Consider the following 288,358-nt stretch of genomic DNA (forward strand, 5'->3'; position numbering starts at 1 on the left):
CTTGTTGAAAGATTCAGAGTAGTGTTTGACATAATGAAATGACAATGCAGTTAACTCCTCTGAAGTGGAATTTTATTGTAACAAATGCAAATCCTGCCGCAGTAATTTTTGAGGGTAAAGCATATGTTGCACGAGTGATGTAGTTTTATCTTCTCACCTTTTGAATATCTTAGGCCAAATAGTACATCAGAGAAACATTATATGCATGTAGTATCAGGGGTGATAGGATTAAAACTGCATACAGTTCTGTATTCCTATTAATCTTTTACAAATCTTGTTTTATCCTTCAGACTAGAAAACATAGTAGTAGATAGTGTGATTTATGCCTTGCTTATAGTTACATAACTGACATTTTCATTAAATATTTTATCTCAGATTACCAATAAATTCAAGAGGGAGTAAAACCACCCCACAGACTTACTAAGCCTAACCACTGTAGGAACAATGAAACCTAAAGTACCAAGACCCATCTGAACTGTTCAGGACCCCTCTTTGATCAGGGAGGTGAATTAGATAACCTTCAGACATCCCTGACCACCTCATTTATTCCATGATTGTTGCATGGTCTTTTTCTTAATTGCATCTGAAGCATTTGTGACTTGTCTGTGCTTGGCTTTTGTTCAAATAAGTAGAACATTCATTTATGTTGCTGGCAGTAGTGTTGCTCTAGCTGCAGCAGAGTACAGACACAGCCAAGGCAAACTTTGTAAAGAGAAATCTTTCACTTGGGCCTGTTCATACAGCTAGACTAGGTACACATACTGTATGCCCACACAGATTGTGCTGGATCTGAAGCTAGCAGCAAACACATGGCTGATAAAGGTTGGAAACAATTGCTGTGGTAGAATGAGAGTGTTTCTTTTTCCCAATTTAGTGAATTAGATTAGACTGATATGGTTTAGGACGACAAGATGTCTGCTATACCAATTGATATTCTCTGCTTTCATTGGAATAAATTACAAAATCAACCTTTGCGAAAAATTGGATTTGAAATTCCCCTTTGAGGACTTTGTGAGCTCTGGCCCCTTTGCACTGACATGAAGGAGCTCTGGGGTGATTGGATTGTGATCAGCCGTGGAGGGGCTCTGGACTGATCAACACCCTTCATTCATGGTGCTGATCTGTGATCTTGATCTTGAACTAATCCATCATTTCTGACCCTTACAAATACTTTCTTTACTGCTAAGTGCTCCTCAGATGGCTTACATAAAACATTTCCACCTCTGCAAGCTTCTTATTTCGACTGTGTGCTGTTTGTGACAGGGCCCCCTGGTTGATAATGTTGGAGTTTTGCGTGAGCAAAGACTAGAGCAGACTGAGCACATATCCTAAATATCCATTTGCATTCGAAAGAGAACTCCCATTGAACTGTGGCTGTAATCCTTTTAGGTTTGTTTTCTATGAAAATGCGATCATGTGAGCTTTACTAGCAGAGTTCTTCTCTGTGAGAATGCCCATGTGACTTTCTCATGGGAGAAAAACCTTTCATTCAAATGTTGCACTTCCAAAAGGAGGTTCAGAATTTTCTATTGACTTTGTTTTGATTACTTATTCAAATTAAATGCTAGGATCCTTGAGGATAAAGCAAAGCACACCTAGGCAATATTATAGTCAGTGGGACAACAAGCATTTACACTCAACTTGTTAATTTTAAAAAATGGTATCAACATAGGCCAAAAGATATATGGGGCTTAAATTCACTTTTATTGATTTATTGTAGAAGATACATTCCCAACTGAAAATTTTAATGTGGATTACAATGTTCATCAATTGGATGATCTGCAGACCTACAGTTATTCTCTGAAGTATTTAATTCACGATTTCATAACAAGCACATTTCAGACTTGTACTGCAGATCTACAATTGATTCAATGTAAACTTTGCCAAAGCAAATCCTCTGGTAAGATCAAAATGTGTGAGTTAGAGATGCAGGATGTGGTTGCTTGGTTACTAAGCAGGAGTCTACCTGAAAAGCACAGAGAATGTGGAGGGCGCTTCAGAGTATGGAGAAGGGTTTTGCCCTTTACTTTTGACTGACATTTCTGCTGAATGTTAAATGTGGAACCAATTTTAATAAACAGTGATTCCAGTCTGGCAACCTCATTGCTACTGCAGCCAGTGGTATTGCAACCATCAGGAAAGATAGAATCACTGGGGAAAATTTAGACCAAAATTTAGTTTTAAGAGGCATTTTAGAGAATGTTCCTTGGATATTTTTCTCTCATATGCCATCCTCAGAAATCACTGAGATTTCTTATCTGTTTTAATATTTTCAATATATCCTTGGATTATTTTTAATAGCATTTTTATAACTGTTTAAAATTAAAAAACCTAAATAGCCTATAGTATTTAAAATTAGTTTTCCCTTTAATCTGATTCTTGACAGAAACAGTATTTAACAAGACTCTGTGATGTTTCTGCAATTTGCCAATTTTTTTTCAAATATTTATAATGTAGTTTCACCAGTGTCTTGAAAATAATCAAGAAGACAATGGATTATTCCCCTTTCAACTGTGCAACAATAAGTTAGAATCAGAAATGTTTTCCATAATTTGAAGCCTTAATGGCCACAGGGAAAAATATTTTTAAATCAAATCTTTAATGGTTTTCATAATTGAAAGAGATTCTAACATATTGTAAGGAATGCACAAAGCTTTTGTTTAAGAAGATATACAGTTTTGACTGTGAGTGAATCTTGGAAAACAGCATGATTTAATTTGCCATCACAGTCAAGTGATCTATATGAATGATATCAGGCAATCTTATGACATACTTTTTTATGCTTCTGCAGCTGTCATCTTGTCTTTTTCCAATTTCCTTAGCTAAAAAACAGATGTCAAACATTTCGTTTGTAGAAGTGACCCTGGAATTATTTTATCTATCACACCATTTATAGGCATTAGTGTACCTAAAGATGCAGTTAAAAAATCTCTGCATAAATTGCAAAAATACAATAAGTATTGTGCAAAGCTACACACAGTCATTTCTTTACAAATTTTGGAAAGTACAGAACATTTTTCTAGAGCTTGCATCTTAATGGCAGGTTACTGTCACAGCCATGGCTACAGTCCGTGTAGAAATGTGATGAGTATGAAAAAAACCACAAATAATATGTAAAGCCTCCCTTACTGTGGCATTACTTGCCTGTGCAATATCTGTTTTTCATAACTAAATGCTAAATGCTGTTTTCCATTCAGTTACTCTTTACCCATGTGGAAATGCATGGAAGGAGCTCCAGCCACGACCTGGCTCTCTGCTGGCACTAGAGCTGCAGGGATGCCTCTGCACCCCCTTGTTTCCTTCCTCTCTGGGTGGGGAGGCACAAAGGGCCAGGAGCCAGGACCATGGCACTCCAGCAGCTCAACAACTAAGGGAGAACAAAGGACCTGGCAGGTGAGCCCCTGCTTCTCTAGTGGGGTCAATATTCACAAGTTCTTTCTTCTCTGATCTTTGGCTCACTCTCATGGGTTCTTCCATTTCAGTTTTAATTGGAGGCCTTGGTAAAAGGACATATTCACCCTGCTTTTCCTGAAGGAATCTTCCATCTCTGAAACCCTCAACCATACCTTGCCATCCAAATTACTTTTTACTCCTCTCTCTCCTATTTCATCTTGTGGATTCCTTTGGCTGCCCTCCTTCATTAACAATTCCTGGTTAATTAAGCAGGTGGATACAAGATAATCATATCAAGATGAAACCTCCTTTAACGCAGGCTGCTGAAGACTGGTTGGGAATTAACAAGAACCTCCAGTAAGGGTTCTCCTGAGCAAATCCTATTAACAGCAGGCTACCACGCCAAAAACATCAAAACACTGCACTTAAACACACCAGAAGCCATTGACAAAGTTTTATAGTGTTATTCCTTGTACATCAGCTTCTTAAGTGGGTTAAAAGAGTGCAAGCGATGGCCAGAGCAATGTTGTATTTTAACAGGCAAAACACAAAGCAGCATCTACAGTTCTTACTTCAGGTGAGCAATTTAGCATAGTTTTAGAACTATATAAAAAAAACCAAGTGGTTTCTTTTAAATGTTGTGATTAATTATTATTGAAATGCTAACTTTCTTTGGGCCAAATTCTACTTCAAAAATGATGTATAATCAAGAGTTACAGTGCTTAATGTTACTCTGTGCAGGTTTGATTGATTCAGTTTTCTTCTTGCTCTTGGAAAAATGAATGCAATAAGACATGACTCTTAAATTAAAGAGTGGATTATCACCTTCAGGGAGGAGTCAAAGAATTTAGGAAGAACCTCAAATAAGGGATGGATAAGCATATTAATGACAAAGGAGTTAGCATTCACTGTCTCCTAGGTTAAAATAAATTAAGACAATTTGAGCATGTGTATGACAAAGTTTTTTCAGTTTCCTGAAACCAAATTTGTTAACTATTAACACATGCTAAAAACCTTTAACCCTTTGATAAAAGGTTGGGAAGTAAGACGTGCGTGTTAAACCCAAAGTAATTTTTCATTATTAGTATTATTATTAAATGTGGTATTTTGTCCAGTTTGTTTTTGTTGGGTAGGTAGTTGCTCACGTTCTGCCAGTTAATCCTGTTCTTTTGCCTGTTTTAATTATAAAGCACCTAATAATGTAGTGACTGCTTCTAATAAATTAAAAATACCTGGGTAAATAGAGAGGTGGTGTTTTCTATTAGGCACAATATCCAGGTTTGGTTAAAACCAGGAAAGTCTGCTTGAGCTCTTAAAGTAGCTTCTGCAGCTTGACACAGATCTAGAAGACTTGCTCTCAGCTCTAGCAGAAATGCCTGAAGCATAAGGACCTGGGAACTCCTGTTCAAGGACAGAAATAATCAGCACAGACAACATCCGATTTTTTCTGTTCAGACCTCATAAATATTGTTCCTAATTCTACAAGTGACAGTGAAAAGCCTTTTGCAGCCTTGAGAGGTTTTTACCTTTTCAGCTTAGTGTGGTTTAACCACAAGCTGTGTAGCTTGGAGAAGAACAAACCTACTTGTGCATTTCTCCAGAAGCAAGGGTTCAAATGCCCGTGAAGCAGGGAGGATACAGTGCCCAGCCTGTGGCCAGTTTCAGTGCGTGCCCCATTGGTGGTGCTGCCAGTCACCCTGCAAAGCCAATGCAATGTGGCTTTTAGTCACAGTGCTCACACTAACTTCTGATATTCTGAATCAGCTGGGACTTGCTATGGGCTTTTAATCAGGCCGTTGTGTTCTCCTTCCCTTACAGCGACTCTTAGAGACTGGGTTTAGCCAGCATTTCCAAGTAAGGTCTCAGCAAAATTTGGATTGTTTCATGAGCCCGTACAGAATCAGAGTTCTCTGAAAACCCTAGTCATTATTATCTAAGTGCAGCTTTATCATTCTACAGCAGTAACCTTTCTGGGGACCTCACCATGGGTGAAAACACTGAGCTGAGGAGAAAAAAGGGATCATGAAAAAATGTACTACAGTAACCCCTTATTAGTGAATGAATGCACACTCATGCATACTTCAGCTATCTGCTTTGATATCCAAATACAATAGAGCTATAGACTAGGCTCAGAATTTGACCTTCAGTATCTTTCTGCCAGGGCATTTATTTCTCAACTGGTTTCTTTAGTCTTAGGCTGTTTTCCTGCTAAGTAGTGAAGAAGTTTGGTAACCCCTGCTGTGCCAGAGGAGACTGGCCCTGTACAGTGATCATGGTGTGAGACTGACAAACTTGAGCCTGACATGTAATGACATCTCCTGCCAATCCTTCTTCATCCACAGAACCCAAGCTTTACTAAGCTGCTTAATGATGGCACAATGTTTACTTCCTTTTCAATGTAGGTGTAGAAGGGATCTGAATAAAATTTATCCCTTTTTGGTCATGAAATATTATATGTTGTGAAACACAGGTTGTACAGCTGAGAGCATAACAATTTGAGGACAGAACTGCCTCTGGAAAAACCATTTCAGTTGCTCTTCTGCACATTTCTGTCTGCCTTTATATAGCTGTTTATCTTTGTGATTATGAAGTACATCTTTCTGCATGGTGGTCATAGCTCAAATATTATTTGAAGGGAATGTCTCTTGACTGTCATTATGCTTGCTCAAAGCCAAATGGTGTTCTTGAAATGTAAAGATTTATGGTTTTTTTTGCTCTGCTTGTCCCTTACCTATGCATATCTAGATCATATCTCTATCTCAAACTGGCTGATTAAAGTAACTGGTGCAGAGGAATCCCCATCCAGGAACAGTATCTTCTGCTATATTTGTGGCTCCAGTCAATGCTTGTCTTCTGAGACCTGGAGGAGGAAAAATACACAGTACAAACACAAAATCAAGGAGCAGGAAGTATTTTCTTTTTTTCTTGATAAAAAACTTTGCTGACCTACGTTCCTTTGCTACAGTAATGAAAGCCCATCCACCTATAGAACATGATTCTACAGCTTTGAGTAGGGGAAATTAATTCAATAAACACAAGGCCCTGATGACTTTATGATCAATTATCAGAACTGCTCATTCCCCTTTAATAGTAGGCTTAATATGAATATGTATTTTGTGAATCTCCATGGGACTAGGCCAGATACCCAGAGTTTCAAAATGGAGAAAAGTACACTTCCCTTTTAGGTAACAATCTAAAACTCTTTTAACATTCCTGAATGGTTTATCCTTCCTGTGCTAAACAATTTTCAGAGTGTAAGTGGTTATCTTTGCTAGTGCCTTTTGGTAATATGTATTGACATATGCAGGAACACGTGGAAAAGGCTTTGTCACCACACCTTAGCATTACAGGGAGTGTGTTTTATTGAGAGCCATGAAAAAAAAAAAAAAGTAGAAGAAAGTGAGGCTTAAAGCAGAGGTCTTGCACTTGGCACAAAAGAAGAAGGCTTGTAATGTTCATAGTTTCTAGGGGAGCTCATTGCCCCTGAGATGAGGTATGCCATTATGGGAAGTTCTCTGCCAAGTGAAGAGCAAAGCTGGACGTCACAGTCTTCACACAGGAACTTCAGATGCATTTGGGACCCAGACTACTGAGTGCTTTGGAGGCAACAGGCTTGGGCTGGAGTCAGCACTGTAGGAAAACACTAGGAGGGTACTAGTCCTAGTCTGTGTGGATGAGAAGAACTATTGCAGCCTTCTGCACTTGCTGGAATTTCCTGAGAGCTCATGACTTCTCACTCATGTGCCTGACATTGCTTTGGTCTAGACAAGAGCTGGCAAAAGCTTGTAAAATGGGGAACAGGTCACCATCTGAGTCATTTAATGGTCCCACGGCCATTAAATGACATTGTTTTTCCAGGCAGTCATCATAAATAACATTTTCTGTTAAAACACATGACAAAAACTCTGTTACATTTTTTGCTCTGCTTTGAAAGAAATCCCTTTTTACAATTCCTGGTCAAATCTGGCTAGAAGATTCTGGAATGGGACTTTCGTGATCAGAATTTTCTGCTGTGAATTAAAAAAAAAACAACAAAACTTCTTTGTCAATGGGGTTTAAAGTTGACACAATCCAAAGTAAAAACATCCATATAATCTAAAATGACCAAGAATATTTGTACAATGTAAAGTTTGATGACAAAAAACCTTCAGAAAAGTTATATTACCAGACAACAGTAATTCAAAAATGACCACAGAATTTTTTTTTCTTTTATTCTAGATGTCAGCATCTCTCATAAATAAACAAATATGTAACTTGCCAGATGAATGATCCAAATCCTTCATGTTCTGAAAATAGACAGTAACTAAAGAATTTTTTTTTAAGAAAAGTACAATATTTGACTAACCCTGTGAAATTTACCCCTCTGCTTCAGCCCTCACCTGCACCATCACACTTCGGGTCACTGCCCTTTTGGGTGTGCTATCACACGTGCTTATTGTGATCAGTGCTCTCAGTGAAACGATCCAATTTAGCCCTCGAATGGTGCAAGCAATTCAGCTGGTGCAGAGGAGAAGGCACTAACCTCTATGGAAGGGATGAGTACAAGCCCTGAGCACTGTATAACGTGCTAGCCCAGTGCACAACTGAGTCTAGTGTTTAGTGGAACTTCCCCTCCTCCTGTATTAATTCATTAGTGACAGGGGCTCTCCCAGCTGCTGGCCCCTGGTGATCAACACACCTCATTTGCTGAAAGGTGCTGGCCTGAGGGTTTGGCCCATGGTGGCTAATGCTATTCCAAGGGATTTAGCAGCTGGCACAATTAAGGCCCTCTTCTCAGTAGATACTGTGTTTAAGAAGTTGAGGTGGTTGAATACAACAGGCATGGGCTAAACTCCATGTCCTCTAGCCCAACAGGCTGAGAATGATCCTGGATGGTGCTTCTTTGTGAGGATGTCTGTCTACATACTTACTCATCCATCTTGCCCAAACCACATGATCTGTAAAGACAAAATTATTACCCACTGTTCCTCTGCAAACTCTCTTTGATCACTCTGGAGGGAACACAAAGGCCTCCAGGAATTGCAGAGTTGTAGAATCACAGAATAGTTTAAGATGGAAGAGACCTTTAAGGTCTTCTAGTATAACCCCATCCAATGAGACAGGGCATCTTCAACTAGATCAGGTTGCCCAAAGCCCCATCCAACTTGACCTTGAATATTTTGAATGATAGAGCTTCTGCTTCCTCTCTGAGCAACCTGTTCCAATTGAAGGTGTTTCAGCACCTTAATTGTAAAAATTTTCTTCCTTAAATCTAGTCTAAATATACCCTATTTTAGTTTAAGGTTTTGACCTCTTGTCCTGTGCAAAAAGCCTAAAAGATTTGTCCCCGTCTGTCTTGTGGGCCCTCTTTAAGTACTGAAAGGCTGTAATAAGGTCTTACGGAAGCTTTCTCTTCTCCAGGCAGCACAACCCCAACTCTCTCTTCTTAGGAGAGGTGCTCCAGCCATCTGATCGTTTGGTGGCCCTCCTTTGGACCTATTCCAACAGGTCCATGTCCTCCCTGTGCTGGGACCCCAGAGCAGGATGTAGGGTTCCAGGTGGGCTCTCACCAGAGCAGGGCAGAGGGGCAGAATCCCTCCCTAGCCCTGCTGCCCACGCTGCTCTGGGTGCAGCCCAGGACACGTCTGGCTTTCTGGGCTGTGAGTGCTCATTGCCAAGTCATGTCCTGCTTTTCATCCAGCAGCACCCACAGTCCTGCTCTGCAGGGTTGCTCTCAAGCCCTTCTCCCCCCAGGCTGTGTTGGTCCCAGGGATTGCCATGACCCAGGTGTGGGACTCTCTCAGAGCAAGGGGCTGAGGGCCCTTGCTAGCCCTCTGTCCCTCTCACCTTGGTGTGTCATCTCACAGCTTGTCACAGGCAAGCCTGGCATTATCCCACTCTCCCTTCAAGTCTGGTTTAAAGCTCTGTTGACAAGCCCTGCTAACTCCCTCCCCTTAATTATGGGGGAAAAAAATTAAGGTTTGAATTTGGCCACTCTTCAACATCAGACTGAATTTGACCCACAGCCACTGAACACCATTGAAAGGAAAGCTGCAAAATAATCAGTTCTGGGGCTGGAAGAAAATTTCTGGGCAATGCTTCTGAATCTTTTTTGCTGTAGTACTGTCATCTTTGTTAGCTAATACTTCTTTTAGCAATGAAACCGCTTTGATTTGGGTAGAGCTCAGAACTTCTCTGCTTTCTTAGAAAAACAAAATTATGCTGATTTGTATCTTTTCCTTGTACAGGCTGCATTTGTTTGCACACAAGATGTGAATAATGAAGGAGTCTACAAAATTCAGCTGGCGAAATTCTATCAGAGTTTGCAAGAAACAAAACAAACACAAAAACAGCCCATCAAGTAAAAATGGCTGATAGATGCAAAAGGCAACACAGATGGAGGTAATGGAGTTTCAAAAGAGGAATTAGAGAAGATCTGAATGGAAGCTCGTAAATCTGCAGCAATTCAGCTTTGCCAAGAATTGCAGTGGGAAATCCTCATTATGGGAGACATTTCCATTCTGTACTCACTGATGAGAGCTTTGCTAGGGCAACCACAGGGAAAACAGGAGACCCAGCCATCAGCATTCCTGAGCCCTGCCAGCCTGCAGTGCTGACTCACAAGGCAGCCTTGAGTGAGTCACTCACTCATTGCCAGATGCTTCCACTTGACCTTGTCAAGGTGCTGCAAACAAGGAAGCAAAACAGACTCACCTTTGGCAACTCTGGCAAACAAGTTTTATCATGTTGTATTCCAGCTTCCCCCACATCACCAGTAAGCAGTGTGGCCAAGGAAGAAGCTTTAGGCCAGGCCAAGCCATTTTTGGGACTGGGAGCCATTTGCCTGGTGTGGCAAACACATAAAGGAGTTGTTTGTAACAGAGGAGGACTTGACTGTTGCAAAGGAAACATGACAACAGGTAGAATGTTCTTTCTACACAGAAAGTGGAGAACCTGGTTGGTGGAAAGCTCTTTGTACATAGGCTGCAGAGAAGCCAGTGGCTCAGCAGATCCTGTGGGAAAGATCAGTGAACTAGGAGGATGCAGAGTCCCAGGGAGGGAGCCACATAAACGTCTGAAATAGCCACCTACCATGCAAGCTCAGCTGAAGGGCTTAGAAAGAGCCTGGTCTTGAATCTTCCACCAAATGGGAAAAATATCACTGCTTCTAACAGTGGGCTAGTGAATCCTGGAGGGCTACAAAATCTGGGGATTTTTCTGTTTTATTCCACCAGTTTCTCACCAGAGGGCATGCCACATTGCTAGTCTGGGAAGGACAGTCCTTGGTGTGACAATCTGTCTCAAGGCGATTGCTGTGACATGCTCTTTCTCTTCTATGGCATCAGATGTGGGCAGCCTGATCTATGGTAGAAAAATGTCATCAAAAGTTTTTTAAACAATTCACTTGGGACTGAGATTTCCTGAGGGCTTTTCTCTGTAGCTCCTCTCTGTAATATCTCTTGTACCATCACCTCCAACCACAAACACTGGGCTGGACTAACATGACTTGCAAAGCCTAAAAAAAGAGCTGAGACCTGAGTGGTGCGTGGTGAGACCTGCAAGCTCAGGGGAAAAGGAGCCATAATCACCCTTATCCTTGCCTAATCTTCATCTCCCCTTGCCTCCCAGCACTGGCTCTGGATCAAACTTCCCTGTTTCACGACAGGAGACAATGCCATTAATCACATTGCTGCATCCAGTATTTATACATAGAAAAATCAAGCTGTGTTCCAGGTTATTGAAAATCCCTCCTGAGTGCCAGCAGAGGGTTAGTTTTAGGCTGCAGCTGCCCAGATACCATTACTGGTAAGGACCCTTACTATCAGCTGTAGGGGGAGATTCTTGAGGGGGAGGGGGAGACATTAGAGGCAGTCCTGCAGAGTTGTAATCTGGGATTTAGAGTTAGCCCACATGTCCTACAGAGTCATATGAAAGTGCCATTAAAGTCAGTGCAGGAGCTCTCACTGCAGCAGGCAGCTTAGACACAAACACAGACAACGTGCTGTGTCCTGAGTGCTCCTCTCCACTTTGCCCATCTTGCCCCAGGCTCTCTGAGGACTGTGAAATGCAGGAGGATTTGGGATGGGTCTCAGCTCTGTTGGGCTGACAAAGGTAAACTGATGTGAGTTATATGGTTCCTGTTTTCTGCTACTGTGACCCTTCTGTGACACCTGAAAGCTTCAGGGAGTGATTCATAAAAACGCATTTGCAGCAGGTTGGGTGCACTAAGGGAGCTGTAGGAAGAGGTGTCAAGAAATCATCACAGGTATGGGTAAACCCAGCTGTGTACCACAGAAAGGTGTCCTGAGCTGTTGGTACTGACCCAACAAGCCAGGCTGTGTTGTAGGAGGTGCACCAGGCTTAGATCCTCCCAGCACTCCAGCAGTCACTCAGGTAAGGGATGGACATCCTACTGTGTGAGGTCTCACCCTGACACCACAAACTACTCCACAGAGAGCAAGCCTTTATTCAGAAGCAGAACCTCCATGCAATAAGTGCCTCTCTTGTTTCTGCTCTGTGGCTCTGTTAAAAATACTCTTACCAGTTTAATCCCTGGATAGCACAGTGAAGACTTATGTCCTTTGTGCTGCTTCCAGCAACAGCATTAGCTTTGCTAAATATATTAAGTGTTAGAATTTTTGTACTCTTTTGTTAGAAACAGAGAAAAATAATACTTATGCTGGACCTGAATAGATAGTTGCCTTTGAATAGAAACATTTCAAAGTATTAACCAAATATTTTGAAACAATATTCAAATTATGTTTTCTTTGTGAGATATTTTATTTGATGTTTGCAAAATATTTGATGTCTGCAAGCTATTGGCTTTGACTCTCAGCTCATGTTGAGCAGTAAGCAACATGCTTTTTGGCTGCATGCTTTTTGGACTAAAGCTTTCCTCCTGACAACTGGTGACTTGCACACCATTGTCTTTCTTTCTTTGAATTTCTGCAGGTAATTTATGCTAAATTAATGAAGCATTTGCAGAATACCTTCTAATCACCAATAGAAAAACCATTATGCTATCTCAGAAGTTGCAGTTAATGAAATTCTGTGGTTTTACTTGCAGTGCACCTAAATGTTTTATTTGCTCCTTGAAAAGAGGTACAAGCTCTTTTTCTGAAATACCCTCTTTCTGAAATAAGCTCTTTTTCAAATTTTCTCTTTCTGAAACGATTATTGGGCATATTTTCTGTCTGTGTATATTACATGACCAGCTGTCTTGTTAAATTCTTTTGAGTAAATCATCATTTAGTACTGCAGGTGCAAGTTCTTCTGCAGCCAGTGGGTGTAGCAAGTACCTATCTGGGATCCACATTTTCCCTGTTGAATCGAACTGCCCAGATCCTCAGAGGACCAAATGGGACAAAGGGAAAAACGGGAGCCGTGAATTGTGGTACCACTAATGGGCTGGGGTGCTGGGAGGATATAGAGATGTGCTTTTTGGACACATAACCACTTTGCAGTGATGAGAAAATCTGGGGAAAGTGGTGACATTTGAGAGGCTGGGAAAGAGATGTAGCAACTGGAGTGGGAGAGCATGACTGTACCCACTGTCAGAGTTTCAGTGCACCAAAGCCAGGGTGCCTCACCCCATAATGACACAGCTAAATGGAAAGATTTTGTTTCTTTTGTGTCTCCACCCAGTTAGATAAAGATATGGCTAATGAAAGCCAGGTCACACCTGTCTACTGGCACCTTTTCCTCTCTCATTACGCGCGTTACCTTCGCAGATAGATTTATCTCGGCATAGAGATAAAGGGGGTTCTTTTTGTTTGTTTTTTGTTTTCTCTTTAATTTTAGAGGAAGTGTCTCATACCTGAAAGGTACAGATTCCAGTTGCTTTTGCTTTCTCTAGACTTAACTTCGGTGGAAAAATGGGAGCTGCTGAATCCATTGTGTTTGATCCACTAGAGAATAAATATGTAAATAAAAAGTTGGGGCTGCACAGATTATAGCCCTCTGACAATAGCTGATTAAAAGCCATGAAGTAAACACAAGGATATCTTAAGCAATTTCATGAACTGAAAAATATTTACGTTTCTGGCTTTAATATTTTCACATATCTTTTTATCTTTTTGCTTATTATGATTTAAAACAAATTTAATTCCCCTCAAAATACTTGTCATTCAATAATAATTATTCAATAATACTTGCTAATTCAATAAACACTTCACTGTCTAGTATAGCTGGTTCTAGACCTGCATCTTTTATCAATACCTTCTCTGAGGAAATCCTATTTATTTCTAACAGACAACCCAAATCAGGATTACAGAGTTTAACCTACAATGAATTAGGAATGCAGACATGGCTCAGCTGAGAAAGCACAGGTTTCAGTTAATCGTGGAATTATCTGTCTTGAAGCAAAAACCCTCCTTGAATGTACGGTTCAGAGGAGAGAATACTTTTTCAACTTCAACCCTACAGCAGAATAATAAAAATCCCAGTGTTGAAACTACAGGTGCTTCATGCAACACTGAGTAAATTACTCCAGAGTGAGTTTGGCTGGGGAGAAGTGACAGTCTTTTATTCATTGCACAAGCACCTCAGTCAGTCTGTCTGCTCAGGTTTCTGGAAACCTCTGTGATCTGATTCACTATTTCCTTACTGTTTGTTTTGGGACTGGGAGTAACTATGCAAACATGACGTTGATGCAATGTTGTAGGGAGTATCTAGGCTAATCCCTGCATTCAACTTCTCAACATGTTTGTTGGGAGCAAGGGGTTGGATTCCTTACTGTCTTCTCTCCTGTGCTAAGCCTATGGAGATATAGGCACCCACAGTTTTTACACTTACTTTCTAACTAAATCACCATATGCGAGCAGTGAAAGAGAGAACTTCTAGTGTACAGTGGAATGTTCTGACAGTTGGCATGAGGACACAGCTAGCACAAAAAACGTATTTTCACACAAAACCTTTTTGCAAGTTTGCAGCTTCTAAGAAATCAGCATTGTCTTCAAAATCATCTGAGGTAGTCAGGCTAACAACTTGGTCTTGGTTTTGGTACTGATGGCTTGGTGCTTTCAGGAAAGAATTAGAATTTGCTTCCCTCCAGGTTGGTTTAACAATGTCCAAAGATATAGTATTTCTAGCAGGCCCTGTCTGGTGACTCAGAGTTTAGTTGGAGGGGCAGTCTAGGGGCCAGACACACACTTCTAGAGACCTGTGCCACTTTTTAACATGCATTCCAGGCAGCATCCATCTCAACTAACAGTACCTGTGAGAAACATCTGACCTGTTTTAGAAGTCTGTCTTCTGAAGAAAGGTAGGAAAGCTGCTTCCATAGGTCAGCTGTGAAGGGATCCACTCAGCATCCTCAGATGTGGAAGCCTGCAGCCACTTTGGCCAGCAGACATCCTACCCTTTGCTGCTGAGGAAGAAGCAGGATTCAATACAACAAGTATGTTATTTACAGTAGCAGAAAGTGTGAAGGAAGAAAAGAACAGCAAAGCTTTCAGACCTGCTTTCCAGTTCCTGATTCTCTGGGGAGTGTTGTGTTGGTTTTGGAGACATTTATGAGGAAGGATTGAAAGTTTCCTTTAAGGACTTCCTTTAAGAGTTTCTAAAGGTGGTGTGGATGGTGTTTGCAAGTCTTTTTAGGAAAGAAAAGCTTGATTTGTATCTCTCTGCAGACAGTGCCACTTTCAGTTGCGAAGCAGTGGTATGGAGACCAGAAAGGTTTCCTGTTTAATCTCCCAGCCAAAATTGCAAACACATGAATAGTTCTCTAGAAAAACACAGCTAAAAGATTGCACTTCCTGGCACTGGCTGTGGAATATCAAATTATAGGTGGCCATGCTTTGATTTAAATGCACGTGGCCTGCAGACAGGCAGGACAGGAGTCCGTGGGACTCGGGATGCATCCAAAGGTGCTGAGAGAGACAGCTATGGCTCCCTGCCATCTTTGGAAGGCTGTGCTCATTGGGGAAGGCCTCCAAGGAGGCCTTGCAAATGATCCAAGGAACTGCAGGCTACTTGGCCTAACCATTACAAACATATCTCCTGGAAGCTGTGACTGGACACACGAGGAACAGATAACTGGGAACAGCCAGCCTGGGCTTAGCAAGGACAGGTCCTGCCTGCCCACCCTGCCTGCCTTCTGTGCTGCAGTGGCAGACTGTGAACAAGGGGAGAGCAATGCTCATCACAAAGATGTTAAGCAGTACTGGCCCCAGCGCTGACCTCTGAGGGGGGCCACTAGCAATGTGCCAGCCACCCGTGGAACTTTGTACCTCTGACCACAAGTCTTTAGGCTCAGCAATGGAGCCAGCTTTAACGCAGCCAGCTTTCCACCCACCATGCACTCTGCTCATTTGTTTCAGCAGTTTGGCTCCAAGGATACTGTGAGAAGCTACAATGAAGGTCAAGATCAAATCAAGAGGCAGCTGGCAGAGTTTGCAACAAAGGCAATCCAAATCAGATAAAAAGAAAACCAAACCTCGTTGGGGGGTGGGGGGGACTGATTCTTATTTGGGAACCCCTGTCCTTAGAGATGCTGATAACACAGCTATCCAAGGCCCTGAGCAACATGTTCTGAGACAGCCACATTCCAGTGAAGGGGTGGCCCAGATGGATGGACGGCACCCAGACAGGTCCTTTCCAAACTGAATTATTCTATGATCTACACTGTATTATAGTATGTGTTTCTACGTAGGTGTGCAGGAGACTTCCAGCACCATCTCTGGCCTTGTGTGGGAGGCTTAATTCAAAACAGTTGTGTCTGGCTTTCTCCAAGAGAAGAGACAACCTTCGGGAAGCTCATGTTTTTGTTTCCACTTCTGTTAGGGAGATGTCAGAATCATGAAAGTTACCGCTGTGTGCAAGACTAATTACTGCCTATTTGAGAAAAGGAATATGGGGCTGCATTGCCTTCTTACAAGGTCAGGTGTGGAAGCTGTCTGGGCAATGGGAGGAGGTCTGTGCTCTCCCGCAGAGCGAGAGCTGAAGAACAAAGCTGTCAGCCTACTGCTTATCATCCCTAATACACATCTCTGTTTTGTGTGTGAATTGGTATTTGCTCCGTGCCTGACCCTGCTCTAAAATTAAAGATAATAATATTTCAACATGTGCTTACCATGCAGAGACGGCTAAAGAGAATTAACAGCAAGGATAGAGCCATGGGGAACAGCTGTGAGGGGTAATATGCACTTTCTCTGTCCTCCGGATAGGAATCAGAATAACCTTTAAGGGCTCAGCCAAGAAATATTTTTGTGACATCATCAGTGTTTAATCTAAACAACTAATGTTGATATTACCTCCAATATCATGATAGAGATAATGCCTGTGAATGGATAGGAAGGCTCCACATTGTGGGGCTACATCCGTGTACATTTTATCTCATCTCTGATGACATAAGCACTGCAATCTGCGCTCATTCTGGATCTTAGAGCTACATCTAGAAGGGTGCTTCTGACCCATTTTACAGCAAACCCATCTGCACTGAGATTCCCTCTGTGGTCAAAGGAGGGATATAGGTGTTTTCAGGGAGTAATTTCTTTTGATAGCGGATCTTCACAATAGATTACAGAACTTCCTGTTTCTTTCCAGCTACTGAAAAAGAAGTGTGGATGACAGGCTCAAATGCAGATATCTTCATTGTGAACATCCAAAGTGCAGATTCATCTCACCCTGATTTTAGGGTGTTGGAGTAATTGCCCTGACTAGCTTCCCACAGGACCGCCAGACCTGTACCCTGTGCCCCCTGTGGCAGGGGCTGTATGTGAGCTCAGGCCCTGGTGCCCAGCCCTTGCCCCAGCTATGTTGTAGCTGTCCCTGTCCCCTCTGCCCTATCCCCTGCTGATCCAGAGTCGCTCCCTGGACTCCCCACATTGACTTCACACCCGACTCCTTGCCTGCTGCTACTTCTGAAGGGCTTGATCCAATCACCTCAGCTCTAATGCCATTTGGTGGTGTTGTCTCACTTAGTGGGGAGCTGATGCTCCAGTAGTCTCACACAGGTCTGGCACCAGCCCCCAGGGATTTCACAACAACCAACGGGGGTCTGAAAAGGTGTCAGACATCAATGGGCAGGCAGCTGGACTGCACCTCAGGTGTCTAAAGCCTGAGTGTCTGCCTGACAGCAAGGTGTCTAAGCTCTTGGTACAGGCAGGAAGGATCATAAGACCATATAGTTAGTGGAGTCTGGAGAACAATTTGGCTGACCAAATGTTGGGACCAAACTCAGGATGAAAGTAGCTTGCTAGACTCAACCAACTGTATGGGCTTGGTCTTCCTTGTTTACCACTGGAGTTTAAGCTGTATCTCACATTCAGGCACTATAATTTAGGCAAGTTAAATCCCACCCATGGTGACTAAAAGGAGAAAAAAAAAATATTTATGAGAAAAATATTAAAATTATCACTCTTTGTGTTAAAAATTATGATTTTCATCTGAAAGGTATAGAAAGGCAAAAGCTCTGTGGATATTTAAAGTTCAGTCACTGTGTCTGTACATGCAATCACACACTCCAAGAGTATTACATACACTCTCACAAAACACATCCTTTGTTTACAGTCATATGGATTTACAAACACTCCCTGGAAGAACAGGGACACACTCATTGTATACAATATATTTTTTGCTTCTGTAAACTGTTAATGTGGAATTATAAATAATGATTTGGGATAGATCCCATATGGTTTTCTGCATTCTGTGATTCTATCTCTCCAAGTAAATGAAAATATTGGTACTGTAAAATAATGATCTCTTTTTGCCCAATCTCCTCTGCTCAGTTCTACAGTATTGTTACATCCTCCTCTGTTGCCATAGAAATGATTGATATGCCCAACCATCACATTCTTGCCATATCTTTGCCTCTACATATTATGTATTTTGCCCTCTAAACCAGACTCTTGGTTGGCTTTTTGATATTTTGGGTTATGTTCTGCAGAGACAATAACAGTGAAACATACAAACAAAGGAAAGAAAAGAAAAAAGAAAACTTTGGCTTTGAGAAGACTGAAACTAATTCAAAAGTTACCTGTATTAACACTGTGAATATCCATGATTTTACTGTAAACCATTGACATTTGTTGTTCTTATTAACTCCTAGCTCTGGCAAGCAATGGCTTTGGGAGATTCTTAGCATCTTCTCATGCAAAACGAGTATTTGCAGCTTCCTAGCTATGGAATGTTAAACACAAAAGAAATTTGAAGATCTGCCTTTTGTGGGGGGCTGCTGATTTTAGGGAGAATTAATTATGATTTTTGCAGATTTGGGTTTCCCTCTCAAGAAAGCAGAAGAAAAAAAGAACTAGTCAAGCATGATGACACAATACAAAGGACAGCACTCAGAATGATTAATTTAATTTTGCTTCACATGTTTCAGAACTTAGTAATGCAAGCTGGCTACTTCCAGACTCAGATGTCCATTCCACAGCATTTTATGACTCTAGGAAATACCCTGGGGCTGCCTGGACTTCCTTTTCACTGACTTCCACTTCCCCCCCAGCAGTGCCTGCAGGGATATGGCACCCGACATGCTCCCCCTTCCCTAAAACCTTTCCCCCCACCCCAGTCCTTTGCTCAGAGCCCCACGTAGGCCCCTACACATTCCCTGTACATCCACTACGCAGGAGAGAGGGCTTTCTGTTCATCCAAGGCAATGATGCGTGATTCTGTTCATCTTGCAGCACGAGCGCTTTCAGCCCGGAGCAGAGGAAACCAAGGCAGGCCAGGTTTTAGGAGAGGGGGCTGCATGCCTTTGCACCCCTGCTCCTCCTGCTGAGATGTTCAGCGTTTGCTCTGCGCCCCAAGACCAGCCAGGTTTTAGGAGAGGGGGCTGCATGCCTTTGCATCCCTGCTCCTCCTGCTGAGATGCTCCGCGTTTGCTCCGCGCCGCAAAGGATGGCACCGCCAGCACCAAAAAGGGCTTTGGGGGCAACCGCGGCAAAGCGAGCGATTCTAAGCTGCCGCTGCATCTCCTTCTCAATTCTAAGCTGCCGCTGCATCTCCTTCTCAATCTGCCTTTTTTGGGGACTTCACATCCTGAAGCTGCCTGTAGTACCGATTTCTGTGAAGTGCCACTAGGTGGCCCGAGATTGAACCTCTGCAGGCAACAGCTTTCAGTGGGATGTGCGTGTGTGGGGGGCAGGAATTTGGGAATTATCCTTGGGCGGTGCGCACCACCCTCATCGCTTCTGGGATTTTTAGATCTTGGTTTCAGATGCTGGAGGAGGGAAAGGGGCATCCCAGCAAACCCTCTGAAATGAGAACGAGCTCATTCTTATTTCTCACGTGAAATGAAACACAAAGTTTTCTCTTGAGAATTGGGACTGGTGATAGCCTGGAGCCTAGTAGTACTCCCCGGAATACCAGCCCCGCCGCCGCCCCAAATAAAAATGTGTATTGTTTTTCTCTTTTAAACTTTTTCAAAGGCAATTGTTACCATCATCAGGGGCTTATTTTGACACAGGTTAGCTTTGAGGAGTCACCATGGATGAGACATACGGGAGGAGAAAAGGGCTTTCTCATGCCTGGCAGATGACAAGGGTGATCCACAGGCATCAGTTTTATACCTGTCACCCTCCCAACCTCTTTCTCAGAGGTGCCCTGAAGTAATTGATTACTCCCCATTTCTCACTTGTCTCCATACCACACCTCTGTTTTCTGCCCATTCTTGCTCACTCTCTTTCCAGGGTGCTCTGTGTCCCTCTGCCTCACTGGTACCTATCTGGGCACCAGACCTGTGGTTTGGCAGACACCCCCTGCAGCGGTGGAGGGACATCTCCCACCTGCCTCCCACCCGGAGCTGCCCCAGACCCCTGGGGCGGTGTGAGAGGATGCTGCGGGCAAGAGCCGGGAGGAGCAGGGAAGGTGGGATGCATGGCCCAGCACTGCCTGGAAAACCTCGCCCTGCTCCCTGGGGAGGCCAGGGCTGAGTTTGTCACGGTGTCAACACCTCAAAGGCAAGGAGGAGGGGGAAAGAGGAGATAGAGACAGTGTTGAGCAAGAAGGTGCAAGTGGGTGCCATCAGTCGGTTGTTTGAACTATAAACAACTGCAGAGATGCTGAGAGCTGTAGCTATGCTAAATAGTTGGCCCATCCACCTCCTGTGTTGTTCCCATTCCACCTTCTCTCATCCACAGTCAATAGGGCTCTGGCCAGCGGTGCTTTCCCTGACGTTTTGGATTTGACTGGAAAGCAACGCTATCCTATGACATGCAGGCAGGTGAGCACAGCAACACTGGCAAGTCAGGCATGTGGTCTCACAGACCCTGACAGCAAGTCAAATATATCCCCCTACACCCTTAAGGGCCATAAAAATTCCTCATGTAGGGCCAGAGACAGCAAAGGTGAGCAACACCAAAGTGCTTGCCCAGCTCTTTGGGGGTACAGAGTGGGGAAGTTTCATCTGGCTTCTGCACAGCAGCTACCAGAGCTCCTGCCAACCATTGACAAATTAGAGGCTTGTTTTAAAGTGTAAAAATACATTTATTCTCAACTTTGCTTTTATTGAGAGAAAAGGGATAAAAACCTAACTCATAAGCCGCACCTAAAGCCTCTTCCCCAGTGTTGGCTCTGCCTCAGCCTCCCTCCCTCCCCACAAACATTACCTGCCTTCCCCCCAGAGGGCTCCTCCTGTCTTCCTCATTTTTAGGGTGGAGGCTAATAAGCTCCCCAACCCTGGTAAGTCAGTATTAATTAACCTGCAGATCCCTGCAGGCTTCCAACACCTGCTAACTGAGAGAATGCAGCCAGGCTCTCACGGTGGTGGTTGTTTTTTTTTTTTTTTTTTGCACAGAGCAAGCTTTAGCACCTGGAATAAGGGAAGGTTATAAGCTCTTACTTTGCCGGGTTGGTGTACAGTGACATAAATAAAAAAAGGGGGGGGGGGAAATAATATTTTGTAGGGTCTGTTTTCTTCCCTTTTTTCTCTCTTCTTCTTTTTTTATTATTTTTTTTCCCCTTTTAATTTAGACCAGCAAACTCTTTTGCATAGGAGGGGCATCTGCAAGGAAGCAGCTCTGCTGCATGCCATTACCACCTTTCTGAGGCGGGGGGAGGCACTTTTAGCTGAATTCTGCCTCTCTGCTAATGGGCACCCCTCTCTGCTGGCTGGTGGCTGCCATCTGTGGCAAATGTTGTAGAGCGTGTAGTCAATCACTGTGGGATGCAGTTATGTGGTGCAACAGCTCTCTAGGGACTGATTTAGGGCCACTACAGTAAGGCCAGTTGGAGCTAATTGGATTTTTTTCCCCCCCCCAGCCTGGGTCTCCAGATGTGACAGGGCAGCATAGCTTTATTAACATAACCGTGTTCATCCATGCTCCCTGTTACAGAGAAAGAGATTTCTTTTTTTTTTTTTTCCTCTTGGTGTTGAATCATAGCATAGTGGGGGTTGTTTCCTGCCAGTTCCTGAACAAGAGCCAAGTGGCATTCCTTGCCTGCTGGAATTTTACAACATGCACTGAGCAGAGGTGCCACCCTGCTGAATGCTGGCAATTTTTATTTCAGTGAGCACTTCTTGTTATCTCCACCAATACAGAAGTAATTTTTCAGTGGACTAGGAAAACCAGAAAAAAAAAATCCCTGGAAACATTATTGCATGACCCATTCAGGTGGCTAAATCTTTTACAAACGTCCCCTCACAGCTAAGAGGACACACTGGTAAATAATCTGTGTACAGAAGAATGAAGATGGTGTTTTGCTGGGTCACTCCTGCAAGAGTGTGCAGGCTTCTGCCAGAGAACTGCCACCACCCAGCTCTTCCCTGCCCAGGCTCCATCTTGGTGCCAGCTTTGGTGCTCTCTGGGTCCTCCCCGCAGCCACATCACTATTCCAACCAGATGGAAGCACAGCGCTGTGTCCTGTTGGTGTTTGCCCCAAGAACAGCCAGGCTGTGAGGGAGGAGAAATGAGCCCACCTGGTTGGGAAGATGTTTGATCACTGTAGAGCAGCAGCCCCAGTCCATCTGCCAGCACCACTCACCAGCCACATGTTCTTTATCACAGTGCCTTTCTGGAAGAGATGAGAAACGAAGGCCCAAGGAGAGCTTAGATCACCTGCTGGAGGTCATATTGTAACAAACCCAGCTTTTCTCACAAGTTTTGCCTGTGAGTGTTGTACCAAACTATCAAAAAAATTACTTGTATGCTATATTTGTTTGGATAATCCTGTGCTTTAGATAATGGAAGGTTGGTCCCTTATGCACCATGACCCACTTCTAGGGCACAGGAATGTATTTCAGAAAACAGAAATAATGTTCTGCTGTGGCTGTTGATCCTTTACATTCTGCACTTGTTCCCTGAGGATCTCTACAAGAATAAGAGTTCCATTTTTATCTGTCTTGCAGATCTTTAAGAGAGGCTGAAGGTTCCCTAGCACTGTGCACAATGCAATACAACTCCAGAGCCAGAGTGGAGAACACCCTTCAGATCAGCATGGTAAATCTGCATTTTTCACAGTCCAGGCAAGGGTAGTGGTGACTCCTTCCAATACAAGTAGCTCCAACATGATCCTTAAAAGAATGTTTAAAAGGATACTCTATTCACCTTCAGTCATGGCAAAAACTTTAGGAACTGTGGCTCTGGAGCAAGAAAGACCACATGCAATTCCATCTGCATAAATGTCAGAGGCTTCACTCTCTTGGAGATCCTGGATATACCTGCTCATGTCTGGTCACTCCTTTCTCCTCACTTCACACTTAACCTCTCTTCTTTTTTTTATTTTTACCCCATCTGCCAGCAACAGGGCAAAAATTCTTTTGTATGGAGAGCAGCTGCTACTTCCCTACCACCAACCCATCACCCACAGTGATGGATCTTTTCCATCCTAAATAATTCCATGCTATTTTACAGCTCTTCTTTCACTAGCAACAGAAGGCTAGGAATAGTGGTTCTCCCCACAAACTTCCTACCTGCCCTCCCAGACAGTTTCCCTGTGAAGCATCATCCCTAACATCCTGCACTCGGCTTGCCTAAAGGCTACTGCTCTTTAACTGGAAGACAGGCTTCTGGCATTCCTGGGCAGTGAATTACAGTCATGTTGGCAGCTGCCCTCTGCCCCTGTCTATTGCAATACCTCAAGATGATGCCAGCAGGCTGCATTAGGAGGAGGGTCACCAGCAGGTCGAGGGAGGTGATTATTCCCATTCAGTTCAGCACTGGTAGACAGACACGTGAGAGGTTCTGGATCCAGTTCTTCAGTAGAACACAGACAGGAACTTGCTGCAGCAAGTCAGTGAAGGGCCGTGAAGATGATGAAGGGATGAGACGTTGAGAGAGCTGGGATTGTTCAACCTGGAAAAGAAAAGGCTCAGGGGGATCTGACCCTTGTGTATGAATACTCAGTGGGGTGACTAAAGAAGATGAAGTCAGACTCTAAGTGGTGTCCAGTTAAAGGACAAGAGGCAATTGGCAGAAATGGAAATGCAAGAAATACAATTTCAACATTACCTGCCCCTTGCCCCTCCTCCACTTCTCTACTAAAAGGGTGAGCACCCAGACAGGCTGTGGAGTCTCCATCCTCGGAAACAGTCAAAATCTGACTGTACCCACTCCTAAGCAACATGCACTAGCTGACTCTGCTCTGACCAGGTGTCAGACTAGACAATTCTCTGAGACACCTTCCTCCCAGCCTTAACTGTTCTGTGATCCTATTTGCTGATTCTCATGTCTTGCAGTCAATCCCACTATCCTTATCCTTAACCATCTTGATGAAGTGTTGTCCTTAACCACCTTGATGAAGTGTTGTTTGGCATTCCTGGGTGAAGGAGCAAATTAGCTCTTCTGCAGCAGATACTCAGAGACACCTGACCAGCTGTCAAATGCACAGCTGATATGGGGACTAATATCTTCCACAAGATATTAACTCCAGACAAGTGGATGCATCCCATCTAACTCTGGACATTTGCAGTGTCACCATTTATGTCTGAGTAGTGTACCTAGACTCCTTTGGAGTCAACACAGAGAAACAGGCATTTCTAGAGAGTGACTCATGTGACCTATTTCACATGAAATGAATCATGGCCAAGAGCTGCCCTTCTTTCTTTGCTGACTACTATGAGTGAGGACTGAAGAGGTCAAGTTTGGACTTCTATACTGTAGATATCTTACAACATTTAGGGTGATTCCCACCTCTGATACTTGTGCAGAAGTCTGTTATTGCCTAGAGTAAATTTTTACACACCATAAAATGCAGCCAAATTTGATGAATGTCTCTTTGCCTACAGAGATGACTTAACAAACAGACAACTATAAGGACAGGCAAACCCCAGAGCACTGCAGATTAAAAGTTCATACAAGTGATCCAGAAGATGGAATCCTGGATGGAATCTTATTGTTATATTCCAAGACTGAGTATTTTAGGGGTACAGTCAAGGGCACTTTGAGTAATGGGACTTCAACTAGTACATTGGACCAAAGTCAAGGGCCTAATCCTAAACCTAATCCTACAGATTCCTTGTGTGGCTGGGCTCCTTAGAGCCCAGGGCAGTCTAGAGAACTGTTCACTTAATCAGTCCATGCTATTGTTTCTGGGATGGACAGAAGAAGGCTGTGGACAAGATGGCTTGGTAATGTCTTTGATAATTTTTTGCAATTTTTGCAGATTTCTTCACATACATCCATCAATAGGATCTTACCAGGGCAGATCTTCACCTCATCACATTGCCGATTGAATTTTCTTAGTCATGAACTATCCTTGGCCTGCAATGACAAGCAGCAAGGAGGTAATGTGTGTCCTTGGCAGTGACAGGCACTAGGCTGGGTCAAAGGCTTGAAGGACATGGCAAGAAGACACAACCTGCCTTGTTTTTTCTTTTGAAATATGATGAGGCAACACAGCATAAAACTGTCTTTCCTTTTTGCACTGTCTGGCACACATCTGGACAGCATCTAGACAGAAGACTGATCAGACTTGGCAGAGGTGGTTTGGCTGTGCAGCATGATGCCTCCATGCACGACAGGAAGCCAGACTGCATTAACATGCTTTGGTGGTGCTAAGGGTGCTGGGGTGCCTCAGACAGCCAGTCTAGGAGCTTGACCCTAATGCTGCACCAAGGGCTCTGTGAAAAGGCAGTATGGCTCCAGATTTCATCAGGCACGTGATCTTTGGGCAAGATCCTTAGCCCCAGGATTTTTCAAGGGAAGCCATAGCTTCTAGATGGCTGCATCATTTTAGAATGTTAACATTGTAGAAAAAGAAACTGCCAAGAAAAATAACATGCAAAGTGTGAATGAAAATAGTTAATCTCAAATGACGTACTTCAAATCCCAAATTAATTCCTGGTATAAAAGAACTTGTGACCTCAAATGTCTCAGAACTTTGATAAAGACAATAATGTGGGGTTTTTTTTCTGACATGCTTAGAGATGTCAGACTACTATATAAGATTTAAGTGTTATTAAGTGTAGATATTAGCTGCTGTCCCGTAAAATGCAGTATGCAAACATGCTGGAAACTGCTGTAGGATGCAGGGAAAAGGTTGATATTTAAATATAATTTTACACCTTGACAGTGTAAAATTTCATCATCAAAAAATCATAAAGTGTTTCTGTCTTATGTTATTTAGGTGGTGAGAGGAAAGTGACTAACTATAACAAAATGCTTGAAATAGCTGATGCCAAGGTTAGTGGCCCTTATTTAAAACACATTAATTTCAGTAATTTTGTATTGCCGTTTCAATAGTATGAAAATATGTTTTTTCTTCCAGCTCAGCCCAGTGAACAGCAAGTATTTTAATTTGCTGCATAGGTGTCCATCATGGTGGAGATGCATGATCTCCACCTCTTCTTGCAGTGGTGTGATTCCATGTAGGTCAAGAACAGTCCAGCTCCAGAGGTTTTTACCCCCAGTCTTGTCAAAATTTGTGCGCAAGAGAAAACTATTTTGGTGAACTTACATTAATCCTCAGTGAGCTGACCTTCGGATCCCAACATCAGTGTACAGACAGCTTTTCTTTCCTGGAGGAAATCAAGGACTTGATCAGGCAGGGAGCTGCAGGCAGGGTTTGAGTACATCTGGCAGTGTTCTGGGGAACTCTGAAAAGCCTTTTGCCAAGTACTTAGGATCTGATCTGGGGGAACGCCCTTATTCAGAAGTGCACATTTGCATGCCACCCTACCACCTTTAGTACCTGAGCTGTCTCCGGAACTGGGACTTCCTCCTGTGGTGTATGCCTTCATCTCATCATTTCTCTTATGTATTTACAGCTAGTTCAAATAATAGCTCCAGGATGGGCTCGTGAGAGGAGGGAACAACAATGATCAAAGCAGCAGAAAAAGTTTTCTAAGTACTGTTGGGAAATCATGTGTTGTTTTTCTTTGTTTAAATTTTTCTGCTTTTTCCATTTCTTGGCTAATTGAGGCAAATCGCCTATTCACCACTGCCTAACAACATCCTTGTTTCTGATGATGACTGTGTATAGTAAAAACAGCAGTCTTAAATGGGAGAAGTTGGTCATCAGAGCTTCCAGGCAATTTCAGAAGAGCTATCCTAATTCACAGCAGTTAAATATCTGTCCCTCTGACTTCACTTTGCTACTTAAATGGGTAAATAGTTTCCAAAGCATGCATGACTGCATTGAAAATCTTAAAAACTGGCATTGCATGAAAGAGCATTGCCTGGCTATAAGGGATTCATCACATCAGCCTGAGATGTCTCCAGCACAGGCTTCAGCCTCCAAACTAACCATGACTGCTAAAATACCATTTCTCTGTGACACTTCACTGTTTGTTTCATGATGAGAGGAACCTGAAGGTTCACCCTGGAGGTGCTCACTTCTTCAAATAGACAGGTGAAGCCCACATGTTTTATCTGGAGATAACAGCTCTCTGTAGACCCTCTATATTAAGTGTTTCTGTTATGACCAGAAGACCCTTAAAATGTCCACATTTCAAAAGTTATGACATTGATTAGGAGTTCTTCACTAACAGTTACACCAAGGAACTTTACCAAACTGCTGTATCACAGCAGCCCTGATATTTGGCTACTTAAAACCAGATCACAGAGGGTAAATGTATCATACAGAAGAGCCCCCTGTTAAATTAGCCAGATCTAGAAGTAGACAGAAAATGCCTCTGAAAGCCAAACTGTAGCTAAAATACTTTGCCTTCTATCAAAACCCAGCAATGCCCCATAACATTCAATGTTTTACTGTATTTTGATGACAACATTTTGTTTAAGAAATACCATCTGGAGGATTATCTTGTGTCAATCAGCAGCCCTTTCCATTTCAGCCATTGATTATGACCAGCGGGTGTCTTTTTTTTTTCAAATTATACCCTCTGAGGTGATATCAGCCTAGAAGCTTTGTACCTTGCCTTGGACCTTTCTTTGGTATTTCTATTGACCTGTCAGCAGCAGCCTCATGAGATCTTGGCTTTGTTGTTGGAGGTAACCTGGGAAGTTGCCAATGCCATTTCACCATTTCACTTGTGCCACTTTGCTGTCATGGCCTTCTTGGTGGTGTCACTGCCAGGCATCAGAACTGATTCACTCTTTCTGGGGAGTGTTATTTTTCAGATGATGTAGGCTTAGCCCAGCAAATCCTTTTTCTGGCAGTAGCAGTTGACCATGGAGACGTGTGAAGCCAGGTACAGGGCACCAGGGAAGGGAGCATACGGAACATTTTAAGTTAGCTTCACTGACAAAGCCAGAGTTTCCTGAAATTATGGCCTCTGTGGACCTCTTGCTGCATAAAATGAAAAGGAAACTTAAACCAATTAAGCCTGCGTATTAATTGTGGAAATACTTACGTGGTTCTAAATTTCCTTTAACAGCAGTGGGGTTTTAATTTTTAATTTGAAAGGATAGTTAATTCTCACCCAAGCTTTTTTTCCCCTTTCTTTTGCATTTTCATGCTAATTCACTCTTCATTTTAAAGTTGCTTTCCAAACACAACTCTACTCATTGTAAAATATAACACAAAATGAAAATCCCTTCAACATTCAAATAAAAGTGACTTGGAAACTGAAGAAGAAAGCTTTCAAAGGGCAGACCTCTGTAGCTTTAATGTTTGTTTAAAATACATGCTCTACACTTTAATTTCAACTTCTATAATTTACCTCACTAAGTCACAATTCTCAAAGGTGTATGAATTCACAGGAAGCTTGCACAATGCATGAAGTTCAACATGGGGATACATTTTCAGAACTAAAGACGGCTGTACTCAGACCAGGAGAACTGCAGGAATTTCTGCTGTCACAGATTTCTTGCAGAAGTCCACTGTTTGTGGAAGTGCATTAACTTCATTCTGGGGATACGATGACTTCTTTACCAGCTCAGGCCATGTTAAAAGTTGGTTATTACCAGATATGTAAACTTTTTTGGATCAGCTTGCTCTGCATCAGATGCAGACACATAACATCATCCACTCAGCCCAAGTATAGAGAAATATTTCTGCGTTAGATTTATGCCTTTTTTATCAAGTTTCAGCTGACTTCAGTATCTTCTCTGTTAGATGTTCTGTGACAAAATGACTCCCTCAGAATTTTTTGAACACATTTGAATTGACAGAATAAGTTCATAAAGGTTCAGTGATTTGTATCACGTCGTCATGGCATTTCTGACTCATTATATGGAACATCAAGACTATGTTCAGGGTGATGCCAAAACAAGGCCCAAGTTCTTGAAAAGTGATCCCCACTGATCTGCTCACAAGCCTGGCAGGCTTGAAGACTCAACTTGAACTCTGATAATATAAGCTCAAGGGCTCTGAAAGAATACAACTACCTCCACACTCACTGCCTTTCTGCTTTCACCACACTGTGACACAACAGAGTTGGATAAAACAAAATAAAATCTGAAAACAGGTGTTATTTCCAACAATTATCTGTTTGATGACATGGCTCTTGTAAGGATGACGCAGTGACAGGAGCCAAAGAGCAGAAGGAAAAGCACAGGATACGTGCCCATGTGCTATGTGGGGAGGGCCTGGGAGATCCTTGCACAAGCACTGCCTGTAAATGCCTGCATAGCCACAGCCACTACTGTGTTGGCAAAGCAGCTTTTCTTATTCCAGGGCACAAATGTGGCATAAGCAGGTTGTCTCTCTCCTGAAGACAGATCCCAGAAACTCTGGGTGAGCATCCCCAGGTGCCCTTTTGTGAGATAAAGCGCATCAAGACAAATGTGAGGAGAGACAATACTCCCTGAGGAGTTCTGACTCAGATGTGGAGGAAAAGAGTTTGCTCACAGCCACTACAGATATGGCTCAGGGCCTGTATAAGAGGTGAAATAAGTGTCACACTTGGGTCATGGGAAGATAGCTACAAGCCAGCTTAGCTACAAGCAGAGATAGCCTGTGACAGCCAGTCACACTCAGTAATTGCATGCTTTGTGTGACAGATAGCAGACCCAGAAACAGCGAGCTTGTTAAAACCCTAGAGCATGGGCAGTGTACAAAAATATACATGGGATCTTCTCAATTAGCCCAAGCATGCAACAGTATTTTTTATGCCAGGTTTTTGCATCGTTGCCTGGTTTAAGTCTAGCTGCAGGACTGACAACTGTCCGATATGAAGTACAAGATTCTGGACTGTACTGTGAGTTCAGTCTGGGTAGATCAGTTAGGGATATGGAGTCAGCAAAAGTCTGTGGCAACATGAAATCAGCCTTCCTGTGCAGAAGCAGTCTCCTCGCAGAGGCTATGGCTCCATGGATGCAAATCCTGTGTGGGCATGTTCAGAGTCAGATTCTAAATGCCCCAGCTAGGTGATGCAAATTTCTGAACTTCACTCTGCTGGTTTAGATTTGTTCACAGATTTCTCTGGAAGCATGTTGTCCCAGCAAACTTCATACCATTTCAGCCATCAGCTTCTCATGTCCTGAGACTCTAGATGGACCGGGTACCATCTTTCTTCATCACAACCAGCATAAACAAATGACATAAAAATTGTATTATGTTATTTTCATATGTTCATTTGTGATCGGGATTAAGTTAGAACTGCTGGCTGCTCCAGTACTGCAAAAGTGTGATATTAATTATTATAGGACTAAGGTTAACTTTTCCTCTTAGGCTATGCTGCAGTGCCATTTGAGGTAGCTCTTCCCAAAATTACTTTCAGGATATGGTTTTGTGGTACCTAGACCTCTGTGCAATAACTCGAGAAATTCCCACTCTCACATAACTGCCCACCACTCATTTAAAGCAGGGTGTTAATGGGAGGTAAAGCCGAACTTGCAAAAAAATAAAGACAGTGTATTCTTTTTTGCTAAGATCAGCCTAGCTACCAAACCACAATACAGGGAAGCCATACCAGCACAGCTGAAAAAACAGCACAGATGTGGAGCCTGGCAGGGGATGGAGAAAGGTGGGCACCTCCAAAGTGCTGACAGTGCTGACTGTACTGTGCCTTCCCGCATGGTACCGAGCAGCTGTGGAGAGGGCTCTGACTCACTTTGCCACTCTTCCTGCACTAGCGGGACTGCTATATTTAGACAGCCCCTGTGTTTCAGGAGTCCTTTCAATCCAGTCCCCAAAATGCTAACAGACAAAGCCAGCCAGAGTGTGGGCAGTGATGGCCTCAAAGACTACAGCCAGTGGAAAGCTGCTCCTTTTTGGCCCTGTGCAACTTAAGTCACCTACATCATCATCTACATGTGCGTCCCCAAGCTTGGGTCCAGCTACATGCCTAAGCCTTGGCTGTGTGCTGGAATGAGGGAAACCCATCCATGTGGGAGGCAGTGCAGTATCCTGAGGAGAGGGAAGCAGCAGGAAGTCACCAGCAGCAGTGTGTGTGCAACTGGGCAAGCAGAGCTGCAGGAACATGTCCAGCCCATATGGCATTATTAAGACGTAGCATGAGAAAACCTGGGTGTGCCGGCAGTGATCACACAGAGCAGCTCTCACACGGAGGTGTGACATCAGGGTGGTGGAAACAGCAGAGGAGGAGAGGAGCCTAAGCTGGAGGGAGGCTGATTGTGTGGCATCCTTTTGTAACTGATCTACTCCCAGTATGTGTTGTAATAAATAGCATGAGGAGAACAGTCTCCCAGCCTCCTTCTGCTCCGTTTGCAGCAGGAGAGCTGGACTATGCAAAGCCTCACTCAGCCTCACTCACTAGCCTGTCCTCTGTTACTTATCACCCTAGCTTGAGCCACCCTCAGGGATTTTTTCAGCCAAGGAGAGAACGATTTCCCCACAGTATGATGGGGCACATGTCTAACACTTTACACTATAAAGGAGGTCAAAATCACTCCCATTTTCCACATAGAGAACGGGAGTGGAAGCAGGAAATTAGATGCCCCAAGGCTATAGGATGAATCAGTAGTAGGACAAAATGAAAATTCAGAACTTCCTGTCTCTTTACTCATCTCCTTGAATACTGTTGATGATTAAGCTCATAAAAAGTTAATGCAGTTGATGACCTCTGCATCTCTGGTCAGTGATTAGGGCCCTGGCATATTAAAAGTGGAAAATTATAGAACAAAGACAATTTCAAAGAACTTAAATAAATAGAAGGCAAGGAATTTCTTTTGTGGCTACAGCATAAATGTTGGGTTCCCATCATTCCCACAGTGTCTCTTCCAGTAAGGAAGGAAGTTTCTCTAGTTTTACCCCTATGGGTCCACTGAGAGTTGAAATTGGCTTAAACCACAGCCACAACCAAGAGGCAATGCTATGGTTACACTTCCTGCCCTCCACTTAGTTTCTGACCCCTCTGTTTCCCTTCTGTTAACACAACAGCTCAAGGAGACACGTGATGAACCAGCCCAGGGAATTGATCAATAGTAACATTAGAAGTTATTTTCCTTTTGTGGGCTAGCTTTGCTATGAGTCCTGGCTCACTACACAGCTGTAGCAATGCTCATACCCACACAAGAGATGAGTGTCATTCAATAGGAAAAAATGGCCAGAGAAAGGGGGGCTCAGCACCCCTCTTTCAGGGATGCTGAAACTGCTGGGGGAGCTACAACTCCTGTGTTCCCTTCACTGCTATGACCACTTTGAGCAGGAATGGGTGCAACTGTCTCTGAGGGTGATGGAAAGCAGCACATAGGCCCCAGCCTTCTCCTGCTTTGCTCCCCAATGGATGGAATGGATTCAGATTTCTTGATGCTTCTACTGAAGTTTGTCATTAGAAACACCGTATGTGCTCTGTGGGGTGACAATCCACAGGGGTGAAAATGCCTTTCCTTGCATTTAGTTGTCATTATGATTTCTGATGCCTGTCTCACTCCATCTCATTTCAGGATTGCTGGTTTCACTATGAGGAAGAGTTAAAACAGACTGCTCATCTTCTTTCCAGTGGTTTTAAGTTTGGTCTTTCAACCTTTGGACTTTCAAACTGGGTAAGAACACTGAGCTGGTGAAGAGCATGATGAACATGTGAACTGAGTGGTTTTGGCTGCAACTGAAGAGGCTTCTTCCTCAAAAAAGCAAGCCTTTCATCCCTCCACTTGAGTAGGAAGGAAAAGGAAGGTGAGGCGTCGTGGTGCTTCGCTCTGGGAACTAGCAGGAAGCTCTCTTGTGGCATTTACTGCTTTATGAAAACTTTTTTTCATAAAGCATTTTTTCCCTAAAGTTAGAGGATGCCTTACTTTTCAAGAATTCACAATCTTGTTGCTAGCACTTTAGCAGTCTTTAGTATAATACTAAAACACCTCAAAGAACTTAACTCACTGTAATGAAACAAAAACTTAAAGCAGAGAGGGGACGCTGTGGTGGAGCCACATCACAGGTCTGGTGAAATTGGTAAAAATATGAATGGTAAAAATGTGTTTACAGGCTCAGATCCTCATCTCTAAAATCCTGGGCTGTACTTTGCAGAGGCACAAGGAAGTTGTTACATCCTGGGCTTGGAAAACTCATAGTTCAGAGTTTGGGCTTGAAAATCTTTCAGCATTCAGAAATACACATCAACAGTCTCTGAGGTAGTATTAACAATACAGAAGAGGATTCTGGAGTTATAATAGACATATGCCACAGGAATGTCATATTCATACTCATCAGTGAAGAAAGGAAGGATCACGAGTGGATTAGAAATGAGGACATCACTATGATGCTGCATGGGAAACCCAGCATGAGCATGAGATGGAAATCCGTTTACCCATATTAAAAAGGAAGGCATTAGAAGCAGAAATGATTCAATGAAGGGTAAATATGGAATGAGTTCAATTCATGATATCACTAAAAAGACCAAAACTTGCTAGCTGGCAAAAACCAAGGAGAAAACACAGCAGAAGTCTAAAAAATGAACATAATGAAGAAAAAATTAATAGGAAATGATTGGTGTCTCTTCCAAAACAAGAACCATCAGGATTTTCTTTGCTCAGTCTAGCAAAAGGTGGTCTCCACACAACATGCTAGCTCAGCTTTGGAACTCCCTGCCAGAGGACACTATAAGAGCCACAAGCATGTATGAAACCACAAAGTAAATAGCTAATCTAATGGAAGGAAAACATAATAAAAAAATATGAAATGCAGTGACACCAATGCTGCTAAAGAACTCCCTGAGCTGTAGAGAGTTGGTAAGATAAGCCAGGGAAGTATTACTGGATGGTTAAAGTATCCCATTGATCTTCTCTCAGCGTTTACTGCTGGCTGCATCTGGAGATGGACGCACGGACAGACGACAATGGATCTGACCTACCAAGGCTTCCCTTACACATAAAAAGGCTGAGTTAAATAATCCATGTAATGCAAACCAGGGCAATGATAATAAATCTTTGTGGAAATCCACTTTTCAAAACCTACTGCACCTCCAGACTTGACCTTATCCCTGCGCATGCACTCAGGCAGACACAGCATCGAATCCATTTGAAATTATTTGCCTTTTCCCAACTATAGGTTCCTGTACAGAGAACAAAGTTTCCTGGTCTAGGCTGGAGTTTCCTTTCTTTGTATCTACACTTAAAGTGAAAATGAAGTATGCCATTAAACTGTTATGGTAATTTATCCTTACACTTTCTGCTCAACAGGTTTGCTTTGTTTCAAAAGTATGTTTCTGTGATACTTATAGCTATGTATATGTAATTTTGTGGTTAAATTAGAAGAGAGAGGAAAACCCTGGTTCCCACAGGAAACATAACTCGACCTCTTGCAAGCAGGTAACATTTTTGCCATATCAGTGTGATAAAGAACTTCAATGAGAAACAAATCCTGCCAAGGTTTACACCTGTGTGCAACTACCTGATGTGTCTTGCTCGAGTGAGGTTAATGAGATTTTTCCACGATTCAAATTCTGCTAGAGGAATCTTCTGGGCGGGAAGGGGGCCTGAGACAGCTCTGTCAGTAAACGATGTATTTAAATAGGAGAGATGGATCTGGTTCTGTGGGCCAGGATTTGGGTCTCCTTCTGCAGAAATCTCTTCACGAGACACTAATGTTTTTCCTGTGGGCCTGGGGTCTCGGGGCAGGGGGAAATGTGACATTTTGCTGGTCATCTCAGCGGGGATGGGAAGAGAAAATATCCCCACCGCACGGTGAATACCAGCCGTGACAGACCCACCCTGTCCACGCTGCCCCGCAGAGGCGCGCCGGGGGCTGCGGGCCGGTCCTTGTCCCGGGCGCGGGCAGCGGCAGCGTGGGCTGGTCACGGCAGCCGGAGATGGGGCGGCCGCACGGCCCTGCCGCGGTCACGCGTGGGGCTCCCGCCGGCGGGGCCCAGCGCCGGGGGCGGCGGGGAAGGGCCGCCCTGGGTCGCCCCCTCGCCGTGGGGCTATTGTTGGGCGGCGGGGCGGGCAAGCTGCGCGGCCGGTTCTCTCCCCGCCCGCGCTCGCTGGCTCCCTCCCTCTCTCTTTCTCTCTCCCCGCGAGTTTACCCAGCAGTGCTCTGGTGCGGGCGCGTTTCCGCCGGTTTTTCCTGTTGGAGAAGGGAAGGGGGAGCTGTTCTCTCTCTCTCTCCGCGCTCGCAGTATATTTTTTCTCCTCCTCCTTCTCCTCCTCCTCCTCCTCCTCCCCAGCTATCTTTGTCTGGCTCGCAGCACCCCGCTCCAGCCCCGCGCCCCTGCCCCGCCGCCGCCGGGACGCGCAGCCTCTGCCCGCCGGTGCCCGGCGCCGTTTGATGCGAGGGCAGCGCCGCGGGAAGGGCTCGGAGGCGGCGGGGGCTCCGCCGCGGCGCTGGGCGTGAGCCGCCCCCCCCATGCGAGAGCGGGGCCGCGGCTGCCACTGCCGGCTCCCGGCGTGAGCGCCGCCGGCCGGGCCGAGCCGTGCCGTGCCATGCCCGGGTGCGGGGCGCATCGTGAGGCTGCCAGAGGCTGCCGGCACCGGCGCCGCTCCTGCCGCCGCCGCGGCGACATGGTGTGAGCCCGCTGCCGCTGGGGACGCGCGGGCAGCCACCGACTCACCCGCTCACCCACCGACCGGCCGGCCGGGATCCTCGGGGGGATCCAGCCCCGCACTGCAGCGCGGGGAGAGGGACGGACGGACAAACCGCAGCACCCCTTCTCCTTCTTCCTTCCCTTCCTTCACCTCCCTTTCCCTCCTCCTCTTCCCACCATCCATCTATCTATCCATCATCCCCCCCGCCAACCCCTCCCAATGCTGAAGAGTTTCAACCCGGCGGGGCTGGAGTGAAGAAGGGAAGGGCGGAAGGGAGGAGAGGAGCGGAGCTCCGCGCAATTCACAGCTGCTCCAGGGAGCGGGGAGCGGCCTCGCTATTATTTAACAGAGAAGAAAAAATATTTAAAGGAAAAAAAAAGAAGAGACGGGAAAATGGCGAACGATTCTCCTGCAAAAAGTCTGGTGGATATCGACCTTTCCTCCCTGCGGGTGAGTGCCGGTGCCGGGGGCCGGGGCGGGGGCCCCCCGGGGCCGGCGCGCCCCTTGCCGGGACTGCGGGGCCGGTGGGGTGAGAGCGGCCGGGCCCGGGCCCGGTGCCGGGGCGCGGGGGGCCGCGGCCGCATGGGGGGAGCCCTCCCGCGGGGGCGGGCGGGGGGACCGCGGCCCTGGGCTGCTTTTCCTTTGTTTGCATGTATTGGCATGTGCGTGGAAAAACAGGGCGCAACAGCTGCACGCCGCCAGCAGCCGGGTTTGCTGGCTGGGCTCTGCCAGCAGCCATCGCCTGAACAAAAATGTAACCCCGCTTCTCTTCTCCCCTTTCCTCCCCCGCCCCTTCTGCCCCTTCCTCCCCCTAGGACCCCGCTGGGATTTTTGAACTGGTGGAAGTGGTTGGCAATGGCACGTACGGGCAAGTCTACAAGGTTTGTGTCAGAATTTCTTCTCCTTTTATTGTTGCCGATTTTCCAGAGGGTACCGGGTGCCTGCGCCGGGTTGAGCACACGGCTGAAGGCGAGCCACCCGCACTGGCAACCGGAACAGTGAGAGGTGGTAGAAGTGTTGCCCTTGTCATTGTTACTGGCCTCGTCAAGTTTGTCAGCCTCTTGGCTTCTGATTTTTCAGATGGGTACAAATAACTTTCCCGGGTACCCATCCTGTAATGATGAAATATGCCTTTATTGTCCTTATTCTTCCCTGTGCTCCTTCCAGAGAAATGACCAAACCAAGTGGACACTGTCAGAGTGTGGCTCGGTTATACAAACACGTCCACAGGCTTATTCAGCTTTGCTGCTGGAAATCCTTATGGAAGTTGCTGCTGCTGCAGTGACTTTAGACAAAGACATTGGCCTTAATTAAATTGTCACCCGGTTTCCTTGAGAGTGTTGAAGCTGTGGAGTTGGGGGCGAGTGCATCTGATGGGCTGTGCAGAGATGAGGGGTGCAGAGTGACAGTAATAAGTGACCGAAGCAGAGAAACTTATTTTGTGGAAATCAGAATTCCCAGAATAACCTGTTTGACAAGTGTATGACTTTAAAAAATAGAAATCAGAGAGTGCCCATGTGGGTGTGAAACTAGCCTACTTTTTCCTTTTTTTCTTTTTTTACCCTTTAGTGTGCAGTCAGTGGAACAAACAATCTTGAGCTTGCATGACTTTGCAGTGAGTGCTAGCTACCAGGATGACTAATTATTTGCACAGACTTAATACTTGGCTAAAGATTGAAGGCTCTAGCCTTAAACTATAGAAATGCAAGATGCATTTGGAGAGAGAGAAAGAGAGAGATGAAGATACTTAGCTGCTTGTTTGGTTTTTTGGTTGCTTTTTTTTTTGTTGTTTTGTTTTTCTTTTTGCTTATAAACAAGGGAGTGTAATTGGTCTGAGTTTCCCTGATGGCAAGATACTGCTGCTTGCAGCTCCACCAGTAACTAAATAAAGCGTTTTGCTGCCTCTTCTGCAAATGAAACACATGTCAGTTTGTTTTGAGGGCGTGAACCTCAGCCTTCCTGATGGAGAATTAGTCTGCCTGTGCAGTGTATTCGTTGCTTTTTAAGACTTGAGCTGAATAGCCAGGCTGCCGCTGTTGGTATAAAGCTGGAAAAAAGAATGTGGCTCAAAGGGCCACAGGAGAGGGGGAAGATGAGTAAAAAGGTGCCCTTTGACACAACCTCAACCATTTAATTTTTTTCTGTAATTTCAAAGGACGCAATTTTTTTCTGTAATCATTTGCTCCCAGAGCTTGCATCATCTGAACCCTTTAAAAAAAATTAATAGGGTGTGAATGTGGGACTTGAAACTCTCCTGTTAATTATTGCAATTTAGTGCATTGTTTCTCAGTGTACTTGTTAATGCTTTTGAGTTATTGAGCAAAGTCCTCCTTAGTTTAACAGTCTTGACAACAGAAATGTTAAATTTCCTTTTCTTTAAATAAGGTAGAGCTCTCCCAGAATAGTTAGCATTAAACATGAAACTGGGCACGTTTATTGTCTTGGAAGAGTTGAAGGAACACCTGATGTCTAAGGGCATCAGTGTCACTGTGATAATGGGGAGCAGCAGGCAGTCTCTTTTCTTGCTGTAGAGCCTGCTAGACAGTAATGAATTGACAGGTGTTTAAGGTATTTTGGGTTGGCACTGCTTCTTCCTAGGTATTTGCCCACATTTGTGTACATACACTGATAATGTGGACACCTGACAGGGCTGTATGTAAACAAATAATATGAAACCAAAAAACTTACTTGCTGCGATAAATATCTTTCTTTTTAAACTAATGAAGTTAAGTTAAAAAAAAAAAAAGCAGTTGTTGCAAAAGTTGTTGCAAAAACCCCCCAACTTTTCTTGGCCACTTTTTTTGCTAGAGGAAATGCTCCAGGGACACCCAAAGATGAGACTGTATGTGTATGTTATGAGGGCTTTCACAGGAACTGCATAACCGAGGGAAAAACGTGTTTACGCCGTGTTTGCTTGTTGCCTTCCGCTTTCCTTCTACCCAGCAACCACTTCTTGAAATCCCTCTTCCTGGATGGTTTTATTTCCCTTGCAAGCGGTCCGTCATCCCGAGGCAGGGCTGGGGGTGGCGTGTCGGTTGCTTTTGAGGAGCCGAGCTGCGAGATGCAGTTTGATGTACTTCCACATTCGTGTACAGGCATCAGCGATGATGTCACCCGGGAGCGGGATTGGCTGGCTACCTGCCACTGCGGGGAGGACACGGAGGGAGCCGAGAGGCCATGACGTTATCTCTTTGTCTAGCTCATACACCCGCCGATGATGCCGAAGGTCGTTTGCCCGGCTGGGCAGTCGGCTTTCCAGCAGCGCTGGGAAGGGGACAGCGCCAACCTGTTGAAAAAGCAGAAAATAGCCCTGTTTTCCTACTCTTTGCCTTAGCTGAGCTAGCTGGAAATAGCTCATCTATTTGGCTGGAGATATTTCTGTTGCTAGTTCTACCTTAGCTATTTATTTAGCTATATGTAGGTGTGTAGATGTTTATACATCTATGAAATGTGAGGGTAGCCCTTGGATGTTTGGCACCTAAATGCAAGTGGAGTTACTCCCGCATTTTGTGCATTGAATGGGTTGGCTTAGGTGGAATCTTACTGTGGGTCTGGGACCTCAGGGGTGAGGTGGTAAAAATACTAAGTTTTCTGTTACTGTGCTTGAACTGGGGTAATGGCTTTAAACTGAGAGTAGGTTTAGATTAGGTATTGGGAAGAAATCCTTTACTGTGAGGGTGGTGAAGCACAGGAACAAGTTGCCCAGAGAACTTGTGGATGCCCCATCCCTGCAAGCATTCAAGGCTGGGTTGGATTGGGCTTTGTGCAGCCTGGTCTAGTGGAAGGTGTTTCTGCCTATGACAAAGGGGTTGGAGCTAGACGATCTTTGAGATCCCTTCCAACCCAAACAGTTCTGTGATTCTGAAATCTGTAGAGTTTATATTATTTTCATCTTCATAACCTTGCTTACACCTCTCCTGTGTGAAGAAGTCTTTTGTGTCAAAAGCAGCTTGTTATACACTGGTGAATTAATGGGGGGCAAAAAAAAAAAAAAAAAGCACAGCGGAAGGGGCCTTGGCTCATTCGTCCTGGGGCCAGGCAGAGCTCTACTGCTGCTCGGAAATCCTGGGGAATGAGAGTTGTTTTGCCTTTCGTAGTTGGTCCGAAACCCGACAACGATGGCGTGGAAGTTGCACCACTTAGGTTAGAGAGAAAGCAAAGGGTTAAACGCTGCCAAGTACGGCCGGCAGCGTTCCCTCCGAGCCGAGGCGGGAAGGACCGGCCGCAGAACCCCCCGGCTCGCTCGTTCTCACACTTTTAAGGAGTCCCAGGCCAGTGCTGGAGTTGGGAGGGAGAAATTTCCCTTGGGTAGGTCGGTATCAGCTGGCGGGAGCCGAGCGGCGTGTGCGGGCCGGCCCGGGCCGCGCCTGTGCCCTCGGCGGGCGGGGAGCCCCGGGCCGCCCCCCGCCCCTGCCCGCACCGCTGGGCCCCCGGCGGGCTGGGCGGCGGCGCCGGGCTCGGCTCGGCCCGGCCCGGCCCGGCCCGGCCCTGCCCGTGGGGGTTCGGCCGCGCCGGGGCTCGCGGTGCCTGCCGCTGGCGTGTGGTGCCGCTGGGATGGCGCACGGATGCGCTGCCCTCTCCTTCCTTCTTGAGTCAGCTCGGTTCCGCTGCCGTGTAACTGGGACTCGCAGCCCTCTCACCGAGTGATCGGCTGCCTGAAGGGCTTTTTGTGATCTTTTGCAAGTAGTCGGAGAAGCATTTTTGGCATTGCTGCGGTTAGGTTTTAGTTTTTCACATCCAGCAGTAAGCTTAATATGAAGTCTAGCTTGGACCAAATGAGAACACTCCTGAAATTTGTCTCAAGATGAGGTCGGAACTGGGTGTTTGATTCCATTCTGGTTTTTGGTATTTTGGGTTTTTTAGTACAAAAATTACCTGTGACGTAAGGACAATTGGTTAGTACAAAAATTACCTGTGACGTAAGGACAATTGGTTAATACTTTTGAAATTTTAAAACCTTTTATCAGCTGATCATAGAGGCATAAAACATTGTAATTTTGCTATTGACACTGAACTGTGTGAACTTGCTTAGTCACTTTCTCTTTTGTTGTGTATATGTCTGTTTTTAAAGACATCTAACACTTTGACTATTGTGAGTGTGCTGTTACATCTCACAGACGTCTTATTCTCTTGTGGCAGCAATGACTTGGGTGAAAGGATGTATTTGTGGGAGTTCTGAGGCATAACAGGAGTGCACCAGAAAGATGAGAATTAGAGGATGATACTCCCAATTGCCCTCAACTCAGGCTGGAGTGACTTTTTCTAAGAGTCATGTAATAGTTAATTCATAGTGAAGGCTTCTTTTGTTGATCTATGTTGCAGCCTTCCAAAACTGCATGTAAATGATGTGTATTGTCTAACTGCTGGCTCGTAAAAGGAAGTGATGTAAGATGTGATCGTTTAAATGCTGATTTGAAAGTAAATTAAAACTTTGCTAAATGTTTTCCCACGCTAAGGACACCCTATTTTTGTTTTAATGGACTTTCTGTCTTGCAAGGTGACTGTGTTGGGGGGGTAGGAAGATAGGACAGTTCTTGGTATTCTCTAGTAACTCAGTTAAGGGTGTTTTTTCCGTTCTCTCCCCTTTGTTTCTCCCACTGCTAAAGGGACATCATTGTGGATTCAAGTGATTTTGTTAAACATGAATACAATTCCAGTCCTATCACTATAAAGACAAACTGTACTGAGGATCAGTGAGGTCATTGGCTTTCAGGAACTGGTCCAGACCAGCTCTCTTAAGTAGGGATTGCACTTCTTCCCTTACTCCTCTGATTTTTTTGTGGATTGTGTTGCAAAGTGAGACCTTGGTGTTTTAGAAATCGTGAAGGACCAGGCAGTGGATTGAATTTTGGCATTTTTTGGGTCCTTTAGCTAGATGTTTACTCTCCTGTCCTTCCCTAAACTGGCTGAACTTTTGACCAGTTCTCCATCACCCAAATCCTTCTTAATTAAATACACAAAAGCTAGGCAGGTGGCCAGGGGGGATTACTGATATTTATTTTTATTTAAAAAAAAAAAAAAAAAAAAAAAAAAAAGAGAGAAAAGAAAGCAATGTGCCAGTTGTGGGTAGCCACATGTCCCTCTTGTTCTTCCTCCCCCAGCCCCATCTGTCTGTTTGCAAAATGTACGGGTTTTGCAAACTCCTGGGGCAGGGACTCCTTATTCTGAACTAATTAGAAGAGGATCCAGTGGTCTGGGACTTGGGTGTGTGCAGAGCTTCAAGGTGATGGATGTAACAAGATCCAGCCCAGAGTTTTGTGCTGACATGTAGAAATTTTTTTCAGCTTTCTATCGGAAGATATTTCAACTGGTGTGGATAAAATTTCAGTTGAAATCATCTGGTACTCTCTCCTTGCTTTTTGCATATGTGGTCTCTCTCCCCCTTGGCAGTTGTGCGGGTAATTTCCCTGGGCTTGTATGGGTGGATGGTTTTCCCTAACAAGGTCTCTTCTTGCAGCAGGCATGGGGAAGGTGAGCTTTATCTGTAAGGCCTGGAGTAGGGGTTTTTAGTCATTTTGGGATAGTGAAGAAAGGAGGAAACCAGGAATGTACACCTTCCATTCCTTACTTGATTTTTATTCTCTCCTAGCAGTGTCATGTAGTTTGGTGACATGTTGTCAACTTCCAGGCACCAGAGCCTTGGCTTGATAGTGTGCAGAAATCCTTCTTTTGGTCTCTGTGACGATGGCTGGTCTGCACCTCCCACCCAAGGGAATGATGTGGAGGAACATCCCCAAAGGCAATGCAGCATTATAAGAGGTGCTCACCCTTTGCATTTCCTTGCCTTCAGCACATACATTTTTTAGTATAAATTTTTTGGACGAGAATGCTAGCTAACTTTTCTCATGTGGTCTAGCATGTGTTTGTATATACACATTATGTTCTAATCATCTTTTCAAGTGGTACTTGCTGTTGCAAGAGCGATTTTACCCCGGTACGTTGTATGCCTACCCTCCTGAGATCTGTTTTCTGTGGAGGAAAGTGGTATTTTTGTTTTTTCCATTTTACATTTCTGACGGTACACTCTGGCTCCACCAGGCTTTGGATGACGTTGATATTTAAGCTCAATAGCATTGACTTGCACAATGTGAGCTTGACTGTAGTCAAAGTTACAGTAAGATCCTTATCTGCATCGTTATTTTAGGTCTCAGCCCACAGAAAGTGGTGGAAAGAATCCAGCTTGCTTGAACGAGAGGTGGATTTGGGAGGGGATCTCATAGCTTTGAACAAGAGTTCTCTTATCAAATACTTTATGTTTGTAACATTATGGGTCCCTTATTATTTCTCTGGTTAGCACAGGCTCAAGTAAAGATACTGTTGGCTCTGAAATCAGAGAGCTATGGGAAGGAGGAGGAAAAAGCCCACAATTGTGTATACCTCTTGGGAACCTTGAGGCAGCTTTGATTGTAGAGAGCTTGGGGATTTTGATATTGCATCTCAGTATTATTTGTAAAGTGTATTTTCTGCTTTGGATGTGTTGTGAAACACTTTCACAGAGGCACAAAAAATATGACACTAGTTACAAGCTGTGGAGTATTACTGAATGGCCAGTATGCTGCTGTGAAGCTCATGATACCTCCACCTAAACCTTATTCCTAGTCCCTTGTCATATACTGAGCAAGGCTTGATGAGTCTCCTCCAAGGTGGCCATGGGGCCCTGTAGTCCTAACTCATGTGGCATCTATTTCAGTGTTAGAAAAAGGACAGAGCAGTTTTTTGAAAGAGGAGCAAATACTGACTAGAGACTTGATAGTATTGCTGGCAAAGCACTGCCCTGCTCTCCCAGGCTTTGCTGTCCTGCAGCAGGGTGAAATCTGCTGTTCTGAGTGTAATTAATAATTACAATTTGACCTCAGTGGTGTTGGTTTTAATTTGTTGCTGATTGGGAAATCTGTTAAAAGTACCACTAAAGAAGGATGAAATCACCGAGGCTGGGGAGTGGAGATGCTCGCTCTTTCAGAGAATTTGCACTTTTGAGGCACATAAGGATCAGATAGAGGTATGGATGGAGTCGGCTTCTCTCCACTTTACTTAGAATTGGTGCAATTAAGTCCTATCTGTAATGCCCTGTGCAGCTTAACTGGGCATAAAGGTTGTTGACAAGGTTCTTCTGTGGTCTCCTGCTTGATCTTGTAGTTGCAAGTGCAGGGTGAAATCTATGGGAAGATTTGGAGTTGGGAAGAGATAGTAGGACAATTCAGAGAGAAGCAGTCTACTGAAGGTGAATTTACAGAGGAAATCAGATGAAGGAGAATATGGCTTAAATGTAGAGAGTGAATTAGGGGACTGTTCATAGTTGTGGGCAAGAAAAAGTAGGGTGGAGTCAGGAAAGTGCTTAATATAAGAAAAAGTAAGGGACACTTTAGTAGAAACATATTAGCACATATAATTTATATTAAAATACATGTATTATGAAAGAGATTAGCTTTTAGCCATGGCAGCTCACTAGTCAGCCAGGCTTTGGGCACCAAGGGAATGTTCATTGACACTGTTCTTTGTGCTGATTTCAGCATGGCCCAGGCTGAGGAGATCTCCTTTAGCCCACCTAGCTGTGTTGTGACCGTGTGCCAGAATAAGGGATGTCTTTTGGGGGAGATTGTTTCACACTCCTGGCAGAATGCATCTTTCCCACCGGAGCCGCACCTCCCCGCGTTGCTCTGGCACTGTGGCTGTCATTATCACTGTACAAATAGGACACTGCAAGTGCCAACAGGTCTTGATTGGCCTGTCTAGCAGTAAAACAGCTAACGTGGTAAAACTCCTAACATGGATGCAGTTATACTGGTATTGTAGGGCTTATCTAGTAATGTCTCTGTCACGTCCCTTTGGAGCTGTCCCATGGCGCATTGATAACACCTGCTCTCCGTGCAGGGATCGCAGTGACTCATGGCTTTGTACCTGTGGCTGAAGGAGCCACATGAGCTGTAGCCACTCTCTTCCTGGAGCAAGGTAGTGCTACCCCTGGAGAAGGTCTGCTGTGGGCTGCGGTCAGGATGTGGCTGCTGGGGCTGTTGGTGGTGTGCCACGGATGTTTGTCTGCTTCCTCCCCTGCCCCTGTGTGCCTTGAGCACCCCAGTAGCTCCCTGGCTCTGGGGCTGCTGGTGAGGTCCACTTGCTTAGTGCTCTTCTCACCACCCTGGTTAAGAAAGTCCTAAAAGATCCCTCTGGGCACCGTACATAGGTTTGCAGCTTTGGAGGTGTGGTGCTGCTCCACTCTGTACCTGGCTTTCCTTCTAGTGCCACTCTGCACATGGAAGTGCAGGTCCACATGTCCATCTGTGGTATCCCTCTGCTTCTTTGACTACTTACTCTATGATGTCTTATCCCCCAAAATGGGTTTTCCTTTCAGTTTGTCTATACATGGGGTTCCCCTTGGTTCGCTGGATATTTTAGTGCTCTGAAAGTTGTGCTGGTTTTATGTGTAAATATTTGGGTTACCATCTTCTGATGTTGTACCTATCCATGGTATGGACTTGTTGGCTGTAGTTCCTGCACTTGGAAACTTCACCAGAGGACAGGTGAAATGGGAAAGTGTTACTTAGGAAGGTAGAAGAATGGCAGCAGCTCAAAATAATTGGTTGAATTAAATCTGCTTTATTAACTCCCTGTGGACTTCCAAGGCAATAGTTTATTTTTGCTGGTTTACCTTGTAGCTGATGCACCTTGGAACTGGCACTGTTAAAAATTACTTGAAGTCTTAAAAATACCACAATTTCAGTTAAGCTCTGGTAGTTTCAAAAGCTTCTTCCCAGGATTGAGGGAGAGTAGCTGTAGGGAATGACAGTGGGCAAGAGTTCATGATTCTAATTTAAACTCTAAGCTCAAAACAAAATAAACTTGTCTCAAAACTTGCTCGCTAAACTTTAAGCCATCTAATGGTATCAGATTGTTTTGTTTTCGAATGCAAAAAAGCTTAAGGTCTATGGCTCTTAATGTGTTACCATAAAGTATTCTATTCCCTGATTGGGTTTATGTCAGGGACCCCCAATATTGTTTTGGTTCATTATTTTTCTTATTTTTGTGATTCCCAAAGAAAAATCAGTAGAAAACTTAAAAGGAAGTGCAGATGTACCCATCTTACAAGGCTGCTTTCAAGAGGGAACACTTGTAACTGAGTTAGAAACCTTTACAGATGGGGGTGCAGAAAGAAAGTCAGCATGCTGGTGAACCCTTGCTGTAATCCACTACCATGAGCTACTGCAATAATCAAAATAATTCTTGGGGGAACTGGTGCAGCTGAAATAATGGTGAGGTATTTGCTGACTGGAAGTCCTAATTAAGTTTTTTTTGTGCTTCCCAAAAAACTGATAGTGCTGTGTATCTCTAGTTATGTTTCAGTGGCCTGATGGGTGAAAAATGCGTTTTGTAGTCAGAGCTGCTTTTACACCCAGATGCTCAGTAATTTACAGCTTGCTTCTGTGGAGTGGGCCTGGATGGTACTTCTGAAGATGCTAAAGTAGGTGGGCTGCTTACTGTCCTTTTGCTGTCTGATCTGAGCTGTGTGCTCTTGGACTCAGTGGAGAGAAATAGAACATGGAATGGCCTCTGGAGATAACTACCATAGGATGAAATAAATTGCTCTTTACCTGAGTCTTTGACTATTAATTAAAATAGGAACTTATGATGAATGACATTTTGATGAATGTCTCGGTTTTATGTCGTCTGAATATCTAAGATTGGACAGGTTGACCCCACTGTGTACCATGCATGTAGCAGCTCTTGCAGTCCGTGCTCTTTGTGGGGTATGTAGTAAGAGTGAAGATGCCTTTGTAAGTGAATGTATGAAAGTGAGTGACATGTAAAACCCCACTTGCCCATCATGGAAGGGAAACATCCATGTTCCCAAAAGCTTGTAAGTGACCTGTTTTTGCATGATTCTCTGCACCCTTATATGAAGTATGATAACGTATATGAGACAGTTTTTCTCAATCAGATTCCTCAGAAGTTTTGCAGAAATAAATCTGTCTGTGTGAAAAGCAGTCAGTGCCTTGTGTCTCCTCTCTGGGTCGTTCTGTTCAGGTAGATTATACATCTACAGAGAACACATTTAATCTAGGTTACTGTTTGTCAGGTGAGAATTATAGAGGTACTTCAGTTTTTTGATGATCTTGATAAGGGTTGTAATTAAGTGCCTGACGTTCAAACTGTTTTTTTCAAATGTGTGTTTCTCTGTAAGGTATCCTTTCCCATCAAACCTGTTTGTTTTTTTATTTACTTATTTTTCCCACCTGTGGTGTTGTAATTGCTTCTTCCTGTCTGTAGGCTCAGCTAGTAGAGTTCAGTCTGGATGTGAATCTTGTGTTTAAATCTCGACCTGTTGTAAATCCAAGTATCTTTTCTCTGATTAACACTTGGGTTTTTTGAGACAATATCCTGGATTTTCCTTCAGCAGTTACAGAAGACATTCCTGAAGCACTTGAAGTTTCAGATTCCACACCATTTGTTAAACTGAACTTTTAGTTGCATGGTAATCTCCTGTATAAACACAGAAGGAAGTGGAACTCTCATGTGCTTCTCTGATACTCAGGTTGTCCACTGTGCTTTACTACAGGGTGAGGAGGTGGGAGGGAAGTATGGTAGGGAACTGATGTAGTTTGTTCCCAGCCATCCAGGAAATACGTGACAGAGGTACAATCTAAACCTCTGAACACAGAGTAGTTATGTGCGTTAATCAAAAGAGACCCCTGGGGTCAGTTTTTGTGCTTACCCATGCCAGAGAGAGGGAAGACTGCATGCTGACCCTGTGGTATCATAAAAACTGCCCAAAGAAAGGGTCTAAATGTCTTGGGATGACTGGGTGGGTGGATTTCATAGAGCAAGTCTCATGGTACCCCTGCTTGTTTTACTTGTATTTGTGGTGGAATTGTGTGCTGGCATGCAGTTGGTGAGGTTTCTGCTTAACTGTCTTTTGCAGAAGGGCCTGAACTGAATTGCTCACATGTAACTGTATTGCTGTCTGTAACAGCAAGGTGAGGTGAGGAAGGTATTAGATTATTTTACCATGACTAAACAGCAGCTTTAAGACCTTTAAAATTGGTATATTGACATTTATGAGCAGATACCACATTACAGTGATAGCTTCAGGGGCCTTCTGCTGCATATGAGAGCTCTTGGTTGCTTTAGAAAGCAAATAAATGAAATTTTAAAGGTACCCTAACACAGCTAAGCATGTTAAATTGAAAATGCAAGGTGATGCTATGGCCTTAGATTATCCTGTCAACTGCTGGTATTTCAGCAGATGAAGTTAATGAAGTACTGTCGCAGGAGAAGGAACAAAAGCTGCATCATTGAGAGCTATGGGGGAGTCTGGGATGTGAGAACTTGTCCTGGGGTCTCTTTTTAGTAGTCCTTGTGCTGCAGAGTTGGGATTTGGCAGAGCTGGCATGACTCCAGGCTCCCTTAACTTCTCGCCTTCGCCTGTGTTTCTGGTGTGGTCTTGTGGGGGAAGAAAGAATGTCAGCCTATTAATAGTGACAGCACAGGATTTCTCATCTTCATCTCTTAAGAATCACTGGAATGCTTGAATAACAAATAAATGAAAAATCTCATTTTCTTTTTTTTTTCTTTTTTGTTTTTAATCCGGGTGTTGTAAAAGGTGTACTTTGCTCTTCTTTTCTTTCCCCCACGTGGAAAACTCTGAAATTCTCTGACCTGTCTTGTCCTTGGGGACTATGGATAACACTCTGTACAGCTCCCCCTGTGTGTTTTCACCACAAGTTAAGTTCTGGGGTGATGACAAATGAATATGGAGAAAATGTTTCAAGTCATGTGAAAGAAATGTTACTTGCTAAATAACTTGAGTGTTAAAAGAAAGAATGGGAAAAGCTTTTCTCTTAGCCTTTTTGCAATCTTATATGGGAAGGAATGAAAATCTTTAATATTGACCTAATTTTATTTGTATTTAAGATCAAAGAGCCTTTGTGAATGAGTTGCTTGTCTTGTCTGTCGGTGGCTTTATGGTCTTGAATGGCTTGAGGCACTAAATCAGTTCTGAGTAATGTTACCTTTCCTTAGGTTTCCTCTGAGGTAATGGAGGAGTGCTCTAGTTTCTTCTTCAGGAATAAAGATATATTTGTTATTGAGAAGACTGCGTTTGGCCTAATTGCTGAGTTTGGAGGTGCCCCCTCTGGACCAGGTGTTGTGGCAGTGCTTGTGCTGGGCTTTGGGAAAGGATGAGAGAAATGGGCAGTGAAACCACTGTTGTTGACACTGCTGCTTTGTTCACAGATCAGGTCCTTGGCTTTGCAGTGTCCTCATCTGCTGCTGCTCTGCACCTCTGAGCTCTTGGCTAGCGCAGAGTGTGTAGTCAGTGCGAGCTGGTGTTGTAAGAAAGTGTTTTCATGTTTTGTATACATATGCTCCAGTTGCACTGGGCTATGTGGGAAAGGGGAAGGTTTTTATTTTGTGCTCCCCATCAGAAGGATTTCCCGTTGCAGAAAGGAGAAGGGAAGGTTAGGCAGACAGATGGAATACCTTGGGTGGTATCTGGTTGCTGTATTCCTGCAGGGAGAGGGATCCTGCTGGTTTACATGATTCAGAGCTGTGCTGAAAGCACTGGGTCTTGGAGATACCTGGGATTGCTGGAGAATCTCTTGACCCAGTAACACCATAATGTGGATTTTAATCTTTCTCTGTAACTCAGGAGAAGATGGGAAAAAGAAATATAAACAGCATTTCAAATCTATAAAGATGGCATCAAAGTAGTTTGTAGATCCTTGTGAGTTTGGAAACAAAACCATTAGACTTGAGTATTAAAGTGTTTTGTTACTGCTGAAGTCTGTTCACCCTGTAGAATTCCTATGCTTGGGAAAAGAGGAGATTGTTCTTAAGGGAAGAATCCCAAATCCTCTTCTTTCTTTTTTTTAAGAATTCTTTTTGTGGGTACCATTGTCTCATCTGTTGGGTGTTGTGAAATGGCACATGTGGATGAAAACCCACTGAAGAGGGTGTGGGTGGTATGGTACCTCTGGGGTGGTAGTTGTGTCTGCTGAGCCTTCACTGCTTGTGGGTCTCTGTCAGTGGTGGTGGATGCTGCTGACTTGGCAGTGCCTCTTCTCACCTCCTCTGCTCTGAGATGGTGCTCATTTGTGGGAGTGAGAGGTTACCAATAAACAGGGAATATCACAAAGCCACTTGTGTTGCTGAAATTTATCAAGACCTGTCTTTTTGTCAAGGTTAGCTGAAAAGTTTGGGTTGTGTTTTTCTTGCAAGAGCTCTTGGTTTAAAGCTCCATTAATTGTGTGTCAGTTACTGTATGTGTTATGATAATAATCAAGTGCAAAAGACTAGATTTATTTCAGTAAACATTTCACCTAGTAAAATTTTATAGCTTTTTCTTTAAAGGCCATTCCTTTTTCTCCTGTGCAGACTGTGCACCCAGCAGCAGTACAGTGTTTCCCTGAGAGATGTGTTTATAACCTGACCTTGAGATGCTTCTCTTTCCAAGACGCGGACAGGGTTGTTCCAAAGATGCTCAGTCCTGAGTGTCTTTGCAAGGCAGAGATTGAGTTTGCCTCTGCTGTGCTGGCTTTTGTGGGTTTCTTTTAATAGTGACTATGGACAGCTTTGAAAGATGATAAAAACAACATGCTGAAATGACTAGGGACTGAATCACAGCCGTCAGCAAAACCACCTCGTTTCGGGAACGGTTCTGCGTGACGGCAGAAAGTCTTGTGAGCACCCGAGCCAAACTTCTCTTCAACAAGTATGAGATTTCATGGTTTGAATGTTTTGAGAGAAATGTTCTGAACATCTTTGCTGTCTTAGGCCAGCAGGAATGCACACCTTAACAGACTATGACACCACCTGTATGCTCATGATTTAAGAGATGTAAATGTCATTTGAGAGATAACAAAGTGTGGTGCATGATAGAAGCAAATCCCTGTGCAGAGTTGAGGTGTATATTGGTTTAGCTTAGATTACTTTTGTAAAGCTAGAAGTACTTTGACTCTCCAGGAACAGACCCTGTCTGCTGAAGTCAGAGGAACTAAGAACTGAGTGTCAGCCTGGCTCTGGAGCTTGTGGTTAGAGCTGTGTGGGCAAAGGCTGGCACATTTTTGGTTTGAGACAATGTTCACTTGTCAGACTTGTGAGAAAGAAGTATTCTTTCTAGAAAGAACACTTTCTGGAAGTGCCTCAGGTCCTTAACTTCTTTGATTTATTCTTTAATATTTTCTCATATAATACATTTTGTGATTTTGCTCTTTCTCTTAGTGATGGCAGATTTCTCTCTCTTTGTGTGGTTTGTTTTGTCCTTGCAATCTTCCTTCATACTCATCTGATATGGGTGAATTCCTCCTGCTAGTCTCCCTTCCTCTAAATTCTATACTCATCAACTTTTGCATTTCTTTCTCTAGACTTGTCTGAGGCTTTATATTTTTGTCTAAAAGTAACTAACAAATAGAAAGGATGTGGTTAAATCCACATGACCTCCGATATATTGGCTGTAGCTCTGTCAAGATGAATGAGGGATATTTGTTTTTACATTAGTGTTGCTCCACATGCATTCTGTACCTTCTTTAATTTTTTTTGTGGTCTCTTTTTATCCTGGGTTTCTGAAAGAATGAAGCTTTGTCCACTTCATTTTGTCCTCAACACTTTTTCAACCTCAGGGTGGACTTCACCTGAGTTTTGATTTGGGTTATGGGTCTGAAATCCTTACAAGTTTCATGAAAAAATAGATGAGTAGGTAGATAGATGGGAGTGCGAGAGCCTGTTTGCTCTTTTCTTCCCCCTTGCTTCTCAGTTAAACCCCCTCATTATTGGTCCTTGGGATAGTGTGTACACAGGCTTCAGGTTACCCCTGCTTGCAGATCTGTCTTCTGCTCCAGTGGGGCATTTTTTTTATCCTGGTCTTTCAGAGGAAAAGGCTGGTGCCATTTTCTGAAGTTTGGGTGTTCCGTCTCCCGTCAGTCAGAGGAGCTCTGAGGGGAGGGGATGCTCTCTCTCAGGGCTTCTGTCTCCACTGGGATTGAAGATGTGAGATCTGGATATGCTCACTAAAGTGCACTGAAAGTCTTTGTCTAGACGAGGCATGCTGCCCTTGACACATGCTAAGTTGGTGTGGTTTAAAGCCGCGGGTACTTAGTGTGTGCTAACCTCGGGAGGTAAATCCAGGGCTAGACAAGCCCCCTAAGGAGGTGGTGGACAAGGTGGGGATTTCTTTGCATTTATTGTGACTTCAGCTGGTGCCTAAATGCAAAACTAGTAGTAAACAGTCATAAACCCTGGATGCTTTTTCTCTTGTCAGCTCCTGTCCGAATAGGGACTTTTTCATGACACATGCTTGTTTGCTCATGTTTCTCTTTTAAGGAAAGGAGTTAAACTAGGCAATAACCACCAGTAATTCAGTGCTCTGTTAAGCATGTAATAAACCAAGCCCCACATCTCTCTCTGGAGCCATTAGAGACTGCCACCCTTTGTTTCTCTGTTGGTGGGGAGGAGGGAAGAAATGGGGCACGACTGGCTTATGTTGTGGGAAGGACAAAAGGGCGCCGAGCAGGGGAGAGGTGTGATGGTGCAGTGCTCCCAGGACAGACACCCCCATCCTGCCCCAAGAGTGCAGGGTCAAACCCCAGCCCCTGCTCTCTGCCTGTGGTGGCAAAACATTGTGAAGTCTGCTTCAAATGTGTTCAAAGAGGAGTTGCAGCCCCTTGTGATTGGTGCCAATTTGATGGGTCTCAGCTTTTCCTTCTGATGTAGGCACCTCTCTTGACTACAAGGCTTGCTATCAAATTCTGACCTTTGTTTAATCCAAGAGCAGCCCACCTGTGGGCTAGCCAGTAGCTGATTCTATTCTGCTCTGCTTGCAGTCATTGCTAAAATACAGCCTTCTACCAAGTTATCAAGTGGACTTCATTGGAATTTTTTTTAAAAATAAAACTAGTCCATGCAGGTGTTGGTACAGAGTAGAAACAAAGGAAAGGCTTTTACCAATGTGTGGATACATATTTAGGACACGTGTATTACAGAGTTCTGGGAACCTCTTGCTGTAAAAACCGAAATTGAAGTACCACCTCATCTCTAAACTGCCCCTTTAAGCCTAAACACAGCCTCTGAAAATCAGTTTGCTCTTTAACAAAGAGAATGGCTTCATACTCTTTCTCTCTGTGATCCTGCAAAAAGCATTTCCAGAGGGTACCTTTCTTATACTTATGCAGAACAAATTTTAGCAAAGCATTTCATTTTCTTCTCTCTTCAGATTTATGAAAATGAGCTCCGTCATGACTTTTCAAAGTGTGGGTTTAAGCAGAAACTCTCAAGGCATTTCAGTACTGGTTCCGATGCAGCTGTTAGTTTAAGAAATCTCTTTTTAAGCTGGGGGTGGCCGTTAATTTTATTCAGGAGAGGAAAATGCAGTGTTGAGCTGAATAAACCGTAGTTTAGCTGATACTTATTTTGAGATTGGGTGTGGCAGGTAAAAAGACATTCTGTCAGAAACACGAAAGAAGAAAGACTGGTTTCAATTTTGTTACAACGATTTTTTAACAACTTTTTCTAAAATTTTCTCCTGCAAGGCAAATTACCAGCCCTGCCATCCGGAGAGCACTGTCACCCCCTGACATCCTGCTTTGACTTCTTTGTTGCAACACTTGTGCCTTTTCAAAATGTATTGCGCTGTTCACTGTAGGACATTTGATATACATGAACTTTTGTTTCTTGCTCTTCTAGGTGTAAGGAGGTGCTTAGTGGCTCTGTAACTGCTGAATGGCAGTGTAAAAGACAACAGGTGCTAGGCAATTGGTAAAGAGGAGGTGGGGGAACTGAGGGAGGAAAGCAGGTTGTCTCTGTGGGTCTGTCTTCTTTAGCTTGGCTTGAAGCTTCCACGTGGACCGTCACCACATCCTGTCTCTGGCTCTGTGGGTTAGCCCGTGTGATTGTCCCCCTGAGACTGTGTGGGCATCATGGCCTTAAGAAATGGTCCATTTAATTTGTCTAGATGATAATAGCATTTGATGGGGGAAGCTTTAAATGTGGAGTTACTGCCTTTGGAGCCTGGAGCTTAGTCACAGTTTTCCTTGCTGGTTGTGCTTCTCTTCCCCAGATGTGTTTGGCTGATCTGCTCCTTGCTCAGGAGCAATGCTCTCCCCTTGGGAGCCATTCACTCCTTTGCGTTGATTCAGATCCTGCACCCCAGAAGCTGCTTTTCCTGTCCTTCCTGGGTGTGGAGTGGATGGGAGAGCAGGGACACACAGCAGGCTTATTATACTGTTTCCCAGCCTGGTATACCAGATGAAGTGAAATTTGTTGTCTATTCAGAGTTTTTTCACCTCATGGATGAATGGAGGAGTGTGTCAGGGTGTCTATGGCCTTGTGCCATACAGCGAGCAGTGGAGGATGAAGAAACTGCTGTAGGTCTCGTCTCCAGCCTTCCACATGCTGATTGCTCCTGTATCCCCAATTCAGTCTTTCCCGTGCTGGATAGTAATGCAGTGGTCTTTCTGGTAGCAGCAGGCAACAAATTATAAAGATCAAAACTCTGTCACTTGGATATCTGCAGTTTTGAATGTACTTACATAGCCTCTTTTCCCCAGGAAAACCATAATTGCATCTATTTTTTAAGATTCGCTCCTCTTTGCCCCCCTCCTTCCCCCCCTCACCCCCTTGATCTCCAAGGAGGTGACAATTGAGGAAGGATTGAGCCAAGTCTGGTTTTTTAGGTATTAGGAGGTACTTAGAGCAGTTTCTGCTGAGACTGCCATCTGGACAAAGATTCATTTACTGAGGAGCTGCAGTGGTTCCAGGGGAGGACTGTTCACATGGGGTGTGTGTGGTACCAGCAGGCTGAAAAGGCAGTAAGGAGAGATAATAGGCTGCTCTATGGTTACTTTGGGACACTGTGTTTCTTGAAGTTTTCACTGGATTAAAAAAAGCAAGTAGTCATTGCAGATGGGCTTTGTGCTGACCAAGTAATGTACTGGGTAGGCAAAGGACTCTAATAATTGTTAATTGCTCCTATATGGCAAATTCACTAATAATATTGGTGGTCAGGTACTTGAGAATCACTTTTTCCTTCCAGTCATCTGGTCCTGTACCTGTCCCGTACAGGAATTGCTGAAAACAGCTTAGGTTCTTGGGAAGAGTTTAAAATGCAGTGTATTTCCAGCTTGACCCCTTGAAGCGTTTGGCTCTTGCCCTCGGACATGGATCTTGTTAGTCCTGCTCTGCTGAGTTTAACTGGCTGTGTTTCATGCTCTCTGTGCTGGAATTGATTAGAGCTGTGTGGACACGCCACACATGTCCCACTCTGGGAGCATTGGACTGGTGGGGCTTCACATTTGGGCACCAGAAGGATTAAAGGGCATGCTTTGGAAAGATACCACTTCATCGTGCTGATAAGAGGCTCTTAGCACACAGGAGGGAGAGGGGGTTAATGCCCTTTTTACCCAGGGTCTGTTTAAAGAAAGGCAGTAATTTAACTAAAATATACATCCACAGTTCCTTTCTGTTTAAACTGAAATTACTGAGTAAAGAAATGCATCCTGGGAACAGATGAAGCTGTATGCTGGGAAAGGAGCACATTTCTCTCAAGCTCAGTTGACACCAATACTATTCAGGGTTCTCTGTATTAAATATTTGATAAATCTCTAGTAGACTTGAATTCTGTGTGGTTTGAATTACTTTTGATTTTTTAAGTCTATAGGATTCTGACATCTTTTTTTTCATTGTGATCTGTCATCATGAAATGAGTACTTGGGTATAATTGTTCATAGCCACATCCTGGTGATGGGCAGAGTGATCCCTGTGGAGCTGGCCATAATGCTACATTTTCAACTCTGGGAGGTCCAGAAAGCTCTGGTCTTGAAATTTGTTGCTTCAGAAATATTTGGTTAAATGTGTTGTATTATCATAAGGTTGGTTTTATTGCTATTTCCTATATTTTGTTAAAAATGTATTATTAAAAGTGCAAGCATATGTATTTCCTTGTAATGATCCCTTTCTTTTTCTGCTGTTGGCTGCAGTTTGCTATAGGATTGTTAGCATCCAGTGCTTCCAGGCATGGCAAGATGGGGAGCGAGGAGTGGTGTTCCTCCTAATTTTTTTTTAATGTTTTATTTTATCAGAAAATATTTAGGGTTTTTTGTTTGTTTAGTTTGGTTTTGTTTCTTTGATTTTTTTTTTTTTTTAGAGCTGGAGAGAGGTCAATTCTCCCTGTGCATTCTAGAGCAGGAGTCTGGATCTTCCTCTCTTGTTGAGTTATATTTGGGGCTGTTATATTTTTTGCCCATCTGTGTGCTGTAAGTATGTAGGTGCCACTGGCCTCTGTGACTGTTTGCCTTCTTCCCCCCACTCCCAGCTGGAAACAGCCCAGACTTTTCTCCTGCCCCCTGCATTGTATTCCCAGCCTTTGGATGAACTTGTCTTGTCAGGGAGCCACGGGCACAGGTGATTTCTGCTGAGTAGATGCACCTGCACTGTGTCCCTGTGTAATTTTTATGAGCCAGTGCAGTGGTGTTCTCAAAACATTGAATGGAGAGGAGGGAAGTCAAGGGGAAAAGAACTCAACCAACCCAGCCTTGAGCAGTTGCTTGTAGCTGTTTCAGGCAGCCTTGCTGCTGCTTTATCACATATATGCTTGGGGCCTGCAGATTCTGGACTGCAGAGGATAAGAAAAAAAAAATATAAATCAACTCCAGAGAGAACTTGATTTGCTTATTCACAGTACAGATATCTTTCCTAGCAAGAGCACAGATTTTTTTTAAGGGAAAAATGCTGATTCCATGTGAGCAATTGTGATATTTTGTTGTGAGTAATGATGAATATATTCCTTTGCAAAGCAGGACTGTTAAAAAATTCTTTCACCCAGCTAGGGGTGCAGGGTGGTGTTTGGTGGTCTTTCCCCATTTCTCCTTATTTTAACCAGGTCTGCAACTATTTGTCTTTTGAGAGATCCTTTCTGGAGATGTTTGCTGTGAGTTAATTTTCCCCCCTCCCAAATGGTATTTTCTTGGTTTCTCAGTTTGCATTTTCCATCCTTCAGAATATTTAGTACTTGAGACATTAGTCTTCAGTCTGTTTTCCATAAGGTTATAGGTATGTAAGAAATGCTGGAGACAGCTAAAACAAAAGACCTTCCCAGACAAGAAATATAATACAAGCCACCTGAGTACCTTGCTCTTGTCTAGCTGCCTGCTAGCAACCCTCCTTTATTTCTCTCAGTCTCAGGGCCTCCACGAAGTCTCTCCCCATCAGATTTGCCAAGTGCTTGGTTGCCTGTTAATCACTGTAATAAAAAGCACGTTTAAGATAGGTGGGTGTCGCGGGATTCTTGTCAAGACTCTCTGTCTCCTCTGTCTGTGCAGCTTTTTCCAGCAATGAGTGTGGATGGAGTGACTCAGACCCCCAAAGTGCAGCTGAGCCAGCAGCTTGCCTATGGGTACAGGCTTGGCCATTTCCTTCTTACCCCCTGCTTCGCACAGACAGGCATCAGGCAGATCCTCATTTTTCAGGGGACATCAGGGAGGTTGTGTTATGTATGGCTGGGTAGAGGATGTTTGGTGTGTGCACAGCACTAGTGAAACTTCTGCAGAAGGGCTGCAGCTCACCCTGCTCCTTACTCTGAGACCAGATGTGTTTGTTCTGTTACTATGGACAGCCATGGAAAGCTGCTCTCAGCATGGATGTGGGTCATAGGGTCACGGTCACATAGCTGATGAGGGCTGGTCTGTCAGGGCTAGTGTTAGCCATGGATGACCCTCTGGCTGACTGCAGGTTTGAAAGCTTGAGCTCAGGTGGGGGAGCCTTTTGGTGCTGTCTTCGTCCATCACTCGCCTCGGCTGATGCTCGTCAGCACCTTGGTGTTGCCCAATGCTGGTTCAACTCCTTGTCAATTCATCTCTGTTATACAAGTCATTTGCTGACAAAACAAAGATCTGGGTCACTGCTCTTAAAATAGATTCAGCATTAGGCAAATTGCTCAAGCAAGCTCTCCTTTCCTCTGAGAAGGCAATGTCAACTCAACCTCGTAAGGATACCCCTAAGAAGCACAGCATCCTGCCACAGAGGCCCTGTCAATTTAGCTCACTTGCCTAATACACTTTCAAAATACAGTGCCCAGCTGTTTGCTCAACATTTGACTTGTGCCTTAGGGAGTAAGGGTTTTTTTCTTTACATTAATGCAGCTATATGCATCAATATGAATTGTTTTGGGGTTTTTTGTTTGGTTTGGGTTGTTTTGGTTTTGTGGGGGTTTTTTTTGTGGTGGTCCTTGCAAATAGTTTCTTTCTTTGTGCTTTCGTGCCTGGAAGTGTAGTCGGCACATTTAACTTTCATCTGTAACAGCCATAATAAATGATAACTGTATAAGGTGATTGTTGCCTTTGCTTATAGGCAGGGTCTGGTGGTGCCACTTTCATCTTGATAACAGTCATCCTGTAACTGCTTTGGGCATGCTGTGCCAAGTTCACGTGTGGGTGCACAACCGGTCAAGGTTGAATTACTCATGAAATAAATTTTTAAGGTCACAGCCAGGCTTCTGTGGACTGTGATCCTGAGTTTATAGCACAATTTGCTGTACCACATGCCCTGCTTCCAGAGTTCTTTGAGCTTCCTGGGCCTGGGCTGCAAGACGTGCTGCCTGGTAGTTTCTTCTGCTTGTGCAGGGGATTTCTTCCACTTTGAAGACGACAGCTGTTCCTGGGAATGGGACTGGAAAACACAGATCAGAAAAGGGGAACTGGAAAGCAGGGTATTGGTTCTTCTTGCTCATCAGAGTTCACCTCTCTGTGTCTGTTGACGTTAATGTGGGCATGGAAAGCATAGTAGCCATTGGTTTGAGGAACTGTGAAGTCTAGGTTGGAATTTCCCAACTGAAGAGCAGTGGTGTGAGTGCTCACCAAATACAGGGAATGCTATCAATTCTGTATTTTCTTAGCAAGAGCATTTGGCAAGTAGGGAGTTGGGATGCAAGCTCTTCCTTCAAGATGTGATCTCTTATCTTCTTCCTCCTACTCCAGCTGCTGTGATGTAGGAAAGTCTTGATAGATTTGATCCTGCCCTCTTTCTGAATAAAGTTTTAATACTTGTGTGAATAAAGTCTGATTGGTTTGGAAAGGAGGTGATACAATGCATATGGCTTTGTGTGATACGTCATCATGTGGAGTGTCTCCTCAAAAGTTCTCTGTCTGCACGTCTGACAAGGCTGAAGGTGAAGAGAGGATGGTGGGTTGGTTGTTACTGACGGTTCTTCCACTTGGAAGAGGAGATGTGGGGATGCTGTTACCTACTTCAGCCCCCTCCCAGCAGTGTACTTTCAGGAAAAGCATAGTGCCTCAGTACTGCTGAGGGGTAGCAGGGCAGGGCAGGCTGCCATGAGGAGTGGCTGTTGGTAGGTACCAGTTTTACCCCCAGTGACGGACTGAGGAACAGAGGGAGTCAAATACTTCTGTAGAAATTGTCCTTGATGGGAGCAGAAAGCTCCCTCCCTTATCAGGCCTGTGGGGCCCAGTGGTTTGTAAATCCAAACTGTCTTTGTTGTGTCCGCTAAGAAAAAAACATTTCTTCTCTCAGATTAGGGGAAAAAATCAAGGATCACCATGGTGACTCTTAATTAGGGTTATCTACTTTCCTTGTGTTGAAATGTTACTTTGTTTCTTTTTTCCTTAATGAGGAAGCTGAAATACTAGGCAGTGATTTTTAACAGCTTGCTCCAAAGGACATTGCTACTTTAGAAACTAACTTCTTTATTTTGCAGTGTTGCATTGAGGTTAATCCTGACCTGGAGCTTAGCATTTGCCTTTTCATTCTGAATTCTTCCCACTCCCAAATCACAGATCTAATCAACTTAAACAGAAATGAAAGATGGCAAACTGGGAGAAGGCTTTGTAACTGTTTTCCTGGAGAGGCTGCTGCTTGTCCTGGTGGAGCCTTTTTCAGTGATGCTTTGGGAGCAGAAAATACTTGTTTGCTCCAAATCATTAAGTCAGGAAGATGGACTGAAGGAGGATCAAAAATTGTTTCAGGTTGTTGTCACTCTTTTTATTTCATCTGCTCTCAAGTTTTGTTGTACTGACCCCAGCACTCAAGTTGAGTGACGTTTAGCTGCTGTTATATCTTCATTTGGGAGCTGAGATCTGGGCTTGATTTTTTGCTTAAATGTTTTGTTCAGAAAGGTGAGGACTGGAACAGAGAGCTGTTTGCTGGCACATGGGTGTGCTTGTGAGATCAGGCCCAGAGTAATTCATGTGATAGTACTGAAGTACTGTGATGCACAGAGGGGAATTTTTCAGCAGAGTGATGCTGTGCTTCTGTGCACGTCAGATTCTTGCTGTATCTTTAAAAAATAGTTGATTATCTTTCTATCTCTGTTCAGCAATTTTTTTTACAGAATTACGGAAATGACCCCAGGAATGGTTGTGTTGTTTTTTATTTTCTTTTTTTCCAAATTCAGATGGGCTAGAAAAATAGCAAAAAGCAAATAGAAGCTTGCTGGAATGGTCTTGGGGCTTGTGTTCTGTTTTTAGGTATTATTCTCTTTGCTGAAAATGTTGAGCTAAATCTTAACCAGGGTTTCAATGTTGAAATCACATGAGATGCTAATTTTGGCTCAAGAGGTAAGACAACAAAAGGAAGATGAAGAGAAGCATGGACATAATGCAGAGATGTTGAATAAGTGTGTTAAAGCCACACGCAGAGTATTCCTATTCAGGCATTTCGTGCAGCTTCTAAGAGCTCTCACTACCATGTTGTTGCTTGATCTCCTCTGTGTCATTACCATGAATTTTTCAGTGTATGAGAGAACTGTGTGTACTGCACATCAGAATAATATAAATCATGCATGTTAACATACAAAAGGGATAATGCTAACTGCTCTGTCAGGCTGATAGTGTCTTTATAATCAGGACTTCTAAATCAGTGTCCTCCCCTCAAAGTATGGAGCTATGACAGCTGTCCCTTGGACATTCGTCTCTGTGTGTTCATTTTTAGTTCCTGTATCAGTCACTAGCTTTATGCAAGGCTTGATCAGGTTGATAAAAGACAAAAAAGGATCCATCTAAAACAGCTTACAGTGAAAGTGGCACAGTAAGTTCCTCCTGCATGAACAGCAGTCCCTTGATACGTCAAGGAGACCTGGTTATACAACAGGACTAATCAGCTCTGGATGCTGCCATGAATTATGGGTTGGCTTAAGTGCTGTGATACACATTTCTGCCTTAAATTATGTCAGAATCAAAACAGAAAACCAGAGCAGAAAGCCTAAATGTCGACAAGGCTTATCTTCTTTAGGTCTCTATCAGGGTTAAGGAAGAGGTTTCTTAATGTAATTATAACCTGTCTCTTCTATCCAGGCTAGCAAAAATAAACCAGGTTATACTGGAGCTTCACTACATAATGTTACACAACCATGCTTATTTAAACATAGCTGTTTTTGTAATATGCATTGTCCCTTCATGGGAGTCATGGGTAAAGTGCATTGACCCACTGAAACAGCTTAATATAGAGGTACAACATTTATGGAAGTTACAGTGAACCCAGTATATTTGCACTTAGGGCAGGAAAAAGGTGGAAAATAATGAATGTGTTAAAAAAAAAAATCTGCCTGGTGTAACGCTATGCTTTTTCATTCTATGGAGAGCAAATGAGTTGTTGTTCCTCCCCCCCTTCTTTCTTTGTCTGTTTTCCATTTTTATTTTGCTATTTACAGTGGTGTAATTTTGGTAACTTTTGCATACAGCCTCTTCAGTTTTTTCGTTTCAGACACCTCCAGTTAATGTCTAAGGCTTACCTATTTACTCAGACTTAGTTGCATCTGTGGTTGAGAGATGAATGGGTGCTTGCAGGTGATTCATCTGACCTGTCTTAGACCCTGACGAAGAGGTGACTAGCTGAAACTAGAAGTTAGGTGCCCTGGATTGGGACAGATGTGTTCCCTCTCTCCACCTGCCTGATATCCCCAGCTCAGGTCACTTTGTGAAGAGGATGAAGAGGGTGGCCTTGGTCTATTCCTGGTAATTTCCAAACCTGGTCTGCAGCTGTTAGGTGAGTTTTGAGGATAAAGTGTGCTTGGGAGGTGGTGATTCAGATCAAGGGGCTTTCAGAGATACAGCATGATGCTGGCTGTGGAGAGCTCAGCTGTTTTTTAGATATGCAAATCCACCCCTTCTGATTTGGCTGGGAGAACTGGGTGTCTGTGTCTCCTCATGATGAGATTGTTTGTTTGTTTATCTGTATGGGATTTTCAACATTATAAATTCTGAGTATAATTATAATAATAGATGTCATGGTTATTTCACAAACATGTGCCCTCTGCTGTGATCAGCTACTGCATTCAGGAGCCTGTGTGCCTATCTACAGCTTCGTACCCTCTTGCCATGTCTGTATTCTGGTTGTTCTGGGTTTCCCGTCCTTGAGAGCAGCAGCAGTTTCCAAGCATTAAGAAAAAAATAATAAAGGAATGATGTGAAGATTTTTGGAGTTGTCCTGTCCAGAGGCAGGAGTTGGACTCAGTGGTTCTTGTGGGTCATTTCTAACTCAGGATAATCTGTTTCTGTGATTCTAACATGATTTAGGAAGGAGGAAATTACTAATGGATTGGTAAGAAGCAGCACTCTGTTGCCTTATTTTTGTGCAGGCTGGGATTAGCGAGGGACGCAGCCCCTGTGACGTGCAAGGTGTGTCTGTGGAAGAAAGCTGGCACCTACCTTGCAAATAATTACAGTCTAAGCGAGCTTGGAAAAGGGGTGGAGTGCAGGGAATAATTCCGTCTGTGAGGGATTTGTTGTACAATGGGGTCGGCTTCTCTTGGTTCTCATTTGATTTTCTTGTGGGGTTTTACCCCCTTGCAGGATTCAAGTGGCAGTGAGGAGATTCTGTTAGTCACATGCTTCTCTTTGGAGGGGACTCTCAATTTAGGATTCCCTAAATTTAAACCTGGATGTTTCTCCAGCATTTCTTTCAGCAGACTTGTCAGCTGGGAGAGCTCAGCCCTTCCCCACCACCATCTCTTTGGCCAGGCTGGTACAGCCCTGGCAGCAGTTGAATTTCAGTCCCTGTCCAGCTGCACAAAGTAGCTCCAGGTGGCGGAGCAGTGGGGAAGGAGGAGGAGGAAAAGGAGGAGGAGGAGGGATGCTGGGCTTGGCTGTGCTGTCGAAACAAGAGCTTGTGGTTGAAGGCTGTCAGTTAGTGTAAGCTGGTTTTAGGGCTTTTTAATACTGGATCAGAAGCATTCTCATCAGATCTGAATCTTTGCTGTGCAAACTCAGCTGGTTCAAATCTGTTAGCATTTATTTATTTATTTAGTTTCAACAGGTTAACTTCCCACTGATGGGGCTTTGTGCTGGTTTGGGTATCTTCCTGCGGCCAGTGGAAAGCTGGCAGGGTGTACAAGCTTTGGCTAGTGCAAGAGTCATGTGGCTGGCTGGCTGCTGGCTTCTTGCTGGCATTTTGGGGTGAGGCTGCAGCCTTGCTTGCCCCACGGGTGCCTGCTGGCTGGCGCTGGCAGCTGCTGGGGAGAGTCTGCACAGTCCCCAGCTGGCACTGGCGCTCTGGCAAAGCCGTGGCAGCGTGACACTTCCTGCTTGGCTTGCCTGGCCCAGGGACAGCCACCATGCCGTGTGCCCAGCCAAAAGAGGGTTCCACCCGCCTCTCTGAGTGTGTTGTGGGCACAGTGTGCCCAGCTGGATGCCCTGGCAAGGTGCTCCCTCTGCAGATGAGGTCCCCACCACCCTTGCTGTGGTGCGGTGTCAGCTGGAAACTGTTAGCTTGGGAGTCAGAGCACATGCAAAAACATAAAACAGATTGAAAATGTTGGGCTGGAGCTCTGACAGGAGATCCCTGAAGTCTCACCTGTGCTGTGAAGATAACCATCCAGGCTTCTTTCCCCAGAGTGCAGCACAGCCTGAGTAAATGGTTCTTAACAGTGCTGAGGAGGAACACCCCACAGCTTGTCTCCATTGAAGGGGGCCACAAGGCTTGCAGATGCTTTCAGCTTTGTCTTGAACAGTTTCACCTGTATGCTGCTGATTCTGAGTGAACATCACATGGGGCCTGTTGAAATGAGGCAAAATCTTATTTAGTTGCTAGCTTCTCCTGCCCCAAAGAGAGGTAAGAAAACCCGTGCCTCTTCTTGTTCCTCCTCCTCCCAGTCCCTGCAGGGCAGAGTATGTACTGGGCAGTGCAATACCCAGTTCATTCTTTTTGGTTTATTGTTGTTTCTTGGTGGGAGATGAAATCAAGATGCAAACACAACATCAGAAAATAGTGTGATAGAACATTTAGTTTTACCCAGAAGCTGTAGTAAGGGTGTGCGACTTTCTTGCTAAGTTTTTCCTTGAAATTGTATTTTGGCTGTGCAGCCCTTACATTTGTTTGAACCAAGGGTGCTCCCTCCTTATGTTTACTGCTTTTTCCTTTTGCAAGTCAAACATCCCTCAGGTGTGCAGCTGAGCCAGATTGGGTGGGTGGGACTGAAGGCAAGAGGAGGACAAGCATATGCAGGAAGAGACATATTCTGGATTCCTGCTGTGGAGATGAGTAATCGCTGGTGGTTAAGGCAAAACAGGCAAGTTACAAATAGAGTTTATTCCTTACATCTCTTTTTCCCACTGGAGAGCCTTTTCGTGATTAAGGTCTGAACACCTGAGCCCCAGGGTTGCAGAAAAAGATAAAGCTATGTTTTTTGTTAGTACTGGACAAAACTTGAGAATTACCTTACTGTTTTTCTCTTCTTATTGTGAACTTTGAAAAGATGATCTATAGCTACGTGCCGAATACTGGATAATCTGTGAAAGGGATTGTTACACAGGAGGTGCTTGTGTACTGTCTGGGTATGAGGATATAAACAAATCCTAGTTTGTGTTTTTAGGACTAGGTTTGACTGTATAGTACATTAGGGAAGACAAGACAGAGCTGGAGCCTAGTGATATAGTTGCCCAGCCTGGCAGTTGTAAAGGTTTTGTGTATGAGGCCATGAACAATGGCTTAGAATGTGATGCGATTGATTTTTTTCCCCTGCAGTGTTTCATAAACGCTGTGCAGTTTAACTCGGCTTTTAACCTTGTATGCAGTTTGGAGTGTGAGGCTTCTCACCCGGTGTCAGATGGCTCACTCACTGGAAAAAAAGGCAGCCACCCTACAGCTCAAATCCCATCAGTACGTGGAAACGTGCCCGTTCTGCTGTCCGATTCCCAGCAAAAGCGCCTGGGTGGTGACAGCCCTCCGGGGTGGTCCCTGGGAGGTCTTGCAAGCTCACAGAAAGAAGCATGAGCGCTGTAGGCTCCATACTGCTCTGAGCCTGGAGCCTCAGGCTTCAGTCTTAGATGCCTTTATTTCCTGCCTGGATTGCTATAGCATCTGTTTGGGCCTAGCAGGGCTGCGTAGAACAGTGTAACTCTGCTTGCTGAGTTTTATACTGCATGTGGTACTCAGCACTTGCTGTAGAGCACTCTCCAAAGAAATCTTACAGCTAACTCGCACTTATTTTTAACCAGTTACTATTTCACTGAATATTGCATTGCATATTCATTAAAAATCCCCATAATATAAAACACTCCAGTGGGAGAGCCTTATACTTTCTCCATGTTTTTATAACGTTCCCATTTTTCTTCATGTGCAGGTGTCTCATTTACATTCCTAGAAACACAGCCTTCATGTTTCCTTTAAAGTCAAGGTTTCTGATCTGTTGTACTTAGTTAGCTTAAGGCATCCTTGGCATCGCTCAGGAACACCTTTGAGAGGGGATTGTTTCACAACACAGTACCTGCAGGTGGTGATGTCATGGCAACACGAGCAAAAGGAAAACCATTAGAAGAAGCATTGCAGTGTGAGTTGGGTTCCTCCTGTGCTGTGTCACCCAAGGATGTGTCTTCTTGTGTGTTGAGTTTCTGTCATGGCACTTGTCCCTTTGTGTTGTGGTATGCCTCTCATACAGCCAACCCTTTGTACAGGGTATTGTGCAGTTTCAGCTCCAAATTGCACAAATCTGGATTTAGGTAGTGTTACGCTTGCCTATCTGACTTATTTATTGCTGTTTCACATGGTGGATCAGTAAATACTGCTGAAAGACATGCTTGATTTGGCAGTATTAAGAGAAAAGCCAAAGCCTATCTTGTCTGTAGGTGGTGTGAATGACTACCCCTCATAAATAAGATGATTAACACACATGCACACACCAGAAAAAAACCCCAACCAACCAGCTAACCAAAAAAAAAAAAAAAAAGGCCTTGAAATGTTCACTTTTTCCTTTAGACATCACTCTTGACTTGCTCAGGGCAATGACCCTGTGTCCTAAGTCTCAGGCGGGTGATTCAGAGGGAGTGCTGCTGACAAAACATCTGCTTGGAGTTTCTGGTTATGAGAGGAGATCCCATTTCTGCTGCTCTGTGCCTTGCCTGCTTAGCCATGTGGCAGCTGGAGACATTGTGTGTGTCTGTATTAGTAAATACTCTGAAAATGAATTATATGCTGGACAAACACTGGAAATGTCAACATGGTTTTTATTTCCTGGAGTAGCCCTCTTCAAACATAGGTGAAACAGAAAAGGGACTGGAGGCTCTGACAGAGTTTGTACAGGGAAGGTTTTGCTGGTAGGATCAGCTAAAGGTGAAAAGGTCTAACCCCCCATAGCTGGTTGAAATAAATGTGTTGGCTAAAGTTAATGGCTGGAGATTTCCTTTGCTGTTTTTGTTAATAAGTTCCCCCAGTGCAGCATTGGAAGTGTTCATGTTTTTTTGAAGAAAAGTTTTGGGTTGCTGAATCCTCAACAAATCCTAATTAGAGGTATCTCAGGAGTGTATGAATCCAAGTGCTGTGTGTGCGTGGGAAGTTGAGACATGGGATGTGTGTGCTCTGCCACTGGACCCCACATAAAACAAAACTAAAAAAAACCTCACACTGTGCAATTGTGTATTTTTGTGTTTTACACCCTTAAGTTTAAACCTCTGCTTAAAATCAAATTGTCGATGAAAGTGTATAATTCCAAGTTTTACTGAAAGATTTTGATACTGAATGCAGCTTTTAATATTGAACACCTTTGGAAACCAAATTCTGTTATTTTATCATGGAATAATTTTAAACAAGGGCAAATGCTCTGTGTCATTTTTTTTTTTTTGGTGGAGGGGATACTGTTTAAAAAAAAAAAATTCTCACTGTGTTAAGTTGATTGCAGCTGTCAGGATCCTGGTATGTCACTCCTGTGCTTCCAGCCAGTGTAGCCATGATGTAGCCATAGCACTTGAATTCTTTTCATTCTGACAGCACTTGCAGTTTAGCTGTCGGGATCTGTTGGAGTGCAGAAATCCCCACGGTGGGAAGGCATGCACATGGGCTCTCTGCTGAGAAATCCTTCGATTGACACCCCCTCCCCCCATGGAAAAGTACAAGCATGTGCATGTACTTTTGAAAGCTATTTATTTGCCTTGCAGAGGGTCAACTGTAAAACCCTTTCTGAAAATATGCTCCTTGAAAGCCTCCTAAAGAATGGTGGGCTCAAGCCAGAAAGGTCTTGTTTTACAGCCCCGCTGTCATGAAGGAAATCTAAGTGTGGAAAAAAATACAGCTTAAATACCTCAGATATTTATTTTGTCCTTGCCTTAGACAAGCCTTCTCTCCCTCCATGGGCTGGGAGGTCAGGGCGTGTCTGTGTGTGGCTGTGCTTTCAGGGGGAACCCTGCTGCACAGGCACTTGTGGGTCTGCTCTAGCCCTCTTATTGTTTTAATAACTAATCTTTCAGCCATTTATAATTCAAAACACTAATAAATACACTCTTTGCTCCCCAAATTCTCAGGAATTTCTGCAGTCTCCTGATTGATTGTGTATCTCCAAGCTTGCACAAATAAGTCCTTCAGTGTTATTCTGCCAAATGAAACCTTGAAGGGTTGTTTGACCTTGGTTTGCGCAGTGACTGTACCTTACCCACTTGTCCTGAAGACAGAAAAGAATGTTGACATTCACAATGTGAAAATAAATGCTTGAAGATGGGTTTTGGTTTGTCACCATGAAGAAAAATCCTTCTCTTGTTTGTGTGTTAAGGGTCTGTATTGTAACCTTCACAATAACATGCTGTATAATCCAAAATCCCTTCATAGGATTCATTTTTAATTCATTTTTAATTGGAAGTTAAAACCAGAAAATAAACCAGAAGTGAAACTCCTGCACTCCTATGATTGCTTGTATTCCTTTCTTCTTCTTAAATTCAGTATGGATTTTTTTTCTTTTATGTTTTTGCAAATTCTCACAGCAAATGGTATGTTTGCTACCCCACTAGGAAGCTCAAACCTCTGCCTAGCCCTTGCTTTCATAGGAGGCTTTAATTTGGAAGAAAATTTGAGCATTTCTGTGGGCTGCCAAGAAAAATTGGAAGAACTTGTTTCACATTAGAGCTCCCACCTTCGTTCTTAGCTGGAAATAAATGAAAAACTTGTTTTGATGACCTGGCGTCTTTGCCTGAATGCCTTCCTTGTCACTGATGGATGGAGGGACAGGCTTGTAGTTCTGGGTAGCAATGGGCCAGGGTACACTGCTTCCCAGGACAGGAATGAAGGCCTAAATACCTGCTTTCAATTCCATGTGTGGGCATCTGCTCCAGGAAACTTTGAGATGGAAAAAATGTAAGATTCAAGGCTGCCTGGTTGGTAGCTTTGTTCGTACATGATCCTGTGTGTGGATCCTCTCCTTTCTCTCTATTGTTGAAAAAGTGTAAGCCCTTATTTTAGGCTATTCCCTTTCCATTAGGACTCCTAAGAAAGTAAGGAGTGACTTGTTGAATTTAGGGTGGACCAGATTTGTTTGCCTGAGGCCAAACAAGAAACTGTGCAGTGGGCTCTAGACAAGTTATCTCTTGCAAAGAAAACGATTCTTCAAAGGGTGGTGGTGCTCATTTCCTAAAGAGGAGCTTGCATGAGACGAGGAAGTCCGTACTACTGAGGAGGTGTGGTGGCCCTTTGGTGTCCTGAGAGAGATGTGCCTGTGGGAATGGGCTCCTACTGATGGAGATGTGACAGTGTGTCACAAAATTCTTCACCTACTACTGCAAAATTTCTCCTGGAGTTTTGCTGTGAAGACCGATGGAAACAAGAAGCATTTGGCGTTGAGTCAAAATGCTGAGATTATTATTCTCCTACTTGCTGTGCTTTTATACTTTTAAAGCCAAGGTGAGATTAGTACCAGTCTCTAGTATGTGTTCACTTGATTTTGAGATACTTCCAGTGGTAGTGTGCCTGCTAAGACTGTTTCAGAGCATCAGGATTTTGTTAGTTCCAGAGAAGTCTGTAGAAGAACGATTGTCGATATCAATTTCTGTACTGAGAGTTCACTGGCAGTCTGTGATGCATGCAGGGACTAGATCTGGTTTTGATCTGATTAGCTTGTTTATAGCTTGAGGTGGAAGAGCTGAAAGTCACTTTGCCATCCTTTGTTTTCCCTGACTGTTGCTTTTTCTTGGAGTTTTTCTCCTCCTCGGGTAGTCTTTCCCACCCAATTTAAAAGGGACTCCTGTGTTTAGGGCAGTATTTGTAGAAAATCTAATGTTGACAGGCAGTAATATATTTAAACAGCTTTCCCTGAAACCTTTTTGTCATGGTTGGACTGTCTGGCAGGCTGATTGTATTGTGCAGAGCAAGGACATGGAGTCAGGTTTCATGTTTTGGTTAATTTGCAGGTCATTTAAAGCTCAGGGTATTGCAGGGAGAAGGCAGCAGAGCTGTGTGAAAAACATGGGATTTATCACTTTCCTCAGTCTGGGTGGTGTTTTTTTTTTGTTGTTGTTTTTTTGTTTTTTTTTTTTTTAATCTTGTTCAGAGGAATTAGTTTTCCTGCCTTTCCTGCCTTTCCAGTTCATGCCCTAAAAATCACTGAACTTCCAATGAAGAGGTAAACTTGAAGTCAACCTGTTGGCTTCCTTGTTTATGTTGATTTGAAGGAAAGTTTTTTAAAGTTTTAGAGGGGAAGTCTGACTAACCCAGTGGTGCTTGAACTCTTCACTGGTGGCCTTTGCTTGGTGGTGTTCCTCCTCGAAGGTGGTGTCCTGATGGGACTGAGGCCTTGGCAATGATTCTTAAGAGAATGAAAACTTTGTGTAGGGCTACATCTGTCCTATAGTTTTTATAGCCTCTGCTCTAGCTCTGTTCTGCCAACAGTAAGTGAGAAATGGGATTCTTGATGGTGTGAGAGGTCAAAGATGGCACCACCTGCTTTCTGTTCAGAATACAGATCATCCAGCTCTTGAGGCATGTACACCTTTAGCCACACTTTGTGTTTTTGCTTATTCTTCATCTCGCTGTGGAGGGGAAAGTAAGGTACAAAAAGTAAAAAAAACATGTAAAATTAGAGTTGTGAGCCAGGAGAGCTTCTCTGTCCTTTCCCATGCAATATTAACCTTGTAATTGTCTTAGGGAAAGAAGTGCTGGTAACAGTTCATGAGTCTGAAGTCAGGTCACTTTGCTTTGCTCTGGTCTCTTTGTTGGTGACAGACAAGAGGACAGAGCTGGGGCTTGCTAAGCTGCTTTGCTTTCCTAGACACCTGGTTAAGTTGTCACTGCTGTGGGGTCCCTGGCTGTCCCCCAGTGGGACTGCAAACAAGGTGCAATGAGTTTGGGCCCAAAAGCAGGAAGGGACTGAGCCAGAAGTCCCTGCCTGGTGCAGGCAGCTTCTGAGACAGTGACATCAGGGTGTCAGGGCCTGCTCAGAGCCATCCATGGTGGTACCTTACTGTGCTAGAGGCAGCTATTAAGGAAGGCTGACCAGTTTGATATGAATCACCCAATATGGGGGGAAAAAGCCCCTCTTTAACTAACAGAGAGAAGCAACTGGTTCTGAACTGTGTCCATGGTGTTGAACTTTTCTCAGGCACCATCAGCTTAGCCTGCTGGCACTGGGAGATAGCGTCTTGCTTCCACACTGGTGGGGTGCAGCTCGTTTCCCTACTGCTCTCAGGGGTTTTCTCTTCCTGGGAGAAGTAGAAGACCAGTTGTTTGCTATGGTGGTTTGACCTTGACTGGATGCCAGGTGCCCACCAAAGTCACTTTATCATTCCCCTCCCCAAATGGACAGGGCAGAGAAAATATGACAGAAGGCTTGTGGGTCAAGATAAGGACAGGAAGAGATAACTCACCAGTTACCATCAGAAGAGATAACTCGCCAGTTACCATCACAGGCAAAACAGATTCAGCTTAGGAAAATTAATTGAATTTATTACCAATCAAATCAGAGTAGGATAATGAGTAGTAAAACAAAAAACCACCAAATTCTAAAGCCACATTCCTGCCAGCGCTCTCTCCTTCCCAGGCTTAACTTTATTAGTTATTTTCTACCTCCTCAGCACAGCAGTGTAGGGAGATGGACAATGGGAGCTGTGGTCAGTTCACCATTAGTTGATTCTGCCACTGCTTCCTCCTTGGAGTGAAGGGGCAGTCTTCCACAAACTCCTCCAATGTGAGTCCTTCCCATGGGTGCAGTTCTTCATAAACTGCTTCAGCATGAGTCCCTTCCATGGGCCCCAGTCCTTCAGGACCAAGCTGGGTCCACACAGGGTCACAGGTTCTGCCCTCAAACCCACTCCACCGTGGGCTCCTCACTCCACAGGTCCTCCATGCCGGTAGCCTGCTCCGGAGTGGGCTTCTCTGCAGGGTCACAGCCTCTTCTGGGCATCCATCTGCTCCAGTGTGGGGTCTGCAGCAGCTGCAGGTGGATGTCTGTTCCACCATGGACTTCCAGGGACTGCAGGGGCACAGCTGCCTCACTGTGGTCTTCACCATGGTCTGCAGGGGAGTCTTTCCCAGCACCTGGAGTACTTTTTCCCTTTCCTTCACTGACCTGTTAGTGTCTGGAGAGTTATTTCTCTTACACATTCTTCCTTCTTGATTCTCTGGCCACAATTACTTCCACACAATAATTTTTTCCCTTTAAATGTGTTATCCTGGAGTCACTACCAACATTTCTGCTGGGCTGAGCCTTGGCCAGCAGCAGGTCTGTTTTGGAGCTGACTGGTGTTGGCTCTGTCAGAGAGGGGAAGCTTCTGGCAGCTTCTCAGAGAAGAAACCCCTATAAACCTCCTGTCTATCAGTACCTTGCTACCCTAACCCAATAGTTTGGCCTGTGAGTTCTCACTGATGCCATTTGTTCTGGGGGCTTTCATCTGCATGGGTCCTGGGTCTTGGGTTAGGCCTGGGAAAAACAAATTAGCCTGTGGATCATTTCAGGCGCTTATGTGTGTGCTTCTAATTTCGTTTACTCGAAGAATAAGCATTTGACTTCCCCCCCCCCCACTTTAGAATAGTGATGGCCTGAGTATCCCAGAACTAGTCCGCTGAGAGGATGGGGAAAAAAAAAAGTTAAAGAGGTGTTAAGGCAAATGAAGGATTCAGCAGCTTAGTGCTTGTCTACATGGGGAAGTTAGTGCGCAGTAAGCTAGGGTGTGAATTTACAGCACGCTAGCTGCTCTGCACTAACTCCCCCTGTGGATGCTGAGTGTGCACTAAGAGCGCCTGTTGGGCAGGTTAATTTAGTCTGCTGAAAGAAAGTGTGCTGAAAATTCACACTGCCACTTCCTTTGCCCTGACTTTCCCATGTAGACAAGCCCTTAGTAAGGCTAGAGTAAAAAGTCCTTGTTCAGAGGTCTGGCTTAAATTCTTTCTGCTTTGTTATTTCTTCATTGTTCTTTCCTCTATCTCTTCTTTCCCAGTTCTCCCTTGTTTTTTCTCCCTTGTCTTTCCTCTTCATTTTCTCTCCTCCTTTTTTCTCTTCAGTGCAGATTAAATGTAACTGAAGCTTTGTCGTCCTGGTGAAGACTCTCTGTACACATAAATTTGGGGACAATGAGGGAATGACTTCAGAGGGAGGCCTGAAGGTGTATCATGTGCAAGTGTAAAATGCTGTTTTAGCGGGTGCAGAAAGGGGCATGTCCTCCGAAGCATAAGGTGTGCTTGATTCACCTTAAACAGTATAACCAAAAGCTAGAAAAGCACAGTCATTTGGAGAAAAGTACTTCTCCTTGCTTAGAACATGAGAAGCTATTTATACATAAAACTGTATGTTTTGTAGACACAGCAATAGGTTTGTTTAATTTGCAACAATTAGGGGTCCCATAAAAAGCCCCTCTTCTAACAAGTACAGACAGTAATTGTCTTACTGATTCCTGAGGTATCAGGGCAGATTAGTGTTGTGGAAATTATAGAAACAAATTAATTTTTTAATAGGTTATACTCACTGACGGTTATTACTCTCAGCACATTTCACTGCCTATTATCTCCATTTATTTCCTCTTGGGAGGTAGGAAATGTGAGAAGGAAAATTGTATGTTCTAGTACAGAATGCAGAGCCATCAGTCCTTTTGGTTTTTGAGATGGTTTAGCATGTGAAATTTTGGCTATCTCATACTGATATTTTCTATCTAGATTTCTGAGAAATAGGTTGTTTTGACTTAAATTATGGAAGGAAAATTTGCGTTTCTTCTTAATTGGGAGGGTGAGAAGGTGTGGTTACCTACATGTGTGGAAACAAACTCTTCTGCAGCTCATCTCACTGTGCTAAAATAAGCCCAGTGAGACGGGTGAAATAGGTCAGGTACAATGTTGCACCATACTGGCTTTTCACTTATCCTGGTTTGTGGTGGAGTTTCTCAGAGAGCTTTTCCAACCTGCTTGCCCCAGCCCTGATGAGGAGGGAGATACAGACTCTTCCCTCCTCCCTCTCTCCAGTGTGCATGTGCTCACACACTGTTCATATGTGTGTGGTTATGCTGGATGCAGTCCATTTCTTCCAGTGTTTCCAAATGCAAAGGAGGGCGAGGGATTAGGGGGTAAAAGAAAAGTTCTAGGGTTGTCTTTGATATAGAGATCTTGTTTTAAGTATTTGCACCCAATGAAGTATGGAAAACAAGCTGTGTTCAGAGCTTCCTTTGGTTTTATAGATCCTCCCCATCTATGCTGTCCTCATGGTCCACACTTGTAATGACTTAGAGGTACTGCCACAGAGGTTGGAAGCAATGTTATCATCCTCCTCTTTTCAACAGAATATGTATTTTTGTTATGTAGTTTGTTTATAAAGTACAGACATTATGGTGGTGGCTTCTGCTTGGTGTCCTGGCTCATGTGGCAGTGAGTTAGTGAAGTGGACTTGGGCCTCCTGTAGAAGAAGTCATGAGCAGTAAACACGGATACGCCACTGTGTTGGGATGTTTTGACTTAATTCTTCATTACCACTGTTTCTTGTCTGCTGCAGTGTATCAGCTGATACTTTGTCAGCCTGTAAACATATATTTATTTTATAGAGAGTTTATAAAACACAGGAATAAGTTCCTGTAGTGTTTGAGAAGAATAAATAAACCCCCAATATATATCTGCAAAGGAGCAGGAGTTGTTCTTTGTATAATAATTGTAACATATTGTTGATGGATGTCTTTTATATAAACAAGCCTGGGAGAAAAAAAAGTGATGTGGCTGGTGCTCTTGCTGCAATTTCCCTTCCAAATTAAACTGATCTGTGCCCTTTTTTTCTTGCCTGGTGTAACCTCGCATAAATTGTTTTGAGCAATTTTTTTTTTTTAATCTGTCTGGTAATTTCCTTTCTTTTCTGGCATCTGTGGTGGGAATATGTCTCTGTTTAGCTGCTCCTCCCCTCCTTTCCATTTTTGGGACACCCTTCTCCTATAAATGCTTCCAGTGCCAGCTTCCCTGGGCCGCTGCTCTGGACCATGCCAAGCAGTGAACAAAGCTGAACTTCAGCAGTCTCTTGGCTTTCCAGGCGCCTGCCTGCTTCTGAATAGCAGCTGGGGAGACTGATGAGGCACTGTTTGCCTCCTGCTTCGCTGTGCTTAGGCAGGCAAGGCTGGCTGCTGGGACTGCGCCCTTGCAGGCTTATGAAGACATTACTCACCTTCTCTTTGCCCAAGTTTGGGTTTGAGTGACTCTCTTCATAGCTAGCGGGGCACAGAGGTGGGATTGTGCCACGCCTGAAAGCTTGGGCTCTGCTGAGGTTGGGGAACATGCACTGGAGTTCTTCCTGTGTTCTATAGGTGAGAAGACTCATTCAGAGTATTACTTTTGCCATTCGAGCATCAAACTCCTGAACGCAATTAAGCAGGGCAAGAAGAAGGGAGAGGGGACTCTCTACTTCTCCAGTTTTCCTCCCTGGAGCTGGGAGGTGCAGGGGACACTGTGCTGCAGCAGGAGCCATGGCAAAGCCTCATTGTGTGTGGGGCAGCTAGAGCTGCACACTGGCTGGCAGCCTGGGAGGGACTTGAAGGTGACAGAGATAAGGCTTGGATCCTAGTAACCCGACTAATAAAAGACTTATTCCAGCCTTAATAAGCTCCTTGGACAGATGGATTCTGTTGGACAGATGGATTTAATCTGGGAAAATGATTACACGGCTTTTGTACTCATTAGTATTTTTGGTCTTGGCATTTATGCGTTAATATTCTTGTGGTAGGCTGGTGAAAATATGTCTCTGTAAACCTGCACTGCTCCTGCTCACAGCAGTGGGGCAAGATGTCTTTGTGCTTCCCTTCCCAGCCAGGTTTGTGGTGTACATGTGTGCCTCTCTATATTTTATAGACATATGTCTATACGTGTACACACAGGTATGTAGATATGTATAAAGACATACGTCCATGTGTCTGTAACATACATGTAGACTATTTATTCCCACAATTCTTGCATGGCTGAGATGAAGACTTCCATTTCCATTTTGGTAGGGCTGTGCAGCCTTGTGTTCCCTGAAGGTACAGCTCAAGGTGATTTTCTAAGCTGAAATATTATTTTCTCAGTTTGTGCGCAGCCACGTTTTTAAAGGAGATGTGGCAGCTCTTCAAGATAATGAGGGAGATCAAAGTTGAGACTTTGGGTTGTCCTCATGTCCCCAGTAACTTATTAGGCAGCAGGGTGACCAGAGAGTAACTAAACAGATTCATGGTCTTCATACAACAGAGGAGAGCTCTTGCAGTGGAGTGGGCGCATACTTAGGTGATGGTTTGGGAATAATTAATGCTAGAGCAGAGGATGCTAATAAGCACCATCTCTCCCCAAGGTTCATTCAAAGCAAGAAGCTACAGAAACATAGAGTGAAAAAGAACATGCCAAACATTTTGTGATTGGACTTTATATTTTCATTGCCTTAAGTGAGAGGTACTTAATTTTAAGCACTTAATTTTCCCATTATGGATGGGTGTCATTTGCAGCTCTGGACTGGCTGGGGATTTTTGAAATAGCTGGAGCATGATGAAGTTTAAATGAAGTCAGAAACCGAAACTTACAGTGGAAACTTTCTTAATATTTAATTTATTACCTCCAGAGCTACTGGAAAAGGGCTGGGGGCAGAGGGAAAGGTAAGAATGATATTCATGAATTGTTCCGTGAATATGTGAGTGGGTGTTTTAACAGAACAAGAAAAACAAATTTAATTTCATAAGATTTATGAACTTACTTTGCTATAAACAGCAGAGGTGTTTGCCAAATATTTTTCTTCCTTGGCACTTCATTTTCCTATAGGTGCTTTTCCAATGCTACCTGTCACGGAGGATTAGCTTGGTAGTTTCACAGGCTTTGGAGGAATGGCCATTTGCAGTGGGGACTGACAAGTTTTGCGACCTGCCCTGGAAGTCTGGGCTACCTTGCTGGCACTGTGAGGGTGCAGGGTCAGGTGGCTCCCACCCTGTCACCTCCCTGATTCTGGGTTACCCTGCAGGATAGGCAGCTCCCTATTCCTGGGACTGCCCACAAGGAATCCTCTTTGAAATACCTTTTACTCTGTAGGCACCTGCTCTTTGGGAGTGTACTAAAGTGAAAGTATTATTGTTCAAAATGTTTCAGTGTTTTCTCAGATACAGTGTGTGCATTATCTTCTCCCATAGGTAGGCATGAATAGGTTAGCTATTTTCTGCTTCTGTAGGGATGTCAGAGGTCCCTCATCAAGTGCTTTCCTTGTGCTCCCTGTAAGCACAAGGTGCACAGATGGGGCCCTAGTAGTAGCAGGTGTGTGACCCAGCAGAACCAGGTGCTCTGGAACTGAGGCACACAGTGCAGGTTGTGTTGTTGTTGTTGTGAGGCTTCTCTGCCCCTCTAATTGTCATACTAATGTGGATTAGTATTGAAATATTTGGGTGGAAAGTGTTCGTATTTATGTTGTGATATTTTATTTTTTTCATGTGTGTGGGTCTGTGATGACTTATTCAGTCCTTATATGTCTAGAGTTCCTTGATTCTGGAAAGAAAGAACCTGAGTAAAAGACCCCAAAAATGGTGTGCTTGTGTTTCAGGGAGCTCAGTGCTGTTATGGTGAGGTCCTCAAGACCTGATGGCTGTGAAAGGGGGGTGAGGTTGTCAAGCAAAGAGCAATTAAAGAGTTCTTCAGGGAGCAGATTATCCCAGCTGTGTAATTAAAAATAGTGGTCTGCTGCTGTCATTGCTGTTTGGGTTTGCAGTTAGAAGTAGAGCCAAGAAGGGCAGCAGGTAGCTGCCCCTCCCACAGTGTGGCTGCAGGATGCAAAGGCCTGTCTGCTCAGTCATTCTTCCCCTGGTACCTGCTTTCCCCTTGCTTTTCAAGCACACCCACAGGAAGCCCCACCCCAGTGAAGGGAGTGAAGCCTGTGCATGCTCTGGGCTGCTTGTTACTGCACAGCCTGCTTCAAAGCACCAGGCATCCCTGTAACAGAAAAGCCTCTCACTGTGTTCAACTAGATGTGCTTCACGGGTTTCTCTGATAAAAGTGCTAACACAAGTCTTTAGTTACAAACAAAAAACAACAGAAGAACAATTGCTCTGAAGCAGCATCATTTATACTGGCTGGCAGTGAATTGTAGAAATTTATTTTCCCCCAAGTTACAAAATTTACTGTTCTTTTTTGCCTTTTTTGTTTTCCAGTTAGGTGTATCTGCACTATTTATTTTATGATAAAGCACCTCTTAGATGAATCCCTTTATTTAGGGGAATATCCCCTCAGCTTCTCTCCTTTATCTTTCTTAATGATGGCTTTGATCTGCTTTCTGACTGGTGCCATGAATCATGTGTGTGTTAATAGATCTCTGCTGGGGTCTGCTTGCTCACAGAATTCAGAAGGGGAGCAAATGACGGGGTGTCTTGTAGATGCAGAACTGCTGTAGCTATATTATAGGTTGAAAAACAAAGAAACCCCAAAGAAACCTGCTAGCATGAGGTAATTCTTCTGTGAGGAAAGGTGATTAAAAAAAACAGTAGAAAAGCAAGTCTGGCATAACGGTGGCCCTACAATTCTTTCAAGTCCTGTCCAGCTGTGTAAAGGAGTGCAGATGGCATTGGATTTTTGATCAACCTTTTCGTTGCTTGCTTGTTATGGTTCTTCAAGGATATTTGCATGCTTTGCCTGCAGCAAACCAGAATTTGCTTTTATGGTGAGATTTGAGTGACTCAAGGGAATTTCTGCTGTAGTTTTATTTAAATTCAAAACACGCTTTGATTAATCACATGAAGAGGGGTCATGTGGTCAGTATCCTCTGTTTTGCTTGGAAAATTATTATGCTTCCCATATTCAGCTTGCAAAGAGTAGTTGCTGGTATGTTCAGCTGCTAGTACTCAGCTGGGATGGATGATTCAGGGTTCTAGGATAAAGACCTCTGGACTCCTAACTAAATTCCTGCGCTCAGCTTTTTGGCAAAGCAACTAAGTGAGCTAGCATTTGTGATTCCCTTTTCAATTCATTTATGGTACACAAGGAAACTGAACTGTGGGGGGACAGCCAGGCACCTCCATGAGTGCTTGCAGGTGAGCCATGGGGGTGGGTGATGTGCTGCTGGAAATGTGTCCTTGGTGGCAGCCCGGAAAGAGGGGAAGGAGTGCCTGCCCCAGAGTTTTAGTATCACACAGCCATGGACACAGGTAGCTGGAGCTCTGATGCCTCTTGAATTTAGAGCAGGCAAAAAGCACGTAGGTGGATTTTAGTGAGTGAATTTGGCTGCAGAGGCAGGGATTGATGGTAGACACCTGGAATGAGGAGGACCTTCAGCAAGCAACGTCTCAGCAGCCAGAGCTCTTCTGCCATGGGTCTGAGTAAGTGTGTTTTGGTAACATTGATGGAAATGAGAAGTTATCTTCCACCCCACAAAAATACCCAAACCCTAAGTTAGTATGTTGGATTTCTTTGCTCAGAAGTTGGGAATCAGTAGGTATGCAGTTATTCTTGCAGTGGTTCCCTTTTTACAGTGTAGCCTAAAACATGGGCAGGTGGAGTGTGGTGGTGCATGATTGTAATGTTAGTTTGCAGGAAAACTGAATGGAAGCTTGTGTGGATAAAAGAATAGTCCCAGCTGGTACAAAATTTGGATCTGTGAATTGGATAACTTCAGCACAAAGGAAAAGGTTTCTACTGTAGGCTTAAGTAGAAAATGGTGGGGACTTTTCATTTTTCAGTGATTGAAAAGTACTGGTTTTTTTGACATTATAGCTGTCACACACTTTTTTGTCTTTTAGAAATAATGATTCCTTAGGCTAATCTTGCTCTGAAGCAAGATTATACATTTGCTGTTCAACTCTGCTCTGGCCCATGCTGGCCAAATCCCAAATAATCCCCAACATTTAGTGAGATGAGAATTCCAGCTCTGGCATTGGGCAGAGTGTTACAGGTCATGTGTCCCTGTATATTGTATGGAGTGGGAAGCTGTTCTTTTGGAGATGCCTGTTCTTAACAGGGGTGGTCTTTGTCCCCTGAACCCTGTTCACCGTTCTTGGGATGGCTGTATGTTATCGCTCTCCTTGGAGATTATTTACTGTGCTTTAAGCTATGCTGATTGCCAGGAGGTTGAGGCTGTCAGTATTATTTGGGTTGCCTTTGTAGCCTGAAAGTAAATATTTTTATCGTAGCCTGTATTCTTGGGAATTGCATGCACATGTTAACCGCTCCTTGGAAACACCTTACTGTGGAAAGCACTACTGAGAAAATGCTATAAACTTTGTTAAAGTGGGAATTTTGGTCTCTTATTCCTTTTCACTTAAATTTCTCCTCCTGATGCTTGTTCACCTTGATTGCTTGGGAACATGCCTTTTTCTGGTGTATGTAGGAGGCTGCTGTATGAAGAGTTATCTTTAGTTTTGGATGGATGTTCTAGGGCATGGATACTGAAGAAAATACAGACGTGCTCTCAGATTTACATTCACAAATAATTCCATTGATTAGGGGCCTAAAGGGCTGGTCCTAAAGGGCAAATTATTTAAATTTATTAATTACATTTTTGTAACCCTAGATTTGAAGACTTTCCTGTTTTAATTAGATGCATGGGAGAAGCCTGTATCTAGTTTATTCTGTGTACTAAAGAACTAGAAACAGTTGGGTTTGGATTAATTAGAGCTAACAGTAATAAATTGTTTTACCCATAGCTCTCAGACTTTGGAAGAGCAGATTCGTCACTGTGATTGAAGGTGACATGAGGACTGAGTCATATGCTCAGCCCCATCCAACACTTGCATATAATAAGTTTTAATTAATTTTAAATTTGGAATAAAACCCCATCTCATGATGATCTTTATTTTTATGTGAAGAGCATGATTTGTGTTTTTATAGCAAGACTGCATTTTGAGTGATTGCTGCATGGCATTTTAAGATAGCTTTTAATGGGGAATTTTTTTCTGTAGAAGCTTTGCTTTGTGTTTTTATTAAAAAAAATACTTTTACTTGGAGGCATTAAGGAATATTAAACTGAGAGAGAATTTACTTTGTCTTTTTTATGCAATGTTCTTGTGCCCTATCGTGATTTTGAACAATGATACCTTTGGGTACACGATGAAGGTGATGACAAGTTGATGAAGTATGACAACAAAGTGAGGCTTAATTTTAGTATATTTTGTGCTTGGAAAGTTCACTAAGTTCTTTTACAGTTTGATTTAAGTGCATCTGTTAGTTGCTTAACCCATGATTGAAGTGGAAGGACAAACTTCTGAGCGGGCAGAACATGTATTCATGAAAACTGAATAACAGCTTGTGATTATGGAATTGAAACTACTGCTGAGAATTTTTATAGTGGCATGTAGTTTATATAACTAACCAAATTAAAATTTAACCATATGTGAATATCTTTCCTCTTACGGAATACGTTTACTGAAAAAAAAAAAAAGAAAACAAACCCCAAAGGAATTCAGCAATTACAGGGAGTGCATTGCATTTGATCTCTTACCAGTCTTTTGCTAATAGTATTTTAAAGTATGAATTTAATTTTAATGCATACATAATTCTCTCCTATTTCCACTGGTTTGATTTGGACTGTGAGAACAGAGCAACCGTTAATATCTGTGTTTATCAATATCTGCTTCCACATCACCACCTCCTCAGGGGAGTTCAGAGCAGTGTTTCAAAAGCACTTTTTTAAGCTCAGAGTTGAGCTCTTCTCCCTGAATCTGGCAGGACAGATGGTTCTGATGGCCATGGAGGGCTGTTTCAATTTACCTGCTGCTTCTTCATAAGGAAGAAAATGTCTGAAAAGAGGAGGGGACTAGGGGTAAAAAACTTTGCTTTTTCCCTAGAGCTGTGCAACTCCTCTTAGCCAGCTTGATATTAAATCCTGATAAAGAGAAAACAGGAACTTTCTCCTTTGCTTAGTTGCTTTATGTCAGCATTACACCTTCTCAACTGCACTTAGGGCTGATTCCTACTTTTTAAGATGACAGCGAGCTGCCACTCTTGATGTAAAAGCCTGTTTCCAAGAACTTAAGCTTTTTCTACACAAAAATCTAAGTGTACTTGGAAAGCCTAAGAGCTTCCTGCAGCCTGTGGAATCAGGCTGCAGATCTGTACTGCCTAGGCTGCTGTCTTTAGTACTTGTCAGTGATTGAGAAAAGGATTAAAAATACATATACAGACAAAAACAGAGACTTCCCGTATTACCAACCCTTGGCAGCTGATGCTGGGGCTTTGCTCTGGGTGCTTGGTGTTTTTTTTTTTTTTTTTTTCTTTTTTGACTGAGGTTGCATCCAGTTCATCCATACTTAATAATCCTTATGATGTAAAGCATGTTTCTACCTTTGGCTCCAGTGTCATCCAGTGGGAAGGAGTCTGGCTGTGTGAAAAAGGACTGGTTGAACTTGCTACTCAGTAAACAGTGGTAGGAGCAGCGTGGTGTGACTCCAGAGCGGAGGAGGGCTCAAGAGCTGTCTGCAGCTGGCACAGCCTCATCTTTCCTGCCATTCTTCTCCCCTCATTTTGAGATAGCAAAGTTGCACCTCAGCAGCTTGATGACCTGTGGGTTGTGTTGCATGGATTCGCAGCCCACTTCCATCTGCCAGACATAATTAATGATCCGTGTGTGTCCATCTAGTACAGTATCGGGCTAGTGTAAACAGTCATTTTTCCTTTGGAAGCACTGCTGCTCCAAAGCATGCTATCACCAAACTGGTATTTGTTTTAATCTACAAGTTGGAAAAATACGTTTTTCTGATTTATTAGGCTGTCATGAGGGCTCCCTAAGTCAGGCCTGAATCTTACTGTCTCCTGCAATCCCAACTGGGACTCCCTTCCAAAGCTGCTATGAATCCCATTTTTGCTGAACCAGTTTCCTATGTTCTGCTGTGAGAAGAAGAACACTTGAGATGAAAATTAGTCTCTTAACAGTAAATTTTGTTCTTAAGCCTAAGATTTTTTTTTAGCCATGAAAGAGCTCTTATTCCTGAATTTCTGCAGTTTCTTTCATGCTTCTCAACAAAGTACAGGATGAGTTTTATGAAGAATCAAAGCAAGTTTTAGGTGTTGCTTGCCACATGGTGTTTGTTTGGTATAGTTTCTCAACTGTAGGGTTATCTGATGTAATTTTCTAATTTGTCTCTCCAACCTGTATTCTAAGTGTATGAATTTCTTTTGTGCTTCAAACTGTTTTTACCCTTTGTGGAAGGAGGGAAGAAAAAAGCAAAAAAGGCACATATAAATGTTTCATGGTATATTCTCATGTATGCATGGTATATTCTCATGTGTGCATGGTATATTGTCATGTATGCTTGATATATTCTTGTGAACTCAGGTGTTCATCAGATCAGTAGGGAGGAGAGTTTTTTCTAGAATTGGTGGCCCCCAAGAAGTAGAAAATGTGAATATCCCAGGAAGATGGGAACAAAAGGATGTGACTCCTGCTGCATATGTCTGTCAGAAAGACCAATGAAACTGTGAAGAAAGACTGAATTTTTGTATATGTTGTTTTTGGCATCTGGTTGGCGTGCAAAAGACTTCAATTTTTATTAGGAAGAATGCTTTTGGCTATTAGCGTCCATCTTCTGAATATTTTCAGCAGCTTCAGAAACCAGCAATTTGCAGAAATAAGGTTTGGGTTATTACTTCTTTGCTCTTTGTTAGTAAAGAGTGAGAATTATGATTTTCTGTAATAAATATTTCCAGGATATAGTAATCTACAATGAAATATGGCATGCACTGAAGGTTTCCCAAGATATGGAATACATTTTTTGTATTTTTCAGAGAGTGCGTAATCTTATTTTTTTTCCAGGATGGAGTTGATTAAAAAAAGGTTGTTTTTTTTTTTCCACACCAGCAGTTGGTGACATAGTTTGCCGAGCATGCAGTATATAAACAGATGAAAGCTATTTTTGATGTGTCATTGTCTCAGCAAGATGGGAATTGGCAGCACCGATGAAATGACAAGTACTTGGCGCTGTCGTCTTTACCACATGGCTGTCAGTCTAGCGATTAAAAAGAACTGGCAGGCTAGGATTGCTGTGGTTTTAAGCGGAGGAGCTGATTTTCTGCTGTAGAGCCTGATTCTGCACATTTTGACTCATTTTGAGGTGCTGAAATCAGGTGACTTGGCTCAAGTGAGGTAGTGGATGCTGGAGGATCCTGCAGGATTGTGTGCTCAGGAGCAGGTCTGGTGCTCTGCAGGCCACCCTGTTGTGGCACAGGGCTTGCTAGCACACGGGCACACAGGGATGCCCGGACACACGGACACGCAGGGATGCAGGACACACGGACAGACCCACACACACACAGGCGCACTCAGGTCGCCGCCTTGTGAGCCAGAAGGGCCAGAAGGATTCGAGCCTTGGGCACAAATCCTCTGAGTCTCTGAACTCTGGGCTGGAGTTGCATTTGCTGGAGTTGCATTGCTTCCAGTTCACGTTGGAAATGAGGATAAGTTGTTTTATACAGCTTTCTCTGGAATGGGGGTCTAAAATAACTGTCCTCTTTAAGGTACTGTGCAGGAGTGATTTCATCTTTTAAATTAGGAAGTTAGATGAACACCATTAATGAAGAGCTTGATCTGTTGATGGGTACAAGGAGGGCAGAAAACATGCCTAAATTTAGGAATTTTCTCTCCCTGTGGATGGCGGATGTATATGCCCCAGCAATGCCACTTTCTGTGGTGAAGGGGTAACATTGTTGCATAAAAGGGTTTTCTTTATTTATTTTAGTGGCACAGTTTAAAGGCTAATTGGAAGGGTACTCTTGGGCTGTGCTGAAGTGCTTAAAGGGCTCCTTGTGGCTGGGTGAGCAAAGGGCCTTTGTTCCTTGTGCAGGCTCACGTGATGGCAGCGGGGGGATAAATAGCGACAAGACATGTGCACAGCCAAGCCTGACTTATCTCTGCAGCCCCCCTCCCTGCCATCTCCACCCTCCCACCCTGCTGCAGGCCCTCGGGGGATATCTTTTTTTGTTAAATACGATCCCATATGATCTCCTGTAGTTAAACTGGGGGTGAGCAGAGGAAGGGGGGGAGTGCAAAGGGCAATCTCTGTCCCGGTTAAGACGAACTTGCCAACGACTTTCTAATGCTGTAGAAAGGGCAATTCTCCAGGCGTCTTTAGGATTTTAATGAGTGTAGCTGATGGCTTGCTTAGGGCTTTTCTTTCCTTTTATGACAGATTGCTGATACCCGTCCAGGAAACCTAAATGCAAAAGTCATTTGTGGCTGCACCGTTGTTCTTATAGTCCATCTCCCCAGGTCCAGGCGTGCTCACTGTGGCAGCAGCCGTGGGTGGGGATGGTGGGAGCTGGGTGTTCTGTCCTGGCAAGATGCTGCACATGGTCCTGGTCACAGCCCCTCTGGTTTGTCTATGGGCATCTTCCTCTGCCAGCAGATATGTGGGTGATGGGTGCTGGTGCCCAGGTTTGAGAAGCATACTCCTACCCACCCTCCAAATGAACCATCTGTCTTTAGTGACCTTTCTGGTGGGAGTTAGGCAGTTTTGGGGTTTTTTTAAAATTTTTTTTTCCTCCCTCTCAGTCAGGAAATTTTTCAGTATTGTGCCTGGTGGTTTCATGTTACAAATCCTCTCATCTGGCTTCTCATTTTTTTGGCCATTTTTCTGACCCCCTTGTACTGCCTGTAGGGAAAGTGGGGGGGAAGCTACCCTCGGGATCTGAGGCTTGACTGCTGCCCCTGTATTTTTACCTTTTCCTGCTACTTCTGTTTTTCAGAAGGCTCAGTTTGAAGTCTCAGTTGCCAAATGTTTGAAACAAGATGGCCAGGCCTATTCAACACTGAACTCACTTCAACATTTTAAACTTACCAGAAGTGTGTTAAGGGATTCAGAGTTGCATGGCCATTTCAGAAGTGCAGCAGGTATTATTTCCCTGAGCTCCATCATTTATGCAGAGAGCTGGACCATTGCACACTTTTTACCTACATTTATCTGAAGAAAGGAAGAGGGCATGAAATACCAATCCTCTGTTGTTTAGTTCTGATTTTGTTCCCCCCCCCCCCCCCCCCCTTAGTTTTGTGAGGGCATCAAGAAAGAAATGTGGGGGTGGGTGTGTCAGAGTTACCTGAAGCTTTTGATAATTGACAGAAACAATAAAATATGAAGGGAAGGTGAATTCTTGCCATCAGTGGTCTCAGGCTGGTGCTCTGCAGAGCTTACAGCAGCTTCAAAAAGCTGTGAAAATACTTTCTTTAGGTTATGCATGGGCTTTTGGGTTTTGGTTTTTGTTTTAAATTCTTTATTTAGGAGTTTAGGACACACCGTTTCTTTGTTTTAAGGGAGAAGTGAGTAGCCATCAGTGATTAGCCTTTCCTGTATTGCATACTTAACCAGATACTATGTAAAGCTCCTAGCTACTGGTTTTTTATTCAAACGCAAGATCCAGCTCTGGCCTACAAGTTTTCCACACCTTTGAAATGTAGCACTCTTTCAGGTACAAGTGACTGATGGCTCTGCTCCCTCATGGAGTATTGGTGGTGTTTTGCTCAGCACATCCATTTTCTCTGGTTGCCTCGGCTTTAGGGAGGTCCTGACTTTGCAGCACTGCAGATTCTCACAATAGGTTAGGTCTTCCACGAGTTATGAAGATAACAGGCTCTTTTAACAGCTTTTAATACTAAAGTTTAGTCAGAACTTCTTGCAACTTAGGCTTTCAGTGCTCTTGGTTCTTATGGGAAGGTTTATGTTTAGGGGAAAAAACAGGCTATTGACCCTGGATATTTTAGAAGAGAAGAGAAAATTATCTGTTCATTAGCATTGGCATTGCCAGTTGTTACAAGTATAATATTACATGTCATTGTCCCTTGGTGACCTGTAGCTGTTACTAGAAGTGTCGCTGTATGGTTCATGGGAGTCTTGAAGTTGCACCTGGTGATCATTTCTTCCCCCCATCCTCCATCTATTGCCCTTGTGGAGCTGTTGGCATTTTACCTGTGTCCAGAGTAGCCCTGGAGAGGGGACTGTTTGGGGCTGCACCCTCACAGATAGGAGTAACCTGTGGCTTCTCTTCCTCTGGCTGCCCCAAGCCGGTATTACGGAAGCCTTAGCTTTCATTATGGGTAAATTGCATTAAATGTGCTTGTTTGATTGCTGCCCTCGTGTTGTTAGAGTGCATTTATGCCAGATAAAATACCTGGGTTTGGAGGGGTGTTGAGGACACAGGCTGAAGGAATGGTTTTTATTTTGTGTACGTGGCTTGGACAAGAAGTCTCTGAATCTCTCCTGTAGTTTCTAAATTAATTCCCAGGGAGTGTGGGGCCTGCAGCTCAAACTCTTAGATGTGACAAGTGTGACTACTCATGTGCCTTCAGTTTATGAGAAGGCTTAAAGAAACTTGTCTTTTTGGAATGTCTTCTAAAAATCACTGACTGCTTCTTTTTCCCTTTTTTTTTTTTTTTTTTTAATTGCCTTAGAAGTAACATTAAGTGTTACCATTTAATCTTTCTTATGCTGCTGATGAAAAAATGCCATTGCTAGTGTGATAGCATTTCAGAGGCAGGGAGGTTTTTGGAGAGTACCTGACTAAAGGCAGCAGGTGGTTTTTTTGGTTTCCCTCCCTTCGTGCTGTGCTCTTGCTGGGGAACATGACTTTTTCCCTTCTGCCACAGAGAAGGCTCTTTGATCCAGGCCCTTGGGGATAAAGCTGGTGGAGATTTTGGGGGTGCCCTGCAGGGCAGCAGAAGCCCAGGAGGGTAGTTAGCTCAAAGAAGGCACACACAGCTGGTGTCTGGTTACCAACCTGGTAGTCCCTAGGCCCTTGTGTCCTGTGATGCACTGGCATCGCTGGTCCTGTTGTATCAACACATCTCCCATTGCTCTCCCAGTCACTGCTCTGGAAAATACCAGACTTCCTCTCCTGACTTGAGCAAATGTCAGGTCTTGTTACTAATCAGTTTTTTCCTTCTTTTCCCCACTATTCTTCCTGTGAGAAGTCCCTGTGCTAGCCTTGAGAAGGGGATCAGTGCTTGAATTTTCATCCCTGTAAACACAGTACTCCCCTGTTCTGACTTACAAATCCCATTGAAACGTCTTAAGCTGCTATTTGGTTTTTGAAGTATTTCAGATAGGCTCTCATTGTAGCTGCATACTTGTTTATTTACTTACTTATCTGGGTGCCCTTTGGTCGGCTGGAGGCTTCAGTCCTTTTTGGTTGCACTTTGGTAGATCTTTTAAATGTGGTTAGCAAGCATGCTTAAGCATGGTTTAAAATTCTTATGGCTGAACAAAATTACAACACTCTTCTGCCAGCATTGTGGTGGGAGCAAATGGTGTCAGAACCGTCTGAAAAAGCTTTGAAATGATGGAGAGTCTTCTGTGCCATGAATAGCTGCCTTGCCTCCCTTTAGGGACAAGGAGGCTTTGGAGATGAGACAGGACTTGGTACAGGTTGATGGAGCAGAGAAAGGAGGAAGGAGCAGAGGGGCTTTGATATCGAAGATTGATTCATTAACGTTGGGTGTTAGTCGGGACAATCATCTGTATTCATCTGTGTCATCCTGGGCTTTCAGCAGGCACTTTCCATAATTGTTTCTGTAATGGTAGGCTAACCTTTCTGAGGGGAAAGATTGCCAACGGGTTTAAGAATAAAAGTCTGACTATTGTAAAGGAAAATATGTTCTTAGCACAAATGGGTAATTATCTCCCAGAGCTTGTCTTATCTATTCTCTATTCTCAAAGGATCTGATGATACCATCTCGGTGGCATTTCCTCAGGAAAGTTTGTAGCTCAGATCCCCTACACCACCCTGGCCCTGCCCGAGCCACTGGGAAGTGGGGGTGTGAGGAGGGGGGGAGGGAAGACCATATGGACTAATGTTTTCTGAGGGAGGTAAGAAGCAAAGCCGGATTCATTGCCCCCTTCACCTCTGCTGTGCTCCATTGAGAGCACGTTGGGCATGACAGGATGTCAGCAGAGGTTTGTGCACACAGGGTTTGTCCCCCTTGGCACCTTTGCCTGGGCCATTGTGTTCATGTCTGCAGTGTGCTAATCTCCTGCATGTGATCGCTCTCCTTTCCGTGGCTGGCCTAAGTTACTTAACAACCAGCAGATTAACCTTAGGAAGATTTCCTCTGGTTTGAGGGGGAAGCCTGTTCTTTTCTTACTGAATGTGGTATTCGAACCTTATGTAAGGGACCAAAGATGTTGACTGCAGTCCCTGGATATGAGATGCATGGCAATGTCTTGTGTTACTGGGACTTCTTTGTAGTGTAAGTCATTTGAAGGGGGTTTGGACTTCTGTTCTCCTCCCAGCCAAGATTGGTGAGCTGGAAACTATTAAGGAAATTATGTATGCCATCTTTTCTTGCTCCAGAATAGATAATTTGTGTGTACATGTTTGTGTGTATATATGTGTGTATGTGTGTGTGTCTACATGTATGCGTGTACAGATAAACAATCCATTCATGGAAAAGAATCTCAGGAGATCATCCAGTCCTGTGCCCCAAGACTGGAGAGCTTTGATCTGTTAGGCTGTTCCTCATGGCTAATTTGTGTAGCCTCTGCTCCCATGGTACTGCATCCTCAGGCAGTCTGTTTCTGCAGGTAACCATCATCGATAAGGAGGACCCTGTAGTAGCAGCATGCCCCCTGATTTCCAGCTGAAAAATGAAAATCATCAGGAGTTTGTGTCTTATCCTCAAGAGACCTGCAGGTTTTAGTAGGAATGCTGCAACCTTCACTACATCCGTTCTTCCTTGTCAGGAATCCTTGACCCTGTCTAATGGTTTGCTGGCTGCAGGTGCTCAGCCTCCTAGCTCAGCACCACTGGTTTTGTCACTGAGCTGTGGATGTTTGTTTTCCTTTTCTTCCTCCTCTCCTTGACAAAGAAGCAATGGGAGTTTTCTGCCAGTCTTGCTTTCTGGCAGTGGCCACTGCTGCTGTGCCTGAGGCCGGGGGCTGGAGGTGCAGGGAGGGGAGCTGTCACAGGCCTGCTCCTGGTGGCAGTAGCTCACCCTTAGATGGGTTTTTAGCTGAATCCCCTAGTCACACCCACAGACATCTGCTTAGGTCTGGTCTGAGTGAGGCTGAACTGCTGGTGCCCTGGCGATGGGGTGAAAAGTGGCTCTAAGCTGTGACTCTCAGCACTACGGTCTGCTCAGGATAGATGGGCTTAATTTGACAGTGAGGGACTCAGGAGGAATAGTTGCACATACATGGGTTTCCCATCCTGCTGCTTTGACACACTGCTTTCTGCTTACATTCTCAGATGCTTTCTTACCCTTGGCTTTTGCCCATTTTTTGCCTGTTTCATCTTGCACTTAGCAGCTTCCCTGCTTTGCCTCCTTACCTCCAGACAAGGACAGGAACTAACTTCTTGCAGTTTGGCTGAAGCTAAAAACAAAACAACCTTCTCTTAAACACCCACTTGTTTTTGGTGGGCAAGGTGGTAAATCTCTAGGAAGGAACATTTGCACCACTCTTGCTTTCCTCTTTTGGGATCAATACTTCTTTTTTCAGATATGGTAGTTAGTGAAAGTGATCAAGTCACCCATGAACACAAGTGATCCTGTACTTTAAGAGAAGTAACTTCTGGCAAACTAGACCTTTTCATTTCCTCTGGCATCAAAAAAAAGGTGACTTACTCTGCCCATAAACACCACCAACCTTTCTGTTTCCCTGGCTTTAGCTGAAAGAACGTCCTGAATAGTTCCTGCATTCATCTGGCTGCTGTGAGAGAGCCTGCTTTCGTGGAGGCATGTTTTGAAAAGGCTTAAGTTACAGTTATGTTGTCCTCAAAAAAACAGAATTTGTTTTCAGAGCTGAGGACAGAATAAATGGATTTCTTCAAATGACAGTATTTTTGGTAAAATTGTGGGGAGTAGAGTAGTAATAAAATTGTCTACAGCTGAGATAACATTTTATTTTATTTTATTTCCTTATCTGTTTTTTTCCCTGGTTGAGAGCTAGTATAAGGCATTGTCATTGCATGAGCACAGCAGAAAGGTCCAGTGCTAATTTCTGTTCTTCAAGAAAGGGACAAGAGCTGGAGGAATTCCACTCTGTGTTGAGCTCCTGATCTTTATTAGCAGCCTGTGATCTAATCTACTTGTTCTTCTTCTTAACGTGGTTTTCTTCTTCTTCACTGTGTTCCAAGCTGAACGCACATCCATCCATCCATCCATCCATCCATCCATCCATCCATCCATCCATCCATCCATCCATCCATCCATCCCATACTTTTGGTAATAGCAGCTAAATACCAGGAGTCTGTCTTAGCATTTCCAAATTACTTCTCAGTTCCTTGGCACCTCACTGAATACCTGCCTGAAAAGGGGAAAAATAGATATTTTTCTCCTCCTGACAGGGTTCATCAGAGTTCCAGTCACACAGCACAATGGTAGTTAATTGTAGAGCCATGCTGAAAGTGATGTCCTTGGCAGCAGTAAGTTTTTCTTGTTGGAATTTTGGCATGGAAGTGGCTTTTAGCAACCCAGTACTTACGAACCTACTTCCTTAATTTATAAATACTAAATTAGAAGAATTAAATGTCCTCTGATTTTAGTCTTTAAGACAATAAAAGTGAAGTAAATCATGGTTATGGATGAACTGCTATGTAAACTTGCTGCTGTAAAATACTCTGCCAAGTAGAATACCATAACAAAGTAAATCCTGTAAGCCTAAAGCCTAATTATTGATTTGATTTAGGCATATATACAAATGCTAAGAAAATATTGTAACTTTGGGTTCTAGGGTAAGTTGTAATTCAAGTTGTAAAACAGTTTCCATCATGAGCCTCAGATTGGAGACCCTTTTTATTATTTTGTTTATTTTTTCTTTCCTGTTTTGGCTGACAGTTTGCATCTGGCTTGTTCCCTCTAGAGGTTGCTTTGAGTGTTTGTGCTCTGTGATTTTGTTCTGGCCTTGGAAATCAGGAGGGTGACAGGAATTAGTTCCCTCCATCTGACTGAATTCTATCCTTTCTTTTATAGTGGGTTATAGCAAACATTCTAAACTAGATGAAAAATTGGCATTAGGGAGAACTTGAGAGTTCTTGAGATGGAAATATTTTGGTGTTGACAAAGCAGTCCTTTGGTGGAAGAGAGCCCTGAGAAACTATCTCCATCAGAACTTCACAATATTTTCTCAGAACAAGGACTGTAAATAGTGTCACAAACACTATGGGTTAGAGCTGTTGCAGTTCTAACAAAATCAAGTTTATGGGGAGACATAGTGTGTTTGATAAACATAGTCAAAAACTGGTCATGGAATACTCCTTTGAGCCCTGCAACAGGAGGAGCAAGCTTCAAGAAGTGATTTTTTTTTTTTTGTGTTTGGTGTATTTTTGGGGGTGTACGTGGGTTTTTTTAATACTTTTCTTGTCTGCATGGTTTCCTTTTGAATGCCACAACTGCATTTTGTTCACTTTAGAGAACATTTTACTAATCCTAAACATCCTAAGGTTTTTCCTTCCAGGCTACCAAGTGGCTGGGAACTTGCAGGACCTAAGTGTTGGACATAAGGCAGCCAAAGGAAAGAGCTGAATTTGCAGCAATGTTTGTTCAGGCCAGGCATTTTCCAGCTGGGCATTTCTGCCCTAGCTGGGACAGGATTAAACTCTTGGAGTCGTTGCTGTCTGGGATAGCTGGAGTGCACATGCTTTCCTGAGCGAGGGCACCAGGTCGTGAGCGCTTTGGCCTGAGCGGTTTGCCTGTGTGGGTGGCTGGACGGTGCCTGACACAGTGCTGATTTGGGCATGATTTGGGGCCACTGAGTGGTACTGCAGCGTAAATAAGAAATAAATTGATGCTGAGCTGCACTCTCACGCTAAGCCTGTGTAAATCCATTCAGTCCCAACAGCCTGTTGTTCCAGATTTAATTACTGTTCAGTGCGAGCTTCCCCCAGTACCCAGACCAAATTGGTAGCTGGTGGAGAGGCTGCAGCCTTATCTTTTCCCTTCCTTTGCAGAGTTAGCTCTCTGGTTCCCTTGTGCTCCTAATTGAAGAATTCATGTTGAGTTCCCATTGGCCACACATCAATTTGTGCCTCTCTGAGCTCTGGGGATGCCCCAAACTCCTCCAATCTGCCTGGAGTGCAATTCCGTAGGGAAGGGCTGCTTTGGCTTCCTGTGCTTCATGCTGGGTTGGATCCTCAGGACATGGCTGGTGGGGAAGTTGTGTGAGCTGCAGGCTTCCTGCTCACCCCATGTGAGGCATGTCTGCCTCACACTGTCCCTGTGTGGTTTCTTCAACTGTTTCCCGTTGGGAGCTGGTGACATCATTTATATTTTCAGTGATGCAGAAAAACTGCCTGGCAAATCCAGCCGTGTTCATTTGTTCCTATGGACATCTTGTACCTTGAAAAATAACCTGCAGAACATCTGCGTGCAGGGGTGTGTTTACTCATGCTATAGATATCCGCTATGAAGTTTCTCCCATCTGTGCTTCTGCCTAGATGGATTAATTTAATTTATAGCTTGCTGCAGCTGCAGAAGTGGGAGTCTGTCTGTTCTACCCGCAGACCCAGGCCAGGCTCTTGCTCAACCTCTGCTCCTTTTTCTAGCATTTTTCTGAGGTTTAGGATCCTCTTTGATCCTTGGCTTGCCTAGGAAGGAGTGAACTGTGTAAACCTGAAAGTAATTGGTTGTTCTACTCAATAAAAAAGGCTCTCTATCTTTTTTTTTCCTGCAGTAGCTTAATTTTTGCCATGATTTCCCCCCTTGCTTTCCTTTAACTGTTGGTGTTTGGGCATAGTAATATAAAATGGGTAATGCTAGGGGTATAAAATAGTTCTTTATAAATACTGCACATGTAACTTCCACATCCTCCACATCTTCTTGCTGTAGGCTTGGTCTTCTTTTAAAATGCAGGAAACCTGATAGCTTTAGATAAATGGGATAAAGCAGATTGTTGGTATCAAACCCAGCACTGGAAGGAGACAGGGAAGGGGCTCGGGGAGGAATTGCACTTCACATTTGCGTGTGATGTGAGGTCAGATATGGCATTTGTGCTGAGTGGTGCTTTGGTGACCTCTGTCATTCTGTTGAATGACTAATCAAATAGATAGTTAAATACCTTCCAGTCCAAATTGTTAGTCCTCCTTTCTCAACAAAGAGAAGAATAACACAATTTTAGCCCACTGTGCTGTTCCCTACTGTGCTATAGTGTGGCCCTCACAGAGGGCTTTATGTGAAACTCAGCATAGGGAGAAGATAATTAGACCATTGCTCTTTTTTCTTACTGTTCTGTTAAATTCATGATGCACTTTCCTCTAGCCAATGCTCATTATAGGTAATCTTATAAACTGCCCTGCTAACATACCTTAGTAATATTCTAATGATTCAGAGACACAAGAGCACCAGGCAGAGGGTGATCTTAGGACCTGATTAATGATGTCTGCTGCTCCTAGGGGAGGAGGGTGACAAGTTCTTCCTGCTGGATGCGTGGTGCAGTTTCTTTAAATAGCTGTAACTCTTGCAGCTGAGCGAGGAAGGAGGATGAGGCTGCGTGCCCACTGAAGTGTCACGGGAGGAGTGGGCTACACCTAAGTTCTTGGTGGTCCTCCGTCACAGCTTTGAATGAATCATGACCTGGGGAGATGAGGATCTTTTGCTTCAGGGCAGCTCCTTAGGGGTCCCAGCTTGCTCTACAAAAATTGTCATTTGAGAGTAGGATGTAAACCTGCAGCAAATGCTAGGTGGGTTTGGGGGTACAGAAGAGGGTCCCTGTGGGTGGAGGGTGCTGCATAACCCCAGGCTGCTCCTTGTTTCTGGAAACTTCTTTCTTGGATTTGCAGAATTTTAAAATAATTTGGCATAGAGTGAGCCATCAGTTGCGAAGCGTGGGAGGAGTTGGCCTGCATTAAAGGCAGACTTTTCTCACCACCCCTGAAATACAGAGCCTTCAGAGGATCTAGTGACTTGTAATTTTAGAAACAAGAACACCTTAGATCTGAAAGTACACCAGCAGCTCCAGTTCTGAGCCAGGCAAGGTGTGGAAGTGACAGTGCTGAAGCAATGGAGTTTTGTCTTGAAGGACAAAATGTCTCTGCAGAGAGGGAATTCAGAAATTTATTTCAGTTGCTTTGCTTTCAGGCATATGGATAAAGATCTGAATTTCTTTAACATCAGCAAATCTTGGATTTACAGCCTCTTGAAGACATCCACATGATGCTGTTAATATTTGTTAAACAGACCTTCCGTTACTAAAAAGCTACTTTTTTTGAAGACTGTCTTAACCTGCTCATTCCCTTTTGCTGTGCTGAAGGGAAGTGCAAGAATTAAGAATAATCCTTCCCATAACCCCTGTCTTCCTTTCCATATTTAACGTGAAAAACATTAATACTCAGAAGCTCAAAGTCAGAGTGCATGTACTCTTTGAAAAACCATACCACCTTTTCAGGAACAGCAGGGGTTTTTTTGTGTGTGCCTTTCTTTGGTTTTTTGTTTTGTTTTGTTTTGTTTGGAGTTTTTTTTTGGTGGATGGTGGGTTTTTTTTTTAATATATGGGATCAAGAGTGAGAAGTTAAAAGGTGGCAAGATCTCATGTCACGTGAAGTAGTAGTAATCAGTAGTGCCTTTTTGAATAGGCACTCCTCTTCCTTTTCATCCTGTCTGCCAAGCTGCCGCGTTGTTTGCAGCATGCCTTTCTGTGAAGGCTGGGAAGCCACGCCTGCTGTTAAGCTGCTCGTGGGTCCTTTGTTCCAGCCATGTTGAAGCGCTTCCTCAAAGTCAGAGGGATTGATCCCACTTTCAGGGGCCACCACAGCCCAGAAACCAAGGTGCACCCAGCTGGGACACTGCCTTTGAGCTGCTGTACAGGGGGTATTGCTGGTGATGCCGTCGTACCTCAGGGGCAGTGGGATGGGACCCATGTCCTACTCTCTTCCCCTCCACCCTCTCCCCTCTGCTTCTGTCCAGCAAGGAGAAGTATGCTGGAGCATCCTGTCCTGCCTGGCCCCCAGCATCTGCTCCAAAAGGACACAGACCTCTAACAGGACTCATGTTCTTTTCTGCTTGCCCTGGGATGTCCCACAAGGCATCAATCACCCGTAGTTAGGCTACAGAAATTGAACTGCAGGATGCTGGCAGTCTGGTCTCAGCCTCATGCTGGAGGAAGAGGAAATCTGACTCAGCTTCCTTGGTTTTCCCTCAGCACCCATGATTTGTCTCTTTGCTTCTGTGGTGTCATCTGCTGTCCTCTGGATCTGGCATGGCACTGAATGTGCCTGATGCTTCTGATGGATGTGTCCGATGCTGTTTCCTGGTCTCAAATGGCCACTCAGTACAGAGAAATTGCAAATACTCTTGTAAGGCCTTAGTCCTGGTAATATTCAGCTGTTCTTTAATATGTGATCTATCTGGAGCAGTTTTCACTCAAGAACATCAAAGCACTTTTTAACTAAACATTAATGAATTACAGCTGACAACATAACTATGGAGTTAGTATTTTTATGGATTAAAGGAAAACAACTGAAACAAAACAGAAATTTGAGTTGCATTTTCAAAATTGCACAGGAAATCTACAGCTGAAGTTGAAATGTGTCATCTCCTTCCAGACCTCTGTTCTTGACATGCATTGTCCCATCTCCCACTGTCTTGTGGTGACAGACACCCCAGATTTGTATGTGTGTTCATGTGTCTCTTTCACTGTGTCTCAAATTGCTCAAGACAGTAATCCCCTTCTGAGTTCTGCTAGTTTTCATGGCAAAACTGGAAAACTAGAAATGGGGGGGGGGGGGTAGGGGGGTAGGGGAGGATCAAGGTCTGGAGTTTATCCTGGGAACTCACTCTACTGGATCCTGGCAATGTGCACATCTCCATGCTGTCTTCCAACCCCAGGCCCATTGTTCATGGGATGACCTTTCTGATGCTTCTGTGTTCTCTTGTAAGCCACATTAGAGCTACCTGCTGAGTTTAACAGGAGAAAGAGATGGTTGGCATGTTTTTCTCTTTCAGTGCAAAGGCAAGGTGCAAATGTGTGCTCTTTATCTGCTGGATGCTTCACATCTGAGGTAGTGAAAGGTGTTACAAGAAAATGATTTTTTAAGGTAGCAGATTTGGCAGGATAGGGCTTGAAAAGAGTAGGAAGAAACATTTGCAAACTGAGAATTAGAGGAGTGGTCACAAGGGTAGAAATGCAGATGCTGTTTGGATTAGACTGTCGCTGCATGCATGAACTGGACGAAAAATGGTAGCAATGCTAGGATCTAGATGTGTATAGAAGTTTCTCCTCAAGTAATTTTATACGTGCAGAGGTCCTCTGGTACAGCTGTTAGTTTCAGAAGTAATTTGGCAGAGAGCTGATGGTCTGCTAGAGAGTTTTGCAAAAACATTTAATGGATATTTGTTACTTAAATTTTAAAATTTTTGTTACTAGTACTTTTTTAAAGGCCTTAACTATCTCAGTTTTGTAGACTTGAGAAGCCAGTTTTGGATATTGCAGCAGACAAACAACACAGAAATTTTTTTTTCTTCCCGTCTTCCAACATCAGGCCTTGTTTTTTGCCCCACTGTATTTGAGGTACCTGTATTTTCATGACGACCTTCCATCGCAGCCAAAGTGGTGGGAAGGACAAGTAGAGTCCAGTCCTGGAAGTGTCTGTGTCTAGCTGTGGTGAAGACAATCATCATTAACTCTCATTAATGGCATCATTAAATGGATAAGCCTTCTTTAAATCCAGCTTTGAGGAACCAAATTATCTTACCCTTATATTGGCAATAAGTCACCAACACTCTGGAAGCACTGTTTTTTTTTTTTTCTCCCATTAGGTGTGAAATTTGGTGCTCTAAAGGGAGACTCCCCTGTGCAAAAGGCACATAAGCAGGTTGTGATGGTAGATGGGATTACTAAATGCTGGCCTTTGCTCATCCTTATAATCTCTTGTGTGCACACTTTTTTCCTGGGCTTGTCTGATATAAGGGCCTGCTGTCGTCTGTTGACTTCCTAGCAGTGACTAGGCAGGGATCTTTTGTGAGGATTAATGGTGCTGGAATAAGTCCTCTTTTTCTTCCTCCCTCCTTGCTTTTTCTTTGACTGTTCCTTCTAGCTTTGTGGAGGGGGTGCCACCTCCTTTGGCGTGGTATATCCATGAGAAGGATTTCATTTTCCAAGTTTGGGTGTTCAAAGAGAACAGAGATGTTAGGAAAGAAGCTCCATTGGCTTGGAGAGTTTTGCCACCCTCCCCTTCCTCAGATGATTTTTAGATTGCTCGGAGTGAGTGTCACATGGGATCCAGTATCAGGTAATCTTGATTGAAGAAAGGAAGGCTTTGCTCATCATTCACGAGGTGATTCTAGCTGGGGGAAAGAAATCCTAACAATACTTTATTTATTAGGTGTTCTCTTCTTGAGATTCTGTTGTCTGAGATGAAGGGAGTCATCATGGCTGGGAGTACTGAAGATCTGATGTGGAGGAAGAGATGAAAGATAAGGCTGTACTTGCACCTACATGCCATGAATTCAGCTCCCTTGCCATTGACCCATCCAGCAGTAAAAACACAGTCTCTTTTTGTTTACAGCTGTTACCTCCTATCTCCCAGAGTTCTGCCAAAGCTGTAGCTTGGCGTGACTCCCTAGGCTAGCTGGGCCAAGCCAGACTTGCAGACCTCCATCTTGGTTCCTCCCTGGGGCTCATCTGTCCTCTCTGCTGTTTTTGACCCACTCTTTCTCTCAGGTCTCCTCCATAGGGCAGCCTGGAGAAATATAGCCCAAAGGCCTTCTTTTTAAGTGGATTTCCTTGAAGGAATCAGACTTCATTTAAGCATATCATATATCTCTCTAGTTTGTTTGCTTGGAAGGTATTGGCACAGGCTTGCCTATGATTTCTATCCTGAGACAGCTAAAATTTGTCATTAGTAAGGGTGTACTTTTTGCTAAGTGTGTGACACATTCACAGGAATCATAAAAGAAAAACAAATTAATTTCTGCCTGCAATGAACATGAAAATGAAGACTGGAGTGGTCTACTTCAAATACCCACTAGTAGGTTATTCTGTTAATTTTCCATTGCTTGTACTGTAGCTAAGGATGGTTCTTGAAGACTTTTAATGCAGCAGTCAACTAGACTTTGCTTTCTCGCTCGCCACCTCTTGTTGAATTTCACTCACTGATTCCAGTGCTAGCTATAAATGCAAGTGGCAAACATATTATTAGGTATTATTAAACCTCCCTTAGCTACAGACTTAGTCACATAGTGGAAAAGTCTTGGGTTTCTTCTATTTTTTTTCCTTTTGCTCTGGAATAGTGGCTCCGGAAATTCTCGAACTAATGAGCAGTCTAAATGGAAGCCAAGCATTATCATTTTTAAGTTTCTATAGAAGATAGTTTGTAAGCTACTGAAGTGATAGTAAAACTGAAAATAAAAAGCAGTCATCAAAATCCATTAAAGTAAAACCAAGCACCTGCTATTTTTTTCTTCAATGGAGAGCTGATGTTTGCCAGTAACTTGTGTCTGCTTACTTTCTTTGTCCCAATCATTAGTTTTCACACTGAGGAACCCTTGCTCTGTGTTTCTTGTGGATATTTGGATGTTGCGGTTTCCTCAGTTTTAATTGTTTGGATCTCTGATGATTCTATCTCTGATCTCTTAGCTTTGCCTGTTTCTTGGTTGCACTTAGGGTTTGTGGCAAAAGTCAGAAAAGGAAGTCCTTCTACCTTTCTGCTGGTGGAAGGTACAAGCTCCTTCCCTTCTTTCTGCCATATGGGCATCTTAAATGCTTCCAGCTTTGAATTCTCATGTTTATTTGAACTCAAGCCCAGCATAACATCCAGTTAAGCTTTGGGGGTTTTCTTGATGTTTCAGATGGAAATTCATTGGCAGCTTTGAGCTTTGTTTTGTTTATTTTCTTTCCAGGCATCTCAGTTTGGGATGTGCTGTAGCTAGATGATGAGAAAGTGCATAAGATCCCTGAGTTTTTTACTTGTTTGGTTTTTTTTTTTTTCACTAAAACAGCCTCTCAGGCCCTGATCTGGGTAGACTAAGACCTTTGGGACAGACTTGTGTACCTATGGGACTGTCCTCCTTCAGATTGAATGTACTGGGTGTCCCATGGGTGCCCTTGGGAGGGCAAGAAAGCCCCTGGGTTTCCCTTGGAAAGAGCTGGTTGTGGGAGCCTTCCTCCCTGCCACAGACAAAGTCAAGCAGAGGTGAGAGATGATGGAAAATGTGTTTTGGCATGTACATATATGACTCTTTATGTGTTTTTCACCTTCAGTGATAGTGGAGCAGCATTCCAGCCAGAGTTTAACAACTTTGCCAGGGCTGTGCTTTTCTGGCTGTGTCCAATTCTCCTTTCCTTTGTGCCCTGTAGTTCTGAATGTCAGTAGTTTCCCTGTGTGGTGAAGCAACCTCACCTACTGGGCTGGTGGGTGATGTGGGATTCTGACTTTTATCAGGGTCTTTTCACTCAGGGTAGGTGATGTGGATGGTGAAGTGGTCATTGATGCTCAGGGTCAGGTAATGGTACCATAGTCAGCCCTTGGCTTGTCTGTGTGTTTGATGGGGCCGCCCCACACTTGAATAAATATGCATCTGTCCATTTGTGTGCCCATAACTGACAGCACTTTTTGGCTAAATTTTGTCTTGTACGTGCTCTGCCTGGTGATCCATGGTTCAGTGAAATTGCTTTAAGTGTTAACTATTGCTTGTGCTTGTGTTTTGCAAAACAAGTGCTTGAACTTGTTCTGAATTCTACTTTGACAGCAGTTGCAATAGCTGTGCACTGTATAATTGAGCAATCTATTCCAGCATTCCATCTTCATGTTTTCAGTGCGGACACATGATTATAATAAACTGTAATGCTTTTTCAGTAATTAGACAAGTGGCTGTAAATTTATAAGGCGAACTTTAAAAGCATTGGAACTTTTGCAAATCCAGTTTTATTACAAATTTAAAAATAGTTACTTTGTTTTAGCTGTCCTCATAGTGGTGTAATTTGGGACAGGCACATCTGGGGTGTGTAGACCCCTCCCCAGCATCTTGGAAATCCAGTCCTGCTAGTGATACAACATTCAGACTGGTGGAAAGGACTTTATTTTCTTTCCCTGATGGGAAAAAGGAGTAGAAGTAGTAGGGCAGCATCACAGCTGATTTAATTTTGTTTTCAGTGCATGACACTTAATTGGAAGATTGCTTAATTCTAGGAACTGCTGTTCTGCACCACCATACCACATAATGTAATTAGGTCATGGCTGCAGTGTTTGGTCGGAGTACCTGATTAACCCAACTGTTTTCCAGATTCAAGTGGTGATTTGTTTAAATGATGGGTAGCTTTTCAGGCAGTGTTGCTCAAACTTTGTAGGTAGGTTTCCATATGTCCTAGGAAAGTGACTGAGCAGAAACCGTAAAACAAGTGGAAGGCTTCTACTCTTAAAAAAAAAAAAATTATTTCCAGTCCCCCCCCTTTCAATCCTTTTTGTAAGGTTGGAAGTGGTGGAATGAAAAGTAAAAGATTAAGTTTGGCTACAGCTTTGGCATTATGTATATCTGTGTTTTAAGGATTAAAATTTTTTAAGGTTTAAATTCTGAGTGGGATTAAGCAGTATTTGCACTTGTGACTTCTAACCAAAACCTTGCTGGAGGTTTCCAGGCTGTTCCCCATGTATGTCTCTGAGCTACAGGAACTGAGACGACTGGTTATTTTGCAAAGAGCCACACGCAGTGTGCTGGCTCCAGCTGTCCAGATGTGTCTGGGTGAATCCTTGACAGGCAGCTGCATCTGCTCTTGGAGATACCAGTGTATCAGCAGAGACATGGGATCTTTCATGACTGCCTCTTTGGAAACCACCCAGCTGGGGATGGAAACTTTGGGTGTGTAGGGCGCTCCTGAGTCAGGGCTGAATGATTGCTGGAGAAATACTTTTTTTTGTTTGCAGGGGGTTGGGAATTTCCAACTGAAGTGTTTAGAGGTTCCCATTTTTGTATTTAGGGGAGATGAGGTGATGGGCCCAGAGATGATCAGCCTGCTGTAGCAGGGCTGGTCCACTGTCTGCTTCCTTTATGCTGTGCCCTGGCCCTCCGTGAGAAGTGTCCCTGCTGCCTCTTCTGTTTATGTGAGCATGGCTGCCAAGATGTTTGCAGGGCCAGAGGGACAACTTTGTTGCCCATCTGGGTGGAGTGTTCTTCTTTGTCTTTGCCACCTGAGAAGTGGTGGAGTATTACATGGGGTTACCACGTGCTATGTGGGGTCGGTGGTCAGAGGCAGGGACAACACACTCTCAGAGATCCATGTGACAACAGCAAGTTTTATTGTTTGAACCCAGTTTATGTAGGGGGTTTGAAACACCTCGGTTTAAACTGCTGATTGGTCTGCTTGTAACACTACCCAGCTCTTTGACCAGTGAGATGTCTGCAGCTTAGGGTGGAACGTGAATGGGTGGAGTCTCTGTTTAGGTTTGAATCCAAGCTATCCCTGCCTCATCTGAGGACTTGTTTTGAGAGTCTGATATGACCAAATTTATTTGGCAACTACAGGCTAGCTGCAACAGTGACAGTGTAATATTACAGAGATTTCATGGATAGTGATGCTGGTCTAAACTGCCTGGCTGTAACTGGCTACAAAAGTATGAGTCACACCCCTCATCTGAATTTTGATCCTTGCTCCTCTTTTGCAGTCTTGGGCAAGAGTAAGTTGTCTTATTTGTTCCAGTTTACCAAGTGATTTACAACCAAAAGCTTGGCCTTTCTGACTAGCAATTTTTCCATTACATCTAATGGCAGTTGTGGTCCAGAGTAGTGACTTGTGGTTTGCAGGAATGGCTGATGTTGGATCACGAGCTGAATAATAGTTTTGTGTGTGTTGTGCTGTCATGAGAAAAGAGATTTTTATTTTTCCTAAAGTGCAGTTGTTACTAGAAATACTAAAAAAGTCTTTAGTTTCTATCCTACCTACTGTTACAGAAGCTGTGTGTGTTGGGGACTGAAACCACAGAATCATGGAATTGTTTAGGTTGAAAAAGACATTTAAGATCAAGTCCAGCCATTGACCAAGCACTGCCAAGTCCACCACTAAATTAGGTCCCCAAGTGCCACATCTGCATTTCTTTTGAATACCTCCACAGATGGTGACTCCACCACTTCCCTGGACATCCTGTTCCAAAGCCTCACCACTCTTTCTGCGAAGAAATTGTTCCTAATGTCCAGTCTAAACCTCCCTTGGCACAATTCAAATCCATTTCCTTTGGTTCTGTCACTTGTTTGCTTAGGAGAAGGGGCTGATCCCCACCTTGCTACAGCCTCTTTTCAGGTGGTTGTAGAGGGCAGTAAGGTCTCCCCTGAGCCTTTTTCCCCAGACCAAACAGCCCCAGCTCCCCCAGCTGGTCCTTATGGGACCTGTGCTCCAGACCCTTCGCCAGCTCTGTTGCCCTTCTCTGGGCACACTCCAGCATCTCAATGTCCTTCTTGTAGTGGGGGGTCCAGAACAGAACACAGGATTTGAGGTGTGAACCACTCTATTGCTGATATGGGCCAGGGTGCTGTTGGCTTTCTTGGCACATTCCTGTGTTTCCTGCTCCTTCTTCCAAAGATCATAAACTCCTTTCTTCTCTAAGTTCCACCCAAAGTGCTTTATTCAGCCAGGCCAGCCTTTTTCCCTGCCAGCTTGTCTTGCATCACATGGGGATGGGCTGCTCCTGTGCTTTTAAAATTTCCTTCTTCTAGAATGTCCAACCTTTCGGGACCCCTTTGCCCCTCAGGGCTACCTTGCAATGGACTTTGTCACCCATTTTCTCAGACCGGCCAAAATGGCAGTTCTGCTGCCCTCCCCCTTACTTGTTCAAGAGCTGAAGACTCGTTACCATTTTATGATTGCTTTGCTCAAGTCCTCCAACCATCACATCACCCTCCAGTCCTTCTCTGTTCACAAACAGCAGTCCTACTAGGGCAGCTTCCCTAGCTGCCCACTTTTGACCAGCTGCACCAGGAAGTTATGATCTTCCACACTCTCCAGGACCCACCCGGGTCTATTTCTTCTCTGCTGTGTTGTATTTCCAGCAGAAGTCTGCTGAATTAAAGTTCCCCATGAGAATAAGGGCCAGTGATAACAAGATGACTTCCAGCTGCTTGTAGAATATTTCATCTGTCTCTTCATCCTGGTTGGGTGGTCTGTAACAGACTCCTACCAGGATATCTGCCTGGGCCTTCCCTCTGATTCTTATCCATAAACACTCCACTCTGTCATCACCATCATTAAACTTTAGGCAGTCAAAACACTCCCTAACACACAGGGCTACCCCACCACCTCTCCTTCCTCGCCTGTCTCTTCTGAACAGTTTATAGCCATCCATTGCAGCTCTCCAGTTGTATGAGTTATGGCACCATGTTTCTGTGATGGCAACTCTCTAATAGTTTTCCTGCTGTGTGACAACTTCCAGTTACTCCTGTTTGTTGCCCATGCTGTGTGCACTGATGTAGATGTGCTTCAGTTGGTCTGTTGATTCTGCTACCTTTTCATGGGAAAAAGCCCTGATTTTTGTGGGACCAATCTCAAATACTTCTGTGGTTTCCAATACACCAGTAACCCATTCTGTCTTTGCTGCCATATGAACCTCCATCTGCAGCCTTCACTAAGACAGCAGACTGAAGGACCTTGGTAGCACACTGTCCCTCAAACATTGGCATGGTTCTCCCAGGCTTATCTCTAATGACTCTGGTTTTATCCCTTTCCACTTTCAAACTTAGTTCAAGGCTCTTTCAATGAGCCCTGTTAACTGCTGTCCAGAGATCCTGTTCTCCCTTTGAGAAAGGTGTATCCTGTCTGTTGCCAGCAGGCCTGCTGTCATGTAGACTAACAGATGACCAAAACCCCTGATATTCTGCTGGGGACACCAGGCTCAGAGCCAGGTATTGATCTGCTGACTCTTCCTGTAGAAAGAAACCTAACAAAGCCTTTTGCACCAAAATAACTTTTGCTTAATCTGTGTTTTATTTGTACCCTGAGTTCACAGTGAGGCAGGTAAGGACCAGCTGCAGTGGCAGCAGTACTGCAGCCTTGCTTTGCAAGTTCTCCAAAGGAATTTCTTTCCCTTTTTGTTTGCCACCGCTTGGTCTGTGGAAGCCTGGAGTGTGTTATTTAAGAGTGGTGAACATGTTTTGACTAGTTTTTGTGAGGCACTTGGTGCGTTCTTGAGTACTTGGTAAAAAATCATTATTGGAGAACACAGAGCCTCCATTTCCTTAATGCCGTTCTTTTCCATGGATTAACCTGTGAGCTGAATGTGTTGCATAATGGCTTTTCTGTTGTCTGGCCCTTTCACCTAATAAACATGTTGGCCACGGGCTTTGGGAATGCAACTTTCATACTACCCAGGTAGCAACAGAGAGAGGAAATGGCATTTATTTTTGTCCTTCTTTTGCTAAATAAATAAATAAATACATAGATGACTGTAATTGCTGAGACTGAGGAGTTGTTGTTACTGACTCTGGTGTAGAAAGAGTTGTTAGTACAGGCTTGAATTTCTGAGTCAAACTCCTGCTGACAAAGCAGAAATAGTTTGAGGTCTGAAAATACTGCCAGAGTATTTGAAAATAGTTGTGTGGACACAAAGCTGTTTACAGATCACTCTCTGGCCACCAGCCAGTTTCTCAAGGACAAGGTGGTTTGGATTTTTTTTTTTTCCTTTAGAATCACAGATGTACTTGGCAGGTTATCAGAAGATAAAAATGCTGGAAATAGTCTCCTGGTGCGAGTCCTCATTTAATTAAAACATAAAACTTTAGACCAAATGTTGCTTACAAGCAAATTGGTAGAATATTTCTGAATTTGTTCTTATGTATGGGGTTACAGTATAAAGCATGGTCCCCATTCTTTTCAATAATGCTTCTTACTGTAGTCCTTCCGCAGCACACCTTGTGCTCTACAAGGTGTATTTTGGTTTCAGCAGTTTTTGCCTGGCAAATTCTGGCTTCCTAGTCCATAGTGGCAAGGAGATGTGATTAAAACTGGCACTGATGGTGTTTGTAATGGCTAAAGGAAAGAGAATCAGATAATAGAATATCCTGAGTTGGAAGGGACCCACAAGTCTTGATGGAGTGTCTCCCCTCAGCAGGAAAAGTGAAAAGCTCAAAACCATGCAATTCCAGCCCTTTTGGTTGTGCGGGATAGCACTGGAGAAGTATTAACAGTTGGATTGGAACTTACTTTGAAAAAAACCCAAAACATGTATATGTATATAAATAAATGTACATTTGAGAGTTCATTAACTTTCCTTCTTTAATTTTTTTTAAGGCTGCCAATGTGAAATCTCTCATTTCAACCATGTTGAAATAAAATTCATTACACAGGCTGATTTCCTTGCTCTGCTCAGCTGTATTGTTCTGCTGGGAAGGTCTACATAGAAATAGTTTCTCTTCCCCTTGCCTCTCACTAGCAGCTCCTACCCATGTAGTGTGTTTGTTAGCATCTTGTGATACAGCTAGACAAAAGGTGGCACTCTTGATGGGGACAGCTGTGTGAGACAGTGTGTGTTGAGCTCCTCTATGCAGCAGCAACCCCAAAAATATAGTAAAAAGTGAAATAAAAATCAGCAAAGGCAATAGTTCCTCCTTTTCCCTTCCCACTCTGTCTTTTGCATTTACAGTGAGATTTTGTGCCTTCCAAAACAATTGCCCCATCCATTTAGCATTCTGGAAATAAAAGAAAAAGTTGATTTCCATTTATTTTCCCTCCTTGCTGCTCTCCAGGAGGCTGCTGGACATTTCAGTATGATGCCTCAGGCAGCAGGACCTGAAGCAGCATAGCTGGACACTTGCTGTCTGTGACTGCTGGATGCTGCCCAGGGAGGGACACTGACCTCTCACTGCCTGGCAATGGCTGTCACCCATTGCTTGCAGTGGGTCTCTTTTGACAGTAGATGGAATGCAGCAAGGCTGGTGGGGTGTGTGGGGTTATTTTTCCTTCTGTCATGGTGTACGACCTCTGACAATGCCTCACCAGAATGCAGGCTACTTACAACAGCATTGGTGCTTGGAGGGGCAGGGACTAACTAGGGTTTGATTATTATTTTTTCTTTCCCCAAAGAAAAGTACATATTTTGTGGCACTTCTGTGTACTCAGTACCTAAATATTTAAAATTGTCGTGGACATCTCACCCTCTCTTTCTGAAGGGGTGTGCCCAGCAAAGAGGTGGTTTTTGTGCAAGTTGGTGGTGAGTGTGCACCAAGTGAAATGGGTGCAGACTTGCCTGGGTATGCTGAGGGCCTTTTTCAAAAGGTGTCACTTGCTCCTTTCAGTTGGAAAGCTCTGCTCGTCCAGGGTGATGATTAGATGTGAATATGAATTCATTTAAAAAGCAGTCAGACAAAGAGAAGCAGCCCCAGGATTTCTTCATCCAGGCTAAATTTGATGTCACTCTGCTGATGGGATGGAGAAACTCTGCCCTTTATCTGCCATCTCTCTCAGCTGCAGAAGCACCTGGATCGTTTTAAGGCCCCTGTCCACCCAAGTGGGGACCTTGGTAGGTCACTTTGGGTCCTGCTTGGTCTGAGGTGGGAACCTGGTGTGGTGCTGGACGCCTCTGAAGTGACGCTGGGTGGTTCTGATACCATGTGGTAGGCACAGGGCTTGCTCTGGTCACTTGTGGTGGTTCCCTTCAACCTGAGTAACACAGTCCCTGTTGCAGGGACTTGCTATGGCCATGCCACCAAACTGGGCCTGACACTCCTTCAGGCAGTGGCCAAGACTCCATGGAAAGCACTTTGTGGTGAAAGTGCCTGTCAAGGTGTAAGATGAGAAATCAGCAGCAGTCTGCATTAACAGATCATGTAATTTTGTATCTACAAGTACATGTTTTTATAATCTTGATCTAAACTATTTTCTTGATGTTCTCCATCTGGCTCATTTTTAATTATAGTTGCCAGAAAGAAATTGTTCTATGTAAAAGAGACCATTGCAGGGCATCCAGAGAGACAAATTGGTGTTAGGAGGGGTGTGTTTAGTGACTGGTAAAGCCATTAAGGTAGGGTGAAGAACTGGTTTGAATGGGGGCCAGCTGATTTTAGCTGATGTTTCCAAAGGAAGCCAAATGTGCTCTAAGCCAACTGTGTCCATGTGGGAGGTATGCCTCTATTCTGATTTAATTATTTTCTTTTGTTTTAGTTAGTTGGGGTTTTTTTTGTGTTTTTCAGCAGTGTGTTAACTAAATCATCAAGGAAGGTTTAAAACCAGAAAAAAAATACAAGGATTAATGAAGTCCTTCTCTTTTTGGACAGCTGAGGGTGCAGACTCTATTCTAAGAGAAAATGAGTGGTGGTGGTTTCAGTAAAGGTCACTAAATCTGGACACAGCATGGTGGTGACTGGAAGAATGGGATGATGACTTCTAGGATAGCTCTTGAAGAGAGTATCTTCTAGGCTGGGGTCTCAAGCCACTTAGCTTAAGTGTCCCTTTGAAGAAGCATCTGGTGTGGTGCAGGAAGCTGTGGTGGTCACCTGCAGAGCAGCAAGGCTTGATGCAGTGCACAGCTGATGACCGGGGTGTCTGGCAGAGGGACAGCACTCAGCGCAGCATATCTTACAAAAAGTTTTTGTGGCATTGTGTGAAAATGCATGACAGCCTTGCTGCCAGTGTTGCCAGCTGGTCCCTGTTGGTCAGCCTTTCTTGCTCGGTATTTGAGGAATGAAAAACAGGGAAATCTGTAGCCTTCACTTGGTAAGGGAATGTTCTGTGCCATTTGAGCCAGGAAATGTGCAGTCTTGAAGGGATCTCAGTTGGCTGAACGGACTGCAGTTGACATGACTGGATTAACAAAGGACCATCCATAGTCTTAAACTGCCCAGCTGCACTCCTCTAACCCTCCCCTTTCCCCTGGAACATCCCCTTCTCTTGCTGTCTTTTTTAACGTATTGCCAGGTGAAGTGTTTCAGTGGCTGTGAACTGAAACCAGCATGAACGTCAGGCCTGGGGCAAATCTTTCAAAGCTCCTTGGGGAATCGGTGTTGTTTTCCAGGTGAATTGTCAAGAGAGCTGCCTGCCTTTGCTGTTCTCTTTCTGTCGTCTCCCATCAGACCAAAACATCTCCTGCTGGTGGGTGTGACAAGGGAGGTGGGCTGCTGGGCAGTGTGCTGGGAGCCAGCAGAGATGCCTCCTGAGCTCTGCAATTGACCTGTTGTTATCCTGGGAAAGTTAGATTGTGGCTCTCTGCCGTGCTTTTCCCACCATCCTTTCTCCCCCCTCCCCTTTCTTTTCTTCCTATTTAGGCAATGAGCTGTTTGGGAGAAGGAAATGCCTCTGATAATGTATATCCAGCATCTTTCACAGTGGGAAAGCTACCACAAAACTAGGAATCAAAGTAAAAAATCAGTGAATAGAACTCTCTTTTTTTCTTCCTAGTGGGAAACATCTTTTCACTCTCTACCCAGAAGAACAAAACCGATAATAACTGTGTATCTTTCTGTGCATTATTTCACAGAATGCAGTACTATGCATGAGTAAATTGTCATTATTATTTCTTCAGTAGGCAGCTAGTGAGCCTGTGGATATCAAAAGCAGGATAGAGAGTATGTTATTTTCTGTTTTGCTTTCCAGGCATTTGATGTCAAGATTTAGACAGAAGGAAAACACAAGAGCTCTGTCCTGTCTTTGACTTTAACAGTGACAGTCTTTAACAGCACTGGTTGATTTGGGTTTAGAAATCATCTAACAGGATGACTTCTTCTCGTGTATTTCTGCAGTGATTTTCCTTGTTTTTGCACTCTTTTTTTTTTTTTTGTTTGATTTTATTCTAGAATTATTTTTCATGCCAGATAAACATTAGCCTTTTTGTTTACAAATTCATCTCCTTTGCTGGAGCATATAATTATTAGAATGCTGTATCACTAGGAATAGCATAATTTTGGCTACAAATGCAGTTAGGTAGACTTTTTGCCTAAGAACACTTTATTATTTATTTGTTATTTTTTTGTTTTGACCAGGGAGGTTGTTTTCACTTTGTGCCATTCTGTCTTTTTGCCTGTCAAAAATATGTTCTGTTTCCTCCACAAGCACTACACCCAATGCTTTTCACAGGGTAGACCTGATCTTTTCAGGGGGTGGAAAAAAAATGCCATGTAGAGTCCAAGTTTTCACAATGCAAAGTTGATCAGTCTACAACTTTCTATGTTGCCAGGTGACAGAAAGAGCTGATGGTAAACATGCCTTGGAATAATAAGTTATCATTTATTGCACTGGGGTGTGCAACCCAATAGCAATATTGCTTCATGGCCTGTTGCCTCAGGCTGGTAGGAGTTAAGAGTCAACTGAACGAGAAGTGAAATGGAAAAATTAAGTTTGCCATGAGGGCATTGTACAGCACTCACTACTAAGAGGTGGTACTGTGGTATTTTCACTTGATGGCATGTCTCAATCTGCTGCTTCTGTGTGCAGTGTGGCAACTGAAATTGGATTAGCAGTTTGTTTGTTTTTTTCAAATCAATTCCTCTTCTTTCTGCAACTGTCAGCACAGAATACTGGGAGCTGGGAGAAGTTTACCAAAGACTTAATTGTGTACAGTGCACAGGATAATCCAAACTTGCAAGTAATGAGTCACAAATGGTGCATTCCTTCCTTAATGTGTGATGTTGCCCCACATGCTACTTCCATGCCATTTAGCTGGGGAGCAAGCTTCCAGAAGCAGTCTCCCAGAGGCACTTTAATACACAGGTCTGAAACTGTGTTAGTAGGAGAATATATTCCTGTGACTTAAATATCTTGGGTAATTGGGGGGGGGGGGGTGGTGTGGGGAAAAGAGGTAAATTAGCTGATGGAATTTCTTTTGCACTTAATTTGCATAGTTCTTTGATAACATTAAGGCACAAGAGAAAAAGAGCACCATGAAAAGCAGCACATAACAGCATTTGCCTTTGAGCCTTTCTAAACTAAAAATTTTACAGTAATAACGTGTGCAAAGGAAGAAAGAGGCAAGAAGTAGGTGTATTAACTGACTTGGAGGGTGTGGGAAGACTTGAAATTTATTATGTTCTGCAGATCTTGGCAGTCTACCACGGATTCCCCTTGCCCCTCTGGTTTCCAACATGCATAAAGCCCACTGAGATGAGAAATAAACACCATATTGCTATCAGACATGACTAGGAATGTGCTTAAGTGGTGGATTCAGTTAAAGATCCAGTTAAATGCTGCAGTATTGCTGTGCTGATGAGAAGAACTACAGCTCTATGTATATGAACTTGCAGTCGTCTGCATGAGAGGAAAGAGGACAAGATTTGAGGTTGGCAGTCTCAATTCCATTGACTTGCTATCCCAACAGGCCATTTAAAAATGCAGTGGTACAAGTAGCACTCTTAAAAATATTCTTAGGCTGCTTCCTTGGGAGGATAAATCAAGTGCTTTAATATGAATAGAACCATGAAATGAGGGAGAGAAAAGTGGGGAGAATGTGTAAGAAACAAGAAGTAGTTCTAAATTTTGGTGAATAAAATCTTAATGTGGTCTAAATGAAGGGAATGTGTTGGCAGGCTCATTTCCATGGGGACAAGCTGACAGTGCTGATGTTTTCTTGTGGTTCCCATGCTGAAACCCAGTAAGAGGCAAACTCTCACTCCCAGGATGACAGAGCCTTTTCTACCTGTTGCTGTGCCACTGTTTCAAGAAACCTCTGCAGCTTCCTCAGTCTATTGGCTCTGGAGACAGTCACCTTATGCTTAGCAAGGTCCTTCCAGGTTGCTGTTGTCTTCATTGCTCATTTCATATCCACACAGCATTGTGGCTGTGGGACAGTATCTTGTGATCCTCAGCCTCTGATATTTGGCACCTAGCAATATTTTAAGAACCTGCTGTTTTCAGTTTGCATGGGTCGCAATATTGCAGAGCTTTTCAAATATGTAAAAGGTAATTGCTAACAATTTGCCTGGAGAAACAAAGCTGCAATAAGCTCTGCCTTGCCATGGGGATGGGGATGCCTGGATGCCCTGAGGGGCCATGTGTCCACGCTGCACTAAAGCACAGGCCTCGTTCTGCATGAAGAATGTTATCCCAGTGGAGAGGTGTTGCTGGGATGTGGTGTCTGGATGGAGCCTTGATGGTTACTGCATTTGTAAAGTGCCCTGTGAGCAGAATCTGAATAAATTTTAATCTCAGGAGATTGAGTTTAGAGGGTTTCTCCCATCTCTGATTTCTGCAGTTCTTTCTTCACATTCAGCCACATTGCAATTTTATTATTACTCTTTAACACTGACAAATTTTTCCAAAGCAAAAGCTGGCCGTGAAAATCTGACGATTGGTTTCCAAAATGGGAATGCTTAGCCATTTCATGTTGCAAGCAAAATTATACCAGCATGCTAATAGTTTGACAGGTCTGTTCTTGAGCAGAGCTGTTAAGCAAATAAACAAACAAACAAACACTCTGCTCATGCTTATATGCTGTGCTTGTAGTGTTCGTTTTTTCCCGCCCTCTGAAAATATTTTTAATGAAAAGAATGTGGCTTCAAATGTCTTTTTTACCTCTCTCATACAAATTAATGTCATGCAGGCCGTCCCTCCTCCTCCCCATATGTTGCAGAGTTTTAGAGTATGAGTGCTCCATACATTACGAAAAGGGTATTTGGAGTAATTTTAAACAATATTCTGAAGTGGCCAGGGTTTAAATTTGGTCTGGGATACTGAGCAGACCACACTTCCCACACTCTGCAGTTCCCTGGCTTTCAGTCCCTTAGGAGGGTTATGTAGAAGCTTTTCCTCTCCCAGAAGAAGCAAAGTGAAACATGAGCAGTAGCTGTGTTCTGCTGTAGCTGGCCCCAGATTTCATAGGGACACTCGTGGAGGCACCAGCAGGATCCCGTAAAGCTGCAGGGGAAATGTGGTAGGGCTGGTGCACATTAGTCATCCTGAGTGGGCCAGTCTCACAGGGAGGAACATTGACTTCAGAAAAACTGTGAAGTCAAGCACTGGGAAATTTTAGGTGTCTCTCTGGAAATAGCAAGCCCACCAGTAGTTAGTAGATTTAAAAAGACAAACAGAGTAAAAATTCCATGAAAATGGCATCCTGTCCTGCTACTTTGCTCTTCTGCATGCCACATTTTTTGCTTGAGTATATTCTGCCACCATTTTAGCACCTCCACTTTGCTGCAGAGTGAATGGGGAACTGTATTTCACTGCTTTTTTAAAAAAGTTTCTCTCTTCAGACCTCCTTAGTGTTGTGAGGGTTTTTTCTTCAGAGATGTCTTTGTTTCTCTGTTATCTTTAGCATATTCTTTTTGTACCTAAAACTATACTTCCCGTGTCCTTGGGCTTTCAAATTCCTTTAACAAAGCTGTGGAAAATGGGGGCAGAGCTGAGAGTAGGCATTTTTCCACCTCAGTATAAGCCATTTTCCCCTCTTTCCTTGTAGGATGGTAAGACTTGAGGAGGAGGCCACAGGCTTTTGTCATTAGGCAGACATCCAGGGTGGGAAATTGGAGGTGGAAATCTCCTGGGCTTGCTGAAAGATTTTGGTTCAAGAAGTAGGAAGGTCAAGGTGAGGTCAGTGTTGGCTACTGCACACATTACAACCCCTAACTTTGTTTCAAAATCAAAACCAGCTTGAGACCAAGCTGTAAAAAGAAGTGCTTGTGGTAAGGGCAGTTTACAGAGCAAGCAAAAGCCCGAGCTCAGTAATGTATTTATAGAAAGCATGTGGATTGGTTAGTAAGGGGGAGAGTGAAGCACAAGAGGAGTTGTGGAAGAAAGCTGAGGCAGTGAATTCTGCAGCACTTCATCCTTTTGAATGCACCAGCAATGCCTGGCCATTACCTCCATGGAGGGCATCATAAGGTGTGAAAGGGTCAGGGTTTCTCTAAAGAGACTAGTGGTTTGGTTCTGGGGTGCCAGTCTCAAAAGACCCTGTAAAGAGGCTGATCTTAGTCCAGGCAGAAAATACATTATTTATGTCCATCATATAGGTTTCTGCCTAGGAAATTCAGAAATGGGTGCAGAGAGAAATAAAGGAACTGTGACTTCAGTTAAATGTTTAGTTGTGTTATTATTTGTGATAAAAGTGAAGACATTTAATGGGCATACCTGTTGCTAGAGAGCTTGACTGATGCAGATAAGAACATTTGGAGATGGTGCCTGGGAAAGTGGTTGGTAGCCTGGGCTGTTTGACTGGTTTAGGATAGACTGCTGGGTGTTACACTGCTGAGTGTTAAGCGGAGAGCTGGAAAATACCAATATTGGGACCATTTCTAAGTGCTTGTGGAGGAAAAAAAGTACACAACAGCTAATTGATGTCTCTACCTCATGTAAACATACACTGGAGAGAAAAAGGCTTTTGTTAGAAGTCAGCTGAGGCGAGTTACAGCCCACCAGTGCTGGAGGGGCCTGCCATGCCGCTTGCCTCCCAGCCCTGTGATCTGCATCCTGCTGGCTCCAGCTCTGTTTTCACTGCAGAACAAACCCGTTTAATTTCCTGGACTGCAATCCCCTGCCCCACCCCACAGTTTGCTTTTTCTGTGTTAACTTTCTGCCATTTTAGTGATCTCAATCAGCTTATCATATGATACAATGAGTGCCAGAAGGAGCTCAGTGCTCCTGGGAGAAATATGTGACAGGAGGCTGGAAGGAGGCAGAGGAAGGAAGGGTAGGAGCTCCCGGCTGCAGGAGCTGGGATCTATTAACTCAGCTCCAGCTGTACTGAGAAACTGTACCCGTACCGTGGTGTAGCTGAAGGGAGATGACGTCTTGTTCTTGTCTAGCCATTGTGAGACAAGCAAAGAGAGCTCTTGCAGCAGGTCTGCGTCATCCCTTGCAGAAACCCCACTTTTTTCACTTGGAAAGACCAAACCAGTGAGAAATGTCCTAAGCCCTGTTCATGGGCTAACCACGCTTACTAGGTAAAGCATGTAATGTATCACCTAGGTACTAAGTATTGGTTCATACAGATAAAACGTGCAATGTGTGGCATTTATTCTGACATGTTAATAAACTGTAATTACTGACAATGAGCTTTGCTAAAGTAAACAGATGGGAAGCAGTGAATATAACCTGTTTGTACTTGATAATCATCATTTTAATGTGGAGAAAAAGCAATGGGTACTAAAATTTGAAGAGGAACACTTTAAAACTGTTATCGTTGTTTTAGGCATCTAGAATATTTGTGGTATTTCCTAGGAAGTATCAGAAGGGTCCAGCATTGCTGGGGAAAACCCAGGGACTGGAACTCTTGTCCAAGTGTTTTGCTCTGTGTAAGCTGAAGGGATGGGTGAGATGCTGGTGCTGACTGTTCTCTCTCTCCCTTACTCAGGGTCGCCATGTCAAAACGGGTCAGCTGGCAGCCATCAAAGTCATGGATGTTACTGAGGTGAGTAGAAGAACCTTCTGCTTCATTAGCAACGTGTGAAATTTAATCATGAGATGGTATGAGGCTTACACCATATTTCTTTTGAAAGGCATGGTCCTTGCACGTGAATGTTTGCTCTCTGTTTGCAGGACCTGACCTCTCCAGTCCATCTGCCTGAGATTTCTGTGTGCCTGCGTGCTGGGGCGTTTGGCCTCCAAAAATTGCATTGTCCAGTCTCAGGGCATATTGGGTGCATGTAGCATTCTCTTTTCAGAAATTTCTTAGAAGAGGGGGAAAAAGTTCAGATTGTTTGCTTCCCACTTGTTTTCTCTGAAAAGTTTCATCTTGCTTTTACGAAAAAAGAAGGTGAGGTGTCTGCTTGGTGTAGAGGACAATGTTCTCCCCGGTACATCTGCAGCCTACAAAGGGCATATGTTTATTCAAAGGAATGAGTCCCTTGTAGTTCCAAGAAGCCTAAAAGCAGAAACATCTGCAGGAATGATGAGCAGATTGCTAACAGAATTCAGCAATGTAAAGTAGTTATAGTTAACTGACCCATAGGGATTTACTGTGGAACTTCAGATGGGAAAGAGGGGAAATTAACCCAAAGAAATAAAAAGTATATGCCTATATTTGAATCCTTGGGGCATCTTGCAGTTTATGCTGTTCAAAAAGCAATCAATTAAATTAAGTTTTCAAAACAGATGAAGAAAAGCATGGGCTTCTCCCTGTTACTCCGTTTGTGGTATGTAGAGTTCCATTCACAAATTAACAGCTTCAAATTGAAAATCGGATGAGATACTCCCATGTGATATCTGCAAAGCTTAACTGATACTGGTCTTCTGGAGAGAGTTTGTACCTTTTCAAACTGTCATATTCTTCTGAGCTCCTCAGTTTTACACAGGGGGGAATAATTATGTGTGTATTGTACAGAGCAGGGGGTCTTTGGCCAGGATGGTTATAGCAAGCAGAACATCTGCAAGGATATTGCTGCAGAATATTTTATAGCTTAGTGTGGATATAGGTGCAGCAAGTAAAAAATGGCCTTGGACACAAGGTCCTAGATGAGTGGTAGGGTGTAATGGGCAAACAGGCAGGAGAGGAGGAAAACATGAGACAGGGTTAGGTCAACTGATAAGGGCTTCAGTCATATCTCTGAATCTTTAGTGATGGATGGGCAGTGTGACTGTTGCTCTCTAACTTCAGCTGTTGTGTCTGCCAACAGCTAGATATTCCTTTTTTGTCAGATGGCTTGATAAAGATCAATTTTCAGCTGAAGATTTTCAAAGGCTGCCTTCATGAGGAGGCAATGCTTTTTTTGCTGCAGTTAACAAGCAGAGAAGCCAAAGAGGAATGAAGGTACATTGACACACAGTGAATGTTCTTTGCACAGCAAATGTTTTCATCTGTGCAGCAGTTTTACAGGGCAGCTTGCTGGACTGTGCATGACAATGGCTTCTTCCATAATACTAAGACTGGCTCTATTGCACACCCTCTGTTTTTAATAGTATGTATTAATCACAAACAGTTGTAATAGAGAGGTTGCACAGAAAAAAGAAAACAGTTGAAAAATGCTCTCTTTAGCATGTCTTTAGCATGGCTAAGTTCATATTGCAGGAGTAACTTTTGAAACTTACTGTAATTTTTGTCTGGTTTTGAAAAGTAAGTTGTATATTGGCACTGTCTTTTAGCTCGTAAGTGCAGTGCTTTTTTAGGGGGTGAAGAGTAGTCAGAGGGAGGAGTTTGGAGATGTTAGCTAGCCCCATGTGGCTTAAAAGCATTGTCATTCCTACCAGTGGAGCTCATGGATTTTTGCTTCAAAGAAAAGAGCTCACAGAGACTAAAAAAGTGTAAATTCTTCCAAGTTGTACTAACTAAGCTCTGCCTCTTAACACCAGGCATGGGTGATACTGTTGTATGTTCCATTTTCTCATTGGCAGATGTGGCTGCAGGATGTTCTTGCCCAGCCTTGTTGCTGATTCCATGCCCATTTCCCAACACTTGTTCTGGTACGGCTGCCTTGGGGTCAGGTGGTGACCTGAATCATTGAACAGGCTCTGGTTCTAGTTTTGAAATACCCTTACTCCTCTCCTTCCCCTGGTTATTTATAACCTGGATTGGTTCATTGATTCAGTTCAGCACATGATGTTGCAGACTCTGGTGTGGTTGCCATGAAGAAGGTGGTACGAGACTGGAAAAGCTCCACTGCTGGCCATCAGGGAGAAGGAGCAGTAGCTCAAACTGATATGTCTGCCAGAGACAGCTATATCCTCAAGCCACAGCCTCAGTTCCTCAAGGGTTTGTTTCATGAACACCTCCTTTGCTGGCAAACAATGCGGGTCCATCCTGGTCCTAGCTCACCACACCTTATGGGGACAGTGGGAGGAGAGAACATGGGGACAGAGAGGGGAGCGACTTCCACCCTTAGCACTGTTCCAAGAGAAATGCTGAGGGAACCACAGCCACAAATTCACCTTCTCCGCCTGCTTTAAGAGCTACAATTAGATGAACTGCTAATGGTAATACCATATCCATGCCCATGGAGAAAGAGGCTTGAGTGGAAACTTTCACAAAACTGAAATTGTGGTTTTCTGATGAGTGGTTGCTTGAAGCTGTAGGTGATTTGTGCCTATGTGCATGTTTTATTGGCAGTGTAATGCCTTTCTGCCTAAATTCAAGCGGTGCCATGGGGGATATCTGATTATTCTGACTAGCCTGAACTGAGAACAGACACAAGACTTCCTTTCTTCTGGGATACCTCTGATCCAGTGCTTGTTTTGCCAAATGCTTAACAAATTAGAAAACCTAATGTATTGGCATGCTCTGTGGGCACACCCCAGATTTTCAGTTTTCAAGGCCATGATTCTGCAATTCGCACATTGCTCAGGATCAGTGAAGTTATGTCAGTTCTGGGCTGTAAAGCTTTGATCATCCACACAGGAGGAATGTCAAAGTCAGAGTGAAGGCCTTCCTTAAAATGTTTTGGTTGGCGTGAAGAAAATGAGGTATTATAACCTCTGACTCGAGGCATTGGAAGAAATATTACAACTCGGGAGTGCACATGGCACTGTGGAAATGCTCTTCATCCTTCTCATCTTTTCTTGTGGTTTTCTCTTTAGATTTTAATTTTGAAAAGAAGGGTGGCAAGGATGAGAGAAGAGGAGGTGGGCTGAAGCCTATCAGCTTGATCTTTGCATAAATTATGGTTAGTTAGTTCTGCTGCTTGAAACGTTGGGGGATGTCAATGTGCATAAAACTTCCCTGCCTCTTCTACTTTCCTCCTTTCTAAACAAATAAGGAAAATATTTAGAAGACTATCTTTACTGGTCTTTAGATCTACAGAACTAAAGCATGCACTAATGGAGCTGTAAGACCTAAAGATCTATAGGTGTCACTGCAGAATGGTGCACAGGTAGGTCTTCTTTTCACTTTCGAAGGGCAAAGCTGCAGTGCATGTAGGCTGAAAAAAATTTCACTGGAGCATAGAGCAAATAAAAGCAAAAACCCCACTGGTTTTCATTGATGGAAAGCTGTTCTTATGCCTTGTTTCAGTGAGCCCAATGACCATAAAAGGGGAACAGTGCAAGCTGTCAGCATATGTGTGCTTTAAAAATTGTTTTACACAATCTGCATATGTAGGATGAATCTCACGCTGCATGCTTGTTGTGAGGGAGGCATTATATGTAGTCTGTCATTAATCTTTCTATTGTAAGGTCTCAGTTCCTCTTATGACATTGGTTTGGAGAAGGTGGTGTTCAGTCCATGTTGATCCCTTCCACTCACTGACCATACTGTTAGGTTTCCATGATCATAAGATTGCCATGACTCGTAAGATTTAGCAGTCCCTGTTTACTTAGAATAATCTGTTTTCTTGTGAAGCAAACAGCACTTAAAACCTTAGCAAAGCTTACTTGGCAAATCTGCCTGCATCCAAGCTGTTAACTTGCATTACACCCTAAAGCCTGACTCTGCTTTAACTGCTTTGGAGCCTTTCCTTGCAGCTGCACGGTTGTTTCCAGGGTCGCTCCTGTGTTCCGCTTCCAGCGATGCTTTTCTCTTTGAAAAGTTTAGTAACTGATTTTGAGGGAAAAACACAATTGCTTCTCTTCTGTTTGTTATAACCCCTGACGCTGCTGCTTCTTCCTCCTACCTCTTCCCACACACACTCTTGGCATCCCTTGGGAAAGTTTTCCGCATGCCTTTTTTAATAGCAGCATTTCTCAGCTCTTGTGCCCAGTGTTTCATGACTTGTCCAATCTAGTCTGTGTAAAATTATGCTAAGTAAACAACTGGATACTGTATCCTGCTGATTTATGAAAGAAGTTGGATTGCTTTTAGAGCTTGCCTGTCTTGCTCTTTCTGTGTGTCCTCTGCAGAAAAATTAACAACCTCAGACCAAAGCCCCAGGCCTGCAGAGAAACATGGCACGTCTCCCATACCTAGACAGGAAAGGTTCCCTGAGTTACTCATTGCCATCTCCCTTACTCTACTGACTGCTTATTTCTGTTGCAATAGGAAAGCCACTTGGATTGTTGTGAGTCTGTATCTTAAACCCTACATGGCCATAAGATAAACTACATAAACTGCAATCCTGTGGATAATTGTCCATTTTCCATAAGACATCTCAAAGCAGTCTGCAAAAAGACTGCTGTTAAATAAAAACCTGGGTTCCCACATAAAATGACATGCAGACAAAATGAGGGAAAAAATGACATAATAAGCCAAACCAAAAGTTTGCCATATTATGTTCTTGTTTTTCCCATGAAAACTCAAAGACAATCCATGGATTTTGATTTATTTGAAGAGGAAAAAAATAAAAAAGTTGATGGCTCACTCTGGAAGATTGGAAAATGCAGATCCTTGTGGCCCAGTGCAATATAACTGGGTCAAGTCAGCCTCAGTCTGGAAAAGCTGAATAGGGGCCATCCTTTCAGTGTAGAGATATGAATGCAGTGCTTTACCTGGCTTCATCTGGCTTAGTGCAGCTGCCTGATAAAGTACTTATGTACCAGTTCCCTGGCTGTGCTTACTGTGAAGTTAGCCAAAGCAAACCTAAAGTCACTAGAGTTTCTCAAAGTCTTTGGCCTTCCAGTGTTTCATAGGAGTCACTTCTTCTTAATGTGAATTGGTGAAAATTGATAAGGGACCTAAAAATCCAGATTGTTCCATGGAGAGTACTGGCACTCTGCTTGCTTGTCCCTGAAATGAAAGATTGCTTGCTGCTAGTCTGTACAGCATTTTGCAGTCTTTGGTTAAACAGTTACCTGACAAAATAAAGAATTGTTCTGTGGAAAAGAAAAAAAAAAGGAAAGCTGTTTACAATCTTGACAGCCCTGATGTCCAGTTCTCCTGAAGCTGATTAACCTCTGATCTCTTCTAGGGATTAGGTTAAGAAAAAAAAAAAAAGTTGCTGAGAATTATATATTACAGTTCAGAGGAAAACAGAGCTGGACAGAGTGGTCCCTTGAGCTGTAACATCTGGTTTTGGAGGAGGTCAAAAAGAGCTACAATAGTCTTGCAGCCAGTAGGGCAGCCTTTGTTTAGCTGCAGAGCATTTGTATAATTGACTGTTTCCTTCTTTAATTGAGATCCCTCACCTACCTCTGGTTCATGGCCTTGCCCAGCAGCTTGGCACAGTTTTTCCCCCAGCTTTTCCATGGACCTGATGCCAGGAGGTTCAGCCCTGGGTGCTGATGTCTGTGTGGGACTGGGTTCTGCTGCAGCTCCATGCTGCTTATTTTTCTGCAAGACTCCTGTTTGGGTCAGGCAGAGGTGGTCCTGTCCATCTTGAGGGCGAGGGCAGAGCATAGAGCCTTGCAGGGGTGCCAGACATGTCACGACACCCCTGCCCTTGGGTGGCTGGGAAATTTCTTGGATTGTCAGCTCATAGTTCTAACAGAGTAGAATGACATTTAACTCTGAAAAGCCTTTTGTCCTTACAAGGAGCAGTGACTTTATCTCCCAGCGAGGCAGACACATCTAACACCTGGTTTAAGTCAGAGCTTCAATTTCTGGACGCAACCCAAGAAATTTCCTGGAGCAGTGCTGGCACCAGTTTGGATAAAGGGCAAACTTTCACTCTCTTCATCTGATTATTCAGGGGTTAGCAAGATTGTCAGGCTGGAGAAGCTTATTTGGAAAGGGAAGGATGTCTGGTTTGATGCAGTTGCAAGGGAGCTTCACAGGCGGTTTGAGATCAGGGAAAAAAGCTGTGGCTCTTAGCAAGCAGCTTGGGAAATTATACTGCTGGAGAGAGCTGATGTTGAGCACTAAGGCTCTGCATTACTGTGTCCCTATGAAGAGTAACTTTGCACTGATACTGTCTGAGGGAAGAATTGACAAAGGAGAGGGAAGAAAATGGATGTAAAAAATTCATACATGCTTGTTTCTCTATGCTTATTTCAACCTATGTTTTCTCCTTATGCAAGATTTCCACCTGAGAGGAATAGTTTGCATGCACAGCCTATCTCAGTTGTCCTTGTGGGCATACCTCTCTGTGTATTTTAACAAGCTTGTTTTGGAAACCTGACTGTTTCAAGGCTGAAAAAATCAGATATGTTCCTTTTGCCATGGAGATCCTCGAGGGCACCTTTGCAGCACCTCTCAACAGTGCTAGAGCTTTAGCTGTAAAGGCTCCATGGTGCTCATTTAGTAGGATTCCTGGTGCATGGCTTTTTCAGTTGAGGCCAGGCAGTGGCTTCATGCTCCAAGGTGATTGTGGAACACAGTGTGAATAAAGTGTAAAGAAAGCAGTGTTGCCTCTGCCTTCTCCTCATCTGTATGCTTATGTCTGATGTGAAGGGTTCTTGTCCTGTCTAACAGAAAATGTTTTACCAGTGCTCTGTAAATTGAAGTGTAGTTTAAATGACACAACCTGAAGTTATGGTTACATAAAGGGAACTTTGCTGTAGTTTGGAGTATAAAAGAATCTCCTTTGTTGCAGGGAGATGGCTTTAAAATTTTGCCTGCCTGGCTTTAAGAGAACCAAAGAGCACTCTGCTATTGCACAGCAGAGGATGCTCAGGATATGCTCCTTAGCTGCGGCACCGAGATCTGTTATTGCTCATCAGTGTGAGAGAGCACATGTTTAATACTGGAGCATAATGGAAATGGCTGCAGCTGACTTGTATAGGCAGAAGGGTAGGATTGCATATTAAGGAGATTTCTCTGCAAGTCTTGAGCTCTTTGGACAAGTCTGGACTTGTTAAAAAATTTCTTTGGTCTGCTGGTGCAGCTGCAGTGACACCCTGAGAAAGAAAGAGTAAGTCATCTAGGTGAACTCGTTGACTCTTACCATCCCTGGACACTGTTACCTGTCCAGGTGGGCAATACTCATGCATCTAATCTCTCCTACTGTGCCTATTTTTCTTCAGTCATTAGGCTTGATACCTGCAATCATCTGAAGTCCTGCTGTTAGCAGTGACAAAGAGGTCACTAATGACACATGGTTTCATGTGTATACAAATGACTGCTGGCATCAGTCTGTGTCCTGGACTCTGAGCCTTCACCAGTGTTAGTATTAATGTGGGTAGCATGCAGATGCTCTCACAGTTGAGATATTTTACCTACAGGTCATACCTGCTCTAACATGAATTTGAGAAATAATAACCTGTGCAAATTCTAGTGATGGGCATTTCTTCTGAGCTGAGAGGAGCGTTTGTGCAGGTGGCCTCGGTGCAGGTGATTTGCTGCTGCCTTCCCCAGTGCTGAGCTCTCAGCTGTCTAATGAGTTTAGAGTTCTGATGGGAAACAAATGTTTTATGTGCTGATAATAGCAAAAGTACGGGGCTGCATTTTTTATCATTTCTATCAGACACAGCACAGCTCAATTTACCCCCAGTGAGTCAGACATACTGTCTACTCAAGGATAACAAGGCAACCCTGTCAATACAGTGTTAGAGCATGTGTGCTCTTGCCAGTTTGGGCAGAGTGAAACCAATAAGGATTGTGACAGAGCATTGTGCTTTCATTTTAGCAGGTTTCTAGGCTGATCTTGGGTCTGCTGAGTATTCTTCCTATCTGCGTAGGCAACCAAAAGATCCCAGGTCCAGTATAAGCTGCTATCTTTTAGAGATAACACTTTAAAATCTGGCTTGGGCATTGGGATCAAAGTCAGGGGAATTAATTCTCTGTTTATATTAAAGGGCATATATCTGCTTGAAATGTAATCTCTCTTGACTGTGTTTAATTGTATTTTTATAAACGGCACCTGCCTGTGGGCTCCTCCTGTTTTTGCTGCAGCACTCCATATTTTTATCTTGACTTCCTAAGGAAATGAGGCTTCTTGGTGATACTTACTGAGCATGTCCTGCCTTCTTTTCCACCAAATACCATTTGGATCTGCTGGTCGACTTCAGCCAAGTTTAATGAGGAGGAGAAATTCCAGAGATACAAAGTCCTGACAAGTTATGTGAAAACTGGCAGGCTGCTTGGAGAAGGGAGGGGCTGACATTTATAGCCTCTGCTTTGAAAATGGTAGGCAGACCTTAGCCACCTTTCATGATCAGTCAGCTGGCCACTGTTTTGCAGTAAATCATGAGGAGAAAGTAGATAATTTTTATTTAAGGAAAAAGTTCTGTGCAGTGTAGCACATGAAAATTACTTTCAAACATTTTTAAATCTCCTCTGGTTCTTTCTTTAGTTTATGAGTCCACAAATCTAGTACTGTACATTTGAGATTATCCCATGTGATCTCTCTCTCTCCCCTCCTTTCTTAACATGCCTATGTGTATATATAAAGATAAAATAGCAGTGTTGTTCTCCAACATTTAATGAGTCAAAAATGTTTTTTTCTAAGTCCCTCGACAGTGCTTCTTTTGCAAGGCACAGTTTGAATGATTTTGTATGGAATTGTTGCCTAAAATAGAGTCTTAAAGCCCAGCTCCCGAATCTAGAGATTATGGTAGCAAGTGCTAATGCTCGAGGACCTGGGAATTCATTGTACTCTAAGCTGGTTTGTAACCACAATAAACACTGCCCTAGTGCCTAAAGTGTTCTGCTTCCCCTGTGCCCAATCTCTTAAATATGCAGTGGAAAGCACACAGCTGAGCTAGTGTTGAAAGAGCCTTGAAGATGCTGTGCAAACTAGTTCAGTTGATCAGTGTAGGAGAAGATTCTCTTTGTCTTTGGAGCCCGTAAGTGTCCAGAATCCTTTCCAACAAGGCTCCTGTGTACATTCCTCTAGATAGAAAGTAGTTTCTCTGTCAGAAAACATTAGATAAAGTGCGGAGAACACTTTAGAGAGAAGTGCAAAAGTGTTGTCATTAAATTGCAAAGATTGGTGCTTCAAGCACACGGTTTAAAATCTTGCTCTCTTTTATTAAGACCCTGCTTCAAACACAATTAGGGTGATGGGAATCTGGCCACTGAGGCATTTTTAAAATTTTTGTTGTGATGTTTACCCGTTGATTTTTTTTTTTAATGTCAGGCTTTATTTCTTGAACACTTCATCAGTGTTTCATTCTGAAAGATGAATCTCTGAGGAGTGAACAAGTTAACTATCAGAACTGCTGCTGTTCCTATGTGGACAGCAAGCACGTGGGTGTTGTATTTTGCCTCTCATTCACCAGGTAAAATGGTAGTTTTGTACTTAGCACATCACTGGTACAAAAGATGGAGGTGGCAGTTCCAATAGCCTGTTCTCTTTTGCACCTCATTCTGTAAGATGATGGGTGCCTCCAGAAGTGTCCCTCTCTCTGCCTGGTGGAGAGGCCAATTCCAGAAGTGAGCTCAGCTTTTGTGTGTTGGTGTATGAGGTGTTTCTGCAGTGTTTCTCTTCAGCAGGAATATTTTCCACTGTAGCACCTTCTTCCCGAACCGAGTTTTAGTGTTTGATTCTAGATGTGGTAAGAGCTAAGTGGAAATCCTAGTGTAAATGCAGCAGCCCACAGACCTTTGGCCAGCTGTTACTGTCCTGGCTAAGCACCATGGCTTTGCCTGCAAGAGTAAGAAAGGAGAGCATCCATGATCCCTGAAAATAATTTTCTCATGTGGAATATTTTACTAAATGGAAATGTAATTGGGCAGAGAGACCAGAGGCAGCAGGGAGAGAGAGCATCCTGGTGGCTGCTTGGCTCCCCCTGTGCTAACCTGTCCTGGCTGGGGCTGCAGGACAGGCAGCCCTGAGTCACTGCTGTGGAAACACTGATGCAAAGGCAGCATTATTACGGAAGGTTTTAGTTGTGTCTTGCATATTTTACCTCAGCTCCCTTTTCACTAGCATTTATTGCAGTTGCCTCCCTTTGAGCCTGTGGGACAAAATGACTTTTATAAATGAGTCTGTTGATTTTCATTCTGAATTTGTCTTTCTGCTTTTACTACACTCCTTTGCAGCAATTTTTAAAATGTGCAGCTTTGCATCGATTATAAAATAATAGAGTTGCACTGGTTTATAGATCAGAGGGGGCTGCATAATCAAACAAGTCTGCACTCAAATTTGAGTCCCTGAGGGGAGGTATCTGTTCCTATGTCAGAATTGCTGCTGCTCCCCAATTCTAATTAAAAAGTTTGGGAAATGTACGTAGCCCAGTCTTGATTTCCAACACAAATTTTAAGAGTTGACACTGATCATGTAAAAGTGGATGGATCAGCATGTAAATGCAAACTCATCCTCTGTGCCTACAAATGTAAACAAAGTCCAGGAGGAAAGCCGCATGCAGTGCCTTCCCAACATCTTGGCTGCATCTTTCTCAGCCACTTACAGTAACTGCTGAGGGGCTGTTTGTAGTGCTTCAACCTGCAGATTTAGGATTAAAGAATGGAGTATAAAGGTCTTCTGCAGGGATTCCCCTACCCTCTGATTCTTTCCACTGTAACAGGCTATTTTTAGTCTGCTTGCTTGCCTTAGAAATTACTTCACTTTCTGCTCTGGATGATTTCCATAACATTCATTGTGATTCTGAATTCCAGTGTTCAGGATAATAGAATTGCTGTGTGGCAAGCTCAGTTGCAATGATGGAGCTGGAAAACCTGTACTGAGGATGTGTGATGCCAGCAGCCTCTGACCTGGTGACCTGTGGGAGGCTGGCTTAGCTGAACTGCATTGTGGATCATGCCCCATGTTTGCAGGCAAAGAGCCTCATTAACCCTGAATTTAATGGTGCTTTGGTTAGTGAATGGCAAAGGAAAACAACCCTTCAGTGGACTAATCCAGGTAGCCAAAGTAGATCTACCTCTGAAAGACATCTGTTTGCTTTAAGTCAAGTCCAGAGTCAAATGCCCAGCCTGCCCTTGCTGTGTATGCTTGGATGGTACCATTGCTAATTTGCTGAATGTCACTCATTCTTCCTCCTCACAGTAGTTAGATATGAATTAAATCGGCATGATTTAAATTTTCTTTGTCAATCAAGTGCTCTTAAGCTATATAAGGTGTTAGAGCAGGCCTTGCTGTGGGAAACAGTGCTCATCTTTACATTGTTGCATACGATGCATCTAATCATTTGCCACTCTGACATATAAAAAATATCATGGAATCAAAGAATCACCAAGATTGGAAGAGACCAACAAGGTCATCCAGTCCAACTGCTCACCTGGCACTGTCACTGTAACCCCTAAGCCACTAACCCACATTACCCAGCACCAGATCCACACACCTCCAGGTGATGCCTGACTGCCTGAACTGTGAAATTTTCTTTTTAATATCTAATCTGAATCTCCCCTGTGTCAGCTTAAGGCAAATTCTCTGTTCCTCTCACTGAAGGCACAGCAGAAGGGATCGGCCCCCACCTCCCCACATCTCCTTTCAGGCTGTTAAGGAGCGATGAGGTCCCTAGTTCACAAGCCTAGTTGCCCTTCTCTGGACACACTTCAGCACCCAAGTGTCCTTTTTATATATTTTGTATAGCTAGTTGTGTAATAAGTGAATTTCATACAGCTGGTTGATGAAGCAGGAGAATGCAGTTCAGTGGGTTTGGGCAGCGTGTTGCTGTTTCCTAGGAAAGGCCTGCACACTAAAAATCCCTGAGGCAGTGCTGGATCCAGAGGGGGATGAAGACTGACTGGCAGCTCACAGGAAATTTTCTTAGATAAAAATGAAGATGTTTCTTCTGCTGGTTTTCTCTGCAGCTTGATAATGTATGGGATGAATACATATACTTGTGGGAATTCATATATTCAGGAGCTGTGTATTCAGTGGAGAGCAGAAGTTGAGCCTCATGCTATGGGTCAATATAGATAAAAAAGTTGGAATTTCAGTGTTTGAGATTGGGGGGAAAGCAGACATTTAGTATCAAGCCTATATTCTTACGAATTTTCCACTTTTTTTTTTCTCTCCTTCTTTTTTTTTTGGTGAGTCTTGATTAAGAGCCACTCTGGATAGATTGGTTCCTGTTTGGATTAGAGGTCTAATCCATGATTGTTTACAAAAACACCCATATTCATCAGCCTTTGGAGGACAAATGGCTACTCAGGGCATGGATAAACAGTCACAAGCCCACTGCTTAGTGTGGTTCCATGAGCTGTTCTGTGCTCCTGTGGCATGGTAGATGAGCAGGGGTATCTTGTGCAGGTGTTTTGCTGCATTTCCCTCCTGACTGTACTCAAAGCAAATAGATGTGTGACTGCTCTGCTTTTGGCCATCACTAGAGGGCTTCAGAGGGAGAAACCTGCTTGCCTCCTACCTGATGTCAGGAGCCAATGTTTCTTCTGAAACCTGATACACAGCATTGTAACAGAGATGTTCTAGTTATGCTAGTTGGAATCTATTGGTATTGGTTCAGCAGTTTTTTTGCATCTTTTGTTCAGGGAGCTTCTTCCATAATTTTTTCCTTTTTAAGCTTCTCTTTTAATTATCTTTACAAGATGAATGGTAAAACAGGTGTGGGGCGAGTAGGGCTGGTGGGCAGCTGACACCCCTTAAGGGGTTTTGCAGAGCCCTGCACTTCCCTGAAAGGGATGTGACTGCAATGTGCAGGTTGTTGTGTGCATGGGCATGTGCCCACTCTCCAGGCCAGCGCTGTGGAGAGGTGGCCAAAACTGGGCCATGACTGTGGCATGGATGTGCACTGTGTGGTTCCTCAGGAAGAGCGTCTGCTCACGCACGAGAGGCGTGAGGGAATAAGGGATGCATTGTAGGAAAGAGACAACCTTTATCTGGGTGTCTTGCTTTGAAGAGGCTTGCCAGCAAGTTGGAGAGCTGCCCTCAGACAAGCCCACTTTCAGTCGGGAAGTTTTATAGGTCATGCAAACCAGCAATGTCCTTTTCTTTCCATCGTGCCCTGCCTTTATATGCAGCAGCACACATGCACTGCTCTCATCCTTCGTGCTTTGGATCAGTGGCTCAGCCTTAGCCCTGGAAGAGTTGTGAGTGCCTCCAGTTTCTGTGTGGTGTGGGAACACTGAAGCACATAATGGCTGTGATTCAAAGACAAATGCTAGCTCTTTGCTACTGATCACTTTGGCAGAAAGCCCCAGATGCTCAGAGACTACAGATGGAGCTGTTTTGGGGAGAGTTTTTTTGTTAAAGGAAATAAAAAGACACCCAAAACCTTTGAATTTTCTATTAATATTATTGTCAGTGGTGGTAGCACTAAAATTATATTTTTCTGTCTTTATAATAGCCTCCATATTCTTCCTTTCCTTATTCTGCACCCTCTGAACTTCACTTTTCAATTCATGCCATCCAGAGCACAGCTAAAAGCTTTTTGTAGGTGTGCATCATTTTTTAGTAAACCAGCAAGACAGGCTTAACCAATTTAACCATCAGTTTCTGTGAGACTTTTCTTTTTGAGTGAACTTTGGGATTTCTACATGTGCCTTTTGAAGGGACTCAGCTGCAGGAAACTGCAGGAGAGGAGCCTTCAGCCATGACGGGCTTTGTTCAGATACCTTAGTCTGGCAGAAGCTGATCTCTGCAACACAAGGTCTTTCACTTAGCTGCCTCTCTCCAGCTATTGGAGAGGTCTGATTTGCTGTGTGTGGGATTTCTGCTGCTTCCATGCTGCTTGGTCATGTTTCCAAACCAGCCAGCAGATCCTTGCCTTGGTCGTGGAGCTGGAGCTGGCAGGGTTGTTGCAGCTGTCCCTTTGTGCATGACTTCATTGTCACACAGCCCTCCTCTGAGCAAATCTGGTCGGTGCCTTCAACCTCATCCTCCTGAATTTTGAAGCTCTGCAAACGATCTAGGTTTCGTCTTTTGGATGTAAATGCCTTCCCTGTCTCCCCCACACATTTTGGCCGGGCTAATTGCTCTTAGTTTGGTTTCAAATCAAGTGTGATTAAAGGAAGATTTCTTCAGACTGCCACTTAATCATGTTACCAGACTAGCATAGTAAAAAGTTGTAATATCTATTGGGATGAATACCCTGAGCACAAAATTACAGGCCCTTTCCTGCTCATGAGTCATCTTCCCCTGAGACTCTGTAGTGATAGCATTGCTTTTATTTTAACAGAAAAATCCCTGAGAAGGCGGCCAGTTATTTATCTGAACAAGAGAGGCCATGATTCTTGAGATTTGATGGATTTTTTATTTTTTTAACTCCATACTTTTGTATATATCCTTAAGGAAGGCACTGCTTTGGGTGTAGTTCACATGCAGATGCTGGATGGGCAGGCTGGGGCCATGCTTGGCACAGGGGATGGGGTGGCTGCTGCAGGCTGGAGAAACCAAACCCATGCTTTTTCTGAGGGAGATCAGATTATATTATGTACTGGGGGATTTCAGTCAAACATGTTATGCCTTCTTTTATTTTACAGTCAGGTTGCTGAGTTTCACTTTATACAGGCGCTTGGTGCTACAGGAGTGGGTTGTGCCTGTCTGAACTGCCTGCTTGAGACAGACAGAGACAAACAGACAGACACACACACACAGAGCCTTTCTATATCACTTTCCTCTCTGAACATGTATAATGCCCAGTGAGTAGAATAACCAAAGGGAGCCCCTGACCACAAGCCTAGGAAGCGGTGTTGCCCAGGGAGGGTTGCAGCAGCCTGGATAAGGTGATGGATGTGCTTCCATCTCTCCTGGACTATTGTGGGGCTTTTTCTTTCTGGGTGAGAAGGCCTGGCCTCTCCAGTTTCTCTTGCAGGCTTTGTGGTTGATGTAGGGCCTGCCACAGGACAGTTGTGGACTGAGTAAACCTCATTTTCTTCGTATCAGCACCTGAGTGTTGGTGCCTGACTCCCTTGTTCCTGTTCGGACTGCTCGCTGCCTGCTGTGTGTGCACACCTGCAGTTTTGAGCAGCTGTCTGGCCATTCAGTATTTTGGTCCCTGCAGGTCCCCGCTGCTAGTTGTGGTGCAGTTGTGACAGACAGGGCAAGGTTGGCAGGTTAGGGTCTGGCAGGAGCCCCTGCTTTTCAGCACAGGGGCAGCAGGGCAAAGAGCATCTGAGCCTCACTGGAAGCTGGTGTTGAGGTTGGGAAGTGGACTTCTGTCCCCAAACTCCTGCCCCTGCCCTCAGCATTTCACCTCAAGAGTGAGAGACTTGTGCTGGGATCTGAGCTGTTTGTTTTTAAACTGGAAAGTGAGATGCCATAGCAGCTCTGATTTTTGGAGTGAAATACCTTTTAGTAAATGCTTGCCTGTTCACAGCCCAGCAGCAAAAACAAACATGTACTGTAGCATTGGGACTGTTTTATATTTTTCCAGTCCTATTTTCTTGGCTGTTAATCAAGGTCTCTTTGTCACCTTCCCCGCTAAGGGTAAATGCATCTGGGGTATAATATCTGCAAGCGTTTTTTGCTTTTATGTATCCTGATGGAGGCAGAAGGGCTTTTCTTCTCAGACAAGTAAATAATTAGCTGGCCATCCACAGCTTCCTTGCTCAGAGAGCAGGAGTAAGGGAGAGAGGGGACTGTGACGCCCCATTTAATAGATGGACATGAGCATCTTGTGGCTCTGTTCATTGTTAATTCACTCCTGCAGCACTGCTCAGCTGTGAGGTTTCCAGGCGTGCTTGGCAGCACCGACAACAAAAACATCTGGTCCAAGAATATAGCTCCCTTCTGCTGGCAGCTGCATGGAAGTGATTTTGTACATCGTAGCGTAGTGCCAAATGCACTTAACTTGTACACTAAAGTGCACAGCCTTTATAGAGCTTTGGCAGTGCAGGGCGATTTTAAATGCTGTGCATAAGTCAGCGTTAATCTACCAAAGAAAATCAAAACCTCAGCAACCAATTCTATAAAGAACTCGCTTATCACACATGCCCAGGCGTGGCTGTACCTTTGTACCTGTCTAACAGCTGTTCCTGTCTGAACACAAAGGAAAAGCCTTGTGGCTGCAGTCCTGGTTGTCATCTGTCCTCTGGGAGTGTTTGGCACAGACATGAAGGGAAATTTGCCCCTCTCAGACATCCCTGAATTCCACTCATCAGCAGCTGCATTTGTTACTGATAGGGGTTGTCTGTCTCCTCTCTTGTTTTAGAAAGGACCTGGCAATTGCTGAAGAAAAAATGTTAACTGTGAATCAAATAGTTTGTGTGTCTGCTGGTAAATTGTAATTTGAGTGATTGGATCTGATAATTACAGACATCATCATCTTGTCAGTCAGTTGTAAATCATTTGGTAATGGATTTCCCATTTTGAAAATAGCTGGTTTTTTGAGCAGTAGTGTATTTTAGAGGTAAAATATAATATCCATATTCCTTCTTGCTTTGAAAACCCCTAGGGTTATAAACATGGATCTCATTCACATGGACAAGCAAGCTGGAGAGGTCTGCTTCAAGAAAGCTGCTCTCAGCATACATATTTCTAGTTATTTATTTTCTGTATATTCCTGCAGAGTAGCTGAGCATGGTGGTGTTTTTTCACCCTTAAAGCTGCTGTTATATTGTAGGTTCTGGGAATGAGGAAGGGCTGAGAGGAGCAGAAATCCCAGGTCTAGTCTGATATCCATCATGGGCCTGGGTTTACCCTTTTCAGAAGGAGCCTATTCCTTCCTAAGGAGTAGCAGGTGGTTTAAGGGCTTGAACAGGTTTCAGTAGGTCTGTGCAGGTCTGATGGTGTCACAGCTGCTGACCTGATATTGGTTTTCTGCTCTGTCACCATTATGAGGAGCAGTTCTCACCAAAACAGAGAGGGAGGAGAAGGTGGAGATGGTGACAAAGGCAGTAGGAGTGAAAGCTCCTCCCAGCTTTTTAAGCAGTCCTTGCTTGCAATGTTGGTGTAAGAAACCAAAGGCATTTTCTGGAATATTTTGAGAATTGATTTTGGCAAACCCGTAGGACTTGGTCCAGTCTCCTCCCATGGTATAGGCAGACAGTGATTTACTCAGCCTGTTTCTCAAACACACGGCGGTGGGCTGGTGTCACAGCTGGTTTTGCAATCCCTTCTGTCCCTCATCAGGTGAGAGGAGTGGGTCCTCAGTGGGTCCTTTGAACCTCTTGGATCCTCCCTGCTGGCACCTGGCATTTTGGATTTGCAGTCCTTTCTCTGCGTAAGGCAGGGGGAAGGCTGTCAATTACTGACAGAGCCTGAGCTGTGACTAATATTGGACCAGAGGAGCTAAAGTGTTTAACCTTTAGGCAAAGATTACCTGAAATTAAAACTTGTAAGGACTTGTGCTCTCATGCTGTCATTCAGTCGTGTTTGTAAGACACATGTACAGATCGGATTATTTCTTTTATTCCTGGGCAATTTACATATTTTGGCTGCTGCACAAAAGAAACCTTGTGTTGAATAAGTCAGATCATGATCTCACACCAATCCTTGCTTACAAGAAGATTTTTGGAAGCTGTAGCATAGTGCAGAATTTTGAATTTTCCTTTTGTGGGTGTGAAACAGAGCACAGGTTACTGGCTGCACTAAAAATGGGCATTAGACAAAGGTACACCACTTTAGAAAAGAAGCATTAAATCTGTTTCTTAATAATAGCAGACTCAGTGAAGTGTATGTCACTTTATAGAAGTGAATTGATGGCCTGCAAAGAAAATGCAGTAATTTCAGGTTTGGGCCTTTTCTTAGTACTTATTTTCTGACAAAATACAGGGCTTTGTTAGTGTTGCAGACTGTTTTAAATGTTTGGAAGGCAAAATTGCTGCATTCTCAGCATTTTAATGAGGACAGTTCCCTTAATTAAAGCATTAGAAAACTTAGGGAATGTGGACAGCTGAGGGATTAGCAATATTTTACAAAGTTCTTCTTCCACCTACTAGTTGATTTGGGGTCAGAAGACCAAGACCATAATAAAACTTCCAGTCTTCCAGCAGTTGTTCACTTGTCTTAACCATTGATGCTACCAAAGCCTGGATTCATTGTGTCTGATTTTAGGCAGGCAGTGGTTGTGCTGAAGCCTGGAGTGTAAGTGACCTGGGGTTTGCAATTTGACATGGAGGAAAGGTGTCTGTGAGGGACAGTTCTGTCTACCTGAGGTGATATTTGTCCTGTAGAGGGGTAAAGGTCCCTGGTGGGACTGTGTCTCCTGGAATATAAGGTACTTGCTGCATGGCTACCAGCTGGCAGCTGTGGTGGTACTTGTTTGTGCTGCTCTGTATGTTTGTGTTTTGGTGGGTTTGTTTTGTTTTTGTGGGCTTTGTTTGTTTTGGTTTGTGTAAATTTTGTTTGTTTGTTTTTATTTATTTATTTTTAAAATTTTATATCTTAATGTACAATTGTTTTTGCCAGTCTGCCCCCTCTGCTTTGCAAATCTGTCTGTTTTGCTTTTGGCCTAAATAATATAATGTACTGAGCAGTGCCAGACCCTTCAGGAAAAAAATGGTGGCCTGTGATAGAGCTGCTGAATTTCTCTGGAAAACTACTTCTTCAGCCCCATCTCATTTTGATAAAAGATCCTATGTGAAACAGCCCTGAGAAAAGCCCAAGTGGGATTACTTTTCTGTCCTGTCATTTGTTCTGTTCCTGTTTGGGTGTGCATGGTTATATCTTTTGTGTTTCCAAACTGTTGGGATATTTTATTTGTCTTGTAGCATTTTGGTTTCCTTCAATATGTGAAGTGAAAGAGGGGTTGTAAATAAATTCCTCTTCCTTGTTCCTCGACAAGACTTGTTGGTCAGTGTGGTTGTGAGGCTGTATAGTGAACAAATCTGTCCTTTAAGAAAATTAGTGTCTTTGTGGAATTATAGGTTTTCACTGTGTATGTACTAGAAGAACGTTAGTGTTATGCCAGAACTGCTATTTTTAATGTATTTTACTTTCTCAGCTTACATTTCTGCTAATACAATGTCTGTGTGGCATTTGCAGCATAGGAAATCTGCTTTCAGTCATTTCAGCCTTTTGTTTCCTCTCTTCTCTCAGATGTTCCCCTTCTGCCTCCCTCTAAGTTTAAAGCTTAGTCTCAAGCCAGAACTTCAGTTTCTTGTTGAATCTCTGCAGCTGCATGAAACCTGCAGCCTTTTACATCTCCCAGGTCCAAACTGCAGCCTGGCAGCATCTGGACTGCAAATGTGGGGAGGGACCCTCCAGGTGGGAGTAGTGGAGCTTCATACTGCCTAGGGCAGAGCAGGGACCAGACAGTGGGCAAATGCCTTCCTTGGCTCTGTCACCCCCTGAGATGTTGCTTTCCTTGGCATCAAATGCATGCTGAGATTGGAAGTAGAAAAGCCATGAAACATTTTGCCATAGTGCATTAGCCTGCATCTACATCTCCTCTAATTATCTGAGCATGGAGCTTTGCATAAAGAATATTTCTTTATTTCACACACAGGCTCAATTTTAATATCTGCTAGGAAAGGCTTGTTCCAATTACAAGAAACCTGAGACTGGATGTAGAAATTATATAGCAACAGGCATTTTTAGTGTAAATAGTAGTGATGAAAGTAGGGGACTAGACCTTCCCTCTTTTATGAGAGCTCTGAAGATGTCAATATAAGCTAGCTTGTTGTGTAACTTGTAAGTAATTTAGGCTGGATGAGGATGGACAGTTGAATTATATAGCTGGGACAAACATGATCAGGAAACTCTTTTGAGTGATCATGACTAGGCTCAAGGAATTAGCCTTGGAAATCGTTCAAGCGATTTGCCCCTGGGAGGTTTCTCTTCTGGTTGTCTCTGGAAAAGTCTGTGGCATCCCGAGATTTTACCGAGGCAGGTCAGCAGTGGTGTGGTTTCTGTGCCTTCAGAGCAGCTCATTCAGTGACCAGTGAAGGCACCGGAGGCACAGCAGGCAAGAAAGAAAATATTGTTGTCACAGTGACTGGCAGAGGAGGTGGTTTAGGGGGGAGACAACAGACAAGTATTGTCTTCACGTGGGTTTTGGCTCCTTCCTGCCTGCACGTGATTCCATCTCCTGCGCCTGCACAATGCTGCTACACAGGCTCCTTGGGGAGTGCTGGGACCCTGCTTAGGAGCCAGTCCTTCCTCATGCCTCTTTGTCCATGCCTAATTTAACTGTTCCTTTATGGCTGCAGCCTCAGTGATGGCACTGTTGTGAACAACTTGGCTCGTTTGCTTTCTTGTTTCAAACAGTGCCTTTAGCATGCAGTAGAGAGGGTGTTGTGCCAAGGCGAGACAAAGCAGCTTCTGTTTTCTGTGTTTGGTGGAAGTGTTTCTCACCTGCTTGATGAAATGTTGCCACTGAAGGTAACTGAATGTGATCATAAGGACAGCACTGTTCTGCCAGCCAGTCCTTGCAAAAGTGAGGTTTTTTTGACCCTTGAGAAAGCTTCCCAGCCGTCTTCTGCAATTACCGTGCCTGAGCCACGGCGTTGCTGCTTTGCTGTTCCTGGCAGCGTGGCTCTGTGCCCGCAGCGGCAGCAGCTCGCAGGCTGGTGGGCAGCTCCCAGTGACAGGATGCCTGGTTTCCAGAAAGCTCACAAATGGCAAAGCCCATGAACGCCCTTCTCTGCATGGGCTGTCGTGTGGGTGAGGGACAGAGGCTGAGGCACCCTCCCAAGAGTGATGGGGGATGCTGAGCACCCGTGCCACTGTTTGCTGGATGGCTTGTGCTCTCTCAGTGTCACTGTGTGTGGGGCATGATGGATGCCTTTCTTAAGGGGGTACAGTCTGAAGGCCTTAGAAGGATCTGTGTTTGGGAAGGACCTGAAGGACAATGCAGAAAAATTAACCTGCTGATGCCAAGGTGGGAAGAGTATGTGGGTAAGGTGTCCATGAAAAAGAGACCTTGCACGTGAAGTGAAACAGGCACAGAGAATGTTGGGAGTGAGAAGGTAACACAGGAGAGAGACAGATGGGAAATAAACTTCCGTGAGGTCTTTAGCTTGGGGGTGACAAAGCTCAAAGGCTTGTAAAAAGTTCTCAAGAAGAATGGGGTGTAATAAGAAATTTAAGATTTAGGAGGGATTGTGTAAGGACTTGTTAAATATTTATTGCACCTCTTGATTAAAGTCTTTTATTTAAAACAGTTTAGACTTTCTCTCTCAAGAAGCCTGCATTTGATATTTTTTCTTAGGAGCTATTTTATGTCGTATTCCCAATTCCAACACTTGTTTATGGTGTTGGAGAGGATCAGGTTTTTCTACGTTGCACTCTCTGCACTGCAAGCTGCTCTGCTTTATACAAACTTCCTACCTTTGCAGTCACTGGCAGGGACTTACCCACTTGGAGTATCGTTTCTCTTGTGGTTTGGTTCCTCCTGAAATTACAACCTCCTTCCCGGCTTGGAGGCAGTGCCACTGCTCCCACTTCAAGTACTGTGCTGTGTGCAATACTGCCCCAGCTTTCCTCGCCAAAACATCTCCCTGGTGTGTGAGAACTTTATTAACGAGTTTATATATTATGGATTCCTGCAGCAGGAAAGGTCACCTATTGTGCTAGGCTCTATTCAGGCTTTCTCTGTCCTGGACAGATTGTGCTCCAAATGGATGCTGGCCACGTCTGGAGTGCAAAGAGGAGGGAGGTTGTGACGCTCAAACAGAATGGTGGTTTGTAAAAGTTGCTGTTGTGATTTGATTTGTCCAGGAAGATTTTTGTTTGTGGTTTTGGTGTCTTCTAGGATCTTTTGGTTTTGGTTTTTTTTTTTTTTTAATGTGAGTGGAAGGCAGAAGTGAAACATGAGAGGAAGCAGAAAGGAAAATAAACTGGGTTTCTTTTGGACCTCTCCTGTTTTTCTTCAATTAGTGTGTCAGAGGCAGATGGTAGAAGAAAGGGAAAGTTGTTATCATTTTGATGCCTGTGAAGGCAGACTGGTTTCCTCTCCACTGCTCTGGGAGTCCATGGGTTAGCAGTGCCTTTTCACTCCCAGTGCTGGGCTGAGGCTGCTGTCTGCTGCTCTACACAGATCCCACTCTGCTGTGATTTCAAGATTCCAAAATTTCACAAGCTGCCACTGGAGCCTGTGATCCTCAGGATTTCTGCTTACTCTGAAACCCCAGGCAGAGTATTGCCAGCTGCCATTCTTCAGGCAGGGCAGCTCCATGGGGATAGGCAGGCAGAGCTTTGTGAGCAGTACTGGGAGAGCAAAGGAGAGGAGATTTGAAGGCTTCCCTCACTCCAACCTGTTTTGATAAGTAAACTTGCTCTCTCCTTTATAACAGAACGTTGTCTTGCTTTAACCTTGCTGGACTGTGTTTTCTCATTCGCATCTCCCCTCATCATAATACTAGAGTAAATAAAACCTTTGGAAATAATCCCGAGTTTCTCCTCCCTGGGCTGGCAGAATAAGTTTCCAGCCAAGAGCAGTAGTCAGACAGATCTTCCAGGTGAGGGAGTTTGAATGGAAAGTCACCATTTACATACCTTGAGACATGTCTTTGCTCTACCTTTGGGAGGTTTGGGGTTTTTTTTTATTTTAAAATTCAGCTCCTGAAATATTTTCATTGTGCTATAGAGCTTGGGAAACAGAGTTATTTCCCTCTTACTCCTCCAGGTGTGTTTCTCAGAGACAATTTCTCATAGGAGTCTCATACCAGTTTTAGTGCTGGAACAGGTCAGGACTGTTGTGCTTGGTCTCCTGAGGCATCTAAGCAATGATGTTTAGGGACAGACTTGAAGTGACTTTTTCTTTGGTTATGTCCTCCCTGATTCTGACACTTCTAGAGCCTAGTTCTTTTCCACCCCTCAAAAATGTCCAGCAAAGTGTTTCTGAATTCCTTGTCTTCTAAAAATTTGTGTAAATATGCATTGTTTTCTTTCCATAATGTTGCAGGGGGTGGAGTGCTACCTTTGGAAAACAGCTGATAATCTTCCTTACATGGATCTGCACTAGTAGCATTTTTTGACTGCAAGTTTCTCCAGTGACAACCATGGTCAAATACTTAAATCTTCAGCTACTTAAATCATGACAGTTTTGTAAATGCTGAAGTAATAAAAACAAGTCATTGATTTGCCATCTGCATGCACAAAACCCCATGCTGATATTTAGTGTGCAGTGATGGATGGAAGAACAAGGAATGTTGAGCTTTGTGGTGGACCAGTAAGCAAGCTGATCAGGTGCCACTGGGTGGCAGGCTGAGAGGTAACACACCTGGGTTTATTTTCAGTGTGCTGATTCAAATGGTTAGAAATTATCTGAGTATACATAGGTGGATTTCTGTGTGGGAGTCATATGCAGGTTTTAATCTTACAGGCAAGATTATTTTGGTAAAAGAGTGTTGCAGTTAGAAACCTCTAGGGATGCTGGCACGTCCATTGAGTCTCTGAAGGGAAACACATGAAAAGGGAGAGAAAAGCTGCTCCAAGCTTGATTTAACCACGTGAGTCTTGCAAAAGTATAGCTTACTGCAAAAATTACTGGTAATCAGACATGCTGTCACAAACAGACAGGGGATGTATAAGTATAAAGCACTTCCACCAGCTCCATCAGAGGGAAGACAAAGAGGGTTTCAATGGAAGTTTGTATTCACAGATAATGGCTTAAAGTGGTAATTGATGCCAGCTGCATAAAATCACTAGGAAGGGCTCACCAGCTGCCTCGCTCCTTCAAGAAAAAAGGATGTACTTTTGTATTACTTCATGAGAATGACAGTCTCTTGCCTCAATCAGTTTTAATTTTCTGCTTTTGTGATACTCTTGCCTCTGCAAATTCAGGGATTGTCATTGGTGGTGTTGCAGTGCGTGTGTTGTCTGGAGAAGGTGACACACCTTCCATCTCTGAGGCAGGCTCACATGTCCATCCCAGGAGGGCTGCCAAAGCACCTCGGTCTCCTCAGGAGATTCCCTGCTGCTGGCTGCAGCGTACCCTCCCCGAGGCACGTGTGTCCATAAGGGGATCTGTACGGAAAGGGCCTTACCCGGTGAGATTTTTGGGTGGGACTCGTCTCGCCCTGATGCAAGACATCTGCAAGTTTGGTGTCTGGATCTTGGTTAATGACCTCACCCTCCTTTTGTAGTTAGTGGGGAGAAGTAAACACCAGTAGGGTGCACATTGTTTGGTCTCTTTCAGATGTCCACATTGGGATGAAATGACCTGTACCCTGGAAAAAAAAAAAGCTCCTGAATCTGGAACAGAACAATTTTGATCTTGCCAACTTTTTGTTTTTAATTTCCTTTTTTTTAAAGTTTTCTACCAATTGCTGTACCCCACTGGTGCTTCAGCCTTTTCTGTGCTGATTAATCATCGTAATAGTTCCTGTTCCCACAGTGTCTTCAGGACTCTTGCTAGGGGGTTATCGATCCACACTAACTAAGTGGATTCTTCCAAAACCTGGCAAAAATTACTGAATCCATTTATTATTGTAAACTGCATTTTGTACTGGATTGAACTGTAGGCGAGGAGCTATTTGTGTTGTGGACAAGTGCTCAAAGGCAGCTGAAATACAAATGTAGGACCATTGTTAGCTGTAGTTCAGGGAGATACTTGGGGGGATATTGCTGCAGGGAGATTCTGCTGCAGGCCTTTGAGCAGGTGCTGTGACACAGACTCAGTGGAGAGCTGAAAGAGCAGTCACTGTCTACAGTCTGCTGGCTATGTGTGTGCCTTTTTTGTTGTTTGTTCTTAAGGATTTTTTAATTTGGGGGGGTATGGGATTTTTATTATTTCATTTTTCAGAAATAGATCCTGTTTAAGTATTGTCATTTTGGCTGCTGTTACAATAAATAAACACAAACAACCTTTAGGACATCCTGCCCATTGTATTGCAAAAGCTATTGTGCTCATGTGCTGAGGGCAGGAAGTAATTTTTATCTAAAAAGTCAGTTCAAAATAGCAGATTAATCCAATTATACATATTAACCTATCAGCAATTAAGTCTCAAAGCATCAAGTTTAACAATGCTCCTGTTTAATTTATTTTTGCCTAAATGCACAGTTCAGAGGTTTGGTGTAATATGAGCCTGTCTTCTTCCTCTCTTTTTTTTTTCTTTTTGTGTATAGTCTGAATAAATAAAAAATCATTCAACAGCAAGGACAACAGAAGCAGCTGAGGAAGCACCAAGTTAGCTTTTGGCTCAAAAAGCTTTTCTGACAACGCTCTCTCCCAGGGCTGCTGTTCACTAGGAACTGATTTACAAGGTTTTCTTACTATTTTGCTCAGTCTTCCAGAAATAACCCAGTATTTTACTTCAAAGACACATCTCAAGAAGATATAAGAATAGTCTATCCCTGGTGCATTTTGGGAATTCTGTCATAATAATTTACAAGTAAGCGTTGCACCCCACTATTAGAGTATTTGAAATGCTTGTAGCATCTACTAATGGTTGTAGTTAGCTTTGTAGCAGAGAGTGGTGTCTGTTGTTCAAGCCGTGTGTAGGGGTGTGTATAAGGAGTTAACACAGAGCTAGTATTAACATCTGCATGTGTCATGAATAGGATATTTGATTGCTAGCGTGGTACAAATTGCAAGGAAGTTTAAGGCTTAAAATTTTATCATATAATCAGCTTTGACATCACAGAGTAATTAGAGTATGTGCTACCGTTCCCATCAGCCAGCAACCCTAGGGAGAAGTTTTGGCTTCTTCCTGGAATCAATTTAAGGTAGATGTTTTTCTGCTTGGATATAAAATTGTGGAGCAAAAAGAAATATCCACCTGTCTTTTAATTTGTTGCCTTGATAGGTGCTTGAAGAAGACTCCTGCTGTCTAGGTGTGGGAAGAGAGAGTTGGGGGTGGGTTGGTGTCTGCTCCTTCTTTTGTATCTGCTGGCTGCCTGCTCACACACCACCTCAAAGCATGTGGATCCTTCCATGCAACATGTCCTACTGTCACTTCAAAAGCAGGTTGTGGGTCTTTTAAAGAGTGGTTTCATTATATTACCCATTTCAGCTCTTTGGAGGGATGACCTCCCTTCACCTGAGCTGCTCTTTTCTTGGCACCTTGCTGAAGCCGGGGGGGAGCCAGGGGAAATCCTTCCTCTGCCTTTGTGTCTCAGCATCCTGTTTACTGCCTGGGCTCCTGGCCCATTCTTCCTGATGCACTTGCTCTTCCTCCACAGAGGCAGATGGAGGAGGAGAAGGAAGCTTGTGCACGAGGCAAATGCCTTTTTCATGCAAGAAGGGGAATTCCTGATCTCCACCTCTGTTTTCCTGTGCCAGTCCAGCTTTGCCACCAAGATGGGAACCTGCTTTGGCAGCTGGTTTCACAAAGCCACAGTCTGACATTTAAATAGAACTGGTTGAAATTTCCAAAATTAAAGGAGAAAAAATGAGGAAGATGGAAATAATACTCCTGTCATAAATTCCCAGCCTGCTAGCTATGGATTTGCTTAAGGTGCTACAAGCATTGGGTTTTTGAAACAGATTATGTCATGTTCCATCACTGGGTCAAATCCATTGCATCTTTTATTTGTTTCTTTGAGCTGCTGAGACTTGGGAAAGACTAGTTTTAGATCTCAATCTCAACAGACAGGATTTTGATGGCATGAACATCAGAGGGGTTTACTGAACATGATGCTGGTGTAAATTGAAGTTCAGAAAAAATCTACTTGTGTGAAAGTGAGGAATAAATCAATAATGCATGTGGTATATTAAACATATGGGGGTTTGTTTTATTTTTTTTTCCAAAGGATGAAGAAGAAGAAATCAAACTGGAGATTAATATGCTAAAGAAATATTCTCATCATAGAAATATTGCAACTTATTATGGTGCTTTCATTAAGAAAAGTCCTCCAGGACATGATGACCAACTGTGGGTAAGCAGATGTTTTTCAAACATGTTCCTAAGTCTTTCCCTATTGGATATAGATTGATGATGAGAGAAATACCACTTTATGGAAAGACAAACTAAAGGAGTTTGGTGCTTGCCTGAACTGCTAGATAAGTGAATCACAGAGGATAATCACACATCCTTAAGGGGATGTCTGAACCAAGATTTGCTATAAGCAATGGATTTGTTCCTTAAGTAGCCTTTTTTCCCCTGTTTCCCAGATGGATACTAACATGTTTCATAGGAACAAGACAGCTGAGCAGTAAGAATATGTGGCTGTAAAAAGAAAGCTGCATTTGAGATTGTACCTGTTACGTTTTTCATCCCACCTCATCTACACCCTCTAGAGGACTGAAGTTTGGGGTTGAAATGGCAGGGTGCACGTTCTTCCATAAATACATGGAAGTTAAAGGATAAGAAGTGTTGCAGTGATGTGATAAGTTTGATTCCTTCAGCATTGGATGTGCTCTTACTGCTAATGCATTTTGCATAGCTGAGCAAATCCAGATTCCCAGCATTAAATTACAATGATTAAATCAGTCCTTGAAGATGTGGTAACTAATGTGAGACATATTTCGTATATGTCTGACACACATTGAAGACATTTGGTTGAATCCATTTTCCAGGCAGAGATACATTCTCTGCTTCACAAGAGCTTCCCAAATTAATGCTGTAACCTGATTATTTTGCTTTGCTATACAGCTGAGATCTGTGTTTAATGTTGGTTGTACACTGATATTTGTTGTGCAGCTTGTTATGGAGTTTTGTGGAGCTGGCTCTATCACAGACCTTGTGAAGAACACAAAAGGGAATACCCTGAAAGAAGACTGGATAGCATATATCTCCAGAGAGATTCTCCGGGTAAGGAAAACAGCCTGCCCCACACAGAAACAGTCTGACACAGATGCAGCCTTGCTTGAGGTTCTGCAAGGAGCTGTTTCTGATCAATCCCATTAGCCATGGGAGAGTGCGTAGGAGCAGATAGATGTCTGCTCCACATCATTTAACTTGGTGTGAGTTGTACTGTATTGTAGCAGAAGCCTTGCAGAAAATTGCAATTTCTAGTCATGAGAAGCCAATAGAGGAGCCAGTGACCTTGCCTACTGCAGAAGCTGTGAAACTGTGTCCCTGAGACCTGGGGCTGAAACAGTGTTGTAGCACGGTAGGGTACAGAATGGGCTTTCTAAATGTGCTTGCAGCTGCCTTTTTCTTTCCTAATCAAGTCCATGGAGGGAGGGCTATTGGCTCAGGCCAGCAGTCAGGACTTCTGTGCTGTGATGTGCTCTCATCTTGAGTTATCCCTGCAGTCTGTCTAGAGCAGGCAGCTCTGTCACGTGTGGCTGTGCCCTGTGCCGTGCTTGCAGGCGGCGCTACAGAAGTTTTTCAGGAAGAGGTCTGCAGCTTACCAGTTGTTCTAAAATTGCAACTTAAGCTAATTACTCTTAATATTTAATTTCCAGTTGGTACAGTTTAAGTGCTTTTTGAATTGGCATTTGTTTTGCTTCACTAAGTAAATCTGGGATGGTTTTCCTCGTGCTTCTTTGTAAAACAAATTGCCTCCTACCCATACCACTACACAGTGTTTGTTCAATTGCTTAATCATAAATGAAGTTCTGAAGGGCTTTATGTTAAAGGAAATGAGCACTGGCTCTTGCATAAATCAATGCTGCTGTTGTCTGCGTTACACATTTGCTCTGCCTTGGCAATTTTTAAGATGAGGATGGAGGGAGTCACATAGTTCTGGTCTCTTGCTCTAATTTCAAATGCTGGAGGACAGTCCAGCTGCTGGTGTTTGACTGGCACATTTTAAGTTGTTTACAAAGGAGAAGTTGTATTTCAAAACAAATGGTTAGCATGCTTTAATATGAGGAAAGCTAATTTTTTCAGGAGCACCTTACCTTGATTTGAGAGACGTGTGGGCTCAGAGATATTCTATGCTATGTTGCATTCATCCTAGATCCTCCTTAGATAAAGCAGTCAAACACTTGCTGAGAAGAGGAAAAAATATTTACTTCAGAAAAGAGGAAAACCATTTTCTCATTCCAATGAGAGATTTGCAAAAGGAGTGTTAATTACTGACCAGAAGCTGGAATATCTGGAAAAAAGGAATGTTAAACTCCCGTTGCAACAAGATTTTTCAAACCGTGATTGAACACAGAGTTTGTGAGAGGTGGAGGAGAGAGGTGGTGTAACACAAAGTTAAAAGGAGCTGAAGTGCCAAAGATTGGTGTAGGTGGAGACAGAGGTGAAGGTCGACCCAGTGAATCCTTATGTGGTTGGAAAGGTCAGGGGACTGCAGGAAAGCAGAGATGTGCCCCTCTGTGCTCCCAGGCCTTTGCAACTCCAAATGTGTTTTTTCAGTAGGGTTAAATGGTACTCTGGAGAGAATGGATGAGTATCTCTCTGGCTGGGTTGGAGTAGTAGAAGGCTTTAAAAAATATCCTGTGTGAAGCTGTGGAAAAGCCTTCGTTCTTGTGAAAAAGAAGACCACACTTAGCATTAGCAGTCAGTGAAGGCTCTCAGGGACATCAGCCGTTCACTTGATTTGCTTGTGACCTGTGGAAGGGAAGCTGTAGATAGTGGTTTTTTGTCACACTCATTAACTGTTTTAAAAGAAGGAAAACAGCCCAATGGTTATGTAGGAAAACTGGTAAATGATCAGTTAATAGAGAACATGTGTTAAGAAATACTTCTCTACAGCAACCACTACTCTCTTAACCTCTTGCAGCTGTAAAGGTTCTATTCCTTTATTTTTCACAAAACATTAAAAGACTGTGAGGGCAACACGAACAGGCAAGATGATCCCACTGGAGACTACAATTTTCCGAGCAGAAAACTGAGGAGAACCCAAAATACAGGCAGTTGCTAAGAGGGTTGCCTGTTGTTCTCCCAATTACATTAGAGAGTAAAATGCAACATATGTCTTTCTCAGCCCTCCCTCCACATGGCTAATGCTTTGGGGCATGTATCCAGGTGCTGTCTCAACAAAAAGCACCGTATGCCAGGAGGTTTTGTTTCCTTTGGAAAGTATAACGCTTATGCTGGTTTTTTTTACCCTGTTCATTTTTTTTCCTGAGGTACAATTATCTGGCTTCGTGTTTATGGAGGCTAGAGAAGAGAATTGCACTTTTGCAGTAGAAGATGTCTTTGTCATCTGTCCTCCCTTGCCCTCAAACATAACTGCCAGTCCATCACCCCCTACCTCCTTCTTGGGGTGCATATATACGTGTGGATGCTCCCTCCTTTCTCCTTCCACTTCCTTCCCAGCTGAATTCTGTGTGACCCTGTGCACGTCAGAAGTCAGTGTCATACACTGACAATGATGTCATTTAGAATGTAATTGCTTGGAGAATTTGTGGGAGCTGAACTTTCTTCACAGGACAGCTGGGAGGGTTCTGCACAGTGCAGATGTTGGGCTGTATTTAGGTACTGTGTGAGCCTGATCTGAGCCTGTGTCTCTGCTCCATCACCAAAAGCTGTGTGGGTGGTGTGCTGCAGGTCCCACTGCAAGAGAGTCCAGTTGCAAGAGGTCAAGGCATAGTGCTGTGACCTTTGGGGCTGCTGGGTATGGGCAGTCTGTTGCTGAGCCAAGAGCCTAACTCTGAACATTCTCTCCCTCCTCTCTTCTCCTTAATGCAGGGGTTGGCACATCTTCATGCCCATCATGTGATTCACAGGGATATCAAAGGGCAAAATGTGTTATTAACAGAGAATGCAGAAGTGAAACTTGGTAAGTAGGCACACATGTCCTCTTCCTCATTTGTTCAGCCTTTGGTTTTATGATGTTCCCAGTTTATTTCATCCTTTAAGAGCCCTGCAACATGTTTTATAGCATGAGTACTCTGTCAGTGGTTCCATGTGGATTGACAGCCTGTATGTATTTCCTCCTGCTTGGAGAGGATGGAGCACAGGTTGTTGTTGAATTTGTTTGGGAGATGTTGGTTTTCATGCCAGAATCAGTGCAGGGATCATTTTGTTTCCCCTACTGAGCTGTGTGTAACTTGAGTCTGTTCTGATTCACTTTATTCTAGACTCGGGAAGTGACAGGAGTCTCTCTTGTATTTAGCTTTAATTAAAATAGCACCTGCTGTTCAGGTTTTGGACCCAAAAATATGATCTGGACAGCACTCTCAAGGGAGCTGTGGCATTGAATTCAAAACACAGTTCCAGCTCTGGCATGCCTGCTGAAAATCGTGCTCATCCCTGGCCTCTTCTCTCCTGCCAAGTGGACATACTCTTTTTTTTGATTTCCTCTCTAATTTGTCTCTTTCAGTTAGTGCACATGTCAGCCTTCTGTGTTTGTATCACGCTACACTCGCCACCTTTTTTTCGTTAAATATAGAGCCATGCTGAAGCCCTCCCACCCAGCCCACATCCCTTCTGGTTTGCATTACACCTTCCTGCAGCATGAGCCTTGGGAAGTTGTCGCAGCTGCTGGAGGAGGAAGCGCTTGGGAGAGCTTTCCTTCATTTGGTCCAAAATGGAGCACAGTAGCTTCCAAACCATTGGCTCCACTGAGCTTGTCTACACCAGTTCCTCAGTGTCACTGAGATGGTGGGTGCAGTGAGGCTGACACAGCCCTCTTAGGGCAGATGCAGTTACTGGTATAGAAAGACATATAGCACTGTGGTCATGAGCAGGGCAAAATGAAAGGCTGAAAACACCTTTGTAATGCAATTGCTTTGTAATGAAATGGGCATCTCTTTCCCAGCCTGTGTGCATGTGTGCCCAATGTTAGCACTTCCTGAATAATTCTCATCTTCTGCTGTCATTGATGTTTCTGCTCTGTGCATTAAAGCAGAGAGCAGCTTGCTGAACAACAGGTTATTTTTGTGTCCAATTTTAGAGCAGAAAAAGTGGTGAGGTGAAAGGGATATGTTTATGCATGCCATTTTCCCATAGCATGAGAGGTACCTTTGGGAAGTGGCTGTTTTTTGTGTAGGTGAAGGTGCTTGGCTTCACATCTGGGAAGGGTCTAAGTAGCCCTTTCTCAGCCTCCCAGGCAGTACTTCTGCAACTGGGCTCTCCCTCCTGTCCAGGCACACCAGTGAGGGGTACAGTAGAGGTGATTGTGTGCTGCTGCGTCCCCTGACACTTGTGCCCAAGCACATTGTGTGTGAACCACGAGGACTCACTTGCCTCAGGACAAATCATCTTATTTCTCTTCAGCATGGTCCTCCCACGTGGGACATCTACAGGGCTTTATTTTCAAATCACTTTGCAAAAGTAATCATTGCGTTGTTTCCCCCCTTTACTTCATTTTACTCTTTTCCCACCCACAGTGGATTTTGGTGTGAGCGCTCAGCTGGACAGGACAGTTGGCAGGAGAAACACTTTCATTGGGACTCCGTACTGGATGGCTCCAGAAGTTATTGCCTGTGATGAGAATCCAGATGCTACGTATGATTACAGAGTAAGAGTCCTCTTCAAAGAAAAATCCCAAAACATGCACTTGCAATATAAATGTCTGTGGACTATGGCAGTTTCTTGAGACTTCTTATGCTTTGTAGGAGTAATAACTGTTTTGTGTAGTTGCATTCTTATTACCAAATTGCAAAGTAAGGATACGATCAAATTGTGACCTTTAACACTTTCTGCTCCTTGCATTATTATAGTTTTGAGATGTAAATACAGGACTTGAGGTGCTGTAGGTGCTTAGAGAAGGCAAAAGAGAGTTTACCTGGAAATGCTTATGTTCTCCATTTGCATAATGGTCGTACTTTAAATTGTTACACTATGTCCCAGTTATTGTGGTAACCCAGAACAATACATTTTAGATGTTGCTTTAAATAGAACCACCGTCTGGAGAGCCACTGAAGTACAGAAGGAACTCTTAAAACTACTTCTGATTTCAGGATACATATACATGATCTTTTTGATAGAAATTTATCCATCACAACATTTCTTAACAAAGATCATTCTTTACGTAACTTGCTGCAAACCAAGGATTTAATTACTGCGAAACCATAATTGGCTTGATGGTATTTGCACTACCCTTAAGAATATTAGGTGTATGTATTTAAAGTTAAATATATCTAGTGAAAGCATACTGTAATCTTGAAAATTCCTCTCGGCTGACTTTAATGAGAGCACAAGGAAAGAAACCTTTCTTGGTTTTTAAGAAATCTTTCCTTGGACTAATGTATTGTTCCATCTTTAACCAAGGGCAACAAGGATATCAAAAAGCCAGAGATTAAGGCCTTGCAGTGAATTTATAGAGCTGAATATCAATTATATCACTTTGCTGAGACTGATAGTGTTTGCTATCAGTATATTTGTGTGTGTCTAAATCTTTGTAAAACACCCAGATTATGTGACATTTTGACTAAGATTGATCAGATTGATCCTATTTCTCTTGATTTAATTCCTTTTTACATTCAGCATCTCATTGTACCTAAGCTAATGTTTTATATCTTTTCAGATAGACTTGTTATTATTAGTAAGGAAGGTTCGCTATTAAATGATTTAATTAAGCAGAAAAATTCCCTGCAATATTTGTTAATGCAGTAGTGATGTGAGAAAGAACTCCTGTCTCCTCTGAAAACACCTGTTTATTGTTCCTGGTGGAGCCTGTAGGGTGGTTGTTCACAAAAAATTACTGTTTGAAAGGTTCTCTAAGATCATGGGGATGTGCACTTTAGCTTAGATGGCTGCATTTGACTTAGAGAAGAGTGCCTTGCTAAAAATATGATCTTTAGAAATGCTTCTTTGCTTGTAGTGCATGAAGAGCTTATTTGCTCATTAAAGTAATTTTAAACAAAACCACAACTATGACCAGAAATGAAGACTGCTTTGCTCAAGAACAGCTCTTTCACGACAGTCTCCGCCAATATTTTGCCCATTAAGCTGTGTCACTCTCTGAAGTTGGTTCCTTGCCAGGACTCCTCCATCTCTTCCCTGTGTTTGATCTTCCTGGCTCTTGTTTGGTCTCTCCTGAGTCAGAGGTGCTGGCCAGAGGTAGTATCTTGAAAGACTGCCACTGAAGGGCTCTTTTTCTGTAGTGTTTTAAGCAAAGCTGAGGTGTTAGAGAGAAATGTTGGCTTTGGCCGTGAGTAATGCCTGTGGTAAAGACAGAGGTGTAAATTTTGGGAGTCTGTGGTAAAGACAGAGGTGTAAGTTTTGGGAACCTCTGCCTTTTCAGTGGTGTTCGTGACTAATTCACCTCTCCTTTCAGTGGGCCTGTATTTTCCTTGTGTTCTTGCTTGTTTGTTTACGTACCTGAAGAGCCCTTGCTTGCAGTTTTCAGCAAGTCTGGCCACTTTAAATTTGAGCTGAGCTTTTTCTTTTATAACAGCATCTCTGCACACCCTGGGACTGCCCTTGTTCAGTTCTTTGTTGACAAGGGAATATTGAAAATTCTGTTGTTTCATAGGCTTGGATTTCTGGCAAATGTATTTCCCGTTGTCATAATGTGAATGTATTTTTATGTGCTGTTGGAAAATGTTGTTTGCTCACTCGGTAAGAATACGTGCGTGTGTTTCTGCATATACATACGTATTATGTGAAAAGTAGGATTTCATGATACAGTTACAAGATAAAAGAGGCTTATATTATTTAAATAGCCGTGGTATTTGGTTTCAGCCTCACCTACAGGGCCTCTCTAAATAGTGCTCTCTTAGTGTGTGAATGGGTAAATCCACCTACTAACATATGGTGTGTCTGTTTTTCTGCAGAGTGACCTCTGGTCATGCGGCATTACGGCCATAGAGATGGCAGAAGGAGCTCCCCGTAAGTGATCCCTGTGCTTCTCCAGTAGGCTCATTTTAAGGCTGAAATATATACTTGGATGATGCTGGTTGTAATCTAAGCCTAGTTTTGAGGTTTCTGAAAATATCCCCATGTTATTTCTGTTCTCTTTGGTTTTGCCTGCTCTATAAATATGAAATCCCATAAATAGCAATGCTTTTGATAAAGATAGGGTTGTGTTTAAACACTACAGTGCAGACTGCAGTAATTTAATTTCTATAGCAGGAATATTTGGAAGCTAATCGAGTGTCTGACTTCCTTCCTATTGGTAGTATATTGTGTTTTGGAGTTGTATCCCACTTTGTCTATGGACTGGCCTGGAATACTGAAACCTCAGCTGGGGAGAGGGTCAGTGGGGCCTTGAGGAAACAGCTCTTAATGAAAAAAGCATTTGTAGCAGCTATTTCTGTCGGTCTGGATAATGCTAACATTGCTTCTCCTTTTGTTTCCACTCATCAGTGGGTGGTGTTAATCTTCCTTAGCACTGACATGGCTTAAACTGTAAATCCTTCTTCAGGACAAAGCACTGAACTTAGGTATTCTCAAGCAGGGATCATTATCAGTTAGTTTGGATTTGAGAGGAAAACCTGGAAACCAAAAATGCCCAATTTTTTAATAGGCTTTTTTTCCTTTCACATAGTTCTTTCAGAATATAAAGGCAAACAGCAGATGTGTGAGGAGGACAGAAAACTTTGAAAAGAAAAAAAGTTAGGCATGTTGTTTTGACTTTTAATGATAATTTTTATGAAAGTCCTTACTGATCTTGCAAAAATACTTACCCTCACCCTCAGCTGGAGCTCTGTATTTAAAAAATAAGAGCCTAAGGTACCTAAAAGCAAGTTAATTTTTTTTGCACATAAAAATCCACCACCACAACACAGCCCAGCTTGAAATGTCTTGAAAATAATCTTCTTGAAATGAAGTATTGATATTTCCCAGGTAAAAATTGGTCATTTCCCTGTAGCTGCTGCCTAATTTTCTTGTTGTTCTTATTGACTTTAATGCAAGACTTAAAAGTCAAATCACAATGGTCATGTATTAATTCATGTTTTAGGAGGCATGATAGTTTGGGGTTATTTTCTTTTTCCTTTCTAATTGCATGTTTGCATGAATGTCCAAGTGAGAGCTGCTCCCAGGACTCTTCAGCCAGCACTGTATTAAGTGAACTACCTCCTTTTTGCCATACTTTATTGCTCAGTGCATTGGGTGCCTGTATGGCTTTGTTAGCCTAGAATTGGACAATAATATTTTTTTCATTTCTAAACTTAACAGAGCTTGGCCCTTCTTTGTGTAAAAGCACAAGAGTAGCATTTAAGAAGTTAGCAAAGATCCTCTGTAGGTGCTGAACAGCTCTTGTCCTCTGGTACATGGACTCTACCTCCTCCTCCAGTGGCAGCTGAAGAATCCATCTCTATGGACTCTTTGGTGGTCTGCAGGGATCCATAGGCATGCAAGGGGCTTCTTTGCCAAGACTGATGCCCCTTATTTTTGAGCCAGAATTCTCTTCCCATCAGTCTGCTTCTCCTAAGTTTCTGTTGTGTGGTAAAAGTCACCTCATCCTGCAGTGATCACTCAGGCTGAGACTGAGGGTGTAAGAGATCAAACATAAGAATATGGTTAGAACGTTGCTCCTAGAGACCTTTCTTGGGCTGCCTCTCTCCCTGCTCCCTTGTTTCCCTGTGTTGACTCTGCCATATTGCTTTACTATGGAACAGGAGGAAAAGCTGTCCAACATTGATCCTGGACTCCTACAAAATGTCCACTGAAACACAGACAAAAGTTATGGGTTTGCATTTCAGTTCTGCAGGCAATCCTTTTGAGTGATACAGACCTCTCCCATGCTTCAAAACTGTCATGCCTTGAAGTACAAAATTATCCAGGTCTGGAGAGTAAAAATGAGGCACCCTCAATAATGGGAGAGAAGGGCAGGTAGAGGGAAGATTGTATGAAACAGTAACTCTCATTGTTCCCTTCCACCATCATCATCTCCCAGTATTTTATTGACCGGAAAGTAAGTCAGATGACCTGGGGCTGGAGGAGGGCCATGCTCAGATGTTCCCACCTTGGTCAGTTCTGAAGGCTGATCCTTGCTTTGACCTCTTTCTCTTTTTGGGCTGCCATTGGCACATTGAGCTGTGGAATTGTCATTTTGGGCTAATTCCATTTAGCTGTGTTGCTGTCTGCACCTGTGGCAAGGATGTTTGGGATGGTGGGAGTGGTTGTGGAAGCTGAAGTTATGGCATTGACAGAGAACAGCTAAACCAGTGTCTCTATGTCTCTGTTTGGTTTTGTTTTCTTCTCTTCAGCACTTTGTGACATGCACCCCATGAGGGCACTCTTTCTGATACCCAGGAACCCTCCCCCGCGGTTAAAATCCAAGAAATGGTATGTACTAATTATATCTTGCTTTATGTAGCCTGAAGTTTTCTCATATCTCATACAGTTTTTTTACCCCGTCCACAGAACTGTAAAGCAATTTAAGCTAGCAAAATGTCTTGGTATCTTTTGTGCCTCTGAATCTAAGGATGAAATAAAATGCATGCATTATTTAGTTCTCTTTGTCCCAGAGAAATTCCATCTCAAATTGTGCGAAAATAAATACCAAAGTTTTTGGTTTTTCATTTTCAGTAGAGTAGCATCTGTATTAAGGTGACAAATGGATCCATGTTTTAAAATATAAACTCCTGTAGCACTCTTAATATGCAGTGTGTTTTCTCAGATGTATCATAACACAGAAACAGAACAGTGCTATGGTGTTCTAGTTGTTAAATAGAAAGGAGCTATTAAAACTAATGAAGGCTTTTACTATAATTATTGTAAAAGGTTGGAATTGAGTGCCTGCTTCTTGCCAACTGAGAAAAATCCATTAGTATCAGAGGATTTCCTCGCAGTTACTGGTTACAAGTGGCACATATGAAACAAAAATATTCCGTAGGAAGAGGTTTCTTATCGATGGAATGTGATCATGGGATGCTGTGATCCTGTCAAAATAATGAAGTGATTGGACTGTGTATTCAATATCAACATAGTATAAACATGGCTTGCTTGCTGGGCTTGGTCTTTACCTGGATTGACTTATTTATGAACTTGTATACTGTCAAGGCATTGCTCTCTCTTACTTGCTTTCTGCATATATTAAGGGAATAGAGATGCATATGTGCCATTTGCATTAGCCATTCATTGACCTTTTAATGTGAAATAATAACATTCAAGGTGTGAAGAATAAAAATTCTGAACATCCAAGTTATGTTGGATTCAGCCTTTTTTTATTACAGTAGGGAAGTGAACTGATGGATTGAAATCGTTGTTTTTCCTCTTCAGCATGTGGTGAAGATGTTTGCTTTCCGAGCACTGGAGCAGGTTGAGGGCATGTACCAGTTTAAAAAGCAGCTCTGGTCCAAGGCAGTGTTGCTGTCACTCGGCTGTTTTGATAGAGTGCTCAGTTGCAGGTTATGAGAAGATAGGCCAAATGATGACAAAGTTGTAGCATTGTCTTAGAATGGCTTGGGTTGGGACCTTAAAGATCATCTAGTTCCAAACCCTGCCATGGACAGGGATGCCATCCACTAGTTAAGGTAACTCAGAAACCCATCCAACCTGGCATAGCATGCTTCCAGGGATGGGGTATCCACAACTTCTCTGGGCAACCTGTTCAGTGCTTCATTGCAGTTTTGAGTATTTCCACTATTGGATTTTGGCAGGTGGCTTGTTTGGTGACTTATTTCTGGTCAGATCCCCTTTCAAGAGTTCACATGAAGTGCAAATTTTGGAAAGGTGGTACTGCAGCTTAGCTAACTCCCATACCCTGTCAGTTTATGTTGTGTGCAGGGGGATTTAGTTTAGTTCATGCCCTTAAATTATGTCAGAGACTCAAAGTGCCTGTGTTGAACAGACAAACACTGACCAACACCCACCTGTAATTCTGTAAAAATTTTGTTGTGTGTGTTTTAAAGTAAAAAATAAAATAATCTTAAATTCTGTCAGATCTAACTCTGTGAGCCCAGGTGCATGCAAAAGCAGTGTGGTGCTGCTTATGTCAGGAGAATGGCAGACACGATTCTCCTGACTTTGGGTATGTCTGTCTGTAGCATGGGTAGGTGGAGGTACACCAGAGCTGCCCTGCCTCCTCCAAGCAGGCTGGATTCTCTCCAGCTCTGATCCAGAAGCAGCTAGGCTGGGTTTACATGATTTACCTCATTCACAGTTCCTGACTTTCAGAGCAGTTATCCCTCTGAAAGAGGGCTCATTACAGTGAGGCTGTGTCTGAGTGCTCCAAGAATGTTCATGTCACCCTGTGTCCCTCCAGCCCTGTGTCACTCTAGCCCAGTGCTCAGCTGGAACGCACTCAGATCTGTTTAGGAGACACACTTGCAGGCAGCACTTCTACTGTTTTCTAGGACATGATGCTCTTGGAGGAATTGAATTTGAGGAAGGACAGGAAAAATCTTTCAGCTGAGTTTAACCTCTCATCTTTTGGTTTTTTTTTTTCCTTCCTGCTTTCTCAGGTCGAAAAAGTTTTTCAGCTTTATAGAAGGTTGTCTAGTGAAGAATTACATGCAGCGACCTTCTACAGAGCAGCTGTTGAAACATCCCTTTATACGTGACCAGCCAAATGAAAGGCAAGTCCGAATCCAGCTTAAGGACCATATAGACAGGACCAGGAAGAAGAGAGGAGAGAAAGGTATGCAGCTTCTAAAAATCAAGTCTTTGCCACTTGTAAAAAATGCATATTTTTGTCCTGCTTTGCATTCTAAATACCCACCCCAGGAGAAGCTCCTGTAGCCCAAATCCTTTGAAAGTTCTTTTTCAATTCATAGTTTGACTATCTGAAGGCTCTGTTGTGTACTGTCCTTTACAGAGAAAGTATAAATTTCAAGTGCTGTATTTTCTGATAGATTAATTTTGCTCACTTGCTGGCCACTGGCTCTTTGATTCAAGCAGTAACCAGTGTTTAGGAGGATATTGGCATATATGCCTTTCCCTTCTTTAGTCTGTGATAGATTAATTTCCTGGAATGACGCCATGAATCAGACTCACAGGAAATAACCCATCACAAGAGCTGTGAAGCAAATGTTTTGGGCAGCCTTTTCTCCTTATTCAGGTGGTGCTGAAGTTCTCCAGGTGTCTTGTCTTGCATGTAAAAACTGGTGTTGTTCAGGGAATTTGCTGGAAGTCTTCTCCAAAGCACTGTGCTGCTGGGAAGATGAGCTTATATATATAGAATGAGTTCTAGGGCCTGTGATGGATCTTCTCACTGAAGGGGACTCGAGCTGGTTTACTGAGGTGCTACTGCAACTCCCCACTGCCCTAAAATTAAAGTACTATCCAAGCCTTTGTTTCTTCCCTGTTAGATGAGACGGAGTATGAATATAGTGGAAGTGAGGAAGAAGAGGAGGAAGTGCCTGAACAAGAAGGAGAGCCAAGGTAATAATTGCCTTTGGGATAGCTTTGGGCAGTCCATGCCGAGTAAGTCTAAAGGTTTGTGATTATAAATCAGCATGCTAAATTTCTGTCTCTTATTAAGTGAATGCACAAACCACTCAAAGGGTTTGAATACCTATGCTGTGACTGTTAAAGGTTTGAAAGCTCCCCTTCCTCTGACTTAGAGCAAACAAGCTCTGGGTGGAGATTTATGGCAAGTATGATTGATCAGGGTCTCCACAGTGTTAGCATTTGTCCTTACTTTGCTTGGCCTCATTTCACGCCTTCCACTGAGAGCGTGTATTTGACGTACATGCAGTGTCTTTGCTCCAAAAGAAACGAGATTAAACTTTTAACATCATGATATATTTTATTAATGGTCCCCTGCTTTGGCAAAGGTATTTAATGGCCCATCAGGCTTTATCATACAGAAGACTTTAACTTCCTCTTGTTGCAGTTCCATTGTCAATGTGCCTGGAGAATCGACCCTCCGACGTGATTTCCTGAGACTGCAGCAGGAAAACAAGGAACGGTCCGAGGCCCTTCGGAGGCAGCAGCTGCTGCAGGAGCAGCAGCTCCGTGAGCAGGAGGAGTACAAGAGGCAGCTGCTGGCAGAGAGGCAGAAACGCATCGAGCAGCAGAAGGAGCAGAGGAGGCGGCTAGAAGAGGTAGAAACAGGAGACTGGAGTTTGGGGGGGAAGAAGCCCCTCTCCCCCTCTTGTTTCCCATTCCTGCAGCCATTTAAAAAGAATTCCTTGTAGGCCCCAGGATATCTCAGGAAAGAAAACATCATGTCAAAATCCACCTGTAAATGTAGAGCAAAGCACTTAAGTCCATGCTTGGGTACTTGAATATAAGACGTCTTCCAAAGGATTTGAATATCCAGCAGCTCCTATGAAGACAACAGGAGCCAGAGCTGGGTTGTTTGAAGGTGTTTTTTGTGGAAGAGGCTCATTCTTGGTCTTTGTCTAGGCTTAGGTAGACAGAAGAGGAGACATAAATTATTCCCAGGTGGATTTTTCTCTCAAGAGTACTGTTTTGGGGGGCCATAACATTTTTCAGATTTCCCTTTAAAGCTTTTTCAAAGATCTGTGTTTGGCACTCATTCATGGTAGATGGAAGCCTGTTTTTTAATGTATTATTCTCTCATGCGCAGTAGCTTAGTGACTAAAAGCCACCTAGGTCATAAAATAATAGAATGATTTGGATTGGAAGGGGCCTTTAAAGGTAGATCTATAAATATGTTTTGTAAATCAGTATTAAAATTATAATTCAGCAGGAATTACAAATATGTAAATCATACTTTTGTGATACAGTAAGTATGCAATTTCTGTACAGTACTGGAAGATAAAAAAAAGTGAATGTATGTGGACAATATTGTTCTGTCATACTTTTCACCTCCTAAGGTCTTGTGTGCATTTATATATATATATATATACATATGTAGATGGAATATGCAACATAAGCTTCAGAAGTAGGAGGATTTCAAAACAGCTCTTCAGGCCAGAGCTGGGTATGACACAGAGTTGAAGTGAAACCAATGCTCTGGCTCTTCAGGAAGTGCAGGGTCAAATTCCAGTTGTCCTTAAATGACCTCTTGCTTGAGTCTGTTTCAACCTTTCACTTAGCAGTGATGGAAAAACTACACCCAGTCTGGTTTTCCAAATCCTGGTAACGTTTAATGAGGATGCAACCAGGACCAAATGTTGATTTGCATCCCGTGACCTGTTTGCATAACAAGTAATACAAAGTTCCAAATACCTTTCCAGGTCACATTATGCTCCTTATCCCTCTTTTCCAAAGTGCAAATGAGTTTAGTGCTGCTATAAGGAGGGATTGGTAGCTAGGATTCAGCCACACATGAATCCATAAGGAGGGATGAGGGGAAGGCATATAAACCCCATTTCTCTTTTGTTTCTTCCCCACCCTTCAGAGAATTCCAAGATAAACCTCATAGCACTTCCAACTGTTTTTAGACTGTTTGGGGGGGGGAGTAGGTAATAAGAAAGGTACTAGAAAAATACGAAAATAAAAGATTGATATTGTCAAAGGTGGGCAAAAGTTGAGCTACTGCTTAACCACTCAAATTTTTCTTAGTATGGGAGTCAGTGATTTCTTTTAAAAGCCCCTTTAATCTCTAAGGTTCTGCAGGCAATATTTTTTTGTTGAGGAAGAGGATTACAATTAAATTATCTAGGTCATTTAACTTTAGTAATCAGTGCAACTCTTAAAATCTGGATTTTCTTTTTAAAATAAAGGAGCTGCTGCTGCTAGTAGTGGAAGCAAAGCAGTGCACCATTTTCTCTGTGTGGGTTGAACTTTTTGGGGATGTTGCAGTTATAACAGAATGAGCAAGTAGAAAGAATAGGCAGTTACCTGAAAGTTATGTTTAATAAATCCTCCTTTTTAAAATCCAAAATAAAACTGACAGCTTCCACAACCACAAGACAGCATGTAATGTAGATTGTATTACTGAATAAGGTTGCATGGTAAAACATGTAAAATTTGTAAGATCAAAGTTTTTTACCTTGTATGGGTCTGTAACCTCTGCCTGGTTCCTTGGAGGCATAAATAGGAATGAATTATAAAATTGGTAAGTTTAAAAAGTTTCCTTTTGCAGGTGATGGTGTAGACATATTGTTCATAAATTGCATTAAAAAAAAGATTCACATTTAGCTTTCAAAAAAATCCCACTTAGTTAATTGGATCTTGTGTTGGAAATATGTATGATCCCAAGTGGTTTTTAACAAAACAGCAGCCAAAACAAGCTCTTTCAGATGGGGGAAGGGTAGTAGACACAAATTTAGATAAACATCAGTGTTGTGACACAATTGAAGGCCAAAATATTGAAATGTTGTCACTTTGTCCTTAACTCACCCCCCCTGTTTTGATGAAGCCAGTAAACAATGAGGAGCTTGATAATGGGAGTCAAGATTAATGTCAGGCATTGAAGCTCAGGGCGTTCATAAATGAGTTGATTTTTTTACCAGACTTGCTGTCTTGTAATTTTTGCTTGTGTAAAGTATGTATGCATATACCTATTTAATATTCTTTGGTAGAATTTTATGCATTAGATAATCTTCCTGAACAAGCTGCATATACTTCCCCCCCTCCCCACTTCCTAAATTAAAATTGAGGGCTTGTTCTTACAATGCTGGCACAGAGCCTAGACAGTTTTGACCGAGACTGTAACAGGAACGGTGTTTAGGACATCTGCCAAAAACTCTAATTCTCAGCAGTATTAGAGAAAAGATTACTTTTTAAAAGGCATGTAGGTGACTTCTAAAAGTTGTTGTTGCAGGAACCTTGTAGTTTGTGTCTTGCTGAGGAGGTGAAAATGACATGTGGTCAAACTACAGAAAATAATGTGAGAATTTTGCGACTGGGATTTTGTCCCACCCCCAGCCCTTGTTTAAAAGACTTTCAACTATGTAGGTGTTTTTAGATAGTTTAAACAAGAAATCTGACCTGGTCCTGGCTGTTTTAATGGGATTCTATTCAGCAACATGGAGACAGCTGCTGAGTATGAGAAGGCATTTGAATTTGTACTTTGCAAAACTGAGTCTGTCTCAGGAAGCTAAGAATTGGCTGTGCTGGAATCCCATTCTCTGTGGACCTCTGCAGTTCAGGATAACTTCATTAAATGGTGTCTCTGTCCCTGGTTATGAGAACCTAAGATGGATGTTTTTGAAGTGGTAGGTTGTAGCTACACTGGCAAGTAGAACAGTCCTGTAGAAGCAGATTGTGGAGCACAATAATTAAAGTGCTGAGGACCTGAAGACTTCATGTGTTTAAAGACAGGAGGAATTCCTTTGGACTGGCTGAGGTCTAGACTCTGTGCCTGCTTGTGGTTGGAGTGCATCAGCCTTTTTAATTTCATCCAAAAGGTGTGGTTGGCACTCCAAGACATCTTCAGAATACGAAACAAAACTGGATAAGTGGAGATGTTTGGATGATTCACTTCAAAAGAGCACTCCTGATCTGAACCAAGATGCTAATGTAGGTGTACCTGCAGGCAATTTTTGCCAGGGCTTTATTTCTTTTACAGAAGGGGAGCTTATTCTTATCTACTTAATTTGAATTGCCTGCATCTTGGATTGGTTCTGAGTAAGAAGTTCTACTTCTGGTTTATCTCTAGTGTGGACAAAGCAAAAATCTCTTTATTAATCTTGCCGATTCTCTTTCTAAGATGATACGAGGCTACCTAATTCTTTGTGAAAGAAATAATTAATATAGGTACCATCAATCTTCTTCTGAATATGAGACATAGTAATAATATTTTAGGAATTTAAAATTAAAGGATCTGTATCTATCTTGAGCATTTCACTGTAGGAAGAAGGGCCTGAATTTGTTGGTATAGATGAACTGCATGTGTAGTTGCATTGCCCCCTCCTGGTAAATGGTGCTCTACTGCGTGGACTTCCAGTTTGGAGATGTCAGGTTCCATTATGAGATCATTATTATTGCACCCTAAAACCAGATAAGGAGCCAGGGTATTGACACTGTATTTCCTTTGTGGGTTTTTAAAATGTTGTTTGCATAGTAAATGCCCGTTTTGTGAAATGCAGTAATTTGAGGCAGTATGGGCTCTGTCAAAATTCTGTTTTGGCATGTCTGACATTTCTTTGAAAAGTTCTTGCCTTACTTTCTGGCTAACAGTTTGCTCCTTGGAAGTAAACTTTTAATCTGACATGTGCAAGAAAGTTGGTAATACCATACCAACTTTAGAAGATCTGGATATGCATCCATAAGTTTGGGATCTAGATCTATACCTGCTGTTTGTTTCTTGGACAACAGTGTTTTATGTCAGGCCTTTTTTGTAGTGCATGACCAAAAATTACAGTATCTGACAATCACACAATCTAAATTCAGAAGGCAAATTTTTATATGTAGAAATATGACATTGATTTTAACTAATGGTTTTCCCTGTCCCATTCCTGTCCTGTGGGCAGGCCTAAGGCACACAGTGATCAGGTTTTGGTGACCTCATGGAAGAGTTGCTAGAGCCAGTCAGGAAGACAACCTTGTGCCAACAGATGGATGCAAGAAAGTCAGTATAGGGCTGGCTCTGAAGCCAGGCTGGGTCAGCTCAACTTCTACAAACCACCTTTGGCATTGCTTTGACAAGATGTGCACTAGGACCCAAGGGATGGTTGTCACTGTAGGTTTCCTCTCCTTGGGCGTGCTAAAAGTAAATTCTGCTTCATTAATGACCACTGGTTTGATGCTGAGGTTTCAAAGGCCACATGCAAAGGAAGTGAAACCTTTTTTTACATCTAGGTCTGGGAATAAGGGGATCATGCAGCGTGTTTGTGCAGGCTCCTGCAGTGCTGGGTACCTCCCTTCCCACTCATCTGGCAGGAGGCTGAGACAGTGTCTGATGGGAAGGTGGAAGTGATGCTGAGAATCCTGATCTCCCTGCCTACTTTAGCACATAGACAGTAGCACATTTGTGAGATTTGTCTTAAATCCATTTTTTCCCCCTGTTCCTTTTCTGGGTAATAAATATCTGCTGCTGTGCTGAGTTAGATATCTGGATCAAGGTGTCATTTAAAATCTTATCTTTTGACAACTGATTTTGTTTATTTCGTTCTGCCATGGGAAACTGGGTCTCTTAATCAGTTTGTAGCTCATTTTTCCTCATAATGAGTTCAGTTATTTATAATTATTGCTGAATACTTCTGAATTAATTCAAGAAGCGATGAATTTGCCTGTCTTCCTTGTAGTGAGAATGATGCCATCCTGAGATCTGCAATATATCCACTTAACAATGTCAACACAATATTGTTTGAGTTGATAAATGTGCATATTATATTAACCAGTCAGCAGTGTGCTGTCTCTTGCATCCTCAAGGCAGCAGAATTATTGTACTTCACATCTTAGTTTTCTTAAACAAAAGCCTGTCAGACTTGATTAGCCAAGAAGGACCTGAATATATTGACTTTAATGTAGAAATTGCTTGACACTGAGGCATATATTCAGAAATAAAAGTGTCTACTTAATCCTTTTACAGTGCTTAAAAAATGAAGGAGGGGAAGCAGTGAAACCTATGAAATGCACCGCGTGCCGTAGCTGCCTTGCAGCGCTTTTGCTATTTTTATATCTACATTCATTGAAGAGAGTTGGCTTTAGCACAAGTGAAAAGGCTGGTAAATGGATTTAGTTAGAAGAGATGCAAGAGCAAGGAAACTGTGTTTCTGAGAAGGTACAGAAAGAAAGTGTAGGGGATAAAAGAGATTGTCTTGTGGCACAGGAAGGTGGTAGTGAGCTCAGGATGATGATGCTATGGGCCGGGGAAGAGGGCATGATAGTTACAGCGTGGGTTTGTTTCAACGGTGGTCTCCAGGAAAGTCACATCTTCCCCCAAACTGTAGTTAATGAAAGAGAATTGGAAAGCAGCCTGTATTATTTAAGTGCTACTAATTGGTGGAATCACAGGATGGTTTGTGTAGGAAGGACCTTTAAAAACCATCCTACTCTAACTTCCCAGCCATGGGCCGGGGACATCTTTAAGTGCTCAAAGCCCCATCCAGCCTAGCCTTGACCACTGCCAGGGATGGGACATCCACAATTTGTCTTGGCAGAAAAGCTCAGAAAACCCAAGAACCATCTTCCCCCCCATCCCCCCCCAGTATTTCTTCTCCACTGTCATGTCAGAATAGATCCCAGAAGATGGAAAGTCTGTTGATATTTCAGTTCCTTCATAGTAATGCAGGAAAATGTTCCAAGCAGAGAAAGCTCATCCCACAAAGTAACACATCAAGTGTAGATCGGCCTTTGCTTTTTCAGTTGAGCACAACTATGAAACTCATACCAGTAACTGGATTTGTGAAGCCAAAGTAAAAATTAAGTGTGAGTGCTCTTTCGTGCTGGACTATTTGAAGTGCCTTAAGGTAGGCGAATCTGTGGCAGCTTTGCTTCAACAGAAATTTGGGATAGTATTAACCTTAACATAAACGTGATAAGAAATAACCAACGTAGGTTTTCATTTTTGTTCTTGGGATTAAATTTGTGCATGCTATTTTTTGGTTTAAATTTCTTCCATATTTTTTTAGTATGTTATAGAAACCTATAAAGAAAGTATGTGTAGTGATATTCCCAGTTGATGGTTGAACAGGAGACAGCTGGGTCTTTTGACACTTAGGCAGTTGTGGGAGGCTGCCTGGGATTTCGAGGTAGGTGGAGTAACTGGATGCTTATGCTGAAGTGCAGGAAGAATTGGTCACGACTATATGGGCATTTAAAATGTCTTCTCTGAAGTCATATATGGTGCTCCATAGACATAAATGAGTCAGTTCATGCTTTCTAGAGCTGTTTTCGAGGTTTTTTTCAGACTTGAGCAGACCTAATGCAGACCCGTTTGTATTTGGGTCATGTGTGGAAGCTTATCTAAGTGTAAATCTTACTTAGCTGCTTTTCCTCTTTTACATATAGGTGCATTTGATGTTTTGGGAGGAGCTGAGGTGCTGTTGGCCAGTCTTCCTTCTCTCTTAGGCAAAGTTTTGGGCAGTGCATTAAATTGAGCTTGGTTGTTGGGCCAACACTACAGAACTCTTAGCAGACCAACTGTTTTAAGAGACACGCTACTTACAGAAAGTTCAGATAGTTGGCCTTTGAGTTAGCTGATTTAGTAGGGCTGATCGATCCCTTTTGGCAACAAGTAGATTGTTGATGTCAAGAAAGTTGTCATCTCTGAGTTCAACAGTTGTTTGAGGATTGGGGTTTGTGTTAGCCTTTCTTGAAGAGAGGGATGAGTTTCCACACCTCGACTGTCATCAGGAATATGGTACATGGCATTGTGTGTGTGCATGAAGAAACCAGAGAGTCTAAGTGAGGCTGCTTCTAGGGCTAGATGTGTGCTGGGTATGAGTTTAGTTTCCTGGTGGAACACTTGCATAAACTGTTTTGTCACTCAGTTGCAGAGCTTGCTAGTCCTGGTAAATCCCGCTCTTCACCATAGAAAACAACCCCACCTCTTTCTTTGATAACAACAAAAGTAAAACTCTGTGGTTTCTTTTCCCTTTTTGTAGCAACAAAGAAGAGAAAGGGAAGCTCGAAGGCAACAAGAGCGTGAGCAAAGGCGGAGAGAACAGGAGGAAAAAAGACGTCTGGAAGAAATGGAGAGGAGGCGTAAGGAGGAAGAAGAGAGAAGAAGAGCAGAGGAGGAAAAGAGGAGGGTAGAAAGGGAGCAGGTGAGTCCATGATACAGATATATGTGCAATAGGTTTGTTTCTTCTAAGTTCTAATTTAATTTTTAAAAAAATAGTAAGCCTAAATCAGCTTAGAGGCAACGTAACACTAACTCTTTCATCTTTGTTGTTTTTGACAGCAAGTGCACTAACATAGGATTGTAGGGCTTTATGGAAAATTCTGGCAGCCTCAATATTCTCTCAAAAAAAGAAGTCTTGTTGCAGTACTCATTCTAAATTCAGCTCATGCCCCTGGGCTGGACTAAAATCACCAGAATTGGCAAAATCATGACTGGGGCTGAAAACTGTTTCTAGGCTTGTCTTGCTGGATCAGTGGTTCTTGCAGGACATGCCCCTGATCAGAAGGCCTCCCAAGAGAAGGGCAGCCCTGTTGCGTGTCAGCTTCTGGCACACAGATTTGGTCATTGCGTGAACTTTGAATACTCTGAATTTGAGATGGAATCTTTGAGCTGCACAGGATTTTCCATCCTAAAACTTCAATACGCAATTTCCCTCTCTTACTCTGTTTAAAATCAGTAACGTATGCCCATTCAGGCAACAAGTATATCTTAAGTTATGCCAGTGTGCCCTTAATACATTGAAAGTACAACTGAGAAACTTGTTAAACTGTGAAATTCAGCTGCTATATTTATGCATGAAATCTGCATGTTTTAAAATCCTTTAATAACTTCAATCAGGGTGATAATCAGAGCAATACTTACTGTGCATGTACTGCAAAATACTGATTGCAAATAAAGGGCCAAAACTTCTGTCCTAGAGGCTGATTGATTGTAAATTTCCCATTAACTTCAGGAATGCTGGGTTTGGCCTGACATGCCTTAATTTTTTCTTGCATAAATTCACTGTGTTGAGATCATTGATGATTGTGTTACTGGGAAATTTTATTGTATTTGTGTATGTTTCAAAAATTCTTGAGTCAAAAGGAGAGAAGACTAACCAATGGGAATAAATATATGGAAAATCTCTAATTACAGCATAGCAATTTGCTTTTGGGCAGACACCGGGTATTCCCCCAGCTGCTTTTTAAACTATTGAAATGCTAATTACACACAGTGCCAGTAATGACAAATGGTTAATTGGTGTGGCCAAGCTGAGCCACTCTGAATTTTTATTCTTTTTTTTTAGAAGAAAAGACACGTTCCCTCTTAGAATTTTTGTTAACTCAAACTGTGGCTCAGCCAATGTGCGTAACAACAGTATGGTGTATCTCATCAGCCTGTCACAAGACTTTCTATAACTCCCATCACTGTATCACTGATCCATTAATTTCTTTATGCATACACTGTAAATGTGTGCGTGTGCTTGTGTGTGTGCGCATGCACATGTTACATACTTCCATTAATTGCATGATAGGATGTTACCAGCTTGGGTTTGGTGCTTCAGAGTTTGAGTTCTTGTAGGGGGTAGGTGAAGCGAGGGTAAATGTCTTGACCTGTTGAGGCTGCAGGTGAAGAGGTGGCTAGATGGCAAGAGCAAGCGAGTTTGGTCTAATTTCTGTTTCCTGGTGGATGTTTGTTTGTGTCATAACCATCGCATAATTCAGCAAGGCTGGCAGTGTTTGCTCAGGAGAGGCTTCTGGTGAGGGCAGCAGGGGAGACTTGGCAGGGCAGGTTCCAACTGCACTTGGCAGAGCCCGTTTGGGGGAGCTTGCTCCAGCTCTGCCTACACTATGCCTGGCTCTAGCTGTTGCTAACAGTTCATCGCACCAGTGCAACACACTAATGTTTAATACAACTTGCATGTGACTTTGTATTGGCTGTGTTGAGTCAGACTTGCTGTGTTTTAACTTACCAAAACCTTCAAGTGCATTTTGCTGCTTCTTGAAACCACTTCCAAAATACATAAATGAGCACTGGCCTGTGCCGGCAACATTTGCAGGAGTGCGCATTTCAGAACAGAAGGGGCCAAAATGTAATGCTCAGGAGGCAGGGCTTCCTAAATTGTTCTGCAGGCACTAATCCATCCTGAAGTGAGTTTCTCATTAAAGCTGAACTGGGGAAGTAGCGTGTGGTGTTCCACCCAGGGGGTTCTGATGCATTCCTTTTGAATAAATTTATTGCTGGGTAATTTCTATGTGACAGGAGTATATCAGGCGACAGCTAGAAGAGGAGCAGCGGCACTTGGAAATTCTACAGCAGCAGCTGCTCCAGGAGCAGGCCATGTTACTGGTAAAGCACTGTATCTGTTTTGTTCAGTAGCTATAGGATCCATTTATCCAGCCAGTCCTAGGCTTCCCTCAGTCGGGCACAGCTGCACTGACAGTATGACAACAAAGGAGCTTGATTAAAAGGCCATTTATGCTAGTGTTGTGGGCTGACAGGCACATATGAGAAGTGCTGTATGGTCACACTGCTTTCTGGGCAATAAGAGGAGGCTTTATGTTAAAGTGGAACAGTTCTGGTGTGGCGGTCGAGTTTCTGAACAGACCTTGGCATTCAGTGAAGAACTAGAGTGCTTGTATCGCAGATCAAAAGCACACATGCTATGTAAATCCACCCCAGGATACAATGGCCTAGTGTTGGTCTAAATCATTGTTTTATGAACTTAACACTGGATTTAGTATAAACAACTCTTTTTTTCCCTTTAATAAAAATCAGTTTTGTCATAACTCTCCAATCATGTCAAGCTTAGCAGTACACTCATGACTTTCCCAACATAAGACACAAGTCATATATGGGTCTAACTTAGCTCTTGGTTACACGTTAACAATGAAATAAACAAACCAACAAACAAAACAGCAACCAGAAAGGTGCATTTTTAATGGGATTGGTAGGGACACATCCACCTTACAGTCAGTGTCACGTGTTGAATTCCTCACCCGTTCTCTCAAAGGAATACAGATGGCGAGAGATGGAGGAGCACCGGCAGGCAGAGCGACTCCAGCGGCAGTTGCAGCAGGAGCAAGCCTACCTCCTGTCCCTGCAGCACGACCACAGGCGGCAGCAGCAGCAGCAACAGCAGCAGCAGCAACAACAACAGCAGCAGCAAGAAAGAAATAAACAAAGCTATCATACCCCTGAGCCAAAATCCCACTATGAGCCTGCTGAAAGAGCACGTGAGGTAAGTCCTGCAAGTGAGCAGGAGTCTGCTAACTGCTTCTCTGCCTGCTGCCATCAGCATGACCGCAGTTCTGCTACAGCATAGTTGGAGGCCAAAGCACCACTCATAAGGAGCAGGATATTTTAAACTATTGGTTACTGGTTTTCAAGCCCTAGGGCAACTTCTGAATACTTCTGCTGCAATCACTGGAGTTCAGACTTTTTGAGGTGTACAAGTTGGAAAGAAGGTCTGGAAGGCTGCAGACTAAGGGGGCCTGGTTTTGGAAGTATCATGTCAGGAAGTTGTATCTGTGCTTCATCAGACATGTTTTCTTAAGAAGTGTTGGTCCAGTGGTCCGTGTCTCTGACAAGTACTGGTGATTTGAAATGGAGACGCAGTTGGAAAGCACAAACCTATGATGGATGTTAACACTCAGCACATGTGTGCACATTTGGTGTTTTAACTTACACTTTTCAAAATTTCCTTCTCACGAACACAAACCTGAATTTTATTAGTTTAATTTTTGAAATGTTAAGTATTCTTTTCTGAGATCGTGTCCCACTCTTTTGAAACTCTATGGTGCTGCCTTCTTGGACTTCAGGCACTTACAAGTTGATCTGAAGTGCTGTGTCTTTCAGTGAGTCTTCATTGGTCCATGAGTAACATTGGTAAGCAAGTGAACACCTCTTTGATGTATATTTGGCTTTCTGTCAGTGATCTTACTCTTGTGTTTCCCTTGAGCACCACACTGCCCGCAAACCACCAGACTGGGCAATGTTAGTCAAAGCTCTTAATGGCATTCATCAGCTGCATGTGGGAACTAGGTAAATACATTTTGGAACAAGAACAGAAAATAAGTTTAGGCATGCCTAACATGATAAAATAGCTTTCTGTTCAGCTTCATCCAGCAGTGCCTCTTTGTCTTTGAAGTACTATTGTTTGGGCTTGGTGGACACAAACTCATTTTATTCTAGATGCTGTTGTCCACGTTCTTAATAAACCATATTTGTCCTATCTCATCCATTCTGCTTGATGGTTGAAGTATCTGATGTGTCTTTCTTACTTGGAAGAAATTCAGACTTGTCTGGTATGAGATGATGCAGACATGGAACCAGCCCTCTTGTCCTTGTTGCATGTTCTTGGCCCACCTCAGTGAACGCATAGCCAGTCTAGCATTTCTGTCCAGCCTGGATGCTGATTGGGATTTGGAGGGATGCAGAATCGTATCTGCTTCATTTTCCTTTCAGAGCTGAAAAGGAGAGAAAAAGATTCAAGTGTTCCATCCTTTAGGAGAACCACTGACTCAATTGTTTTTCCTGTTGTAGTCTTTCTTTTGTGATTGCTCTAGCCCAGAAGAGTAAAGACAGAAAAATTGGTCAGTAGTCAGATCTTCCCAGAGATCATTGTGTAATAGGCTTTTTAAAAAGTGTGATAGAAGTATAGCCATAAGGTCTTGATACCTGCCAGTGGGAGTGCCACCATTTAATCCTAGCAGCAGACATTAACTCTGTCATAATTTTTTACATGAAAGAGTGAATTGGAGTGAGTGTTCTGTGCCTCAAACTTTCAGCCATACTGCTCTCCAGGAAAAGTGTCCACCTACAGAGATGCTGACATTGGGATGTGGTAAGGTGAAGTGGACTGACCTTCCTGACTGGCAAAGTTTATTGGTGATTAGGTTTTTTCCCCTCATTGCAGTAGCAATGAGTATATAAGGAACAGGAATTCTAAGATTGGCTTTGGTAAACATCAGGGAGCTTAGAACTTAATATCATTTCCAGGTCCAGACAGTCAGATGACTGGAATAGGACCTCTTTTTCTCCAGGAATGCACTCTATCTCCTTGACACTTCTTGTCTGGTTTTGAGGACATGTCACTCGTGCAGTTTATGTGCTTTGTAGAAGAAACTTCCTATCATATACAGCTAGAGATGTGAAAACCTGTTGCTTCAGACAGAAGGACTTGAGGCTTTTCCTTATTCTATTCATAACAAGGAGTCTGGCCTGTTTTTTAGACTTTCAAGAATGCCTCTATGAAGTTGAACACAGGGTGAAAATGATTGCATGGTGAAGATGCTTGCCTCCATTATTGTTGTACTCTTCCCAAGACACGGTGTGTTTTGTGTAGAGCTTAACAGAGGCTTGTCTGCTTGTCCCTATAGGCAATCTTGGTACTATCCTCAAATTTTGGAGTGCAGAGGCAGATTGGGTTTGTAGAGGAGCCCACCTGAGGCGAGGAGTCTGGAAACTTGCCTGTCTTCTGGAAGCCAGTCTCTCCAGACCATCACTCCTAGGGAGCTTTAGGAAATCTTTCCAATACTGGTTTGGTGCTCTGGGCACAAGGGTTAAAGCAAATTAAATCATCCCAAGCTTACAGTTTGATCTTCAGTGCTTTGATAAAATACTGGGAGTTTAGCATTCCTCAGAGGCAGCTTACCTGGCACATGCTGCCTTGGTTCTAGCAACAGACTTTCTTAGGAAATGAGAGGCTGTTTCCTTTCTGCCTGTAGCCTCCCTCCATCTCTTGTCCTTCGTACCTCTCACTTTGTTGTCGGTGTTGTGGCCTTGAAAGAGGTGACCTTTCTGCATGGGGACCTTGCTTGATGGTCTTTTGAGGACTGAGCACATTCTGATTTAGTCTTCCCCTCAGCGAGCTTTTGAGGTTAACATACGATCAATTCTACACCTTCCTGAGAACAGGAAACAAACATATGGGACTGCCCTCTACAGCCTTTGAGTTTGTGCTGAGAGTATTTGATAAGAGAGATAAGTTCTACACTTTTGTGCCTAAAGCTGGAGACTCCAGTATTACCTGGTAGAGAAACATCTCCTGTCTCTTCTTCTGTTGCTGAAGAGAGAAGCACAGGAAAGCAGATAATCCAAAACCATTGTTTGCATAAGGTGGGCATACTTTTATATTGTAAAGTTGTTTCTGTTTAGATGTATCCTTTTTATTATCTGTGAGTAAAGTACTGATGGAAAATAAGTCTAGGCAGAAAGAAGGCCCATTATGGTCTTTCATCATATTGTCTCACATGTTGCTACCTCCTGTATCTCTTCTCTTCTTAGTATGGATTATCCATATTGGCCTACTTGGAGCTTCGGGGTAGTTCACTCAGTGAACTAACAGTGCTGGCAAAAGTGGTAGGGGAAAAAATCCTGCCAAACCCCAAATGTATTTGCTTTCTTTGTGGTAAAGAAAAGGTGGTACTCCCCTTTGTATTTCTACTGTAATTGGTTTTATTGACTCGAGGCTTAACCTCCATTTATTTTGGCTTAGGTGGAGGAGAGATTTAGAAAAACTAATCAGGGCTCCCCTGAAGCACAGTCTAAACAGATGGGTAAAGTGTTGGAGCCACCAGTGCCTTCAAGATCAGAGTCCTTTTCCAATGGAAACTCAGAACCTGCTCAGCCTGCCCTGCAGAGGCCAATGGAGCCCCAGGTAAGTGCCCAGGAAAATCTTGGTGAGCCTGCAGGGAATGCAGAAGTCCTAACGTTTCCTTCAGATTTGCAGATCTTTGCACTTAAAAAGCCTTTTGTAAAGGGTAGTACTATTACACAAAACAGCTTATTCTGTAGATTTACTCTTTGTCTATTTTTGCTTATTTTATTGATAAACTGATGGATTTGTGGGTTGGGTGTGTTTTTTTGGTTTGAGTTTTTTTCATGTTAGAGCTAGACTAGAACTGTTGTATCCCATTGTTATCTGTGCAGAAGTGACACAGTGGGTTAAATGCTGGTGGCAGTTGCAGAGCATTTTGCAATTCAGGATTTGCTCTGTGCAAGGTTCTTACTACTAAAAAGGATGCTCAGGAAAAAAGTGCACTTGCTTGGTTTTTAAAATTCTTGCAGAAAAAAGCTAACTAAACAAGTGGGTTTTAGCAGTGTGAGCACTGTTTCGAAGAGTTTGCAAAACATATCTAAGAAAAGCAAGTTTGTTGTCAGTAGGCCTGCAGTTGCTAAATAAAGCTCTGTACCACCCCTGGAAAATCAAGAAGAGGTTGAAACCACTGAGCTGCGTGGTAGCCGTTGTTCTGTTGTTTTCTAAGCAAGAGCCTCCAGATCTTGACACCTGATCTCATAGGAGTTACGGCATGAATTGAAAAAGTAACCTTTGTCTAAAAGTCAGACATAGCCCATGAATTCTGAGCAGTTTAGGTATGCTAAATTAAACTGTACTGTTCTGCATTTAGTTCCTCTGTTTCCATGCAGAATTTTCATAAAGTCTGTTCATGACAGTGCAAGCTAAAACCATCCTTGATTGTGACTAGGTATTGCCACTCCTTTGGACAACAGGAGAATTTGAACAGACGGTAGAGTGGGAGAAATCAGGACAGAACTTCATCTCTTGCTCATTATTTCCTGGCTTTTATTCAAACCTCTATGACTATTTCAAAATATTGGACTTGTATCTTCATACTCTGTGCCAGTTACTTTAAAAGTCTGTGTCTTTCACTCTTATTAAGGATAATCAGGCTCTTCAACAGCTGTGTGTATTAAAATTGAGGAAATAATAATAACATAAAAACAAATACAGCCAGCCTACTGAAACTGGGATTGAAAGCAAAGTTTGGCTTAATCATTAGGAGTGAAAACAGCATGTTCCTCAGTTGTGACTTTTCCTCCTCCTTAGTTTCAGAGATTAACTCTGAAACACAGGCTTATGCACAAAGAGGAGGTAGACTGAAGGGAATATGGATTTCACTGGAAACCATAATGGAGTTTTAACTCCTTAGTCACTGTTATGCCTTCTTAGGAACATGTGTGCATGTAAATGTGTGTGTGTACTTTGTGTATAAATATGTATATATGTACAGTATATGGTACATATATGGTGTAAGTATAATATGCATTGTACATATATATACTATATACAATATATATTATGTTTTTTTATATATATTGCAATAACTGTAAAGGAATAAAGGCTTTGTGTTATGGTCTTTCTCCAAAAGTTTCAAGCTGTATCCAGTCCCCGAATTTGTTAGGAAACATAAATGTCTGTTGATTTACCCAATTTACAGCATTCTTTAATTGTGTACATTGCTCCAATTGGATGTCCACTTCAAATTTCCCAGCCCACCATGAGACCTGGCCAAAGCCCACTGAAGACCAGGGAACAGAAGGTGATTTCTGTCTTGAGTGGCCTTTGAACTCAGGCTCATGGTGCAGATACTGGGTCCCCTTTCCCTCTGGGCAGCAGTGTAGGTGTGTGTGGAGAGCGCATCACACAGAAATTGCATATGTGCTGTATTTTCAGTCTGTTACGTTCCTTGGGCGCTTGCCTTGCTTTAAGTGCATCGATTCCACCCCCACGCTTACCTAATGCCATAACCAATTTGTCTCTGCCTGCCCCACCTGCCTTTATTCTGTGTTAATTGGAAAGCCGGTTATACTGAGCGCATTGAATGTTTTATGTTTTGTTTTCTTGTAAGGTACAGTGGTCCCATCTGGCATCTCTCAAGAACAATGTTTCCCCTGTCTCGCGATCCCATTCCTTCAGTGACCCTTCTCCCAAATTTGCTCATCACCATCTTCGTTCCCAGGACCCATATCCACCTTCACGCAGTGAAGTGCTTAATCAGAGTTCTGACTCTAAGTCGGAGGTACCCGACCCCACCCAAAAGGCTTGGGCTAGATCAGACAGTGACGAGGTGCCTCCAAGGGTAAGGAGTAGAAGGACAGATGTATGCTATTTTTTTTATTATTAATTACAGTTTTCTTAAGGATGTGACACCCTGGGCACTGGGAAGACCATGCCCTTGTGCCAGCACTGGTAACAGTATTTTGGAAGGCAGATCATAATGTAGGTATTCAGTCAATGGGCTAATGATAATCGACCTGAAGTACAATATTGAAGCTTCATATAAAATTGGTAATTATTTATAGAATGCAGCTATTTCAGAGAAACAATTTATTATGCAAAGTTAACAAATAAATTACCATATTCAGGAAAGAATTCAAAATATCCCTGAGGTTATTGCTCAGAGTTAATATTCCTCTTAATCGGTTTGTAACCCAAACTATGAATCATACACTTACTTAAAATTGAGATGGATCTGAACAAAAAGGAAACATTCAATATATTTCCTCCTCCTCTGCCCCTTCCATCCCCCTTCCCATCCACTGGGATTTGCTTCTTCTGAGTATACTCTTGCTCCCCCCCACCAGTCTTTGCCTTCTGCTGATCCATTCCCGGGCATTTGTTTGGTTCCCTTGAGCTTATTCTCCTAATTCTCATGCTGTTTCAGCAAATTGCTTTGTGCCTCCCCTGCTTCAGTCAAAATGCCATATTCTTTTCAGATGTCTTCGTAGTTGGGAGGGTAGCAGGGCGTGTACGTGTTCGTGTGATAACCGTTAAACGCTCTTCAGTGTTAAGACTAAACGTCGAGCTCTATTCAAATTCTGAACAGCATCACAGCTAAGGCTTTTGGCTTTGTGGGTGTTTGTTTACTGCTTTTGGTCATTGATGCTAGCTTGTACTTAGAACATGTTGTTAAGATCTTAAGAATATGTTCTGTGGCAGGAGAAGTTTTATCTTCCTGTCCTGTCTGTCCCCTTCATGGGTTTAACACAACCTTTTTTCTCCCAAGGTACCTGTGAGAACAACATCCCGATCGCCAGTCCTGTCCCGCCGTGATTCCCCACTGCAGGGCAGTGGGCAGCAAAATAACCAAGCAGGTCAAAGGAATTCCACGAGGTTTGTAAGCCTATGTGTCCTTGCTTTTCTTGAATTGGAAGGAAGAGGCATATGGGAAGCCAGGCATTTCCAGACAGCTTTTGGCAATGACTGTAGGATGTGAAAGGAAGATGGTGTTGGATCCCTTTTCAGTAATGATTAATTTCTCTTGATGTGGCGCACGTGTCAACAAAAGCTGACAACATTTCTTCTTTCCTCTTCTCATTTGAGTTGCCTACCCTGTAATTGTTGCAATAATTTTAAATATCCTTCAAATTTTGGAACAAATGTGGCTGTTTATGAATATCTTGCCATTTGGTGCAACAAGTCAGCTTGGGTATACTGTGGGGATTACTGGCAGGAGTTACAAGCAGGAGGGCTTGTAACATCTAATGTGAAGAGAGCTCAGAAATTTTCTGGCCTCTTAGCCAGAACCACATTTTTAAGAGGGGGAAAAAGCCTCCCTGGGCTGTGACACAGAGCACCCAAGGTCAGGAAGGGGGAGGAGAGAGCTGACTCCTGAGCTCAACAAAGCAACATGAGCAGGTCACCATGGAATTAGCTCACTGGATAGGGGTGAGGATATTCTGGTGTTCTTTTTTGTTTGTGTTTAGTGCCTAGGACACTTCTGACCCAGTTTTAAACCTGCTGCATGCAGGCTGAGAGAATTGTCTACTTCAGGTGATATACGTAAGAATGGCAGGTAGAAAATTCCAAATAAAAGGAGTAGCTTATACCCACCTAAACTTTTTTTTTACCATCATAAATACGGTAATAGTTATTTCAAAGGGTGGTGAAGCATTACTGATGCCCTGATCTCAGCATTAAAGTGTTCTTTCAGCTGAGTTATTAGCAAAACACTGAGAGAGAGTGTTTCAGTTTAGAGCTGGGAATCTGGGACTGAAGTGTGTGTGACAAAGAGTTTCTTTCCTCCCTTGATACAGCAATATAGAGCCTCGTCTGCTGTGGGAAAGGGTGGAGAAGCTTGTACCAAGGCCAGGCAGTGGCAGTTCTTCTGGCTCAAGCAACTCTGGCTCACAACCTGGCTCCCACCCAGGCTCTCAGAGCGGGTCTGGAGAGCGGTTCAGGATGAGATGTAAGTCCTTGTCCTACGCTCTGTAACATTGTGTTTCTAATTTTATTAAGCTGTGAAGCAATCAGTTATTACAGATGATAACCCTCACAGGGAACAATCTTTGAGCATGCAGTGTCAGAGATGGGTTGGCTTCCTGTACCCTCTTGGCCATATGTCCTTGCTTGGGAAAGGCAGCAGGCACAGAAATCGTCAAACTGTTTGTTTCATTGTTCTTGAATTCACATCCAGGCACTCTGCACTTTCCTATGTGCAAACAGCCCAGTCTCTGTGACAGTGTTTGCAGGGGTCTTAGGATGAGGGAAGAGACGAGAAAGTTGACTCTGTGTTTCAGAAGGCTTGATTTATTATTTTAAGATATATATTATATTAAAACTATACTAAAAGAATAGAAGAAAGGATTTCATCTGAAGGCTAACTAAGAATAGAAAAGGAATGAATAACAAAGGCTTGTCTCTGACCGAGACAGTCTGGACAGCTGGACTGTGATTGGCTATTAATTAGAAACAACCAGATGAGACCAATCACAGATCCACCTGTTGCATTCTACAGCAGCAGATAATCATTGTTTACATTTTGTTCCTGAGGCCTCTCAGCTTCTCAGGAGGTAAAATCCTAAGGAAAGGATTTTTCATAAAACATGTCAGTGACAGGTCTCCATGCCCTCACAGCTCCGTTCCTTCTTCATGTGTGCAAGGGCACATTTTGATACTTGTTGCCTGTCACCTTGGTGGTTGTTGACAGTGTGCAGACTACCATGGATGGGTCTCAGCTGGGCTACTTTGGATGAAGATGGAGATTTTCCAGCTTGTGGCCTTCCAGGCTCTTTGATTTACAGTTGTTGTGACCATTTACTTTGGCTTCAGATGTAGGTCAGTTGCACCTATCCAAATCACAGCTTATGGTGGTTTTTGTATAGTCCTTCAGGGACAGTGTAGAAGTGAACCAGTGAAACTTAGGTCTTGTGGTCAGACACCCCTCATAGTCACCTCCCATGTCTTCCTCACTCCAGAGTGAAGTAAGAAAACATGTTTTAGCTCCCTGCTTAATCTGCTTTGTTCTGTGTTCCTTTTGGGGTCTTGGCATGTGCAGCATCGTCCAAATCAGAGGGTTCGCCATCACAGCGCCATGAAAGTGCACCTAAAAAGCCTGAAGAGAAAAAAGAAGTCTTCAGACCTATCAAGCCTGCTGTAAGTTGCATCCACCTCCCCTATCCTCCTTCTCTTTTAGGTAGATTCACAAAAAGTACACTGAGAGCTTCATTCATCCCATTGGGGTGAACATCAGCTGGAGTTTATGTTGATCAGCTGGGTCTAGCAGCATGTTCTGGGCTGTGCAATTGCCTGTGCACATCAGTACTGCAAACATTAGATTTTGCACTGCTTCTGGGATTGATTTCTGCTCTTTGGTCTTCTTCTTTCCTAATCCATGCCTTTCTCTCTTTCAATCTTGTGCTTCCTTCCTGGGGCTGGACCAATGATTGTGCATTTGACCTGAATGTGCCAATGCTGGGCTGAATGGTGCAGGGAGAAGTGGTAAGACCTTATGTTTTTCCTACTTTCTGTGAAAGATTTCTGACATTTTCTACATCTGGCTGCTATTACAATTGATGACAGCTCTGTGTCCAGTTGTATCTTGACAAACTCAACGGGTTTTCACAGTATTTCTACCTTTCCTTGAAACTTTCTTCAGTAGCCATATCTCTTAGGATACTGCAGCTGGTCATAAATCAGGATAGTTGGGTTTCAGAGTATGCACATTTTTCTATGATATGGCAAGACCTCCTTAGGTTGACTCTTCTGTTGCTTGAATTTATGAGAAAGTGAGTTCTGGTAACTGTTAGGAGTGAGTAAGTCAAAGGAAACAGTACTGCTGGGGGAGTGGAAGCACGGAAGTGAACAAACTCGGGCACTAATCCTGTGGGTTTGTTTTGCAAACTCTTCTTCTCTCTTACTTGCAACATCAGTTTTAACATTTTTTTCTTCCCTCTCCCGACAGGATTTAACTGCACTGGCGAAGGAGTTGCGAGCAGTAGAGGATGTGCGACCTCCACATAAAGTAACGGATTACTCATCCTCGAGTGAGGAGTCAGGGACAACAGATGAGGAAGATGATGATATGGAACAAGAAGGAGCAGATGAATCTACTTCTGGACCAGATGATGTCCGAGCAGTGTTAGTCTTTCTAACAGTGTTTTGCATCTGTTTTGCCTTATAGGGGATTGAAGGAAAAGGACGTTTTAGCATTTTGGCTTGTATGTTGGTTCTTTCAGCTTGCTACAATCCATGAGCAAGGCATAGCGGCCTCATATGTTCCTATATTCAAACGCTAAGGATAGTCTTCTCAATGTCCTTTCCCTCTTCTCCCTTCATTTGTTTGAAAACAAGAAACTGTTTAACAATATCTTGCCTTTTTTTTGATAGAGAGGCTTTTCTAGGCAGTTTGTGTAAATATTCCACTCTGGCCACGATACAAATTAATTCTGAGTATGTTTTGATGCAGGGCAGTGACTGCTAGGGCACTAGTGCTGTTATCTCACTCCAGTTATTTCTTGTCTAACAAATAGGTCAACATTGAACTTGAGCAATGGTGAAACGGAGTCAGTAAAAACCATGATTGTCCATGATGATGTGGAGAGTGAACCTGCCTTGACTCCTTCTAAGGAGGGCACCTTAATTGTTCGACAGGTATTGCTTTTCCTTCCCTGTGCAGTGCTGCACCCTTTCTGTGCTCATTAACCCACTCGCTCATTCACCCATGCTGTTTCTACATTATATTTGTTGTTCGTATTATCAAGACGCAGCTGTAGAGAATTTCAGTTGAGCAAGGTGTTTGATGCATGCAAAGAGGAGAGTAGCCCTTCACCCCTTGCTTCTGTTTTGCATGCTTTCCAGTGACACTCATGGCAGCACCATGCAGAATATCTCAGTCTGTGGGAGAGAAGGGTAGAAAAGCTGCAGGTGTGTGGAGCAAGTACCTCGAGCCAAAACTTAGTTTAGTTTTAGCACAGAACCAAATATGTGTCTCAGGAGCGAGGCTGGGAGGGAGCTGGGGTGGGAGCACTCAAGGTTTTTTAAAACTGTTTTGAACTTGTAGTTTAGGGCATACAGACCACCCAGATAACATACACACACATGTACATGCAATTCACACAACGGTTGGTGTGAGGGAGAAGGAAAATAGGTGATGAGGCAGAGAATGTGGACAGAGTAGAGTGCTGTGTTGTTGCCTTTGATTCTGAAAATATTGTGTTCTTGTGCCTCTGAAACATAATGGTTCCCTGTTTTTAAATGAGCTTGTGTGTTAATGAGCGTGCTAGCTTATAGGAGTTTCCTCAGTAATCGCATTTCTGAGTTTCACAACTGAATGCCAATTTCTTAATTGAGTCCTCGTTTGAAAATCAAGATTTCATGGTTATTGTTTTAAATCGTTAGCTGAAGGGATTCTCCAGAAAGTCCAAACTGCTATCTGTATAGGGTCTAAGTTAGATTTAAACAAAGCAATAGGGAAAAAAATTGTCACCCCACTCCCAAAAATGTGCTTGTCCCTGTTGTGGTGTTGGACTTAGCGCAGTTGCTGTTCTCTTAATTGGTGGAACTGGCTGTGCAAGTCAACCACATGAACCAAGCATTTGCCTGCTGGTGGGAATTTCATGAATTCTAGTAGCTCTGCCCACTTTCCCTTTCTATGCAGGCGTCAAAGCACGGATTATAAGCTTATTTTAAAAAATAAAAATAAATAAAAAAGTGAATAGGTAGGAAGTGAGGGAGAGAAGGAGAGAGGTTGTTAGGGATATAGACTTTTAAGCAGCACTTGAGCAAGACAAGTGTGCCTGTTTTTTCTACAGAGTACAGTTGACAAAAAGCGTGCCAGCCATCATGAGAGCAATGGCTTTGCCGGTCGCATTCACCTCTTGCCAGATCTCTTACAGCAAAGCCATTCCTCCTCCACTTCCTCCACCTCCTCCTCCCCATCCTCCAGCCAGCCGACACCCACCATGTCCCCACAGACACCCCAGGACAAGCTAACTACTAATGAGGTATGTCTTACACCACAGCTGGCTGCTTTCATAGGGTTATAGCAGCATTGCCTAGTAGCTAGTTTGCAAAGGAACTCCAGCCAATCTCCCCTGCTTTTTTTTTCTGTCACCTTTGTTCCCACCTCCCAAATAACACATTTCAGTTCTGTGTAAGAAGCCCTTAACTCTAGAGCAGTCCCACGCCAAACTTGCCAGTTTACTATTTTTGCTTCTTTTTAGTGAGTCATTAATTGCATGGCGTTCATTTTAAACTAAACTTGACTACTGCATTTTCAAGCCAATACTCTTTTTAATTGTGTTTTATTCCGGGAGCAGGCTAATTGCAAGCAATGTACCTCTTCAGAATTAGCAGTTAATTTTGGCTTTGTCAGTAAAGGCTGGACTAGTTTCTCCACACATAGGAGGAGCTGCTTGTTGAAACTCACCCAATGGGAGAGGAAGTGGCCATGGAGGGATTTTGCTCACTAAAGCTTGCCATGTGGGCTGGGTGAACAAATCAGGTGTTGCCTGGGAGGGTTGTAAAAGCCTGAGGTATTGTTATTTTGGAATAATGAATGGGGGAAAATATCTGAGGTTTTTTCCAAGTATGTGTGAACTCTGAGAAGCAGCTGTGTAAAAATGACTGTTACCCACCAGCGCTGATTATATCCAGGTGGAGAAGGCTTTACCATGGGGGAAGCTCCCTCTTGCTGTCCTGGGCTGATCCCAGGATGGTGCCTTCCTTTACCGAGTGCAGATGGGAAAGCCTGGTCATTCCTGTGTGTTAACCCCTCGCAGCACAGGAGTTAACACGTGTCCAAATGAACGAAGGGCTGTTTGCCCCTTACCAACCCCAGCAGTGAGCAGGGAGCCTTGTACAGTGTCTCCACTCCTGGCTGGGTGGCCAGCCTGGCTTACAAGGAGAGCCTCTGAAGCAGGGAGTGGTACAGGGCAAGCAAAACTTGGTGAAAAGAGCCTGCTGCTTCTCAGGGTAGAGTCTTGCCATGGAGGTGTGTGAGTGTTGCGATGAGGAGAGGTTGCAGTGAGCTGGGTAGGTTTATGGCAATGCACATGCTTACCACATAATCGAAAATGCTTCTTAACCACACAGCAGGTGGGCGGGAGGGAGAGTTTCCTCCTGGAAATTCATTTAGCTTTATACATAATTTCCAGCTGTGCTTCATTGTTCTTTGATCTTTCTAAAAGCGCACTCTTGTAGGTTATAGAGATCAGTAGATTGATCCAGAGATACGCTTGCTCATTACTTTGGTCTAAGCAATACGTAAGCAGGGTTCAGTTAACTCAGCTTGGCAGGTGGGGGCTGTGGCAGTGCCTGGTGGAAGGAGCCTTTTGGTGTTGGGCTGTTCAGGGCAGGGATAAACTCCAAAGACCCATTGCTGGTTTTTTCTGTAGAGGCTTAGAATATCAGAGGTTGAATATTAGTTGATGCTAAAGAAGTGTCTTGTAACAACATTTGCATAAAACTGAGCAAAAACCCAGTACTGCTTGGTATAACTTACCACATGCACACTCTTTATATATACACACACTTTTTTTTTTCCACTTGTTCCCTTCTGCTTCAGTATGATATGTTGTCACTGTAATACTAAACTGGCAAGGGATTTTAAGTTGTTCCATTTCCACTTTTAACAGTTCATTGTTTCACTTGTCTTCTTTCTTTCTTTATGTTTTTTTCATGTTTAGACCTCATAACTCAACAAGCACCAGTGATTTTATCCACTACATATTCATAGTGTCATGTCACTGTTTGCTACACCTTCCACACTAATGAGCCCCTTTGTTCAATACAGGTTTAATATGTTGCTTTGTCAAATAAAGGTGGAAGAATCTGCTGCAGCTTTCTGGCAAGAGGCTCAGGTTAAACAAAATAGGGAGAATGAACAGTAGTGAACATTGAAACATAGTCCATCATAGAAGTGAATGCTTGATCCCAGATGGTTCTGATTTTGTTGCACAAGCCAAAAGATCAAACTCCATAATTTAATTAAGTCCCTCAATTCAGGAGATGCTTCATAAATTCAAAAATTGTAGTTAGTGGGCAGCTTGCAGATAAAATAGTATACATACATTTAAGCAGATTTTCAAAAAGAGAGACATTCCCTTGCTTTGTGCCTGATTGTAGTGGTCTGTACTAAAAAGCTTTGCTAGCAGCTGAGGTTCAGGGATGACAATTCAGCTAATTGCATTTTGCTATAACATGTGCAGTGTGCATATGTATCTAGCTCAGGTGTGGTGCCTGCAGTGCATTGTGTATCTATAAAGGAAGTATAAAAGCTTGGGGAGGCTCTGTAGCATAATTCCATAGTGACTTTAAAATGTTGGTGTTTGTTATCCATGCTTTTTATTGTCATTAATATTAATAAAGTTGAAATTTACATTGCAGACTCAGTCCGCTAGTAACACACTCCAGAAACACAAATCTTCCTCCTCCTTTACACCTTTTATAGACCCCAGATTACTACAGATTTCTCCATCTAGTGGGACAACTGTGACTTCTGTGGGTAAGTAAAGTAGCTGAAGACGACAATTAAAAAAGGGTTCAGTGACTTCAGTGACTCTTTAAAGTACTTAAGAATGTTACCATCATGCTTTTCATTTGTTTTGCAATGGATTGCATAATTTATTTTCTTTTTCCATTTACATTTCTTACAAAAATTAGGACTCTCTCAATGTTCTCAGTTACTGATTTGGTTTGTATGATATAGAACTATGTCCAGAATCCAGCACTTGAAGGGTATTACATGCATGTTATTTTTTTTTTTCTTTCAGTAGGATTTTCTAGTGAAGCAATGAGATCAGAGGCAATAAGGCAAGACCCTACACGGAAAGGATCAGTTGTCAATGTGAACCCCACAAATACACGGCCACAGAGCGACACACCAGAGATTCGCAAATACAAGAAGAGATTCAATTCCGAGATCCTGTGTGCAGCCTTATGGGGTAATGCCAACGTGTTCTTGCCTTGCCATTCCTGAAATGTAATGTGCCAGTAGGAGCTTTCAGCCTTTGATAATGTATCTCCAAAACTGTAGCTGTTTCTCTGCATTTATTGAGTGCTTGTTTACGGTTTTTTTGTTGCAAGACGTGGTTATTATTGTGTTTTTTACAGTATGTTGCTTCTGCTTTGTTATTTCCCACTGGTACGTGTATGCTTCTGGTGGCACAGTTTAGACTGAGAATTACAGAATCATGAAGGTTGGAAAAGACCTCTGGGATCATCAAGTCCAGCCTTTGACTTAACACCGCTAGATCAGCTAGACCATGCCACTATGTGCCACATCCAGTCATATCTTGAACTCTTGCAGGGATGATGGCTCTTATCACCTCTGTGGGCAGCCTGTTCCAATGCTTAACCATACTTTCAGTGAAAAAGTTCTTCTTGGTATCCAACCTGAGCTTGTCCTGTCATAGCTTGAGGCTGTGTCCTCTTTTCCTGTCACAGGTTGTCTGGGAAAGGCTTCATTCAGTTCATCAGGGTGTCCTTTTCAGCCCTTTCTAAACCCTGCCAGTGCATCTCTTGCAGCTTTTGGGAGCTTGTAGTAGTTCTTAGAGTGTACATCTGCTGTACACAGGGTATTCTTTTGAAAAATAATGATATTCTTGAGGCTCTCGCTGATGTATTGTTGCAGGGCTTGATTAAGGTGTGTTGTGTGAGATGACTTGTCACCTCAGTCATCAGTTTATGTAGGAAGTAAGACGGAAAAGAAAAGGATAGAGGAACATTTCCCATTCTGAGACTTAGCTTTGTTAAGAGTGATTACTGTAGAGAAGCTGGGTATGAGATGTCACCTGACCGAGTCTGTCTGGTCTTCCTGTGACTAGGGATAATTTGTGTTGGTGTCAGACAGTCAGGATCCCACACTTCATCAGGCTTCGAGCAGTGCCTGTTGCCTGCTACAGTGAAGAATCTCTGCTGCAACCCCTAGTGAAGGCTTTCCTGAGTTGTTTGTTTCCTGGCCAGAATTTGTGAATTAATTTTTTCATTATCCAGATGTTAATAGCTGATTCTTGTGTATGTTACATACATACTTATCTAGTATCCCTAAACTTGGCAGATTATAAATGCACATGCAGGTCATTAAAAAAACTTAGGAAGAAGAGAATTGGCCATTATCCTAAGGTATATGATTATAAAGGTAACACAGTCCCCTCTCTTTTTTACATTTTTTATTGCTCTTTCCAAGGCTTTAATTCTCTTTTGGGATTATGTCCAGCATTTCCTGTTTCTCAGAACAGCACTTTTGTCCCAATCTTCTTTCCTGCAAAGCTGTGTCAGTGAAATAGCTCTCCCAACACCTTGTCTTCCTATCTGCTGTTTTCTTTATTTCCAGAATTTACTGGTAAGAATTTTTGTCTCAGCACTATTTCTGCTTGAATTCCTGTGTAACATTCTCTGATAAAGTTAAGACTTGTGCAAATGTAAACTTTCAGGCTGTGAGAGGCCAAAGGCAGAGAGAAATCATATGGTGTCAGTAAAGATGACTCATAATTTCTCTGATCTGCCTTGTTTTGCCAGTAGCAATTCATGTTAATGGTTTTATATTTCTTTGATCTATATATCTGTCTGTTAGGGTGGTTTAAAGAATAGGTGTAAAATCCTAGAGGTGTTTTACAGCTGTAACACAGCCCTTCATTGAACAATTAGGGCCAAACTGATGGTGATACAAGTTGGTACACATGCTTACTTCTTGATAATGTTTAACTTCCTTCACCCTTAAGAAAATAAAACCATTTCATGGTGATGCTTTCTATTCAAAAAGAGAGGGACTTGCTTTGCTTTGCCTTTACCAGTGGTAATGCCAGTAGTATCTGGCAAGCTGCTAATTGCATTAGGTCTCTGATGCTGTTTCTTCTAGCTCTGAGTGGTGAAAGTCAAAGTTAATTACATGGATGCAGTAACACAGATTCTTACACCCAGCCTCCACAGACAGCCTGTACTTTTTCAGGAAGCATTTCCATTTGTTTGAAAAAAACAGAGCTGCTTAATTGTAGGGTGGCAGTAGAAGAGCTCTGCTGTCTGTGAGTGAAGAGGGTGTCTGCACTGTAAAATACAAGCCCTGCTTGCCACCAGTGTAATACCTCATTAGTTTCATCTAAAGTGCACATAGCTGAGGGAAAGGGCACAGGAGTGCATGAGAGCTCAAAGCAGGAAGGAACAACTGCACCAGAAAGGCAGAGGCAGGAGAGGTGAGGGTGGAGGCAGGAGCAACGGAGTCCTGATGTACAAAGATGGGAAGGGACCCTGAGGGAGCAGTTTGTATGTGCTTGCTTTGAATTGTGCCCACCCTGGAAAAGGTGCAGAAATGCATGTGGAAGCTTACAGCTTTAGTCAGTGAGTACTGGAACTGCAGGAAGGAGACCAGCTGCTGGACGCTTCCCTGGCTGGTTTGATGCTGCTTCAGCCTGTGCTAAGCACTGACTTGAGTGTGGCTCACTCTCCCTGCTTCCTTCTGCCACTTCCCACTCTGAGGATTGTCCCAGTAAGAGGGACAGGGAATGTGAAATGGCCATTGCCCATGGGGACTGTGGGGTGCGATCCAGTGGGTGCAAACATGTGGGAGATGCAGAGGTGAGAGGTGGGCAGCACAGGGGTGAAGGAAGTGTCAGCAGCTGAAGGAGAGCCTGGAGCGTGACAGGCCTCCCAGGAGAAGTATCAGAACAGCAAATCTAAGCAAAGATGCCTTGGGACTGCTGGGACCTCTGAAGTTTCTTACTGAAAAGGGTAGGGAGAAGATAATGGAGAGATGCATTTCTGAACTCACTGTGGGCTACATCTATTTTTCTCATCCACCCAAAGGCTTTTAAGAGCCAGCACCAGCAGCTCAGCCCCCTCCCCATTATTACTGCTTCCCCCTAACACCCTCTCCCCTCTTAGAGACACCTTGTGCCCCCTGGGTCAGACTTAATGTGCCCTCCTTTTTGCAAGCCTCTCCCATGCCTGCTATCCAGGGGGGTTTTTAGGTGAGCAATAATGCCCTTTTTCAGTACTCTGAGAAGGCACATCACTGCTGTAGGTGCACTGACACACACACACAGCCCTGGGTCCACCTGCTCTATCAGAAAAGAGCCCATTGACACCAGTGTAGTTGTATGTGGTTGTTTATGTAATTGTCTGACTAGGGATTAAGACCATTAAGCAGTGTAACTATGATCATCTTGTGTGAGTTTTGCTTTTCTTACTTCATTATTTTATTGTGCTAAAGCATGGCAAGTTGTATATTGGGATTGCAACATGGAAGTCTAATAAAGTGAGTCATACATTTGATGTGATTTCCATTTCCTGTAGTGTACTTGAACTGAAAAAAAGAATAAATTTGTGAACTTCTGGACTTCAACAGTATTGCAAATAAATAGTAATGAAATTTAAGGGTATAATATATTAATAGATATTTAGAACTTAGTCCCGTATGTATCTATTATGTAAAAAAATGTAATTGATTCTAAATATAAGGCTTTATAGACTCTTGGAGTGTTCCAGTGGACCTTTGGAACTTTGTGTAAAGAAACTGGCCTACTGACTTTTCTCATCTATGTTTGCTTGATCCTCAGGAGAAGCCTTTGGAAACCCAAGATTACTATATTTCCTCTAGCTTTAACAATCAGATGGAAAAGATTGTAGTGAAGCTGGGAACAAACCTGGTGCCTTCTCTTTTCTGGAAGGGCTGTGACAAAACCTGTTTCTCCCAGTGGGAACTGTTTTTATTGCCATGTCCTTGTCAAGAGCATCCTGCTCCCACCCCCCTAACAATGGCTAACACATCTTTGGAATGCATAGGCTTGCATTCCACTTTGTGCCTCATCCCTCCTTCCAACATTAGCATGCCTTTTTTGGGGGGGGAACTGGTGCTCTAGAAAGCTCTCTGTGGTCTACCAGTTCTCTTGAACACTGTTTGGTGTCAGTAGTCACTATGGGCAGGTAGTGTAGAGAGCCTCTACATCAGGAGATCTTTTAGGCTACGGGCAATGGAGACCCAAGCAGCAGTGGTTAGACCTGCTTGAAACAAGACAGTTGCTGTTTCAATCATCACTTCCTCAGAATATGTGAGAAAAAGTGCTTACTAATTTGGATCTCTGGTTTTGTTTTTTCTAGGAGTGAACTTGTTGGTGGGCACTGAAAGTGGTCTGATGCTGCTAGACAGAAGTGGGCAGGGGAAGGTTTATCCACTCATCAATCGAAGACGATTCCAGCAAATGGATGTACTTGAAGGGCTGAATGTCTTGGTGACAATTTCTGGTAAGGTTAACTGTTGAATGTCATATTTTACCTCCATGTGGCATGGTATGGCAGAGAGATTTTCTGGCAGCCTGTGCTTTGAGGGGGAAGTCTTGACTGAAGTCAGTGGGTTTCCCATAATTTCGTCTCTGAGTCTACAGTTTATTTCTGCAAGTTTTCCATACAACACCCATGCCTGCTTGCTCCTTGTCCTTCCTTCTGTGGGGTGACCTTTAAAAATGCTGCATGAGTTTGTGGGAAACGTCTGACTCTGTTTCCTTGTTCAGTATTTGAGAGCTGGAAGTTAATGTTTTGTGAAGTTTGGGAAGATTGCATTCTTTCCCTCTGTTATGATTGCTTTCTACCTGGCCTCTTTCTAACTAAAACACTATGTGCTCCTTGGGTTTAAGGACGTTTTTCTTGTGTGCTAAAATCTGTAGAACGGGGAAAACTCTTCCAAAGAGGGAAGTAAGAGTGATGTGCAGTAAAAGTGTGAGAGTGAGTAGTACAGTGTGTACATCGTGTGGAAATAACCAGAGTGAGAAGGCAGTTGGTGCCTGGTCTCTCACTGGGTGCAACTTGTGAATGGCAAAGCAATGGGAGATGAAGGGTGGTGGTGATCCTCATGTTTGTTTTGTGTGTGCTGATGAAAAATGTGTTTTATGAAGCTTGAGGTTCCAGACTCTTTGGCTCCAGAAAGTTATGGCATTAGTTTAACCTGCTGTTGAACAATTTGATGTGGTGCATAGTTGGTCTTTCTTCACGGGTGTTGGTCAGCCAGTTACCTTTTGTTTTGTTTGGTTTGGGAAATCAGCCTTTGCTTTGCTCTGTGTGTGTGACAGGGACGGGATGTTCCATGAGGTTTCTCACAGGATTTGCTGTTGTTCAGACCCACCTAAATTTTTTCGAGGCTCTGGAACCTCTCTGAGTGTGCTGGTGGAGCTCTGTGGCTCTCCCAACACTTGCTCAAAAGGATACCCATTAGACAATTTAGTGGAATTTAGTGCATTGGTGATGTGTTACCACAGATCCAAAGAACCATGCCCATGCTGCTGTCATCAACACAGGATTTGTATCCGTCTGGAACAACTGAATTTTGTTGTCTTGTCATTTGCTACATGCTCAGATACAGCTATGCTGTGAAATCTATAAAAAGAAAAAAGATGAATCAAGCAGCCTTTAAAAATACACAACCTGCTGTGTGTCCTTTTGCTGTCTAATGCAGTATTTTAAAATATAAGCTGTTTGAAAGGCACTGTTTGATTGAGTTTATTCTATAGCAGACCCTGTCAACAAAAATATTGTATAATCCAACTTGTGTAAAATCTGTTGGTTTGAAACATATCCTACACAAATCACAAGTGTCTGTGATTCAGTCTTGTGTATAATTGTTTTAAGTTTATTTATTTTTGCATCAGTCACAATTGGAGTACCCTGACACATCCGTTTTCTTTGTTTCCTTCAAAACTATTGCTTCCTCTGTGGAGGCACGCTACATTAACCCTTAAGAAATCAGCTGCTCTTTGGTTGTTCTATGCCTTTGTGTCTGTGCCATCTCCTGTGTTTTATGGGAGGTTACTGGAATATGAGGCAGAAGAGGCATCCTTGCCCCGTGAAAGGCAGGGCTGGGGGAGCATGGTCAGTGAAACCATAATGCTGTTGTGCCCAAACTTCCCCTTATATCCTGCTTTTGTCTTCTGTGCTGCACATCTCAGTTCTTCACCCTCATGCTGGACTTCCCGAAGTATCTTTTTATTTGTGATGCATTGCTTCACCTCTCCAGGCAAAATTGGAATGTATATTTCTGCAAATGGTGTGTTTTGGCAGATTAGGGATGGAACTGTCTCTGAGCTTTGTCCTAGCACTGCTACAGCTTTGCTGGAAGCATTGTTCACCTCACTGTGGTGCACTCAGCCGTATGTTCCCCTGAGTTTTTTGGGAAGTCATGTGCTGATGGTTGGTAGGGTTTGAAAGGTGTCACCATGTTGTGCGAAGAAGTCGCAGAGCGTTAGGATTTTGAGAGGATTGTCACCTAAACTTGCTTTTAATAGACAATAGTGTCTGAAAACATGAAATCAGTTCTTGGCCTAATTTTTATTTGAATGCAGAACTTTCTGACAACAAAACTTTTGATACTGAGATACTGAGCCTGCTAGAAACTGTACAAGAGAGCCTCACAGGTAAAGCAAGAGTAGTTGATTGGTGCTTCAGTTCATGCTGTTGAGGGGCAAAAACATATTTTCATCTGCTCAGGTGATACAGTGCAGAGTCATAAAAATGCTGAAGGAGAGAGCAGCAACGTGCATGCAGAACACGCTCCAGTTGTGGCTCCCTGAGGGTTTTGCCAGCCCAGCTGGCTGATGGTGGCACCAGGAAGGTAGGAAGAGATGACAGAGTGGAAGAACTGGTTGGAATCTGCCTGCTTAATAATTAAAAACCGCAGTGACAATAAAAACAAAAAACTCAATATAGGAAAAAGGACTTTGCATTTTCAACTATGTCTGTGGGAGAATCCAAGCTGGGTGTTCTCACAGAATTTGCTGTCTGATTAGTTCATTTGATGGCTGGAGCAGAGTTTTCTTTCTTATTTCATGATCATAAAGATTAGATCCCTGCAAAAATAAAAAATATCAGAATTTTGAGGGCTGTTTAAACTGACTTGTAGAGCTTTACAAGAAGATGGATCTAATCTCCCCCACTCCAAATGTGAACATTAAGAGCAGCATAACTTGTTGAAATAAATGCATAGCCATGTTTATATAACTAACCAGTTCTGCTCTTTTCATGTGAGGCTGCAGAAAGGCAGAGGAATTTCCTGTCTTGTGACTTTTCCCTGTGGTCTAGACGCCAGAACACAATGGGAACACACTTGAGATATTTCTCAGTTGTTTTGAAAAATATTTCTGGTTGGAGAGAAATACCCTGGTGCATATCATGTGAATCAAAAGGAAAAAAGTAGCCGCATGCTGGGAAATTCCCATGTGTACTATTTGTCCTGAGTCTTAAAGTTTGACTAAGCTACTGGGGAACCTACAGCCATGGAAATATCTGAGGCAGAATTTGTCTCCTTGTGGGTAGGGACTCAGCATGGTTTTGAAAGCATTTGGTATATTGTAGAGACCCTGAGCCCCTCTCAGCTCTTTCTTGCCCAGAACTGCAGTGGCTCCTGATCTGAACTATGTTTCCTATATTTCACTGTTTTTAAAAGAGCCCTTGTGGCTATCATTTGCAGTGTTTTCATGGAAGGACCTTTTCTTGGTTACATGTGGGACTTTTGGAAATACTGTTTCCTGCACTAGTCCTCCAGATCTTGAGAAAGCTACCAGAGTGGTAGGGCTTTACCCCTTTATGAAACATAGCTTTCTAAATGTTAAGTCAGGAAGTAAGTCATGGTACTCATTTACTGCCAAATCTGTAGTCCCATTTGTAATGGATATAAACAAAAGATAGTGCACTGTTACTTCAAATTTCATTGCATGGCATCAGAACAGAAGGGCTTTTAAAATTAGTAGCAGATCCAGTATTTACAATTACCTCTCCAATTCCACTTTAAGCTTAGTGAACAGATTTTTTACTTTGAAATTGCCTCCTCTTTTCCTCCTGTCCTTTCCCATCCAAGAAATCATAAAAATATCTTTTAGACTGCGTGTCTTTTTAATGCAATGGCTTGTGGTGCTGGAGTCCATGGAGAAGCCTGTTTGCAAGCTGTGCTTCCCCACATTGCTGCCCCAGCCCCTGTGGATGCTTTTCCTGACCAGCCTCGCTCTGTTGGGGGATCCCTTGCTATCAGGGTAGGAGGTCTGTGCCTGCTCCAGCTCCCCAGTGTGGAGCTGGCTGAGCATAGCAGGATGGTCTCAGTGCTCTGGCCTCTTGTCCTCCTGCAGCCAGTATCCCCTGAGCAGCCACCTGTGAACTGATCTGTCAGTAGGTATCCTTGAAAGTTAAATGACAAATTAAAGACGTTTAGCTGAACTCTATGTCTGGATCTGGCTGGCAGCCTGCTAACTGTGTCATCTTGATAGGTAGTGGCTTTTGACAGCACAGACCAGTACAGTGTTGCTTGGCCAGCCCAGCAGTGACTGCAGTACAGGTCACCTGTCTCCCTCTCACCTCCAATGGCTGAGAAACACTGGAAAGACACATGGTTCCTCATTGTGGCTGGTGCAGCAGAGCATGGAGCTACCCTGCTGACAAGTAGGGTCCCTGAGGGCATCTCCTGTTGCCCTTCCTTTCCAAGAGACCTCATGGAGCCTTGTTAAATGGCTACTGGTCAAAGCAGGGATGATCTCCCTTCCTCAGCCGCAGCTTCATCTGTAAAACTGTATTGGTTCCAAGCAGCAAAGCAGCTGGAGAAAGGAGGTTGCAAGCTTTGAGTATGTGCATTTAGGGCCATCTCACTAGCTCAATAAATGCTTTGTAGGCCATTAATTGTTAAAGAATCAATGGTTAAGTTTACCATGAGCCTTGCTTTGCATTCTAAGAGGCCTTCTTGTATTGAGAGTTAAAAGTCTGAGCTGTGTTTTGAGGATGTGGCAGATGTGGTGTCAGTTGGAGATAGGGCAGCCTGGGCAGGTGGCTTCTTTCACCTGTGGAGAAGAAACTCCTCTCAGTTTCTGTGTGCAGCCTCGTAAGTATTGCACTCTTGCAGCTCAAGGGAAGGGCTGCTGACAAAGCAGTCATCAGCTTTTAGCAAGCAGATGAAGTTTCAGGTCTCACATTCCATCCTGCTGCTCTCCTACAGTTTTGTGTCTAAACGAGCCATTCTGACTCAGTGATATATATATATATTTTTTTAATCTCAGTGCATGACTCTTCGGTGCTTTTGTTGTGGGAGTTACGTGTTCTAGTGGAAGTTGTCTCGCTCCTAAGAACCAGATAGCTGAAGAATTGTTCCCTTGAGTTTTTCATTTATGTTTTTATGGTATTACCATGTGTATCTGTCATTGATTAATAGGAAAGCACATGTCTGGGTGGAGTCTGGAGTGAAGCTTTTGTGGATGAAAAACTGAGGGAGATTTCTGTGGTTGCAGCATTTTCTTCTTCATTGTTGGTTTGCTTTGCAGAGCTTTCTGTTTGTCTGGGTAGGGCTTTTTGCAAGTATCTTCCTGTGGAGATAAACCTTTTTTTTTTTTTTTCATTTTGTGTCCAGGTAAGAAGAACAAATTGCGAGTTTACTATTTGTCGTGGTTAAGAAATAAAATCCTTCACAATGATCCTGAGGTAGAAAAGAAACAGGGCTGGACAACGGTGGGCGACTTGGAAGGCTGTGTGCACTATAAAGTTGGTGAGTAGCAGATGCAGTAATCAAATAGTTGGGATAAAGGATGGCTGAGAAAGGGAACTGCAGTGCATGTAGCTATTGGGTTTATGGTTTGGTAGGTTTTATTTCTAGCTGTTTTATCTGTTTCTCAGGGTGAACTGGCTGGCAAAACACCAAAACGGCAAGTTACAGGGTTAAATCGAAGATGAGAGGGGGTTTTGTGGTGGGATGATGGGTTGGGAACTGGAGAGTGTGCAAATCCCATCTATCTCGTTCCTGTAATGGATGCAGCTTCCAGAAGGGTGCTGATATGGGCAGTGAGGGCTGGTAACCTTTCACCACCTCTTTAGGTAATAGAGGGATTCTTGTCCCCAGCAACTGTTTCCTTTACTAGCAAGTTTCCTGTATCTTTTACCATGATGAATTTACGTGCTGGAATAGAGTGAAAAAGTCTCTCTTTAATGTAGATTTTAGAGACTGGGAGGGAAAAAAAAATAAAAGAAAGTGGAAGGAGAAAGAAGGCCCAGGTAGTAGCAGATGAGCTTTGGGGAAGAATCTGGGCACAGAAGCATGCCTGTAACTTCAGGGTGATTCACTGATTCCTCTTAGCTCATGAAATTCCCTAATGCCGTCTCAGATGTGCTGCAGTACAGTTACAGAATCAGATGTGTTTTCACCAGGCAGGTGCCCTTTGAGTGGTTTTAAGTAATTTAAATGGATTTGGGTATAGAAGCTTCTACCAAAGCTGGTGAAAGGACGTGTAGCATTTACTGCCACTGGAATATATTCAGTGAGCCTGCTGCCCTGCAGGTGGGAATATGAACCAAGAGCTCTTTCTGCTGCTTCAGTTTCACGGGGCATCCTAATGGGCACTGGATGTTGCCTCTGATTTGATTTTCTCCCAGGAGCCAGCTCAGTTCCTTTCCAGCTGTGTCAGTCAGTGTGGAGCAGCAGCAATCAAACTGTTCTCAGTCTCCTCCTGTCATGCGTGTGCTCTTGGAAAAACCTGCTAATGGGGCGTAATCAATAACAATGGCAGTAAGTGACTGCTGAACCAGGAGCTTGACCCCGAAAACAATTAATAATGCACTCCTCTGGTATCATACCCCAGGGTGTCAGCAGCATAATGAAGTGGCCTGTTAACAATACATCAGCAGCTATTGAAAGGAGGCTTTCCAGCAGGGAAGCGTCTGAGACAAAGAGCATTCTCTTCCTGATGAAGAGGGGTTTGTTAGCCTGGGCTGCAGCCTGGCACTGAACTTCCCTCTGAGCCACAGAAATACAGTAGATTTTTTCAGGTAGTGCGAGGCCTCTTTGACAGCTGCGCTTCAGTTCCCAAGAAGGAGAGCTCTGCCAGTCGCTGGGCTTGTGGTCTGGACGCTGTCACCGAGGCAGCTGGCACTGATCACTTCCTTGTCTCTTTGATGCAACAGGGGTCTCCGATGTCAGGGTGAAGTGGTATTTATGGATCTCAGTTGCTTCAGGCAACTTTTGGCTCCTCTAAATGAGAAATTACTCTTTTGAAACTTAAGATTTGGGTGAATTCCCAGATAGCACCCAGAGCAAATAATAAGAATTATCAAATGTCCCCTTTCACAGATGAGGTGGCTTTGTTCAACACCCCCCTCTTCCCCGTGAAAAAATTCCAGGAAGTCTTGTAAGCTAGACAAGCTAAGACCGAACAAAAGCTCTGTTTTTAGTCAGTACAGCTGTGGAGGTTGAGAGACCTTTTTTGTCTGTTGAAGAAATGTCAAGTCCCTTAACACTTACAGCTCAGTCTTGCTTTCCTGCAGAGTTCAAAGAGCAACTAGTAGCATGGATCACTAGTATAATGACACTTTATTTCTCATCAATTATGTGAATATTTTTTCTTTTTCTCAAATGAGTTATCTCAGAATTTAGGGACAAAGAAAAGTGCTCCACTATTAAGCTTGTCTTTTGCTCTTGAAATTGAGTTATGTTGTAATTTTAATTTCATCCTTTTTTCCTCTGGGTAAGTTTTTCATCAGCTCAAACTAGCACTGTTGTGAATGGAACTGCCAGTAATGGACTCTTCCACAGTCACGGCCTTTTTTTTTTGGAATGTTCCTGAAAACTGCTTTTCTTGTCTTGATGACTAAGCACTGTCCAATATGGGAAAAAATAAGTGGAAATAAGTAGTGACTAGTTAATTCTAAAGATGGTAACATGGTCACTTGCTAGTAAGAGTAATGACTTTTGTAGCATAAATGTATCAAAGAGCTTAACTACACAGAAGTACCAATCCTATAGTGCAATCCTTCTAAACTCTCAAAATTACAGTATTTCTTCATGCTTACATTACTTGTCTTCTTTCTTGATGTAACTGGAATGACTTTGGAATTATGCTGAATTCTTTTTTGTTTTCTTTATTTTCAGTAAAATACGAAAGAATCAAGTTCTTGGTAATTGCATTGAAGAGTTCTGTGGAAGTCTATGCATGGGCACCAAAGCCATACCATAAATTTATGGCCTTTAAGGTAACAATATATTTCAGGCATAAGTCAGATTTTCTCATAACCACTTGCAGTTATCCCTTTTACAAAAATGTTCTGACATTGTGTCATGGCCATATTCCAAGTTCTTTGATAAATTTCCACAAACTTTGTTACATTTTAATTTAGGAGGGTTTTTTTTTTTAATTCTAAGAGTCAATACATTAAAAGGTCTAAATTGAAACTGAGCATAAACTAATAATGACACAACATCCCAAGTTTTTGTTTGCTCTCTCTATTAATAAAACACAGGACAGAGAGAAGTGGACTGAGTCTAAGCTTCTTTGTCTGAACAGAGCAAGTAATGAAATGATATTCAGCAGTGCTATGGGACTGTTTTTGAATATTGCTAGAATGAAATTAGCTGGCTTGGTATAATTGCCAGGCTGGTTTACAGACAGTTACTGTGGGTTGTGCAGATCAAAGTACTACAGAAGTGCCAAATTACCCTGAACTTTGGGGAGAACAGTTCTTAATAAAAAAAGCAAATGGACCAAGTAAACCCTATAGAAAATAGCTTAGGTGATTGAAATGCAGCAGTTTGCAGAGTAATCTGTCCATGAGAGACGTGTCACCCTAATGGGTCTGGTGCCTAGGGACCAGAGGGATGTGGAGGAATACACCCACAATGTGTGCATGTGAGCACGTTTTAATAAACCCCATTGTTGTTCTAAGCAGTAAAGTAAATCTCACTGATGGTTGTCTCACAGTCATTTGGAGAATTGGTACATAAGCCATTGCTGGTGGATCTAACTGTAGAAGAGGGTCAGAGACTAAAAGTGATCTATGGCTCCTGCGCTGGCTTCCATGCTGTGGATGTGGATTCGGGATCGGTCTATGATATTTATCTACCAACACATGTAAGAGCTGCTGTTGTGTTTGGCTTTTTCTCTTTCTTTCTGGTGGGTCACCCCCCAACACCCCCCACCCCCCCCCCCCACCTCTACCCCCTTCCCTTCCCCAAATGGCCAATGTGTCAGGCTGTCCCTGGAGAACACTGCCAGATGTTTGCAGGGGTATATTGGGTGCAGGGGTCTGAGCAGATATGCCCTCGTGTGCTGTGTCACACAGTTTGTGAGAGTTTGTGTCTCACAGTCAGTCCTCACCTCATAGTCAGTATGTCTCTGTGGTTTGGAGTTGCCCACTCAGATCTGATGAGGACCAGCATGACTGTTTCAGGGGTGGCAGCTACATGCCTGAGTACCCTGCAAATGTCCAGCAGCACAAATGACATGACAGCCCAAGGGGTGGTTTCTTGCCAACCAAGAAAGGGTTGCCAAAGACCAGGTGACCTTAGTTACCAAGGTTTCCTGTTGTTCATTGTACACCGAGGTGTCAGATGGGCCACCCCAAGCACTGTTCCACACAGTGCAGAGATTTGAGGTCTGCATCTGCTCTGCTTGCCCCAGCCTCCCTTTCTGCATATGGAAAGAAATGGGGACCCCTACAGAGAAATTAGTCTTTCCTCAGTTTAGATGTCTGCCCTAAGATAAGAGGTTTTCTGCTCCAAGGGTTTACAGGTCTTGGTCACTGTGGTGTCTAGCTTGAGGGCAGCAGATACAGCACTTGTAAAGTGAGTAAATTTGGGACTCAATGATCTTTAGAGTCCCTTCCATCCCAAGCCATCCTATGATTGTGTGAATCCTTGATGTGTCAGCCAAAACCAAAATCCCCCATCCCTTTCTTCTAGCACAGGCTCTGCAGCATTAAAAGGTGCTTCCCCTTCTGTCTCTGTAGATCCAGAGTAGTATCCAACCTCACGCAATCATCATCCTCCCAAACACGGATGGGATGGAGCTGCTGGTCTGCTATGAGGATGAAGGAGTTTATGTCAACACATATGGAAGGATAACCAAGGATGTGGTTCTGCAGTGGGGAGAAATGCCAACTTCAGTTGGTAAGTGTCTCTGGTGAGCCATGTGCTCTTGGGAGTGTGAGTCTGTGTGCACGTGGGCAGAAGGGGGGAACATCAAGGCTCCTGCTTCTGCATCTGAAGTCAGTGCTGTATTATTTCTGGAAAACAGCTGTGCAAAGTAATCATATGGATCTGCTTTGTGCTGAGGTTTTTCTGAATAAAACCCAAGCAATCAAGTTGAGGAGTTCATGATGGAGAAATTCACCATGACCTCTGTAGATCCTCTGTACCTCTGTAGAAATTCACCATGACCTGCTGCAGAATTTTTGCTAGACAGCTACAAAGTTGTGGAAACCTTTCAGTATTAAGGCATAGAAAGTGGCAGATGAGTAAAACACTATGGGTAAGTCTATGTAGATAACAAAAGGTGTACCTTGTTTGATGTCTTTAATTCACCCTCACATTGCTCATCTCTCCTAGCACCGTTCTCCCTCATCTCTCCAGCTCAAAATAAGGTTGAGAGTGAGAGCAGTGAGTGTAGTACACAAGTACACACCAGAATCCCTCCTGCCTGTGCTGCCGTAATTCAGTGCAGGGCAAAGCATGGGCTGTAGGCACACCCTCCTTTTGTTGGGCAAGCACATGGCATTTTATGGGCTGTGGGATGGCTGCACATATTGGGAGATGATGGCTGATAGCTCTTTGAGCAACAGGAGCAACAATGCAGGGGGAAATTGAAAGAAGTTAGATGCACAGCATGTTCCCTCCTGTGCTGATTAACTCTTGACTAGATCTAAAAGCAAGCAGAATATATCAGCTGGCAACTTAGAGAGCCTTTGGAGACTTGAATGCTTGTGAAGTAGTAAATGGCAATGAGGCCACCAACACCATCTGAACATCTCATCTGGCAATTTTTAGTAACTATTGAGCCCAGTTAGCACTAGTGGAATATTTAAAAAGGAATAATTTTCCATGGGGATGGTATATGCACTGTTGGTGTGCATTATACTGTAGTAGATAATTTGATTTAATTTCACTGAAAACTAATATGAATATGTTATATAAAAGGAAAGTACTGTAATATTAAATATTTTTTAATTTTGCTGGCTAGGAAGTCCTTTTTATTCTTCTGTTAAGTATGCATGTAAATCAGAGGCAACAGCTTAGTCTTCATTAGGTTCCCTTATGTTATTTTTGACAGGATTCCTAAGACTGTCCATCAAATTGCTTTGTGAATATACCTTTTTATAATGCTGGTGACTTTACTTTTTATTTAATTTGCTTATTGCTATCAAAACCAGATTTTCTTTCCCTCATGCTACTACTAATCTGTGTTACTGGTGACACTCAAAGGAAAAATGTTTGATTTGTTGTTTTATTTGTGCACAAAGGGATGCAGTATGTCAAATAAGAATATTTCTACTTTGAGAGCTTAATGTGAACCTCTTGTGATATACACAGAATGATTTTCAGTTGACTTTCTCAAGGAGATCAGTTTTTCAATTATTACTCCTATTAAGAGAGGCTAGGTAATTTTTTCCTAGTTTTACCTTTCCTTCTCATTCTTTGTTTTTGCTGACAGACTCCATCAGGGAGTGAAAATGACACATAAGACATAGAGCTGGTGCTTGGGACACACTGTAGTGGATGGGCTTAGTCTATTTAAACCTTGGCTTCTGCTTTCTCCTAGTCAACACCTAATTAATATGTCTCTTTGTGCCAGACTTGGAAGAAAAGGCCTGTGTAAAAACTCCGTGTTCCTTCCATTTAATTAAAGGGTATAGAGTTTCCTTTGTTATGAATGCTCAAGGAAGAAGTATATAACATAGAAAAGGCGCAAAAGAAATTAAAAAAAAGGTAGTTTTTAGGCATCTTGAATGTTCTGAGGACAGAAATAGGCCTCTGAATATGTGTGTAGCTACAATAATGCTCATGCAGGCAATTTTTAACTAGAGTGTGTCAGGATATTCCATGCTTTTCCCATTTCTCCTGTTGCTCTCTGCCTGTCCTAATGTGCTGTTTTCTTTCCAAAGCATACATCCGATCTAACCAGATCATGGGCTGGGGAGAAAAAGCTATCGAAATACGGTCGGTGGAAACTGGACACTTGGATGGTGTGTTCATGCACAAAAGGGCACAAAGACTCAAATTCTTATGTGAACGCAACGACAAGGTACAGTCCCTCCCACCAAGGCTTTTGCCAAGATGATAAACGTGTACTTCAGTTGGGTACTTAGGTTGGGGTGACCCTGAGCAGCAGCCAAACACCTGGCCAGCCTCAAGCTCTCTCCCTTTACCCATGGAAGGGAAAGGAAATTGTCAGAAGGCAAAAAGAATGATGGATCGAGATACGGACAGTTTAATAAGACAGCTTCTACATGCCAGCCAGGCAAAATAAAGAGTTAATACATAGTCTCCCTTGGGCAGGTGGATGTCCAGATGTTTTCCACACACAATGCTTGCTTGAGAAGGCAGATGTCATCACCACAGTGTCCTTCCTTTCCCTGAGCTTTTACTGGTGTACATGATGCTGTATGTTATGGGACATCCATTCGGTCAGTTTGGGTCAGCTGTCCCAGCACTGTCCCTTCCAGCCTTTTGCCCATCCCAGCCCAGTGGCCTGGAGAGAAAGCCTTGATACTGTGCCAGTGTTGTTCAGCAGTAGCCAAAACAAAGATGTGTTAACAGCACTGTTTAACACAGGTGCAGAGCCCTGCACCCCCCAGGCCACTATGAGGAGCATCAGCTCCATGCCCACCAGCCCAGACCAGCAGTGCAATTGCACTGCAAATACTGGAAGAGTGAAGGCGCATTGGATTCACTGCTGTCCTACCTGCTGAATTTGCCAATCTCTTTTCTTTGCAGGTTTTCTTTGCCTCCGTGCGGTCAGGTGGAAGCAGTCAAGTCTATTTCATGACCCTTGGCAGGACTTCACTTCTGAGCTGGTAGAAGCAGTGGGATTTGGAGAGGAATTGCTGACATCCAGAGTCTGAGATCTTCATAACTTGGAATTATTTTCAACTGGAGTACAGACCTGCACGAGTGCAGCACTCTGTGTAAATGTGTGTGCAGGCATCACTGGTGTTAGGTTTCTTTATGTTTTTCAACTGAGGCTGCGAGGCAGCTGGTGCTGTAAAGATATTGCCATCAGGTGCTACAATGTCTTTGAGATTCGGGATCACGCTAGAAAGCTACAGGTCTTCTTTTCGCTTCAGCTCCAGTGTTCCTAGGATTTGAAGGACTCTGTTTGTTGGTGTTAAAACAGAGGAGGGGGGGTAAAAAGGAAGAAAAACAAACCAGGCTTACCATGACCATGCTGTTTGTTGAGTGGACAGGAGGCAGGCAAGAGAAGGTGAGAAGTGGTGTAGAGAGTCAGACTGGCTGAAACAGAGGGCAGATCTAGTCTAGTAATGTTAACAATGTATTTAATTGACATTTCTTTTTTGTAATGTGACAATATGTGGACAAAGAGGAAGGTGCAGGTTTTAAGAAGTTAATATTTATAAAATGTGAAAGACACAGTGACTAGGATAACTTCTTTTTGGGGACAGGGAGGGTGGGAAGGGGCTTGGGGTGGAATTCTTAGGGTTTTTTTGTTTCTGCAGTTTTATTTTGGCCTGGCCAATAACTTTAGTCATTTTCTGTGTACCAGGTGTTGCCTGAAACATGTGCAGGTGATTAAAAAAAAAAAAAAAAAGGAAAAAAAATTTCATTTTCTATAATGATTCTGTGTTAGGCCAGAACTTGGTTATGTCACAGTATTAGCACTGCCTCAGTTAAAGGTTTAATTTTTGTTTAAACCTAGAAGTGCAACAACAGTTTTACCACAGTCTGCACTCGCAGAACTAAAAAAAAAAAAAAAAAAGAAAAAAAAGAAAAAAAAGAGAAATAAAATCCAAACTACATAAGTTTATTTTTTTGTGCCTACCTCATTGTTTTTAATGCATAAAATAAAAGAGGTGGTTTAGTTTATACGTTTTTAGAAGAAAACCATTAATGTCTAATTTAATCTTAATACCAAAACTACCAGATTGAAAGGTTTCTGACTGTTATTGCATAGCAAGTTTCAGCAGGAGGAGCGAGTAGTCCGTTGGGGCAATAGTCGTAGCGGTATGGCAGTGAGACACTGATTAATGTAATCTGCTTACAAAATTTGGTAAAGCAAGCATTTTTTAAACCAGTTTCATCCTTAATAGAAGTATAAATTTAGCCTAAACCAGAGGTTTGACTCTTCTAACACATGGGCTTAGTAACAGGCAGGTAAAAGTAACTAGGCTAGTTCTATAAATTGTTAAATGTTGTAGGAAACATTTTGGGGCGGTGATGTTTTTCTTTTTTAAGAATGCAATGCACTAAAACTCTTTTAAGAATGTAGTTAATACTGCTTATTCATAAAAACAACGTATACCTGTGTTTAGATGTAAGATCCCAGCTCTGGCTTTTTTCCTTTCTTTTTTTTTTTTTTTTCTTTTTTTTAAGTCAGTTTTATTTTATGAATAAGTTCTGACATTTTTAATAAATGTCTTGAGAGTAATAATTTGTTTAGTGGCTACATGTTCATTACTTGAGAAATCTTGAGTGTATAATAATCTGTTGGTGTTGTAATAATGCACAGTGTCACGATTCAGCCATTTTCCTTTTTGTTTTCTTTTTTTTTTTTTTTTTCCCCTTTATTCCTTTGGTGGGGTACTTTGCTGACAGCTGCCTTAAGCTGTTCATTCAGTGAACAGGCTCTCAGTGTTTCATGGGCTTTGTCTTCTGCTGTGGTTAACTTTCCTTCATGGCATGACAGGTAGGGCTTTTTAAACACGTATTCTTCAATTCAGTCAAGCTGATGGCTCGAGCGACTTGTCACACAATCAATTAAGAGCCAGGAGCACCAAGTGTGCAAAGCTCAGACTCAACAGACCCTTCTTTTGGTGTCAAATGTGACTGCTGTAAATCCTTCAACCCCGATCAGCGCTGCTGCTGAAGACTCTCCTTCGAGCATCGCAGACGGCTGCAAAGCGAGCGGTAAATGCGTACCTCCAGCGCATGCGTGTGCACACAGCAACCCCCACTCCCCCACCCCCCAAAAAGAATCAAAACTCAAGAAAGCCTTACATTTGCTGGCGGAGGAATACCTAGAACTATTTTTTTTTAATTGTATGACTTTTGGATAGTGTTGAAGGTGAAGGATGTGTTCTTTTCAGGCCCGGTGTGGTCAGCCAGAAGAACGATCAACCTTTTGTACTATAATGAACTAAAGGGGACTCGGAAACACAACGTGATGGTAGACATGGGTGTGATCACAGAGCTGCCCTGTAGTGTAGTTTGCCGAAGCTGATTCGATCGAATGTCAGTCTGCGTGATTTAAATCTTCCAGTGCTATGTGGTCAAAATTAATCTAGTCCTTGAAAGCTGATGCTGTTCACCTAGAGGAAGATGCTCCAGTGCTATAGGGATGCCCAGGTCATGGATATGTGCTGTTGAAGTTTTGAGGCTCCGGGGGAGGGTGGAAATCTCCTTCCTTCAGAGGGGTCTGCCCATCTGGCAGCTTCTGTCTCCACAGAAGTGCCGGCATGGCAAGGTAAAAACAGTATTACAAAACCACTTCGTATACCAACATCGAACTCTTCAAACAGTGCTTTTGTAAGCAAAGAAGAAAAGAAAAGCTCCTAGGTTTAGTTTTAAGCTTTAATAAGTAATAATTTTCTGTATCTTTAAGTCAAAGTAACCCTAACTTGTATGACTGCAGTGTTTTTATTTTTTATCTTATGCACATGTTATGTTGGAGAAAATGTTTACAAAAATGGTTTTGTTACACTAATGTGCATCACATATTTATGGTTTATTTGAAAGTGATTTTTGTGGGTTTTTTAGTTTTTCATAGTAGTAGTAGTACACTTTTTGTGATTTATAACCCCAAACTCTGCTGATTATAAAGATGCTAAACAATAATACAAAATGACAAACTGCATTAAAATTACTAATCGTAGAGCTGCAAAGCAGACTGGTGACAAGTAAAACACTCAGCCTTTTTTTTGCAGTGCTATCTAACTTGTCTTCTGTGTATTATGGAAATTACTGTTTTTTCCCCGTTTTTCCTTAAATAAAGTCAAATTGACACCTATTGTATGTGAAAAGTACTTTGAATATCTACTGGCTGCAGAAATCAAGCTGCATGTTGCCTATCTGCATGTTACCTATCTGCAAGAACAAAAGACTTATTGTCAAATCTCATAATTTTAGAGAGTTTGACAATAAATGTGGGCTTTTGAGGGCTTTTGTTGTTGTTCTTTTTTTGGTTTGGTTTTTTTTTTTTTTTTTTCTTAAAGCCCAATCTCCTGATGCAGTTGCCCTTTTGAGAATTGCAATTTTTTGCTTTTACAGAGAAAGGAGAGTGAAAATCTTAGAAATGTGAGTGTGGGCCCGGAAAGAAGTTGCACAAGGAGAGCTTGGGTGCATTGTGAACGTGCCCTCCTGCCACACTGCCTTCAGGCACGTGTTTTTTGTAAGCTGGCATTGCTTGATTGTCAAGAGTGCAATGAACAGCAGTCCTGAGCTGGACTCTTGCACAGCATAAGAGCTTGGCTCCAAAAAAAGCCAGGTTTCTCCTAAGCCACAAATACTGAGGAGGTTTGATGCCAAGTTGCTGGTTTTGCCCCCAGGGTTTCCCTTGGGCTTTGCCTGTGTTTTTCCACCGGAGGCTGTGTCTGTTTTCTGAAGTGGAGATAAGCAGTAGACATTTCCTTCCAACTAGGCTGGTCTCTGTGAGAGGAGGAGGAGGAAGTCTGTGGTCCCAGACTTCTGCCTTTTCCTTTCATGTGCACCACATCCCCAGGCATGGGATGTGGTGTAAGTTGAAAAATGTTTCAGGGTTTCATTTGCTTCCTATAGACAAAGGTATCTAAAATCCGTAAATCTCCCAGCTTTTCCACTTCTGCAAGGATAGATACTGACTGAGCTTAAAAAATTCAGGATCAGCCAACTGCTGGTCAGGTTCCTGCTGGCTTCCCTCTGGCTGCTGCGTCAGAGCTGCTGTTTTTCCTCAATCATCCTTGACCCAGTTTCTGAACATGCTTAGGTGCAGTTGGGTGAGCACTGTGAGCTGGTTGTGAAGACAGATGCGAGCTGATGCTTGTTCCATTGTGCAGTAAGTGGCTGAAAGCAGCAACCCCAGGTGTGAATTTTGGAGCAGGTGCTGGCAGAGGCACTGGAGAACAGGGAAAATCTTTGTGCTTCTCTGAAGAAAGGCACAATTATGGTGACTTACAGTGAGAAGGAAATTAAAAAAGATAAGAGCGTTGGAAATCATGTAGCAGATCTCACTCCTTTATGGAACTTATATAGATAGCACTAGTGAGAGAGACACAGATTTTTACTTTGTAGGGAGGGAGGGATGTCCATGGGGCAGAAGAGGACAAACAGTGCAGCAAAGGATGCACATGTGAATCTTTAAAATTAACAACTGAATTAGTCAAACCAGAGAAAGAAATCATCAAATGTCAAAGTTGAAACAAATTTTTTACAAAGCTTTTAAAAATGCAGATTAAATATTAGTAAAGTGCAGAACACTTACCTAGAAGATTGAAGCAACAAAAATCTAAATTAGAGATTATAACAAGAGCCAGCCCTTTTCAGCAAGTTGCTCTGCTAAAAGTTCTGTGCTAGAGCAATAGGATTGCATAGAACTGTATACGAAGGTGGGAAAGTCCTGTTTTGTGGGCTGCTACCTTTTGTGGAGATACCTTGTTAATTCTTCCACTTGTATTCATGTTGTGGTCTGGGATGAATACTGTAATACTGCTGAAAAGACACTGAAGTTGCAGGAACTTTAAATGCAAGAAAAGAGCTGATGGCAGAGAGGGGACTCGGCACTGTGCCTTCAACACAGGGCTCCACGGTCTCAAAATGCTCCTTGGCAACAAATACACTCGTAGCAACGGGACTGCATTTCCACCTTAGGGTCTTAACTTGTGAGCTCCAGCATCTCAGCCCAAAGCTGTTTTCACTCTTCTAAAATCACTAAAGAAATTCTAGCACTGAATTGTGCCACTTTGCCTAAGCAGTATTCAATGAGCACTTGTCAGAGCCAGCCTGGGTCACTTGCTGCTGGCTGTTACTTTTCCAGGGAATCCCAACCAGTCACGCAGGGAAACAATGCTGGGAACTTAACTGTGAGAAGTCTTCTTTTGCCCATGAGGAATATGCTTTATGGCTGGGGTTCCAGTTGAACATCAAGAGTGTCCATTGCCTGCTGGACGATATCAAGGTGTGTAAAGAGATGCAGGTTCAAAGAGCTGTGTGTGCTCAGCAGCTGAAATGATGTTCAGTTGTAGCTGTCTTCCAGTATGTCTTCCACAAATTCACTGCTGAGCTCCAACACCCAGATTTGGCCTATTTCCAACCCATTAAAAACCGGAAAGGTGGTAACAACGGTCTTCTTTTGACTTTTTTTTTTTTTTTTTTTTAAAGTTTGGGTTTTTTTAACACACTGCTGTGTTGGTGCTGCTTGAGGAGGTGTGAAAATGCAGGGACAGGCCAAAACTAGCACAGCCACTATAGCCACTTGGACTGCTGTGAAGGTTGCTGGTTGGGGGAATTAAAGATGAACATTAGGTAATAATTGTAGTCACTTAATTTTTCACTCCATGATTGTGTGGCTCCATGCAGCATATGCTTCCAAAGGGTAAAAACTCTGCCCCAGAAATACTGATAATCTTTCTCTCCTTATCTCACTGATTTATCCCAGTCTTGATCTAAACAATAATAAACTTGGGAGAGAAGGAGGGAGGAAGGTGTTTTATTGTTTAAGAAAATAAATCCCTGACTCAATCAAAATATGCCCTTTCCAGCTGAGGAAATGACAGGGTACTTTCTTTGTTAAATTCTAGTAAGAAATTCACTTTAATGTTTCATTCTCAGGCTCTTTTGATTCTGTGGCATAAAAATGTGGCATGGGAAAATCAGATTAATTTGTTCCAATTGCTGCACGTGACTCAGATTTTACTTGCCCTCTGCATGAAATTTATGTTGCACAATCTTGTGTTTATCATTCAGCTTAATTTGTCCATTAAAAGGCATTACCATACTTCCATTTTATTTTAATATTTGCATCTCCCAAGCAATCTTGCCCAGACCATGTTACCCATGGAAAAAAATGCATTTCTGTCTCTGAAACAGCTGTTGGAGTGAAGGGATTGTAAATCCTGCTTCATTGACTCTTGTCACGGGGAGGTTACAGACAATTTCTGGTAGAATCCTGTCAGTATAGTTAGCAAGCCTCTAGTCTTAGGAACAGGCAAAGCTGAAAGAGTAAATGATGTGTTTGGCAGCTTTTAGTGAGTCAGAGGGATAGTTAGAAAATGGGTTTTTAGTTTAAGATTCTTCAAGGCAACCATTAAATCACCTTGGCCCCTTTGGGTATGGGCGTCTCCCTGGTGTTTGGTGAAGGAAGGAGAGTGTGGCCCACACGGTCACATTTCTGGGCCAGATGCTGACTAACCTTTTGGCAATTGAGACAGGAAGGCATTTAGCAGGTGAGATCTGTGAGAGAGCAAAGAGCACATTTTCTGCTTTATTGCAATGATTTTACCAAATTTTCTACCACCACTTAAGAGGATACATGTGCATGTAGCATGGCATAGAGCATGCCTACTTGGAACAAGGAGAAATCCTGGCTTTTGGCAGTGCTGTGTCTCCTAACTGATGGTGCCACCAGGTAGAAGTGAACCTGGGTCCTCCTGGAAGAGCCTTGTCAAGAGCCTTCTCAGCTTTTTCTTCAAACATAACATAGACACAATCTAACCTCTCTTCTCCCAAGCACTTAGTTGTGTCCTAACGTCCACCTAATGCCAAACCTGATGGCAGATTTCCTGCCGTGATGATCCCACCATGGTGCAGCCTACACAGAGCACTTGGCAAAGCCAGACTGGTGAGCACATACAAAAGCTCTGTCCTAAGAACAGTCTCTCTAGGCTTCATTAACTGCTAGACCTACCACAAAACCTTCTGGAAAATTCACATGGAAATTTTCGTGGTGTTTTGGTAATGAAATTAGCTGAAAGATAAGAAGAGAGCACATACTGGCATAGAATGTTAAAATGCAAAATATGTAATTATAGACTCACAGTTGTAATGACTCTAATGGATATCAGAGACAAGTATAAGAGGAGAATAAATTATTTCAGGGCATAAAGAATCAGTTATGGGTAATTAAGCTGCAATTATCATTACTGTGCTGCTATGATAGGTTTTTTTAAACTAATTTTTCTAAAATGGAAAAATGCAAGTTAAGCATGAATTCATCTATTATTTGCCATTCAGATAAAAACATTTTTCTAGTGCTTTTCAGAATGTGCCAGTGGGACAGATCTCAGTTTTACATTAGTGAGAACACCAGGGATTTTTATGAAGTGATTTATTCCACGTCACACAGCTGTTCAGTGGCATCATTTAAACTCATGTTCAGTGAGGTGCATAAACTCGTGCCTGCTGCCAATCATGGAAGCCAGCAATCACATTCCAACAGTGTTCTTGACATGTTTAAGATCAAGGGACTTGGTAAGTCTAAAATCCAGGGCTCCAATTCAGAGCAAGGACATCGCAGCTTAGAGTGGCCAGCATTGTTCTTGGTTTGTTCTGCACTGCTGAGATGGCTGAACCTGGAAATCAGCTCCTAAAAATGAGCTGATTTGGTCTCAGTTGAGACCAATGCTCATTGGTGTCACCTTATTTTAAAATGGCTCTTGTAAAACATGTCAGGTGAGTATGTGCTCTCTGAGCAGGTGTGGTGTGGGAGGGATCAGTAGTTCTGCTCATGAGATCAGAGACCCGAGACGGCAGCTCTGTTACAAACAATGAGCCAGGAAGGCAGTGGGACACCTTCTCTTCATCTTCATGCACTGAAGACTTCACAGCTGAGGAGAAGCTCCTTACTAGTACCAATGTACAAATTCAGGTGTTAGAAGTGACAACCCAAAATGTGGATAGAAGACAACTTTGCCTGTATTGCATGGTAACCTGCACAAAGGAGCAAAAAAATGAATTCCTGGTTTGCTCCTCGCATCTCTCTATGGATGACCCAAGGTAGGAATATTTGCTGAAGAATTACTTTTGAGTTCCTAAAGCCTTCATGTCCTTTGGTATTCTGGCTGGCTTCCAGCTGCTGCAGCAGAAATGCTGGGGTTCCCAGGGAGGTGGGCTTGTCTCAGATACTGTGGACTTCTGGAAGAGAACTGCACGCTTGGGTTTAGGTACCCACATCCCATCAGAGGTTTTTTTTTGCAAGATTTCCTTGACACTAAACTCCTCAGTGCAGGGCTTATCAACTGCTGCATATGTTTTTAAAAAAGGGATTTTTAAAAAATGATGAAAATTTGGAATATACCAGGGCCTAATATTCCTAACTTAATCCAGACACCTCTTTCTACTGCTCAGCAGACTAATCTTGAAGAGGCACATTCACTCTACAACAGATGGTCCTCATAAGAGTATTCAAAACTTCCTTTATCGTCATTAATTAGCTGGAAGTCTTATGTATGCCTTGATAGCATCTGTAGTCCTTATCTTCTTAGAAATTACATCAATTTAGTATGGTTCAAAAATACTAATGAACTTCTCTACACTCCTATTGAGGTAGAATTAGAAACATTTTTTAAATTTTCCTAACTTGAAATAAAGAACAAAGGGTTAGATTTATTTTTTGCTTTACAGAATAGAATTTAAAAAGCATTTTGTTTCAGAAAATTCAAAGGAAGACATTGCAGTATTTGGCCAAAAATAATTTCTCATTTTCTAATAATTGTAATATTTTGCTTTCTGTAATAACCACTAGAATATCATTATGCTAACTGTAAATTAAATTCTTAAGGTATTTTCATGCTGCTAAATTCATTATTCCTATACTGTACATTTTGAATGGACAACTCTCACAGCCCAACTCACAAAGTTTGTCTCCAAGGGAAATGTGTTGTATCAGGTTACATTTACATTTTTTGTAGGGTTGGGTATATGTATAAAACTCCACGTGCTGGATGAAAGTGCTTTTAAAATTTTATGTCATTGATTAAATATTGCAGGGTGCATCAAACAAAATATTGTGTCTTGGTCAAGCTGACCTCCTCTTGCCTTCCAAACCAGAGTATCTATTTCACAAGAGTAGCATTTTTTTCCCCTGAGAAGTATCAGCTAAATAGCAAATTAATTTTCTCATTAAAAAGGAAAAGGCTAGGATGGAAAAGGCACAGCCTCTTGTGATTTTTATATATGAAGCACTGAAGTGAAGTTCTATCCAGATTGCCAGAGTTTTGCCCCTGGGGAGAAGCCCCACGTTGTCAGGCCATGGCACCCATAGATCTCAGCTGCAGACTTGTGGACAAACAAGTGCCAGTCACCCATATTTTGGGCAGTGTTGATTTTTGTTACAGTAACTGAGACTTGGGGCAGAAGGGGAAAAGTATCAGTAACTCAAAGCATCAACAACCTAAGCCCTTCCTCAGGTCTCAGGTGCACTAAACACAAGTGGTGAGAAGTCCTTGGTGCTCAGCTGTGTCTCCAGCTCACTGAGGGACAAGGGAGCTTGTGGCGGATAATTTGAGAGGAGATATAGGCTGTTTTTTTTTTTTTTTTTTTAGGGAAAAAAACAAGTAGAACAAAAAGAGGTTTAGGCTGAAAATGAGGAAAAAGGGTTGTAGTGCTATGCTGTAAAATCAGTACCTACAATGGGTCCCTGATCTCTGGTTATATGTTTTTCTTGCTTGTCTTTGGAAGAGAATTTATTCACTGCTTTCAAACATGTGTCTTCTTCCTAAAGGTGCATGCTTTGATCTTTATTTTCTGAAGACAGTACAAAAGAGGTCTTCCCACAAATTCCATTTGGAGGCTTTTAAATAGAAGTTAATTGCATCACCGATGGCGTGGGAGGTGGGCATAACCCCTCATGCCACAGCATGTGGGCAAAAGGAGCTCACATGCAAAAGGTCCCTTGTCTTCCTGTGGCACATGCACATGTGTCTAGGAATGAAACAGGGCTTTATTCAGCTGTCATTGGTCACACTGTCACAGAGAATGTCTCACAATTTGGGTTCTTAAGTGAAATCAGTCCGATGCATTGGTGCCCTGGGATCAGTTTAGAGCTCAGATTCACTGCAGCAGTGAACACAAAATGAAGCTGGTATCCTCTTTTTGGCCCACTTCTGTAAATAGAACCAACCCTTTTAGCTTCAGTTTTGTTTCTAGTCATGAAGACCATGGTGTTCCCATTCCTGTAACTGAGGTGGCTTAAAGGGCTCTTACATCTTCTTCCTATTCCTTTGCGATAACAGCTCTGGGGAAAGACAACGTGATTTCCTAGTACCTGCGAGATGCTTGCATGATGAGGCCAAATATACAAGAACTCTCTGGAGACCCCTGGAAGAAGGAGTAGCTATGCCAGTGACTGCATGCCAGCAGAGCTGGGGTTGGATGCTGCTCACAGCTGTGCCCCACATCTGGAGGTCACAGGGTCTGGGTAGACTGGTGAGGCTCTGTACCTGGTGCTGCACCTTGGGGCTTGCCAAGCTGGGGGAAACTTAACAGCAGATCCCACAGCTGGGTGAGACCTCTTGTGTAGGTTCTACTCACACCTGGCTGCATCTGCAGCAGGAGATGCAGCTTTCTTCCCTTTGCCAACAAAGCCTTGAGGCCCTGTAGGACTCGTTAACTTCTCAGAAGCTGGAGAGGCTTGTATTTTCGCGGCTGCTGTAAATTCGGACTTATTTGAAGAAGTGTTATGTTTCTGTTCCCTTCTGCTTTTATCAGCTCCTTCATTCCCCTGCTATTGTTCTTCCTTCTTTCCTTCCTTCCTTAACTGGCTATCACACTTCTTTTGCCAGAAAGTAGGGTTTGTTTTGCAAAGTAATGGGTTGAAGCAACACACTGGAGGTTCTTTTAGTGGATGCAGCTATTGCTGCTTCTAGCAAAGACACAGCTGTGTGGTACTGGGACTGTATTTCTGCACTGCATTGTGTAACTGTGCACATATTTTAGTACAAACTGTACCAAGATGGGCAGACACTCCAGCTTTCAATCAACAGCTTCAGGCTGCCATCAAAGGAGTATTTTCACAAAGGGGTGAATCTGCAAAATATTTCACTCACGTCTGTAGAAGTTTTGATGTTCTATAGATTCAATAACAGGCTGCAAGATCTGCAGTGAGATTAGAGGGAATCTGCAAGAGACTGGGGACCAGAAAATGGAAATACTGTGTTTGATTTTATGCGGATTGTTGAGTTTTACGTTGTGGTCACTCTCCCAAATCCAGGTCCAAGACATACCCTGGAGGCTGCATGTTTACATGCAGCATTGTCTTAGCAATTGCCTTGCAAATTGCAAGAAAATGTAAGTGCTGCAGAAACAAGAGGACTTCTCCTAGCAAACTGCAGCTGGGACATTTGCTCAGCATCAGAAGTATAGATGTGATGATTAGAGACATGGTTAAATGGTGGACTTGGCAGTGTTAGGTTTATTGTAGGACTCAATGACCTTAAGGGTCTTTGTCTGCCTAAATGATTCCATGATTCTAAGAGGTTTTGAGCAGGCAGAATCTAAATCTTGTTTCTAAATTTGCCATCTGTTTGTAAAACATGTATCAGCAAATGCTATACTTTCACATTCACAACTGAACTTGGTTTCAAATTGACTGTGGTAACTCTGAGGCTTGACTAATGAATTTTGTAATAGCTACCTTCACTACTTTGGGAACCATTGTCTGTACTGACATTTCTCACACACCAAATGCAGAGGCCTAGAAATTCCTTTTGGATTTGAAATATGATGCAATTAAGCAAGCTCATTTTCTAAGTTTAATCTCACTCTAGGAATCATTCTTGTGCATATGTGGCCATCAGAAAAGTGTATGCAGTTTCTTTCCTGTAAGATCTGGGCTGAGTTCATATTTCAGTGTTTGCTGGCACACAGGATAGCTTCTTGTGGGAGTTTTGTGCAATGGCAGTAGATTGGGAGATGCTCAAAAATCTGAAGTTTGCAGAGGCAGTGGCAGTAAATATATTTTGGAAGCTGTCATGGTCAGAGATAAAAAACTGAAGTGTGTCCTTTTTGGGTGAGTAACATTGACGCTATGCATGTAAATGCTTCTAATTGTGGTGCCAAAAACTGGTTCTTGCAATATCTTGACAACTTCGTATGGGACAAACATTTCACTTTTTTTTTTTTCTTGTTTGGATAAGCATGTGAAGATAACCTGCTTCAATCTATAATCTGAAGAGGTTCACGTCTCAGGTGAAGAAGGCTTCATTGCTATTTTACAGTAAGAGGCTGTGAATCTCACCTTGGAAAGTTTTAATGATGATTGTATCCATTCTCAGATTCATTAGATTTTAACATATAAGCCTACTATAAAAAGGCCTCCAGGAAACCCAAAATTGCACCCATCTACAGTTAAAAAGCAGTTTGATCAATTCTAGCACTTGGAACTTCTGCCATGGTTTCCCTAAAGTAGAAAGACTTTTTCTGGAAGGACCTTCTGTGTCACTGCCATACTGCTGCTTTGATGATTATTTCAGGCAAACTCCTAGTAATGGACAGAAAGTAATAATCCTTTTGCAGTAGAAATATGGCACGTTTTTAATGTACAGTCTTAGTTGATCGGTGGAATCATCTCCTTGCTACATGTTTTTAAGATATATTGTGGCAGGAAGTTTCAAGAGAGAGAGCTGGTAACCATGAAAATTCATTTGTGGCACCTTGATATTTTTCTCTTCATACTTGTCTGAAACTGGTGGACCAACACTACCTGCAGAAGCTGGTAGGGAACAGCCTCTAAAAGAAACATTGGGTAAGAGTGGAGACACCCTCTCAACTTCTCCTTTAGATTCTTCTTTCTGTCCCTTAAAAAAAAAAAAGACAAAACCCAAACACCAAAACCTCCAAAGGTTTTGTCTAAGTGCTATCATTTAGATGTCTTAGGAACACATTTCAATGTCTTCATCTGTTAAGGGATTAAAATTCTTATTTCGCTACACTTAAAAGTTTCGGTCTACTTCATCTGGGTATGATTTGAGTGGCAGATCCATCCATCTTGGAAAGGCATTGTGTCTAATTTTGCTCAAGAGAGCAGGAGATCTCATAATGTTTTGACTTAATGTGCTGCTTGCAGCCTACTACGGCACCCAAACACTGGCAAGCCCTTTGTGCACTCAGCAGAATGCATCAGTATTGGATTTCTTCAAGGTTTGAAACGATTTGTAGTCCATTTTGCTGTCATTTACCAAAGGGGTCCCTTTGAGGTACAATGATCTTATGTTTTGTTCTCTGCTAAGTCTCTGATCTCCAGATCCAGGAACTGGCAGTCTGCTATTTCTTGAGTACTGCAGAACTGCAAGTGTATAATTTCACAAGTTAATCTTGAAATAGTGCAAGTGTAAATGTCAGTAGCTTTTCACACAGATACACTGCACTTTTTATATTGCTTTACTTATTACAGTTTTATATTGCTTTTTTATTGCAAGAGAAATTATATTAAGCTTACTTATGATCTCTAAAAGGTACTACAGGGAACTCAAAATGCTGTGGAAATAGACCCTGCTTAGAGACCTAGACTCTTCCTCATTGAGAGAATATGTCTGAATTCTTTGAGAATTGGACTTGGGCAAACAGGTCTGGCCATACTTCACTGAGTTACTCCCACTGTCACCTTTGGCTTGTGCAGTGCTGAAAAGTGTAGTACTGGTACAGGGGCAGCTTTTTTCAGTGCCCAGATCTGAAGCTGTTTAGGCCAAATGTCTCAGTTTGGATCTTCTCAACCTTGTTGCATAATGTTGTATGAGTAAATCAATATATGAGGGGGAAAACAAGTCCATTCAAGTCTGTGATGGTGTATTGGGACTTTAACTGATGGGCTGAAACTTATTTTACCACTGTTGGAAACTAATTTTAAGATCTGATGTATTTGAGGCATATATAAGAAAGTATGCATCCTTGAAGTGAACAATATGTGATATGCGAAAGAAGAGGAGGGAACAAGCAGCTAAAAAAGGTAAAGTTAGCAGTGTAAGTGTCATTTGGCACAGACAGATGGATACCAGCTGTCTTTTTGGTAGATACTAAGATATGCTGTATGAACTGAGAAAGAAGAATGTTCTTTAAATGAACATGGCCAACCCTGTAGAATAAAAAAAGATGAAAACTAGATTTTTCTTTTTTTAATCAATAGGGCCATATTCTGTGTAAAGTATGTTTTTCTTTAATATTTAAATGGGAAGACATTTCAAGCTGTTTCAGTCTCTAGTGCTGCTGAAAAACCTCTGGATTCTTGATAAAATGAATATTTATTATGTATCACAGATGGAAAAGAGAGCTGTTGTTTTTGGAGCCAGGAAAAAAAAATTAGTTTGGAAGCATGCCATGATGTGGAACAAATTCCTCATCATATCTCCTCATTAGGAGAAAATGATGCAGGTAATGTTAGTTGCAATAGATGTCCTGCAAATGTCATAATTAGTAATTTGAGCTAGGATTCCCAAACTCCTATATCCTCAGGACTGCAGAAAAAATTGAAAATATACATCAGCAGGCCACATTAAACTTTAAGACATGAGTGATGATAATGGCCATTTGGCTTGGTTTCTTGCAGGAAGGATTTCCAGGAGTGAATTCTAAATGTTCTCAGGGGCTCTCCTCTTGTCTCATTCTGCAGTGTTGCTGACTTGCTCTAGTTGAAAACTGGATCATTTCAGCCAGGGTGAGCTTTTAGTTGTCAAACAACTAGCAAACCATATCAAAATCAATTTTGTAAAGAGGAAGCAAGTTGAAGCCCTTGATGTGTGGCAATCCTTCCGGAACAGGGCAGGTGACGCGCAATCTTGGACAACCCCCAGGGACAGCAGATCAATGAATACTTGCAAGGAGATGTTGCCTAAGTAACCACAGTCATGGGGTCCTATTTCACAAGCGTGTTTTCCTATTACTTGAGTAGTAGTGGGATGCTCTTGGTACAGTGAACTCTGGGTGCCTCATGGCTGCCTCTCTCACCTAGAAAACCTAAGGCCTACAACTACATGAGCCAGAGTGCAAAGCATGAGGTTTGGCATGGGCTGAATTGGGGGTGCAAGGGCAGAACTCTTTTCAAACATGATGTTGCCATTTACTCTTTCAGCTGCACACTTGTGAGGAGTGCGTGTACAGTACGTTCTGTTCTGCAATCGGTGTCCAGAGATTGTTTCCCTATCTCCCACGTGAGCACAGATTGCCAATAAGTGCTGTGTGTTCTCCTCAGCCGTCAAGTATTGCTCCCATAAGCTTTCAGGAAACTCGTGCATGGTCCCCGCAGTGCCCTACAAAGCACAGGACAACCTGGGCCCACTGGTATTATTCCTGCAACTCCATGTTCCTGCAAAAGGGTCCTGTTGGATTCCCTGTAACAGATTATAGGGTCTTAAGAAGACTTGGAAGTGCTTTCCACTACTTTGTTTATTAGGGAGATTTTTCCCATACATATATGTGTTGCTTTTTCTCCTGATGTCCAAAAGGTCCAGAACACCTTTTGTTCTTGTCTTACAAAGCCTTTTGCTAGCAAAAGAGTTAGCTATTTCCTTAGTTAACTGCAGCTTGTACATAGGTGTATCTGTGCATGCATTTTCAGGGCAGAAAAGTAGAGATCCTTATGATCCTTGCTGAACACAGCTGAGAAACATCTCCATATCACAGGAGCTGCTGGTTGCAATGTGGGCAGCTTTCATGGATGAATCAGGTTCATGCCTGAGAGGCTTCTCTACAGTGGTGCAAAGGTGGAGAGAGAATGATGCAGTAAAATCCTCATGGGAACAACAGCCTTTCCTGCATTTGTACCACTTTGTGCCTTGTCTGTCTCCGGCATTCCTGGCCTGTTTCCTTATGACCTACCTTTTATAGTGGTCATATCAGTAGGTAATTTACCTCTGTATAAAATCCCCAATGAAATATGTGATCTGGTTATAGCAGCCTGGGCATGACTGACAAGGCCATGAGGAGAACACAGGTCTGCAGAGAGTTGAAGGCTGGGGATTAGAGCACTTTAAGAGATGGACAAGAACATGTATCAGAGGCACATCAGAAGTTGGCTCAGGGTGTAGATGAATTTCCATCCACTTGCTGCAGGTAAACTTGTTCATATCTAGAAAGGTTTGTTTCTGAAAGGGGCTTGATAATGCACATAAATACTACAGGGTTTGCAAACTCTGCATTTTGTTTTTTGAACATGGAACAGCTGGAACCAAAGCCACATGACCTTACCCATGGCAGATCCTAAATGAGGCATGAGGTGTGTTGAAAGCCTCTTCAGTTCATTATTCCTCCTATGCACCAGCTTCCGATGGAAAGCCCTCTTACATAAACATCCAATTTGGCACATTAACAGAATCCTCTCCTCAAGGTGGTATTTCTTCATCTTCTCAGAAAGTACAGCCTCAAGGCAGAGCTCTGCCAGGCACTTTTCTTCATTACAGCATTACAAGGTTTTGAAAGGGTCAGTTAAATAGAGTGTTAAAACTGATGGCTGCATACTTTGCTAAGAAAACACTGAGAATCTCCCTTTGGCAGATTGCAGTGCCAGAAAGTTTCAGACCTTTCCTCTGTTCCACAAAGCCTTCAGAAATAAGAGTGATTTCGTGAGGATATATTAGAAAAATCACACTCTTCTTTAATAGTAGTTATTTGAAAAAATTAAGAACTAAATTTGCCTCAAGGCAAAGAGACAAGTGGGTTTAGCAAGGTCTGGAGGGTGCCATCCTAGTTCTGATGGTTCTGTGAATCCTGAGCTGCAGGGGCTCTGCCAGATACTGTCATCCCCTAATATCACTAGCAAACTCATTAATGGATTTTGATCTAAAATGACTCAGCACTGCTGCTACTGAAATTTTTAATGATGCCCTACTATATAAAGTAAATACTTAGTATAGCCCTTGGGTTCTCCCTACATGTGTGAACATCACTGAAATGCTATTAGCTGTGTTAGTAATAAGTAAACTTTTTCTGGCTGGAGTTTTGTTGTAAAACAGCTTTGAGTTATCACAAACATTAATCAGTTTACATGGAGGAGTTTTGGCCAGATTACTTTGGTGTCCCTACAGAGCACAGCCAGCATCCTGTAGCTGTTCCACTTTGCATGGGGCAATGGAAAAACAGATTGCAGAGCAGGAACAGAAATCCTGCAAGGCTTTCTTGTCTATACTTCTTCTGAGGACTTTTGCAATTTGAATACCACTCTTTCCTCTCAGCATGTGGAGACCCCAAAATTTCTCTATGTATGGATGCACATATGTCTCTACTATATATATTTTTTTTCTATTTGTCTCAATTTATGTATGAAGAAAGTTTTCAAGGAGTATGTGCCTTCTTACTGATCTGTTATCTCTAGTATTTCACTTAGATATTTAAAAGTTCAGCAAAAGGTCCTGTGACTTTTGCATGGGACAAGTAATTTCAAGCCTCTCATCTTAGGCCAGTATCATAAACACATCATGAAACAGGCAGCAGCTCTGAACCACCGGGTGCCGTGTCCTTACTGTGCAGAGCTGCCATTAGCAACTTCAAGGCAGCCAGCAATGGTAAAGGTTCCAAACATTGCTGCTGTATCATTATGATATGAAATGGTTAAATTTAGTTCCCCTTTTTTTTTGGTCTTTTGTTCCCATAGCTATGGTATCAAGCCAAGAGCTATATCCATTATTCATGTACCCTGCTGAAACCCTTCTCCCTGGGAAGTCTATCCACAAAATGTGTGCATTAATCAAAACAGTAACTTGTAAAGGTCCTGGGATCTTTCAGCTTTCTGTGGAGACAAGGGGAATGGCTCAGCACTTATGAACTGGCCTTAAAGTAAGTGCAGGGCTCTACAGTTCTCCAGTGAAATAAATGCCTCTGAGATAACAGGTCTTAGAAGCTACAGCCAGAAGGACCAGCAGGGATCTGAGTTTTATTCAGAAGGAAGGTCTCAATACCGAATGTTTTGAAGGAAATCCCACCCACCAGTTTCTTGCAAACTTCAATGAAAGTTACCCAAATTTTCCTGCAAATGGTAAAGCCTTCCAATCAACTAAGTCTGAACGAAAACTCTTCCAGCTTGTAATTAAGGAAAATTTGCATAGCAAAGCACTGCTATTGTTAAAATATCTTCTTTTTCTTTTCAAAATGTGATTGATAGAAACAAATTGATTTAAACAAATAACATTCAATATTGTTTTGTGTAAAACCCTCACAAAGTCTTTAAAAACAGTCGCTGAAATGATGAGTTCCCTTTCAACCTGGTACAGAACATTATGGGCTGGAGAAAAGGGCATAAGTAAGGACATTTGAGGGCTGAAATCCTCCCAAGATCAGTTTTGTTCCCCCATGTGTATTTGTACTCTTGTTACGTAGTCAGCTGTTGTAACAGAACACTCCAAGCTCGGCTGATGGTAACTGTTTTATTAAAACAAATGTGTTCATTAACCTGAATAATGATACAAAATCTGACCTTCTTCAGTGCTTCACAGTGTGTGTCCAACTGCACAGATAAAAGATAAAAAGATAGACTAGGCCTACCTACTCTTTATTGCAAATCTTGCAGCATCACTTGGTTGCTTTTGTATTTCTTTTTTAGAACAATGGTGTTGTTGGGATTGGTTCTATTTCTTCTGAACTGATCTGATTTCTCCTAATTCCCGCTGTTGCCTACACTCGTTCTTCTCCTGCCTCTTCATTTAGAAGCAGTATATGTTGCATCTAATTATTTGCTATTCATCTATTTGTAAACCCCTCTTCTATTATTTCACAGATCCAGAGCAAGTCTTGCTCAACTCTTTCTTAAGCAACTCTTGATACCAGTCAGAATTGCTGGTCATTGTGACACTACACACAGGACAAGCACAAAGAGAGAATGCCAAGTATGACTGCAAATTTGTTGTCTCTGTTTCTATACCATACCCACTTTCATGTGTTGTCTCCCACCCCAGCCCCCTCCAAATCCTGTGATAATGAATTACACATTAATGTAGTAGAGTAGAGAACAAATACCTTGGGTAATCGGATCTGCTACGTGTATTTTATATGACTGCTTCTTAAAACAAGTGTGTGAAATATACTTGTGTGTCAGAAGGACAGTAAGTCTAAGACAAATGGAAGATTTACTGCCAGCATTACATAAATGACTTCATCTTCTTGGTGATACAAATACTTGATTCAGGAACATGTAACAAAAAAGTAATGTTTCATATTAACCTCCTGGTACACCTACAATAATGTATGATCCAGCTCAATTTTTCCTTTATCACAGACCATATGTTTGTCACTGTTTTTCATAGCTGTGAAGTTACTTTTTACCTACTAAATTTAAGTTCAATGTACAAAAAGGCAATTATGAACAAAAATCTTTGTCATCTGTTTTTCTCTTTGCCTCTGAATTCCCTGTTTGCTGTGTTGGCTGCTTAAGCCAAGCACCATAACTGGTTTAGAAATTTTCTTTTGTCCATGTCGTTCTGGCTCATGTAACTCTATATGATTTCATGATCCTCAACTGGACACAGTTCCTCCTCTGTCTGGTGTTGCTGTGGGCTTTTTGTAATGACTGCTGTGTTTTTCAATCCCTCAACACTTCTCACATGAAAGACCACAGTGCACATTATTTTTTTTCATATATAAAAAAGGCTGATCATGATTGCAAGCAAACACTGTGATTTTGGAACTGGTGGAAAAGAAAAAGTTAGTCAGCAGTCTTAGGTTTGTTTTTTTTCCTAGCATGTCCCTAGTGCTCTTACTGACTCACTGCTTATGGTCTGAGAAGATACCAAAGCTGTGGGAAATGTCTGCTTGCTGTTCTCCTTGGCATTGCTGGCTCCCAGCTAGCCCCACCTCCCAGCCCTGGTGAGGCGAGTGACTGTGGGTGCTGCAGCCTTGCCTGGAGCCCTGCACTAAGGCATGGTCGATGCTGTGTGCTGTAGGCTTGCTCCATCCCAGCAGAGGGGATGGCTGGTAGCAGAGGAAAGAAGCAGGAACCCCAAAGTAGCAAGACGGGGGTTGGTCTTTTCTCCCAGGTAACAAGAGACAGCATGAGAGGAAATTACCTCAGGTTGTAGCAGGGAAAGTTTAGGGTAGATATTATGAAAAATCTCTTCACTGAAAGGATGGACAGGCTTTGGAATATGCTGCCCAGGGAAGTGGTGAAATCACCATCCCTGGAAGGATTTAAAAGGCATGTGGATGTGGCACTTGCGGATGTGGTTTAGTGATGCTGCTACTGTCTTGATGGTTGGACTTGATAATCTTAGAGGTTTTTTCCAAACTGAATGGTTCTGTGGATGGCTCAGATGAGAAAGATATATGGGCAGCAATGTTGAGGCCCTGCTATGGTCCTTTTGGCATGCCTTTTCCATTTCCAGTGTCCCTGGAGGTCTAGGCTCTTTTACTCTCTGACCCCTAACCTGAACCGTATAGGGATATGGATCAACATATATGGATCAACATTCAGTGTGTCTATGCACTGTTTTATCCATAAGAGAAGAAAGAGCTGTAAGAGATATTTTTTACTTTTATTGTCATTTGAGAGATACACTAGTACGCATTGATGTTTAGACTGTCACTATTTAGTAGTTTAGATTATCCTCCTCGGTTCAGTTTATAGGGAGAGCAATATCACTTTACTGCTTTCAACAAACTCAGCTTTGTAACAGTACTCCATCACCGCTTTTCCACATAGCATCATATATCAAGTAGGTTGTGCTCAGGGATGGTTTTCTACTTTAAATAAAATACAGCAAACCCCACTTTTTCAGAAATAATTTCTTTATTTCACCAATCTATGGCTGTGTGCCTGTGCCCAGATACTCTGGGCCTCTCCAGACGTTGCTTGGTCCCTTGTACCCTGTTGATTTCTACACTGAGGGTCTCCTCCTCCCTGACCCTTCCAGCTCTTGAGAGTGTAATTATTTTTCAAGTGTGCTTGCTTTCTATTGTAGTGAAAGGGTCTTTGGAAATCCCAGGAACCTGTAGTGGTGAGACAATCTGTAACCCAGCCGTGGCTGCTCTGGCCAACACTTCCTCATGACAAAGCGGATCCCTTGGCACATCGCCTTCTGTTTCTCCCACTTTGTCATATACAAATGGGGTATGTCAGCACTTATTCCTCTGGCTAAGCATGCAAATTCCTGTATTCTTGGAGTCTGTTGCGCATTGTGCTAATCCTTCTGTTTAGTTTTTCTCTTTCTGTCACAGTTATTTGGTGATTCTCAGAGTTGAAGAGTTCCATTTCTTTCCTTTCCTGTTCTCTGCTCCTCAAGACCCCATCTTGGAACTGTGCACAAGGGTATTATAAATAATTAAAACCAGGTTTGCTCATATCAATAAGCCAAGACCATGTGTTGGTGCAATAGTTGTGGTTTACTTTGCATCTGCTTGCCAGTCAGCTTTCAACATTCAGTATTTCTTAATACCTTGTCACCTTATTCTTATGTGAACCAGAGAAATTTACTTCAGTTTTTAATTGCATGAAGTTTGCTTAGCCAAACTGGATAACAGAATAAATAATGAAGTCCAAGGATTGCAGTTCCTGGATGCCAAACATCATCAGCCACAGAGCCACTATAACAGGATATGTTCCTCCAGGACAAGCAGCAAAATCTGGGAGCTGCTACAGGAAGCTGGCACATTAACTGCCCCTTGTAGAAATGGTGTAATCCCCATTCCACGATGTCTGAATTTCCATTTCCCCTTCCATTGACTAGGGATAATGGACAGACACACCTTGCTTGTGGAGGCCTTTTGAAAGTTTCTGTTGCAAGGAACTTCTAGAAGACTAGATATTTCTTGATATTTTGATTATTTTATTGGCATGTCCAAGGACAGCAAATTCCACCCAACTGTGGCAAGGAACCGCATGCAGCCCTGGTGTGGGAAATATCTATCTAGTGAGATGAGCAATGAGTGAGACGTATGGGGAACAGTCTGGTCTTCAAGTTAGGAATTTCACAGCTACACTCCAGCATCTCGAGCTGTATCAATGAATCATCAGCAGAGCGAAACCACAGAATGACACCAGCTTCCCTAAGAGATTTTCTCTATATATATAGCTGCTAGACTTGCACATTTCTGTTTATAAATACTCCGTGATAGCTTACTGCAAAACGATGTGGCCTTCTCAGTAGACATCTACTAAAAAAAATATGGAATTCTTGCTCTATCTTTCCTTTCCTCCTGAGTTATTCTAAACCAAACTTTTGCACCTCCAGATAAACAACTGAAACTTGAGCAGTCCTCACACTGCTGCATGTGATCAAGATATTTTCTGGATAAAAAGACTGCCAGGGCAGAACCCTTCTGAAGAAAGCTGTTGAAAATCGTTGACCCTTTTTAGACTAATATCCTCAGATACATCTATCTGGGAACTGCAGTACCTCACTTCATTACCCTGTTCTAAAAGGCCAAAATTGCTACAATTCATAATTTATTTCTTACTTCTTCTCATGAGCCTGGAAACCACAATTTGCTACTAGCTGTTACTTCTTTATGTCCCATTGGAAGAGAGCCTTAATGCAGGCTGTCACACTAAAATGGATGTTATAAGAAGAAAGGGGAATCAGCACATTTGTGATTCACCAGGGATCTGGGAAATCACAGAAGATTTATGTTGTCCATGAACAGTTTGATAAACCACAAAATGTGAAGATTGCAATTATTTAGCTGCTGACTGTGCTGTAGTGCACCTTTTGTTACCCACAAAATTTTTTACTTGAGGTAGTGTGAAATAGTCATGTGAAGACATGAGGGTATGCAAGCTACCATTCGTCAGAAAAGAGGAAAATTAGTCATATACTTAGCAGTCATTTCCCCTTTTTTTGGGAAATCCAAACACATATTTTCTCTCTGTCTGTGCCTCTGTTTCTCTTATCCTCACTCTACGGAAGGAAAGAAAGTCGGGTCTAAAAACGTTATTTAGTTTTGACACAAATCTGATTGGGCAATGAGAGACAAATTTCCGCCGTGCGTTGAGCTCAACTCTATATAAGGTCCTCACCAGGAATTTTCAGTCTGATAGCTTCTTTTTGTGTGATGCTTCTGGCTGAAAGACTACAGAAACACAGGTAAGTGAATCTAACTGAAATGTGCGAATGAAAACCTTCCCTAAACCCTCAAATGGCTTATAGAGATTGTTAGTTACTAACCAAAGGGACCAGAAAGCTTTGAACAGAATAACCAAGTATTTTTGTCAGGCAAAGGATCTGAAGAGAGAGAAACTCACCTGCTACAGGATATCGATGTGAACCGTGGGGCTTGTTAATGCCTCTAGCACCTGGTTCAGCTGTAGCTAAGAGAGGCCAGAGCTCCATACCAATTCCCTGGAAACCCAGGCCGACCTAAGAGTAAGGGAGATGACCTATGGTTATGAAAGAGTATTATTGAGCAAGAGGTTGGTTTTGTGGTGTTGTACAGATGACAATAATCTGAAAATAGTTTATTGTAGTCAAACTATCAGATGTCAGGTAAGTATAACTACTAGAACAGGAAGAAATTTGGATTAAAACCATGGAAGTATGAGCATGAAGGGATACAAAAAGATGCCCAAACGTGTATACCTATGAATATGGCTTTGTAATACTGGTAGAAATATTTGTTTTGGTTTTGATTTGAAATAGTAGTACAGTCATTTAATATTCATCATAATTTTAAGGTAATGTTAAATGCATGCAATTTCCATTTCTGTATATAAAATGGAAATAGTATAATGTATCAGTGGATATGTGTACTGTATTTCTCATAAATTCCCTACACAGAGCATAAACTAGTGCCTCCATCCAGCATGTAATATGTATTTTTGCCCATGGCGCACACCAAGGTAAAGCATAATTAATCAATTGAGTAGCTGAGCTGAGGCCTCGTGGCAAAGCAGAAGCATTCAGTGATGTACACAGACACTGCCATGTCCATGTCAGATCCATACAGATGACACTTGATGAATGACTGACAGAGGAGAATTTTGTTTTCCTTTAGTAGCCACTCTGTCTGATTTTCAGAACAGGCTGTTCAGGGTTTTCCTTATCTTTTCTTTTAGAACAGATGGTAATAGTGTCCATGCTGAAAACTTGTGCACCACCAGCAAGATGGGTATACATGCCATGGGAGTCAATGGTTTTTGTCCCAACAGAAACATTTGTTGGAGACAAGAAAGCTTGGCTCTGCTTGCAGCAGGAAGTTTTCCTGCAGCCTGATTCATACTAGCTGGCCTACTTTGCCCCTGTGTTCACCCAAGCTACTATACTACAGCTCACTCAAAGCAGCTGACCTGTGCCTCAGTCACATCTTACTGCAAAATTAGCAAAGCTAAATTTTTCCACCCGTAGCTGTTGCTCTGAAAAGCTGTAGGGACAGCAGCATCTTGTGGTATGCTGTTTTCACCTTCTGGAATGAAAGGGAAGGGCCAAAAGTGATATGGGTGTGCCAAGGCTCTGGTTCCACAGTTCAGCCCCCATAAACTAGGGATGGAGACACCTTTCTGCTCACTGAGGATGGACCAAAGCTCCCCAAGTCTAGAGTGAGAAAAACAGCAGTTAATTCTTTAGGTAATGTTGAGTATTTTGATTATATAATCTGTCTTGTAATAAACTTCCTTGTAGATTTCAAAACATTTTCCTTCCACCCTCTTCTTCTGATTTCTTGTGGAAAAAAATGCATGGGCTCTTCTTTGTCCTGGTGACGTGCACAGTAGGTGCCTCTGCTTTCAGACTCCAGCAAGTCAAAAACACAGGTAAGTGAACATTTATCTTTTTCCTTCTGTTTCCCTCACCATTCTTTTAAATGTTCCTCTCTGACAGTAATGCAAAAATATCTCTGATTTGTACAGAAAACTGCCCAGATCACATAGTGTTTTTCAAACACTACTATGAACTGCATGGAGAACCTGTGGTTCTGAAATGCCCTTCTCCCAGATACAAACATTTGGATTTCTCTGCCTTGACCCCTAATATCACATGGTATAAAAATGGTTCAAACACCACGATATCAGGAAGAGATGAAGATTCAAGAATCTGGGCAAAAGGAAATGCACTCTGGTTTTTACCAGCGATGCTAGAAGACTCAGGAGTATATATCTGCACAAGAAGGTAAGTATTTAAAAGAAAATCTAGTTCACTAACAAATGACTGTGTCTAAATGCATTACCTTGATTGTAAACTCCAATTATATTCAGAGCATTTCTGAATAAGATAATTTCCTTGCTGACCTTATTAGAGAGAAAAAAAGGGGAAGTCAGGACCCTTGGAGTGCATTGTGTGTCTCCTATAGTTACCAGTACTGAAATCTGGAAAAATGGTGTCACAGGGTTGCCACTTTGGCTACAATCTCATAGGAGAATATTGTATAGAGCATTTTTCTAGTTACCTCTGAGCCAGTCAGTGCTATGACAAGTGGGACATGCTGCAGGCAGTGAGTTTGCTGAGGACAAATACCATTGTTGCACCTCAGATTGCCTTATGAAGCATATCTAAGGCATTGTAGTTCTGCAGTGGCTCTCCTCTTGCCACTTCCATATCCCTGGTCTTCACTTTTCTTCTGAGTCATGTTTTAAACCAGAATTTGATTGCTGACTTGATATTGTTGGAAGAATTTTCAGGAGACCCAGTGTGTATTTACTAGACTAGTACCAGACTTGTGGTGTTGAAGTGACTTGAGACTTTAGCCATGGCTCTTTTCAGCCCTACTGGTCATTTTATTTTCTGAGTGTTTTCAATCTGACAGCACACTGTACCATGTCAAAAGAGGTGCCAGGGTCTGGATTTGTTGAGGACCGAGGAAGGCAAAAAATCCCATCACCCTTAGAACCTGAACTTCTGAAGATGTTCCAGGTCCCTGTCCCCTACCATATCCTGCTGCTAGCCAGCCTCTCAGTATACCTCTGGCACTTGGCTCTGGGGTTTATACTGGAGAACATATCTCTACATCCCTGGAGCTGCTTGTGGACAGCATGGTCTCCTTGCTTGCACAGTACACCTTGTGAGGGATGTGTGTCAGTAGTAGAAGAGATGGAGAAGCTGAGAAATCATGCTCAACATGTCAGGTTGGCCTTTCCCCACGTCTCAGCTGCAATTTCAGTTGTGGACCAGAAGAGAAGACACTGACAGTGAAGCCCAAACAGCAAAAGGTTGCAAATACTGTTCCAGAGCAGAATAGTTGCCTGAGATGTTCAAGAGTGCTTTTAAATCCCCTTTTTGGACTATTCTGCCTCACTTTGTCAATATATAACACTATAGGAGTGTTACTGAGGGATCTAGCAAAATGCTGTGAAATGTGTTTCAAAAAGACATGCAAGAGCCAAAAAGGTAATTTCATTGCTAACATTATTACAGGATTAATAAAGCGCATGCAAATTACCTTTCCTTTACAAATTATCCTGCAAGGAAGCCAGCAGATCTTTTATCAACTCTGTAAAATGAAGGTAGCAGCAAACTATCACAGATCTCTGCTTCTGCGTTCTGTGGAGCAAATATTTTGGATTTGGGCATCTGGCCTGTATATGACAGAAGGCCACAGTGCCCTGGCAAAATGTCAGTCTGTCTGCTTGCAGCCCACAACTGCCCTCCTGGAGATGACAGCCCGGCCTCCCTGGTTTCACTGGCCCCTTCAAGGATCATGCACCGCCCTGGGTAAAGGCATCTCTGAAGCAGGCTTCCAGAGGTTGTAAAGGGTAGAATTTAAGCATCTGTTTCTCCTAGTGTGGTCTTCCTTGGGACTGGAAGTGATTGACACTTGGGGCCAGAAAGAAAAGTTGAATATTGTGAACCTTTCAAAGCCAGAATGCCTTATTTGCTACAGAAAATTACGTGTACTTGCAGAAATGTCTATGGTTGTGCAATAGTAACTGCTGATGTATTGTAATACATGCTTTAAGCTTTTTATTTAATCATTAGGGTTTTCACAGTCAAAACCTCTTCCAAGGAAATGGGGGAGGGTTCATGACACACCTGCTACTGTTCAGGTTAACATGTTCCTCCTCCTCACACAGTTAAAATCATGCTGCAGCCTAAAGGTGCACAGGAAACTTGTACTAAAAAGAAAAGACTGAAGGTCTGAGGCAGACATGTGTCAGCAACATGTTTTGGTTGTGCCAAAAGAATAGTACCAGTAATATTCCAGCATCCAGCCTGGTGTGATCGCAGTCTTGGCCTCTGTTAAGGAGGGAAATGGAGCCAGGAGGAAACCAAGGGTGTCATTTGAGTTCTCTTGGGGGCTCACCTCTCCCTGCTCTGTCACCAGGAACGCCTCCTACTGCGCCGAGGTCTCCATCCACCTCACAGTTGTGGAGAAAACAGCTGCTTGGGAGATTGCCTATCCCCAGATCCTCTTCACTTTCACTGCTGGAAAGATTGTTTGTCCTGACCTGTGGGATTTTACACCAAACAGGACAAGCCTGGACCTCAAGTGGTACAAGGTAGAACATGTACTTCTTCTTTGTGCATAGCCTCATCCCAGCTTGGCACCTAAATATCCACTTTACGTTTCTCCTGAACATCATGTTGCTTAAGTCACTAGCATAGTGTAATATACTGGGAATTTTGGGGCAGATGTATACATTTTAAGAAAAGTTTTCTGGGGCACATTCAGCACAGGGTGAAGTGTTTCCCATGTTTTATGCTCTCACAGGCAGTGCCACTATTTATAAGGCTAGATTATTTACCCAACTCCAGGGTGTGCCACCTGATATCAGGCCCTTCTCTTTGGCAACATGCTTCTTTTCATGGCCCCTCTAGTGAATCCCATGAAGTAGGACCTCCCAGGGATACTGCCTCCATGTTCAGGTGGGGCAGCTTTCATTAATCAACTGGAATACACCATTTGGAAATACTGGATGAATTACATAATGCTTGGAGTGTTCTCTTGTCTAACTGCCTTGTTTGCTGCTTTTCAAGTAGGCAAGCCTGTTTTGCCTCTAAGATCAAATACAACATCCCTGTTCAATTTCACACTGGAGAGCCGGGGATTCTTCTTCTATTTCTATAATACCTCAGTTTAGCTTTTATTTACACTCCCACTATGATCACACGCTCTGCCTTGTGCAGCTGTAGCCTTACCATAGGATGCGATATACAGGCTGGCTTGCAGTGCCTAGGTTATGATCTGTACTATACCAGCAAAATGTTGCTGCTCAGGACTCCCTTCAGAAGTGGGAACATAACCCACTTTAGCTAAGCGAGAGAAGTTGCCTCCCTCAATATAATTCTTGCTACAAATGTAAGAAAGAGCTACCCTGCCTTCAGGAGGGAGGAACATAATTTCTCCTAGCAGATCTCCAGACCATGTATGAACAGACCCTTAGGGATACAGAACAGGAATTTCTAATAGTTTATAGGGTAAGTAACAGTTAGGTATTTGTCTTCAAAGAACGCCTTAGAATATTACTCTTCTGTGGTCATGTATGGGAAGTATGAATACATACACATGGATAGGTATGGAGAACACTGTGAAAACATCCATGGGTACTAAAATCTTGTGTGATTGCTCTTAAGATGACTCAAGGAAGAGCCTATTATTTGTTTTCCACCTTAAAATGTGCACTATGGAAGAGCCATGCACACACATTATAGATAGATTAAAATAGCAATTCTTCACACTTCACACATATAGCGCCACAAGGCATTTTAGAGATGGATATACATTTAAAGAACTTGTGCTTTGGTGGGAAAGCAGAACTGCTCAGATTTCCCAGCGATAAGTGAACAGAGTCAGAGAGAATTTGTCTCTCTCAATAGATAATTAGGGTGTAGCTATCTGAGTCATAACACCAGTCACTGTCATTTCTCCAGGATGCTCAGCCTTTGGAAGAGGACAATGAAAGATTCATCATTCTGAATGGTTCAGCATCTCTGATCATGACATCTGTGCTACCAACAGATGCAGGGTATTACACCTGCAAGATGTCATTTCCATTTGAAGGTGTGGAGTATGAAATCACCAGGACAATTCAACTGGAGACTGTTGGTAAGGATAGTATCAGGTGACCAGAGGCATGGAGCACCTCTTCTACAAGGAAAGGCTGGGAGAATTGAGTTTATTCAGCCTGGAAAAGAGAAGGCTTTGGTGTGACTGAATTGTGGCCTACCAGTACCTGAAGGCAACTTATAAGAAAAATGGAAAGGTGCTTCTTACAAGAGCATGATGTGACAGGACAAGGGCAAATGGCTTCAAACGGAAAGAGGGAGGTTGAGATTAGCTATTAGGAGGAAGATTTAACTGTGAGGGTAGTGGGGCACCAGCACAGGTTGCCCAGAGAAGTTGTGGATGCCCCTACCCCCCATCCTGCAAGTGTTCAAGGCCAGGCTGGACAGGGATTTGAACAACCTGGTCTAGTGAAAAGTGTCCATGCCCATGGCAGGAGGGTTGGAACTAGTGGTCCTAGGAAACTTTTAGGAAAGGTTTTAGGGACATTTAAGGTTCCTTCCAACCTAAAAGTTGTTCTGTGATTCAATGATTGACATATTAAACCATTACAGGACATAAGAAAACCTCATCTTTGCTAACGAGACTCTTGAGAGGAGCTCATGCTCAGCCTTTCAGCCGTGCCAAGGGCTTGCCCTGGCCCTGAAGGAGCTCCCACAGCACCCCTGGCAGGGCGGGGGTCTCTCCTGCAAGTAGCCGTGTTTGTTAAATGGAATAATTGTTGTCTTGGGGGCAGGAGGGGGCTTGTCACTGCCGAGGCCTTCGGGGGAGGCCGGAGATCAGCCATCTGGCAGCGGCCCAGCGCGGGGACGGGCCGCCGTGTCACAGCGCGGGGACGGGCCGCAGTGTCACAGCGCGGGGACGGGCCGCCGTGTCACAGCGCGGGGACGGGCCGCCGTGTCACAGCGCGGGGACGGGCCACAGTGTCACTGCGCGGGGACGGGCCGCCGTGTCACAGCGCGGGGACGGGCCGCCGTGTCACAGCGCGGGGAAGGGCCGCCGTGTCACAGCGCGGGGACGGGCCGCCGTGTCACTGCGCGGGGACGGCGGCAGGGGCCGGGCGCTGCTACGCGGAGTGGCCGTCAGGGGGCGCCCGTGCCGCACAGGCCTCACGCCGTCGCTGAGGCCCCGGGGAGCCCTGCTCGTGCCCACGGCTGCGGGGCTCCGGCTTGGAGCGGCGGTATCGCTGCTTGCCAGCGGCTTTGGCAATCAAATCCTTTACTGGGAGACGACAGATGCTGGGTGAAGTGGCATGTTTCTGCTTCTGGGGCCATGCCTGCATTTTCTCTTGTCTTAGCACTGACTCTCTTCTCTTTTTCTGCCAAGAACAAGAGAAGAGAATTACTCCAATAATTGTGTATCCAGCCCAAAAGACAACATCAGCTGCTCTTGGTAAGGCCCAACATCATATCTGGAAACGTTTAGTCAAAGAAAAACTACAGCAGGTCCTCTTATGGTGTAATTTGTTGGCATGAATTGTTGTAAGTTTTTGATCTCAGTTATATTAGTTGAGGGTTGGTGCTGGAATATTCTTTGCTTTTTAACATCTACAACCAGATGGCGTCTTCTGGGTATATAAATATACTTCTGTATAATGTAGATACACATCAGTCTGAAATCTCCTTATCCCTGAGTTATAGTAGTTACAGTGATTAAAAAGTGTCAGAAATTTTGCAAAATCACTTTATCCCTGGAGGTCTAACCTTCAGCTGAATGTCCTCACCCGCAGGATCTGTGAGTGAAGCTGTGCTGCTGGTTAGTGCAGCTGCTCCGGAAGGGTAAATCACACGGCGCCCTTTGGGCTGCACTATGTCAGAAAGGGCAAGGCCACAGGGACACAGCTTTGCCTCTGGGGAATGTGTTCAGTGCAAGAGTTGGTCAGTGTTGCAATAGGGAAATTATTTGGTTAGCAGCAGGAAGGACTGCCACACCATAGGGTCTTGCTGCCAAGGAGTAGGGGATCAAAAGCAATCTGGAGATTAACTTCAGTTTTGAAAGTAGTGGTTCTTGATGTGTGTGGGATCTCCCACTGGAGTTGTTGGTTTTCACCAAAAAAAAAGAGTAGTTCTTCATATGTGTCTAAATTCTTTTTCAATCTTTTCCTTTTTTTTTTTTGACAGGCTCCAAGATGACTCTCCCGTGCAAAGTGTTTGTTGGGCTGAGCAGCCATTTCCAAACTGATGTGGAATGGCTGGCAAATGACACCAGTGTTGACCTGGTTTATAAACAAAGCAGAGTTACAGAGGGGGAACGACAGTAAGTCTGGCTGACAGTGCTTCCTTGTGCTTATTGTTCTAACCTGCAGTGCTACAGGGGCTCTCGGTGCAGCTGAATGCCAGGTAATGAAATGGGAAATGGACAGATCTGAGGTGAAGGTGAGAGCTGAGGGAAAAAATGGGCAGGCAAGCAAATAAAACCCCACGCCCAACCCACTCAGTGAAATAAAAGTTTTATCTCTCTTTTTTGTGACATGATATTTTGCATATGAGCCAACTTTACAAACTTTAAGCACATTTTCATGACCAGCTGAGCTGTTGTAAGGGCTGACTGCAGTGGAAAGCAAGGACACTTGATCCTTCCCAGTGCTTCTTTTACTTCTCTCCTTACCCCATGCCAGCAAAGTGGCAACATTCTCTCTCTGACATTCATGAGGTTCTCAGAATACACTAAGACAACAGAAAATTATCTAGTGGTTTGATGGTTTTTGTTTTGTTTTCTAAATAGCACTGTTCTTTTCCACATTAGTGTGTTAAACTGACTCACGCAGACACCCACTGAGTGCTAGAACAGATGCTAGGGTAGCACTGAAGGGAATACTAGTGGGAGGGAGAAACAGGATGTTCCTCTTGCCCTGATTCATTGTGTCTCCCTGTCTTGAGGAGCCGTCTTTCAGCTGCCTCATAGCTACATACCTCAAGGCTTTGCCCACTAGGAAAGGGGAGGATACCTGCTTTCTGTACTTGTGATGTGTTACCTGAGTAACTCACTACATCCAGGCACACCTCTAGTGGTGTGGTTTTGTAAATGTGAGCTAAACTTTCTCACTGAAATCTCTTCACTGAGGACCAAATGTTTTGTTTCTTGTTTCATGAAGCTCAGAGTGTCCAAAAAGATCATTCCCCTTGCCTTGTGGCTCTGCCTGTACTGGTGGACAGAGCCCAGAAGGTTCCTTGGCTTTGGGATTCCATTGCCTCTGCTGTTACTTGCTAAACTGGTCACATGCTGGCTAGCACCTTCCCAAGGGGTTTCTGGCTACTGATTAGGGTTTAGCATGGGCAAGGGGCCATTTCCATCAGAGTTTGGGCATGTGGCATCCATATTTTGAGGGACAAGAATGTTTAACTGTTATGGATGTGAAATGGCTTTGGCAATTTGTGGCTACCTGTGCCAGATAACACAGCCTGGCTGTACTGCAGCCAGAGGTAGCATAGGAACTCAGCTGTATGCCCAAGCCTTTAGGTGTTTTCCCATTCCCTACAGCATGACTGTTTATATGGATAAGTGAAAATGCATTGGACCTGTGGCCTGGAACCATAAAAATGTGCTGCAGCTATAGTCTCTGCAGGCTTTAGAATAGAGCAGCACTTTCTTACTTGGACTTTAAAAATTATTTTTGTTATGCCTATCGCTATCATTATTGCTGTTATATATTATCATGCAATTGCACAAGGACACTGACAGATGAGGTTCCTGCAGGACCCACAGTGTGTGAGACACCCCAGTTCTGCTGGAAGCCCACATTATGGCAGCATGACAAAACAGCTCATATGCCATTGGGAAAACAAATTCCCTGCAGAAATCTCTGGCAAAGAGCTCCTGGGAGGAGTGCCTAGGGAATTCCATTGCTGCCATGCAATGCAGGCTCATAATGGAAACTGCTCTGGTAATGGCTAAAAGGTATCAAGGGACAATGTTTGACTCCAGCTAAAAAACCACTTTCAAATAGTGGGACTCCTAAAATAATCATGTTGAAATTAGCTGGAAACTTCTTGGACAGTTTCTTGTATTGAACTATTGGCTTTGAGCACATGATAGACAGCAATGGTGGTTCAGCTTTCTCAGCGAACATTTGCAGCGTTATGTTCTCCATATGTCCTCTGCTGATTGTAAGAATTAACCTTAGGTGGCCAGAGAGAAGGAATTAGGTCCTTGCACAATGCTAATGTATCAAAGATATACAGAATTCCACTTGCCTTTTTCCCCTCCCTTTTCTTTATTTTTGCGAGACAAATCCCTGTATTTTTTTTTCCCTCTGGATTCCCAAAGCTGCAAGATAGGTACTGCCCACTGGGACTCAAGTAGCACAGCTGGACTGAAGACAACAGGCATCCTTGAATGCTGAGGGGCTGGTTCAGAAATGAAGCAAAATCCAATGCATTTTCTTGCGATGTCCTGTTAGAATAAACATATCAAATCAAGAAAAACCATCTTATTAAAATAATTAACATTAAATCTTTCTTATTCTTCCAGAGAAATTGTAGAAAATGGTGAAAACTTCATTGAAGTACCACTTATTTTTGATTCTGTTGAAGAAGTGGACTTTTACACAGACTTTACCTGTCTGGCCCAGAACAGATATGGATACCAAGAACTGCCAACAAGGGTCACGCAGGAAGGTAGTTATTTTTACTGCTTATTTTTGATAATTTTTATTATTATTATTATGCTAAATTAGCATCTGATCTGTTTATACTGTAAGAGCTAGTGTTGGGATAAGTTACTGCCTGGGAAAAATGTGGTTGCCTCAAAGACCTGTAGTCTTTGATATAGCCTGTTTACAAAATGTACCTTCTGTAGATCATTTACTGACATTTTATGCAGGGATAAGGATCTGACTGTGCTGGTATATCTCTTTATTGGAGAAGATGCCATTTTAGATACACTTTGTGAAATAAGTGTTCCACTGAGACTACTGGCAAACTCTCTTTGCAGCAGAGCCAAATCTTCTCCAGTTCCTCAACAATTAGGGAAAATAAAAAGACAATAACAGAATAAATGATTAGAGTGTTACTTTTCCTCATGCACAGACTGCTGCCAAAATAGCAAGAAGTGTAAATTATGATGGGCGTAGTTACTTTGGCTCCTAGTGATGGGAAGAGAAGACCTAAACTCAGCGCAATTAATGTTGCAGCGTGATAAACCATTGGCCAAGAGCCAGCTGTATAAACAATATGAAGCAATGCTCATTGTTTCTTTGCATGACGTTGGTGAATCACCAAAGCTTGCTCACACTGTCTTAGAAAAGCACATGAACTCTTTCAGACTTCATTATCAGTTATGACTCACTCCAGCACCCTATGATGAGGGATTTGTACTCATTTTGCTGGATCTTGTCTTCCATGAGCTACACCAGGAGGCAATATGCATTGGAATAATCCAGAATGGTCTGGACAGACGCTTGCCTTGGAAATTAGCCGGATTTAGGAAGAAGTTCTGAGTCTTGGGTCGATTGTTACTAATTTATAAGCTGCTCTGTAGGAAAAAATTACACAACTTGAGGGTGGACTAATTTTTAAGTATTCATTCTCCACAAGGTGCTTGGATTTCCTGCTTGGAATGTCTCTGCTTTAAACAAACCAAGATGGAAAGCACACAGCTGCTCCTGATCAGGGGTTCAGAAAATTTGGTGTATGCAAAAGATTGAACTTTAAATTCTCACTTTCTGTTGTTTTCCAATCCTTCTTCCTGTCTTCATGAACACATTTCCCAGAGTGCTCAATCAATAGATCTCTTCCTTTCAAAGGTGATAAGCCCTGCTGGAAGGTTAACTTGCAGATATCCTTTTTATTGTCATTTTTCCTCTTCCAACTTGAGCTTAGAGAACTATGTTCCTGGGAGTTCACAGTTTTTTCCTGGTTTTCTAATATTTAATTTGTTTACTTTTCCAGCTGTTGGTCTGTCCTGGTACATTGCAATGATTCCTGTTGCTCTGGCCTGTTTGATCGTGGGAGGGATATGCATGCACAAGTGCTGGAAGAGTAGAGCTGATAAAGGATATACAATACCAAAGGTTTAAAATCTGCTTGGGTTCTCCAACTACAGAACAAAAAATCATCCTGGCTATCTTTCACATCAGACACAGCGAGCGTTTCAGACCTGATATACTGCATTCCCAACAGACCAATAATAACAGCTCTTTCCCACTTTTCCCAGTCTTCTATGATCTGATGAAGTTAAGAATATAAGTTTGCATTTTTATGCTGCTTAGATGCAGGAAATCTGGTTCTATTATTTTGTAACTAGGGTGCAATCTGTAGAATTTTGGAACACAAAATCATGCTCTGTATATGGGAAGGGTGGGGAAAGGGAGGTGCTGTCACACTTCGTAATTCCAACAGGTGTACTGTTTTTTTTTTTAAAAAAAGGAAAAGAAACTCCTAAAGTCTTAAAAGGGAAGCTAAGGAAGCTTGCTACAGAAGGACTGTTTGACACTAGAGGGAAAAAGCAATTTTTCTATGCAACCAGACTAAATTTGTTTCACTTGAGTCTAAAAAGAGCCATTTGTTTTCCCTTTTCAGAGCCAAATGCAGTTGTCATGGCAACTGTATATCTATGAACTTCTCCACAGAAAAACTAAATTTGTTCACCATTTGGATTACACATTGCTTAAATAGACTGTCTCAGAATATCCCTCCCCCAGAGATAACTCCATCTGTATAAAAGATAACTGTACACAGAAGAATTCAGTTCTGTTTTATCTACCAATATGTTGTAGCTAGAGATTCATAAGCAGCTGTAAAACATTGTCATCTTTGCCAAGGAAGGAATTGGAGGGATGTTTAAGTGTTTTGAGAGTGATTTGGCTAATAAAAAGTTTTATTCCTGGAAGTGACTGGACAGATTGCCAGTAATAATGAACAGTCTCACACTTTTGTTCCTCCGGCCATTTTGTGACCAGTCTGGTGTAGGCTTCAGATTGTGTCCTTTAAATTGCAGTATGCAAATTGGTTACATGGGATTCAAAACACTGCCTGTTAGGTTAACTTAGCCGGATTCTAGTCTTGACATAAATCATAAGGGAGTAACAAATAATCAGTGACCATGTTGTACTTTGAGGGTCAGAATGAGTAAAATTATTTGGTTACTTCCTCTCTTCCTCTTCAAAGAGATACCACTCATGACAGCTGAGAAATCATTACATGATATATAATGTGTATTATCTTCATCTGTAAAGGAGGGAAGAGAACCTGCGTCAAGGCCTAGATTAGTACAGATCCATAACTGCACCAGCACCTCTCCCTCTACCAATACTAAAATAATACCAACATCTCTCAGAGGCACCAAAGATAAAGCTTTTTGTTCATGTAAATCATCCCAGAGGATTTTCAAACTCTGTAGAAAAAAAATAATCAGGAAAAATTTTGACTCCAAAAACCACATTTTAACACACTAGAGAAGTAAATGACTCACATCCATATGGGACAGACTATGACCTTACTCCTTTCCACCACCACTTCTAGTTGGCTCTGAGTTTGACCCAATAAATATCTGGAAGGATTTTGAAGAGTAGGATGTGGCTTGAGTTAAGAAATCTTCACTCTTACCGAGAACATTCATATGTAATGAGATTCCAACCACAGCCTCCCTTTAAACACTCTAAATGCTTGTTGTGAAGGTGCAGGCACAAAGATTAGAGTTCTGATGCAGTTTAGGTCAAGGGCATCCAGAGAACACCACTGGACTCACTGTTTCCAAGTGCAGAATATTAAAGATGATAAGGACCACAAGTGTTTCATGGGCAGATGGGAAAAAGGTGGATGCAAGTGTGGAGAAGAGTCAGTTTCCTTGGATATCTGTTCTTTGAAGGGAAAAAGCTATAGATGAACAGACTAATGTTGGAGGGAACATTGAAAATGTTCTAGGAGCATCAGGAATGCTCATTATTTTCAAGCAATTGCTAGTCTGTACCTAGAGAACAAATTAGGTTTGTCAATAAGTGTAATGTTTAAACATGTGATTTGCTCTTCCTTTCCATCTGTATCCTCCAAGAGTAGTGTGATCACATACCTGGCTGTAGGTGCAGGGCTGGATTTCACTAAGTACTGGAAAAAACCCAGAACTTATGGTATACAGAGCACTGATGCCATAAGAAAGTTAAATACCTCATATCCTCCTTCAAAACCAGAGGAGGAGAAAAAAATATGAATATAAGATAAAAATTAGGTATTTAGAGAATTGCTGTTACATACTCAGGGGCATCTTGAATACAAAAGGAAAGTAAAGAAACAAAGGCTTATCTTTTATGAAGTGATATTTGCTTCTCTGACTACTAGTACAAAATTCTGAAGGCTTTCCTCATAAGTAGATGTCTTCAGGTGAAGTACACAGTGTAAATATTTTACAGATAGATTTGAACAAGTGACCTACATTATGAAAATGCTTCACACTGATTTGCATCATTATACACAAGGGCAACGTGGTTTATCTAGGTTTTGAAAATGTTATGTGGAAAAATGGTAAACAAATAAACCAAAATCCTGGTGTGTGAGTTGAGTGGGAAGAGAGATGTGAGATATGTCTCTTTGAGGGTGGCAGCTATTTCCCAAACCTGGAAAGAAGTACAGTATTAGGGAACATCAAGGATTCAAGGCTCTGCACAACAGTGTTTCTCTTTGGAAAAATTATGGATGTAATGAGGACAAGGTCACCTCATTCCTGGGACTGTGTGGGTTTGTAGCATTTTCCAGAGAGCTAGTCTATCTGCAACAACTTCAGAGGCACTCCTACAGAGAGGAAAAGACTGGTGTGCCATGGTCTTGGCATGAATTAGCATCCAGTACAGAGGCTTGTTGTGCAAAAGTTATTTTCAGGCAACATTAATTAAATTAACAACTATTTTCTAGTTTTCAGTGTATGTGATCTTGATGTCATTTATCCATCTAAATAGGCAGCATAACTGATGTTTGACCCTAGTAGCACCTGAACCAAACCTAAATATAATGTGAAGAGCACCAAATAATTTCATCTGCTGGCTCCCAAACAAAACCCTTAAATTAATGTAGGAGCAAGTGAAAACAAGGGCTGACCTGCACATAGAGTTGATCTTCACTGATCAAGACAAGAAAGTTACATTTTTAATTCTAGTAGCTGGGGAGGGAAGGCATGCATGCAGGAGGATGAGGACGTCCTTGTTGAAATATCATTGCCAGGAATAGGGTTTTAGGTATGAAGAGCTAATTAAAGTGTTTATGATTATTCTGCCTTAAGTCTGTAAAGCAACAGGTCCCGCAGGGCAAAAAAAAAAAAGTCAAAAATAGTTCTTACATTTGGGAGCTGAGAACTTCCTATCCATAACCTTGCAGCTGCTAAGTATAGCCTAGGGTGGGATACTTCTCATCCAGCCTTCCTCTAAAGGAACAGAGGTAATCCAAGATAGCCACTGATGTTTCCTCTCCACTCAGTGGAGAAAGATTTCTCTCATGCCTAAAATAAATGGGATGAGTTGCATCTCAGAGGTGTCTGTCTTTTTCCACCAGTTTAAGACAAAGTGAGGTGAATCCATTCTACATGGATTCATGGATAAGGGAATGACTGGTTATAGATCACTGGATTTCGGGTTATCAGAGAGGTTATGAAAAGAATCAGTCTAAAGCCTAGAGACACCTTGTCATGTAGTCAAAGCTGCTGGGCTTTCCTGGGGAATGACTTTAATGCTGGCAGCTCTGTGCAGAGCAAGCGCAGGCTTGCACTAAATGAAAATACTGTAAGAGGTTGGTAGGCAGGCCCAAAGGTACATATTGTGGAATCCAACATAAGAAGGAGGCTGAAAATATCTAGCTGGTGCCTTGGAAAAACATTTGTGGCTCACAGATTGTGTGGTCATGAAGTGCCAGAGCTATTAGAGGAAGAAAAGAAAGAGCTGTCCTGTGTGCATGGCTGAAGTACGGAGAGCCCTGCTGGGACCAGGAGGAAGTCTGGTGAGTGACTGCAGGTGAACTGGGGCCTGTCACCCTTTCCAGAGCACTCAGCCAGCTCAGCTCCCATGGCAGACAGTGTCTGCCTGCTCCTTCCTGGCTCAGCTGAGCTACAGCAGAAAACTAGAAAAGACAGTTATATAGGAAAGGAAATATCATAAACTAGCTTGCTTGTCATTGATAAGAAAACCACTTATATGCATATATGTATAGATATATTCTGCTTTAGTGTGCTCATTGCACTGGAAACTACAGTCTCTATCAGTCTATACATTACCTAGTATACACAATGGAAAGAGCTTAATCAAGCAACTGAAATATAACTCCAGTCAGTTTTCAAGAAGAGCATAGTATATTCCTGAAATTCTTCAGCCAGGCACTAATAATAATAATAATAATAATAATAATAATAATTATAATAATAATGAGGAAACTTCTGAAAACTCATGCAGAACCAAGCTCACTTGTTAGAGCTTGGGAAAGTCATCAATTTCTGAATCTTTAACTGCAAAGTATAGTTTGGCTCTTATAGTTCTGTGTCCCTTCTACCCATTTTAAGTTTTTGCCCTAGTCTAAATTGTCCCAGAACCTGACAATGACTTCAGGTGTAAACAGCTAACTCCTTTGTAACATGTTGAAAAGGTCAGTATCTCAGTCCTGATAAGAAGTGAAGGTTCTCTCTCACTGTTTTTACTGGTTTGTCATCTTTTGAGTTGTGACCCAGGAACTTCAATTATATGTACATTAATTTCATAGAAATGCACATTTTGATTCCTTTGTGGCTAATGAGGTATTGCCAGTGTTTCTGTCTCATGAGGCTTAAATGGTGCTATTCATTTAAAGTTGTAGAGGTCCTGTTCTGCCTTGGTTATAAAGGTTTTATTTATCCATCTGCTAAGCTGTGGGATAAATGAATCATAATGTTTACTTGCTTTGGCTCCCAAATGTCCTTCGTCATAAATACTTAGGGGGCTAGGCTATGACTGGAAGTAATTGATACTGTTTGTTTACTTGCAAAAAACACTCTCAAGTGACTTGTGGCTTTCAAGTTGGAGACATTGCTGAACAAAGTAATTAAAGGGTGTGATTACATGTATCCTCAGTATGTTACTACCACTATTTTTGCTTTGACTGGGCCTTACCATGGCTGATCTTGCAAGAGGTTTAAGAACACTCCAAAGGAGAGTGTGGGCAAGACACAGTGGTTTCTTTGGTCTCACCGTCTCTGGTAGCCTCAAAGATCATCTAGTTCCAAACCCCCTGCCATGGGCAGGGACACTTTCCACTAGAAGATTACTCAAAGCCCCATCCAACCTGGCTTTGAATACTTTCAGGGATGGGGCACCCACAGCTTCTCTGGGCAGGCTGTTACAGTGCCTCACAACCCTCACAGCAACAAATTTCTCCCTACTACCTAATCTAACCCCACACTCTTTCTGTTTAAAGCCATTCTCCTTTGTCCTATCACTACATGGTCTTGTAAACAGTCCCTCTCCAGCTTTCTTAGAGGTCCCCTTCTTGTGAGTAGACAAAACCTATCAGCTCAGGGAAGAAAGAAGTGCTCTGCCTTTGATCACAGTTGATAGGCTGTTTTTCAGATGAATCTAAGCCAGTAAAATGTAGGAAGAAGCATGGTAGAGAAAGAACTGAGATTCATTTCTCCACCTCGGAGTGGCAGAACTCTCTGACTGATTGCTTTTTAATAGGAAAGAACATATAAGATGATGATGATAATGATTACTACTGTCTTGTTGATGATGATTATAACTACCACCATATTGAGTGGTGCCATTTAGGAAATATGGATTGCATAGGAGAACATAAACATGGATGGAAGAGTGTGGGGGAGTGGAGAACTTGTGAGAATAAGCAATACGAGCTTATCTTCTGCCTGGAAAGGCAGTGACAGGCCATGAAACTGCCCATAAGTTCATCGAAAGGGAGAGTAAAAAAGTAAGGTCATGTAATTATTTCCACTAATGAAGGAGACTGGCATAATAAGACAGGAATAAGAAATGCATAACCAAAATTTAGATGCCTGTAGTCACTGCAGCAGTGAGGCCCTGAAAGAGCATCGCAGCAGGAGTAATGTTAGGAAAAGAAATTCCTTCAAACCTAGAGCTGGGTACAGCTATGAATAGGATTTGATGTGTGTGGCAGCAGGGGGTCTTCCTGCAAGGCTGAATCATGTCCTCTGGCTTTGTGTTCTCTACCTCCATTGGAAAAGGCTGGACTGCTGAAGATAAAAAATGCCATCTAAGAGTTTAATTACTGTGTTATTATTATTATTTCCTCAGTTAAATCTGCCTTGCTCATATTTACAGACCTTACTAGCTTGCAAGGGCTGGAAAATCAAAAGAATTAAACACTAAATACAATTGCTGGATATGTCTTTGTAGACACATCCAAAAGTTCTAGTCTTTTAAAATCTGCCAGGAGATGCCAGTTGCCCATGGAAAATAGCCCTTAATGGGAGTTTGCTTTAATGGTGGAGTGATCCAGTCTCTGAACAAAACCATGATGTAAGAAGCTCTTCATATGGCCCAAGAGCCTCTGTTATGCACCGAGGAGGAGAAGGAAGTCCTTAAATGCTACTATGTTGTTTTCCACCCATTCTCTTAAATATTATTTTCTGTTTGTTTATTTTATTTTACTGTTTAATGTCTGCTTCCGTGGCATTCACTTTTGGCCATGCACTGGGAACCAAGATAGAGCAATGCCACCCCAGTGAGGGTCCCAGGAGCTTCCTGGCTCTGGCCAGCAGATCTCACAGACTGCAAGTAAGCAGCAGAAGTGATGTCTCTGCTGTGAATGTCAGGTCGCTGGAGCCAGAGAGAAAAGACTGCAGTAATGATACATGGCAGTGGCATCCAACTTCCATCCCTCATCCTTGGAAGAGTGCTTTTGTACATAGAAACCAGCTGTTGAACCATGACTCCTGGAGGCCTGTCAGAAGTATTGTATAGTTTATTGGATTAGATGTCAGGATTTATGCCCATTCCTGCATAATGGTTTTTTAAAACCTTCATTATAAAAGCAGAATATTGATTTACCCAAATGCAATCCCCTAATCTCTCTTAAATCAGTAACTCAAGTTTTTCATTGTCTACCCAGTATGGGACACAGTGATTGTGCAGAGGCAGTCTGAGACTGTATATGCCAGTCACCAACTTTGTCTTTTATATTTAGTGCTTGTGATATTTAGCATTTGCTTTTATTCTGTTTCTTTTTGATTAAGACAATTAATTAAATCCTCCTTTTACAATGACTTTTAAAAGTGGATCATGACTTAAATCTTATTATTCTTGAAAACGAATTATTATGATGCAATACTTTGAGGAGGTCTGAGCATGCCACAGCTTGTTTGCACAAGCAGAAGTTAATTTTCAGAGAATATCCTTGTTCCTAGATTTCTCTAGATTCAGTTTAAGCATTTCCTTTTTTTTCAATCTCTCTTCCATTTATTATGCTTGTAGTATATATTTGAGCAAAGTAGGTGCAAGAGGGCCAACTGTACAAAGAGCCCCCTCAGGATGGTGGGGTGGGAGGGAAAGAGACAACTCTCAGTGCAGCTCACCTGTGAGCAGTAGTCCTTCTGCTTGCTCTCTTCCTCAGGGCACCTTGCCTGCCCTCCAGATCCTGTCTCAGTTGTACCAGTGGCACATCTCTACTTCTGTGGCACTGTACCCAATTTCAGGCTCTTTTCTTTGGCCAGCAAAGTCCCAGGTGATGTCCAGCCGAGTGCTTCAGGCCTGGTTGTTCTTCTTCCTGTGTGAGTGTTTAGGTGCAGCTGCTTTGAGTTTAGTTCCTGGCATGTTTTCCTTGGAGCTGGACCAGTTCAGATTAGCTCATGAGATGGGAGCCTTGGGTTCCTTGCTATATATCTAACTTAAAAATGGACATATAAATTTTTTTTTTTTTTGACACCAACAGAAATATGTCACCAGCCCATGGATGCTCGTGGTCTAATGCTGTCATTCAGCCTTTCCATGTGAGCTGAATAAAGTTCTAATATATAACCTCAGAGTTCAAAAACTATTTGTATATTACAATAAAATAATGTGAGCCAAGGCATTTGTAATGGATTAATTTTAAATGCAGATGTTGATAAAAATGTATTTTCAATCTCCTACATTTCTCATGTCACTAAAACACTGCAAGAGTGATGACTATGGATTCATGTAAGACAGCTAAATTTAGATCATGAAAATAAATGCCAGACTCCTAATGGCACACAGTACGTTGGTAAGTAGTGACTAACATGGCTGCAGCTTTTATCACTTGGTCTGAGCTTGTGCTTTTAGGACAACTAGTTAATGTGTGTATATTTTGTTTGAAGAAAGGGGCAATTTTGAAGTTAGCACAATTAATTTTTGTGATTTGTTTGCTCACCTGTTGACCTCTTGCATTCAAAAGTCGTTGACTTTGCCTACATTTTTATTCATGGGCATAGCAAAATTAGACTAAACCCAACAGAAGAGCTTGGCATGCCATGGATATTTTAGCTTGGCATGCCATTAGCCTGAAGGACATATGCATCACTCTGAAGTATTATAGACTTTTGCAACTTATTAAATAGCTTAACACATTCTTGAAAATAAAATTATAATGAACTTGAGCTATTTGTTGCTCTCTCACAAGCCCCAGAGAGCATTTCAGAACACCACAAAAGCTCAGGTCTCCTGTATCCACTGCCTGGAACTTGTGGCTCTCCGTAGTTTAAAGGCAGGGTCTCAAATGCTGTTTTTCAAAGCTGTGTTTGCTCTATGGGCTCTGTGCTCCTATACCTCAGAGTGAATACACACACAAGCAGGATGGAAGGAAAGAAACAAGGTGTCCAACAGTTCTCCTAATTTTGATGAAACTTAGATGAAATTTATGAAAATTTTTTGTGGTTTGAGTTTTTTTGTCAACAGAATGACTCTGATTAGTACTATTGCAGAAGAAGAAAGAAAAACCCCTTAAGAAAGCATTCTTAAGGTATTCTAAACTATTGCTTATCTGCAATGTCTTTGAATTTATCAGGGACATTAACAATCATTAATAACTCAGTAATACATGTGGCTAATCTTGTTTGACCAGCAAATTCAAATATTCTTTGCTGCAACATTTGTAATAAATAATTTAATGATCCAGCTGGTTGTCAAAAGATGGAATAATCACCCCAGTATTTTTTAAGTGACTTTTTATTATTCCACAGGAGCTTTGTGGCAGAGCTAAGGATGAAATCTTATTCTTGAAGGAAACGTTCACATCCTTAAAAAAAATCCTTCTCTTTTCCTCCAAAACCTGCTTCATCCCTTCATAGCTTCCAGCTTTTACAGTGAATAAGAAAGGAATCCTCCCATGAACAACCTCCTGTATGGCACAGGCCTGATTATTTACCATGGTTTGGGGCATCCTGTGCTCTCCAAGGTGGAAAAAAAATATAAAGTATCTTGTAGGTCAAAGGGATGGAGGATGTGAGTTAGAGAAATAGTACTGTAGTGTATGACATGTTTGTTGTGAGTGGACACAGAAAAACACCGCCATTCAAAACTAGGGATTATGATGTTATTTCTACTGTTTGTCTCTTGAGTGACTACTTCTTCCACTGATCCTGACCCTTCAACCACTTGCCTTGGTCCACTTCTGACTGCATCGAGTCTCAGCCTCCACCCTGATATTCTTGGCATCTCTCCTTCCTGTCTTTGGGTACACTGTCTTTTGCAATTTGGCTATGAGAAGATAGAATGGGAAACTCTGTCATGTGTTCTTACTCAGTAACTCTGTACTGCTTTCCTGGCTCCAGTTGTGAAGGAAAGCTTTTCCACAAACATCTGCCAGCTGATGACTGCTTAAACTGGAAATTAGCTTCTTGGTTCCCATAGGGCACTCGTCCTTTCATGTCTGGGAACAAACCTACACTTTTCTGGAAAGACACATGCTAATGCTGAAGGCCATTGGGCTCTTGAGCTGCTTCTTTTTCAGAAACTTTTAAGCACTTTGCATCTTAACTTGCATCCTTCCACACAGTGCATACAGCATGTCTCTGCACATACGAAGAGGAGAGATTGTGTTCTGCTTTGAAATAGGTTTTCTCATGCACCTCTCAAGACAGAGATCATCTGCCCTTCTCCATTCTGACTTGAACTAGGCCAACCAGACCTACAGACTGAAGCACCATAATTTTCTTTAAATGTGAACATTGTCTTCCCTGATCTTGCAGCATGTCTAAATTCTGCACATCCTTCACCTTGGTCTATAGATCCAAGACAATGACAATAAGTCCACCTCCTAATTTCTAGCATTTCTAACCCTCTAGGTCTAATTCAATATGGCCTGAAAATTTCCTAAGTATCTACAGTTGGATGCTGATAGGTGCAAAGAAGCACGTGTTGCAGAAAGATGTGCTGTTAAAGCTGTGCCAATTGTCTGCTGACTTCTACAGAGACATATCTGGCACTGAGGTCAGCCTGAAAATCTGGGCTTTGACACAGACATAGGTCCCCTGGGAAAGGGAAAGACCAGATCTAAGGTGTCATCTTAGAGTGAGAAAGATGAAGGTCTGTCCCAGAAAAGTGGTGCAGTGTGACAGGCTGCTCCTGCCTGAAACAGCCAGGGGAAGGGACAGGGTGTGAGTGTCTGCTGCAGTTACTGGCACAGTTTGCTGTTTTGGTGAATGGCAATTGTAGGAGACAGATTCATCCCAGCAAGCCGGGAGTGCAGCTCCCCAGCCTTGCCTGTCTCCTTTTCCCCGGCCCATTTTTGTCTATTTCCTGGAATGCATTGAGGCAGAGGGGCTCTGCCTCTCCAAAAGTGGGAGGATTTGGGAAGGACGAAGAAGGGTTAGCCTTTCTTATGTCTCCTTCCGCAGTCCTTCACATGCAGAAATAAACTAGTTGTACCTAGTTCTGTCTGCTAGTATTTTGTGTTTTATGAATTCAGAGACCTATTTATTTAAAGCCATGGCTGTTGATCCACTTGTACAATTCCTTTTGTGTTTGAAACTCTTTAGAGAGCACCTTATGCAAATCTGTTGGTGCTTGCTTACTGTAAGAACTTCCTTTGCACTGAGACTGATAGTTTTGGCAGTTCTGACTGCAGCTGCTGGCTCTTACATATTCCTTTTTATTCCACAGCAAAGCCTCAGATTTTCTTCCAAATGGGTAGTAGGCTAATTGCATTCTTTTGGATCAAAGATTTTTCTGGTCTCATGCAACTTGTGGTACAGATTTACTTACGTTATTCCTGATACTAATAACACCATATTAGAGAAAATGGAAGAAATGTTAGCTAATTTCCTGCTCACAGGTTGTGTCAGAGAGATAAATATGTTCCACATGAGAAAAGTCCTTCAACATAAGCATAAAAAAAGTCTATAGTAGTTAATATCCCCTTTAAAACAAAGATTTGATGTTTCATTACTTCAAATAAAATATATTTTCTCGGAACTTATAATATATATATATTTATGCATGCTATAAATCCACAACAAATATTCTGAACTTTCTTATAATCCTTTATGTAATTTCTTTTTCACAATATAGCATGAGATATTTTATTGCAATCTGGCCAGTTAATATCATAATCATGCTGATTTATATGGGTATGGGGGAGGCACATGAGAGATTTTTGTCTGCACAGTTTGATTGTATATGATTGTTCTGAAGTCCAGAAAAAGATGGTAGACAGACTACTTTGATGCTTTAAGGTAAAAAATTGTATATAATCAGTCTCGTGGTGAACAGAGTTAAGAATTTGCCAGAACTGGAGACCTGAACTATTCAAATATCCATTGGGAAAGAAAGACAGGAGGACATGGGTGATTCAGCAAGTTCTGGGAATGTGTTAGTGGCAACTTCTTATTGCTAAGGCAGATGAAGTTAATAGATAAGTGACAGTAATTGTATCTCTTTGAAATTTAATTCAGACAGAAGTCACATAGTAATGTGGATTAAAGGAGACTACAAAACAATAGTGTTCCAAATAAAGGAAGGAAGTGCTGAATCAAATTAAAGCAGAGATGTAGGAGGATATCTTTAGAAGGCATTTCAAAGAGTATCTATGCAACAAGACATCAAGGCGACAAAAAGCTGATTAAAAACAAGGTGCGTTTGCCAAGAGCAAAACATGCCTTTTCAGTTCTGTTTCCTCTTTTGCAGGATAACAGCTTAAAGTGGGGGCAGTAGTTTATTATCTCAGATTTAGTAAGGGTTTTGAGGAATGCCATAAGTAAGCTTGGAAATCTTGATGGAGATGATAGGAATGTAAAGGCTGATGCTTAGACAGTAAATTCTGCTCATGGAGGAGTCAACAATGGTTTTCTGTGAAATGAGGGATATTTCAAGGCAATGTTGCAAATTTAATTCCTGTAACTGGCTTGACTTAACCAAATCCAGTAATTTAGGTTAACAATGTGATGGACTAAGGAATAGATTAATTAATTTATACTTCACATTGTCTTAGAAAAGGGTGGAAGCACTGTAGACAAACCACAAAGGTCAAAGTGGGTTTGGTATGTTGGGGTGATGGTATGTGACTATAAATCCAAGAAAGAAAATACCAGGAAAAAAATTAGTGTTGATTAGGGAACTGATTAGGCAATAGCAGCTCTGCCAGGCATATGGAAAACAAAATCACCCAGAAATGGAGTTGGCAAATAATGCAAAGCAGTTGCAACAAAGCCAATTTGCATTGTATATAGTAACAGGGTTCTTATTCATATAAAATGAGAGGTACTTATTCAACTGTATCCTTATTGGGAAGACCTTATCTGGCACTGAAGAGTCATTGAGTTTCAAAATCACATTTTGAGAAAGATGCACATAAATTGGAGACAATCCAGAATAGATATCCAGGAAGAAGATTTTTAGAAAATATTATTTATTTGGAACAAATTTAAACAACTGAGTTTGTTTATATAAGAAAAGACTAAGGGATTATTGTTCAAATGATAGCAGACTTCCAAAATGGCAAGAAGGTAGCAAGCAGTAATTTTCTATGCTAACTGGATTAATACAAGGAGTAATCTCTTCAGTTTTGCATGGGGAAATGAACATTTATGTTCTGTATTAGGAAAACTCTACAGCAAGTTTTTCTAGTTAAGGGCAGAAGTAGACTATGATGGGGGTAATTGTGTGCTGTTTTTCATAGTAGCTAGTAAGGGGCTGTGCTTTGGATCTGTGAGCATAACAGTGCTGTGAATACAGGGATGTTTTACCTATTGCTTACACAGCATCAAGGCCTTTTCTGCCCCTCATCACATCCCAAGAAGGGGGAGGCTAGAGATACACAAGGAGCTGGGAGGGGACACAACCAGGACAGCTGATCCCTGCTGACCAGAGAGATATCCCATACCACATGGCATCATACTCAACATATAAAAGGTGGTGAAAGAAGAAGGAAGTGGTGGACATGTTTGGGATGATGGCATTTGTCTTCCCAAGTCACCACTACCTGTGAAGTAGCCTGGTTTTCCTGCAGATTGCTGGACACGTCTCTCCCAGTGGAAGTGGGGAATGAATTTCTTGCTCTGCTTTGCTAGCATGCTTTACATGTTTAACTGTCTTTATCTCAGCCCACAGGTTTTTTCACTTTGACTCTTCCAGTTTTCTTCTGCATCCCAGTGGGGCTGGGGAAGTAAATGAGTGGCTGTGTGGGGATGAGTAGCCAGGTGGTATTTAAACCATGACAAGGGCACTAAGAAATCTCTATGAGTATGTTAAATATCCATCTGAATATTGCAGATGTACCAGCTGTTCTTCACGACAAAAGCACAGATTAGATGCCCATGTGACATCCTTTCTAGCTACATCCCAGCTTTTACCTTCAGCGTCCTGTGCAAGGATTTATGGAGTCACTGCCCCTTCATGCAAGCAGAAATGTACACATGCATCAGTTTAATGTATCAGGCTTCTCTCTGTAGTTCAAACCGCTTTATTAGAGTTTTATGGACTACTTCAGAGTCAGCCTTTTCTTTGTGTGCACTGAAGCAGAGAAAATTTTGTTTGTTTTTTTCTCCCCTAGTAATCCAGCAGACCTTTTCCTGGAGCAGGCTGGAAACATTCCTTAATCAGAAAAATTTAAGTGAACAAAAACCAGACTCAATCTGCAAGTGAGAGCTGAGTCCCTTCCAGTAGACCAAAATTTCCCTTTGCTTCTCTTGAGGAAGAGATGTAGTTTAACTTCTTGACAGAAATACAAAGTCTGCTTTTCATTCTCTGAGGCTGAGCTTCATTGTTGAATGTTTGAGCTCAGTATGCCATAAAATCTGAGAGGTTTTCTCTGAAAGACTCAAGTGACATTTATGAAGAGCAGGATGCAAAATTCACCTTAACACCTCTTTCTCATGCTGCCTTTCTAAATCTGTGGACACAAATACACATCTTGCATAAACATACATTTCAATTTTAGCTCAGATCCACAGATCAAATAACAATATAGCTCTATAACTAACTTTGCAATTTTGCATTTCCAAAAGATCCTAAGCACCTTTATTCAGCTTTCTTTCTTTCTTTCTTTCTTTCTTTCTCCTTCTTTCTTTCTTTCTTTCTTTCTTTCTTTCTTTCTTTCTTTCTTTCTTTCTTTCTTTCTTTCTTTCTTTCTTTCTTTCTTTCTTTCTTTCTTTCTTTCTTTCTTTCTCTCTCTCTCTCTCTCTCTCTCTCTCTCTCTCTCTCTCTCTCTCTCTCTCTTTGTCTTTGCTTCTGACCTACATTATTTGTTTTAACCAGGGAAACACTGCAGTTTCTTTACTCACTGTTTGATTTCTGGGTGATTTACAAGCAGCTATTTTGGCTGCAGGAATTTGGACGTCAGCAGCTGGTTAACAACAGGTCGGGTTATTCACATTGACACCCATATTGATCATGCAGCCTGTGAAAGTTGCTCAAGGCTTTTCTATTGAATCAGGGTTCTGATTGTCCTCTGGTAGTTTTGTAACCAGTCTCAAATAAGCACATTTGCATTTTCAGTAGCAGGTACTGTAAAACACGGATGCACCTTGGAAGAAATTAAAAAGGGAATAAAAACATCTTCCAAAAAGTAGATCTGAAATTTATAGTTCAGAACTACAAGGTCATAGCCACTGTGCAGCTTTCTAATGGTTATTCACCATAAAAATATAATTGCTAGTCAGATTGTTGCTGAATAAAATTAATTGTAAATCAAATTCCTTCAACAAAATTACTCCCCTCACTTTTTTTTCTTCCACATTTGGTTGGTCTATGGGATTTTTACATGCCAAAGTAGAAGATCAGGTGGAAGAAACTCAAGTTATATTCTAGGGATAAAATCAATTATAATATGATAAAGAAGAAGATATTTTCCTTGCCTTGCCTGCATGCTTCCAAGAGGGTCAAGTGATGGAGGTTGGCCTGTTTTTTTAAAGCTGCAGATGGTACAAACTGAGAGCTCCTGCCTGCACGTGGCAAATGGCCCATTGGACTGGGAGGCTGCAAGAAGCCTCTGCAAGGCTGCAAGGAGATGGACCCTCCACAAAGAGCAAAACCCACTCCCATTCCACACACATTTTACCTGCACATCCTTGCTGAACATGCCTTAACTGTGCCAGCTGAGAGTACGTGGCTTGGCACCCAGCCAAAATTGGCAGCCATCCATGTTGTGTTACTCTGGGCTGAAATTCCTGTAAGGATTAGTCAAAGGCTGGGTGAAATTTGCAGTTATTGGCAAATGTGTTGTGATGCTGTCCTCACTAGCAGCCATGGAAAAAACAAGGTCTGAGAGCACAGAGCAGCTTTTAATTCAGCAATGCAGATGGCAGTGAAGTGTGCTGGGGAAGATCCTAGAGTTTTCATCAAGTTTTCTCTTCAAAAAATAGAACTGTGACATAAGATATCACTCAGAGAGATTGTTCAGTAATAATTTGGCTAAAAACTAAGTGTTAGGCCTGAGATTAGTTGGATCTTTCTTCATTTTGTACAGCTTGCCTGTATTCCTAATTACACACAGCCGTCCTTTCAGTTCATACTTAGTCTGCCAGTTGCTGGTGACCAAAATGTGCCTATCATTCAAACACATATCCTTTCCCAGCACATCTCAGAAGGCTCTTGGGATGCTGCTTTGAAGAAGCTGCATGATTTTTGAAGGTGCTGAGACAGGGACATACCACCCTGACAGCTTTGGTAGTACTACCTAATTAGGTACCTGTGAGAGCAAACTGTGCTAGATGTGGTCAGGCAGGCAGAACAAACAAAAGCAAAACAGAATTTAGTATCCATGTGCTTAGTTCTATGATTTAGTTTTAGATAGTCCTGGAAGGAGCAAGGAATTGTACTCAGTGATCCTTGTGGTTTCCTGGCAACTTGAGACAGTCTATGATTCTGAAAGTTTAGATTTAAAGCTGTGATTCTGGAAAGAGGCAATGCCTGGAGAAAAGGCAGGCAGGTTGGCAGCAGCGTGATCAGAGTATAGGTACTCATATTTGTTTGATTAACCCTTAGCATTTTTTTTTTTCTTAGTACTGTCCTAGCTTCATTGCTGCTCCTCTTCAGATTAAGGGCTCAGTGGGTACATGAGCTCAGTGGATAACTTGAACACAGAAGTGAAATGGCCTTATAAGAATTAGGTCAGGCAAACATTCAGTGTAAGGAGTGAGAGCTGCAGCTTCCTGAAAATTAATGGAAACTTTTTCAGCAAAAACCGTGCACACGTTTCCTTCTGAGACTGAGATTCCCAAAGGCAGTCGTGGATCATTATTGTGGGCTGCAGTTTGTACAAAATATAATACATCAGTAATTGCAGTCAAGCAGTCTAGCCTGGTAGTTACTCATTATTTCTGCTATATTGGTATCCCAAGCAGGATCAGGGCTGTCTTCTGTACTTCATATTCTGTACTTCAAAATATGAAGCAAAAGAGAAACTGATTTGCCTTTATACAGATATGCATATATCTGTGTCTCTTCAAACTTATTTAAAACTCCATTTTTTTCTCCAGTTTTCCATCAGCATCACCCTGTAAGTAACCAGTCCTCTCCAATAAGTTTAGTCAGAAGCAGATCAGGTCTGTAAGCAGAAGCTGCATGAAACACACGCATGCTTCATTGGGATACATAGCACTTTTCTGTGCAAAGAGAAGATGTGCAGTGAGACTGGCTTTCAAAAGTGAAGTAAAAAAGCAAGTAACACTTTGGGGGACAGGGTGTGGGATTTTCCTTAAGAGCATTTGGTTGTGACATGGGACAGCTCTTCCTTTAAATGACTGTTTTTAAGAGAGATAAGGGAGCCTTGCAGATGCCTTTTCCAGTTAATCCATTTGCCCGAAACTCTTGCACAAAGGGCTCAGAACAAACAGGACTCATGCTGGAAACAGCGTGCTGATGCAGTTCTTGCATAGTAGGGGTTTAAAGGTTTGTTTCAATAATTAGCACACGCAGTTGGCTACCAGAGAGCACAGCTTGCTCCCAGTCACTGGCACAGGAGTAGATGCTGCAATGAACATGAATGGAGCATGTGGCTTAAAGGGATGAGTGATACTTGAGGCATACAGTGGGGTACAGTCCTCTTCTCACTCAGATTAAGGGCAGGGCTTCCACAAATGTCAAAGCTCCTGTACTGCATGCACAGTGAGAATTGCCCTGTTGGCACATTTTGAGTATGAGTGAGATATGTGACAATATGATTGCAGAAAAGCAAGATTTCACTTGACTTCTACTCCTATAAACATGGGCTTGGAAGCTTCCCACTTTTTCTTACCAATCCTTGAAATATTTAACTGTTAAGTTCCTCCTACATGAAGACTGAAGATAAGCAAGAGAATAAAAGCTTTTTTCCTTGAGGAGAGGTGATTACTGCTCCAAGTGGCTTTACTTGGCATAACATGGGCTTATGTACTGCCAGCCAGAGCTTTGGTTTTGTTGTGGCTCATTTAAGGTCCCAGTAATCCCAATAACACTGGAAGAAGTGGTTTTCTCTTTTGCATGTCACTGTTAAATGAAATAAACTATAAAACGCAGAGGGGGCTTTTTGGTTTTAACATGCTCTGAAAAAGACAGAAGCGCCTGGTCTCAGTGCTTAAGCAGTTAGGATACTTTTTGGCTATGTGTGTAATGCAGTGAGTAAATTGCTATACTTGGGCTCCAAGTTCTTCTGACTGCAAGTACTTTAAAAATAAAAAATAAACAGGAATTTACTTAGACAACATTATAAAACAAGATAGAAAGTTTTCCTTTGCTGAGAACAGAGTTTTCTTGATTAAAACTTTAGTTACTGGAAAATACTGATTTATTAAAACCGAAGCTTATCTTAAAAACTAATTCATTTTGGCTAAAGTAATTTCTGTGAAGAATCTTTTTTTACAGGACACGAGAGAGCCAGGCTGAATTCTTTATCCCATAGTGAGTGAAGCACCGGATGGAATCTTTCTCACCCTTGCAATTTTGGCTTTTCTTCAGAAACTAGGATGTTATTTAGGTTTCTGGTGAAAAACTTAGAAAGAATTGTTCTTCAAACCAATGTGCTAAGAAAAGAAATATCCATTGCTTTGATCTCTTCACCAAAAGGATTTTTTTGTTTCCTCATAAATCTTTTAGATTTTGGAGTGAGATTCCACAGGCTTTTAAAACTAATTTACATAATACTCTGGTAGTTACACCTCCCATTCATATCCAGATTTAAGATACTATTGGAGCAAATGGCTTGCCACAGGTCTTTTTGGATTTCCTCTCAATCTGCACTGATAAGATAAGAAGAAAGGATAATATTTTCATAACTCGCTTGGCCTCCTCATTCATAGACTGCAGTATTTTGATCATCACAGGCATAGACCAGGAACAGCTTCAGAGTGGCACTGTGAAAAGCTGGAGCTTTTGCAACATCAAACCCAGTTCATTTATATGAGTCAGCTGCAGAACAAATGCAATTCACATGAGAAAGCATCAATCCTTCCCTTCTTCTTCTTCTTCTTCTTCTTCTCCTTCTTCTTCTTCTTCTTCTTCTTCTTCTTCTTCTTCTTCTTCTTCTTCTTCTTCTTCTTCTTCTTCTTCTTCTTCTTCTTCTTCTTCTTCTTCTTCTTCTTCTTCTTCTTCTTCTTCTTCTTCTTCTTCTTCTTCTTCTTCTTCTTCTTCCTCCTCTTCCTCCTCTTCCTCCTCCTCTTCCTCCTCCTCTTCCTCCTCCTCCTCCTCCTTCTCCTTCTCCTTCCCAATCTACAAGGGAGAGAAGGGACCAATATCTGTGAGAAGAACTAAATATCTCACAGAACTGTCTGATAAAATGAGAGGTTTAAATTTAGTATGGAAAAAGAGAAATTCTGTGAAAAAACAGTATTAGCTGTACTGGAAAGACAGCAATCACTGTCCAAATAGCTGACTCTTCATTAGCTGTGTTCTCACATGATATCACTGTGACTAGTTCTCTGAAAGCCACAGCTCAGTGATGAGCAGCAGTCTGTCAGATGTGCACTTTGGTGTTGTTAGGAAAGAAATGGAGAATGGTCCAGACTCAGTGTAGGTTTAGGTGCATAGAACAAATGGCTGCACCATAGCAAGCACATCAGTGCCTTGGAAAGAGCACAGAATCCTAGTCCTCCAACCACTAACAAAATACAGCACAGAGGAGAGTGTCACAGATGATTGGTGGTGTGGGATGGCTTTGCCAGAAGGCTCTTCAGCTTGGAAACTCAAGGAGGATCCTCTGAGTCACAAATGGTGATGGAAAAAGTGAGCAAGAGAAGAGGTGTTCATGCTTTCTCACATATTCAGAGTGAAGGCTGCCCAGCTATTACTGAGGGGCAGATGAAGAAAAAGCAGCAGTGTTCCTTTTTAATCATAGTGTGTGTCTAGTGTTGAATGATTAATGTACAAGTCATTTCCATGGGATGTGAGGGCAAGAAAGATAAGAAGTTCAAATAGAGACTAGAGAGAGCTATGAGGGGAAAGTTAATTTGTAGCTACTGAATAGGGACATGACCTTTTGCTGACAGGATGCCTGAAATTTTATTACTGGAAAACAGGAGAGTATTACAAACACAGACAAAACCCTCATTAGCCTTGTTCAACTGCTGTTTTTACAAGTACCTGCAGCTGGCCATAGTGTGAGACAAGAAATTGTTTCAAGGGTTGTTTTCAAGGGTTGTATGGCCTCTAAATTTGCCTTATATGTCTGTTCTTCTGCCACATTGCCTCTAACAAGTGGCAAATTTTAAATGCTTTTATTTTGTGTTACTATGTTGACCAAATGTAGGGAATGTATTTTCTTTTCCAGTGGCTTCTGGAAAAAAAAAATTAATATAAACTGATACAGCATCAGCATGAGATCAGATAATGCTCTATTTGTACATATGAACAATAAGAAAAGTGGGAAGGCAGTGCAATGGAGGTAAATACGAAAAGGTTTCAAATGAACATGAATTATTAATGACATAAGTCTGTGCCTAAACCAGGCTCTAACTGAGTTATTTAGTGGAAAAACAAGAGAATGGGGTTTAGGCAACACAATGTGCAGCTTCCTGGTCATCAAAACATAATGTTCTGACACCTTCTGGGGCTCCTTGGGAATGCTGCTTATTTAGTTTCCTGTTTGGACTCCCTAAAGGATACAAGTAGTAAATGATGAATCATAATGAAGGGATTATCATCCAGACAGTGCTTTCTCTTCTTTTTTGGCTCCTCCTGAAACACAGCAATAATTTTTAGGGGCCACAAAAGTAGGATATCATGCTGCCCATGTGCTTCAATAGCTAATTGCACAAGTTTGTGCACAGGATATTTTAATGAAAGGACTTTTGTCATGAATTTGGCCACTTATTTATTCTAAAGGACCTGCCACAGATCACTGTTATTTGCTAGAAGTTATACCTTTCATGCAAGAAAGAAACAATGAAGCAAAGATCCTGCTCTGCTTGTGACAAACCAACCTTTGGATTAGGTAATGTTAGTCAGACATTTGACATTTTTGTGAGTGTTTTTAAGATGACGGGATGTTCTCTGGATCTTGGCTAGGAGCTAAACCAGAGGGGAGGTTTTTAATGGGGTTTTTGTACATCCGGCCAGTGAAAAACAAATGACATGACTCAACTCATCTTTCTAAGATGGTGGAAGACAGTAGATTTCTATTCCACACCACAAATTTAGGATGAGATCTGCAAGGTGTAAATATAGATACACAGTTTAATTTATATTCTCCAGTGATTTCTCATCACTGAAGGCATTATAACAGGAATATACAGCTAGTTGAGTTGAATTAGTTTTGTTACCTGTGAAAGGGGAAAGGCAGATTAACAATAGTTCACGATACTGAGGTATGAAAAACTGATAAATACAAGAACAGTGAGAATTATACCAGATATACCCGTAAAATCTTCTGGAGTAAAACTGTCTCCTCCTGGAAATGACAGCTGCTGACCAGGTCCTTTGCTTAGATCATTGCTTCAACACATGGAAGCTGTTAATGGGGTTTTGTACATCCAGCCAGTGAAAACCAAATGACATGACTCAACTCATCTTTCCAAAATTAGAAGCGGCACCCTAGTGAGTAAAGGATGCAGGAGATTTACAGTTTTTCAGAGATGCTGAATAGGCCCATGCAAGGATGTTGCACAAACCATGTAATTGGAAAAATCTAACATTAACTGCATCATTTTAAATCCCAAGTTGTGCACCACATAGTCCATTCCTGCAGATCTGCATGGCTCACACATAGGTCACCTCCCGTTAGCTCAGATTTACTCTCTGTTTTCCTTTTATTATATACTTCTTACTATGTTTAAATTGTCAATATAGCATAACCTTGCAGCTGTGTTATTAAAATGCACAGAACAATCCCCTGATATTGCCAACATGAGTTCAATCTTACAAGCAATTAAAACTTTTTTTTCCTGGTGCTCAGTCTCCATCAAGTTATTCAGTCTAAGAGTGAAAGTGTGAACTACTTCATACAGTATAATAATCACAGTTTGGCCAACTACTTGAACTCTTAATTAACTAACATTTTCAGCCTCTAGACTCAAGGGAGGCTTGTGCTTTGTCATTCCCTTTAATTCTGAGTTTCTACATATTTATACTGTGAATTTGAATAAAGGAAGAGTATCAGAGTATCACTTCAGCCCTCAAAGTGAGGTTTATTTTGCATAGAAAACAAGGGATGAGGGGTCCTTACCATGTACTGAGGTGCCTCCCCAACAAGGTTGTTAGCATGGCTGAGGTCTGTAGCTGGAGCTATTTCTAGGGTACTGAAACCTCAGCACTAGAGGCAAGTTAAACTGTGGGTCTTCATAAAACCAGTGTGAAATGATAACGGGAAGCAGGGGGAAGACAAACATGGTTAGAATGGAGGTTTAAAATAATTTTCAGAAATTGTGGTTTTCCCCGAAAGAATCAGCCCACATTGCTCAGAAGACTTCAAATGCTTAGGGCTACAATGTGTTCTCAGTTGCCATGTTACACAAAATAATTTCTGTTTCAACACAACTTTTTTTTTCCTGCGGCTTATGTGGTCTCATTTCTGTAATATGATTACCTTATAGAATGATGCATTACAAAAGCTATTTGCAGGAGGAAAAGCATCCCATCCCCTTGGGAATAGACAGCACAGATGGATGGTAGTGTCTGACCCACCTCATGGGGTTACTGTTTCCATTTCCCTTTTCAGTTTGAAGGGACATAAGATTTCTTTATCTCTTGAAACTCCAAATGTTCTGTAAAATCTCCCACTTGTGTTGCTTTTTTGACCTACTTGGTTAACCAAAATTCAGCATCCTGTGGGTTGTCTCTATCTCAAGGAGAGGTTGATGATGGACTCAGATACCTTTTATGCACTTCTTGTTTTGCAAATAAAGTCTTATTTCCTCACCACAGAGCGCTTTGTGTAGGAAACTGTTTTTACTCACAGCTCCAAATACTCTTTATGGGAATTTTATTTGATAGTTTATGAGATTTATTCTTGAACTATAGATTAATTGTGACTGTGATTCTTGTTTTAGTTTAATTATATGCTGCATATCTGCTATATAACTTCTTAACAAGCTTCAGTTTGATGGTTGCTGTGTTTGAACAGTTTGCAGAAAAGCAGAGCTACAAACTGGTTACTACTGGCCATTATTTTGACCCAGCTGGCTCACAGAAAATTGTTTCAAAACAGGAGACCATCTTTTGCAAGGCTGTGGAGTGAGACTACTATACAATCCTGTGTTGTGGTGCAACAGGAACAAAAGCCCAAGTGATCATCTAGCAGTATTTTGTTTAGAAAAAAATCAGAAAAGTAGAATGCCTGCAGCCCTGAAACTGTTGCTGGAGCCACCAGCAATTGGCTGCAAAACAAAGAGAAGGCAAAACAAACCAGTATGAAAAATCTTGCTTTACCCAGTATGACCCAGTATCCCAAGAGCCACAGATGCTTCCTGCAAGTGATGGAAAGGGTATCGATTGCAGAAGCTAATGGCTTCAGGCAGCAGTGTTGACCTGACTTACTATTTTCTGTTTTTATAGAGCTGACACTGGCAGGGACATAGAGGAGGGATACTTACTGTATCTGTTTGTCTAAGAAAATCTGTACAGTGTCCTGAAGACATAAATTCCTCCTAAGTGGACTGACCTTTCCACACAGGCATTGTCGCTACCTTGTTACCTGCAGAGCTTTTGTGATTCCTTCTGGATAGTTTGAGCTCCACTTATTGTATGCCTTGTTGCTTATGTGACAATTTCTATATAGTGTGTGGCATATAACCATAGAATTGAAAGCCATCATTGTCCTGCAAAGCTCTGCTAAGGGCTCTGCTAAAGGTCTCTGCTCCAACACTGTCTTCTCATGAAGGACACAAAACTGTGGGACAGCAGAAAGTGAGTAAAAAATACAACAGCTACAAAAAGGGTCAAGGTTGAGTTCTAGAGTGCTCTTTTCAGTTGGGCTTCCAGGTGGACAGCTGGCATGAATCAGAGACATTCTGACCTCCAGGACAGTCAGCAAGCATGGATTTGAAAGCAAGGGGTGTTAGCAGAACATGGGATGGTCCTGATGGAACTGGAGCCAAAATGGATGAGAGCTCTTATGGACTCCTTAAGGACCAAGCTCTCCTCACCATATGGCCTGGGAATGTATTTTTCTGTGTGGTTCATACACTGCAGAACCAGGACTGTGAAAGAGGATGGAAGAGCTCCAAGGATGAATAATCAGAGAACTTTAAGCACATGCTGTCCAGCAGGAAATATCCAATCTGCACAAAGTCTGGGGAAGAGAGAGACTAAAACCATGAAGAAGAATAGAAAAACATGTTCAAAGGTCAAATATAAAAGGGCAAAAAAAGCTGAATATAGCATTTAAGCAGTCCTTCACCCTCTTCTTCAGTGGGGGCTTCTATGAGCAAAACCCAGATGTCCAGGCTCTGGAGAATCAATGGCAAGCCAGAGCAGCAAGGGCTTCTTTTTGCTGAATGATGTTTTCAGAAGGAAAACCATGAATGTTTTGATAAAATCAGAACAGATCAGATAAATCACTAAGTGCACGTAAGACAGGAAAGCAGAGAAATTATATGGAATGTTGCAAAATGAAAAGTGAAGTCCCCCATGGAATGTTCTTCTAATTTTCAATGGTGTTTCAACGGAGTTTTGTGAGTTCTTCAGTTCACATGGATTCATAGAAGATACACACGCTGCAAATCTTGAAGTGACTGCATGCTTTGCACTTCCACTCCTTGAGACTGCTCTTTGAGATAAGTGAATGTCAGAATGCTGCCTGCTTGTCCATGCTCTATTCCTCTCTCCCCTGTGTAATCAAAGGGAGTCTAGTTATCATTTTGAGTTATTTTTAACATTTAGCAAGAAAACTCTTAAATAAGTTGAAACACGGTGTCACAGGAAATGGAATAACTGGGTGCTGTGGTTTAACCCTAGTCTGTAACTGAGTGCCAAGCAGCCAATCACTCGCTTTTCCACTCCACCCTCAGAAGGATGTGGAGGAAAATCGGAAAAAAAATAACCTCTTGTGGTATAACAGCATTTAATGATTGAAAAAAAAGACGATCATGATGATGAAGATAGCAGTGCTGAAGAGGAAAGATATACTACTACTTGTACTACTAATATAATAATACTACTAATATAAATCTAATACTTTTAATGATGATAAAAACAATAGTACTGAAAAGGGGAGAGGAATAAACCTCAGGATGTTAAAGTGATGCACAATACAATTCTTCATTGCTTGCTAACCAATATCCAGCCCATTCCTAAGCAGCTGTCAGCCCCTCCAAGCGAACTCCCCCCAGTTTATGTACTAGAAATGATGTTCTGTGGAAGGGAAATGCCTTTGGCCAGTTTGGGGCAGCTCTCCTGGCCATGGGCCCCTTCCAGCTTTTGATCCACCTGCTCTCTGGCGGAGCAGGAGACACTGAAAAGTCCTTGACTCAGGGTAAGCTCAGCAACAACTGAGACATCAGGGACTTACCAATGCTGTTCTCACACTGAATCAAACCACAGCACTCTGCCAGCTAGTAAGAAGAAGACTAACTCTATCCCAGCCAAAACCAGGACAATGGAGCAGATATTTTTTTTTAAAAGTTCTTAAAATTTAACTCAGGGTTAAAATTGAACTAAGGGTTAATGGGTTGAGATAAGGACTGGGAGAGATTGCTCATCAAATACTATCACAGGCAAAATAGGCTCAACTTAGAGATATGAAATGAATATATTACTAACAAAATCAAAGCGGGATAATGAGAAGTGAAATAAGCCCTTAAAAACACCTTTCCCCTCTGCTCCCTCCTTCCAGCTCTACTTCCTACCCCAGCAGCACAAGGAGACAGGGAATGGGTGTTACGGTCAGTTCATCATCTGAGGCTTCTCCTGCTGCTCAGGGAGAGGAGTCGTTCTCCTGCTGCACCGTGGGGTCCCTTCCACAGGAGACAGTTCTCCATGAACTTCTCAGATGGTGCTCCATCTCACGAGCAACAGTTCTCTGCAAACTTCTGCAATGTGAGTGTGGTGTTGTGAGGTCCCCAGGACAAGGTGAGAGATGAGAATTTGACTCCATGTTCTCAGAAAGCTGATTTATTCTTATCATATCATATAATATTATATACTAAAACTATACTAAAGGAAGAGAAATGATACATCAGAAGGCTAAACAAGAATGATCATGAAAGCTCATGACTGACTCCTCAGAGTCTGACACAGCTGATAGTGATTGGTCATTAGTAAAAACAATTCACATGTTTGGATAAACAATCTCCAGACCACATTCCAGAGGAGTAAAACATGGAGAAGCTGAGGCTTCTCAACTTCCCAGGAGAAGAAATCCTGGTGAAGGGATTTTTCAGAAAATATCATGGTGACATGTGAGTACATCCCATGGGCAACACTCCTCCCAAAACTGCTGAGGCATAGTCAGTCTTCCATGGGGTGCAGTCCTCCAAGAACAGGCTCCAGCCTGGGAGCAAGGGCCTCCTCTCTCCACCAGGATTCCCACAGGATCACAGCCTCCTGCAGGGATCCACCTGCTCCTCATGGACACCTCCCCCACGGGCTGCAGGTGGATCTCTGCATCCCCCGTGGATCCCCATGGGCTGCAGGGGCACAGCTGCTTCACCATGGTCTCACCACAGCCTGCAGAGGAATCTTGACTCTGGTACCTGGGGCACCTCCTCCTTCTCCACTGACCTTGGTGTCTGAAGGGTTGTTCTCCTCACATGTTCTCACTCCACTCTTCTCTAGTCCTGATTAAAACTGCATCACAATGTTTGTTTTGATTTTTTCTTAAATATGTTATCACAAAGGCATTACCACCATTTCTAACTGGCCCAGCCTTGGCCAACAGCACGTCCATCTTTGCTAGGGACTGGCTCTGCTGGACATGATGGAAGCTCCCAGCAGCTTCTCACAGAAGCCACCTCTGTGTGCACCCCCACCCCCAAAACCAGGCCATGTAAACCAAACACACTCCACCCCTAGCCAGTCTAAGTATGGTCAGTTCAGTCAGGATTGGGCACAGCAGAGTTTTTTACTCAGCTTTGTAAGGTGTGTATACATACAGCTCCTAGGAGGTGCAAATAGTCTCCTCAGTTAGAGGCAGAAATTCTCAGGAAGCCTGCTTCCCTCACAGAGCTGAAGCAGGTTATAGGGAAGAGTGAGCTGATGCACACTGGGAAGAAGCATCAGCCTGGGAGTGCCACTTATCTGGCAGCTTGGGGACACCTCCAGGGCCCCGGCATTAGGGCAGAGATGCACAGTGTGAGAAGACAAGGAGCACTGAGTCACTTTTCCAATTCTGAAGAGAATGTATGTCACCGACATGTTTAATGAAAAATCCTTTCCTTAGGATTTTTCCCTCCTGAGAAGCTGAGAGGCCTCAGGAACAAAATGTAAACAATTCTTATCTGCTGCTGTGGAATGCAACAGGTGGATCTGTGATTGGTCTCATCTGGTTGTTTCTAATTAACGGCCATCACAGTTCACCTGCCCAGACTGTCTCGGTCAGAGACAAGCCTTTGTTTTTCATTCTTATTCTATTCTTAGCTTAGCCTTCTGATGAAATCCTTTCCTCTATTCTTTTAGTATAGTTTTAATATATTATCTATCATAAAATAATAAATCAAGCCTTCTGATACATGGAGTCAACTTTCTCATCTCTTCCCTCATCCTGGGACCCTTGTGAACAATACCACAAATGTAAGAGAACTAAAAAATTACCTGCAAAGGATGTAAATATTGTGAGAATTAGGAATATATTTAGGCACGCTGGCAATTTTTTTGGCAGCTAGAGAATTGCTCTCAAGTTGAATGCAATTGTTCTAATCTAAAAATATGCAGAACTTGACAATGGAGGAAGATAGTTTGGCAGCATCTTCTCCTCTTCCCAGCCACACACAGAAAGAGATAAAACAGGAATCTTCAGCACATCCCTTCATTGTTATATATTTTTCCAATTGCCTAGAAATGAGGGAGAGAAATGTGAAGAGGTATAGCCAACACTATCTCCAGAAAGAGCAAAACAACTTTAGCTGCTCATAATTTGATACACATCATTTGATACAGTGAAAGTGACAGTTTCCAACTTCTAATGGACTTACAGGTATTTCTAAGTTATGCATGGGTTTATAACCTGTAAGGCATGAAAGAGAGAGGAAAAGTATTAGGTGGGGAAGGAAAAGGTTATATAAAGGTTGGAATGATGGCAATCATTTCAGGCACAGGTTTCAAGGTTTAGCCAAAACTAGTTGAATACTGGCAATGTCACAGCATGATTTAAATAGTGCTTATTATGGCCTGGACAAAATCCCTCCCTATTGAACAGCTGCATTTTATATTATATAAAAATTATCTAATTTCTTTGCCAAAAAATATTGTCTAATGTGATTTTATGTAATTCTGGAATGAAATTCTAGATTAAAATGACTGCCTAGTTTCTGTTTTAATTATGGAACCTTATGCTCACTGGTAAACAAAGGAAGAGCTTTTGAATCCTTTTGAGCAGATCTTTGCTGTCCTCCTGAGTTCAGACTAAATGATGCCATACTTCACTGCATTTTCTTGTAAAATTAAGGTAAGAAACCATTTGCATTTTCTTGTAAAATTAAGGTAAAAACCATTTGAAGACAGCTCAGCTGTTTATTCAGTACTGACCTGCTCAAAATGAATGATGAATCTGATCTGTAAGACTTCACAAAACATTTCACCTAGTGAAAACAGTCTATTGTTTTTAGTAAAGATATTGTGAAGTGAGCAGTTATACAAAAATACTAGCTTGGTTAGCACTGTGTATGAGAAAAATGCCTCAACAAGCTGTCTTCAACAGAAAGTACAACCAAGCATCAAAGAATCACAACTCTGTTGTTAAATTGGGTAAACTGCTGATGATATTTAAGACAGTGATTTAAAGGCATATATCCTGCTTACTAAATCAGGAAAATTTCCATCACTAATTGGGTCAGCTAACCACAAAGGCACATGCCTCACTTCCTCTTCAAACATGTCCTTTGGTGGCTTCTCAGAAAGTTGCAGCTTTATGGCAATACTTTGAAACACTTCAGAAACATCATCAATGTTCCTTTTGCAGTTACCGCTTTCCTTCTTTTCTGTTTTTTTCTACTTTACCCCCTTTTATTTTATAATTGAAAAATAAAATTCCACTTTTTCATCTTTAACATGTTCAGCTATTTTTTATGAAATTTTGAATGTTTTGGGTTTTTTGTTCATATAATGACACCTTTTTCTGTAACTTCTTTAAACAATTTTTTGGTTTTATCAATTCTTATTTCTCTGTGTTTTATATTGCTTCTCTGATAAAACCAGGCACACATGGCAATTTCTCCACTTATATCCTCAATTATTTACAAGTTCAAAATACTTATTTTCTCTTCTTCTTTTCTTCCTCAGGTTTGCCTTCCCATTCTTCTCTGTTTTGTTTAATCTTGATTTCATCCATATGGAAATTAGGAACTTTGAACCTAAAAAACCACAAAATATCAGTGTGGTTAGCTCAAGTATGAAATGTATTTGAGAAATAGGGTGAGATGATGTCAGATGTTAAATGTCAAATTGCTACTTTTATACAAAATGGAAAATTGCCCAGTATGGTTTTTCAGAGTGTTTTGAGGTTTAGCAAACTAGTTCTGAAGATTTCAGCCTTAATGAACATGCTCAATTGCTTTGTGACTCTTAGTGCTGAGAGACAGAACAAGTGTGCAGAGCAATAGGACTCTCCAGTCTAAGAAGAAATGTGGACATCTCCTTGTATTTACTACATGACAATCAAGCTGAAAACTACTACTTAGAGAAGTAAACATGGTCTCTCCTCAGATAATAGTGCTAATCCAACAGCTGGAAAGTGGGCAGTGGGAATTAATCTCCCAGAGTGCACAGGAGCTTACACCTGGGCCAGAGGGAAAGGAGTGAAAGAAAGAAGGACATGATGAATCTCAAAGAAGAAGTTGAGGGGTGTGCCTGCACAGTAGGAGATCTGAGGCAGACTGAATATGGAGCCTGAGAAGAGAACTAACTCCAGTTAAAGTTGGATTAGGAGCAAGCCGTTCTTATTCTCGTAAGCAGTTTGAAGGAACAAAAAAAAAAAAAAAAAAAATGGGTAGGACAGAGAGCCTGATAAAGAGAATGAATTTTTGAAACAGGTGAAGATTGTCTAGCCAGGGAGACAGGTATTACCCACTTTTGTAGGAAGACAGAAACAACATGGGGAGAATTTGACAGAAGACAGGTAAACAGGGATTGGAAGACAAATAAATGTGTGTAGGAACTAGAGAAGAGCAAACTGAACTGGTGAGAATACAGGGAGGTTGTGGTGAAGGTATTGTTTGAAGGAGGAAGTGAGTGAATATATTTGGAATGATAGTCACTGGGAAGGAAGGAGCTCATGGACAGCTGTACTGTGGGAGCATCCAGAAACAGGCAGACTAGAGATACCTGCTTTGGAGTAGGAGCGAATGAGACTGCACATGAAAGAAGACTATGATTGGGGTTAGAAGTCAAAGAAAACAGAGACTATGATAATAAACTCCATCTCCCAAGACTGAGAAAGTAGACAAAAAAGGTCAGATAAATGTAATGTAGATAGATGTAACAAAATGCATACAGATAAAAATATTAGCCTATATATAGGCTAACATACACAACTCTGAATGTAGAACTGGCACTTACAATTCAATAAAGAAATTGTGGTATAATGTGCTGAATACATCTTTATATCTACTGAGAACACTGACAAAAAAAAAAAAAAAAAGGAAGGGCACACCATAAACCTGCAAGTAAAACTTACCTATCTCATATATCTTAACATCAAGAATTTTAATATCAACTAAACAATAAAAATTGCGAAAGGCCAAGCAAAGATGAGATACATGAAATTCACAGAGTACAAGTGGCTACCATCTCTTCAGAATAGGGGTGCTCAAGAAATATGACTTTAGGAATGAAAAGTAGCATCTGCCCATTGGTCCCAGCTGCTGGTCTGCACATGGGTTACATTCATATTGCATATGTGGGCCCAGAGTTGAGCATAACTGTGAACTAAGTTGTATCTATTGTAGACAACCAGGAAATTAGCATCCTGTTTGACTCAGCTTGACAAATACTGTAAAATATCTGAAAATGTTAAACTGAAAAAAAAGGGATAATGTTAAAGCACTTCTTTAACAAAAATCAAATTTGCAACATGTGCAAGTGTTGATGACACTTTTACTGTTTATGACCATGACAGTTCTTCCTTTACTGAGTGTTACAGGGAGAGGCAGGAAGCCTTGCAAACCGCAGAGGACCAAGCACTGTGTGCTGGCACCTTTTGACAAACTTTCCAGTCTGAACTGCCTTAGTGCTGCACTGATTGCTACTGTATTTGATGTGACAGACATGATTGCCTTTGTGTAACCCTCTGAAATCTTCCCCAAACAGTAGCTCCTTCACAGCAGCCAACAATGCCACCATACAACTCTGCCTTGCTTACAGTGTTTCTTTTCCCTTCTCTGCTGTGGCTTTCCTAATGATTAGATCTCTGAGGTTAACAGCTGGGACAGATAGCAAAGGTCATGGGGAGGTCCAGGGAGGAACGTACCAAGCACAGAATCTTCTGGAAGGCCAGGAGGCCTCCTCTGACTGGGACATAGCCTGGTAATCATGCTCCTTCCTTTCCCCACGGGATGCATTTGAATGTTGGATAAACAACTTCACCTTGTCGGCACAAAAGTATGTCAGATTTATAATGTTTTCAGCAAACTGAAACATGTCCTTGAAAAGCTGCTCTTGAATAAGGCAAAAAAAGCTTTGAGAAACTTCTGCTAAGTAAAAGAACAAGGGAAAACACAAGCTTTGTAACTTGTTGAATCTGTGCACTTAACTTTTTGAAAGTTAAGTGAAAATGGAGGTCAAGTCTGTTCTACAATAAGAGCTGTGTTGGAGACAGCTTATTTAAAGTACAGAATTGGCTTCTTTCCTTTAGCTCTGTTCTTTCCCTTACAGTTCTTTTTATCCTTTGCCTTGTTTGTTCCTCCGCCCAAGTATACCATCATCCTACAACTGTTCCCTGCAATGCTTCTGAACAAGACAGCAACAATGCACAGACAAAGGCTGGGGAAATAAAGAGAGCATCTACAGTTGAATCATGTGAACAAAATTTACTGTATCCAGTTTGCCTGCATGTAATGTGAAATTCCACCCTTGGTGTGCCCTTGTTTAAGAAAAAAACCCTAAAAATGCACTGTGGTCTGACTCCTCTTCCACTTCAGGATGAAGCTCAGGAAACTGAAATCAGGAGGATGTGAAGTTCAGTCATCACCTGTGGAATAAGAGAGGCCATAAGGAGGCTGGGAGCATCCAGAGCTCAGAATGCTGCTGCTCCTGTTTGCTCCAAGGATGGAAGAGATGCTTCCTTGCAAGGTATCACCTTCCCAGTTCTGCAAAGAGTGGCCACTCTTTTACCTGGAAAGGCCACTCTGGATGTGTGGATGGAACTGGTCATTACATTAAGTCAAACTTTTTAATATCTTTTTAAAAAGCCTTGAAAAAGCACAGCTGCTCTGTCCACTTGAATTAATTTTCAAACTCCATGTTTAGTACTCATGAGAAGCCCATAGTACCAATTTAATAGTTTACAGTACCATCAGCTCAAACTACAAGTGTGACTCCAGTTAAATGCTAGACCCTGGGCCAGGTTTTTGTCTCTTCTTACATCATACTCTGGTCAAGCTAACAGCCTCTCAGTTTAGTACTAGGGGATGCCCCAGAGGAGGAATCTTTGATGTGACCAGCATGTTCTCTTAAACTGATTATATTGCTCGATCTTACAGGCATCAACCTTTGCTATTTCAGTGTGCTTACTTTGAGCAGGACAAACATCAAGGCTGCTGTGAGCAGTGGTGAATGAGGTGGGTCTGAATTCATTACATTGAATTCATTCCATTCAGTATTGCAAAAAGCAAAATCAGCAAAAGTTGGTATAATAAAATCAGCAAAAGTGGATTTCATGAAAACAGTAAAAGAAAGCAATTATATGGCATGAAAGAAAGCCGCTAGTTGACTGGAGGTTATGAGGTTACTGTCACAAGATTCTTTTGCAAAAGGATAGACAAGAAGCCCCCCAAAAATCCACATCAATGATGATCTCTTTTTGATTGCTTTGAATCCTATAAATAAGGTCAGGACTCCTCAAACAATATTTGCTCCCACCTGGTCCTCCTGATTATTTAACAACTTTTTGATACTTCATGTAGACAAATAATAAAAAATCCAGAGAGTTCAGCTGAAATGAATGAAAATGGAAAGAGTGACACATTTCTCTCTCCCCAGCTACACTGGTAAAACAGAGGTTAACCTCTGAGTCAAAGCTGTGGCTGCTGTTCATGCTGCTCCACCCCCTCGCCACAGCAGCATGATGAACATTGAATGATGGATTTGAATAAGGATTCCAGTCCAAATGTTTGTCGCAAACATGTTCTCTAAACTCTTGATTGCTCTTTTGCAGGAAAACATGAAGAAACCTTTCTCTACTTGCAAGACTTACCATGCTTTGTAATAATATTTCACTTCACTTTTTTAAATCTTGCTTTTAGATGTGGTCTCAGAAATCTGACTCACCCTCCTTTCTTCCTACTAATACAAACTCTCTTCTTGCCATTCATTCAGCATGATAACACCAAAATTTTGAGAAGGCTGTCTCTGACTGTCCACGTAGGTCCTGCTCAACTTTTTCTCTTCTTTATGTAAGTCTGGCTGGTCTGATAAGCTTTGAAGGTCTAAGACCTTCTTATATTTTGATAATTAAAATTATCAAAATATAAGGAGGTATTTCTCAGAACAGGGGATTTGGAACACATTGCATTGTCTCTCTTGGGAGACTATAGCAAGAGTCCTCATTTATTGTTATTACTAAGGCTGTCCTCACATATAAATCTCTTGGTAATATAATTTAATTTTAAATGTATTCCATGCCCTTTAGGGCAAAAGTGTACATCACAGATGTTTGTGCCCTGCTTTGCATAATGGGACAAGACCTGACTGGGATGCAATATTATAAAAAGGATGATTATAAGTGTAGGGGGATACAGCATGGCTAAATGAAGGTGGTATAGAAGGTAATCTCATCCCCCAATGAGTTGCAGCTGGATCAATTACTAAAGATTAGAAGCAGGCCTGATCTTAACAGGCCACACCTATAGCCAATAAGAACAAGTGGTATAAAAGAGTGCATTGGTGGGATCTGGAGTCAGCTGACTGCTGCAAGGACTAGGGCTAGTCAGTGCTTGGAGAAGCTGCTTGTGAGAAGCATCGAGGAGGTGTGAAGCTCTGGTGATAGGAAATCCTTGCACTATAATGATGTTAAACTTATGCTATTTAAGACAACAATAAGCAATACATATAATGGTTAAGTTCAGTTAAAAAGGCAAGAGACACTAGAATCAGAAAGGTGTATAATTAAGGGATTCCAGCACTTGAATTTCTGTTGCTTTCTACAGTATTAATTTAAGCTCTGCACTTTGCAGCAGAAAGGTCTGGGTGCTTCAGAGGAAGCTGTTTCTTTGGTAGGATGCTGGGAGGCAGGAAGATTTCAGCCTTCCTGTGCTGTCACCCTCTGTTTTGCCTTGACATCTCAAGAAATAAAGGTTTTAGCTCCTGTGGAGATGAGTCAAATTATTTAAATGATTTTCACCTATTTTCACTATGAAATATTTGAATGCAGGCTGCATATGAGAGGTATGTTCACTTTTGTTTCTAAAACTTGTACAATATTGGAACCTGGTATTTTACTTGGGACATGAAGTAACTTGGTGCACTGGGAAGAGGTGAAGAAAATAGTTGAATATAAAACATATTCTGAAGTATAACCTTAATCCTCTAAGTTGACCAGCATTAAACATTACACTGATTAGCTTTTTTAATTGCTGATAAGACACGGCCTAGACTCCATAGTCTTTGCGAAGACATAGCTTTGCATAGTTCTCCTGGCTTGCAGAACAAGGCTGATTTCAGCTAGGCCCACCTGTTGGTGATGCCTGAACCAAAGTAGTTTTTGCCCAGTGAGAGTGGGGTATCCCTCACCCTCCACATTTTGCCTTTGTGAGCTCCTCTCTCTCCTCCACTTCACTGCACAGCAGAATGGAAGTTCTGACCATTGAGGCTCCTGAGTGCAGCCCCCACAAAGACAACCCAGCAAACACACCAACAAAGAAAGGTTAGCAAGAGCTCCAAGACACCCCCGTTAAACTCAGTCCAAACTTCCTTGATGGGGAGCAGTCAGCAGGACAAATAATCCCTGATAGGTGCAGGATGAAGAAACTGACCTTCCATGAAAATAGGAGTCAGTAACAACTGTTGTAGGAATGAATGTCCTACACACAGATATCTATGCCATAAAGGTATAAAAAGTAACTTGCTGCCTACCCAAAATGAACTTCTCTGCAAGTCTTGTTCTCCATTTGATTTCCCAGACTGGAGATGCACATAGACAATCTTTGAAGTAAAACTTCTGTCTTGTCAATTAGAACCACTCTTCAGAGTGGTTTAGTGACCATCATACTGGTAGCACCTTGCATGATATATTAACAGGCATGCACACAGGTAAAGGTTTGTGAGTATGTACTTGTTTCACTCGTTGGAATTCTCCAATAGCTTCTAATATAACTATATTTGCTTTACTCTTGTGATATATATACTTGTTTTCATAGTAATTTTGTAGTGACTTCTGGCATATATTTATATTTGTTTTTACTACTATTAGTAAAAGTTTTGTTGTGATTTGTAACAAAGAAATTCACAGAATCCCTGACTTCTGTGTGCTGGTGTACTGCCAAATCCTGAGAATGCCACAGTCACTATCTTTACATACCCCCACAGGCAGAAATTGCTGCAATGCCCATAAAATCTAGAGAAAAGATAGAGGACAAAAAGAGTACATGGAAATCCAGAGAAGAAAAACATTCAAATTCAAAGAATTTCAAAATGAACTTCATGTATCTTGGAATGTAGCAGCTTACTTTGCCAACTGTAGCTGTATTTACTATGAGTGGAGACCTAACTGATTACCAAAATCCAGGCAAATATTATCCATACCAACTAACTCGATAAACAGAGCACCAGTATTTTACTCTACCTTTTATATCAAAAGTCAGTTGCTAACACAATTAATCAAGGATCACGGGGAAAAAACGTGACTAGCTGGACAAAAGCATACACACAAGGTTCTTTAGTCCCATAGCAAGACAGTCCCTGAGTGGCTGCCAGCAGGAAAAATGAAGAAATTTTAATGAAAGTGAGCAGAAAAGTTCCCGAGGCTCTTGAAAATAACAGTATTGGAGTTTGCCTGTTCTTTAATTTTTTCTTTTTCTTGCCTGCCCCTGTCTGTCCCTGTCCCATGTCCCCCCCCCCCGCGTCTGCAAAAGCCAATTTATAGTTGTGGTCCAGTAGTGTTTAATAGCAATGAAAACGCACATAGTGAATGTCTCCAAAGTAGAAAACATAATATTAGTGGCAGCTGGGATTGCTTAACAGCACTGCCACTGTCAGCATTTGCCAACTCATTTTTAAAGGTTGCACTCACAGAAAACCAGCTCATGAATTGCTTCTGTATTCCACATTACTGTTTGCTTTCCTTTGGCTGAGGAGAATTGCCAGGTCTTCAGGCAATGGAAAGTTTCCTAGGAGAATAAAAAAGTTCTCACAAGTTCTTCTGGAAGCAACAAGAAATTACTATCTCAAAACATAATGCAATACACAAGGGAAATTGTTTTCCTTCTCTTCTGTAACATAACCCAATAAAAGGAATTATCATAAAACAAATAATTAAAATAAATCCATAGAATTTGAGATCCTGTGGACTATTCAGGAAAGTCTGAGGTCTGGGTTCATCTCCCCCTGCATAGGGATTCAGAGTACAGATACATTTCGATGGCTGTGATAATTTTGAAGCAGACAGAGAAGAGCAGTTCAGAGAACTGCTCCCCACAATTCTTGCTGGCTGCAGGTGGATTGTCTGATGAGATGAACTCTAAGTGCTTAAGTTAGGCTTTGTGAAAGTCTGAGAGACCTGGGAGCTGAAAGGTCTGAAGAGCTTACCCTGAAAGGAAGGTTATAAGAAGGAATGTGACATGTGCATCTAGGGAATTGGAAAAGGAAGATCTTAGGATAAGTGTGGCAGCGGGTACTCTTGACAAAAAGAAAGCTGGAGACTGTTTTATTTCCTCCTGAGGGCTGTAAGACAAGAATAGGATGTAGGAGAAGCTGTTGTGCTGAAAGGAGTTGGTCTCCTTTGGGTAAGACAAGAGAATTGTAAATTAGTGTTTGAAGGACATGTAAGGGAAGGGGAAGAAGCAAAACTATGTGTTATGTGTTGTGAATGCTGCTAATCATTAAAAGCCTACTGAGAAAACAGTTGTTTCTGATCAATGTCTTATAATGAATTACTGGGATGCCACAGGTAAGGTTTTTTGGTTTAACTGCAGGAATTTCCATTTTAAAGGCTGATCAATCTTAATTAGGCCTAACATAGTGGCACTGAGAAAAAACTATGTCATGACACAACCACAGCAGTTTTCTGTTTAAAGTGATTTGATTTTGCTCATCTTCTTCCACATGTACTGCTAATTCAATAACTGCAAACCAATTTCTACTTCTTATTTCTGATCAGACTCTTTATGTTGTCCTTCCTGTTTTTCTGTGGCTCCTATTTTTGCAACCTAGGTTTATGGTAGGTTTGGTACGGAGTGGTTGCAAAGATAAATTGCTGTCCCAAGAAATGTATTTTAGACTTTACAACATATAGTCAGAGAATCATTGAATGATTTGAGTTGGAAGGGACCTTAAAGATCAGGTACTAAAGAATACTGGATAGGTGTTATTAATAGAGAAATAAAAACCATAGGAAGCATAACTTATTATTGAGTGAATGAGCATGTTGTAATTCCAGCTGTGTTCAGCATTCCAAATTACTTAGGCTTTTCCTAAGACTTCCTTGCAATTAGTGTAAGGTCAGAGCCCTATTTAGCTTGTGCACAAAGCTCCTGATGACTAATCAATTAAAAATGACTAACAATGGCAATGCTATTTATTTGTTACAACACTTTAGCAAAAACAAGGCATCTGCAAGAGCACAGTGGCAATGCCAGCACAAACTCCAAAACACGTATCCAGCAGACAAAAAAGTTGACTTCTTAAAAAATATTAATCAAACTATAATGCCCAGTCTCTGGAAACATTTGAGGCAGCACTTAGCACAGTGATTCATGTTCAGCCTTAGAAAGAGAGCAGATTACTCCCCAGAGGCAAAGAGTTTATGCTCCAGTCAAGGGAAATCAGTTGCTACAGATAATTAATTATTTTATCACAAGCATTATCTTCCAAACAGCTGCTACTTTGATTTTCTTGCCTTTTAGCTGAAAGGAATGTGAAAGCTCAGGCAAAAGTAGCTTTGAATTTAGTTTCCTTTGTCTCATACAGTTCTGAGCTTTTGCAGTGGTAGAAGAAAGCAGCAGTACAGTAATTTCTACATGCTTCTAAGGCAACAAACCCTTCCTAGAGTGAAATCACCAACACACCCTAGTGTCTGCTGAGATAGGAGTTTTATTTTTCAAAGCCTCAGTCTACTGCAAGTTACTGCTTTTAAAGATTCTTTCTGTTTCAGCTACCATATTTCAGGACCTGCTGTAGTTGTGGATGTCCTTTTTGTGCTCTTCTAACAATTTACAGATGAACAGTCTTGTATGACTTTCCTTGGGCCGTTTTGTTACTCCAGTTACTTGTTGCTTTTGTTCATGTAATGACAGGACAAGGGGGAACAGATTCAAACTGGAAGAAAGTAGGTTTAGATTAGATATTAGGAAAAAATACTTTAAAAAATTACGAAAAATTCTTTACGGTTGCCAAGGGAATCTGAGAATGTTCCATCCCTTGAAGTACTCAAGGCCAGGCTGGATGGAGCTATGGGGAACCTGGTCTAGTGGAAAGTGTCCCTGCCCATGGCATTGATGTTGGAACTACATGATCTTTAAGATCCCTTTCAGTCCAAACCATTGATACATTCAGCCATGATTCTATGAATTTTTGTGGTACTCTAGCAAGACACTGGATAATCTGATGAGAGACATGCAGCCATTGTACAGTTTGTCCAGAGTTTGTGTGCTGTACCTTTCTGGCTGGTGAGAAGGCTAAATCTTGAAGTCCTCTGCTCACAGTTCTGGGTTTCTTTTCTGCACATTGGCCCTTACCATACAATATTCAAGAGTAATTTCTGAGCGCACATGGTACAAACTAATGAGCAAATTGCAAAAGCAGAAGTTAGAGAGCTGCTCCATGATAACAGCAGACAGACTTAGACTTAGTTTTTAACAGATGAGGACATTTTAAACTCACTAAGTGTGTGTATATATATATACTTACACATGAGGGATAAGCCACAGCATTCGTCTTACGGACCTCACTGCAAATTAATTACAGCCTGTTTAGTTGCACTTCTGCTGACTCCAAGAGCTCTAACCCACAAAACAGGATAAGATCTTGAGGTGGATGTGTTGGGCAGAGATATGAAGTTGTGAAACTTGATTTTCATTTCAATGACTCAACTACTGGCTAATGAAGGCATTGCTTGCTTTGGCTCTGATGAGTTTTGTTAGTGCCAAAAACTGTCTCCACCTCAAGGAAGTTTTAAGGAGAATCTTGCAGCCATTCCAGGATCTGCCTTGAGAACAGCTTTGGTTCAAACCAGAACTATTCAGGTAATGCCAGTAATACAAGGATGGCTGATTTACTGAAGCAGTAATGTGGTAAAACTTTGGGCCTATTTAGCCACAGTGGAAATAAACAAAGCTATAGAGCTTCTGTGGGCTGAAGGCAAAAATGAAAATTTCCCCACAATTTTCTCAGAAGTCATGGAAAAGAGTCACAGAATGGATAGAAGAGAAGCATTCTGCAAATAAATCCACAGTGAGCTTGGGTGGAGCAGGAGGAGAAAGGAGCTCCTAGCATGCATTCCTGGTTAAGTGTGGCAGTGACAGTCACATAACTGCCAAGACCTCCTCTGCAACTGCTTAAGCAGCAGTTGCACTTGCAAAGATGTGAAAAAGTGATTATGATGTGGAACTGGTGGAAGATTTTCTAGCTTTTTTAAAAAAGAAAAATTAAACCTTGATTTTTTTTATTTTAAACCAGATTCCAATTGCAAAAACTGTCTCTTGAGAGAATTGGTATGTTCATGCTTTTCACTTACTTAAAATGTCAATTTGAGATCTATTGCTCTATCCAGTATGAATTTGCTGTAAGTGCAGATGGATGCACCTGATCAAATATGAACTCTCTCTCTCTTTCGTGTGGAAATGCTAAACAAACAAATCTCAATACATGAGAATCTGTTTTAGGTTACTGCCATGTGTCCAAAAATAGGTCTGATGTGTCTTTGCAGGAGTAATGCTAAAAGCTCCGTTATGAGTTCAACTCCTTATGCTTCTGGCGCTACCTTGTCCTCTTTAAGAAGAGAGAGCTTTGTACAAGAGGGCATTAATGGATGGGATTTACTGGGATGTGCCAGTAAATGTGCCATGTGTGCCAGTTTTGATTTGGACTTTAAACTTGGATAATAAGCAAATCAACCACCCCCAGATTTAAGATTTTCTGGAATAAGGATCTTGGTGGCCACGACTTCTGTTGTTGTGGTAAAGTAGGTGTGTTCAGGCTGTAGGAGACTCAGAACTGGTTTGTGTTTCCAATGATTTGTAGTTTTTGGTGATGCAGCAAGTTGTAGCAAGATTTAACTTAGTATAAATAGTCTTTCTGACATGAATTTGTGTTTCTTGCTTGCTTTCCACATTAACCTATATTAAAATAGAAGTCAAAAGAGCCCCATGGAGAACTTTGGTGAAATTACCAAACAGTCCTTGAATTAACTCCTGTGACACAGTCACTGCTTACATCAGTGATTGATGTGTTGGGAGACAAGCTGCACCTTTCAGGGCCATCTGGAACATCTTACTGTGTTGTTCTGAAGTTCACCCTGGACATTTTCTCCTGAATATTGAATGACACAAACCTCTGTCTGGCCTCTTGGTGCTGACTGATTTCTCAGCAATGAAGTCTTGATAGAAGCACAGGCATTGAGACCTCAGGCGCCTCCGGCTGGATGCAATGACACATTTTTTCCCAATTAGATGTGAACATGTACACATGTTCGGTACACAGTACACTCAGACAACTGTTGGAGCAATTGAGGCAACAGGTTGGGTTGTAAAACTACTGAGGAAAACAGCTCTACAGTGGAAGAAAAGCAGAACTTAGCAAAATTACTGCTTTCTGACTGGAATCTTACTAATGTTTCATGATTGATTCACTCACATAATTCTTAAAAAAGTCTAGGAAAGATCTTCTGTGAAAAATGCATACTTTGCTCCTGAATCACAATTTGGCAGTACGGATTGTTACAGGCGTTCTTTCAGAAATGTACTTTCAGTTCATAGTGATTAGTTTCTCTAAAATGAGTGCCAGAGAGTGCTTTGGGGAGTTACTTTAAAAGTGTGGTCATGACACATATCAGAATATGGACATAGTGATGTGTGCCGCATTTTACAATAACCATTTTATCTAGTATTCATCAAATATTCCAGACACCCACTATGTAACTTGTTACACTTCCTTGAGACTGATGGGTTTCTGGCATGCTCCCTGTTGTCTTGCTACCTGGTGGAGAGCTTTTCTGATCATTGTTGGCTACTGGGAGACTCCTCTTTTTCTGACTCCCCTGGGTCACCAACTTTCAAACTTTGTGCAGCTTAATTTGAAGCATTGCTGTTATCCCCTAGTTAGATATAGTGAAGAAACATATTGGGGCGATAAACACTTAGAAAAATCTTTGTTTTTAAATTTCTGTGGTCTATGAAGTTTCCCTGATAGAGCCAGTCACCTTAACATCAAAACCAGTGAAGGCAAAAGCAGATTAAAAAGTATCTTGTGCAGCTAAAATAGAGTTTGCAGAGGCTTACAAACACATGGTAATAGGAATAGAAGTTTACTCCTTTAGCTCATAAAGAACTTTCTCCCCATTTACATTATCAGAGAAGCTGATCACAGCTTTCCTCCCTGAGAGCTCCATTGCTCAAGCCAGCCCTTCATCCTGATACTGCAAACATGGAAGAAGCAGTATGAGAATCCTTTATTTCCTCAAATTAGTGTTGAAACCAAGAGGGAAGAAAGCTAACCCTTCTACTACAAAAAAGTCCAAGCTTTCCACTTGGAAAAGGGTAATAGTTCTGTGAATCTGGATCACAGCTCTTGTTTACCATTTAAGAAGTTAAAACATGCCTTCCTACATTTTTTCAAACTCATAATCAAGTGGACAGTCCTTTCACTCACTTGGAAATTGTTCAAACCTCAAGTTGAAGCTTCTTGTTACACTACATTTTTATTATTTCTATTAAAATGTATGTTTACTTAGAATGTAAATAAAGTTAATGAATGTGGATCTTGAACAAAAGCAGATATGGGGATAAGGAATCCCTGAATACCCTACAGTCATGCCTTTGAGGAGTGAATAAAAGTAAGCTTATGGGAACCAAAATGTGGGAGATGAAGGCAAGCACAGGGGGAAAAGGTTCTGAAAACTATGGACAAGGAAGCAATTCCAGGTAGACTTCACCCTGGAAAATTCAATTTCTGCTTGAATAAGTTTAGCTTTACCACCAGACTAAACAGTGAGAACTGTATAGAGTTTCTACACAAACCTGAAGGAAGAATCTATTGTTTGAACCAAAAAAGTTCAAAATATCCTGGCACAATGGAAGGGATAGCTGATCAAACCAGAAAAAAATAAACACTTAGAGTCATAGAATCAAAGAATGGTTTGGCTTGGAAGGAATCTTAAAGGTCATCTGTTTCCAAGTTCAGCTTACATGGTGAAGTGCAAATAGAGCTCTGCTCTAAAAAGAGAAGGTGAGCAACTTCAGGGGATGGAACACGGGAATGGTGGCAGCAGAAACTCACATTGCCTGTTCCGGTGAATACCAGACAGACGTGACAGTGCCTGGACTCACTTCATGAGTGGGGTGATGGATTGCCAGGGACTGGTTTCTCCTGTGTGACAGTTTCCTAGAGCAGGCATGATTAAGCCTGGCATGCCCTGGGTGTAATGGGGTGCACAGCTACAATCTGTTTCTTTGAATGCATGAACTGTCTCCACTTCCACCAGGCTGCCGAATGGGCATCAGTTCTGCTCTGCAGCAAAGCCGGGCGCTGAGCTGGCCACAGGACTCTCATGCTTTCTTTCCAAGGTCAGCTCAGCCAAGGCTTGCCATAAGCCCCGAGGGCAGCCTGAGTGAAAACTGCGCTGAAGTCAGCTAGCCAGCCCAGGGCATCACAGTCTGAAGGGGAGCTAAACCCGAGTGACGGCCAAAGGAAGCCGGCTGATGCCCGAGAAAACAGGCTTAGCCAAGCTGCGGGGAGGTGCCTCGCAGGAGGTCATAGAGGAGGCCGCCGTGACGACCGGCTCGCCCTGTGCCGGGTGCTGCACGCCCTCGGGACGCGGCGGGGCTCCGCAGCTGGCCGGCTCCCAGCTACCATTCACCGCTACTGACCCTTTCCGCCAAGCCCGGCCGGGGGCGGTCCGGAGGCGGTCCACGGGCGGTTTGGGGCCGGTCCGGAGGCGGCCCATGGGCGGTCTGGGGCCGGTCCAGAGGCGGTCCACGGGCGGTTTGGGGCCGGTCCGGAGGCGGCCCATGGGCGGTCTGGGGCCGGTCCGGAGGCGGTGGCTGTGGCTCCCGGGCGAGGTGGGGAGCGCGGCCCCCGCTCCGCTAGTGGAGAGGGCAGAGGCAGCCGGCGGAGAGCGCAGGGAGGTGAGCGCAGGGCGGTGGGCTCTGTGGGAACCGCGCCTCGCTCAGTCCCTGGGCTGGGCTCGGCTCGACTTCCAGTGCCGCCTGCGTGGCAGGGAGGAGAGGAGAGGGCGGAGGGCTGCTGGGTGGGCTGAGGGGTGCAGGCTGGGGCCGGCTGGGCTTTTCCTTCCCCGCGTGTCTCCTGCCGCGCCGGGGCCTGTGTGCCTTCCTTGCTTGCCTGGGGGGCGGGGCTGGGGGGATCCCCCGACCGCCGCCCCCAGGCCGGTCGGGGTGCCCTGGCCAGGTGAGGTGCAGTGCTGACGGCTTCCAGAAAACCAGCACCGAGCCCTTGGGTTTGTTGATTTCAGCTGTGTTTTGAGGCCGGGTATGTTTCTGCGGGGTGTGTTGGCGCAGTCTCCCAATCTTTGTGGCTGCTGGTTTCTCGGCTTTTATGGTCCCAAATAGCTACCGTGGAAGTAGTTTTTTATTTTGCTTTATTGTCTGCTTCCTCGTTGTGTATCGCATTGTACAAACTCAGGTAGGAAGTACGAGGGACAAATGAAGTCTGTAGGAGTGCTAACGCTGCCACATTTTTTAAAGTACTTGTAACAGGAAGCGGGATAATGCTTGCCGTAAATCCTCTTGACCTGCTAAAACACTACAAAAACTATTTCTGTATTTATTTATTGCATAACTATGATCCGACGGGGTCTCTTTATTAACTGCTTGTGTGACAAGAGCAAGATTTTGGGTGAAAGAGATGCCTGTGTCCAACCCAGGAAGGAGCTGCTGCTCTGACAGTCCCAGACCTGTGCTGGTCACAGCCTTGACGGTGCTTGGCAGCAGCCTGGGGAGCCATAGCTTGGTAGGAGAGATCCATTAAAAGTTACCAAGCTGAATCAAGGCTCTCGTGTGCTTCCAGCCGCAGCTCTTAGGTTTAAATGATTTTCTTCAGGGACTCGAGAAAGCTTCAGGATGTGTTTGCTTTTCTTTTTCAGAAATGCAGCACTGCGCACTTAATTGACTTGGACCATTTGTACATGTTTAGATCCTTAAACAACAGGCTAAAAGGTTTTGCACAAAAGTATTTTAGAATGCAGAATCCTTAATTCAGATATTTTAATTCACATATTTTATGAGAAATGAGACACCTATCATTTATTTTTTTTGTATTACTGGTTTATTTTTTGGTATTACTCTCTCCTCCTGAGATTGAGACTTAATTTTTTTTAATACTTTACATCACTGTTTTTTGATAAATATTATTTTGTCTGTGTGAGCTGTTCAGGTTCTTTTAAATGCCTTCCAACAGTACATTGAGAATGATACTGGAAACTTAATAACTTAATTTGAATTTAAATAAAAAATGTGTCACATTAAAATTCTTATTGCTTCATATTGACAGGTATCAGGAGTTAAAATGACATAGAAAAGTATTCAAAGTATGGATTGTGAAATGAACTCCTTCCACTTGATACTTAAAGAAGGTACTGTATTCAATTTATTTGAATATTGATAAGGCTGCCCTTTTCTCTGGGGTTTAGACACACTTGTTGTCTCCAGTTTGATGTGGAACAGAATGAATAGGTGGCACTTCACTGTTGTAGAGTCAACCAGTGGTGGCCATTTATTTACAGCTACAGATACTGTTTTTGTTTCCTTCCTGTTGTTCTTTTGTAAAAGTTGGGGCCATTACCTGAACTTGAAGAAATTCACTTTCTGCTTTAGAACAGTTTATAGATTTAGAACAGTTAATACTGTCTCAAAGTTGTACTGGAATTTAGCTTGCAAAGCTGAATTATTGCAGGCTTCTGCAAACTATTGCAGGCTTCTTTGCATTTTGATGTAGCTTCACCAGAATACCTTGGATAATGGGTTTGTCTTATAGATACAACTTTTCTGCAGTTCTGCAGTTTGCAAGATTGTCTGGAAAGGAGACACAAGGACTAAAGTTTGTGGTCATTGAGTCCATGTCAGAATACCCTTATTATAATGCTAGATTATTATCTTGCCCTAAATTGAAGTATTTGTTTCCTTTTAGTCGTTGAACCTGTCTTACAAAGTTGCTTGACAGATATGTAACCTTGTGTTGTTTTTGACAGAAGCTTCTTTTCCTGAAGATACTTGCTAGAATTCTTGGTCAGTCTCTACTGCAAGTTTTGTTGCTCTTTTAAGTCATCACTCTGATGTACAGGGGCATGCTCCTGCTTTTACATTTGGGATATCTGTAGAAAATTTAGTTTTGTATGTGTATGCTGATGTCCAAACAACATGATTTGTAAAATGTTTTTTCCCTTTCTCTGCTTTTTACAGGTAAACTGAAACTCCAAAAATGATGACCTGCTCTTTGGCAAGATACAGGAAAAGCACTTACAAGGCAACTAAATAAGCACTGTGGTATGAGGATTTAGTCAGATAAACTGTCCAAAAGAGCTGTTTACCTGGAGACTGTTATGTTAAATTATTGAGCTCTGCACTGTGTGACTCTCACTAATACCCAGAACTTCTGCATATGAAATGCTTCAAAAGAAGGAACTGCTGTTACCTATTTGCAACTGAAGTGAATTACATTGGATATAAAAGTAAGTCATGGCTTACTTTTTCATGGAATCACTTATCTGCTTCCTTATCTTGCCATTTGTAGCTGGGTAGAAGGGAAATATTAACTAGGACCTGTGCAATAAATGTTTAGCAATGGACTGCTACATGTGAGACCAGCTTGCTTTAGAGTGAGAGGCAGCAGCATGCAAAACAATCAAAAGCTAAGGAGAGGCAAGACCACTGAATGCAGATCTTAGCCTACAATGACTGCCAGAAGGGAAAGGATTTAATTGTTTGCCACCTTGTTGAGAAAGCTTGGGGAGGTCTCTGATGATACCTTACCAGAAAAATGCTGGTGCATCTAGAGGGAAGCAGGACTTGATTAAGGTTCAGAGTTTCATAGAAGCCACTTGTGGGCTATGAGGGCAGTGGTTGTGTGTTCAGTCTTGTCTTTGTTGGAGAAAACTAAAAAAAAAGACCTGAGGTGTGAATTGAAACTACAATTCTTGGACATTTTTTTTTGTGTCTGACCGCAGCAATTCATATTAGCTGTGGTTTCCACAGACATTTGGCTTTAGATGCCAGTTTTAAGTGGCAGATGACAATGGAGTTACTGTATACTTGTCCTTCTGCAAAGAACTGCAAGTTACTGCTCTTAAAAGCTGCTTCGGCTGTATAAGAACAGTTCAAAGAAGGAAACCTTGTACATGTCTGTGATTGTGACTCCTGAAAGCATTTGGAAAGAAGAGTAGATTAATCAAGCTTGTTTTTAAATTATGCAGTATAGCTTAAATCCCTATGCTAGTATAATTTTTCTTTGCTTGAAGGTTTTGTGGTATTTTTTTTTATTTGTTTGTTTAACTATGCTGGCAAAAGACTATTACACTTATGCAAGAGTTATTCCATTGGGATAGTTCTAGTTCCAGGAAAAGTTCTAGTAGAAACCTGAAAACTGAGCAGCTGTTTGTGAAGGCCAAGAGTTTCTTGTAGTTGAAATCTTCAGTGACTGGGGCTAAATTACCAAATCCATGTTTTCCCTCCCCACGATGACTAATGCTTCTTCTGATTTTTTTTTTTTTTTCTTAAGGAGTAATGCAGGGTGCAGAGGACAGTGCAGCTTGAACAGTCTTACCACACCAATGGAAAAAACTTCTGGTTTGCAGCAAAATATGACATCAATATTTTTGCTCATTGGTCATTTCATTGTACTGATACCTCTCTTCAGTGCTGGTAGGTTAAATGCTTTGTGGGAATTATCATTTTAAAAAAGAAAATCTGCATGAGATGAGTTGTGTGTATTTAGTACGAAAGAGTTACTGAGAACAAGTAGTGAGTTTGGGGTTTGTTTTTGCTTTAGCATATTGACAATAGCTGAATGCCTCTGCTGGGTTCAAATTCCACTGGGGATGTCATGGACAAATGGAGATAATTTTTTTTTAAATGTAGGCACAGAAATTTACGGCTCTGAGGCTTTGATTAGCCTCTCCATGTTTCTTATGAAGAAATCCCAAAGTAATTGGCTTCCTTGACTTAAGGTTAACTATAGAGTGCCTTCTTCATGAGACTTTCTGTGTGTCTAGTCCTGAAAGCACTAAGGCTGAGTTTTCTATACAATTAAATCAGTAATATTTTTAACAATAGGTCTGGTATTTCAGTAAAGTTTAGAACTATAAAAGTTAATTATGCTTGTTATGCTACTCTTGGCATAAGCAGTCTAATGCTAATGTGTCTGAATTAGGTTAAACTATATGGAGAACTACTTGAAGTTTTTAAATGGGAAGGCAGTGATATTAGAAAGATTAGTGAAGACTTTATTTATTTTGAAATTGAATAGATTAACTTTGTATTTGTACAGCCATTCAGCAAGATTTGTAAAATCAGTTCAACCTGATGTTTTGCAGTTTCATAAAAATTCAGTGTTGGACATAAAATCACAGAATGCTTTGGATTGGAAGGGTCCTTAAAGATGATCAGTCACTGGTCCAACCCCCCTGCCATGAGCAGGGACACCTTTCACTAGACCAGGTTGCTCAAAGTCCCATTCAGCCTTGCCTTGAACATTTCCAGGGATGGGGCACCTGCAGCTTCTCTGGAAAAATGTATGCAAAAGCTTGAAGGTTTTACAATCTGCTTTATAGCCAAATGGTTAGCTCTGTTTGTGCTACAGTAGTATTCTCCAGTAAGTTTTTGTTTGCCTGTTTGGCTCTTGATAACTTTTTGCGATATCTGTCATTTTTTTCTCTAATTTTTTTTGGCTGGTGTTGAAAGAAATGCTTCCTAAGCTGCATGATTGTGTCCTGTCAACTCATTACACAGGCATAATTATAAAAACGATGTTTACATTGGCTTTTTTCTGTGATGTTCTGAATAATGGGTCTCCTGGTTAAAGGTGAAAATGTAGGAAGGAAATAATACATTATGGTCACAAGACTTCTTTATCTAAATCCTTTCTAAATCCTTTATCTCTCCATATTTTTTTTCCCTGATTTCTTTTTTTTTTTTTTTTTTTTTTTTTTTTTGGCCCCTCAGTCCTAGTGGCAGAATACTGTCAGGAGGTCTGCACTGCTGCTGTTTGCTCTGTGCTTTACATAGATAGTATTTACTCTAAGACTCTGGCAATTCTGCAAAAGTACTAGCATGGTTAAATAACAAGGACATGGCAGGTAAATTGAGAAGCTTGGAGTTGCCTGATGAATCCCATGGATCTTCTTACACTCTGGTTTGCAATGAGGCTGTTTGACTTGCACTTGCTTATTGCTGGCTACTTTAACATGATGTTTTAATGGTAAATTGTTACAGAAAATTTCTCTGTGTGGTTACACAGTAATTCTGTGTAACTTGGAATGGGTGTTATACTTCTTAAACATAAAAGTATTGAAATTAAAAGCATTGATCTTTTTTCCCTTTTTTTCTTTTTTCTTTTTTCATTTTTTTTTTAACAGAAGGGTGTGTTATTTGTGATTACTTTGTGCTTGTTGGAGAGCCTATAGCTATTAATTGCCCAATAATTACATTGCCAGTGCTTCACTCTGATTACAATTTGACATGGTATAAAAATGGTAGTGCTACAGCAGTGACCACAGAGAGAGATGCCAGGATCCACCAGCGAGAGGGCTTGCTTTGGTTTATTCCTGCTATGCTGGAAGATTCTGGACTTTATGAATGCAATATAAGGTAAGAAAGGAAACGAGTGGATTGCTGATGCTTGCAAGGGAAACTTGAGTGTACAAAACTTCTTGTTTTAGATAAAACACTTGGATCAGTTGAAAGCGCTGTTTTCACCATTCTTTTAGTTTCTACATGCTGCCTGTGTTTCTTTGCTATTCCATGCATTTAGTACTGCAGAAGTGGTTCATACAGAAGACTCTTTATCTTAAAGCATGACAATACTAAAAATGGTCTGTGGGGGTGGTTGGTTGTTTTGTTTGTTTTGGATGAAGTGTAATGTCACAGGAAAACGCCTTAACCTCTTTGGCTCTTCCTGTGTTCAAATTGGTGTTTGATACTGACAGATCAGAAGAACACTGGTTTCTTTGTAGGACAAGGCTAAGAGGAGCAAACAGTGCATTTTATCACCACACAGACTTCTGGGGAGCTTAGTAACTTTTTGGAAGTCTTACTAGAAATCCACAAGTTAAAAAGCTAAAAACAGTTTTATGATTTATTTTAAAATATTGCCATTACTGGTCAAAAATGAGAATACATTAAAAGAGCAAAGCAGTGTCTTAGACAGCTTTAGAGACTGAAAATAATGTGTCTCTACTACTACTCAAATGATCTGAGTGCACAGAGAACTAAAAAGGAATAGATTCTTTGAAAAGTATCTATGTCTAGCTTTTTTAGTATTTTAAAGCTCTGGCTAGATCAATCTAGCCAAGCACTGGACTTCACTACTTAGATTGTCAAATCTTTTTTACAGTAGTTGAAATTCACTGTGTGCTGAACAGGAAATTAGGTTTGGGAATACATATATAAAATGTTCCTTTCTCATGATGTTGCCACAACACACTGAGAATAGCCAGTATAGACTTTTCAGGTGGCCCTAAATTTGATTTAGTAGCTTGTAGGTATGTGTACTGGTGTGCATAGAGTTGTGTTGGAGGGGTTTGGGTTGTGAATGATCAGCAAAAACTTCCAATGTCGTTAGGCACATTCCTCCACTGGAGTTTACCATGAAACCAAAACTGGAAGTCAAAAGACATGTAATCCATTCGAAGCTACCTAGCTGCATAATTTTAATTTAGCCTTTCCTGCTATGGTTTTAGGTACTTGAGGTATGAGATGTGTTCCTGTGGGCATCTCACATCCTTGGCTTACATAATATCAGCAGAACAAAAAACTTGCTGAGGTTCAGTCGTATTAACTGTAAGCAACATTTTGTGCATCAGACACTTAAGCCTTAACTGCAGCTCTGAGAAGTCCTGACGCCCCCGCTCATGTGTCCAGAGCAAATTCCATTTCTGCTCAGAGCATGAACTCAGAGCTTATTCCCATTTCTTCACGTGAAACAGAGGCTGAGAGGCTGAGAATGGTGTTTACAAACTGAGGGAATATAGCAGGGGTGTTCTAGAGGAAAGACTGGTAGAGATGCTGAAGTCTCTCTCCCTTACTTGCTAGAAATAACTCACTGTTAATTACATGACTTATCTGCTGTTCTAATTACAGGAGCCTTAACCACTCTAACAAAAAAACGATAAACTTAACAGTTTTTAAGAATGATAATGGATTATGTTTTAATGGAAAAATGAAGTTTGAACAAAAAGTGACGAGCACGAATACCGGAAAGATTATATGCCCTGATCTAGAACAATTTAAAAATGAAGACAATAATCAGCCTGAAGTACATTGGTATAAGGTAATGAGCATGTGTATTTCATATATACAAGTTGCAAAATGTATTATTTAAAATGTCTTATGAAGTAACTGAAAAGCAGCTTTTGGAAGGGAAGGTTTATTTTCTCTGCAGTTTGAGTACGGCATGAGTGTGAATAAGATTTGTACAATTCTGGTTTATCCTTTGATTATTTTATGTAGATAATAGGTTTTAAAACTTGTATGTTTCTGTAAATAGAAGGCTTTGCATAATTAAGTTTCTCAGAATATTAGGCATTGTTGACCACGCTGTGGTATTCTTATGCTGCTTACTTTGGTCCTATGTAAATGCTCTGTAGACTGTGCAGGCTCGAAAACATGTATTTTATCTGTTATAAGGTAAAAGTCTAAACAGTTCAACTCCTAATTCTGATGCTGTTATTAAAGCAGCTACATGGGCCTATACATGTTAAATAACCTATGTGCAGCACCTATACATCTTTTGAGGTGAAGAGATTTTCCACTGCTTTTAGGTCAAGGAAGAGAAGGAAGCTTTTTTCCCAGAAATTGCATTGCCACAGAAATGGGGATACACCCAAACAGCAGGAGGCACTGCTACAGGAACTCTTTCATCACAGAGAAATCGGGGTGGAGGCATGTGTTCTCATAAACTCTGGTGCATGTGTAATAACTTCTACTACACCTGAGATAGAAAACTCAAGCTGGTAATGTAGGCTGTGAACTAAAGCACAGTGTTTGGAAACTTAAAGGGTTGGCTGCAGTGATTTTTTTTAAAAGTGCAAATGAGGAAGATGTTATCAGACTTTGTTAGACTGTGGTAATGCTTGGGAAAGAATCCACATCATGACTTTCAAAGAACTCGGTGTTTGCCAAATATTTTAATCGTCAGAAGAGTACAGTAACCGATTTGTCAGATTTTTTTTAGTTCCCTTTAAGTCACAGGTACCTTTGATGTGTTTAGGAGTGTAAACCTGGATTTCTTGAAGACAAGCGACTTCTTTTGGCAGAGGGTGAAAATGCTGTCTTGATTCGCAATATAACTGTGCAAGACAGAGGAAACTACACGTGCCATATGGTGTACACATATATGGGAAAACAATTTAATGTTTCAAGAACCATAAGCCTAGAGGTTAAAGGTGAGTGCATGAGGTTATTCTCTTTTTGGCTCTGCTGTAACCATCGGTATGCAGGCATAAGATACTTGGCACGTTACTTTTCAGCTCTGTGAAATTAGAGTTGTAAGTCTTCTTTAATTTATTCCTGAACATAAAATTGAAAGGCAGTGTGGCATGTTGCTGCCCTTGAGCATTGCTTTTGAGGAAGAATTGTCATGGGGAAATGAGTAATGCAGGGTTAGGAATGAGAATTAGAAGAAAGCAGTGGTTCCTGGGGTGGAGGCAGTGCTTTTGCCAAAACAAATAGTGCACCATTAAAGTAAATAAACTTAAAAATAGAAGATTTTTTTTCTGAGACTATCACAGCAAACCTTACCTGCTTGAAGCCCTCTTGGTGAACTTGCTTCTCCATTGATGGGAAAGGAGATGTGATAAGCTGGATAAATAATAAAAAAGCTAATAAATCTTCCTTTTGGAAGGAATTGGCTAACTGTTGGCACTTGGTTGTGCTTTTCTGCTGTCTCACTCTGCCAGTAGTGTAATTTATTGCACTTACCATTGTGATTATGTCTTTGTGGGCAATGTTGCTGGTGACCTGACTAGTAACATGATAAAAGTCCTATCAGAATAGTTGTCTGGAGGCAGCAGGTTTTTAGGTGAAACCAAAATTCTGACTTTATATAGGAGATATAAGAACAGTGGGTTGTTGACAACCAATCTGTACATCGTGCAGAATGATATGATTCCAGCCCAGTTTATGTTTTTTTAAACTTTTAGTTAAAAAAAAATTATCTAGGAAGTCATTGATACAATCTTTTTTCTCTTCCTTATCCATCTCTGAATAAATTAATTGAGTTTTTTGGTTTTGTTGTTGTTTCTTGGTTTTGTGCTACTTTCATGTCTGCTGCCAGTAAATTTGAGATTTTTTTTAAAGCATTTTAAAGGGTTTTTTTGTTTTTATTTGTTAGTTTGGAAGCTAAAACAGAATAATTTGGAGAGAGTAGAACAAATATGAGATGTTTGTGTTGTAAATTTGAAACTTGTAGTAGTATGGCAGTAAAATAATACCAAACAATAAAACCAAACCCACTGTAAAACCAAAGCTATTGTCAATTGAACTTCGTTGTGGATCTTTTCCTGCCTGAAGATTTTATTTTTCTTTGTTTTGGTTAGAAAAACCACTGCAGATGCAACCAGAGTTTATTTATCCAAGGAACAATACAATTGAGGTAGAACTTGGTAAGTAGTGACTCTTTAAGAGATCATTAACTTTAATGAAACAAATGAGCTCCTGGTCTTTTTGAAAAAAATGTGAACAGTTCCACAGAGTTCAGCAAGACTGGGACGTAAGTATGTGGATTGAGAATATCTGGAAGACAGGGGATAGATAATAGAATGTGATTCCCACAAATAATTTATGGGGGGAAGTAACTGTGCCTAAGATTGGAGTCCCTTGACCAGCAGTGTTGTGCAAGATGCATTTATTTATTTTTTTATTTATTTATTTTCTGTTATTTCCATCTGTCCTTTTTACAATTTCTCAGTGTTTGTGTCTTGATGTATCCTCAGTATCTGTGGAAATATGGTTTATGTACATGTAGCATGTTAGGATAGCTAGCAGTTGACCTGTTCAGGTCAACTTTCTCTTCCTATATGTTTCCTGTCTCCCTTCCCTCTGCACAACCTGGATTTTATTCCTTGTTTTAGGGTAATACAGGTTTTGGATACTGGTCTTTTGTGAAACAGTGAGTTGGTAGTTGATGTATATCCCAGGTACTGTTTATCTTGGAAATTTCTTCAATAAGAGATTCTGGATATGAAGAATAACTTCTTCACAGAGAGGACAGCTGGGCAGTGCAGCAAGCTGCCCAGAAAAGTTGTGATGTCTATCTTTAGAGCTTTTAGAACCTGACTGAATAAGTCTCTGAGCAGCCTGACCTGACCTCAGAATCAGGCCATACTTTGAGTGGGAAATTGGATTGAAGACCTCTCTTTCAACCTCAGTTGTTCTGTAATTCTCTGGGCCAAGTATATAGTGTTACAGTCTTTTCCCAAGCCAAGTTACATGTGTTTAAAGTGCTCCACATGTCAGGCAGTTGTGTTCTCCTGACAAAGTCCAGAAGAATGAGATTGGAGCTGCTTAAACTGTATTTTTAAAAATCACTTAAAGGGGGCTGTTTCAAACAAAATATTTAACCGGGCTTTAACTGATTTTGGAGAAGCGTGATTGGCTATTTACTAGAATTTCTTAGTACAGGAAGCAGTTTTGTAATCTTTTGAGGAATTAGATCATTAGAGAAGCTCTGAGAAAAGGTTGCATTTGGACTCTGGCACCACATGGGAGGTTAGGCCAGGGCATTGTGGATTTTTTTTTATGTGCATCACCCTCCTGGAATCTCACATAACACATTTACTTTTGCTGTTGCCTTTTCTGACATTGAACTTGTAAATTGTGTGCAGCAGGTGTTGTTTTCTCCTATTAAAGCTTCGTGTTTCTTTTTGTATCATGTGAAACATTTTTGTCTGTCCCAAATTCTAGCTTTCAGTATATATGGTATTAAATTGGATGGCACTGAAACGCTGGTGGGTTTTGTGTGTGTGTGTTTAGGGTTGTTTTGGGGTTTTAGTGTTTTTTTTGTCCTTTTCCTTTCTATTCTTCCTCAATAGCTTGTGAAAGATAAAGACTTATTCTGAAGTTGCTAGGTTCTGGTGGGGATTGGTGGATTTTGACCAGAATTGAATGTGAATGTGCTTTAACAGAAATTACGTTCTTCCAAAGTCCAGAAGGCTTTGTTTTTAAACAGTGAGAATATTCAGGATCTGATACAAATATTATTTTAAAAGCTTACAGTCCTGTGGTCTTCAGATAGTTATTTAATTCTGTTGAAATAATCTGGAATCGCTCAGCAGCCCCTTCTTTTCTGGTAATTACATCTTCCCTGTCTTCATTACAAACAATACATGCCTGAAAAACTTTCAGTTCTTTCACTATTAAGAAAATTTGTTCACCAGATTTTGGATAAAATAAGGAGACTTTCTATAGTGATTATTTTACCTAACATAACCCTAATTTTTGTGTGTAAATGTGACTTTTTCCTTGTAACTGTAACTGTGGAAGAAATGAAGTACTGTTACAGGTTACAGTCCGGCTTCTCTGTACTGTATCTCCCACCCATGAAAGTATCATGTGAGTCTCATCCCCAGTTTTGACTGGTAGTTATATAATTTAATTTAGAAAAGCTCTTACTGATGCAGCCTCTACTCAGGAGGAATCTGATCTGCAGGCTCTTATATTTACTGAAGGCAGTGTTAAGGTTTTTTCCAATCCTTGACAGTATTTTCTGAGCAATTTATTAGTCCATGGGCTGGCTGTGACTCTCAGCCTAAGTCATTAAGACTATGTTATAGGACAACTTGTTTAGACTCCTTCTTGTAGAATTTGGTCCATATTTGTTACAGCTTGGACACAGCATTAATTAAAAGTTGTGCTGTTGTATTGTTCAGTGCTTTGGACCACCTAGGATGAGCAAACCTTGATTGCCTTACAGACATTAGAGTAATAGCCACAGTGAGACTAAAAGGAGACTCCAGCCACAAAGTGGTTTTATTGTGACTACTGAGATCTACAAATGATTCCCTATTGCAGGGACACTTCTTAAAGGAATTTGATGAGATTTGGTTTTGATTGTTTTAAAATGACATTGCCGTTCAAATATTCAATATTCTCTGTCCAGTATCTTCAATGGACTGAGGGAAAAAAATAAAACCTCCTACTGCATGTCTGGCTGTGGGGCAGAATCTTTAAGCCGCTTGTATGGAAGCAGTATATGATTTTTGAATGAGAAGTAGCAGAAGGTGGTGTAGAAACTTAACAGTGCATTCATGAATGTGTGGGCATGGAGTGCTTGAGGGTTTTTTTTTAAAATATTGTTCAATGCACTGAATCACATCTTAAAATGTATTGTTGTGGTAGGAGGACATGAGGGAAGAGATCAGGCAGCATCT

General features: G+C 42.4%; 3 protein-coding genes and 2 long non-coding RNA genes across 18 annotated transcripts in view; 3 read left to right on the forward strand and 2 right to left on the reverse strand.

Moving 5' to 3' along the window:
- Positions 1-20,797: 20,797 nt before the first annotated feature.
- LOC132323827 (uncharacterized) lies at positions 20,798-35,734 on the reverse strand. The gene is made up of 5 exons (XR_009485439.1): positions 35,600-35,734; positions 26,212-26,272; positions 24,953-25,016; positions 23,392-23,609; positions 20,798-22,329 (listed from the first exon to the last, which is right to left on the reverse strand). It is a non-coding gene; the product is annotated as an uncharacterized LOC132323827 (long non-coding RNA).
- On the forward strand, positions 35,133-200,445 carry MAP4K4 (mitogen-activated protein kinase kinase kinase kinase 4). 10 transcript variants are annotated; one of them, XM_059839533.1, is made up of 32 exons: positions 35,134-36,023; positions 36,389-36,454; positions 114,303-114,359; positions 141,127-141,252; positions 142,017-142,127; positions 144,906-144,996; positions 146,549-146,679; positions 148,940-148,994; positions 151,319-151,397; positions 153,518-153,693; positions 154,364-154,436; positions 154,891-155,101; positions 162,464-162,625; positions 164,725-164,811; positions 165,476-165,703; positions 168,962-169,123; positions 171,117-171,347; positions 172,275-172,381; positions 173,305-173,456; positions 174,546-174,643; positions 175,452-175,627; positions 176,020-176,140; positions 177,301-177,492; positions 179,876-179,993; positions 180,265-180,432; positions 184,583-184,726; positions 189,855-189,989; positions 192,363-192,463; positions 193,189-193,338; positions 194,216-194,375; positions 196,367-196,506; positions 197,199-200,445. In XM_059839533.1, the coding sequence occupies exons 1-32, from the start codon at positions 35,967-35,969 to the stop codon at positions 197,280-197,282; spliced, it is 4,149 nt and encodes a 1,382-aa protein (XP_059695516.1). In that variant the 5' UTR covers positions 35,134-35,966; the 3' UTR covers positions 197,283-200,445. The 10 variants fall into 10 exon arrangements, with proteins under 10 accessions (XP_059695522.1, XP_059695516.1, XP_059695521.1 ...); XM_059839535.1 differs by having other exon boundaries at positions 35,135-36,023; positions 171,123-171,347; positions 180,262-180,432; XM_059839532.1 differs by having other exon boundaries at positions 35,423-36,023; positions 180,262-180,432.
- Positions 200,446-220,192: 19,747 nt separating this feature from the next.
- On the forward strand, positions 220,193-233,075 carry IL1R2 (interleukin 1 receptor type 2). Of its 2 annotated transcripts, XM_059839551.1 has the most exons (9): positions 220,195-220,402; positions 221,933-222,063; positions 222,160-222,418; positions 224,568-224,742; positions 226,115-226,289; positions 227,574-227,639; positions 228,368-228,503; positions 230,718-230,863; positions 232,136-233,075. In XM_059839551.1, exons 1-9 carry the CDS (start codon positions 220,371-220,373, stop codon positions 232,261-232,263), a joined length of 1,248 nt encoding a protein of 415 aa, XP_059695534.1. In that variant the 5' UTR covers positions 220,195-220,370; the 3' UTR covers positions 232,264-233,075. The 2 variants fall into 2 exon arrangements, with proteins under 2 accessions (XP_059695535.1, XP_059695534.1); XM_059839552.1 differs by lacking the exon at positions 227,574-227,639 and having other exon boundaries at positions 220,193-220,402.
- On the reverse strand, positions 230,437-240,073 carry LOC132323832 (uncharacterized). Its single transcript, XR_009485440.1, has 2 exons — positions 239,739-240,073; positions 230,437-230,639 (listed from the first exon to the last, which is right to left on the reverse strand). It is a non-coding gene; the product is annotated as an uncharacterized LOC132323832 (long non-coding RNA).
- Positions 240,074-275,741: 35,668 nt separating this feature from the next.
- LOC132323830 (interleukin-1 receptor type 1-like) overlaps positions 275,742-288,358 on the forward strand; it is a 21,098-nt gene continuing 8,481 nt past the window's right edge. For 3 of the 4 annotated variants that reach the window (XM_059839546.1, XM_059839549.1, XM_059839547.1), the window contains exons 1-8: positions 275,742-275,888; positions 277,270-277,351; positions 278,178-278,446; positions 279,493-279,635; positions 281,348-281,579; positions 283,071-283,260; positions 284,200-284,374; positions 285,527-285,592. In XM_059839546.1, the coding sequence (XP_059695529.1) occupies positions 279,545-279,635; positions 281,348-281,579; positions 283,071-283,260; positions 284,200-284,374; positions 285,527-285,592 (754 nt within the window). In that variant the 5' untranslated portion in view covers positions 275,742-275,888; positions 277,270-277,351; positions 278,178-278,446; positions 279,493-279,544. Of the gene's footprint in view, positions 275,889-277,269; positions 277,352-278,177; positions 278,447-279,492; positions 279,636-280,934; positions 281,069-281,347; positions 281,580-283,070; positions 283,261-284,199; positions 284,375-285,526; positions 285,593-288,358 lie in introns of those variants that run through there. The other variant, XM_059839550.1, reaches the window with a different exon arrangement.

This window comes from Haemorhous mexicanus, chromosome 2 (genome assembly GCF_027477595.1).
Source record: "Haemorhous mexicanus isolate bHaeMex1 chromosome 2, bHaeMex1.pri, whole genome shotgun sequence".
Lineage (NCBI taxonomy): Eukaryota > Metazoa > Chordata > Aves > Passeriformes > Fringillidae > Haemorhous > Haemorhous mexicanus.

What these genes read in the sequence shown, in the direction of transcription:
- MAP4K4 (XM_059839532.1), top strand. Translation starts at nt 35,967, where the DNA reads ATGGCGAACGATTCTCCTGCAAAAAGTCTGGTGGATATCGACCTTTCC. An exon ending in TCGACCTTTCCTCCCTGCGG is followed by an intron (nt 36,024 to 36,388) that starts GTGAGTGCCGGT and finishes TCCTCCCCCTAG; the next exon opens with GACCCCGCTGGGATTTTTGA. An exon ending in GGAGGGTAGAAAGGGAGCAG is followed by an intron (nt 162,626 to 164,724) that starts GTGAGTCCATGA and finishes TCTATGTGACAG; the next exon opens with GAGTATATCAGGCGACAGCT.
- IL1R2 (XM_059839551.1), top strand. Translation starts at nt 220,371, where the DNA reads ATGCTTCTGGCTGAAAGACTACAGAAACACAG. An exon ending in CCAGCAAGTCAAAAACACAG is followed by an intron (nt 222,064 to 222,159) that starts GTAAGTGAACAT and finishes TGATTTGTACAG; the next exon opens with AAAACTGCCCAGATCACATA. An exon ending in AACAAGGGTCACGCAGGAAG is followed by an intron (nt 230,864 to 232,135) that starts GTAGTTATTTTT and finishes TTACTTTTCCAG; the next exon opens with CTGTTGGTCTGTCCTGGTAC.